This window comes from Falco peregrinus, chromosome 3, assembly GCF_023634155.1.
Source record: "Falco peregrinus isolate bFalPer1 chromosome 3, bFalPer1.pri, whole genome shotgun sequence".
Classification (NCBI taxonomy): Eukaryota; Metazoa; Chordata; class Aves; order Falconiformes; family Falconidae; genus Falco; species Falco peregrinus.
Genome location: NC_073723.1, coordinates 36,752,681 through 37,041,038, shown reverse-complemented (window position 1 = coordinate 37,041,038; position 288,358 = coordinate 36,752,681). Strand labels below are relative to the sequence as shown.

Below are 288,358 nucleotides of genomic sequence, written 5' to 3'. Positions count from 1 at the left end.
CCCATGAGACCAGTCCAAGACTGCTTGGGGCTGAGGGAATGGGTGGCAGCTCGGGGCAGAAGCAGAGCTCGGTGCATGCAGGGTTTGACTTGCCAGGATGCAAGTGTCTGAGTTCCTTCCATTGGAAACAAAGAGTTAAAAGAAAAGCAGAACAATTACAGAAAGGTCAAAGCTCAGAATAAGCCTTGCTTCATCTTCCTCCTGAGCTGCCAAAAATCTGTGGGTGGGAGTCCCCTTTCCCTCTTGTCATCCAAGGAACCTGTAAAGGAGTAGTGAGTGAGTACGCTAATGGGCAAAGATCTCCTCCTCTCAGCATTCAAGGGTACCTGCTGCAATGAGCAGCGGTTTTGTAGGGGTCTGGCAAGATCCTCCTTTTTCAAAGAGCAATGCTAAGGGATGGTTTCGGAATTTTGGAGACTAATTCAGCACTACAGAAGAGAGGGAGACCTGTGCTGCTCTGCAGGCAAGGACAAGAAACTCTTCTGCCTTTACCCCTTTAGAAATGTGTGCTGTAACCTCCCCCCAGGTATCAGAACACACACCTTTGTTTACCAGAGAGGAATTACATCCATTTATTCAAGAATTCACTAGGCTGCTGCATTTTTTAGAGAATAAATTTCATCCATGTTCACGTTCTAAGACAAGATACTAATACTTCATTGTGGTGCTGGCCCTGTTGAAGTTTATGGACACGATGTCACTTTATTGACATTTCCAAAAGCTGAACTTCTAAGTGGCTTGATTCATTCACAAAGTCTGAATTCATTCACCAGGTACTAAAACAAATGGGGATGCTTTCAGAAGAGACTACCTGCCTCTGAAAAATTAGGCTGTCAATGTTACAATTGTAACTGCAGGCTTTTTTAAGAATGTAAGATTTCTGGCAAATAAAGGCTGCTATATAACTATTGAAATATTGAAAACGTGACCTCTGAAATAGAGTATTTCCAAATCCTTGGACAATGGGAAATATTTAACTATGGGATAAGCTTTAATGTCTATATACATGTTATATAAGTTAATGTTGCTGCTTCTTGTGATCTTCTCTCCCATTTAGTTTTTCTGCCACTAAACTGTAGTTTTATCCTGGCTTTTGTCAATGATTTTAGCTCTTGTTAAGTGATTTAGTATTGTAGATATGGGGTACTCTGAAGCATACTTCCTTCCCTTATGCAACTGCTGTTCTTTTGAGCTGTTAAGGTATTTCACAACCAATGAAGCAGAGGTAAAAAAAGGGAAGCTGTTTGCTCATGGTTTTTTAAACATTTTTTGCAGTATTTACTGATAGTCTTTTGGAACTGCTCTTAAATGACTCCTTAGCTCATCCAGAGTGTAGAAGTCCTCCTTTTTCTTTTCCCCTTATTGTATTAATAGTGCAAAATCTTGGGAACAGTCTGAGTCATGCAGAGGAAAGTTCAAGTGTATGAGGTCTCTGCTGCTGGCAGTAGGGACTCAGCTCCATTGCCTCTGACAGCTGACCTAAGGAATGTCAAGACTATGTGGAATTTGGTTCACAGATCTTAACTGCAAAGCTTGAGATGTGTTCATTTCCCCATTTTGTGGTTACTGCACACATTTTCAGACTCTTCTTGTCCTGGTTTTTGCTAGACTTCTCATATTTTTTTCCTCAGTTTGAGTCCTCAGATGTAGAAATCGTGACTTCTGTGGATGCAAAGTTTTAAAATAGGAGGCCAGGCCTAAGGGCAGCAGAAGGTGGCAGTTTGAAAATAGGAAAGGTTGAAAAATCATGGTGTCTAAAGGGCTTTCCACCTAGAGAGGCTCATGTTTCCCAAACTGATCTTACCTAATGAGCTAGTAGGAAACGCACATAGGAAATAAAAGAGGTTGTACCACCAGCAAACTTTTACAGTTTTTTAGTAAGCCTGAGAGTACTTTCTAAGCTATGGTTCTTAATTCAAGGCTTTTTTTCTATTCTAGGACAAAAAAAAAAGTTAAAGAGAAGGACATTAACAAAGTAATCACATCTAAGAGCTACAGCAGATCAAGCTAGACAAGATCAGTTCAGATGATCCCTGGGTTTAAAATTGTCGGCATTTGTGTGAGGAGGAGGTGCAGTTCCTAGCTTGTGTTGGAAACCAACATGTTGCGCATCCACAGTTGTCACCTTCCTCCCTGCCCCAGGAACAACGTCCTTTGCTCAAAGCCAGGAACAAACTCCTTTGTGTGGGCAACACACACAGAGTGCTCACAGGAGCATGTTTTTGTGTTCAAGTCTACATCTATCACTACCACACAATAAAGTGCCACACACTGGATCATCTCTGATCCTTTTTCCACAGTGAGATGGGGCACAGTTACCGTGTGGTACTAGCTCTCACACGATGCTTTTCTGCACAGTACCCCTTCCCACATCGCACATCCTCCCAACCCCCTTCCCAACAAACTCCAGCACAAATATGGGTTGTAGAAAGCGGAACATTTTATTGAATAGCCATAACAAATTAGACTAACTACATGTAACTGTTTGGGGATAGATCTGTAAAAAGTACTTTTCTCTTTAAAATGGATTTGTGGAGGTTTTATCCTTTGGTTAAGTTATTTTTCTCCAGCTTTAAGCATTAGTCCTGTGTGAAGATGGTTTCTTCATGCTTTTTCGTAAACTCTTTTGCAGGTAACATTATTCATGGTGCATTCCTGGAAAGAAAGGCAAATCTAATCAGCTTTTAACTCTCATTAAAATGTTTGTTATCCGAAGGTAAAGAATTACTTATACATTATGAGCCAGTGTAAGAAAAAAATTTGCTTTTCTCCTCCTCTAAAACCTATTGCCAAAATAGTGAAATTCCATTTTGGGAGCTTCAGAAACAGTCTGAAATACAAGCATAGGACTGAAAGAACATCAGAGGACTGCTCCAGTGACCCCCAGGAGTTTTCTAATCTCCTCTTAAAGGTCTCTAAAGAAGGATCCTAGAACTTCTATGGAGGGTATTGAACTCTGGAGCTGGGCATTAGTCTTTTTTCCTTTCACCTTTTGCAGCTGTGCCTTGTCTTCACACACATGTGCACAACACTTACTCACAGAATCCTACACAGCTTTCAGACGTGCAGCTGCTGGTGTCAGCCTCTCCTGGTCTATTTTTCTGTTAGATCAAACTTAGTTTTTGGTAACAACTTCATTAAGAAAGATTGAACAAAACAATTTCTATTTGTTTTCTTCTGGTCTTCTCCAGTTTATGGACATATTAATTTTCCCTAGGGAAGGGCAGAACTCTTCAGGAATTTTGTGTATGTGTATCATTTTATAGCACGTAGGATTCTCAGCTGCTTTTTATGAACACAGTTTTAGGCCTCTCCAGATTCATCAGAATGTCTTTCCTAAAATTGGAGAGCAGAGCCAGGAAGCCCCAAGCTGCAGGTGTGCCTTACTGGCACCAAGTCAATCACAACACTCTGACCAGATAACACCAACCAACAGAGCACAGATACAGGTTTGGTTTTTTGGGGTTTTTTTTTTCCTTTTTCTCTATAACATCATCTTATTGACACAGTTGTGGTGATCCACAGCATGGTTCCCACAGATGGCTGTTGAGTCTGTACTGGAGATAAACAAGAGTATTTTGCATCAGCACAGTGCTGATGGACTTAACAGGGACTTTGCTAATGCTTCCACTATACTGTCCAGAACTTAAAGATTCTGAGATATAAAAATTTCCCTCACAGTGATGTTGGTTTTCTCTTCCTAATCATGTCTTGCTATGAATGGAGAATGGGCATCTCTATACCGTGCTGCAAATTTAACAACATTTCAGTTTTAATATATACTCCAGACTCATTCAGAGAGACTTCTCACCAAGTGCACAAAGCTTTCGCTCCCTGTGTTCGAATCCGGTGTAACACATCTGCCAAACATTAATTTTGCACAATGAATTCAGTGGTTAAATAACAAAAATGAGCTCACCACGACCAGGTTCCCATCCACCACTTTTCTTTTTATGATAGTCTCTTTTCCATCCCACTTCTGCACCTGGTTCAGTATGCCGTTGTCTAGGGTTATGACATTCTGCCAAAGAAAAAAAGACAGTGCGACTGCTTCATCAGGGCTGAAGAGAAGACTGTTTCTATGTCCAAGCAACACTGAAGCACAAAGCACCCACAGCACGCTTACCTTTGAAGGCAGCATTTCTACACTGGGTGACAAAAAATCACAACTCCATCCTCCTGCTCCCCCATCCCTTTTGAGACATGTATTTGGAAAGCGCTGGTTTTGGACTCACCTTTGTTTTTCTGTCATCTGCTGTAGTCTCGTCAAACTCTTCACCCAGCTTGAAAGACACCTCTGTATTTTTGAAGGTACTTTCTGTTTTGATGGTTATCACATCACCATTGATGCTGATAGTTACGTTGGGCTTGGCCACACCAGCCATTTTCCTGGTAGCAAACCCCACACCTGTAAATAAGACAGAACACTATGAAATTTTTTTTCTTTACACAATGTTTTCCTGTTATTTATTGGGGGTGGGGTGGGGGAAGAATTTAGTACTGTTTTCCCTATTACTTTCTGAATTTTCTATTAATTCTATGTTGCAGAAGTTCCTTTGTAACATCTCACTAGCTTGGTACGGCTATAGACAAAGTCAGTTGGGATGATGTAAGGAAATTCTCTGCTCTGTCGTTGTCAGAATGGTAAAAGCATTTTGAAGACTGAAACAAAATTTTAATGCCATGTATTTGTACATACACTTGTTCAAAATAACTGCAGTGGTTTATATGTTAACTTGCATGCTAACTGTATCTAAAAGTAAATAAGCAGAAATATATGATACTTTCTAAGCCACAAAACCAACCAACCAAACAAGAAAAAAACAAACAAACAAAAAAGAGGCACTTTTTATATTTATCAGTGGCTAGGCTGAATAAAAGGAAATGATTAAGAAATAGCTGGCAATGGTTATGTCCTGAGTAAAATCTGGGGTAAAGATTAAGAGTGCAAGAGTCTCACTGAAAGCTGTCTGAATGCTGCATAAGTGTCAACGAGTATTTTACCCCTCATCTCCAAATAACCCCCCAGCTTTTTAGCATGTACTGATCCAATCAGTGCAAGTTACCCCATACTTCCTCCACACTAAAAGAATGCGGAAACCTTTTAAAGCCCAGTTTCAATTCTAAGGAAGAAGTCAACACCTTTAGAGAAGAGTGTTATCCCTCAAATCTTTTGCAAGTATCTACATGAATCCATGCAATTCTCTTTGTTAATATTCACTGGAGGCAGCTACAGAGTTTCATTCACTGTAATAGCCATGACAATTAATTGGTCTCCTAGTCCAGAAGCAATATAAAGAAGTATAGGTGTGCTGCTTTTAGCCACAGAGAAGCTTGCTGCATCCTAGCATTACACCGCCTTGTATGTCCAAGTGTAAAAGCAGATACACACCAAATATTGCAGTGATGTGTTTTACTTCCATTTATAATACTGTTAAATAGGCATGCACAGACTTGGCTTACCTGGAACTATTCTTTCCAGTCAAGGTTTTTCTATGTTATAGGAACTTGACACAACTAACTCAAACAACCAAGTTCTCCAGTTTAAGACCATCTGATCAAAATAGTTGGACTAAAGCCCCCTTGGTAAACAGCACAGCCAGAAAAAGCAAGTAAGGAATACAGTTCAAAAATCAGCATTCCTTCCCTGTCCCAGATACAACTCCAAATAACAATTCTCACCCAGCTCTTTCATATAGTCCTCAAAGTTTTCACTAGAAAGGAGCTTCCAGGTGCCCACAAACTGGTCACACATTTTGTCAGGCTACAGAGAAGTCTTCCACAGGATGAAACAGAAATGCAGGACAGGAGAATAGTGTGAGCTCAGAGAGATCAGAAGTTATCCTTAAAAAGAAGCCTTGGCCACATGATGCTCTAAGATGACCAATGAAGAGGGAGTCCCAGTGCCCAGTGTTTTCCTTCCTCCCCTTACCCCTCCTTTGCCACTAGGTCATAGTGTTATTATTCATATGCCCTTACTAGCTCAAAGATCACTGTCTTGTTTTTATTTAATTATTTTTGTCATTCAAGAACACTCCACCTTAAGGGCAAATAATTAAATCATATTGTCTGTCAGAAGAAAAAGGTAGGCTCAACCCACAGAGGGTTATGTTCTCTCCCATTCTCTTTTGTTTCATTTCAGCCTGCCATATCAAATGGAGACAGCAACATTCCTACACTGTAAGGTCTGAAAAGCTCAATGGGATAATTTGGTTTGCTTTCTGCACCCCTGCGGTCAGAGATTTTCTTCAAAGAGGCACAGAATTACAGGAAGAATTGGTTTGGGGCCAGAAAGAAAGGGTGCTGGTGGCTGTAGAAGGGCAAGGCAATAAAATGGCTTCCTTGATTGATTAGGATCTCTTTATCATTGTACCACCTGAATCAATTGACCAATAGGTCTGTGTTCTGCTTTTGTGTGATGGAGAGGAGATACAGGGCCCTGTGAAAAGCAAAGTAACAAACCAGATGATTCCTCTCCCTTTTGCTCCTGTGCTTTCTGAAGACCTATGTTCCAATGACTGGCATTGTGACTAGTTGGGGCACAAGGCTAGGCTCTGATATTGATCCACCAAAGGTTCCTGGACATTTTATTTGTTTTCTGTTTGCGCTGTTCAGGTAGTAATCTGTTTGAGGCAAAGTGTGTACAGGCCTGATATACTGAGGTCCACCTTGACTGATCCCCTAAGCACCGTCATAGCTCAGATCACACACAAAAAAAAATAGATCAGAAAGCAGTCAAGCAATTTTTTAGGCTTTCTTTTTGGCTGTAATGTGCTACCCCAATGGCAAAAAAGCAGCTAGTAAGTGAAGACTCCAGCTTCTGCAATTCTTTTTAGGTGGATTTCCTGGAAATGCTCTGCTAGTTGTTAGGCATCGACTACGTTGGTCCACATATTTTCGTACTTGTTGATTCTGTAAATTACAACATTGTAGACAAATTATTTATATAAGTTTGTAAAATTATAGGGAAATTCGGAAGGGGAGGGAGGTCAGGAAGAAGCACAGCCTCCCACTCAGGCAGGCTCAGACTAGGCTGCTCAGGACTGGGAGCCAGCACAGCCTTCCTGAGCAACCCACACCCCTGCCCAGCTGTGTCCCCAGGGGAGGGGGTCTCTTTGTCTTCTGTCTGAACCTCTCTTCTTTCAGCTTTTAGCCACAGTATCTCACCCTCCCACCATTCACTGTGCCTAAAGCCTGGCTTCAACTCCTCAGTCACTTCTCCATAGGTGTTGGGGGCTGCTGTAAGCACTCCCAAAGCTGTATCTTAGCCAGAATGAGCCACCCCAGCCTCACAGCCTCTCCTCACAGGGCAAGTACTCCAGCCCCCTGAGCATCCTGGGGGTCCTCTACTGAACTGACCCCAAAACTGCATGCAATACGCTGGATACAGCCTAGTGAGTGCTGAGGAAAGGGGAATAACCACTTGCATCAACCTTCTGGCTGTACTTCTGTTCGTACAGCCCAGAACAGTATGGGCCTTTCTGCTGCCAGGGCTTGGTTCCCTGCCCACCAAGACCCTGAGGGCCTTTCCTGGCAGAGCTTCTCCCTAGCCAGGTTGTCCCCAGCTTGTGTTGCTGTGAGGGCTGAATAGGTTTTTACATGTATGATTTGTTGTCCTTTTGTGGCTTTAAGACTGCAGACTCTGGGAAAATTTGTTCTTTTTTGCTCTTTTTTTTTCTCTAGAATAGCTGATCTTAGGTTTGATCTATTCTTTTCCAAGTTTTTGCTTATTTACTGACTTTGGGTTAATCCAATAAATAAATAAAAATTATTCTAATTATTGAAGTTGCTGATGCCTTTCCTGATTGGTTTTCTCAGAGTATTGCATGCTTGAGTCCTCTTTAAAAGGAAAGTCTGAGGGGCCCTCAAGTTTGTGTCGTTATCTTGGGGTTTTTTTACTTAGGATTATTGGCCTGAGAAACACTGGGCCATGTGTGAGCAATTTATAGGAACTTGAAAATTCAAATCCATTCATTGCATGGTAAGTACCCAAAAGCATCAGGTGAGAATTGCTGCAGTACCCCAGATAGAAAGGATGTGATCTGGCTGAGCTCAGCTCCTCCGCTTACTTTTCTTGCCTTTTGGGAACTGTTCTCTGTGAGGCTTACTATGATTAGCATTCATTTATTTGGAGGGGAAATAGGGCTTTTATACTTAAAAACTGTAGCCTGAGAGAGGGTTTGGCCCTCGCTGGTGTTATCAGCTGCCTGCAATGCTCGTGCTGCTGGGAGAGAGCTGAAGCACCTGTTTGTAGTAGAGGAGCGCACCCTCCCTAGGCAGTAATTGCTTGCACCTATTTAAAGTGAATCTGAGCTATTTGTAGATGTCTTGCAAACATGATGACTCAAAAATGCAAGAAGAAAGACAGCTTGTGGGTTGACTGCTTGTTTACTTCAAAGCAACAAGCTATCTGGGAACAGGCTCATGGGTCTAACTTAGGAAGTATCCTATGGATGGTCTCTTTTCCCTTGGGAGAGACTTCCAGTGACAGAAGATAAGTTTGTGGCATTGATGTCATCTAATATAGACCCTGTTTGCTCCCTGGGGCAAAGGCTTCAAGTCATACGGCCCTGCTGATAAAGACCAAAGTGCTTAGTGGCTGTGAAGAAATCAGTGGGGTTTCTGAGCCTGGAAGCTTAGGCAAACCTGGGATTCGTTTCACTTGGAGAAGTGTCTTGCCAGCAAAAGCTGGGCAACCTGGCTAAACAACCCTGTGGTCGTCAGCACTGATGGAGTCCAATACCATCAAAACCAAGGGCATCCTCAAATGTGTTGAAATCTCCTTCAAAATAAGAGGGGAATTTTGGAGAAACCACAGCAGGTAAGAGTAAACCAAGGAAGGGAAGCTGGTGAGGGTCCAGCACAGTGAGGAAATTCTGGCAAAATAAATTCATTACAGAGAGAAACCCTGTCTCTTAATCCTGATATAAACTGATGTAGCTGAAGTCTGCGAACAACGATACGCTGTCTGAAATGTGGTTTTGGGGTTTTGCAACCTTTGACGATGGTTCCTGATGCAGGATGAGCAGAGGTGAAATAGCAAAGAAGCAGCTGTGCTGGGGAATTCAGTGGTGATGCTGGGTTAACTCTTGCTTTGTGAATCAAGCCAACAGTGGAAGTCTGCTTGAGATAAACCGCATTTTACAAAAATGAGCACAATAGTAACCTCCTTTTGGTTCTTTCAGGCATGCAGGAGGAATTACACTGCTTCCACTAGAGCAGGGGTCCTCAAACTTTTTAACCAGGGGGCCGGCGCGCGGATGCAGTGGCAGGCAGTCATCTGCGGCTGCTTGGTTTCCCCCCCCCCCCAACCCCCGGCGGGGGGGTCTGTAAATACCGGGGACCGGATTGAGGACCCTGGGGGGCCGTATCCGGCCCGTGGGCCATAGTTTGAGGACCCCTGCACTAGAGTATGTGAGAGAGAGGATGCTTATTCCTGTAGTTGAGACCTGTCACTTAGGACAGCTTTTAACTGAGGACTGCGCCAAAGCTTTCCTGGTACTTTAGATACATATGGATTTGTCAAAGTAACAATAAAGCTTACTCTCAAATGTGAAAACATGAATTAACAACCACAGTTATGACTACTAGCAACACTTTGCTCAAATAAAGGCTTCTTTCCCCATTTCCACCTTGTCCCAGGAGGGCGGCTGTGTACAGTCCTGTGACTGCTGTCGCTATTGAGGTGCTGACTGCAGATGAGTCACAGCGTACAGGGCTTACACAGCTGTCCTCATAGTTTTGCTACTCTTTGAATCAAAAACTGGGATGAAAAGGTTAAAAGGCATCCATGCTCAATTCCATACCTGATGCCATAGCAGGCTACTAGCCTGTTGACAATGACTTCTGTTGAAAACTTTCCTAAAAGGAACGTGGCTTCTATTGTGGGTTATTAGTGGCACAGATGGCAATGTCCATAGTAAGAAAAAATACATATTTTTGGAAAAGCTATTAAAAATAGGGATTTTCCTTTAAGTGGGGAAGGAACTGTGGTTTTGCTGCAAGCTTCATGCTCAGGCACAGTAATATCTGTTGGGAAGATGGGCTATAGCAGCTCTCATGCCAAGAAGGAGGGACCATGCCACACTGCTTCATACTGCTGCAACTTACTGAGGAAAAAGTTTTCTTAATACTTGCCTGGCTGGATACCAGAGTGGGAATCTGTTCTAAGGCCCCAGGGTAACTTCCAAGTGAGCTAATGCTGGAGAGCAGATAGTTAACAGGTAAAAGGATGCCCATCTCTGCTCACCCCGCTTGCTGCTTTCACTTCTGATTAATGTTTGAGACAGGTTAATTGCCTTAGATTTCTGCTTAGCCAGGAAAAGGCATAACTAAAGCTTCAGTACTCACGATGTAAGGCACTGACTTTACAAAATACTGGCTTCATTTCGTTTGAAAGTTCAAGAGGCTAGTTGGTTTTTAGTGGTATTTTTCTCTCTCCTGGGGAAGGAATTGAGCAGGAGACAGATGCGAGCAGGTCCTATGCTCAGCAAAACTGTCTCCAGCAGCAGATTTGTGCTCCCCCACTTGTGGCTTCAGGCCTTGCTCAGGACTGAGGGTATTATTGCAAATGTTGACTTTGCTGATGAAGTCAAATTTTGCCAGCAGCAACAACAAATCTGTTGTTTCATGGAGTGGCTACCAGCACCACTCTACCCAGTTCCATTGCTGGGCTGTGACATTTGGAGACCTCAGGCCAGTGGGCCCCAGCACTTGATTTTTACTTTTGGTGATTCTGGGTTCTTGTATATTCTCTTGGACTTCAGACTCCACACACTTAAATAGGGTTCCAGTACCTGAAAGCAGGACTGTGAAAACTGAAACATCTAAAAGGTGTTTCTGAAACACTAAGCTAAGTTTGTTGTAATGCTGAGAAAAAAAATGAAATAACTTCAAGACATAGTAAGATCAAGCCCAAAACAAAAGCTGGTGGTTGACATCATTAACTTGCAATTAAAATACACGTGCTGAACTTGCTTTAAAGATTAAATAAAAATGCAAATATGGCTAGAGGGAATGGCAAGCCTCTGGACCCTTGCCTTCGCTGGGTTCTTATGAGATTAGTGTTGACAGCTGAGCTTCTGGCTTTTCTCAGCAGATGGCATGGCAATAATGTATGCTTGCAAATATTTGTGGCTCATGCCTGGTGACTGCTGCTCCCGAGGAAGACACTGACTTCTCATACACTGCTCTAACATGTATATGCTCCCTCATTCCTGGAGCAAGTCAGTTGGCAGTGTGAATCCCATCAACCAATGCTATGAACTGCAGGGAGTGAGTTAAAAGGAATATCAGAAAAGTAGGAACAAAGGAGTATTTGCAAATCTGTTTTCTTTTCATTGCAGTGAGAAGAATTGCAGGTATGCTAGCTCTTACAGGCATGCAACAGGCTTCCAAAACGTAATGTAGGTACTTGTGTACGAGAATATTCAAAATGTCAGAGCTCTGCCTTAGATAGCTGTATTCAGCAAATGCCATAGTGAGATTAATAATACGTCTAACTTAATAACTTCTGAAGGTTTGTACGAGAAAAGATATTATTTTGCTGGCTATAACATAGGCACTGCAGATGTTTCATATTTCTAACTGCCTACTAGTTTCCCTTGTCTAAAGAACAAATTTAAAATTGTCTATAGATTCTGATGCTCAAATCTGTCCAACTTCTTTCAGGTACTGTACAAGTCTTGCATCTCACTTCAGGGCATTTCCTCTTGAGAGTGTACAATGAAAGTCAGCTTTTTTCTGAGTCCCACTTTGTCTTGTCTTTGCACTTAATTTCCCTACATTTGCCTCAGAGCACATAAATCCTGCCTGTTCTTCCTCTCCACCTGCCCCTCTCCTACAAAAGAAAAGTTGCTTTTCTTTTCTTACTACTTTATCCCTAAACCTCTCTCTAGATTTAGGTATTGAAGCACATTTGCAAATGAAGAAAGTACTCTGTTTCCCAAAACACTTCTGGGTTTCTTCTAGCAATCTGAAGACTTGAATAATGTTCTGAAAAATCCCTTTGTAGTCCTTCCCTAGATGCTTTTCTGAATAATCCCAGGTCATTCAGCTGAAACCACCCTTTGAAGCATCTATCTGATCAAAGCGACGAGACTGTCGGTTACGTCTGCTTTGGGACTGCCCAGCAGGACTCCACTCTGGTTCTGCCTTGTTACTGCAGCTGGTACGATACTGCCTGCACAGAGCCGGGCTGGCGTCTTACTGCCATGTAGATCTGCATTTACAAACCTTCCACTGGTTTCTTTTGTTTGTTTGTTTCTCGCTAGATATTTTTTAGCAAGCTGAGGAAAAATCTTCAAATAAAGATAACAGACTAGTACATTTTGGTAACATGTAATATCTTGTGCTTTTAAACTATTCCTCTCGGCAGCTGTGCTCTTAACAGTTGCCCCCCTCTTGAGAAGCAAGAACATTCCTAGAATTTCACTTTTTCTGAGAAAGCTAAAGAAAGAGCAAAATGTAAGAACAATATTTCAACAAGACTAAAAAAACCCTGTACAAGACATCTAAGTTTTGCTGAACCTGCACTTTGAGTAAATATACGTGGTTTTTTCCAACCTTGTTTCTGCATCCCTTCACTCTGCATGCTGCAGTTTATTGCTAGCAATGCTTTCATCTGGCAGTTTGCTCTGAACCTCTTGAAGATCTCCTCTGGTATTTGCCACAAAGCTATCTGTTATTACAGATGCATTTGGACCACATCCAAAGGCCTATTGCTCTATGTAAAGAAAAGGGGAAAAAAACCCCGAGTATGAAATGCCCTGAGTTCAGAGATGAAACCTTACTGCAACAGCTCTCTCCCTCTGCGCGTGGCAGAGGAGCGGGTGGGTGTGAAAGCTGGCAGCTCTCCCGGCTCTGCAGGGCTCTGCAGCTGACTGCTGCCCCCGGGCGCTGCAGGGAAGGAGGAGATGGTCCACAGGGGCCAAGAGCTGCTGCCCAGCCACGCACCTTGCCTGCGCTGGTGGCCTCTTAACAGCTGCCTTCTCTGCAGCTTCACTTACAAACTTGCAAACGTGTAAAGCAACTACTTTGCTGAATTTACTGCCAAAAGAATTATCCAGAGCAATGCTGAAGCTGTTTCATATAATAGTATGGAGGTAGTCTGAGACTCTTAACTTTCAGCTATAAACCTATCACGTTATATAATTTGGTTCCTTGATTGGAACCCTGACAAAAATAGACATTTTCTGAAGTAGAAACAACCTGAGATCTTCCTTGTCTTGCCTAGCAGCTAACTTCTCAGGTGTAACACAGCACTAACCATGTGCTCCCAGTAGCAATGCAAGAACTTGGCTACAACCACAGTGTTGGAGAAGCAAGCTTTCTTTGGGGCAGACAGGCTTATTTGCTAGTTTCTGCAAGTAATTCTAGTAGGATAATGATCACACTTCAACTAACTGCTGATAGACATGAGGTGTGCAATCTGGGACAGTACCGAAGCTACTGGGTCTCACAGAGCGTGCTGACACAGCCAGCAAAACTCTGACAACCTCTTCGACCCTGTAGGGTAAGTGGTGAGTGACATCTGGTGAGTGCTTGGAAGTACTTAGCTAAAACTAAATCTAGACTAGTCCAGGACAACATATTGGCTTATTATTGGGTGAGCATGGCTCTCTATAACCAAACAACTCATGGAGCCTGTTGGTGCCACAAACACACTATGTGACTAATATGAACTAATCTAGATGCATAACATTTTCTGCTCTGTGAAGCAGAAAATATTGGAAACTGCTTTCTCAACTGGTAATGCAAATTAACCATGTGTGAACAGTTGCTGGTACAGAACCTGAGTACAGTAGCTGTTTCAAAATAATCTTTCTGTCTGGTAGCCAGTAATGTAGCATGTTCTAGGATCAAAGCAGAACAGGCTTAACCCAGTACCCTCGCTGGCACCTGATGAAACTGCTGTTCAGTATTCTTTGGAGGTTGTGTCTATCATGACTCAGAGTTATTGGGATGAGTATAAAGTCTGTAAGGTAAGTCTTGTCCAGAAGGGGCCTGTATCTTTCATACACACTTGCACTAGTGTGGAATCTAAATTAAAATTCTTACATTCAGAATCAACCTGAACAAATCAGAAGTGGTGGGCTTTGGAGTGACAGCTACCTACATACTTAGATTTTGGAAGATCCCTCACCTTCTGGTGTACATGACAAAAATCAGGTGCTAAATATATTGATACTTTAGGTCAGCAGAGCATTATTATGAAGACCTATAATTAACACCATCCTGATTAGTTTCTAGTTGTATTCATATTTCTATTATGAAGATAAATGCAAGATTATTAATATTGCATACTAAAAGGACAATTTAATTCTAAAAAAATTATTTAACTTCATATCTTGGAGATAAATGAAGTTCAGGTCTGCAACCACACACACCAGAGCAACTCCAGGAGCTGAGGTTAAAGGTCTGCTTTATGTGTAAGAAGAGATAACAACTTTTAGGTGCTTGAGGCTGCAGCGATGTCAGCCAGCTGAAGTCTAAATATTGAATATTGCTTGAATGACCCAAATAATCTGTTGAAACACCTTTCTGAGTGCTCTGGCATAACAAGAGCCAAGAGCTGATACCAACTACATAATTCAGTCTTCATACTGAAATGGCAGCTTTCCCATTAATTCTGGGAGAATGGCAAGCACAACTAGAATACTTCAGTCTCAGATTTCTCTCTTGTGAAATTCAGAGGCAAGCGGATTTGCCTCCCGCCTCACCTTTCCTTTTATCTTCGAATTTGATTGCATTGGTAAAAGTAACATCTCTGAAGAGGAAAAGCTGTGTTGCACATTGAGAGAAATTACTAATTCTGAAGCTTGAACTAAATCTGTTTGTTAGTTGTATTATTTGGATTATTACTATACAAAGTCACAATGATTTAAATATCTGTGGTTTTAGCTTACTGTCTGGATGGCCAAATTCTCAGTCTGCTTTTAGGCAAGAGGGTGGTCTGTGCTTGGGCAGCCTGGGCTAAATTAACACCTAACACAACTTCTGCAGAAAGCATGTCCCTCACACTTTGAAACTTGCTTAGTTTCTTCTTCGTGACAAGCCACAGTAGTAATAAACCTCTTTGGAAAGAAAATACACAAGGTGATCTCTCTTCTTTTCTTTCCCCTTCTCCACCAAGCAGACAGACAAAACTTTTCTGTTTTTTTAAAAAAGAGCAGTTAGTGAGCTTGAGATGTGTCTGTGATCTTCTGTGACCTGCTTTATGATGTGAACAAGAGGGCCAGGCTGCCAAGAGCCGTTGCTCGGAGAGAAACGTGCCTCTCTTTCTCTTAAATTAGGGCTTCTTAAACACCATCAAGATGAATAGAAAGGCAGCCACTGACTGCAAATAGCTACTTGAGTGAGACGGCTCAAAACTGAGCTAAATCCCCTATCGTTCAAGTCTGTGAAAAGGTAAAGGCAAAACAGAAGGGAACCATGGCCCTAATTATTCCTTTCTGTGTATATTAGTAACTTTTCATGCTGTAAAATTGCTTCTACTTCTTAAAGTTGCTTACATTTCCTACTCTCCAAACTCAAGCTCTTATGTTTTGGGACCCTTTGTCTTCACTGCTTCTCCTGAGGACAAGCTTTTCAAATCTCCCTTTCAAGTACAGTGCCACTTCTTTCTCTACACACCTACCAAATGGGGAATCTACTTTGCTGAACACATAAAGGTGGAAAAAGGCAAGGAAAAGTTCAGGTACATACTTTTTTTTTTTCTTTCCTATCAAGATGGTGAAGTTAAGCTTTTTACTAATTTGGTATAAAATTTCCTTTAAAATCAAATAGCTTTATTCCTTTTCCTGACTCGTATAGCACTCTTTTTTAAAGGTGAGGGAGAAGCAACTTTCCTTCTCAGGAAAACCTGAAAATCAAGTTAGGTTTCTGTGACCACGAGAATAAAAGGAAGGTCCTAGACTTGTCCAGCATGGAGCAAGTATGTGATGGGATGTAAACATTCACAGCTGTAGGGACTGAGCAATATACCCATCCCTTTTTCTGTTCCCTGAAAGAGCTATTCCTAAAGCACAAGGAAGACATTTCTTACTCCTTACATTTTACAATACAACAATTTTCATGAATTATCTAGGGATTTACTTCAAAGCACTGTTTAGTTTCTGGCATCTGGAGGAGGTGAGCTATTTGCATGTTTCACATTCTTACTGGAAAGTCTGTGTTGTGATACTGCTGTCATAAATCAGCACATATAAAAGACAGTCATTATCACAAATTAAACTCCAAGCTCAATCCCTAAGAGCATCTGGACTCTTTAAGTAATCCATTTTTCAAAACACTGAAATAAATAAATGTGCCTGTAAGTCATCTATTTCTGCATGTCCCAGTGTCAGAGTAGTAGCATGTACCTGTAAACCAGAAGATGTTGTGGCTTGGATCTTCAACTTCAGTTGTGATAATTAAAGGCAGATAACTTCAATTCACCCATAAGGTTGTAATTTGCTGAGCTGCAGTAGGGGTAATTCACCAGCTGTTCTGTGGCCACCGAGAGCAATCTGAACTTGGACTATGTCCTTGTGGCCCCAGACTACATCAAAAACAGGGTTTTACTCTCTAACTGTTGGGTTAAGGCAAGCTGAATAATTTCATATTTTCTGGCTAATGTGGCTTCACTGATATCCAGGATGAGACTGTCCTGAATAAGTGTGGATGTCTCGAAAATGAGTATCTATATCAAAGCAAGTCACCTTGAATTCCCCTTTATACTTAACAGAGGTACAGACTACAAATGCTCTCATTTTAAGGTCATTGCCTATGCTAGAAGAATAATTTTGAAAATTGTATTAATATCTTGTAAAAATGAGCAAAAGTGCTCCTACATGAAGCCCTGTATCTTCATGCCCAACCTTAGATGAGATACATTCTACACGTTGATAATGGTTCACTTAAGGCTTTTATCCATTTGCATTAACTGAACTTGAGTAGCTGAGAGATTATTAAAATTATGGTTGTCCCTGTCTCTAGTAATTAGTGCTTTTCTCTTGAATTAGAATGTAGATGATTTGTAGACCAACAAGTGTAATTTTCCAACCATACCTTGAAACACTGGTGTAGTGAGTTTGCATGGCAAGGTTCTGGTAGCTGGGGGGTTACAGAGGTGGCTTCTGTCAGAAAAGCCAGAAGCTTCCCCCATGTCCAATGGAGCCAATGTTAGCTGGCTCCAAGATGGACTTGCCGCTGGCCAAGGCCGAGCTAATCATTGATGGTGGTAACGCCTCTGGGAAAGCTTATGAAGGGCGGGGGGGTGGGTGGTGGAATCTGCACAAGCAAGACAAGTGAGACTGTGTGAGAGCCACAGCCCTGCAGACACCCAGGTCGGGGCAGGAGGGGCTCCAGGCACTCAGCAGAGGTTCCCCTGCAGCCTGTGATGAAGCCCACGGTGAGGCAGGCTGTGCCCCTGCAGCCCATGGAAGTCCATGGTGTAGCAGATCTCCACCCTGCAGCCTGTGGAGGACCCCACGCCGGAGCAGGTGGGTGCCTGAAGGAGGCTGTGACCCCGTGGGCATCCCACGCTGGAGCAGCTCCTGGCAGGGCCTGTGGCCCCATGGGGAGAGGAGCCCAGGCTGGGGCAGGTTTGCTGGCCGGGCTGTGACCCCGCAGGGGACCCACGCTGGAGCCGGCTGTGCCTGAAGGATGGTACCTGGTGGGAGGGACCCATGCTGGGGCAGTTCGTGAAGAACTGCAGCCCGTGGGAAGGACCGACATTGGAGAAGTTGGTGGGAGGGACCCCAAGCTGGAGCCGGAGAGTGTGAGGTATCATCCTCCTGAGGAGGAAGAAGTGGCAGAGACAATGTGTGATGAACTGACAGCAACCCCCATTCCCCTTCCCCTTGTGCTCCTTGGTAGGGAGGAGGTAGAGAAAATCAGGAGTGAAGCTGATGCTGGGAATACGTGAGGAGTGAGGGGAAGGTGTTTAATATTTGCTTTTATTTCTTGTTACCCTACTCTGATTTGATTGGCAATAAACTCATTTCTGCAAGTTGTGTCTGTTTTGCTCATGACGTAATTGCTCTGTGATATCCCTGTCCTCAACTCAACCTATGAGCCTTTTGTTATATTTTCTCTCCCCCTCTCCAATTGATGATGAGGAGTGATAGAGGGGCTTGGTGGGCACCTGGCATCCAGCCAAGGTCAACCCAGCAGAATATAGCACATAATTTCCACAATTTTCAGCAAGTGCTGCAGTATTTAAGAAACCTGGTGCCTTATGACTGACCGAGGACAGCATCCTAGTCCTCAGCCACCCAGTCAGCTGTACAGGCTATCGAAGAGGGTGACAACAATCACATCAAACCCCCTGATTTTTCTAGATTTCCAGGCAGTGTTTGTTCCAAGCAGTTCAAGTACTCTCCTACTACAGATCTGGATGTTATTGATACTCTGTCACTTTTTTTAAATTTGTTTCACCCAAGAGGGAAGGATATGCAACAGCCTCAGTAAAGATTATTTCAGTCCTTTTAGTCTTGGCTATAAATCAGAAGCTGTTGTTCATAACACACATGTAATTTTCATCATCCATCATGTTAATTTACCTCAAACTGGCCCTTGAGTGGATCATGTTCCTGCTGTGTGACCTTACTATGCAAAGAAGATGGAACATGTGAAGACATATGCCAAGCCACTTTCTCACTGGAGTGGATACTGAGAATAGGTTCACTGCCACCATGTCCTCCTCCGCTGCTTGTCTCTTGATTATGTACTTGGTCCTGTCCCATTTCTGGACCTGGCTCAATGACCTGCTGTCCACAGCCACAATGCTCTGAGGAAATGCAAAGGTAATCACAAGCCTCCTGTTCACATTATGGTTATACTTGACATTACAGCAGTATTTCAGTTCGCTCCTTAGGATGGTGTTTCTGTTCTACTGTAACTACAGCAACATACAGGTTTGGGTGTGTATCATTGACTTTCAGCCAATCATTAATTAATTAGTCAACACTAGCAAAGTTAGTCCACTAACCTCCAGCGACAGACAAGGCGCAGTGAGAGAGACAGATCCAGGCCACATATTAACAGCGCATATTTTATGGCAAGGTGCACCTGGAAATGAATTTCTCTTTCATTAGCTATAGAGAGAACACAAAATGACTACTTAAATGACTTAATGACTTATGACTTAAAATGACAAATGACTTAAAATTAAACTTCCTGCCTGAACAGATTTGGGTCTTGCAGAATCAGGGAGTGATTATTCAACGCTCAGAAATGCCCATATGGTCTCTTGGGATTTCATGCTGCAGATCATTAGCTTAATAAGTTTTGTGTAAAACTGGTGGGCGGTAGTCAGTACTGGCTTAGTCTAATACCTTTATTAAAGATGGAAACGGATACAAAATCCCTGACAATAAAACCTGTGGATGACACAAAGACTAGCAGAATGATGAATTATGACAGATTAAAGGCTGTTAATGCAGTATGAGGTGGACTTGGTTACAAACAAAATGTGTTACAGTATGAATATAAACTGGGACACTGGAAAATGGTAAATCTGTAAAGCACTTGACCAAACCACAAAGTGTTAACACCAGTCTAACAGTGTGACAAACAAGGCTAACGGAAACCTTGAGGGTGTTAGGAGGAGTAGGATATTTTTATGTTATTAAGGATGCTGGGTGCAGTGTATAGAACGGCTGCATGTCTTTTACCAGATCAAGAGAAGATTCATTGAAGAGCTGCACAGATTTTCTGAGGAATGAAAAAATGTCTTTCAGTGAGGGGCATACACAGCTCAAGTTGCATGTGGAAACAAAGACTGAGAAGGAAGCTGAACACAATATAATTATCTTGCCTACACGACAGATACACAGCCAAAGGACACCGTTATGTTTGATGTAGCTCCTTATTCTAAGGCATAACAACAGCCTGTGTCCGAAAGCTGAAACTGGACAAATGAAAAATAGAATTGAGGTACACTCCCTGAGTGAGATTAATAAAGCCTGACAGAAATTCTCTATATCTTCTTTTCAAGTCAGTACCAGTTATTTTTGTTCATCATCATGTCTCTGGAAGATATTTTTTAGTCAAATTAAAATTATCTATTCCACTCACAGGCACTACTGTGTGAAGTAGAATGATTTAGGAAAAAATCAGGTCTGGCCAGATGAATATCTTAACTTCTGTGAACCTAATGCAAAAACACGCCCCTCATGGTTTCTTAAAATCCCTGGTCCTCTCTGTCCATGGTTATGGAATATCTATTTCCATTTCATTATTTCTTCCAAAAGCAGTGAAGTTTTACAAATATTATTGCTGATAATCTGCATGACTTTTCTTGTTCTTCTGGAAATACGGGCAATCCAGTGGAAACCTTCCGTTCTTACCTCAGTTTTACAGTCATGGGGTGTGTTTCATTGAACTCCTCACCCAGCATGAAGGAGATAGCGATGCTTTAAAGACACTTTTTTTTTGGATGATCATCACACGCCTTTCTACTCTGATTGTCATGCTGGGTTTGGGCAGCCTGTACAGTTTCCTTGAGGATGCAACCACTCAAGAAAGAAAGAAAGCAAAAAGAAATAAAAAAGAATTGGAATTGTGTAATCTATGCCAGAAACCTGAGCAAACTCTTGGGAAATGAAATGTCTTGGAAAGAGAAAAGTGGCTTTGATGGGAAATGCAAATATTTCACAGCATGTGGCCTTGAAGAGCTCTTAACTTCTGCAGTATTTACTTTACTACTGAGGATAGGATGTGATGCATCGTCTACTAAAGTCAGTGGCTCTTATTTGCTAAGCAGGAAAGATATTTTCTATTGTTGTCAGGTCACTGCAGTCCACTGCTGTCTTTTACAACTACCTTAGAAATGCTTTGTAAGATATTCTATGTTCATGTTGAACTGTCACGTCGACCCTGCAGTTGTGAACAGAATGCACTTCATGAGGTGAGGGTAAAGGCATATATTAAACCATCTTCATAATATGAATTACTGCTAAGGGCAATAGTGCGTTCCCTTTTTCAGCTGTCCTGGTTGGATAAAACATTACTAGTAACTGAGCACTAAGTGGGGAACTGAACACATATAAGGCTACATACTTTTGGCACATGTACTGGCTCTATGAAGAAAAGCTGGTGCATAATAATAATAGAGCTATGGGGTTTCTGCCTACCAGCTCCATTTACTGCCAAAGCTGCTCATGACCAGACAAGCTAAAATACAAGATTCAAACATCCTACCAGCATCAGTACTGAAAACAAGTCAAGAGGAGAGGCAGATTGACTCATTCCTGTAGCAGCACTCTTCCAGAGTCTGGAGATACATCGTGCTGGTCTTAAATCAGTAAACTGGAAGAATGAAGATAATGTAACACTGCAGCTGGATGAATCTTGTTATCCTCTCCCGAGATGCTGCTTAAAATAGAAGGTGAAACTGTAGAACGTTGTTGCTGTATGGTATTCCCCTGCACCTCACAATCAACCCATTCCATTTCATAACAAAATGAGAAAGGATCATAAAAGTTTAGCACAATAGTCAATCTTGTGTCAGAGAAGCCAGAGTTTCACATGGATTTGGTGCTCAGAAAAAAATGGCAGTGGCTGTAGAAGCCAAAAGTACTGAGAAACAGCAAAATACAATGTACTGCTAATTCCTGGGGTGATACCAGCTGAGTTATTGCCAGGTTGCCTGATGTTAAAGGGAACAGGAAGCTTAATACTGAACTTGAATCCCAGCTGCCTGGGTGATCCAAAGCTGAAAACAGCCACACTTCTCCCGTGTTGATTGAGGATGAACTACAAGCCTGAAGGAAGAATCCAGGAATTCCCAGAGCTGCTAGTAGACTGGGCAAGTTGAAACAACTTCACTTGATCAATCTCATGAAAAATACTCGCAACATCCATGGCTCCATGCCCTTTGTGGAAAGCTGTTAGGAACCTACTCCAGAGACTGGCCTGCCACAGCTGCTTTCTATTTCTTTCCAGCACTGGCTTTTCAAAAGTGAGAGATGGGAAATATAATCTATAATGTATAATTCCTGCTATGGCAAGTGCCATTATGTCCGTTGTTTGATGAGGTCTTTTCCTGAGCATTGCTAACAAGTTCTTTACTCCATCTGGCTGGCTTGCTCAGTGCTGAGTAAGGAGTATTTTTTATGCAAACATCAATGATTTTATAGTTCATAAAAACTGAGACAAAATTATGTCTTCAGACTTCATGCCTTACAAAGACAAGTCTGAAAGAAGGACCATTACAAGAAAATCTTACTAGAAGTCCCCTAGAGAGATTCTGTTACACCTCAAGGAAAGCAACATTTTTTAAGAATGATTAATGGAAAGAAGTTGTGCACTTCAGATGGGGTAGCTCATTGTTCAGGGAACACCTACCAGAATCAGATGGATTTGGAAATTATTATTGAACAGGCATATCTCAAGGTAGAAAATGTGGCCGAGATAAGCTGTAAATCTCTCAATATTAGATTGCTGGAGCATTGCAAAAGAGAGAAAAATCAACAACTCCCCCAAAAGTAATCTATTTATTTATAGCAACTGAAAAACAAATATCTCTGCTCTTATCTTCTGTCTTCTTCTAAAAGTTGGTCCTTTTGAAAGTGTTCCTGGTATTAAATAGTTTTTCACTAAAGCATTGTTTCTTTGCTTTCTAGATGCCAAAATTAATCCTTTTGATTAGGCTCTTGAATTAATTTTTCTCATGGGAAACAAAAATTATCATTAAGATATTAAAACCTAGCTTATCTTTTAACACTATTTCTGTGATAATGATACCAGCTTTAGCAGAACTGCCTCAGTTATAAGACTGACAGATAGGTTATTAGTAAGTGGATGTAATAGCAGAGACTTGACACTCTTTTCCAAGGGAAGCAGATTATACAGGCAGTTTCCTCACAAAATAGGTTACTCCCTGCAGTTTCATTTCCAGTCTATTATTCCTTCTTTCCCTTCAGGGTATTCTATATCTTCATAGATATTACCTTCTTATTCTTGCAAATAAGACAGTAAATTATTGCATCCCTTCTGCCCTATCCTATCCTATCCTATCCTATCCTATCCTATCCTATCCTATCCTATCCTATCCCTGTTTGTTATTTTTATTTTTAAAGATATTGTATATACATACTTATAAATATTTGCACATATATTACACACATATATATGCATATATGTGTGTGTGTTCATGCATATAAAAATTCATATAAAAAACATATCTAGTTCTTTCATACATTATTCAAATTTTTCACAGGTGGTTGATCTCAAGTTCCCAAAAGATGATCAATCACCTTTCTGGATGTGGTGAAGTATGGCTTCTGGAGGATAAAAAGGAACAACTGTTTTACTAGCATGATCCAAAGGGCACACATCTGCAATCTGTCCCTACATGTGTAACACACAGAAAAGAGCATTTTCCAGTGTGTGATGAAATGTTCTGCTTAGCGAAGACTGATGGAAAAAAGTGCTTCAGAAGCCAATCCATAAGCACTTCACCCTCAGTCCTCACCCCACAACATTTCACTTTTCCCATTAACAATTCAGGAGGGTAAAACAGCCTAGCTGAGCCTGAATAAAAGCAGCAGCTAGAACCAAACACAAACAAGATATGATCTGCTTCCCACTCCCATTCTGTTCTCAAGGCATCAGGAGTCAAGTCTAGATAGGCGATTTTGCAGTTTTCTAGGGAGGCTGATGATGCTGGTGTGGCTTCCCAGAGGCAACGGATATTCAGTGCTCCAGTCTTTGGCTGAACATCAGCAGTAGGCAGGAAACATCAGAAGGAGGGAGTGAAGGTCACCTTGGGAGACATAGGGATGCTTAGTAAATCTGAATGTAAGACACAGCAGATGAAAGCTTAAGGCTAGCTTACAGTGATGCTGAAGGAAAAAGCAAAGAAAGTAATGAGAGTTAAGAAGAAGATAAAAAATTGTGGGTTTGAGAAGTCAATTCCATGGTGACAAAAGACCATCTCTGGAGCCTTTGAAAGACAAAGCAGAAGTGAAAGGATTGCAGCTGAAAAGGAGGTGAGGAGATCCAGGGATCTGCTGGAAGTAGAGAACAGATGAGTTCACTTCTGGATGTTGGCAGCAAAGAGAAGTAACGCAAGCATGAAGAGCTCTGCTCAAATAGTCTGAATGGTTGGGGGGAACCTGCCAAAAGTATTTTCAAGTATCCAGAGAAGAAACAGGAGTTGGGAGTTACACAGGCAGGATTCGAGGACTTCTCTGTGTCGTTACTGGAGATGCAGTTGTCAAGGTCTGAAAGCTGTGTATGTATGTTGAAATATTAACCAAACAACTGCCCTTGCCTTTTGTTGGTGCTATGTGTTTTTGATTTGGGTTTTAAGCCTGCTTCTCCATTACAGCTGACGAGGGCTGGAGCTGGGAGACCCTGCTAATGCCACTGCTCGCTGCAGAGTGGGGAGGCCAAATCACAAAGCAGTTTTCAGTGTCTCAGCATAGGTCCCACCTGGCTGTCTGGCCATACCCTGCACTTTGTAGTGCAGTGCTTTTGGGTGTTCCCCTTGTTTGCAATAGCCAGCAAGGTGAGCAATGCAACCTCTGAATAAAACTCTTATAGGGAAACTGAAGAAATAATAAATTTGCTGAGTAGAGGAGTGTGCTGATAACCTACCCTGGACAATCACATAACATAAGGAAATGCAGAAGCCTATTGAAGAAATTCAAGAGTACACTGAGTCTGAAGTTTTAAAATTAATCCTTGACTGGGGAGAGCGTGAGAGTCATGGACTTTGTGTGTAAAAAACACTGAATATTGCCCAGTGGGGGGCAAAGTATGGTGATGTGGTGAAAACTTGTTATTCAAGAAGACACTCTTTAAACAGCAGTTTTATCATCCTTAGGGCATAACAGTCCAAATACTGCTTCCCACACATTCACAAGATATGTGCATTTTGCCCTTGAGAACATACCTGGAAAAATATGTGCACATTCCAGTACCTGATGGGAGTCTGACATACGCAGGCAGGGCTGGCTGATAAAAGTCTCTTATGTGCCAGCAAGACTGGCAGATTTCTGCCACAGCATTTTCTTTCCACAGGAATGAAGTTGTTGTTATTTTTAAATGCAGCAGGTGCCTTGCTAAAAAAAGAATTCAAACTATGTGTCAAAGCCCTGACAGGAATTTATGATTAAAATAGCCTGTAGCTGGGTAGCTTCACCTTTGGTGAGTGCAACTGTTCTCTGGAAGTCTTGTCACTGACAAGAAGAGTGACCAGCTCTGAATTAAAAAGAAAAAAAAAGGTACCTTGTACCTTACCGTTTATCTTCCTTAGCAAAACAGGATTTATCATGCTGTGAGCAACAGAGCAAGCAAGCACTTCTTGCCTTCACAGAAGATGTGGAATTTTGTTATAACACAGATGCTGATGCTTTCTGCTATTCAGTTTAATTTTCTCAGTATCAGTTATTCTGTGGTATCATAAACTGGTTTTGCAAAGCTTCCAGAACCATTCAAAGCACTATAATACACTTGACCTCTCTTAGAGCTTTCTTTATAGTAATTTTTTCTAAGAAATGTGACTGTTTTCTGATTCCATCAGTTTTGGTGATATTTCCCATAGTACCTGCACAGAATATCGCTACTCTGCTATCAGTGTCACCAGCTGATGGGTTTACCTGCATCTCTCAACATTCAGTAGCTTCCTTCAAGTCCCGTGGAAGACAGAGCCTTTCATTAAAAATCTGAGTTTCTAGCTTTGATGACTACGGGTGAAAAACAACCACCTGAAAATATGTACTCAAAAAGAAATAACACCTAATTTATTGATTCAATGTACAAGTATTTTAAATTAGTTATAAGTGAGCTCATGGTTTGTTGTTTTTTTTAGTGTTGGGAACTGACTGCACTGAATTTCCTTATATATATTTATTTAGGTATAGTGTGCCTAGTCAGAGGTAGGTTTTAATGGGCTGACTATGTCTTTGCTAGTGTTAGGTGTGTGATGCCACCAGCTAAAGAGGAGACCTAGTGTCCTCTGTCTTGTACCATCAGGACACTTGATTTCTGATGGTGCAAACCCGCAAAGATATCTAAGAGAGTGGCAGGGTTTGTAAGGACAGTAACAGTATTTACAGACCAGATGATATGTAGGAAAAAAATAGACAAGCTTCCAAGCTTCTCAGCACACCAGCTCTTCTGAGGCTGTCTTTGCTTTTCAGTCTTTTATGTACACAAGGTGGCAAGTTCATCAGCCCTGGGGGCTACTGCTCATGAGGCGAAAGCCACATGTCACCTGCCTAGAGTCACCCAAACTCTAATGGCAGCTCTGAAGCTTGCAGAGATTTGCTAGTCTGTCCACAAGTTCTGCAGGCTGTAGCAAGCTCCTGGTGAGCTGCGTTACTCCCTTCTGCTTTGGGGGCTTCCTATCAGGAGTTAGAGCTGGTCATGGCAATGGCTTGTTCAGGGAAATTAGGTGTCAGCTCCCAGACCTGGAAGGGTTCCCAGCAGTGTGGTGGTGCTGTCATTCTGAACACTTATGGTGCCCAACGGTGCCAGAAGTTTTGGCTGCATGTATTACTGCCACAGTAGTCATGACCCCAGCCTTCTGTCTTCTTCTGGCTTTCCCGGGTTGCACGGGCAGTGCATGGTGTCTCACTCCCATCACCCATTACTGTGTGCCACTGCAGCCTCAGCTGCAGAATGGGTTGAGAACAGGTCCCAGCTTCAGAGGCAGATCCAGTGGGCTGGTAATGGGAACAAGCTGAGCAGACAAGATGCCCTAGCCACAGGACCTGTAATCTTATGGACCCATCATCCGAGAAACGTTAAAGGTAGCAGTGATATAACAATGTTTTTCCGATACCACTATCATGACAGAATCCAATGGGTTTCTCACCCTCATGTATTGTGCACGTATATGCATACACAAATAGCTCGGTGGGTTATTTGAAAAACACTTTCTAGTCTCTTTAAACCTGGCTTTCTGTTCCTGCATAAAAAGTAAAACTACAAGGTCTAAGCTACTGCTCTCTAATTTTGTTCAGTAAAGGGAGGGAGATTTTTGCGTTTCAGAGACAAACCATGGCAGAGAACTCACCCAGAAAAAAACCACAACCCAAACTATTCACCTGCCCCTTGTCTCTTCACTTCTATCACCATGCTCTAAAATGAGATTCCCTTCAAATAAACTTGATTTGAAAGATATAGGTCAGTTTCCTTCCATTTACATCTGGATCTTTAGAGTATTCTGAATTTCTCTGCATCTAGGAGAGTGAGAAACACACTCTTCAGGCAGAAGCTGTAAGTCTAGTGCAATTTCTTGGCTTCTGACTCTGGATTTGGAGGGGGAGGGAGGGGGAAAAGTCCTCAAAACCAAGAAAGAAAGCACACATTTATGAAATACTCTGCACCTTGAGATAAGCACACAGCTGTACTGCATCCATAAAAAAAGGCGGCAGCTCTTTATGAAGCCAAATGATGCTGTCAGACTGATGGCTTAGGAAGGAAAAAAGAGGTTTGCTTTTTCTTGATAAACAAGAAGTATGTTATTGTCAAACTGACACACAGAAACAAGTAGCAAAAGCAAAGGAAAGGCACTAGAAAAAGGGCCCAGCTCACTGTGGATGAATTACAAAACAGCTGAACAGTGAAAGGTGTATAAGAACAGCGTGAACAACAGCCATTACACTGAGTAAGGGCTACCCAGCCCAGGCAGAGCACACACACGTACAAATGAAACTGGGTGTGATTTCCTTTGAAAATTGTTGATGTCGCTTAGTTTTACAAGTACCTAAAACTGAAGGATCTAAACTCAGGAGACACCTATAAATCTGCATCTCTGCCTTCATCTTACATACTAATACTACCAAGCATCCATCACACGCAGCATCACCCAGTTGCAATTAGCCAGTTTGTAGCCAGGAGCAACAGATTTTAACAGCATTTCCAGGGGAATCTTTTCCTAGAAATAGCTAAGGCCCAAACTTCTTACACAGTAATCTTTATCTTTCCTTTTTGGCTCCAAAATATGGTTCAAACCCAGCAGAACATCATCAGGAAGGAAGGCTGAGACAGCAGGCTTCCACAATGCCTTGCAGCTTTTCAGCTAAGTCATTAGTCTTAAAAGAAGGAGGCCTCGGTGTGCCAAATCAGGGGTAGAAAGCAATTTAGCCTGGGTTTCCCATTTCAAGCTATTCCAGTTATGGAGACACTAGATTCCTCGCTAGCTGCTTTATGGCATGAGCAAGAAATGATCAGGCTTTAGGAAAAGAACTGGTCTTTGACTGGATGGATGAATCTTTCCCTGATCTGGGTAAAAATCAGGTAATTCTGAGCTGCATGCGGCTTCCACTCCTTGCCTACTTTGAGTTGCTTCCAACCATGCTTAGTTGCTCTTCTCTCCATGCGCTATTTTTTGTGGGTGCTACCTACCTTCCCTCCTTGTTCTTTGGCCCTACCACTCTCAGCTGCTTTGTAAAGGAAGGAGACCTGGGCAGGCAGCTGGAGAGAAGACACAGTGTGCTCTGGGCAGCTGGAGTCAGGGTCCCTGAAGCCTGCCAGGGCATGCCTTGGTCACCCTGACAAGGTGTACATCCATATTTCTGTGTATGTCAGTTCGTACTCTGCAGCTTGGGTCCTGTTTCTCCATTTGCTCACTGAGCACCCTTGAGCCCTCTCAGCCCAACAGCCCTGGAATCCAGCTGTCCCAGAATACTTGTAAAATTCCAGTTTGAACAATTTTTAAAGTCAGCATGACCTTGGTCAAAATTTTTGTTTTGTTTTGGGGGGGGTTTGTTGATTTTTTGGGGTTTTTTTGTTTGGTGGTTTTTTTAGGTTTGGTTTTGTGGTTTTTTTTTACAGAAACATCTTTTTATTCTTTGCATATATTGCATAGCAGTTGGAGTGTTTGGTTGGATTACGAAACACCTGGGCTGGGCTGCTTGCATTTTGTTGCAAAGGTGGCTGAGTGTAGAGGGAGAGTGTCCAAAAAACTGAGATCAGAAATCAGCAGGTCTTGTTCTAACAAGCTTGTTGAATTCATTAGAAGCTTTTTGCTGAGTGTGCAAGCAGCAATAAAGAAGAAAAACTTCAGTGCTCAAGTGGTGTAACTGCTCCTAACGCTTTCCCAGTGGCTCATGTCTGACAGCTCAGGGTGATTTAACCTGCTAGACTGAAACCTACAGAAACGAATGGGACACCTTTGGTTCTCTTCCTGAGTGCCTCACAACAATTTTTCCCACCTTCTGCTGGACAAAAAACAAACCACAGCGTCTGGTTCAGCATACCTCAAAGATCGGGATTTTGTGTATGTGGCCTCAATTCTACAGAGGTTTAACTAACTCCATAAATAATATCTAAGGTCTTGATGGTGCTGCCATTAGAGATGTTGGACTTATTTGACTGCTGTAGTAGTGATGCATACTAATGATTACAGGACCTCTCCATTTCCTCCTGGTGCCATTGCAGAAAATGAGAAACCTGTTATTACATGTTACTGTAAATATTTATACACCTTCTGGCTCTGCATAAAGCCCAAAAGTAATGAAAGTAGATTCTGTTTCCATCTTCTAAGTGTCTTTACACTTACTCTTTAAGCAAAAGTTTTGGCTTTTGCTTCCATGTTTGTCTGCTTTTTATATTCAGACACTGCCCCAGGGACCTTCCAGTCTCCTGAGGCAGAGCAGCAAAGGAGAACAACCTTCTGAAGTTTTTAATTAGTTGGATTTTCTTCCAGTTGCTAACATGTCCTGTCATATCTGCATTTGTTTGTATCTTATCATGGAAGTACAGACAATATGGCTGGAAAGGACCTTGAGAGGTCATTGTCCCTGAAGGGATGATAACTAACACCTCATTTCTGATGGGAATCTACATGACCTGTTCTTGACAACTTGCAAGTAGGTATTTCCCAATCTTTCTGAGATTTTTTTCTAATGAGGATTAATCCTTCTTGCTGCAGTTTTATTCTATTAGTTCTTGTCCTGTCTCCACTGAATTTTTATTCCTTTACCTTTTGCAGCAGCTGCCTGAGCATCTTAGGTAATATTAAGTATGCCCTCAGTTTTCTCATTTCTGTTTAACAACCTCCATTCTTCACAGCCCAAATCTTCCAGGTGCCTGATCTTTCCTATTGTCTTTTCCTGAACTCCCACTGACAAACATCCTAAGATGGCCTTCTCTAACCTGCTGCTTTTTCATTGCTGTCAATGCTTAGCACGCTATTCAGTAATGACCAACAGAAAAAGCTTCAATATGCCTCCATGGCTGGTCCTTTTGCAGAAATCAGTTTAAAATATACTTTTATTCTGAGTTGTATAAAACCAGTTTATAAGGATAGTCACAGTCTTTGACTTCGTTTTCTTAGTCATCCTTCTGGCAGAAATTCAACAACAATTGTGCAGAAGCAGCTCCAAAAGCCTTCTGTGTACAGACCTGCAAGTAGGAGGAAAGGCAAATAATGACACATTTATGTGTAGCAGGAGAATCAGGTTCTTTGTGAGGAAATTCAGCAGGATTTGGAGAGACAGGTTTCCAAATGAGGCATTAATGGTCATAACCAGAGAGATTTGGGGGTTGCATGCAGACATGCAAGGCACTGCTTTGAAGCTGTATGAACAGTGCTGGACGCTCAGTCTAACCTCAGCTGGTTGGTAACGCTCAAACACTACCTGAAATATTTTCTCTGTGATCAGAATATTTCCTTTTGTCACCAGAAAGCAAAGCAGAGGTTTCTGCTGACTCCATGCCTGTGCTCCTGACACATGTGATGCATTTGGTGATGGTTGAGGCAGATTGAGCCCTTAACTAAATCAATCACCTGGGAAAAATGCTAAGAGCAACCCCAGGATCTGTCTCAAGGTGTCTCTTCCCTGTAGGCATATGCTTATCATCCGCATTCCTCTGCCTATGCTGACAGTTTTTACTGCTGAGAACTCAGCAGATATGCTCATCTTTTCCAGTGTGCCTTACCTGCTGCCAGGACACAAGGCTAACATCCTTGTTCTACAGAGGTTTTAGATGCTGTTTTCACTAAATAAACTTTTATGAAGTGTGAACCTGCAAGTGACACAATAGGTTTGGATCTAGCGCTGTTATCATCATCGAGAGGCTATTATCTACACACGGTGTGAAGCAATCATTGGAGTCAGAGGTGTCTGAATCATAGAAAATTATGGCTGGAAAGGACTTCCACAGATCAGCCATTCTACCTCCCACCCAAACACTGGATAAACTACCTACAACTTCCCTGGCAGATATTTGTCTTATGTCTTGTTAAAAGACATATCTCCCATGATGAAGCTTTTCACAGATTTCCTCTGGCAATTTATTCCAGTGCTTGACTACACTCACTCATTTTCCTAATGTATAATGTACACAGAACTAATGTGTAACTTATCTTTAGACAGGAAAGCAATATGATCAGAGAAAGGCAATACTTCTATCTCTCTCTAGTACAATTGTAATAAGAGAGTAACACACTTGAGTATCTTGAAAGAGCTAACTAGAGAGGCTTGTGTGGATACATACGTGGATCTGAGCATGGCAGCAGCAAACTCAGCACAGGGATATGCAAATTAGGTGGCTGGAAATGCTGAGGTCTGACATTTTTCTGAAGTTTCTCCCTCTCTGGGCTGTAGGTGTCTTAGTGCTGTGAAGTGATGCTTCCCTCCATGCAGGTTTCACAGCTTTAAGCCTTCACCTGGCCCCTCTCCTTTGGTGGCAGAGGCAGAGCTCGCTCCCTTTGTTCAACATAGACTGGCAGGAAGAACAAGCTCTATAAATCACTCAGTTGTGGAGCACTCATGCAAGATGAGGAAAACTGGGTTCAATGTCCTCTTTTGCCTAATGAGTCCAGACTCATACCTTGCATTAAGGTGCCTTGCCTGCAGATCGGTCACTGCTTTTCCCTGTTGCAATGCCCTGCTTGACGTGAAAAAAGTTTCATTGCACTGGAAAGCAAGACTGTGATTTTTAGCTTTGCAATTAGATGCTTGTGTTGAAGCTTGGAACAGTGGGTTTGGGTCTGGCCACAAGGATTTCATCAATATTTTGTGCAATATTTGTTTTATGCAAAATGCATACACAAACTTTGGCTGAAAGAGCAGGCATCACCCTCCACCCTCAATTGCTCTTCTCAGGAATCATGCTCACTTTCTGTGACTCACTGAGTATTTCACTTTTCCACACAATGAAACAAGTTCAGCAGGCGAAGCAGAGCCTACCCTCGGTTACACACCCTTTGGAGGTGAGCAATCGTGGTTTGAATCCTTTCCCAGAAAGAGAAGAATGAACCTGGTAGCCCACTTCTTGGTGGCTGCTTCAGAGTATTCCACATTTCCTCCAGCTGCATTTTGAAGGAAAGCAGCTGCTTCCACTGGACTTCATGTGTCCATTGCTTTTAATTAATTTAGGAACTCAGAGTGGCAGGCAAGGGAGTGTCTGGGGGATTTAGACAAGTGAGGGCAGAGGCAGAGCTGCACACTGCCATCCCGATGGGCCCAAAAATGGAGCTGCTGCTGCAAGAGGGGAAGTCATGCCAGAAACCCCCTTCCCTCCATGGTGAAGTACTAACAAAAAAAGATCTTGAGACAGCTGCATTTAAATTTAAATTGAAATCGCCTTCCCAAGAACATGCAAGAAAACTACAAATCTGAAAACTTCTCATGTCTTGGTGCCATTGGCTAGCTCCCAAATGAAGCTTAGTCCTATTACACCAATAATGTGTTAAGGGGTGTTGACTTCCCTGCATCTTAGAGCAGAGGGCATCAATTAATTAACATAACCTTCTTGCTACGGTTCATCAAAGGATTTTTATCTAATTATAGTAGTTTACTGTAAACTTTTCCCCAGGGAGTTTCAGACTGCGGTTTTGCTAGGTGTGCTGGATAAGTTAAGGATGCACATCTCTAATTCAGCTATTCAGGAGTATTTCAGTGCCTAATTCCCACAGAGTTTCTTGTCTCTTTTGTTTTAATTTCAGATGTGGTTAAGTTAATTCTGGAAATTAATTAACAACCAGTAGAGACAATCTGAGATTGAAAGTAGCTTGCATGAATGTGGTCAAAAGTAAGAGAATTCACAATTAAAAGGTGAAGAAAAAGGGAGACAAGCAAAACAAAACAGTAGACCTCAAAAAGGTAGATTTGACTAAATTCAGGTAGTGCATCAGTAAAATTTCATGGGAAGCCAATGAGAGGGAAGGCTAACCTACGGAGAAGGACTGTCAGCCGGGAAGTAACAATATGAAGGACGCATGCAGATAAATTCAGAGAGGACACAGAGGCAGCTTGCCTCCGTCACCTCACTACTGTCCTCAAATTCATGAGGTGAAAAAAAATTGAAAGGAGGCCATATTAATATTTACAGGAAAAGAAGAATGAGCATGAGCAATTAGGGACAGGATCCAAAAGAACAAAGGATAAAAGAAGATGCAACTTGTAAAAAGATGGAAAATAACAAGAAATTCAGCTATAAACAGCCTTAGTAAGGGAAGAGCCAGGCAAGAGGAGTGCCTCTGCTTCATTTGCTAAACAGCTTGATGTGGAGAAGGCCAAAACATTCCGCTCTTCCTTTTGCTCAGCTTTCCATAAAAAGTTCAATGACAAGCAAATCTGTAGTAATTAATACCAGCTGAAAAAATGTAAGATTTCAGCCTCGAAAAGGGGAAGGATGGGGTAGGGAGATATCGGAAAGTACAATTCTTAGATGTTTGATATTTCAGCATGGATGATAAATTGCCCGGTATGATATTTATAGACAAGCTGAAGCAACCTCAGTGGAGAACATACAGGAGGGGAACAAGACGTCAGGAAAAACACCTGCCCTTACAAGAAAAGGTGACAAATTGAGAGGAAATAGGGAATAACAGGCCTTACTGACAATAGAAAAACTAATTGTAAGTACCTGGATGATGAAAAAAAATCTGGTACTTGCCAACATAGATGTCAAGAGTAAACTACACGAACTGTATTTTCTTCTTCAAAAGGGTAATTGGTCTTATGGTTAGGGAAGAAGTAATGCACCATCTGTCCAGTCTTTAATAGGGGATTCTCACACTTCCTTTCCATGCTCTTACAAGGGCATTAAGGAGGCACACGTAAGATGAAATCAGTAGAAAAGTACAAGAAAAACTGTATTTCCCCATGACTCATCAAAATGGAAAGACTGGGGTTTCTGTAAGGCTCTTACTCAGGTTCAACTCTGTTTTCTACTCAATATAAGAATAGGTTTTGTTTTACATGGAACAAGAAGTAACTAGCTTAAGTTTTAGTAAGGTTTATTTTAGATGTTGCCCAGAGAAGCTGTGGATGCCCTATTCCTGCAAGTGTTCAAGGCCAGGCTGCATGGGGCTTTGAGCAACCTGGCCTAGTGGGAGGTGTCCCTGCCCATGGCAGGAGGGTTGGAACTAGATGATCTTTAAGGTCTCTTCCAACTCAAACCATTCTATGATTCTAATTTTTTAATCATAAGTGGCACAAGGAGAAGGAAACAACTGTAGAGTGTCCATCACTGGAGGTCTGTAGTAACAGCTTAAACAAGCTTTTGCCATGGATGGACAATCATAGTTGACCCTGACACTTGTCTCCCTCCCTTTTTGCTGTGATTAAAGGCATTCAAAGAAAAAAAAACCTGACTGCAAATGCAATAAAAAACATCCTGTTCCCTGACTTTAAAAAGAGAAGAACCCTCCCATTGGTTTGTGGAGTCAGGCACTTACACAGCTTTGAGAACCAGAGCCTCTATTACATCAAATGTTAGTGATGTTTGTGGAGATCACTATTTGTCTGTATCTTTTATCTTTGTTTCTAACAGCTGTAATCACAATTAAATTCCAACATTGCTGTTGTGGTTCATGTTAAAGCTTCTTGCTTTGCAGTGGCTGAGACACTCATCAGTCTCTGGAGCTGTTAATTAAAGGATAAACATTCATGTCAGAGAACTGAAAAAAAAAAAAAGTTTATTATGGGAAACTAAGTGCTAAGCGGAAACACAGGCATTTATCAAGAGAAGCAGTAGCAACACAGAGAAAATAATTCCAGTGAGTGAACATGACAAAAGAGAACTTCAGCAAATGCAATTATGAAAAAGAAATGTCAGTGCTGCCTCTTCAGGCCTAGCATGTTCACTGGTGCCTGCTAGGGTGGAAGGCTCTGCTCCAGCAAAACCCAGAGGTCTTTGCATGTCCTGATGTAAACAGCCATAAAGGTGGCCTGCTTGGAAGGGTGAAAATTACTGAGCAAAAGAAAATGCTCTGCTGAAAAATACTAACAGAGAAAGGACTGCCAGTCTGGAACTGTGAGCTGGAGCACTAGGCCTGGGAACCAGAAGCACCCTTGAGAAGTGCAGCTGGCATCTTTGAAGTACAGCTGGGTACCTAGAAACCAGAGGCATCCTGAGATACTATGAATAAGCCCCAAAACAAGAAACTGTAAGAGCAACTTATTATCTGAAAAAGTGGAAACAGTCTGGGGAAAAGAAATAGTTCTAACAGAACAGAAAACAGTATCATCTGTTGGCTGTGACATGTGGAAAATCAAAAATAACAGCATCTATTGGCTGCTTGAGGCGGTGATGTCCTACACCCTCTTACGCCTCTATCATCTAAGAACAATTTAATTTTTATCCAAAATGAAGTCTCTCTCTCTGAGAACTTCCCGTGCTTCATGTGCTTTTCTTTTCCTAAACAGGCTGAACCCTGCACAAACTTTCTACGGGCACTTGGATGTTCACCAGCCATGCCTGCCTCACTCCAGGCTCAGTGACACAGATCATCTCCAAAGTGATACTCAGTCTATTTATCTCATTGGACTCCCTTTGAGCCCAGTTTTGGGGGTTTTCCCTCCTACCTCTGGGATGGTTGGGTGCCCCTCTGGGATCAGTCCCTCTCCTCTGAGATGATTTGACCCCTTCTGAAATCTGTCTAATTCACTTGGTAATGGCCAGCAATATATACCCGTATAAGTAATCTATCATAAGCATATTTGCTGTTATATTGTTGATAAGTTGTTTCACTAATAATGTTTGTAGTAGTAAGTAATAGTGTATACCTAGTTGGTTATTGCTATACCATTGCTTGCTGCTATTATTAACTGCTGCAATACTAATGATCGATACTCTATTATTTATTGCTGATAGTAATTTGTAATAACTTGCTATAAGTATATATTCACTTTATTAATCATAGGTATACTTGCTATCGGTGATTTTTGTGGTCTTTGTGCTAATCTGTGATAAGTAGAGAAATCTAGAGGATAAAAGCCTCCATGTCCTTGTGTATCATGGAGTCCTACAAGCCATGGTCACAATCTCTACCCACCCAACTAGCCAGGTAGCCCTCTAGGTCACGACATATTCCCAGCCATGTGCTTAGATTCCCTAAGTGTGCTCCATGCTGCCACTGGGAATACAAGCAAGCCTAAAGGTAAGCATGTGACAAAATGTTCTGCTGCGTGTGCGCAAAGCTGTAAAAATCAGTAGCATCCCACCAACAGACAGGATAAAGTAGGAGGTCCAAGGAAGGGAAAATACACCTACGTGAATCAAATGGCTTGTCATCCACTAAAGATGTTTGAGAATAGACTGCTCTCTGCATTCAGATCTGTAGTGCTGCAGGGTCAGGCTGCTGAGCACACAGCTACTCACCAGGCCAGCTGCAGCTGGAGAAGCAGCTGGTGGCCTGAACACTTGTACCCCTAGAACAGGGGGAAAAAGGGACTGTTCACCAGTGCCGCCCCCTCCTCTCTGACAGTGTGGCTTGTCACTGCTAAAAGTGGAGGCTCAGTAACGTCAAGCATTTAGGTGGTGCTGAGCAGACAGTATTTGGCACCAGGTCCCCTAGCCTAGCTATGAAAAAAGCAAATTCGTGGGTACGAGTTAAATTAGTATTTACCAAGTTAAACTTGAAAAAAATTAAACCATCATACATTTATTTATATGTGAAGCTTTCTTTTGATATGTGTGGACATTGGCTAGGTAATAAATATGTATAACACAGATGTATATGGATTTTGGTGGAGTAGCATAATATTTTCTCATGATGCTATCAGGAGTAATTTCTGTGCCTCATGAATACGTGACTTATACTTCCAGCATAAAATCAATGGAGTTACACATAGAACTGCCTTGCCCTTCTAGGCTTCCTCCCCAGCTTTCAGTTACCTAGTTAGCTCAGATTGCATCAACTACAATCTGGTTTAATATGACAAAGTACCTGTGTGTGTCTCTCCAGGCCCATCTACGTACCTGCTGTGAATATGTCTGCTTTAAAATGCCAGTGAACTAAGAGCTGAAATGAAACCAGACTAAGCATACTCTGTTGCATGAAACTTCAGTTTACCCAAAAATCTTCCCTCTGGTGGAAAGCTGTTGCAAAATTTCCTCTCTACCATCAGCTTGCCAGCATAAGACAGCCCTCGCTTACATGCCCTTTTCAAAAATAAATGCATCCTATCTTTAACGGTATTTCAGTCTGAGTTCACTAAGTTCATGTTGTCTCTGAAGCAGTTGACAGAAAACATTACAACAGGCAGGGTGGGAGCAGATTTACAGTTACTGTACTGTGTTTGGAAATGTTAGGGACAAATTTTCACAGACTGTAATGGAAGAGTCATACATTTGAGACACTGCCTCCACGTGTCATCTTGCATGTCTTGGAAGATAAGAAGCAAGTGGGGGGGAAAAGCCTTCAAATGAAACAAATCTTTAATAAGTATGCTCAGGTAAAGATGAATACAGCAGAAAATTTGATATGCGGTTGATACAATTACATTTCCTCTCCAAGACAACTTAGGCTGCAAGAAACACTATTATTAATCTGCCCACAGTATTACTTAGTCTTAGAGACTTGCCTCCATAATTCAAATAATATTATTAATGTGTTTGCAGATCTCACTTCTTTTATTTGGTGCCTACATTATCTCAACAGCTGTAGTCTGATTTCAGAGTTTTTTGTTGTAACTGATGCCACCTTTAGAAAACCATTAGTCTCTTTAGAGGTTAAAACCATAACCGAGTCTTTCCTGCTTTCTTGTCTTCTGTTCCATCTTCTGTACAGATGGTGCCTTTTCTTGTGAAGGTTAAGTCAATGTAATGGTTTTAAATATTTGTGGAAAAAATGATGACTTTTTTTCCTAGCTGTTCTGCTAAAACAAAATTATTCTTTTAATAGATGGAAATGTCTCTTTTCCAGAGAGTGCTCTCTAAAAGTTTCATTCTGAATTACATCAGAATCTCAGGGCTCTGCATAAGTACAGTCCCTTCTGGAGCTGAGCTGTGTCTGGACTTGGAAGTAATTGGTTTTAGCGTTCATTTCATTTTCCTACTCATTCAAACTTGTTACCACAGAATACAAGCTAAATAAGAAATATAAGAGAGATTTCATATGGATAGTCTGTTAAATGCACAAGCGTATGCTCAAGCAGTTGAACCATCTCACCGTAACCAGGCAGTACTCCTTCAGGCAATTATATACAAATGTCTTTGCTAGGTCAGACTGTGGCTCTGATCCTGTGCTGCCGAAGCAAATGCCAAATCTCCCATTATGTCAGAATTATACCAGAAATGATTTCATTCTAATTCTCAGTGAACGGGTAACCACAGGAGAATGGAGAAATAGGAGGAAAAAATTCCTCAAACATCTCTGCACAACTGCCAAGGTTATACTGAACCCTCTACAACCAGTCTGAATCCTGCATGCCAGTGACTAGGCAATGTCGGCTTTGGTACTGTTTGTTCTGTATATTACATTTTCTTTTCCCTGTAAGTAGAAGGAAATAAGTCTGTCATGGTTTCCCAGGTTTCAGGAACAATATAATTACTGAACTTTCCCATAGCACCTGTTTGCTAGGAGTGCAGATGACAGCATGACACCCAGGAGGTACCGACGGAGTGTGGCTGGGCTGTGTCCCATTCAAACCCAGGGGCTGGAGCCCCCTTGCTGGTTCTGGACACCCAGCAGTGACGGCTGCAGGTGGAGAAGGTGCTGAAGCATGGTGAACTGTAGGTGCGTAGGCGTCCACATTCATCACCCCACAATCTAGTTCCCACTGGAGGCACCTGATCTCTCTTATTACTGCATATTTTGGTTTGAGAATTCCCCAGGTCCCCAGAGGGTGCAACTCTGCAAATGCCCAGAATGGCCTAATACTGCCAGAGCTGAGTATCTTGGACATCGCAATTTGGCAAATATTTTACATATCAGACTGAGCGTCTTGAGGGACTCCATCTAGAAGTTTTCCCAGCATACTTGCCTGATGGCACCAGGACCAGACTTTACAGAAAATGCAGTCGTGGCCACCACTTTCTTTTGAAGTTTAAAGAATGGTATGTACTCTCATGATCTTTTTTTTTTTGCACTTCTTGAAGTTGTGTCACTCTGAAGGGGAAGAGAGGAGGGTATCCTAGCCTAAAGAAATCAGCACTTCAGTGAAGACTGCACTTTCCTGACAGAAGGAAGCAGGCTGCCATTTTTCTATCTCTGCTTCCCATTATTTGTACATTTTGTGTGTAATTATTTCATTTAAAACACATAGTAGTTCTTGGACCAGGAACTGCAACCAGACTCTTCTTTCACATCCAGGTGTGCAGCCTATCCAGAAAACTACACCCCTAATGTCTTTGTTGCTTGCTCTCCAGTCCAATGAACCTCAAACTCTTCTTTGGTAGTCAGAAGACTCTCCAAGATCGGAGGTCTGTTTCCTCAAGCAGAGAAGGAACTAAACGTGGGCTGTGAGCATGCTCTGCCTCCTGCACAAGGTAGATGCCTTTGTCTCTGGCCATGAGAAAAAATGGTTTCTGCTCTGGTGCCGCAATAAGAACAGGAGAACCGCAAGAAAACTTCCCACCCTGTACACTCCTAGCTATCAGGCTCTTCTGGCTCAAGAACTTCTTGAGACAGATTTGATTTATATTTAACAACTCTCAGTGAATTTCATTTCACCAGCAACTTCAGTCTCTGCTACATCTTTTTTTGAGGTCTGGTTTTAAATATCTGCTAGGAAAAGGATTCGAGACACATTGCCATTCTTCAGCTTTGCCTACCGATTAATTTTAAGAACTTCCAGCTGAAGACTGCTCTGTTTTGAGGAGTTTCTAGTTCTCCATGTTTGTTGCATGGAAAATGAGGCAATCAGCTCTCTACCCTGGATTCCCAAGGGAACATTATCAACATTACTTCAGTTGAGATGCATTGAAGATTGCAAACAAAACTTCAGGAAGAAGAAGAAATAAATACTAGTAAGAGAGCTTGCTGAACTGGATGAATGAACTTGAGCGTATATGGAGTTGGGCTGGCATTTCCTAAAGTATCAAGTATTAGGCTAAGTAGTTGGCAGGTACACCAGAAACAGAAAGAAATACTTCTGATGGAATATACTAGTTATTGATTTTCCATTATATTTAAATAAAAGATAGGAGAAATAAACAAAACAAGAGTGTACACTAGTGGAAGACTTATTTTCTCCCTTAATTGGTTCAGTTGACTGAATAGCAGTGTTTTTCAGCATCAGGTACACAAACAACTGTTGATGGGAATCATTATGTCTGGGTTTGCAGTTCCTTTCAGTGGAAACTGCTATTAAGATCTAAGTGCCTACAGGAGCAAAGCTTTTAACGTCCCCCTGCTATGACAGTTTATCATTATGAATTCCATTTCAGCATAGGGAGCTGAGCAAGGTGCACAAATGAAGTGGGAGACAATTTACTTTTACACAGCTAATACGTTGCTAATTATACCTGAATAAATATTGAAACAGGAATTTCTAATAACATGAACCATTACTCACTTTTAAATGTGTTTTTCTGGAGGACTATTCAGAACTGTAATCACAATTTCAAGTATAATGAAGCAGAAATAAAAGGAGTTTTTATTATTTTTAGCTTTCAGTCGTGAGGTGAAAATAATAAGAATTTTTAGCTGTTTGCTTACAAGAGGCCAATGCAAACATCCAGTAAAGTTAAGGTTTCTACCATTAATAATACATAAAGTCATCCTGATGAACACATAGACCTGAATTAACTAACTTTTTTTTTTATTCTAGAAAGAGCTATAGAAAATTAAACATCTCTACAGGGGCTTTCTCTATGGCTATATAGAAAAACTACATAGATGTCAGTCTGCTTGTTCATCATGAGAGCTAGAAAAGAATGACCTCTCTAAAACTAGAAGAATTCCCTGTAAGTACTAATATAAGCTGGTCCCAAACTAGGACCTCTTGTCCCTTTTGCAGCTACCTGTTGTTGTTGGCCTTCTCTGGCCAGCCCCTTCCCTACCTTCCCCAATATCACACACACCCCCATGCATTCCCCAGGCTGACACATATCCTCAGCTGGGACTCTCCTGTGGCTATTTGCCCTCAGCCCAGGTCCCCACTGCCAGAAACAGCATTTGGAGCTTTTCTCTTGTCCAAAGGGGGATTTGCAACTGAGGACAGCTGGAGGAAGAAGTGTGTAGCTGTATTGCAACATCATCAAGAAGTCACAGCAGAAGAGAGTTCTATCACGCTGATCCACACTACAGTAACTTGCTCAGTTTAAGTCACCCTGACCTGTACGTTGCAGACACTTCAGGACATATCTTTCCTTTTGCTACTCACTGTTGGGAAGCAGAGTACCTTGGGGTCTGCCCAAAAGCCTGTGCAGATGCGCTTTGCAGTGTGCTCACGCTAGGCGTGTTCTGGATAGTGTGATCTAGCAGGGCACCTCCAGATGTATTACAGGGGGCCAGGAAAGTCTTTTTCCTGACAGCACTGCTGAGGCAGTCCTCAACCAGCCCTGCTGACATAAACAGCGAACCTTCAGTCAGTAATGCACTGGCACTCCAGGACACTACCTTCCTGGGCAAGGTCACAAATACAGAGAAACTTTTTAGAGGATGCAGCACACAGATCTGTGAAATAAAGAAATAAGGGGATGAGTTACCTATCCACGCTTGAACAGGTTCTGAAAAATGTAGTTTCAATATGCTGTATGGTATAGGGACAATGTAGACACAGCTGGTAAAGTTCCTTTACAACATCACGACACATTTGGAGGCAAAAGACTGGGCTTGTGTTCTCTTTCGAAAATAAAACAGTTGCATATCAAAGGCCGTAAAGAGCTGGTCATTTGTGCCTGGGTTTGTGGTCCCAAATGGGACAATCTGTGGATGATGATGAAAGGGCTGTTTTATCTGCATACAGATACATGCATACAGATGCATGCTTGCCTAGAAGATTATCTATTTGGTTTAAAAAAAGGCTTCTAAAAGCCATGTCCTTATTTATGACAGCAAAACTCTAGGGGAAATGACTACAGCCTTAAATGCAGTATAATCTGATCGTTTACGCAGCTTTTATCTTTATTTTAGAATTCATATTCATGTTCTTGTGATAGATAACCACAATCTTCAATAGACTTCTATTCAACAGTAGGGACTGTTGATGCTGCTGACACAAGCCCTGTTTCAAATTTCTTGTCAAGTCACAGAAACACAGAGACCAAGTCCCCAAAAACTTGTGGTATAATTATTTTGAATAATTCTGATATGGTCTTAGTTGTATCAAACGATAATTACAGAGAGCAGGAGGATGGGAGGGAGGAATGGAAAAGGGAGTCTCCGTTATAAACAAGGAACCCTGGGCCTTCTAGTGTTTTCCTGGCTCCAGCTGCCATCTAGTGCTTTGTGAGGCATGGTGAGGTGCATGGCTTGCTTTGAGTCTGCATGGATCTTCTCTGAGAATGTACTCCACCTGCACACACAGGCAGGATAAATAGTACAGAACCATCTCTGCAAGGGATGGCAAAGGAGGAAGATTTAACACAGCAAGTTGAGGAAGTCCTGCAAAATTAGTTCTCAAGTGTTTGAGGTGGTATCACTTCCTCCAAATTCAGTGTGTTACATGGTTGTTAAGTGTGGTCTCTGCTGAGCTAAGGATAGACGTAACAAAACATAAATCTTGATCTTCCACTGCACAAAAAGGGGGTAGGTTTTTCTGTTGTTACCTACTACTGTGGTGCAGTTTGCTGTTGTATTTTGGGCTTCTTGTCCTTTCACTTAAATGGGTGTACAGAATGCCTGATTCCTAACTAAAGCGACATTGTTGTAGGGAGAAACATCTCAGTGTAAAAACCATCACTGCAACTGTGCAAACCAAGAGTAAAAAAAACAATGCATAAACTCAAGCTGATGTAGCGGTATCCTGGTTTCAGCTGTGACAGAGTTAATTTTCTTCCTAGCAGCTGGTGCAGCACTGTGTTTTGGATTTGGTGTGAGAACAATGCTGACAACACACGGATGGGTTTGGTTGTTGCTGGGTGATGTTTATACCAAGTCAAGGACTTTTCAGTTTCTTGGGCCCTGCTGGAGGGCTGGAGGGGCACAAGGAGTTGGGAGGGGGCACAGCCAGGACAGGTGACTCGAAATGGCCAAAGGGATATCCCATATCATATGATGTCATGCTGAGTATATAAGCTGGGGAAAGAAGAACAAAGCTGGGGACATCCAGCATTACGGTGTTTGTTTTCCCAAGTAACCATTACACATGATGGGGCCCTGCTCTCTAAGACATGGCCAAACACCTGCCTACCAATGCAAAGTAGTGAACAAATTCCTTGTTTTGCTCTGCTTGCACGTGCAGCTTTTTTTTTAACCCGTTAAACCGTCTTTATCTCAACCCACAAGTTTTCTCACTTTTCCAATTCCCTTGCTCATCCCACTGTGCGGGCAACGAGCGAGCAGCTGCGTGGCGCTTGGTTGCTGCCCAGGGTGTAACCATGACAAGCAGTCACCAACATAGGCTACAAACTTCTGGAACAGGATCTACACACACCATTATCATTAGCATCTTACTCGCTTGAATTACGCTAGGAAATTACTTCTGCTCTATTGTGGGAGATCTAATCCATCATCCTCAAACAGACGAGAGTTTGTAGCTCTTTAATACAGTGGCACAATGTTCTCTCAGCGAGCGCAGTCCCCCGTTTGTTTGTTCTGGATGTTGCACGTGGCTTTGAAGTATATTGTATTTCATTTGCCCTGTTGTTGTAGCAGGCAGACAACAGATAGCGGGCACAGAGGACATTTCAGGAGCTGCGGATCTTTGTGTGAAGATGGTCCAAACCAAAGTGATGTGACAGACTACATTCACTATCACTTTTAGTGCAGGACAAGCAATAATGCAGAGATCAAATGGATTATGTTGTTCGGGAGATCTGGTTGACTCTGCCACTGGCACAGACTCCCGAGGTGTCATGTCACTGACAATGTCCATCTGATGCCTGGAGTTTGTGCAAACAAGGGAAGCTGTGCCACCTGCTGTAGATCCAAAACCAACATGCTGTTGGAAAGTTGCTTGTCGGCACTTCAGTAACAGGATCAGATTTGTGAAGCAATTACTTCACTCACCAGTAACGAATAGATCTAAATTAGCAGCTGGTTTTGAGGGGATGGGAACAAGCTCAGGAAAAGAGATCTCCCTTACTTAAATTGCTTCATACCGAGGTCACAGGTTGATGTTTTATATCTATTCAGAACACTTGGTTCACACCTAGACATTAGACTATGAAGAATTAAAACCACAGCTTTGGGTCACAGATATAAGGAATAGTCCGTATGTCACTGGGTGGGTGGGGGCTGGAGCAGGGGAGGGAGGCTCTGCAGGGCTGCTTAACAGGGCTGCACGAGAGCCCAAAGCCTTTTATGACTTTGCCTTTGGCAATATTTCATGCTGGGAAAAGCTCTGAAAGATTGAATCTATTGGAAAGGAACAGAGCTTTGCAGGTTGTCATTGAAACCAATCACAAATCATCGGAATATCAACAAATAGACAGGGCAAGCGAACACAGGTGACACTCAGGACGGTACACTAAGGCTACCTCCCCTTTTTCATACATAAACGGTGCTAATAATCAGTATTACCTATTTTGTAGTACTGATTGTTTTAGTCTCAGGCTAAAAATCAATACCTCTACTCTGAAGACTTCTGTTAATAGCAATAGGCTTCGTCGCAACTGTAGCGATGATGTTGACCATTCAGCCAAATTCTTGAAGTAAAGGTGAAGGGACTGGTTGAATTTGTCCATGTTGTCCTTTCATTTAATTTCTTGGAATTTTTCACTTGCTCCAGTTGCTGAATCTATCTGCCAGATCTCCTCCTCTTTGCACTTAGAAGTTTTGGGTGTTCTTCACTCGAAGATTCAAACCATAGTAGAATTCACCAGGTTGTTCACTGAAAAGCTACGCAAAGAAGCTTCCTGTATACTGGATTGTTGATGTCTTCATGAGGAGCATTCATGATCTTAATTTGACAGTCTGTCCGTTCAATCTGTGTTAACTGATTTTCCTTTCAGATTGTCTCATTGCCCAGCAAAAGCTACCCTGTAAATATATAATTTTATCTTAAATGATAAAAAAATCAGATTATTATCTCCGTCACTCCATCTTTCAAAGCAACAAAACCAAGTATTTTATTGTTTTGAAAATTCAGGGACGACCTCTCACATATAATCTCTCAAAAGTATTTTGATTACACAGCAATCATGTCTTGTTTTACTACAGAAAACACTACAAAAATTAGCGAAAATTGCAACTAGCACAAAACCAAAAATGCCTCTAAACTTAGTGATTACATTTCAGTGTCCTTTCACATAATGAAGTGACTATGTATTAGATGAAGAGTTATCTGAGAAGAAATGCTTAGCAAAGTAGCAAACAGGGATTTCTAATCCCCCTAAAAGGGAGACTGAAATTCAAAGCAGGTAATTGATAAAAGCTACCATTTATACATTGAAAAAAAAAAAAATAGGCTGGTCTCCAACGCAAATTGAGACTGCCAAGATGGAAAATTGATCTAAATTTTTCCTCAAAGAGCATTATTAGGAAAACTAACATTGAGAAGGCTACACACTTCAACCACCTGTTGGGCCTCCAAAACAAATCACAGGCAAGACAGTTCATAAAGTTTGAGCTCTGAGGTCACACATGACTAATGCACCATGATCTCACTGGAAGATGTTGGAATATTCACTCTAAAAACCTATTGCAGGTATATAAATAATCCCACTTATCTAAAGGCACAACAGTTTATGATCTATGTACCTCAGAGGCCAAGAAGAAAAAGCGTTCAATGCAGAGAAAGTCTGAAGCCCACAATTCCAGCTTGTTGGGACCCAGCACTGTAATGATGAATATTAAGAAAGGAAACACACACCTGAAGCTGCTGCTGCTACAACATATTTATTTTGAATGTGTTCTCCCATCTCAAGTATTTTTTAGACATGTTTCTATTTCGCAAATAAATCAGTTTTTAGAAGTTACACAGAATTTGTTATACAAAAGCCACAGAAATGGTACAGGAGACACTTCTCAAGAAATAATGACGATCCCTCATCATTTACAGCAACAAAGTTACATTGAAATGCTCAAAAAGTTTCTATCCTTGTCAACCGGAATTTAAAAAGCAAAATTAAGTCTGTTTTTTTGACAAGACCTTTAAATAGCAGGCTGATCTCATTAACATTGATCATCTGGCATCATATACAACTTCAAATTAAATATTTCTGCAAAATATGCAAAAATAAACTCATATAAAAGACTGAAATTTATAATAAGAGATCTGTTGAAACATCAAGGCAGAGAACACCATTCTCCAAATTAAAAATAGTGGGACAGCAGTAAAAAAGTCAGGTTTTTTCAAAGCATTGCTGTCTTCACTGGATCATGAATGATACAACTTTCTTTAGGAAACTTTAGACACTGAAAAATCAGTCTAAAAACCGACTTAAGTTAAATCTTTTTTTAAAGTGCATTAATTATTTGAACAGTGTACTGATACTTTTAACACTCATACACAAAAATTCAAAGAACCAGTATAGTTTTCAAAGTTCAGAACAACTGACAACAAGAACGAGATTACTACTGTTTCTTAGATTTATAAAGATACGTTTAGATACGTATCTTCTTTTGTGCCTGTACACTCCATAACACAATGGAAACCTGATCCTGGTTGGTCGCTGCTTTTATAATTTACAGAAGATGATGTAAAACATCTGGACTATGTGCTTATTCTTTTATCAGCTGAGTTACTGAAAACTCTCTTGGATTTTAATGATTCCTTAGACTTTGAAACACACTCATTCACGGAGAAACCCACGCAAAATTAACAGGAATTGTAACTGCCAAGAATAAGAGGACCTAGTACCAGCTGATCAGAATGGTCAAATGCAAATCATACTTCATTTTAAATTATGGTAAATCAACTAGTGATAGAAGGTGTGCTCAGAACTTATTTCTGGGAGATGCACATATTTTCTGGCACAGTAACTATTTTAATTTTTGCCAACTGTAAGGAACTTACATGGATACTGGCCACATAAAGGGCTAAAGAAGAGATTGTGTTTATCTACTGTAAGAAAGCTACAATGCTGACTACAAAACCAATGACAGATAAGTAATGAAGGCTTTAAATCAGAGACAAAATTACAAGCAACTAAAAAAAATTTGCAAATGTATCAGTTACCTCTACAAAAATCTGTAACAAATTAAGGAAATGGATAAACTGGTGACATCAAAGAAAACAGATGAGATGGACTGGATCAATAGTAATGCCTTTGTCTTTTGGGGTTCAGGATCGATACGATGATGTGGTGTTAAGACAGTGAATTTTGTTTTGTCAACTAGAGATTTTTATTTATCTATACATCAAACAGTCTCTTGCTATGCCTTCCAGTGTAACACAAAACTTTAAAATATTACCTGTATATATTTGCTTCTTTTTAGAGATATCTGTGTAATTGTGATGTTAAATAAAATACTTAACAGTAAAAGCTTACTTAGAATATTGGTCCAATCTCAAAACACTATTTAGTAGTCACACCAGTACTGAAAGACTATCACCTACTTATCTATCTTTTTATCACATTCGAGGTACAGAACAACCAACACATGGGAGTATGAGACAACATTATATAATTACATTTAAGGTGAAGTTTTGGTATTCAGTTAGTTGCATCATCCCTTTTCAGAGGAATTATTTGAAGTGCTTTGGCTATTCTCTCTCCTATAGCTCGACTACTTGCTGCAATTATTCTTCGAGACATCAAATCAAATGGTCCACCTAGAAATCAAAGCAAGCAAAGTAACTACCTTTATCTGGAGAAAATTAAAAGTTGGTAAGAAAATGAGCATTCAAAAAATCAAGTGTAAATTATACATTCCTACTTAGGACCAAATTTCACCCCTGGATATAAATGCATTTAACACAACAGGTACCTTGTATGAGCTACATTTGAATTCTGTTCAGTGTATGTTTACTGCCTTTTTTCACTTTTCCAGATGCTCAGCCATAGGAGTAAAGCAAAGCAAACAAAGTTTGCCTTGTAGCTCAAGAACATGCAACTGACTGTCTATTAACTGGGTGGGAACTCTGTTCAGTAGTGGTAACTTTGAAGGAGGGTTGAAAGACCTCTTTGCCTTCTCATTTCAGCTATTTTTTCTTCCCAACTAGTTACTCGTAAGGACAAAAGAGTTCCATGAATGCCTGAGTATTTACCTGATACATCTAGCAGTACTCCGCCTGCTTCAGTAATAATGATTCCAGCCCCTGCCATATCCCAGCAGTGAATCCCCATTTCATAATAGGCATCAGCTCCACCGGTTGCCACAAGGCACATGTTCACAGCTGCTGTACCAACAGCTCTAATCCTAAAGGAGACATAGTTGTTTTTTTAATTGAGAACAGTTTGTACTGTGTACACTGCACAGAGAACACAGAAGCATCATATGCAAAGCGAACTGAGCTAGACAAAATGTAGTGGAATGCTGCAGTGAAACAAATAAAAAATTGGGTATGAAGTTTTGCTTAAGTAGCTTGAAGAACTCTCCAAATACAGCAAATTTCCAGAAATTACATTTACAAATTCCACTAAAGAATTTTGTCTTAAGACTGAAAACACATATTAAACAACTTCTTAAACTAAAACATATTAGGGAAGATACCCACCAATGAAAAAATAACAGATATTCTACTTTGCTTTTCGAATACAAGAATTAGAGTGTACACGGTTCTCAGCAATGAACTTCAGTTCCTCTGATGATACTCAGTAAGTATCTCTGACTTGAAAAAAACCCTAACAGCCGTAATCAAAAAAATAAATTACACAGCATGAATTCGGTCTGGATAACTTTATAAAAACCCTTGTGTTACAAATTCCACTTTCTTTTGGAAATGTTGATGCACTTAGTGTGACTTGTACAAATAACTGTAGTTACTTCAATTATCAGTAAAATGTACATTAACTTGTAACCAATAGCAGCAAAGTTACTGCAAGAAGCAACTTAAATCAATCCCAATATCAATTTATTGTTTACAAATAAAATACCAAAGTTGAACTGACAACATATCTAAAATGTACTCCCTACTTACAATTCAACATACATTCTTCAGTGACATCAGTTGACTTTTGGAAAGCAGAAAAAAATTCTACACCTTAAGTGTCAAAACGAGAATCCTGAAAACCTCAGCATAAAACTACAACCCATTTTAGATCAGAAACATGAGTACGGTTGAGTAATAAAACACTGTCTAGTGAAACCACCTTTAGATGTAAAATGGCTTGCAGAAATGTAGGCTTTGGCTTATCTGGAGGACAGGAACCAGGCAATGTAACCACAGAAAGAACAGGTTATGGACAATTTCAACTACTTGGGACAAATTCAGAAAAAATTGTGTGGTGTTGAAAGGGGAAAGGGAGATCTACTTTTGCCTCCTAACATTAAAGAAACCACAACGATTTTCATTACTACAGGGAAAAGAAACGTCATATAGCTTCTGTTTATCCAGTTTTACTCCTTATGTATTTCAGGGGGTGGACACACACAAAATTCTTTCATTTTTGTAACTAGTAAAATACAATACTTTTCAGTTCTACAACACCAAACATGCTTTGCTTCTCAATATTTATTGTTATTGTTAGGGCTCTCTTGTACATGTCCCTGCTTGAAAAAGTTAAACATACTTAGAAGCCACTAGACAAAAACTTTTAAATCGTATTTCACATTTAAAGTGTCCAATATCATGCAACCAACCCTTCCTAAAAATGATCATATTTACAACATTAACACTATCAGTAAATTTAAAAATTAGGAAGCATCTTACCCATGAATGGGAATACTGAGAAGTCTTTCCATGTTAGAAAGAATTATTTTTGTAGTCTCTGGATCACGATTGGATCCCAATTCTGTTACCAAAAGGGACTTTGTAATGTCTGGAAAAGAAACAAAAACTCATGTTTCCAACAGTACAACTTATATAACAACAGTAATTAGCAGAGTTTACTTCATTGCTTTCTTACCAGACTGAATAAAAGTAAGGTATTTAAATATGAATATGACATATATTGGGTGTATAAAAATCTGTTATTACATGGAAAATGTCACGAAAAAATATAATACAGCAAACAAAGCAGATCTGCTTTAATTATGTATATACATTAATCGATGTAGTTACTAAATAAAGTTCTATTGCTATCAGAATTATAACAGTCCTCAGATCTTTAAAGGTCTCACCTTAATGGTGGGGTTTTTACTTTACATAATAAATAAGTATAGAAGAGTGATACTGATTTAAACCACTAGTTCACACCTGAAAGAAGCTGCCTTGTTTGGTAGATTTGCTACAGACTCTAAAGAACAATCACAGACAGACTGCAGATATACAGGGAATTAAAAACACACACACACCCCCAACACACAAGAGAATAAAATCCTCAGTTGCAGAGTCCTGATTTTGTAAAGATCACAAGCATGTTATATGCATCAAAGAAAACATAAAAGCTGTTCCTCAAAACTGAACAACCCATGGCCCAAAAAAGCCTCTTTGCAAAACAAAGCCATGAAATGGCTCTATGAGCCAAGAAACAGGACTATATCCAGGTCTAGAACTGTTGATGCCTCATTTGCAAAATAAATGTAATTACCAGAAATAAGCACACGGTTCAACTTACCTTCTTGGCCCGATACTTGAAGTTTTTGACCATTGCAGAATGCACCTTTTCCTTTTCTGGCAGTATACATCTTGTCTTCTATACAACTATACACAATTCCAAATTCTATCTGCAAGAAAAAGTAAAGGTACCTTGAGGGTTTTTTCCCTTTCTTCCTATTTACTGTGAAAATATAGACCTTAGTTATAACTAGCAACAAGGAATTAATTTGTTTTTGATTGATTAGGTATTAAGTAATAAAAAGTATACCTTTTTGTTTACAACAAAGCCAATTGAAACTGCCACAAATGGAAACCTACAAAACAAAACATTTCACTAATTTATAGTAAGATTCTATGCTTCTTTCATTACCATGCTTACGCTTAATAAAAACAACGTTCAGTTAAATGTAACGTACATTTCAGAAAGAAACCTGGACTATACAGAAAATACCAGTTTTCTGGAATTTGTACAATTTACTATGAAAACAGATCCAACAACACTAATTACTATTTAAAATACAAACTTTTCCACACACTGAAACTAAGCCTGTTACAGCTTAGAGACTGTCACCCCTGTTACAGTTGTTACCAGCTTTGGGACTGTCATCTTATAGCCAAAGAATACAAGCAAGGTTAGTAGCGCAGAGGCTTTCTCAGAAGGAAGAAGCTGGCCAAAATGGTCTCATCAAAGAAGCCAGTCACCTCTCCCCCCAAGCAACAAAGACAGACAGATATTGAAGTCAGAAGGAAGAATGCAGGGGGAAGAGTGAACCAGTGGGAGTACAGAGAACATGGTGAAATGCATCTCAGGCTAAGTTTTTAATGATCAACCAATCAATTTTTTAATTATTTTTTACTCTTCCAAACTTGAAGTTCCCAAACTTTTGCTTTAATTACTATCTGCAAAAAATAGATTTTTAATTCTGTAAAAAACAGCAAAATGGTTCTTTTCTTTGAGCTTTTTGAACACATTTAGCATGATTCACCAGCTGTTTAAAGCCATGGTGCACACAGTGGCAGTTATTTCACAGCTGGAATCAAGTAATCTCAGAAAAACTCGTCAGGGTTAAAATCTATCATGTTTCAAAGACAGAAGGAATAGGCAGTCAGCATTACACTGAAAGTATCCTCCTCATCCTCGTGCAAAATATCACTAGACAGTTACTGGTGATATTCTGCTTTATTTCATGGTAGCAGCTCCTAGATCTTAACGAATTTGAAATTTCTTGGAAATCTGGACTTGGTGCTGTTACCACCTCCCTGAAATTACTGCAACTCCTAATTCTGAGTCTTCTTGCTTTGCTGTTAACATTTGTCCACCTATCTTTGGCACCTGCGCCAAAGGCTGCTGACCCCTGCTATACAGTATGAGCCTCTCACGGAACAACTGCTGTTGGTTACAGAGCTATTGTAATACTTACAGAAATACAAAAAAGATTACAAAAAATGCCCAATGGTTCTCAGTAAATGCAATAACAATTTATAACTATTAACAAGTTCATAATATCTCTTTCAAAGCCATTTAAAAGTGAAAAAACCTTACTTTCACGGAACTGAAGAAAAAAGATAATCATTTGAAGTTGCTAACATAACAAAATGAAAGGTAGACCTGTGTACGAAGTTGGTAGTTCCGTCGATAGGGTCTATAATCCATGTAGGGTTATCTGTCAAAATGCTGCCCTCTCCAGCTGCAACAGATTCTTCTCCGATGAAGCTAGAGAAGCAAATACATTTAAAAGATACAAAGATATTGTTAAAAATGTCTGAATTACACCACTGTCCTTGAAATTAAAATTCTTAAAACAAGATGCAGGTTTTCATACCACCAGTGATTCATACGTAAAAAGCTAAGAAATACACAATCTATTCGGAAAGCACCAACCACATCTGAGCAACCTTGCATCAATATTTATGATGTCAGAAATAAGCACAGTACATGAGGAAAAGAAATTTATACATTTTAATATTGATTACTGGAATTTAGCATTCAGAACCTTGAAGTTTTCAACATTTTTTCCAGTAACAGCATCAAATTTTGGTCAGAATACTTGTAGCTATTTATACCTTTCCGTTCATTTGTGCTATAAAGCACTACTTTTTAGCAAGAAAGCCTTTGTGGTCATATGCACCTGGTTAGACCACTACAGTAACTGTTAAATTTGTAGTCTGATTTCAACTCAAATATGACAGAAAGTCTTAAAACTGTTTAATTTTACAAGGGTTACAAAATGGTGACATGGAAAAGGGATAAAACCCAAACCAGAGCCCCTCCTGAAGAGTACGGTAGAGTGCACACTCAACCATAATAAGAAACCCAAGAGATACACAAGGCACAGTGCTACAGACACCCAAATATCACAATTTTTGCTGCTTGTGAAAATATTTGTTTTGAACTGCAAAATTATTGGGATGAGTCTAAGTGGGTGGAATTCTCTTCTATGTTACATTTATTGCATATTACTCAACCTATGAAAAGTATGCATTAAACACATGCCTTCCCCCACAAACATGTAAAATGAAGAGAACTGCCGAGAGTAAACAATAAGGTCCCTTTAATATTGATTAGGAGTTACTCATCCACCTCAATAGCTATTTAGTCGCTTTCTTTGTGAAGATTTGCTGCTTTGTTGAAACATGATATTTCTTTCTGAGCAATCATTTTCACTTCCATAGTTAATCATGTAATTCATTAGAAAGAGAAATTCAACACCAGTATCAATTATCTAATTGAAAAGATGCTAAAGTACTCTAAAATGTTTATTAATGTGGCAGAAACTGTTCTTTCAAGGTCATTCCACAGGTCTGTATACTTACACTAATTTGGTTAGGTTACTGGCATTTTGCATCACCTCAGTTGTTCCAGTTATAAACATATTTATTATGTTTCACATATACAGCTACAATAAGAAAATCTCCAAGAAAATGCAAGAAAAGTGAGCACACCCTCTTTAAGGAAACTGTATTAAACTTGAGCTACTATGTCAAAATAGGAAAGAATGTCTCATGTAAGTAAAACACATACAGTTCACCCTTCAAGAACAACTTTATCGGGGAGGGGGGGCACGAGGGGCAGGAGGAAGAGAAAAAGGGACAGATAATTAAAAAAAAAAAAAATCCGTATTTTGTATGACAAACTTTCAGTTACGCAGAATCAGAAGATCCTATCTTCTTTTAAGAGGGTTTGATGTTCTTAAGCTGTATGAGATTTGCCAAAGGTATGCTTGGTACCACAGGACCCATCCAGCACAGACAGCAAATGCATGCTCGTTTCAACAGCCAACATCAGACAAGAAATTTGGGTTCTGGGTATGCTGGAGCCACCTCTGATTCTCCAACACAAGTAAACAAGAAGTTATTTACAGCTGGCTCAGCTGGAAGTGACCTTCAGCATAACCCCTAGGCAAGGCTAAACTCATGTCAGTAGATCCTGAGGACACCTCCTTTTGTTACTACAGCCCTGGACAAAACTTCAACATGTTGCTACTCTGAAAAACTGAACATATTGAGAGTAAGGGAGAATTCTGTAACTTGAAAGCATGCCAATAGTAATGAAATTTTACAAAGCAAAATCATTAACTTTCCATCTTCTTCTTCCAGCCTCTTCTCCCTTTTTCTATCAAAAATGTATCGAGAAGTCATACCTGTGAGAAGGATACTTTTCTTTTATCGAAGAAATAATGAAGTTTTCTACTTTTTGATCAGTTTCTGTCACTAGATCTACTGGTGAGCTTTTAGTCATAACAGATATTTCTTCTTTGAGTGCTTCACGGATTATCTGCTCACAAACAAAACAAAAAGAAAAAAATAATCTATCTTCACCAACAGTACGAAAAATATTAGTTTTCCTAACAATCTGAGCATAATTTTTACTGTAATTTTCTATACCGCACATACAAAACACAAACAGTGACAAAACCTGGATTTAACTGCAGCAGCTGAAGCTTACCCTCGCATGTATCTTCAGTCCCTACTCAGCACAAACTTTTACATGACCTTAAATCTAAGTACTACAATATCCACTGGTACATGAAACTGAGGTCTATTTTCTTAGGGCAGGTTTTAGATTTATAAATTTAAATACCAGAGTTGAATGAAACACTTATGACTGAGCTTAAGCCAGCTACTTTTAGACAAATGCTGCATTTATGATATTCAAACTACCAGAACTGGCCTAAGCAAAAATCCATGCCTCACAGACCACAGAATTGTTTTACTGTAACTTAGAAAGATTTTCTGAGGTAAGACTTTAATGAGGTCATTGAAGGACAATGTTCTGCAGGCTTTGCAGCTGCAGGGGACAGAATTAGTACATGTACCATCTTGCCTGGCTGCAATAGCATTCACATGTACCAAGCAGAACTACCAAGAACTGAACATTTGGTAACCACTCTTATGCAGAGGCTCTGCCAAGATGTGCAAACTCTTCCTTGTTCTAAGCCATCTTGGATCACAAACGGGCAAAGTACCGCCACTGCAAGGGATGTTTCTTATTTACAGAAGTAAAGCAGTCTTCACAAAGAGAACATGTCCTGGTACCTTGTGCCAACAACAAACCACTATATAACATTGATGTGTTCGCAAGGAAGACTGTCAACAGCTTTCAGGTAGTACAACAGTAAGGCAGACAGGTGCAGCTTAAGGGGGGAAACTGAGATGTTCTTTGTTTTCCACAAATCAGAATATTTTCTTTTTTTAATCAAATTTAAGGAATAAAAGATACCTCTTAAGTCTCTAATCAGACTCTGATCCAAAGAGAAGTGCAAAGTTGTTTTCTTAAATTAACTAAGCTGTAAACATGAAAGACACTCCAATCCTGAACATCACTGAATGATTCTGCCAATTTATGTTTTTGACAAAGCACTCCTCAGAAGAATATCCACCACTAAACTCCTTCAAAAGCTACATACATATTAGACTCAATAAATAGTATCATTTATAAATAGTTTATAGTTACCTCCCCAGCTTTCCTTGCTAAAGCAATTGCATAATCCATACATTCCTGCCAAGGATCTGCCATTTTTTCTTAGATATCCAGCCTACCAAAAAGAGAGATTAACACAAAAATTATTATGGCTTTATCTTCTTTTTTTTTTTCAATTTTATTTTTTATTTTTACAAATTCTGATTTTCTACTCCCCCTGTTCTGGACTGCACTGTTTTTTCCTTGCTAGAATACGGAATTTTGTCCTATCCCTTACTCTGAAACAAGGTAACTTAAAAAATATTGTAAGCTTGGTCTAAGTTACCAGATTTCTGCCCCCGCCCCCCAATTCTGTGATTATCAAAAAGATGCAACATAAAAACATTAACAAGTACAGAGCCTCAGCCTTGAATGATACATGCATATAAAAGACTCCACATTTAGACACTGACCCCAGTGTACATAAAGGCTCTGAAAAGTAACAGTGTTGTTACACACAGGCACACTCTCAAATACAATGTACAGCTCAGAGCCTTTTTGTTTAAAAACACTAGAATCTTTACTGTAATTTATTGCAGAAACTGGTGGCATACAGCTTAGTCTATTTTTAAGTACAGTTTACATTACTCTGAATATCTTAAATTAGAAGATTAAAATCTTAAACCCAAAATCTATCCTTTCTGTATTTCAATCCTCCATGCTTTGTTCTTGGGGTTTATTCCAAACACAAATATGAAAAAGGTTTTCATTCTACATGAGAAAGTTACAAGATCCCACAGTCATTTCAAAGTGTCTCCTATATTCTTAGGTATTACAAAGCAATGTTACCTTCTATGCATCTCTACTTTCATGAGCAACGTGAGATACAGATCAGCACATCATACATTATTTCTGCTGCACCCCCAGCGGGACCACAAATTTATTCCATGACACAACAGCATTTTGAATTTTGGAAGTCCGTTTCATTTTTCTGCCCTAGCCCTTTCAGAAGCCTTCTGGGTATTTCCTACTTAAGTGATTCAGTCTTTAAGCAATGACCTGGGTAACAGTTTCGTAACACTTGCAGACTGACAAAAATTAGAGATAAACGATCATTAAAAAATCAGCACTGAACTAGTATAAAAAAACCCTGTGCTATTAACATGATCCACGAGTACCCAGTCCAATCACCCTGATCTAATGGTCCTTGCCTCCTTCAGCCTTCCTCCTGAACAGGCAGAGATGCCTAGAAAAGCTAGCTACAATGTGAAGAGTATGATGCTTCAGTTACGTTGATAATGTTCTTTACTTGTCATAGCCTTTAAAGCAGAGGTTCTGTTTGTTATATAAAGCCAGAAATAATCTGTCAAGAAACAAACTGCGTATAATAGTAGTAGATAAAGTTACTCTGTTACCCGTAAAAGCCCGGCAGTATTAGCGGAACCTCAAGCACACCGACATCCAGCACCACGGCACAGCCTCACGTAGCAAAGGAGAAGAAGAAAAACAAACCAAACATTTACATTTAAAACCTCACCAACACGGTAACTCCAGAACACGTACTCTAGTTAAATACCAGCGCCTACACCGACTGGAAGTGCCTCTCGCCCCCCCTCCCCAGTTTAAGTTCAGTCCCCCGCGGGTGCCCCGCGAGGCGCCGCCCCCCGCGCCGCGGGCCCGCACTCACAGCAGCGGCGTGCGCGCCGGGCCGAGGGGGCCGCGCCGGGCCGAGGGGGGCCGCGCCGGGCCGAGGGGGCCGCGCCGGGCCGAGGGGGCCGCGCCGGGCCGAGGGGGCCGCGCCGGGCCGAGGGGGCCGCGCCGGGCCGAGGGGGCCGCGCCGCACCGCACTGCCCGCCCGAGGCGAGCGCACCTCACGCCCCGCCCGGCGGCTGTAGGGCCCCGCCACCGCGGGGCCGCCGGGCCACACAGCCCCCAGGCAGCAGCGCACGCCGCCCTCCCCCCAGCACCCCGAAATGGCGGCTGAAGGAGTACGAGCTGGCTCACCCTTCCCGCCCGCCGCCGGCTCCCCCTCGCCGAGGCGCAGCCGCGCCAGTGCGCAGGCGCCCGGGCTGCAGCCGCTACCCCGCCTCCTCCGGCCGGGGCGCCTGCGCCTGCGCCGGCCGATAGGTAAGGTAATACTAAAGATGTTGAAATTAGGCTTCAGTGTCGGTATCTTCTTAATAATTGTGATATGAAGAAACGGTGCGAAATAGGGACAATAAACATCGATTGTGATTGTATATGCCTGCTCAAGGAGTGTAGGTGTGGTGATTGGTCACGTAACCATATAGTTTTAAGAAAATAACTTATGAAAGAGTCTGTTCTTCCTCTAACAAAAGGGGCTATTTATAAAAAGGATGAGAAACATTCCAGTGTTATCTAGAGGGAGCACTAAATCTCCTTGCTAGAGAAAACTGGATGGCCGACAAGGACATGAATTAGCTGCAAACTTGCAAGACCACCACATTCCAGGCAAAGGACCGATAAGCTAATTAACATACGAAACGAGAGTAGGCACGGTTTAGGTAACGAATATGTATAGGCGTTAATTGAATATTCATTTGGTTTATTGTATAAATATGAGATGGTTCGTCACTTCGGCTGTGCGTGACTTTGGTGGAGCGATCCCCCATGCACCCAGCGCTGCCGAATAAAAGATAATCTCCGCTCACTCGAATACTGGTGACTGATTCTTCAAATCAGTTGGACGTGGCAGGATGAAACTGCTCCCCCATGGAGCACGCGATTGACGTCTGCCTCGGCTTTTAGCAGCCGAGGGCGCCGCTGTTGGGAGCGGAACTGCGTTGTTTAGCGTGTGGGAAAAAAAGCACGAAGGCCCGTGAAAAAGAATGTAACAGGCCCCTCGAAGTAAAAGAGCGTTTAATCAGTTCAGGTTACAGTGCTTAAAAACAGTAAACCGAGCCAGTGTCTGACCGATGCGTGGCTGTCGGTCCCCTCCTCAAGCCCTGTGAGCGCTGCCCTTGCCCCCGCGCTGCCCCACCCCTGCTGCCGGCTCTGCTCGTTGCAGTAACACCAAATCAGTAACCATTTTCCAGAAAACTCTCTGGCTTTCAGAAAAGATTTTTGGAAACAATTTGAAGTTCAAATGATGCATTTTCAAGATCACTGTAATTATACGGATGATGCGAGAAAATACAGCGAAAAACCCCTAAAACTCGGCAGGCAGCAGCTGCATAGGTAACAGGAACCATCAACAGGCAGGCAGGAGCCTCGCTGTCCGCGAGAGAAGCTCTGGAGCTCAGCCTGCTCAGCACTTCAAAGGGACAGTTGGTACTGATGTCGATGAGCCCCACAAGAATGTAAATCAGCCTTCTGACAAGGACGTGCTAATCGCTAAAAGAAAAACTACTGAAGTGATAAGACTCAAGGACACTAGGATAAAATAATTGTGGTAGGGGGAGATCTCGACCTCCTACTCAAACGCGCCGCCGCCCCCCCCCCAAGAGAGTGAATCCCCCGCTCTGCTCGGGGAGCATGCCCAGTAAATTTAAAATGAACTGTACCTTTAAATTGAAGCGAGAAAGCAACTAACCAATAATTAGCTAGTAGGTGCAGACTTTGGGCAGAATTAACCAACTTCACTGTATAAATAATGTAATTGTGAGTACAACTAAGTGTGCAATTTAGGAGGAGCGATCCCCCTTGCACTCGGCACCGCAATGAACATACCTGCTTTGTAACTTATCCTGAGTTATGGAGTTTAATTCTGCATGTCACAGAGGGGAAAAAAAACCTTACCTTTCCTAGCCTGACTGATACTAGTTTCGCTGTTTTTCTCTGGTCTTTTGACCCTGTTGTCTCTCACCAAGTAAAGGCAAAACGAGGTGCTGTCTTCTGTTCACACATCGCAGCTGATTTAATTTACTGCTGTATGTAAAATGATGATCTATTGTAAACAGGACAAGGGTTGTTCGCTTTATGACTTAAAATGATCATAAAATATCTATATCACCAGAATAAGCAGCCTCACCCTGTTTCCCCAACGCCAGTCCAACCCACAACGAGGCACTTGTTCCAAGGCCAAATGGGGCTAATTCAGTCCTTACCGCACCAGTGAAGGTACAGTTTCCACTCCCAGCAGTGCTGTTGTTTGAGGCAAAGGAACTGTGCCTTTTCATGTTTCCTCCTTCCCATTTTGTGAACAGAAATAGACATATATGCCTGGTTTTTTAAATATTCAGTCATTAAAGAACTGCGGAGATGATAAAGGTTATTTTTATTAATTATTTTGCAAGTCATTCTCTACAAGGCTATACTAAGAGCATACAGCCAATTGAAAAGAGGCACTTTGGCTCTGATTCAGTTTTTGTTGAGGCAAACTGCCAAACATGCCTCAGAATATGGCTTCTTTGACATTATTAATAATATACTTAAAATTACAGCAAGTGCTTTACAGGCTTTATACGGGGATTTCAAATTCTGTGTTGATTCTAAAATCAGCAGAAGTAAAACAAACAGAAATGGCTGAAATTCTCTCCTCCTAAGTGTAAGAATTGCTCTGATCCAAACCACAATTTCCATTCCAGCTGAAAGGAAATTTTGTATTTCATTTAAGAGGCTACTAAGAGGAGAACTGGGTGGCAAGGAGGTGTATTTTTATGTGACACCAGATAAGCACGATGAACAAGTGTGATCTATTGATAAAGTCTTCAAACCAGACTGATGATGCTCCAGGGCACATACTTTTCTAAACAGACACACAAAAGGAAACTGATGAATATGAAAGCATGAGAGATTACTGCCTGTTTTCTTAGTGTGATTTATTATTTCTTGTTTGCTACAGCATCACCCAGCTGATCTAACAGGTCACACATCCAAGCAAAATTGAGCTCTTGAAGTTAATATAACCCTTTCCAAACTGTGTTACATATATCACAAATACATGCCAGGGAATTTTGTAGCAGTATTTGAATTGGGACAAGGCCAGGAGCTGCTACCAAGAGCATTGTCAGAGGTAAAATGTTCACAAAGCCTTAACCTTGTGCATTCTCTGAAATTACTGTACAGATATAACAATCAAAAAGTTTGACATTCACCTATTTTAATAGTTCAGCTGAAAGTACTATTTACTATGAAATCATGAAGTAGTTATTTTGACAAATTATTCTTCTCACTTGAGTAACTTCGCATGCATTTTCTTCTACTAGAAGTGAGTTTAACATTTTGTTTACTAACTGAAGTGGAACAGTTCAGCAACTTCTAAACACAAGCCTGTGAAATTAACAATGGTTTCAAATGTCAGATGGCTCCTCCAAAGTGTTTTTTCTGTGTTTGTTTTTTTTCTTTTCAAATCCAGTTGTTTAACTTTCCTTATTTAAATATGCTAAGATAATAAGCTTTAGAAAAACAAAAAATTGTATACACTATAGAGTGTAAACAGCTAAAATGTGAGCCATTCTAGCCTAGGCAAGGTACTGATGCTCTGGGAAAGTTTCTGCTTTTGTTCCTAGAGTTGATGATTAGGACAGAGTTCTCACCTCTCAATTATTTATCTGCCAGACTAGCTTAATTTGGCTTTGCTTCTCAGTTTCTGAAAACCAAGTGGAATGAGCTTCTGTGTACAATCGCACATTCCTGGAATAAGATGAAAGTGAATGTGAAAACTTTTTGGAGTCTTATCAACTGTGACTTGTGGGTTTTGCGCTGTCATTTACAGGCAGCAAGCCCTTAGCAATTACTGGCGGTTGATGAAAGCAACGTTCCTGGTAAAACCTTTGAGATCCCCCCAAAGATTTTACTTTCTCCATCCAAAGTCTATCTTCTCTCTATCCACAAAAGAATGTTATTTTAATTATTTTGCCTGCAACTGCTAGGGCAGAAAAATAAGGGGCAAAAGCAAGTGAGTAAGTAGAGAATGAGGATTTTCTGCTGAAAAAAACCACCACCCTGCTCTGCAGCATCTTCCATTTGCTTCAGCAACATGGGGAGCAGGTTCAGCTCAGGGCTCTTCCCTGACTCACTTGTCCCACAATGATGGTTGGCCTCTCATTGTATATTCCTTACCACAGCTGCCTAAGATACAAAGAAAATGAATTAAAAATTGTAGAGGAAAGGGAGGAAAAGAAATAACAAGGGGAAAGGGAACTGTTCCTCTTGCAGTGGAAAGTGAGATGACAAACAGGTGGGGAGAGGCAGGGGAAAGTGGAGAAATGCCTGTGTACTTCCCGCTGCCAGGAAACAAAGATTTCTATAATATCCAGCCACTAAAGACCCTTTCCTTCATGGAAACCAGAAGCACCTTCCTCTTTGTGACATCCATACCAGATCCAGTAAAATAATTTGTCAATACCCAAGTCATGTTACAACTACAGTAAGGAGTACTGTACAGCAAAATAAGAACAATTAACAGTGACTTGCTTACTGAGATGTTTTTAGTTTTTATGCAAGTCCAGTCAATGGATAATAATCCTACAGATACTGCTGTTATAAAGGTATACTACTTGGTAGTACCAAATACCATGGTAACTTACAGCCACTTGAACAAGACCACATTACTGTTCTGTGAATGGAGACTACCTTTGAAAAAGATGCTAGGCAGACTCCTCTTACACCGTGCTTTATGGGTTTTTATTACAGCTGTGCCTAGAATGGCTATGTCATTCATGGCTGGCTGTTTTCAAACTGGTACCAATGAACCAGAATCCAGCATTACAGCCAGTGGACAATGGTTCCCTTAAGGCAATCACGTACTACAGAAAAACCTGGAGTTTTTCTGTTGGTGAACATGGTAACAGAATGAGCCAACACACCAAATCCATATTTGTGAATTCTCAGATGGCTGCAGGTGTCCATCTCCACTTGCAGGTCTGAGTACACCTCTCTGCCTCATGTCAGCTCTCCAGACCAAAGCTCCGTTTCCCACAGGAATAAAAATATTCCTTAGCCTTATGTCCCCTACTGTCCCCATAATGTTGCTCCCCACTTCTATGTATGTCCTGTAATGGCAGGACAACATCCCTATAACGCATCATGTGAACATTTTTGAACAATGTAGACATTCAGTCTCCCTGTGGCCCAGTTACATCTCCAGGAATTACTGAGAACATCCACAACGTGCATACAAGCTGGCACATCCTTGTGTATGTGAGAACAGCACATGAAGATAGTTGCCTAAAAGAAAGGGCCCCACATCTGAAAAAAGAAAGGTAGCTCTTCTCTTTTCAAATTTGTTGAAAGGTGAGTCACTCTGATCTGTGAGTCGGGCTGTGGGAGACAGATTTCTCCCCCATCTGAATGCTGCGCCCTAATTGCTATGAGTGACTAGGTCATTTCAGTAGCAATGGATCACACCTTACATGCTGCAGCCAACTGCATCTGAGAATCTTGCTGGTCTGTTTAGTTTCCCATGAAGAGGTTTGCCTCAGTAGTTCATTCACACTGCACAGAATCATGGAGCAGTAGAAACTATTACGTGGAGAGAAGAAAATGTGGACCTGGGGCATGGACAGTGCTGGATTCCAAACTCAGCGAACTCTGTTCTTGTAGATGTAGAAAAGATGCTAGAACAGTGTAATGTGTTTCCTTCCTTCAGAGAACTGATACACTGCAAGTTTACATTTTCATTATTTATTAATACATACTTTTCCCATCATTTACACAAAAAAAAAGTTTAAGAAAACATTACTGACATTATATAGCTAAATAACGCAAGAATTTATTCTAGAAAGTGAATATCTGTAACATTAATTGTTATAATAACTAGTTTTCCTTTCTGGACATAGTTCTGTCAGTCAAGCAACAGAGAAATTGATGGGAACTGTGTCTCTACAACTGAGGACAGATTCTGGCACACCAGTAATTGTAAAATAAAACTGGACTTGGTTTGAATACCACACTTGTAAAAAAATTTTTTTTTGTCATAATTTACTAACTAAAGTACGACTCTGTATCTTCTATAAATAGAACATCATTATCAAGATACTCCAGAATTATATTTCCACCATTGTATAATGGACAGTCTTTATCAGATAGCCATGTTTCCAATGTGTGTTCAAATGGCAAGGCTTCTCCAGAGGCAGTATGGCATAATCTCAGTTTCTGCAAGACAAACAGCACAGAAATTAACATTAAGATATCCCTATCTGAGATGCAAGAAGTGGGGTGGAGAAGGAAAAAAAGGGTAAAAAAACCCCAACCCAAATCAAAACCCAACAACCTGGAAAACATTTGTTATTATTACTGATTTACCTGGGATGTTGATTTGTTGTTGTCATTTTTAAGGCTTGCTAAGGAAGCTGCAAAATCTACTACTTTGCCAATACTCCACTTACTGCAAAAGAACATAGGCTTGCTTTTCTCTTTGTTCCCCTTTGGTAAAAATACTTGAAAGTAAATTCTCTCTGTCTAGAAAAACAAATAAAAAATTATTCACAGAAGAAACACATAATTCCAGTCATACATATCTAATAGTTTCTCAGTTAAAAACTTACACTTCAGCCCCAGAATTACCAACTGAAACTTGTTGTATTCCATCAGGACCAAGGCCTGACTTTACTGCAGAATATAAATGACTGAGATCATCAAGTCCAATCTCCTCCAGCTACAGGCACATATATGAAGCACAGTAAGTTCAGAAAGGAGCAGAGAACATCTCTCACCGGAGTCCTACAACTAGACTATTTATATATAAACAGACATGAAGAGGTGTCTGTCTTGGGTTTACTAGACAATGACAACTGCTCTGGGGAGAAAAAGGTGAGTTTAAATAAGCAGTGGTGGCTTTTGGCAGCAGCATAATGTCTCGTATTGGAATACAAAGGCAGTTAGAACAATTAATCGTACTAGAAATGCCTGCTTCACAAACCAACACTCTGGTCCTGGCCAGCTAATCCTTTATCCTGTTTTTCATCCTTTTATGTACTGAACACTCTTTCAATATGTACTAGACTGAAACATTTGTTAAGAAATGTCAGGAGTAACCTGTGAGCCAGAGATTTGGAACAGGATTGGGACAATCCCTTCTTCAGGTTTATTTCTTCTTGACATTCAAGAGAAGACATGCAGCAAGCAGGACTGGTTTATTCATCAGTTAAGGCTGCCCTTGCTGAGTCTAAACCAGATACTATCCTATCAAACAAGACAGAAGTCTTCTTTTTAAAGGACTTACTTATGCCTTCCCTAGAAAAATATGGAACTACCTTCCCCCAGCTACATTCATAAAACTGAGTCTGAATTTCATCCTGTGCATTTTCCTCAAAACTTGAGAGTGCTCTCCACACACCAGAAAATCTTTAACACCCAGGAATATTACAAAGGGGCAAGGGAAACAGGACCTGAATCTTGCTTAAATGTAAATGACCACAACTTGTAAAACAGCTAACACAATGGCCATGCTATTATGGACACACGCTAACATCACTCAGCTGCCATCAGTGCCCTGGCACCTTCCTACGGTTGCTCCTCCAGTTCCAAGGATGATGAGACAGTCTCCCACAGTTCACTAGAACTTAATTCACAAAACAGCTCATTTTACTTTGCATCCCTAACTATGGGATATGCCTCCAGCAATTTCTGTGCCATATCTAGGAAAATACCAGTAAGTCACGGACACAATAAGTAACGCTGTTTTGCAGCATGGCCCTCCAGTTTTGAGCTGGTCAGTCTCAAGAGGGGTAACCCATATCAAGTCGGGTAACCCATATCAAGTCTGACACCAAAAGAATCTGAACAAAGAGGTCAGAGAAAAGATATTTCTAAGATAGTCTGATTTTCCTGATCATAGAATAAGAAAGCTCAGAAAGTACTGCTGGTGTCACATGGTCCATAACCATGCTCAAAGCAGAGGGAAATGTAAAGCTGGACCTAACTATAAAGGTAGATCATGTTGCTCCAGGTCAGATTCAATCAAGTTTTGAACATCCCAAAGATGTAGATTCCAAAAATTTTCAGAGAAGCTTGTTTGAATGTCTGACCACCCTCATTGTGATTTTTCTTCCTATTATCTAAATGGAATTTCACATGTTGCAGCTTGTGCTCATTGCCCCCTGTCCTTCTGCTCTGCACCTCCAAGAAAAATGTGTTAATCTTCTCTATATAGTGATGAGAGAACTAATGTGCCCAAGAGGCATTCCAGAAACTTCACATTCAAAAAAATCTGTCATCAAACTGGAACAAGCTGGGCAGAAGGAGGCTAGGAGGAGTCTAGGAAGCAATTTAAATAGAGGTGCTGAAGGTTAACAGGCTTAATTTACTAGTGTTAGAATTGTCACTATTCTAGATGATTAAACAATTAATATCCAAATGAGAAAATGAATAGTCAGAGAAATTAGCATACGGTAATTTGTGCTACATCTTTTAGAGTTTACTGGCTTTGGAATTAGGAAGCAACTTTTAAAAAAATTTCTTACATATATTGAGGGTGGATCTTTTAAATTATGTTCCACAATGTTTGAAATTAATCACTTTCCCTCCAGAACATATTTATTTAAGTGGTACTATCTGTGAAAAATGCTACAAGCAGGTCTTTGTATTATGACTTCTGCCTAAGCAGAATTATCTAATCTTTAAGCTTGACAAAGTATAAAAACAGAAATTAATGAGGACTCAGTAATGGAACAGCTGTAGTTGTTTTAAAAACAGTAATTAAATATACTTTACAAAGGTAAGACCTAACAATAAGAGTATCACATAGAATGTTTTCAGTATTATAAAATCAATATGGAAGGCCTAAACTTGGTGTGTTCCAACATAACAATGTAGTGAAAAGTAATTGAAATACAGGTCTTTTAAGAGGATGCATAAATACAGATCCAAAGTGAAACCCTAGAGGAAAGAATCAAGGTGTTTCTAAACCCAGTGTAATCCTGATATGTGGAAAAGACTTGAACATCAGGTCTGACTGGTCATGGTAGTGAAAAACAACAAGGAATCAGTGAAGTACTTCATGAATCAAAGAAATTAAAGGCTGAAAGAAACATAAAGCAACTGTTAAAACCCTTTTCCAACCCAAAGGCAGGAACAACTGACCTCATACCCTTCATACCTCATCCAGAAATGTAGTAAATGGCTACTAAATCTGAGCAGCAGAATAATGGAGCTTCACCAAACACAAAGCTCAGTTTCATATGAGACAGGTTCAATCTAACTGGTACAGATTTGTGCAAGCTTTGTCCTGTCTGTCAGCAGCCTCTTGGTACCCAGCATGAAAAGCATCATTTTGAGATGGGTTTGTCATGTGTGACCGGTACCCCCTGCTCCTGGCCCCTTGGTGATAAGGTTAGCATAACTAACACCATTTTATATGGCAAACAGACATTCTCTGTGACCAAGCTGGTCATGTATCAGTTCCCTCCCGCCCTCTCCTGACGGCCCCGAAGGTCCTGCACACCAGACAGACTTCTTCTCCCCCTCCGTATCAGCCTCAAGGTCCCTGGGTGCCAGGCTGACCACTCCCCTCCTTATTAGCCTTGAAGGTCCCAGGCACCTGGCCAACCTGATAGTGATGACTGCATCACAGAACAGGGGAGCATAGCAGCACACAGCACACTGTCCATAAAATCGAGCAATTACAAGCCCTAAGTGGATCTTGGACCAGAACTGCTGCTGGCCTGCAAAACCTGTGATCACCTGGTGGCCAGGGACACCTTCACTGTCATCTGTTTCCTCCGAGGACCGAGTGAGTGACTCATACTCTTTTACATGTTTTAAGTCTAGTTGATGACTGTGATACTGCTACTGCAAGCCGAGTATTGACTGGACCCAAACTACAGAGGCTCCAGGTGATTAGGAACCACAAGCTAAGTTATGCTATAAAATTTTGTGCTATGCTACTTATAAAATTGTGCTACACCAATTCTGATTATAAAAATGGGGTGCTACTCTGATCATAAATTTCTATGCTATGCCTATCATCAAATTCTGTTAATAAAGCTTTAATTATAACTACAACTTAGTGCCATTATCATTCTGCCAGGGATCCCCAAAAGAACTTGTCTGTTCCTGCAGTGCTGGGTGACAACCATGTGGCAGGCACTTCTTCTATAAAATAAAGGGATTTAACCTGACTGCTCCAAATTCCATACAGACACCTTATAACAGACATAAGATTAGTGAGATTGCTTTTGGGAAGCAGGCTGAAATATACATATAAATGATTGTGGGCTCCAAGAATTAAATCCAAAACCAAACTGAGGGAACTAGCTGAAGAAATTCAGAAAACTTCCCATTTCCTTGAATTGTGAATTCAATTATTGAAAACAAGCATCACTGACCTGAGGCAAGGACTTGTCCCCACATGCATGCATTTTCAGTTTCATTAATGCCACTTTTGCTGCTGTTTCACTGTTCTTTGCTCCTTTACATTTTTTGCGTTTTGATTCCTCACTTTTTTTAGAATCTGAGAACAATTATTATTCTTGTTAGCGTGATGATTCAGACCGTCCCCTGTACATATCTTGGAATTAGCTTATTGCTCCTCATTATAAATATCTTCAAGGTTCCCATCCCTTTCATGTCCTTCTGAGGCCACGGTATCAGGTACTCCTAGTCAAGAATATCTGGAATTGTCACAGTTCTAGCAGAACTCGTTTACACTGAAAAGCAGATGAACACTATCACGAGGTAAACATGGGTTGCAAAAGCCAAATAGATACAAATTCTGAAGTTTCTACACCTGTGGCAATCACAGGATTCATATGGCAACAGTTTCAGGTCCTCCTTTCCACACATTACTCCACTGTCCAGTTAGGCGGTGCTGTTTATTCTCTTTGCTGTCCTAGAGCTTGTTTGAAAGCTGCAAAATATTACATTGGTTTTTGCCATCTTGGTTGTGTAAGTATAATCCCAGCAGGCTGGCATGCACACCCAATACAATACAATTGCATTATTTTCTCATGAATTAATATGCACATAATAATGGTTAGGTACAATTCATTACATTATAGTACTTGTAGAATGAGAACAAGACTATAATTCTGAAAGAAACCTGAGCCCTAGTTAATCTTTAAAGATCCTCTTTACAGACACATGCTGCTGTTGTCCTGTCTCAGTCTAGATGCATGGCATTACATGCTGACATGTGAGTTTAAGGCTATTTAAACAAGGAATCCCCATCCTTCTTATTTGGTCAATCCTGAACCCTCAGAAGAGGTCACAAGCTCAACCAGCCTTCTGAAGAAAACTATAGCATATATATCCCACTGTACTTGCCTATAATATTTTTAACTAGCTGCTGGGTGGCAGCCATTCGAGGTTTTGGTGTGTCCAGTCTCTCACATTCATGGTCTGATTGATGCCGGTGTCTGTAAACAACAGCATAAAAGTTTTACTACCTTTTCCATTCCCTAATGAGTGAGTATTGTTGTTTAGATACACTGTTCCACTCACCTTAGACAAAATTGTTTTTCACAGTAGGGACATAAAACTGGCAAAAGCTCCTTTCCATTGCAGTCCTTGTATGAGCATGGGTAAGATCTGTGCTGGTCTGGTTTCATAGAATTGTTTCTTATATTCACCTAGGCATTAGTACAAAATATTTTCTGTAAATAAACAGACATACAAGTCACCACCCCATCTTTTCAAAAGAACTGCATGAACTCTTAAGTTCTATAGGCAAAACTAGTCCAGCTATTCTCTCCTACTTTTGTCCTGGTTAAGTTTAGCTCAATTAGGAAAAAACCCCAACATCCTACTCAAAATCAATTTACTTCTGACAGGCAGAAAAAGAGTAGATTCATTTTTTTAGGCTTGTCACATTCTCAAATAAATAATTCATACTTATATACTGCATGTATATATCTAATCTGAAAATAGACAGTTAAATTGCACTTAATTTTAAGGTAGTCGTATATTATTAGATTACCTCAGAACACCCGTGAGCATCCCGGCTCCTGTGCTGAAGGCTTGATGGCAAAAGAAGAAAATATCACACCATTATCAACATTTCAGGAGAAGAAAACTGCATGTGGAAACATTTACATGTTTGAAGTCATCTGACAAGTTTTATCACGGGAACACTTCAATTAAATAATCTTGTCCAAAATTTGTTCTAACCATTTCATGTCTTGAATGGATCGATCATATTCTTGCCATGTAAAACTTATGCCCCAAAATAACAAACCATTTCAAGAGAATAAGAATATTAGCATGCTTAAGAATTTAGCTCAAAGCAACTGGAGTTTGTCTGTTTTAATGGATTTTGAATCACTTTCCACAACAGTAGAAATCCCTTGAAGATTTCTAACATATTAAAAGTGAAATCTGCCCTCAGCCTGTGAGTTTATCTCAGCTGCCCTCTGCTAATCTGAAGTATAAATCAAAGTGCAGGCCCTGATTTGAATCTTGGAAGAAGAATTCATTTTTTTTTTTCTACCAGAAAAAAATCTAACACCCCCTCACTCCCTACCCCAATCAGTACAAGACAGAGTCTAAGCAAGATCCCTTCCATAATAATCTACCTGCATTCTAAAGACAATCCCACTGATTTCAAACCTCCGCAACAACCACTTGGGGAAAAAAAGTGGTAAATTCAATGAACAGTTATTGTCAAGTACATGTATCTGAACTGAGTCACAGAATGTTTTATACAACATTTAGGTCTATACAACTGCCACACTGAGATCTTATAGGAAAACCAACTTAATTTCCTTTTACAACAAGGTCACCCATCTAGTTGACCTAGAAAAGCAAGTAGATGTGGCGGCTTTGGATTTTAGTAAAGCTTTTGATACTCTCACAGTAGCCTTCTGACAAAATGTCTAGCACACAGCAAGACAAGTCTGTAATATGATGGGTGAGCCACTGGCTGGTGGGTCAGGCTCAGAATTACAATAAATGGGGTTACATCACGCTGGCGGCCAGTCACCTGTGAGGTTCCTCAGGGCTCAGTTTTAGGGCCAGTGCTCTTTAATGTTTTTATAAATGATCTGGATGCAGGAATTGAATGTACATAAAGTTTACCAATGACACTAGACTAGGAGGAGCTGTGGACTCCCTTGAGGGTAGAGAGGCCTTACAGAGCGGTCTGGCTAGACTAGAGAGCTGGGAAGTCACTAACCATACGAAATACAACAAAATCAAGTGCAGGATTCTCCACCAGTGATGGCATAATCCTGGTTATACATATAAAGTGAGGGACAAGAGGCTGGAAAACAGCCCTGCAGAAAAGAGATCTGGGGATTTTGGTTGATGGTAAGTTCAATACGAGTCAACAGTGTGCCCTGGCAGCCAAAACGGCCAACTGTGTCCTGGGGTGTATCAAGCACAGCAAAGCTAGCTGGTTGAGGGAGGTGACTGTCCCACACAACACCACACAGGTGTGGTCCCACCTCAGGTACTGAGTGCAGTTTTAGGCACCTCAATGTATGAAGGAGATCAAACTATTAGAATGTCTCCAGAGGAGGGCGACAAAGATGGTGAAAGGCCTCCAGGGCAAGACTTGTGAGGAGCAGCTGAGGTAATCTGGTTTGTTCAGCTTGGAAAATTGAATGCTGAGGGGCGACCTCATCACAGCCTACAACTTCCTCAAAGGGGGCAGAAAAGGGGGAGGTGCTGATCTGTCTGGAAAGCAGCAATAGACCCGAGGAAATGGAATGAAGCTGCGTCAAGGGAAGTTCTGACTGGACATTAGGAAATGGTTTTTCACCAAGAGGGTGTTTGGTTTGTAGAACAGGCTCCCCAGGGATGTGGTCACAGCACCAAGCCCGTCAATGTTCAAAGAGCATCTGGACGATGCTCTTAGTCATATGGTTTAGTTTTAGGTAGTTCTGCAAGGAGCAGGGAGTTGGACTTGGTCATTATGGGTCCCTTCCAACTTGAGATACTCTAGGATTCTATGAACTTACCAAAAGACACCTGAACAGCCATCACATACAAAGGGGAGAAAATCTGAAACAAAAAGGTTTGTTTTCAGATAGGCGACATGCATATTGTTTTGCTAATACTTTCTAGCTTAATTTTACATGATTAGCTTTTGCTTACATACATCATGGGGCAGGTGCCTTTACACAGTAAAAAATCTCTACCCCTCCATCTACACAGTACCTAAAAGTGGCTTTTGTAACACAGTTACACTGTTAACTCCCCTAGTTGGTATTACTGAAAAGCACGTAAGTACGTAAATTGTTTTTATATACATTCCAGAAGTTGGAAGTATGCTTTAAATGACATTTTTTTCAGTATCAGATTGGGAAACCAGAACATTTGGCTAGTCATCAAACTTAAAAGTTATGTTAAAAAATTGAATTTATTGTGAGACCACTCAGAATATTATTTACTGACTGCTGAAGCAGTGGGCAATTTACATTTTCATTATATGGGTTGCCAGCTGGAGGAGACGTTATACCTTCCAGAAGGCCAGCATCTCCTCCATTTACAAGTCCTGATCACGCCACTCCTTCCTCTCTGTCCTTCGTATCATACATACTGTCCTTGCGCAATTTAAATTGCACACACTTATTAAGTCTCTGCATACATCCCCCACCTACTGCATCAATTCTTACAGAAAAAATCACTTCACTGTCGGCTGAACTCAACCACATCACCAACAGCAGCAAACACCCACCTCCAGGCCATTACTCCGTTTCTCCATCCTTCAGGTTTGGTCTTAATGGACCACCATGCAACTGGACTACCAAGGTCAGCTCACAGAGATCTCGGTCACTTCGTCTATGTCAGACCAAGTGGTCCCATCAGAAAGCCTTCAGTACAAGCGATTTTGCTGCCTCTCTCATTTTCATTAACATAGTTTCCTCAGATCAGCGAGAGCAAGCAAGGGCGAAGGAAGGGAAAGCCGGGTAACAACAGCTGGCAAAGCAGGGGATTAACCACCCGGCCACACCACTGAGGCGACAGGCCGTGGCAATGGATAGCGCAGGGCTGCGGCAGCACGGAGGCCGCCCCGCGGGCCCCCCGCCGCCGCTACCGGTCCGGCCCCTCCCGGTTCCGCCGCCGCCGCCCGCCCCGGAGCCCGCCCCCGGCCCCCCATACCCGCCTCCGCCAGCGGCGCCCCGCGGCAGGCCGGGACCTGTCTCCGCCACCGTGCCGGGGGCCAGCCGCGCCCTGCCTTACCAAGCTGGCGGCACTCCGCCACCCCGCAGTGCTGCCCCAGCTCCAGCTCCGCCATTTCCCCGGCCTCGCCAAAAGCGCGGAGGGCGCGGGGGGGCGGGGAAACTGGGGGGGCGGGGAAACCCAGGGCTCGGCGCGCGAGGGCCGTCGGAGCGTGCCGCGGGCGCGGGGCGGGGCCGCTGAGCAGCTGTGCCGACGCTCCCCGCCCCGGGGCGTGGCCGGCGGCGGGGCAGCCGCGGCCTGAGAGCGGCGGGCGGGGGCCCCCCGGCGGCACGGGCTGCGTCGCCGGGTTCAGGGGAACCTTGTGCTGACGGGCCCGTGTCGGCGTATGCGGCGTCTCAGGCTTCCAGTCGGCCCCGAGCCGCGGCGCCGGCGGGCTTCTTGCGTTAGGCGGCTGTTACCGAGGGAAACGTGTTTTTTGCGTCTTGTTTTTGCCGTCAGCGGCGCCGGCCGTACGAACGGGGCCCCCTTCGAGACGCGCAGGGAAGGGGAGCGCAGCTTTCCCAGCCACTTCTTGCGCTCTTGACGTTTATCAGTGCCGCCGTGGTTTCCTTAGCGGTGCGGCTGCACTTTCTAAAATCCACTCTTCTTACGACCGCGGCGTTTGTTTTCTCGCTCCGAACCCGCCTGCGCCTGAGCGGCCTGCCGGCAGCGCCGCAGTCCGTGACGAGCGGCCCGGGTCGCGCCACACCGGCTCCGCACGCCGCGCTGCCGGGAGCCGTCCCGTGCCTGTCACCTGCTCACCGCCGCGGGGCGCCCTGCCCCGGCCGTTGCCGCCGCGGCCCTCCCAAAGTTGAACCACCTGCTGCGCGATAAAGGAAAGGGCAGGGAGGGAGAGCAACGAGGCGGCCAGCCCTGCCTCGGCCGCCCTCCGGCCCGGCCGGGACCGCTGCGGACAGCCCCGCGGAGCTCGCTTAGAGCTCCCGGCGCTGACGGAGGGCGGCGGGCAGCGGCACCTCGGCGTCCCCCGGTGCCGCCCCTGGGCGGGCGGCCCAGCCCAGCGCCGCGCCCGCCCCGCCGCCAGGTGCGGTGCCGCCGCCCGCGGGCCCAGGAAGTGCCGTCACGGCGGGTGCCGGGCGGGGAGGCTCCTGCGGGCCGGGCAGGCCAGGCCAGACCCTTCCGTCGGCGGGTGCCGGGCCGGGCCAGCCGCCATGAGCAAGATTTCCAAATTCTTCAAGGGGGGCGGCTCGGCCGCCTCCAAGGGCCGTCGGGGCCCCTCGCCGCAGGAAGCGTTGGCGCGGCTGCGGGAGACGGAGGAGATGCTCAGCAAGAAGCAGGAGTACCTGGAGACGAGGATCGAGCGGGAGCTGGCGGCAGCCCGGCAGTACGGCACCAAGAACAAGCGAGGTGAGTCTTCACCTCGCCGGGGCCGGCCCGGCCCCCGCGGCCCCTCCGCCCGCCCGCCCGCCGCCGGGGAAGCCCGGGTGTGCCCTGCCGGGCCGGCGCCAGCTGCTTGGGCGGCTTGCGAGGCTTTACATTCCAGGGTGCCAGCGCCTCTAGTTAGAAGTGGGGGTCTGGCAGGGGCTGCCGCTGGGTCGGGTGTGTCGGCTCCGCCGGTGCGTGGGGCGCCCGCCGTGCAGCTGTGGGCGCCGAGCAGGCGGCACCGCCCGGTGGTGGCTTGGGGTCTTCGGCATCCATTGGTGTTCCGTTCGTTACGGCGGGCCGGCGATAGGATGCGTTATTATTCCTCGCTGGTTACCGTCTGTGGCTCCCCGAGCGATGCTGCTGTTGGCTCTGCGCCGCAGTCGGTGCGGGTACCGGCGGGCGGCAGTGCGGCGGGGGAAGGGGCGCGGGGCGTGCGGGGAGCAAAGGGCCTGGAGCACGTGAGGATCTCCTGTACGTTCATGGGTGGATTCCCGTTATCCCCACTGTGAGTGTTGGTGAATACACAGCTGGCAACTGAGGAACCAAGTGATTCAGTGATTTACCTCAAATCATGTAAGGAAGCACGTGATACCACTAAAAAATGATAGTTCAGAGCATTAGTGACTGCTGGCCTGGACTGCTGTTAGCTGCAAAGCAGAGAGGATACAGAGGGATAATAAGGTCTGTATCCTGCTTGTACCGATGTTGTCATCGCTGGGAAGGAAACAATGGTAGACAATGTCTTGTGGATATTATAAAGGCCTTTGAGAAGCAAGTTAATTCCTAAAGTCACCTGGAGTCCTGTTTGCCTACTCTAAGCTTTATTTTTCTTTGAATATATAAAAACAGAAGATCATTTTAAATTAAAGATTTGTGACATAGTGAGAAAGTAGCTCTTTGATCTGCTCTTTCTGTTGCTCGATAATTTAAAAAACTGCCATGTAACTTAGAACTTGTGAGGAGCTGCGTGTTAAAGGTGTTTTGGTTATAATGTATTTGTAATACTTTTAATAATTATTAGCAAAAGGAACATTAACTTTTAGTTAGAAAGGATTTTAAAACATGGGTTGAGATGGGACAGATTTTGAAGGCACAGTCGGGGGGAGTAAAGCCAGTTCAGCAGCACCACTGAGCCTGCTGCTCTGCAGCATGGGAGCCGTCAGGGTTGTCCCTGTCCAATAGTTTCTACTCCCTTGGCTTCATCTGGGGTCTCTCTCTTGTCCCTTTGTGCAGGTACTGGCACCTGTGTGCTGGTGCAGTAAGCTAGTTCAGGAAGGTGATCCACCTTAACACTTAATTTGTTGTGGGACGAAGTGACCAGATAGCTCCTGGGCCTGGGTTCATTGTGCAAATGCCCAAGCAGCAGGGCTGATGCCAGAAAACAGGCTGGCTCCAGTGACTGTTTGAATTCTTGTTTAATCCAGATGTGCTGCTGTGGAACTTTATCCCAAGCCTGGACTTTAAGCTGGCATGCTTGCAGGAACAATAAATGCTTCCTTTCCTTGGCAGAGCTCCCTGAAGGGTGTGTTTCAGAAACCTGGATGCAGCTGTAAAATGTTGTGGGATTTTTTTTGGCTGGGTTATTTTTTTACCCAGGGTAGGTTAGGTTCCACTTAATCCAGTTGACTTGGCAGCTGTGTAATTGCTCAGGCACCTGTGAAAGAGAGGGTGGTGCACTGGCAGGAATGAGTATTTGTTGTTAGGAGAAGGTGGCTCTGCCCCTCCTTTAATTTGGCTGGTTGATACTGGTTTCAGGTGTTTTTTGGCCTTGTGCTTCAGGCATGCAACATTTGACATATGAAACTTTTCTCCTGGATTTTTGTTTACACTGCAGTGCTCAGTATGCAATTGTTTGTGGAGTCATGCTGAAAGCATGGATTGTTGAGCTGACCATGGTTAAAAATAACTCCCTTTACCTTGTCGTTTGCTCAGGGACCTACAGTTAAGGACAGTAAACAGACAGGAGTAGGGCAAGAAGTGTAGACTGGGATTTTTTTCATGCCAAAAATAGTTCTAAAGCTAAAATGCGATAGTGTAACTACAGTCAGAGGAGAAGCAAGAGAAGCTAACCTTGCTGTGCAAAAGTGCTTAAATTTAGCAGGCTACTAAGTGAACTCAAAACCCCAGTAATTCCCCTTCATTTCATATGTAAATTGCTTTACAGTTTAATTGCTGTTGATTTACATATAACAGCATACTGGCTGGTATACTGCTCTGTTAGTTCAGAGGAAATCTGTGCTAACCAGCATCTATTGTAGCATTATTTAAACATACACACAAATGAGAGAATAAAAGTTTTAATCTACATTGCCTTGTTAAAGTGAATGTTTCAAAGGGACCTTGCAGGTAATTTGCAGTGTTGGTTTTTCTTAATTGCATCTGTGGAGAAGCCTATGGAAGCTAAAGTGGGACTGTCTGAGACTGGAGCAAGATGTAGCTAGGCACTGTAAATGCACCAAATTAGCATGATCTCATCTGATTTTTAGGCACATGAGTCTGAGTCAGTTATACTGACACAAGAGAGAGCAGATTCAAGCACCAGGAATTTTTCATGAGTTCAGATGATTCTTGAATGGATTCATGTGACATCAGTAGGCTTAACTTGATTTAAAAGCTGTAACACATTAGCTATGCAAATAGATGTGAAGCATCACTTAAATATTTTTGGCTTCTCCTTTATGAAGTGATTATCCCGGCAGTTCCTGCACCTAATCTGAAATTGGGTACATATTTTGGGTGATACATTTCCAGCATTCCCCGTTAATATTTTACTGTAGCTAGACCACTTGAGGCTTTTCGAAACAGCAGTGTGTGATGGAATTCCTTCTGCAGAGGTTATGTCATGATAAGCTAATTTACAGTTAGCACTGCCTTTTAATCTCTCCCCATTCCAGATACAAACTCATAATTTTTTTTTTAATATGTCTGGCTGTACTTTTTGGGGTATCTCAATTTCAGCCAGTGCACAGGTGCCAATACCCATCTGCAAATTGGCCTTGTATCTTCAATATTTTGAAGGTTATACAGGAAAATTTAAATGACAGAAAGGGATACTGAATATTTGAGAGCTCTGTTTAAAAGGAAATGTGTTTTCTGAAGTGTGCCCGTGCATGTGAAAATAACATACTCATGAATGTGTTGTTTCAACCTGGAATCTTTCACAGATCCTATGAAATGGCTAAATGAAACAAAGTTAAAAGAAATCATCCAGAATAGGTTTAAATCTTAACCGTAAAGAGCCCTATAGTACTAATGAGGACAAAACCTACACAGAAAGTTGGAATAACAGGTAGGCTTTTACAAGTATATGCTGCTAAACATGTTGTGTGGTAATTTGGACAGGTCTTGCGTAGCTGTACAGCATTCCTTTTCCTTGAGTTAGTTGTTTAGTTTCAACAGCTTCCAGGTGACAACAGTGTCGTAGTTGTGTGTTAACAGGGACAGGGCTGTCATGCCTGTGACAGGGTGCATGACAGGTTGGGACTTGTTGCCGGTGGAGAGATAATGAGGAAGCCCTTAGTGTGTCTTTGTTCTGCAAGTTACAGCTATTGTTCTCTGATCTTCATGATCATGTTTCAAGTGTCTTGCTGTGAACCAGAATGGTTATATCAAGTCAGGTGCATTATTGTTCTTGAATTATCCCTGCAATTGTAACTGTATGTGGCTTCCCCCCATGAGGTTTTAAGAATTGTGAATGCCAATAATGAGCTTACTTAGGGTGGTATGATTTTTATGGCCTCAGTAGCATTTCTTTTGCTTGTCCCTAGTGTAAGGGAGATCAGAAGTTGTAATCCATTGGTCCCTTGCAAGACTGAAATGGCAGTTCGTGAACTGTATCCAAGAATAAGAACTGGTATTTTCACTGTGGTGTTATATCTTCTGAAGAAACATTCTTTTCCTTCACCAGTTTCCCCCTGGGAATTCTAAGGATTGCTAGACAATGTTTTTGTATATACTTCAGAAGATGAGATCATCAGTAATTCCTGTACTGATGGGTGTTGGTGGTGGGCTTGACAGGTAAAAGGTGGTGTTACCACTGTTCTGTGTCTTTTCATTCTGATCTGTCATGAAACCACGAGGAGGGTGCCACAAGCTCTATGTCACTACTTCTGTTCTTTCCTTCTGAAACCTGGATATTCAGTGTGGGCAAGATTACTATTGTCCAGCTGGCCATTTCTGCTTCCTTAATGAAGTATCAGCATAGTAGTGATATTGGAAAGTGTCCTTCTGTATGTTAACTACAGTAGTTCTTTAATATGCGTACATAAACTTGACATAATCTACTGTTGTTGCAGCCACTTATCTAGAAAATAAAATAAAACCTCAGATTAAAGGCAGCGGTTCCTAATCTATGAGCTGTATTCTGCTTGCTGGACTCAGCAGCACAGGAAATGTGCTAAAGCCCAGCCAACTGCTAACTACTTCGTTATGAAATTCAGGAGTTGAATCGGCTTCTTTGGAGCACAACAGAAACTGTGTATGAGATTGCTTTTTTTGCATGGAAAGCACCTCCACCTCTTCCTGGTTGAATTGATATTAATTACACTTGCTTCCTCAGACTGTACCTCTCCTAAGACTCTTCCTCCCTGGGCTGTCTTCCTTCTTTGAAATCTTTGGAATGGGCCACACCCTTTTCCAGTCCTGTTCCTAGACCTTCACTGAAGTAAGTTTATGTTCCCTGCTCAATTTCTTTTTTTTTGTAGATATATTCTTTTTCAGTTTGGTTATTATAATGCAGTAGCATTTCTGTGAAACATTTAAATCCTTTTATAAGAGTTGCAAACAAATTTTAAAATGCTTGTATGCACGGTAGAAAAGCACTCTAAAGTTCATGGTAATCTGTAAAACACAGAAAAATACATTTCAAACAACAAAGAAATTCTCGTATCTTAGCTATAGGAGCTACTGTAACAAAGCACCATGCAGCTAAGGGCATTCATTTAATATAAATGAGAAAAAATCATATAGTGTGGTGTGGGAATTTATTATGCCTTGGTTGGTAAGGAAGGTGTAGGAATTGATTTCCTATGAAGTACTTGGTTCTGTAAGTCACTGGTAAAACTAAGGATAATTAATAAAGATGATACGTTGCACTACAATAATTAGGAAAAGCTGTTTATGAATAGGTGAAGTCACACAGAGTTTAGCTTCTTCCATGGTTTCTTAATTTGGGTGTGGTTTAATTAAATTTTCATACAGGAACCTTCAGGATTTTGAAAACAAGTTCTTTGTGTGTAACTCAGGAAATCCATTTTCTCTCTGAGCAGCCAATAATAACAGCACCATTACAGAGTTCCATTTCTGAAAAACACCAACTGGAAATGCTGCCCTGTGGTAGCTGCTTACTCTAGTCGAAAACTTTCTGCGTCAGCTAGTTAGTGCATCCACAGGGCTTTAGAGTTCTCCCTAGCACAGTTTCAGACCATTAAATTTACCTGGCATCTCTGGCTTCCTAACCTAAGAATCCAGGATCAAATTTTGATTCAACTGAAGTGAAGGGAGGAAGTGGCTGGTGTCCTGACACTACCAATAGTAAGCATAAATAAGTAGGGAAATTCTAAGTAGGTAAAAAGATTATTTGGGATTAAGTCAAACTGATGTATTTTGGAATTGCCAATGAGAACTTTACCATTCTCACATCTGCCATTTGCATGACATCATCTGGTGTTCATGCATCTTTTTCAGAACATGCATGCTCTTCAGATCGTTCCCCAAAACCTGGAAAAATTTTGAATTTGAATACTGTGGTTCATCTGTTGTGATTGCGGTTTGCGGTCCTGAAACATTTTACTGCAGGTGTTGGAAGGCATTGTGTTCTTGGCCTGTGTGAATGCTTCTTACACCGTCAGTGATGAGCGGTTTCGAGCATGTTGACAAATGCTTGAATCAAAGCAATGAATCTTTTAGTGTGTGTTTAGACACCATAAATCTGTGCCCCCTCCTGGGAGGGATCCTAACTTAAGTTGAAAAGTTGTGTACCCCAATGTCAAGGTTCAGTGTTATTGCCTGTGGGCTATCATTTGAAAAGGACAGTAACTGTAATTGCTGCTGTCGGTTGAGTTTGTGGGGCTCAGTGCTGTTGTTGCTAGCTGGCTCTGAACCTGATTTAAAAATTAAATGTAAAAGACGTAGGAAGGGACACGGGTATTAACAGCAGTAAAAAGCAATGGGTGACTCGGTCTTCTGTTTTCTTTTGGTATTTTTTTTCTTGCTAGGCACATACGTAGTTTGGAAAGGACAGTGGCAAGGAAATGCTTGTGGCAAGATAGTGTGTGTTCCACACCCAGAAGCCAAGAGAAAGCCCTTTTCTCCTCCTGCTTGTCACATGCATTTATTCTGGTAATGATTTACTCTGAGCAAAGTATGCTGCTCATAACTTATCAAATATAAAAGACTAATCTCAACACTTTACAAAGATAATGGGGTGTAGCTGGAGTTGGCTGTGACTGTGTGTCTACATGGTTGCCTATGTTTTCAAGTTCTAAGGTTTAAAGGTCATGCTCCAAGTGATTGTAAGAAATAGATACAGCTGAAAGCCGGAGAAGTGTGAGTCCTCCTGTCATCTGACTCACCTGCTTGGTTAGGCCATTTGGGTTTTCCATTGCACTTGACAGTTTCTGCTGCTGAGACAAAGTTGAGAAAGCAGCATTGGTGGAGGTGTGGTTATCATGAGAGATCTTACACTATCTTTCTTAGTTTTTACATATGTTTTGCAACCTCTTATTTTCTTTCTTTTCCCTGTTTCTTCCTTTCTGGCTTCTCTCTGATGTTTTTCTTTTTCCTCCCATCTTCCCTGCTTTGCCTGTGTGCGTAGGATGGAGTTCAAGATCTTCCGCAGTGGAGGAAGAAGCTGCTCTTCCCTGTGGTGCTAAAAGGAGTTAACCTAAAAGAGGCTTCCCAGCATGTTCATGCAACAGCATGTTGGTGATAAACAGGCTGCTGATCTGGTGGGGTCAAAGCCTGTCTCCCTACTAGTAAGGTAGGAGGGTGAGAATTATAAATGCTGCAGGTTGGCTTGGTGCTGAAATGCCTGTCCTTGCATTTTGCTATGAAAATACACAGTGCACTTTGCCTCTTCCCATTCCAGCTGCCTTACAAGCACTGAAGAGAAAAAAGAGATATGAGAAACAGTTGAGTCAAATTGATGGGACACTTTCAACCATTGAATTCCAGAGAGAGGCATTGGAAAATTCCCACACCAACACAGAAGTGCTCAAGAACATGGGTTATGCTGCACAAGCTATGAAAAAAGTACATGAAAATATGTAAGTGCTTTCTAATAGCTTTCGAGTTGAGCTTACTAACCACTTTCATTGCTACAGACTATTGTATCAAGGCAGCCAGTTTTCACTTCATTTTTGGTTCAGGCATTTAGTGTCAGGAATGGTTATGTTATATTTGGCAGAAAAAGATCTTTTTCTAACAGCAAGCCTAGATGGAAGTCAACTTAACTAGACATCAGTGTGGTACCTGTGTTTTCTAAAGTCTGCAGTGGAGACTGGCCTCTGCCCTTAGTTTCTTCAGCTGAGTTTCTTCTGGAAAAAACAAGTGGACTCTTTTCCTCAAAGTCCGTAAGATGGACTGTGTGCTTCATAGTATTAATTAGACCTAAATAAAAGAGTAGGTAATTTTTTTGTCTGTGTAGTATTTTTATATGTCTTATATTGTTTCATGAGGAATTTTCCTGCCTGGATAAACAGAGTTAAGTAGAAAGGTTGGTCTGGGAGAAGTAAACAGGAACTGAAACAATAATGAAGCTAACAATAAAGGGAAGCTTTTAAATGGGGTATAGTCCTGTTAAGTTCCCCTAAGTTTTGGTGAAAGCTTAACATCAGAAAAGATCAATCTGTAAAGATGCTGACCTTGGGAGGGAGATGGGATCTGCCCAGGGGATGTGGCTGTTGGCTGGTAGAGGTATGAGAAGCACAGAGAGGGAGAGACACACAAGACTGCTGCTGTTTGACTTGTGTTATAATCCCGAAGTGGAAGAAATTGGACTGGCTAAAACACACAGAAGCTTGCCAGGGAAACATTAAGGTGTAGGTGAGGGAAATTACTGCTGGTGAGTTCTGCTGTTTATAGAGCTACGGGCATAAAAAGAAAATAGGGTCTGCTCAAGTTTTTCTGAGTTTCTTCTGTAAGATTTTAATGATTCATCTTTAAAAAATGTTTCCATGTTATCTTGCCAGGGACTTGAACAAAATTGATGATTTGATGCAAGATATCACTGAACAGCAAGATGTTGCCCAGGAAATTTCAGATGCTATCTCAAATCGAGCTGCCTTTGGTGAAGAGTTTGATGAGGTTAGTACTTCAGCCCTATGAGGTTTTAGCTGTTAAATGACTCCATAGTCATTTTGTTGTGCAGGGGCTTGTTCCGGGGGTTTGTTTCTCAAAAGGTGTGGATGTGAAATTCCTTGGTTCTAGCCTACCCTATCTAGGACGTGTTTAATTTACATATAAAATTACTTAAAAAATTACTGATATATATAATCTAATAAAATCTGTAAAATGAAAAATATTTTTTATTTATATATAAATGTTAAGAAAGGTGATTTTAACTGCACTCCTGTAGTTGTTATTCTCACTTGCACCATGGGAAGAGGAGGTCACTAAAACCTGTAATTTGTACTGTTCCAAGTGGACACTGAAACCTGTAATTTTTTGTGCTCTGAATAGACATCTGTTTGACTAAGTGCATGTTTCTGTGCCTTGAATGGGCTGCAGTTCACTGGAATATTTGGACCAGTTTTTAAGGTCACTTTGATGCTTGGAGGTGTAGGTCCTTTCCCTGCTTTCTAGATTTTCTACAGAAGTAGATCCATTAGGTAGAAGTAATTCATATTGGAGGCAATAGGGTTCCTTCCTTGAGCTATTTTTTTCTGAAGCCCCCACAAGCACTTAGGACCTTCTGAAAACTTGTTGCAGTAGCTTTCATCCAGTTTCCCTGGCCTTGATTTTGTATATCCAAGCAGGACACTACTAATCTCTGATAAGACCATGCTGAAGACTTAGGGGTCAAGTATACTAAAAATTCTTGCAATCTGTGGAATGCAGAGCTGGGGATCAGGCTCAGTATCACAACCAGTTTGATTTTGGTTTTTAGTTATGTTTTAAAATGACCAAGCACTAGAGATCATTTGAGGAATGTCCTAAAGAATTAAATAATTCACTCTGTCACCAACTAATTTGTTCCTGTGTGCCCAAATGGACAAAAAGAAAAATGCATATGCTATATGATATTTAACTGGGGGGGGAAGGTTTCATTCAACAGTTAGAATTTATTGATGATAGTAACGATTCTTTGCGTTTTGTTCCCGTTATCTGCTCTCCTGTTTTTCCATTTTGAATATAAATAGACTTTTCAAGAAACTTTTAATCAATATTGGCACAAGGAATGGGATTTAGCCTGTATAAACTGGGCTTCAAACAACTGAAAAGCATACTGCTATCCTGAACAGCTATACAGCGTCACTCGCTTTTCATTGGTGTTTTAACTTTTAGGAGTCTAGACTTAGAAAGCATGTTTTAGTTTGACCTGGAAGTTCCTAAGAGATACTTGTCTAAGTTTGATGGGCATGTTTCCTATGAGAAAATAAGCCACTGTCACATGGGGTGTTGTAGTAACAGCAACTACTTTTGCATAGGATGCTAATACTTACAGCACTTGGTCAGTAACTGGGAAACCTGGTTTGCAGGCCACTTCAGCTTAAAAACACTAGAATCTTGCTGGGTGCTAGAATAATTGCTGGGTTATGAAGTGATTTGTATTGGAGGATGATGTTAAATTTTATTTTATTTTGACCACAAACTTTAATTTCCTCTTCAAATATGTGCTATGGGTGTAAAGAGAGCATGGGAGCATGTAATTTGTCCTGCCTCAGATAAACACAGAAACATAAATGTTCTTTGTCCCTGGGCTGACACGGTGTATGTCATGAAAAATGCAAAAAAGCTCTGTCCTACCTGAGCAGGATGCTCACTGGGAGAGGTGGTCCAATATGTACATTCTGGTGGATGAAGCCTGGGACCCGAGAGTTAACATGATATCTTCCCGCTGTACTCATTTTTACTTAGGTTTGAGAGGAGAAAGGGGATTTGTTACAGCTATTGCAATACTTCACAGCCTAGTTGTAGAGCAGTTTCTGAGTCGTGGGAAATGTAAGTAAAATGTATGCCTGAGGGTGAGAGGAACTTGAAAGTTGAGTCTCCCACTTCGAGAGCAAATGTCCTAGCGATTACATTGTACTGTAGGGGACATGATCACAGTTTCATTTACCTTTTTTTGTGTGTTTTCCCCTCTCCCCGCCCCCCCCCCCCTTTTTTTTTTTTGAGCCTGTTATGGCTGACACTACCCCTTAATTGTTTACTTACTCAGCAGAGGTTGGTGAGGACTTACTTGGTGTGGGAGAGGGTTAGATGACCATTTAGATGTCTTCACAAATGCCTGTTTCCTTTGATTTTACAGCTTGGACACTAACTTCTTAAGAAGCTGGTATTTACAGCCGTGACATGGGCATTTAAAAGTGCAGACACATTTGCACCTCAAAGGAAGTCCTGTGGTGGCTATATAATTATAATTTTAATTTACATATTTGTGATGAGCATGGTGTAAATGGGTAGGCAAAGCACAATACCAGTAGATTTCATATAGCCACTCTTTCCCTAGCCAGTTTTGCCCATTGTTTCTTTGTAAACCATTTTATCAACGTGGCAATGGTCCATTTCTTTACAAATACATGATATTTAGCTTCCTTTCTTTGGGAAGCTCCAGCCGAAGAATAAGCCCTTGGCTTTTTTAAAATCTATGTAGCCTTTTTATTTTTAGTATTATACAAGTGGATTAGATAATCTGTCCAAATCAGCTTCTGCAGCTAAAAGCCCAAGAGTGTTACGTGCTTCAGGAGTGAATAACACAACCCAGGAGGACAGCTCTGATTCCAGTGGTGCTTTGAGATCAGATATAATCCTGAACTTCTGTGACAGAACTGAAGCATACTGTTTTAATGACAGTCTGCCACATAACTAGTGGAAGCTGTTTGATTCTTAAAATGGGAGAAATTGCACATTAAAATTAGAATTGGTTAAAAGAGTACAGGCGTGGAAGCTGTTTGATTCTTAAAATGGGAGAAATTGCACATTAAAATTAGAATTGGTTAAAAGAGTACAGGCTTAGATTTGGAGGAAATCTGAGGATGGCAGAGGGACTTCTTATTATTTTTTTCTTTATCTCCTGTGTTTGCCTTTTTGAGTATTACACTGTTACCTGTTTTCTTTCTAATTTTATTCTTTGTCTTGTTTCTAACTTCCATTGTCCTCAACTTTCAATTAAGATTTACTGTTGTTGCCCACATTTAGTAGGAATTATACTTGTGATATGATAGGTTTTGATATTTGTTTTCAGATGTAAAGTCTTTTTCAGTAGTGGTTTGCTTCATGGTAGTTAAATGTTCCCTTGCCTGAGATCAGTCAGGACATTGAATTTGTAAATAATGTTTTCCTTGAATTTAGGATGAGTTGATGGCAGAATTAGAAGAACTGGAGAAAGAAGAATTGAACAAAGGAATGAGAGATATCAGGTTGCCAAGTGTTCCGTCCACATCGCTGCCTTCTCACCCCGGTAAACTGCCTGCTTGCCATTTTACATTTCTTGTGATTGTTATGCTGTGAGACGAGGGAAGGAAGAGAGAGTTTCAAATATGGATTTAACTCTGTTTTAACTTTTAAAGTATTACAGATTCTTTTGCCTGGTTTTGTATCTGTTTATTAGAAAAAGCAGAGTGTAAATCTGGTTTGCTGTATGAAACATTTAGGACCAAATTCTCTGTAGATTTGGAGAAACAAGCTCAGGGAACTTGACATTGTGCACATACTGATGCATGTCCTACTGAAATATAGTGAGGGATGGGAAGACTTTTTTTTTTTTTTTTTTGGCAAATAAATCCTTAGTCTTTTTTTAATTAGTCTGACCTACATTCAAAACGTTTGTGTTACAAAGATCCAGCTTTGTAGGGTTGTGGTTTGATATTTGCCACTGATATTTTAATTAGAAATGGAGGAGGGAGCAGGAGGTACGCATTTAAAGAAATAGTCATTCCTTTTCTTTCTACAGAACAGACTTATTCCTAGTATTAAGCAGTAGTCTTGATTTCTCTGTAGTTCTGTCCTGTTCATTTTGAATTAACCCAGAGACAGTCAACTTCTAAGTACACCTTTCACCATGTCCTTGTTGTCCTCTCTCAGCTGAAAGACTTGCTGTGTACTGATTGAAGCAAAAGAGCGTAAATATTTTATGGTAAGGACAGCACTCATGTGGCACAGGCTGTTTATGGTACATTCTGCTGCAGAGCAGGCTACCTAGACCAGCTTAGTTCAGAGACTCTTACATGTGTTTTGGCAGATGGCATTTTTAAATCCTGAGAAGCAATTTAAAATGTCCAAACTGGGGTTGTGGCCTCATCTACTGCAGTCAACTGCAGAATAGCTATTAGAAAAAAAATAAACTTAGGAAAATCCAGTGCAAATTGCAGTCTTGGCATTTATGGCTTGCTCATACATCCTCTTCTAGATCCGGCTGTGCTGGCTGACAGTTTTATTAAACGCAGACCACCCCCATATGCTTCTCACTATCTTTATTTGCTACTCCATCTTTATGTATGGCTGCTTAAGGTAAAATTAGCTAGTTACAATTATATAGTTTAAGGCCTTGTGAGACCAGCTTATCTTTTCTGAAACTCCATGTTTACTGTTACACAGCAATAGCAAAATAAGAACAGTTCATGCTTCTGATTGGAGGTGCATGTTACCCTTCTGATTTTGGAGATGAGGAAAATGAGACGAGCAAGGCATAGTGACATTTCTCAGTTGTACAGTGAGCCAGTCGTACTTGCAGAGGAGGGACTGAATCCCTGGTCTCCCATGTAGTCCTTCCACCTGCAGCCCCTGAAGGTGGTAGTTGCAGCTCCTGGCCGTACAGCTGCCACAGCTGGGAGACAGCTGGCTGCTGTAAATGTACACACGAGGGTGGTATTGCAGCTGGAACAGTATTCCACTGATGTTTGAGGAATGGAAACCCAGACTTGCAGAGCCCACAGATGGGGACAGCTTGAGGTTGAACCTGGGCTGTAGGGCATCTGTTTGTAGGTCAGTGAATGAAGGCTACCTGGGTAGAGGCTTTAGTTCAGTGAATGCAAAAGATATGTGGTAGTAGATTTGGGGGGTGGGTGGGAAAAGAGCAAGTGTGTGTGGGACCGGGTACAGAGCTGAGGGTTGCTATTGCTGTGAACACAGCAGTTAACTGATGTTACCTGAACAAAGTTCAGAAATTTCTTTCTCCCTGTTAATAAATGACACCTGTTATTAAAATGGGGTGAGTCCATTTGGAGACTGGGCCTGCACACACAGAACCCTTCAGCACTATTTGGAAAGGCAGCAGGATGCACGGCTGGCCGGGGATAGGTCACTTATGCTTGCTAAAGTGGCAGTGAGAGAACTGGCAGCTTTCTTGTGGATGCTTGCTCTCTGTGACAGCTTTTAGAGATTACATGTATTTTCTGTTGGAGTCTCTCAGTAGCAGTTACCTCAGACCTATATTGTTAACTTCAGGGCTGTATGAGGGAATGGTGGGGCAAAATAGTTGCATGTTTCATCAGCTTCGTTACTGCATTACCTGTGTTTAGCTTGCTACTCAGTAAATTAATTTGAGATACTCAAATTGAAAAGCACTATGCAAGTCCACAAATGAAATGGCTCTGATTGTTGTATTAGTTGATGGTTATTGTTAATCTCTCTTTCTCTGCAGCATCAACCAGGAAGAGAGCAGAGGATGAAGATGAAATGAAGAAGTTGGCTGCCTGGGCTTCATAAGAGCATGGTCTTTTTATAACTCTGAACATTACAGTGCAGATGTGAAGAGCTGTAATGCTGTGTTATAACCTTACCGACTTAGTGTGGTTGCATTTCATACAGGCTGGGTTTTTTTTATGGCCAATCTTAGTAAGAGTAGTGTTACGGCCATATTACAAAACTATTTGAAAAACAAACAAAAAAATGCAATAGTTGCCAAAACGTCCAAGCATCAAAGTTTTTTTGGCTTTGGCCAGAGACTTGTTCTGTTATTAGTATTGGTTGGGTATTGTTATTAGGTAATGTTTACTATATGTGGCTGGTTTATAAAACCTGTGAGCCTCACTTATGCACACAGATGGATTCATTGTTGAAATGAAGAAGTTCAGTAAGTCATCAAAGCCCTATCCTAGAAGGTTATTTGGTTCAGGTTATTTGAATATTAGTAAAACAGCTTTATACATGTCCTGACTTGCAAGTTCCTTCGAGCCCAGGAGCTAACAGCTGTTCGTTTGGGCATGGAGATTTACATAGTCTGCCTGGAGCAACTTACGGTGTCCTAGATATTAAAAGGAGACTCTTCTATAGTTTTTTTTTGAAGTGGGATAGGTTTTTTGTTTTAACTTAAGCCCAAATATCCCACACAGTTCTATAGGTCAGCTTGAATAGTATTTTGAAAGATTTCCAACTCGGTTAAAGAACAGTTTTTACAGTCATTGGGGAAAATGAAATGTCCAAGTTCTTATAGATCTCTGCTGAACAAAATTGATTTCTGCTAACCCTGTCAAAAATCCAGAAGAGATTTGACCTTCCAGTGTTCTCCTCCACCACCATGTCTTTCTAGGGTAAGTCATCGTGTGATAACGCCCATCCTCAAAGGAATTAGTAACACATTTTTAATTAAACAATTCAAAAATGTTTTTAATTTCTGAGTGTTCAGTTCTTTTCTCTTACTCAGTTTCTGAATGGAAATAGTGCCAGCATGCTGTATTTGAAATGTCTTTTTAACCCTGGTTAAAAAGCTGATTCTCGATTACTTGTGAAGTTGATGTGTTACTGTCCAACTGACAACTTTTTAGCTTAAGGAATAAATGCCAGTCTGATTGCTAAACTACTACATATATAGAGACGTTACCGTTCAAATACAAAACAAAAATTAAATAGGCTGCTTTGTAGTAACAAATTTTATTAAGACGAGCTCAATGCTAGAAGCCTGCTGTCAATCACAAGGAAATAGCAAAACACTGTGGAGTTTCTAGGGGTGTGGGAAGCAGAGTCACACTGCTCTAGGTTTCTTGTTTTCAAATTAATTTAAATTTACTGATGATTAAACCACTTGGTGAATAGTGGGAGACTTGGTTTCTATAGATCTATAGCAACGGAAGACTGCCCCCTTCTCCTGTGGGCTTCTGCCTGTGGCTTGCCAGGTGTTCAGCTTTGATAGGCCATAATAGCCTTTAGCTTCTTGGCTTCTATGTTAAGCATAAGCTAATGTGTGTTTCTGGACGTGGCATGCTGCTATGTTCACAACCTTTCAAGTTGGGTTCTATAGATGAAACCTAAAATTTACAAACCCTGTGGAGAGATTCAGTTTTTCAGGGCTTTTTAATCGGCTGTAGTGGAATTGCTTTTGGTTTGCATCCATATGAAGGGAGAATCAAGCCTTGCCACTTCAGATACATTTCCTGCTGGAAAAAATTGTGTTAATTCTGTTCCAAAGTTTGGAGGTACCAGGAAAATTGTCCCTTTCTGTTGAGAGTAGAGAAGACCTGGAACCATTCAACTTTTGTTTTAAAAACAAAAAGAACCCCAAACTAAACCAAAACAAAAAAATCCTTAAATTTTACATTTTGAACTCTCAGTTGGAAACCAAATGCTAACAGAATGTTACTCAGTTGTGATGCTTGCTGAAATTCAGGATGAGATGCCAGCTGGGAGCAGGCATATTTATTACAATGAATACTCTGAGTTATTTAGAATCCATTTGCTAATCCTTTTGGCTGGAGTTCTGTTTCAAGGTGTGCAGTCCGTGCAAGTCACTGAATTGGGTAGAGAAAGTATTAGGGTGCACGGATTGCATCGCTGTGCGAGGCTGCCTGTGTGCTTTTGGACACGTTGTGGACACAAATGCGAGGCCATGCCAGCATAGTCCTGTGCTTAGCTTGGAAGAGCTGGCTGCTAGCACCTGTGCTTGGTCAAATGAGTAGTTTTCCCATGCTTGGCACTTAAATAGCACTTAGCGTATTTAAAGTGCTGTACAACCTGACCAAAATAAGTCTCTACGCTTCCCATTTGAGACTCAAGGGATTTTCAGTCTGCTTTGGAAAATGTGCACCTGTGCTTGTTGTGCAAGAGCTTCCTGTGTGAACACCCGGCAGGGGAGAAGAAATCCTAGGGAAGGACTTCTCCTTTGCAAGCTGGTGTCTGGCTGCTGACCTCCAGCCATGTTTTGGCCAAGTGTTGATCCTGAGAAGTTACGGGTGTCTTCAGCTTATTGATTTCAGACAGGCACTTTAGGAACAAAATTTGTGGATTTTTGTGAAGGGTGAAGAAAAGAAACTGGTGATTTGGATGAGTTTATTTAAAAACTTGTGTGTAGTGGTTAATGATGCTGGAGGACACTCTCACGTGCCAGTTCACAGGCTAGGACATGTGTGGTTGGTGAAGCTATACTTAGAGATACTCTACTCATGTACACAAACCAAAATACACTGTGGACCTCCAGAAGTGGAGTGCTTTGTTGCCGTATTTGTCTGGGAGACAGTAGGTGACTACTTTTTTTTTCAAAAGCAAAGGGAGTTCTAGGGATTTTAATTCAGTTGAGGAGGTGTCTCTTACCTGTGTAAATTCAGATGACACTGGGACAAATGGCTTTTCCTGCTTTTGAACGTATGTGTCTTCATCCCAAGATATATTTGTTTAGTATGTAAGCAGATGAGAGTGAATAGTGTCAATGTGTTATTGTAAATGTACTCTCTATTAACTGCAGCAGATGGTGTACTATAGCTGCCTTCCTTTCTTGTTTCTTATTTATTTTGAGAATGTTTTCTTCTCTTAACAGGCTTGGGCATTTTTAATCTTGAAAGCTTTAAAAGGGGGGAAATGTATTAATAAAAAGTAAGAATTTCTATATATGCTGTAAATAAAAATATTTCTGTGTCATATTTGTGTTATATGATGATCGTATTTATTTTCATATTATGCAAAACTTCAAGTGATCTCCTTACACTGTCATCAGGGTACAGTGCTCTTAGAGCACGTAAGGATATTTTGAAACATTTTTTGATGTATTAATCTTTCAGCATCAGGTTAGAATTCAGTTCTTCTTCAAAGGTGGTTTGGCTAAAAAACCCAACCAAATTAAAAAAAACAACACCAACAACAAAACCAAAACAACCTAGTGTATGATAGGGTGTTTGGGCTGCTTTCCTTCATGCTTAAGTTGTGTTGCAAGATACCTTTTCATCCTAATGTGTCCAGAATACCTACTTCCCCCTGCCCCCCAGAAGATCTGTTAATTGTTTCAGGAATGTGTGTATTTCACTTTTCCAGGCCTTAGTTGAAAGGAAGAATAGTCAGGTCTTTTAAATGTGAAAAATTACTATAGGCAAGGATGAATTGAAACAAGCAATGCATTTTTTCATGCATCTTAGTAGAATCTCCTTAAATAAGTGTGGGTGTATAGTATGTCACATTTTATGTATACACACATGTATATTTACTGACATGTATGAAGTGTTGGAGCAGTGATTTAAGGTTATCATTCATTATGTGGTCTGAAAGGGTTCAATTACTTGGACAGCTCATCTTTGCCTTTTTGTAAAGCCTAAAGGCTTCAGAACAAAATGTCAGGAACTGTTCGGTACGTACAGATGCCTGTTGTGTAATACAGCTGTAGGGGGTGGAAGAACTGCATGGGCATGTATGGGGAATACTTCTGATGAGAAAATCTCATGTTTTCATGATGGCCTAAATTATTTTAATGATGCCTTTTTTTTCTTTTTTTTTTTTTTAAGAGATGTAAGGACGAGGCTTTAGTCTCAAAAATGACTTAACAGCAGGGACTAGATTGAACATTTAAAGAAATGGCAAATAGCATAAATCTAATCTTACATAGCTGTCACTTTCTCATGTGTGTCCCCATTGCAGAGACCATCGCAAGACCCACCATCATAGCACTGTTCAGTCAGATGTATATTGTAGGGAAAATCTGCCCAGTTCCTGTGACTTTGATCATGGTTTAAGTGGTTTATTGTTTTATCAATGCATAATTAACTGGCCATTGCTGAACTATACACTTGGGATCAGTATCTGCAATGCAACAGATAAAGCTATGCAATATAGTTATGAAATATTAGTGCATGTCTAGACTCTAAACATTGTTGTAACTAGGATGGCTGTGTCTGACAGGGTCGTGCTGGCCCGTCTGCTGCCCTGCGTTCTTCTGCACACTGCACATCCTCACGTTCTCACATTTTGCTTGTATTTCTGTCAGCTGACTTCCACTCACCAGCTAAAAGTCTCCTAGTAATTCTCCATTTGCTTTTTAATACAGTTGATTGTTGTTGTCTTTACCAAGATGAGCTTTGGGCAAATGCCCTCTCACAGTCTGGGCATCCCCCTCACCCAGTCCCCTCACCCCCCCTATGCTCTCTCACCTGCTGGTGTTACCCAGGTTGTGTTTAAGGCATTGGGTGTTACTCGGCTGGTTTTTCTCAGAGAGGAGACAGCTGAATCTCCAAGACCTGCATGACAATGTGTATCTAAGTTTTTAGTTTGTAAGCTAAATTTAATGAAATAGGTAGGAGGCTAACTGCTGGTGGCCTTTTCCCATGTAGGTGATGAGTCTTGATACCTTCCATTGGTGCAACCTCAGCTTTTGAAAACATGCTGTCTTACTGGGCGAGGAGAGTTTTGTGGGTTCAATCAGGGTTTATGCGCCCCCTCCACCCTGAGTTTAGCACCCTTTCCTCAAAAAATAAAACACAGTTTAGGAGGAATACAAGTCTTCAGATACATCTGAATACATTTTTATATTAAATATTATCTTTACTTTTGTGATTGGATTTTATTACCAAAGGGACCTTGGTGCAGCTGCTAAACTAACCGCAGTCAGCTAGGACTGGCTACATACAGGCATATGTAGGGTTACTATATTGCCCTTTACCCATCTATTGTGTACACCCTCCATGTATATAGGGTTGTTGAGGTGCCTGGTGGCTGCTGGTTGTGGGCAGCAGCAGCGATGAGCTCTGGCAGCGGCAGGGCTTGGACTCTGTGGACTCCAGGAGGAGCTCTGGGTTCAGCCTCCAGCAGGAAACTCCAGCGCGCTGGGAAGGCTGCGGTTCTCATGGAGGAGCTGGTTTCAGTCTTACTGCTCATGCTGATGGGAAAAGGGTCTGCTTGGAAGTGCTGCTCAAAAAGCAGGACCGGAGGGGGGAACTCCCCCACTCTCCCCAAAAACCCCCACTTTTTCAAAGCTAAAATGCCCTTTTAAATACTAACCTATCCTCTTGGCTGCTTTTCTGGCTGCAGTCTCTTCTCTTACTTCCTCTGTCTGTGCACTTGCAAGCATGCAGGACACCAGGTCCTCAGAAGCAGACCTTCATGCAGAATTTTCCAGCCCTCTCTGTACGTGCTCACACCATGACCAAGTAGAGCCAAGGCAAAGATTGAATCATTCAATCTTCATTCAAAGTACCCATTTTTGAAGAGGAGTTCAGCCCAGCATGATGAAGGGACTTACCTCTTTAATACCAGTTCAGCAAATTTTGCTTTGCAGTGACCAGCTGCAAGCTGGGTGTTACTGCAGTTTTGCAGTGAGGGCACTGAACTGTGAAGAGGGACTTCCCGGTCGGGTCTGTGTGTCAGCCCTTGCTGGGGCTCACAGCATGGCTGTGCTACGTTGGCTTTGGTGGGAACACATGGGATGTGCCTATAGGAAGGTATTGCAACTGTTGGTTTGGAGGCTGTTGAGGACATTGAAGTGTAGAATCAATCACTTTGATTTATTGAGGATTTGGATCTTAAAACATAATTTTATCAAGAAGGAGAGGTCTTATTCATCAAAGGAAATTCAGTCTGATTTGACATGTTCAACAGATTGGCCCCACCAGCTACACATTACGAGCGGATATGGCTTTGGGCCTTTTGTCCACTAAGGAACAAACTCTGCACTCAAGTTAGTTGTTCTAGTGCTGTGTCTATGTGTAACTAGGGTCATTTACTGAGGCCTCCAGAACAATCATTCCAACGCTTCAAGATGCTCTAGAGCATCTCATGTATCCCGCTCCTACAGGTACTGTAAGAGTACCTGAAGTAAGGCACTACAAAATGTTTCTCCTGAAGAAAGATAAGAGGCTGGAAAGAGGAAACCATAACAGTAGAATATTGAGAACAAGGAGTAAATCATATAGATAATGCTTTGATTCTTTCACCATGCTTTGCAAACATAATTTTTACACTGCACAAGCAAGAGCTTGAGAGAAGAGAGCCCTGCAGATCTGCAACAAGATGCTGCTAGAGTGTCTTGGCTAAGCTAGAAACAGTGGCAAATACCAAATTTGGTTGCAAGAGCAGGTAAAAAAAATGCTGCCTTTGGGTCAGCTGATTTCTGCGAAAACAAAACCAAATACAGTGAAAACTGCATATAAATGCACAAGGAAAATGGATTATGTTACTAGTGACCTTCCTATGACTGTTGTGCCAAGTTTCAGAAGTTAATAGCTGAATGCAGGTAGCACAGACCACCTCACACTTCTTAGCTTAACACTGTCAGCTCCTGGTGCTATGCAAGCTGTCAGCAAAATGTGTCTGATTTAGTTTCCTGGGATACAGAAAAAATCCTCCTGCATAGACCAAGGAATTCTGGAAGTTTTGTAGTATCATTAGCCTGACAACAGGTCTTATCTATTTGTTGTAACAGACACTTGTAGTTGAACAAAAAGGGTTTTAACTCACAAAGATGACAACAGGGGGAAAAAAATGATGGGGGAAAATGATAAGTAGTCGACACATTAATTTATGTAGCCTGAGAATCTGTCTAGAGCACATATTGTGTCTGAATAAACTGAAATCTGAGCCAACAGCTGCTTCAGCAGGGCAGAACAGAGCAGCCTCTTTGTTGAGAGATCTTGTGCTCTGACCCTTGGATGATCATGAGTCTTGTGTAATTCACATCATTTGAGAAGTGAGAGATGTTGGTCTTTCCGTGGTTTTCTAGATTCAGAACTGAAACACGTATCTCACAGAGGATGCCAGTAAACTACAGCATGCTGACAACAAAAAGATAAATAAAAGTAATTATTTACCCATGTTCGGTTTCTCAGGTTAACTCACAGCAAGGTTGACCTTTATTTTTTTATTGTTTAATACTCCTTCATAACACATTACTTTGCACATTCATTTTGCAAGACTTCCAACGTTTTTAAATTGCCTATTTAAGTAGGGATGATTGAGTCAGATCTGACTGGTGTGAGACCAAAAAGCAGTCATCTCTACAAGAAGCTGGCTTATCTGGGCTCTTCTTGTACATGTAAGCAGGAACACCACCTCTATGGGCACATCAGCATCTTACTGAACAGCACAGCTGACTTTATTGCTTTTCAAAAGATTATATAAATAAGATAGTTTTCTCATCTGCTTTTCCCACATATATTATAAATCATGATCCCCTTGCCCAGCTCAAATCAGAGTAATTACATGATGTTTTTGTTATGTTTACATTATCCTAAAAGCAGCGCTGTAAGATTTCTAAATTAACAATGCACATCAACACACAAAAAATAAACCTCTCAGGGAAAGTCCTTTCTCTAAACGTACAAAGCAGTGCTATAATAAGGTAGAACTCTTGCCTCATGCCTTAGTTTATCCCTGTAGTGGCCATATTGATACTGATGAGGGGGAAAGGAAGATCCCTTCACATCACCTTACAACTATCCACCTTATAAGCCAGTTATCAGAAATGCTGAGAACATCTAGGAAAGAGCCACAGGGAATTTGGAAGGAGAGATCATGTAGGAGGTTTGCTATATGTTGCAACTGCTTCCTAAACTATGTTTATCTATATCTGTTTACTTTTTGAATATGCAAAACAGTAATGAGATCTTGAAAGGTCAATGCGCAACCTGCTCCCAATAGGCACTTGCCTGATGAGCAATGCTTGACAAAGCCACATTAAGTGTCAAACAAACAAATGAACAACATTTCATAGTCATCCTCAACATTTCCATAAAGCAGTTGTGGTTTCCTCTAGATGAAAAGCATTAATCCACAGGCGGTTCAGAGAGCAGAGGCATGTTCCTCCACCACATTAATGCAAATGTCCTGGTGTTTTCAGTTTGAACTGGTAGAAGAAAGGAGTATTATAAAATCTACAAGAAGCTAGTAATTCATGAGCAAGGATATTTAGACCTACTTGAAATCCAGTTGACATATCCCAAGACACAGTTCCTGTATTATACAGACAGCAGCCTCACTGGATCAGCGAATCATCTAATTTTAACCTGCTGACAAGTCTATGGGATCAGCAGTAACACTAATACTACACCGACTGACTTACCGTGCAATTAGGGTGAATCATATAATTGCTTTCTTCCTCATTTTCCTTATTCACAAAGCAGAGGGAAATACAATACCTAACTCTTGGATACAAAGTAGGGACAAATTCACTATTTGGAGAGTGCCTTGATGATTCTCAAGTCACAGAAGTGCTGAGTACAAATGCGCAAGCATTTAAGATCTCCATGAAGAGCTTAAAAAGGATAAAAGGAGACAAGTCTCTATGAAGATTGTATTGAAAGTCATGAAGACATACGTCAGCGTACTACTTCTGGAGACTTAAAGGGTCGTGCAGAACCTCACTGCCCTTTAGACAGATGAGACTCAGCCAGTGCTGGGAGCAAGCTGAGCCCAGAATCCCATTTATTAGACCACTGTTTTAATCAGTTGAACCACAGCACCCACTGGCAGGAAGACCTATGCTGATGGTTCCTGTGCTGTGGGGAGCAATCTCTTCTCTGATGATGCATGTTCCTATCTCCTGAAGCCAAAGGGTTCAGCTCTGGCTAGCAGTGACAGCACTTTTGAGAACTGAAATTAATACATGAAGTTTACCACTTCAACTTCCAAGTCCTCTCTCCAGAGCCATGCTGCCCTGCTTGCAGTTTTGGATGTTTACAAGCAATACCAGAACTACAACACTGGCTGAATGCTGCGACATCCCTCATGAGACAGAGAAGGCACGAGTCTCACCAACAGGGACAGGAAGAGTGTGAGGATCTGAGTTACAATACAAATGCATTGCAGACGATTTTTCTGCCTGTTGGTTGGAGGTTAAACATATAGAAAGATAAAAAAAAGCTTTGCCAGTTCAGCTAGAACATCATTTTTCCAGCAGTCAGGTGCTGTCCTGTTGCAGAAAGACTTCATGCTAAAAATTGTCATTATTTGTTAATTAAGAATGGCCTACACACCAGGCTTTCTGATTTATCCAGCTACGCAGAATTACACCCAAGGACACAGTAACTGGCTATTGGCATAGCTCCTTCAGCCTGCCCATTACCTCTACGTGACCATGAAAAGTGCTTGTCTTTCAGAATCACCCTGCCTATGCACATCCTGTGCTCTGGGCAACCTAAATGTAACTCTGACTGACCCTTGTTAAAAGAGGATCCTTCAATACAAGCATCCCTTTGTTTTGATGACGCTGCATAAAACTGCAGTTTAGGGCTTTAAAACGTGCCCACCAGAAGAAAAAAAGATGCTTCATAGGTGACATATGGGGTTATGCTTAGACACATCTCATGACAGCCTTTTCCTGATTCTGGAACAACCATCAGAATGGTTCTGAATTCATCAACCCACAGAGAAATTTTAAGAAATATTTCCTATTCCAGTGTAACACTCAAGCTATCCAACTGGAAAATAATCTAACAGCAGGATATATGGCCAACAGTCACTATTGCTTTAAGTGGGGATGACATAAGTTTGTGACAGATATAGATGACAAGATAAGAATATGCTAATCTTTCGTTGTTTAAATAAAGGACTGCATTTTTCTTAGGTTTCCACTCTTCCAAATCTGTACAGCTGCACCAGGAACAGAAGATAAATCAAACTTTGGAAGAAGATTGAAAACATTTAACAAAATCTCTCACTCCGTTTTCCTCACAATGCACAACCCAAGGAGGAACAAATACAAAAGGTTGCCCTTTGAAAGAAGACTAGGATAAAGGTTAGCACAACAAGGGGTTGTGAAGAACGCCAGTGCTACCTAAGAAGGAACCTTAGAAAGGATCCTGAATGGTTGAGATGATACAGAACCTAAAGCATTCACTACACAAACTAACATTTAGTGGAGAAGCGATTCTGGTTAGCAAAGGATTGAATGAATTTTCACTTTCAAAGGGGAAGAATCCTCAATTGCAAACTATGGAGAAGGCAATCTCCCCTTTCTCCTCTGCCTTTTCCATGCTCTCTCCCATCTTTTCCTTCGGCTATGAGGTTAAGATCCTATCATTAAAAATGCACTAAAGATTATAAAGTAGAACAAAACACTCCACTGTCGGTAAACTGACTGCTCATCCAGAATACAAACTGTTTAAAAGAGCCATCTTTTGGAGACAGCTGCATTATCAGTTCTCCATATTCAACTAAACATGGATGTGAGGATATATTTTCTCTCTCATCTCTTAAAGCAAGTCCTGTATTTTGTAGGAAAAGTACCCATCTAGTTTTGAATGTTGGACCTGTCTAACAATCTGAATGTACTGATCTACAGGACAGAGATTTAACTGAAATACAGAAAGGTGTGATAGAAATAAACACCCCCAGAGCTGGTACTCTTTGAAGAGAGTGTTTCCTACAGGATTCGTCCCTTCCTTGGTGATTCATGACCTCAGACTATTTATTCGTGTTATCTGTCATTTCTTAAAAAAACCTGATTGCAGCAGCAGCAACTTCACAGCACAGTTCTTAAGAATTCCTCCCTCTGTGTGTGGAAAAAACCCCCACAAACAAAACCAGGTAAAACTTCCTAGAAAAAGCTCTATTTGTTATCAGTTCCACTAGAAATGAAAATTTCTAGCAGGATAATTGCTAGTCCTTCATAGCTACATTTCAACAAAGGAATCACAGAAATCACAGAGAGAAAAATCAAACTACTCAGTGGTCTAATGAGATGCACAGAATCAAAACCGTCTGGAACAGACACGCACCACCTAGAACAGGAGCTTTCCACATCCCTTCTCTCTGCAACTAAAACCCTCCAGAGCAACAAAGAGAAGCTAAACACAAAGAGGTGAGTAGAGCAGCCCACCCGAAAACACACTGCGTAGGTTATTCATTCTCTCCTACAACTGTCAGGTGCAGTTTCACAAATCAGTGCATTTGCCGCCTTGCTTGAGCTGGTTCAATAGGACTATTATACTCACAGTAACTAATGCTCGTCACTGTGGGAAAGGTATGAAGTGGGAGTTTTATAGGGACTCATTCTTGACTCTGTACTAGTCAGCATTTTAATTGATTTAGGACTATACAAATCAAAAGCAGAGAAGTGGTGTGGGCAGAGAGCAAGTGCTTTGGAGGATAATCCTGCAGGATTATTAAATTTAAGATGTAGTATAAGAAAAAGCAAAACCCCAGTAAGATTAAGCTGGGTACAAATTATCACAATCTAAAAGTACTGGAAAAAAACCACCCATTGTAAATCAGTGGCTAAACTATTAAGACAATTACCTTTGGAATGATTTAACTACAACAGAAAAGAACGAAGTGCTACTGGTTGCAGTTCTAGCAATTAGTTCACTCTGCTCCAATTCCAGTTTGAATATTCCTCTGCTCATTGTGAAAAGCACAGAACCCCACTGTCAAATTCTCATGAATGAAATAGTTGAAAGTTGGCTTCTTCTGTACTGAAACTGCAGCAGCAAGTGAAAGCAGAAGGAAATGAGTGAAAAATAATGCCAGAATGAAAGCACGCGTACCAGAAAAAAAAATAAAAATCAGTATGGGACAGACTTGGTAGCCATCCTGATCAGAATGTTCAAGGCCACCATGGGTTGCACACCTCCAGTTTTGCATGTTCCTTAAGGGTGGTAACCATTCATTAACCAATAGCATAGGCTAAGTGATACCACATGGATGCTGGACAAATTCACATTTTTCTGTCCAGTTTAATTAAAAATCAAGGCCCCCCTAAACAAAAATGTCTAATGTGACGCTAAACATTTTGGGCCAGCAAAATATCTTACAAACCTTAAAGACAAAGCACAACAAAATTTCCATTTCTTTGCCCTCTCATGACTAAATTGGAAGCTATATTAATGCTTTCTTTAGTTAATAGATTTGCAGATTTACATGAAGTACTTTAGAAACTCCTAGCATGCATGACCCAAGCACCTTTTCAAGATTTTTAAAACACTTACAGTTGTAAACCCAACACCGTTTTAATACACACAGTTCAATCTTCCTTTCAAATAGGTGACATCTGACAGAATTTCGTTAGTTTTCTGTAAGGCATCAAAACTTTGAGTTCACTCAACTACTATGACTATTTATGTAGAATATATAAAAAAGATTAGTACCTTTTTTACTTTAATCTTCAACAGAAGTACAGTAAGTTTTCTGGTGTCTTGCTACAGCATTCTCATTCATTTTCATGCAGACAATTTCTGGGACAAACCAAACTCAGAACAAAAGTTGAGCGCAGGAAATCACTGAGTTAAGAAATGTCTCTTTCTATTAGTATTTTTATCCTTCTACTAGGTAAGACATTGAATGTGGGTGGGTTTTTTTCCTACAATGGAAAAAAGACGACAGGTGTTTTGTCCATAGTTTTATTTCACCAGGAAGGTTTATACAGTTCTGCATAAAGGTCATTGTATGCACAGCCTGAAGTACAAAGCTCCCTTTGAAAACTCCAGCACAAAGACACTGCATATTGACAACATTAAACAATGTTGTGGGTGGTATAGGGTGGGGGAAAAAAAATTAAAACAAAACAACATTCTTCCTATTAGAAAAGCAGAATAAAACAAGGCACTTTCAGTAAATAAGTGAAGAACAGAAACAAGCTGTATCAAAAGATTCCACAGAACTGACCCAGAGCACTGTAACAAAATTCTGCAGTAATGAACAAGTGAATACAAAAAGGCACTGCATAATCCTCTCCCTGCAACTCTCCCCTTTCTCAACCAATTAGCCAACTGAACTTGGCACAATGGAATCTTAATTATAAAGTGCATCTCCTGTCTTAATACATTTTGAAAAATAGGCTATATAACATATGGAGCAACATCCCCACGTGTACAATATATTGAAACAAAAATACATTGCAACTAGATTCAATCTAGTTATGAACTGTGCAGAAAAAAATATGGCTTCTTTACAAGTCTTTCAATAACCTCCATATAATCTGGAACATTTTTAAACAAACATGAATGCATTAGCAAGATGGTAAGAGGTAGTGTTCCAAGTAAAAGGCAAACTCACCAATTTTATTGTTACATGGGTATATAGCAAAGGTATCCCAGTTTTTCAAAGCAGCATTACTGAACAAGATGTATTACAGCGTGCTATCTTGGGATGAAAATACACAGTGTTTTGGGGGTCTCATATTAGTTCCTTCAGCAAAAGTGACCTTTTTTTTTTTTAAAAAAAAATGTCCATCTACAATTCCATTTTCATAAATACTCTTCTCTTGGTACTCTAAGTTTTCCTATTGCATTGCATTAAAATTTCCAGAGAAATATTCTTCAACTTCAGAATTTAAAACCAAGTCATTCTACACTCTTATTAAATGTAAGATGAATCCGTTTTTACTTCAACAAGCATTAATTTATGGCTATAAGAATATGAAAACACAAATAAACAGATGAACACATCCAATGTGTCACATCAGTGGCAACTATGACATGCTAGATGCGTTTGGCGATTTCATGTGAAGCTTTCATCGGTCTGCTACGAAAGTCAGCCAAATTGTGTTTGTACACTACCTAAACTTCAGCTGATTTTAGCCCTTATTAGACTTTAATATATTAAATATACAAAGGCTAGATAAAAACTGAAATCAAAGCAGCACGGGGTATATTTATTACGTTAATAATTTGTAAGGATTTATGTAAACATTCAATATGTGCATTCTTGCTCTTTGCTGTAAATTCTTCACAGCTACTCTATGCCCCTACCCACAGAGTATGTCCCACACCTGAACCTTTCCCAGGTAACAACAGCTGCTATTGATCTATTATTCTTCATCAGCAGTATACGCTACTTCAGCGACTTCGATTTCTGGTACAGAATTTTCAGCCAAAGAGCCACTCCAGCATGTCTCATGATTCTCTTTATCTGAGCTGCAACAAGAGATCAATAAACTTTGTCAAATGAAAACTAATATGATCCTCCATAGTAATTTTATGACGGCGATCCACAAAACATTTATAAAGCTTGTTTAACTTATTGCTTATTCCGGATCTAAAAAGTATCTATCCTGAGGGCCTTTATGCAGCAGAGGTGTGATAAAATGCTGAATTCCTCAGCTGTGCAGAATCTATGCAAGACCGAATATTGAAAAACAAACTTTAACAAAAACTAAAAAGATAAGTAAAAGAATAGTATTTACCAGCTGTCCTCACCCAGGGTACCCTGGTCTGCTTCAACTGCAGAAGACTCCACCTCGCCACTGCACTCACTTTCTTCTCCTGACATTTGACGAGTCATTTTTCCTAAAGACAAATCCCTACAACAGATAAGAACAGAGTACCACCAATCCATACAGCAAATGTTTATCATTGAAGAGCTGTCTAATTTTAAACTTTGCAGTTTCTGGGAACCTATCAATCTCACTCCTACATGCCCCATTTCTTTTATTACTACAGAGATGCAGGGCTTGCACTGGATAGCTATTTAAACAGTTTATTTACTCCAGCTGCTTATTCCCCAACTAAATTAAATCCTCTCCTTGTACCACAATTTGGTAGCTTTACAAAGTTCAAGTCCCAGAGGAGCAATTATGACTTTAGGTAAGAAATTACAAGCAGATGATCCAAGCCATGCACATCTTGCCTAAATGGCAGAAGGATTACAACCAAACATACTCAGAAAGACGACAGGCAGGATGATAAAAAGATTTCTTCAACAGTTTCCCAAGTTTGTCATTGTAAATTTAGAGTCAGCTATTAAGTTTCAGAACAATACATTTTCCCATTAATGATACAGAGACAGGTAGTAATTTCTTCTTAACAGCAACGCAAATTGGCAGTCTAACTAGCTTGGCTATAAATGAGAATATTGTCATGTAAAATTACCAAAAAAACTTGTTTCCAAAGTATTGCTCTGTGTGGAAAACATACATCAAATTAGTTTAATTTAAATCAATCAAGCTGCCACCTGAAGTTCACAAACTGGATATGGTATTCAAATAAGCATTTTCAATAAGCCACAAGAAGTCCATTTAAATCCTTTTCCAAATATAGTTCACTTAAACCTTATGTCCAAAGATGTGATTTGTCAGTCTGCCTGGATATACTAGACTCAACAATCCAAGCAGTATTAGAATAACTTCTGAAGAGACCATGGGAATTCACTCCTTTGCTAAGAAAACCCCACAATGACTGACTCAGCAGGTTTAGCAGGACACCGAACAGCCCAACATCAGCTGCTCCGGGCCTGCTACAAAGTTTAGCAGACAGGCACCATAAAGTTTATTGTGAAACTTCACCATTTTTCCCTTTGATTTAAATGGACAATGTCCAGTGCTATTTAAATGCTATCTGCGGCAGCATTCCAGGCAATTCAGAACAAAATTAAAGACATTAATACAGACATATAATTGCTTGATCACTGTGCTCATCAAAACTTTGAGTACAGAGTTGTATAACTCAGAGCTATTTTTCCACTGCTCTCATCTCTAGCAGGGCATTTAATATAGCCAACATTTCAAAAGCAGAATAGAAATTTTGCTTTATCCTCAGAAGACTTAAAGGATTAGGAAACATAATCCCAGTTACTTCAGAGGGAAAAGATGGGACAAGAAGTTTCTCAGTCATCAGTACTAAACAACAGCTTTTTAGCTAGCACATAAGAAAGAGCCTACTGAAAATATTGCTCTGTGTGTAATTACGTAGGGAAGATTGTTTTCTAAGAACACATTTAAAGCTGGTGCTTGCAACTATATAGAGAAAACGTTTTCCTGAAAAGAAACTCCTAAACCTCACAAAATTTCTACATACCTAATTCTTCTTTCAACAGCATCTATATGAAGTTGCTTTTCACTTAACAATTTCTTCAGCGATTCAACTTCCCTTTGTTTTTCAAGCAGTTCTTTTTGTAGGCGGTAATTTGTTTCCTCCAGAGTTTCACAGAAAGCCTAAAAGGCAGATTTAAGAACAGCTTCCATTTAACTTCAGTGAACTGCCTTTATTGATTTTTCTTTTAGAAACATCATCCTGTAACAGAATTATAGCTGCTTTCCTTTGTATTGATTACTATAAAGAGCTATGTAAACTTTTCTTTTTAAAGTTCTGTCCTTAATGAAACAATGCCACTTTGCTCTGAACAATGAATTTATTACGTTAAATTGCCATGCAAATACTTTATCACATCACTGATATCACAACAAGACAGACTTTCGAAAGAGGTTTATTGCCTTTGATGAGCGGTCCCTAACTTTGAACCTTTTTGCCTATATGGAACATTAGCTGAACTCCCTGCTTCCTTTTTCCCCTCATATAAACTTTGTTGTCACATGATTCGGAAGTCAATTTCAAAGTCTCCAATTACTCCCAAGATGCTAGGAGTATTTGGATAAAGTCTGTATTCTTCCCTTACCCAGGATAAAGAAAAAGTTTTAGAATTCTGTACCCAACAGCTGTTAAAAATACAACAATCATGAGAGGAGACAAATACAAAAACATTTTGAAAAAGTTTAATGAAACACTAAGAACACTTAACTACTCACCCATGGTATGTTGTGTTACTCTGCTGAGCATGACATGTATATATAATACACCCTGATGAATCTGACAGCAAATAATCTCAAAACGTAAAAGTGAAGAGCCAATGTATAATGCAACATCCACCAAATGCAGGAAGTGATAGAAGCTTTGGCACAGAGCCTGCTTTTCTATTACTGGAAAAGAGCAAGTCTACCAACAGTAATGTGCAATTCCGATTTAATAATTCACATATTCTCACTAAATAAGAAACCCACACATAGGGACCCTTGTTTAAAGTCTCTCTTGCACTGAGTTTTAATTTCTTTTACCGATTCAGATAGCAAATTTATCTTAGCTGACAGCCAACGAAGACCAATCATAAGTTAAGCCACACTTATTCACATCTACCAGAGCTGAGAACACATGGCATGGAATTCATCCTCTTTGGTGATTCTGGTTAAGCAGTCATCCTGTTTCATCCAAGTCAGTTAAGTGAATTCTAGTGTATTTTGTAAAACTGTTCAGGGTTGCTGGTGCCCTAACTGAAAACTGCCCATCATTTTCTTAAGAACATAATTAGGTTATATTACTCCTATCTTTAGATTTATGCACATGCACATTTTCCTCTTCAGAGATTAACTAAAATTATTCCACAGGTGGTGCAAACTGTTTCATTGTTCTACATGAAAAATGAACAAAGCCTTTTGGAAAAAGTCATTTCTTAATGCAATCTGTGTATCAGCTGCCCAAGGAAAGGAAGTCACTGTTCACAGCCAAGAAAACATAAACATTTCTGAACGATGCAGTAACAGCAGAAAGGTGAACTGGAGTTGAGAAAGACCTATCAGGGAATTGTGTGTAATGAGGTATCTTGCTCCTTGAAGAGCTGGACACCTGGAGTGTGGTACAATTCTAATACTCAGGCGGGACCAATTTTTCCTCTAACTTCTGGAAAGGCAACAAAACTAGGCCAGCTGGAAGACAGCTTTGATTCCTTCTTCAGTGGATCATGAAACACATATGTCTGGGAAAGGACCTGTGGAAATAATTACCAAGGATGTGACAAAAATAAAACCCAACCAGATTGCTTTAGTGAATATTTTGCCTACATTTCTGTGATTAGATTTCTATATGGCTGAATTGATTTCTAATGAGGGAGGTACCTGTACCCCTCCCCAAAAAGATAAATATGTTTCGGCAAGTCTTTCTTGAACTGGAATAATAGATGTAGAACAACAGAAGATATCCATATTTTCCATTATTAGGAAAATGGTAACAAGATTATTTTTTTTTGCAATGCTTTGTATGACAACAGTAAAGCAAAACAGAAGTGATTTTTGAGATCCCTTCAAAAATGATCTCCAGGAATAAGTGTGAACCATAGTGCTTGTCCTACAGTTAGGCATTGTTTTGGAAAAAAAAGAGTGTGAGGGATGGATATACATGCTGTCTGATACGCAGGAGTTCAGGATCCTAACAGGCAGGAGCAGGGCAAAAACCAGGAACCACCATCACTGATTTCAGGTGAGCAGACTTCAACCTCTTCAGAAACCTGATTAGAAGAAAGAATCCATAGGAAACCACCTTGGAGACAAGAGCAGTCCAGGAGAGCTAGCTGATAATCAAGGATCATCACCTTCAAGCTCAGTAACAGGTCAGCTCAACAAGTAGGAAGTCAAACAAAGGTTGCAGGAGGCCTGTATGGATAGGCAAGGGACTCCTAACCCAACTCAGACATAAAAAGCAAGTGTACTAGTGGTGGGAGCAAGGAGAGGTGACCAAGTATAGCTCTGCTGTCTGATCTTACAGGAACAGTGCTAAGAAAGTGAAGGCCAATGGAACTGAGTCTGCCAAGGCATGTGAAAGGAAACAAGAAAAGATTCTACAAAGATTCTACGTATCAATAAAAGGAAAACTAGGGAAACCATGGACCTGCTGCCAAATCGACAGCATGTGACAAATCACACTGAAAACATTAAGGTACTCGATCCCATCTTTGCCTTGTCTTGACTGGTAAGCCCAGCCTTCAGGAATACCAGACCTCTGCAACCAGAGGGAAAGACAAGAAAGGGCAAGATAAATTTACCCTCAGTGGAAAACAACCAGGTCAGGGAATATTTAAACAAATTGGACATACGTAAGTCCATGAGGCCTGACACATCGCACCTCTGAGTGCTGAGGGAGCTGGCTGATCTCCAGTTCGCTGTCCACCAGCACCCCAGGTTTCACAATTCAAACATCATAATTGAAGTTTGTAATCAATTATTATTGAGCATCTTTCATGTGGTAAGAGGAGGAGAGAGCTGGGACTCCTCAGTCTGGAGAAGAGAAGGCTCAGGGGGGATCTCATCAATGGGTATAAACACCTGATGGGAGGGAAAGAAGAGGGAGCCAGACTCTTCTTAGTGATGCTCATTGACAGGACAAGAGACAACAGGGTACAAATTAAAAAACAGGAAATTCAATCTGAACACACAAGGTAACTTTTTTTTTTCCGTGATAGTGATCAAAGACTGGAGCGTGTTGCACAGAGAGGTTGTGAAGTCTCCTCTGTAGAATATTCAGCACCTGACTGGACATGGTCCTGGGCAACATGCAGTAGCTGACTTTGCTCGAGCAGGAGAGTTGGACTAGATTATCTCAAGAGGTCCCTTCCAACTTCAACCACTCTGTAATACGGTGGAGTATCCCTTGGAGACCAGAATCTTACGACAGCTTTCTCAAACAACTTTACAAAAATGGTTAATAGATCAAACTACAACAGCACAGCTATTTTAATAGTTTGCCTGAATTCCTATGGCAGAAGAATAACCCTGAGACTCCACTGCAGTACACATGATCAAAACCTCAATGAAGGCAGCACTTAAACTTCTTTATTAATTATCTGACCAAGTAATTCCTGTAGTTCTTGGTAATTTTCATCAACTTAAATAGCTATAATGAAAAGTGATTGTATAGAAATCAAATATGAGTTTATGACACAAGAAACATATCAAATCCTTCAGATGTACATAGTAATATAGCAAGAGCCAAGGTACTCTCACTTACACACAAAACTGGTAACTGAATTTATTTGAAGGAACATCACTTAACGTTCGTGATTTCTACAGTATTAACAATATATGTGCAATTCCAAAATACAGTTATTCTAAAGCAAGAAAACTAAGACCACCTGTTCTAGTCACACTTGATACACCTCTGCATGCCAGTGAAACCTATTTCTAATAAAACAGGCTGCAGCATCCAGTATTGTTTGCTCAATGTACTCAAATGCATGTTGAAAGGCTCTTTTACACCACTACTCACAACAGTTATCTGCAAGAACACTATTCTGGTGGTCAGAATTATTCCTGTTGTTACATTTCATAGCAAGAAACATTTTACTGCAAGACCTGAAGTCTAAGGTGACAATGTGTTGAATGTAAATCTACAAAAAGTTCTCCTTATATTCAACAGTTGACTTAAAGACAAGTTTCATCCACTGGTCATAAAAGGCAAAAAGGAAGAGATTATACCTTGGGATGAAGTACACTGGTCAGATTATCAGTGTGTGCCAATAATCAGACTGTATCAGTTTTAGAAATACATCCATTTGCAAGTTTTTGTGAAAGAACAGAAATAAAAGTCTTTCATTCCACACTGTTCAGCAGATTTTATAATATTCTAACTACTGCCTTCTGCTTTTGTCATATTATGTAGCACTTACCCTGCTCTCTTCTAGACTGTCAAAAGGACCCGGAGGATCATCCAGACAAAGAAATTCTCTCACTGCAAGGCTTTAGCAAATAAAAGAGAGCTAATTACTTGAAGTACAAAAAAGTAACAATGCAAATATGATTGTACATGCACAGTATTTCTTTAACGGACACAAACATCTACCCTCCAATTTACTCTCAAGTATTCAAAATAACATTTACAATATTGTCTCAGTTGTATGGCTTAACAAGAGACAGTATTTAACATATGATTTCAGAAGCTGTGCAAGTACAGAGAGTTAAGCCAATTCAGAACATGATTTTTTTCAAATCTTCATAGAATTCGTCACTACATGACAACTGACAAGCAAGTTTATCACTTTGGTATTGAAGAAGTTTGAAAAATTCTCCTAGTGAAAAATAAATATTAAAAGATGGATGAAAAAGTATGTTGCTAAAATCCATATGCAGGTCCCTTCAGGAAATAATAGTGGAGCTAAGCATGGGTACTGAAACATGCTTATGTGTCTCCATGTTGCTAAGATCATAATTCATTGATATATACACAATTTCTAACTTTTATACATACAGTAGATATTTTTATATATGGAGGAATAAGTTAGAATAAGAAGTGACAAGGTTAACAGGGCATGGATATACTACATCGCTATCTCTAAACACATTTAAAAATTGTGTAAAACTGTCATCTCCCTTGTGCATTGTTTTGCACAGTCCAGAAGAAAGAAGTACGTGTAATCCTGTGCTTTACTATAGAGTATTTTGAGCATCTTGCTCATTCTATCTTCCAAGTTTAGATTACTTTTCACAGAACTCTTCAACATCTCCAAACATGTCACTTCAGCCACCTTTCTAATACTTTCCTGCTCTGTTGTAGTCATTCTTCTGTAAATAACCTCCAGTCAGAATACTGTATTCGCAACCAATTAGAAAGTAGTAACTTACTAGCCATTCTGTGCTTGCACTTCGTACTATAAATCTTTAAATCATCTCCTACTGCAATCAATGCACAAAACCAGAAGATGTAAATCCAGACTAATTCCTTCCCTCTTCTAAGTCCCATGGGAAGGTAAGAGTAAAAGGAAGGAATTTTCTGTCTTCTGCTCATTTTCTGTGTTTGAGGCAGATGCAAAGTACAAACACAAGAAAGGAAACTTTTACCCAACTACAAACCTAATCAAACAGTTTCAGGTTTGGCAAGCAAAACCAGAAGAGAAATTTCTTGTGCAAACACTAACCATTGATTATACCATCACTTTTAGTTTTAGAAAAGCTCTGGACAATATTTATCTAAAATATATTAAACCTTTACTTTGTTGCCCTCTCCACCGTCTCACATTAGTCAATCTGTGAAAGCCATAGCCTAAACCTGTACTACTAAAACCAATTCCTCCATGTACTTTTAGAAAAAATAAAAAAATTCTGCTACAGAAACCAAGATCACCGCACAAAATTGGCACAAAAAATGATAGATGGTAACAAGTCATTAGTTCAATGATTAGAAAACATAACCTCAAACCAAGGGACATGGTATTCAGGCATATAAAATACATTTCAAGGAGAGCAGCAGGGTTGGTTTTTTCCTTTCCAAATAGTTTAATGTCCGAAACGACCTTTTTCCAACATGATGCTCAAGTCCATTCCTTAATGGCTGAATTGTTCTTTTCATAAAGATGCTGAAGGAACTCACGTATGCCTAATGCAGAAGAATTCATTATGTGGAAAAAATTTTGCTTATCATTTTCTTCAATATCTTCACCCTAATTCACACAGCTCAGTTCAAACATTTTAAAAGTATTTAACTTCTAAGTTTTGCTAGTAATTTTATTGTGTTATGAAAGAGTAACATTGAAATGTCATAACATGCAGTAATGCTTGTGAGAAAAAAACAAAATATCCAGAAAAATAACTCTGCAAAAATATCAAATCTACATATATCATCAACTTACATCAGATCAAACACATTTTCTTTGGTTTCCTACAGCTGCTGACAGAAAACTGTCTTTTTCTACAGTTTTCAAAACTTCTGAAATTGGAAGTTGTAGATTCACTATTTTCCATAAAGAGATCAAAAACTTAAAAGCCACAGGTCACCGAAAACATTGTTTCATTATTTAAAATACACACCTGATGGCACAAACATTCATTTGCAGCCTAGCTGTACTGTCTGCTCTGACCCTGCTCTCCCCTCCTGGGGTTGCACCTCTTCCTTTCATTTACAAACAGGAGAAAATTCTGCTTTAAAAGTTTCACAGAATTCTTGTACATCACATGACAGATTGCTGTACGTGGCTTCTTTCTTTACTCCTGTGCTACCTGGCATCCTCCTTAAGGGAGGCAGCGATGCCAGCTCACACCAGCACTACAAAGGGCAGCAAGGGCCAGTGTGGCACAGGGGATCCCTGACAAGACTCAACAGCTGACCGAGTTCCTCCCTTTCAAGCTTCTTACACAGGGTGGAGGCAGAGGAGAGCTGTGTCATCTAGATAAAGCCAAATTACACTTCTGTTTAGCAGGTAAAACTTCTTTCTCCCGCTCTGTGAATTGTATGAAATTTTCTTGAACACATTAAACTCTGTGGGTGGATTTCAATCTGATCTTTCACTGAATCTTTAATAGAAGGCAAAATATAAGAAATCCATAGAACACAAACTCTAAATTTAGTCACCTGCATACCATCCTACATTTTATCTTCAAACTACTTTGTGAATCCAGTTTTATTAAAAAGTAGGTGTACCAAATGAGGTCTCCTATCCCTGAAGGGCAAATTTCCTACTGTCAGTATGTCTCAATGATAATATAGTGCATAAAGAGAAATAAAAGAGACTTCAAAGGCTCATCTGGTTTTGGTGCTACCCAAGCAATTTGACTTAATTGCAAAACTGTAGAAGTAAATTGTGCACTTTTAAGGAGGAAGCAGAGTCAGATGCTCACCACCGCTCATATAAGGTGCAAATATTATTTTTCATTAATGGTAACTTATTCTTTGATAAGTAGGTAAAAAAAATACTAATAAAGAAATCAGACAGATCAAGTTTCCCTAGTTCTAATCTCTTCCCAAGGTATCCAGACCTTCCATAGATCCAAACAGTAGAACATAAGCTGTAACAATAGGTTATAAAGTCTATTAAAAATCTTAATCTTCATGTAGAGTCTTACACAGCCAAGGTCAGTTTTCCTCAAAACCACGTTTCAATTAACTATCTGTTCATTAACCAAAATACAAACTGATTCCACAAACATTTAAATGCCTTTTTCCGTTTCATAAGTGATACAGTCTAAAAGTTATGTTTTGGAACTTTTTGCCTTAAATTATGACAAACACCATTTTGTCCAATATGGACCACCATCAAGATACAAACAAGCTAGCTGAGACACCAAACTAGCTGCAACAACATGAAGCATAAAGCCTTTGTGTGCTGTTATTCCATCTGAATATGAGAAAGAACTTCTTTACTTGGAGGGTGACAGCACTGGCACAGGCTGCCCAGAGAGGCTGTGGAGTCTCCTCTGGAGACATTCAAAACCCGCCAGGATGCTCTAGGTGCAACCTGCTCAGGTGAACCTGCTTTAGCAGCCAGGGGGTTGGACTGGGTGATCTCCAGAGGTCCCTTCCAACCAGACCATTCTGTGATTTTATTCTATTCAAGCAGACCAGTCACTTATGTTATGCTGCTGCAGACAGACATTGAGAGGATAATTCCTTTTTTTTGGCACACCTATTATTATGTAATTTAACAAACAGGAAGTTCTTAAACTTATCAGCCACATAGCTCACGCATATAATCATGTTTAATTGCCACTGACAGAAACTCCCAGGTTGATCCCAATTTCTTTTTCTATTTAAGCTTTCTGTCTCTGATATCTCACAGCAAAGCTTCGCAACTCAGTGTGACATACTGAGAGATGACTATGAATCATCCAAGACATTAACATTCCTTACCTTCCCTATACCCTTGATGATTTCATATGCCTTGTTTAGCCAGCCCTTTCCTAAGACAGCATTCTTGCAGGGATGTTTGTCTGTAGTTCCATCTGTTCTTGCTTTTTTCCCCTGTACCTCTAGCAGACCCTCTTTTGAAACTAAATGCTATGTTTTAGCACTGGACTATGTGGAAATGCAATTCAGATTCCCACAGCAAAAACTTCCCCCCTCCCCCCAGTTCCTCTTCAGCAGTTTTTATGCAACTTTTTGACTATTGCTGAATACTGAACTGATTCAGAAAACTGTATCAATACCAATAGTTATTTTCCAGGTTGTAAAACACAATTGAGTTTATGATTCTGTATGTACATACTTGCTGTCAATTTGCACTTCATGACATGAAAATGAGTGTCACTTGGTGCCTCAGGATCCCTCTACAATACTTCATAATTTCATTGTTCATTCCCTTCTCCAGATAATTTCCAGATATTCTGAACAACAGTGCCTGTAAACTGTGATCCAGCATGCCATGTATAATACCCCGAGATTTTCATCAATCCTTTTCCCCTTGCCTTTCAACCATTTTAAACAAGCTCCTTCCTAACTACTCTTTAGATACATTTCCCTCTGCAAAAGACATTATTGCTTTTCCAAGTATTATTTTTATTTACCTGTTTATCACTTTGGTTCTTTTTTATTACAAGCAGTACCAAAAGTCAGACTGACTTACTGGTCTCTAGCTTTCAGATGCAACAGTCAAATGCCTTATAAAAGCGTGCCAAATGTAGTAATAGCCATTCTACTAAAAAGCAGCTACGAGCATTATATAGTCTCACACCACAGCTCAGCAATTTCACATTTTAGTTCCTCTAAAATTCGTAAGGGAATGCTGTTTTCTCTAGAGATTTCCTTACTCTTTGTTTTTAACGAAGTTTTAGATGAAGACAGTTCCTCAGAATCATTCCTCAAAGAATCTCTGATACAGCAACCTCAACTTTTTTTATTTCTGGTGTTGCAAATGCTCTGCCACTGCAACTTTCTTACTCAAATTCTCTTTTGGGCTATATTAAAACGATTTTAGATTTCATTTGCCAAAATTGTGTTGTGCTTATCTTCCAGTTTTGGAAGAACCTTAAACTTTGTATGAAAAAAGAAAATGTTCAACTAGACTTCTGCACTTGTTTTTTTTAGACTCTTAAACTGTTTTGATTTGTGGTTAACATTTACTTATGTAAAGCAGTCTGTAAAGGTACTTCTATTACTATCACGTTGTATAAATTAAAAACGTTCAGTTTAATACACATTTTAAGAACTAGTCGTATAATAGTGTAGGTACTTTGCATTATGAAAGCCTAACATTTAATCTCAATATAAATTAACAATGTAGCAATTCCACATTCAGCACACAGAAGTAATGTTTTAGGAGTAAACATGGGATTAGTCTAACATTTTAAATATTACAGCTTTCAGTTAGTAGTTAACCATATACAATTAAAAATACTGTACCCCCCACCCCCCCCCCATGTTTTTTTTTGCTTAGGTTCGGACAGGATTAATTTAATAAGATATTAAATAATTCACATAATGACCAAACGCACAAAACTGATGTTACTAAATTCCTTACTGAATTGCTCAAAGATATACTGTCTGAGTCTAGGCACCTATACGAGGAATTTAGACAAAAAAAAAAATCCAAATCCACAACCAAAGTTGAATCACATACCAGTTAGCAATATCTTTGTGAGCTACTAGGTTCTGGAGGAATGCCTGTAGTCCCAACTGTCGATCTTCCAAGAAGTCAGGATTGTAATTATCCTTGAACCAGCGCTTTGGGGGAAGAGCCAACCGAAAGCCTGGAAACATATCTTTTAGCTGAAATAGAAATCAAAGCCAAAGAAAACCAAGGGGAAAATGTCTTTATGAAATACTGAATTTGACACAGGCACTGACTGTACTCAGAATTACAGGATCTTTCTGTCTATTGTTAACTTCAAGCACAAGGTAAGTCTCAAACATAAATACAATCACACTATAGCATAAATTGTGGGCACATTTCTGTCATTTGCTGTGATACCTCACACAATCAAATAACCTCTCAAATTTACCACATAAAACAGGAAATGTAAAATCTTACTTTGTTATTTAACATCTCAGAGTCTGCTATTTAATGCCTTTCAATCAGTAAATCCAAGAAAATTTTATGTAAGTAAAATGTATCAGATAAGTAAGCATTTCAGTGGAGTTTCTTCTAAAGCACTCAGGGATAGCAAGTACTAAATAAACTTCAAAAAAAATATGCAAAAGCCCATTACAGACCTACAACTCTGCAACTCATCTTTTTTGGGGGGGCTAGCAGAATGAATTACAACACATGCATGAGATACTTCTAGTAAAGAGTAGCTCCCTTGTACACCCAGAATATTAAAATTTCAACATACATTTGAATGCGGCCCAAACCCTAGTACCAACATGCAAAATTGCTTTTTTAAGTCACTTAAATAGTAATAGGGTATACTCAACATCAGAAATACCTGCAGTTTTTCTTTGAATTCATAAATTAAATATGCAAGTGGATGGAAGCATAAAATTCTATAATGATGGATCTGTCCAAGGATGCCAATTAATTTATCTAATATGCATGAATATAAAAAAAATTAACACTTTCATAAACCCCAATTTTTAAATGTGTTTTATTGGAAGGGATGCTTGACACAAAGAAATCTTGGAAGAGGATTTACAACCAACAGGAAATTTACAAAATCTAATGTTCCTCCAACTGCCACAAGAATCATTTATTCTTTTCCTGAAGACAGGATTAAGTCAACTTCTGTCAGGGATATACTGCACACACCTAATAGTTGTATGAATTTTCCAGTGACAGGGATTCCAGAATCTGCCTTGAAAACAATTTAGCACTCAGTGTTTACCTAGCTACAAGGTAATTCTTCAGCGGGTATCTTGATTTAAGCCTTCTGACAATAACTTTACTTATTTAACTACTCCTTCTGGACTCATGAAAAATGATAACAGATAGCTCTTTCAACAGATTAAGTTTTTAAGAAGTTAAAACCACAAACTATTTCAGCTAGAATCTCTCTAAACAGTTTAAAGGGAGAACCATGTTAGTGGATCATCCTTTCTCATCTAAGTGCCATTTCACAGGACAAGAAAGGTGCTTTTTTAACATCACAAGTATTGTATATTCCAAAAGCCCATGATAACTATTAGTTTCTTATTTATAGAATGCTTTATTATTAAAGCCTTGCTCTATTTCTGCATTTAATTATTTAAGCATATGTTTTCCTCCTCCTAAATTTCATCTTGATATTAGACTCTTCTTGATAATTTTTAAGTTTATCTTTGGTCATGCAAAGTTCCTTCATCTCTTACCAAGCTATTATTAATACCATATATGTTAGCATCCTCTATGCTTCACAACCCCTCTTAAGTTAATAAAATACTGAATAAAACTGAGCCCAGAGAAGATAAAAAAATGCGTTCCTGTGTTAGATGTAGAGAGGACTGCAGACAACCATTGCTGGGAAAGCTCTTCAACCACACAGATTTCTGCTTAATGGTAATTTCACTTGTCTGGTAATGTAGACCATGTAATTTATTTCTAAGGAAAGAGTATGCCTACCCACAGATTACTCCTTTTGTGGATGAAGACAGTATGAGAAAGCTAGCTGCTGTCAGCAGAGTAATTTTCAACAGCACAGTCCTAGGGCACTCTTTCCTGAACACTCCTCAGACACAGCAGGAAAACTGTGGGTCAGAGAAGTTATGCTGGCTGTGACTGCCTGCTTAGATCCAGCATCTTTTTTAGATGTCTCTCCCCTACATCATCAAATGATACACTATGCATATCACATGAGGCACATGCTCAGGGAGAAATGGGTAACTTCTTGGTTCTTAAGACTGGCCTTTAAGATAATGAAATCATTATTTGTATAATATCAATACCAGCACAGTAATAAACTTTACAAAGTTCTTTTCCCACCATTTATGGGACCAAAGAGCATTCTTCACATACTTCTCCAATCCACTAGGCTTTCTTACAGAAAACCATGCATCTAGCCAAATGTCTTTACTTTAGCCTTTGCTCTTAACCCCTCAAGCTCTGTCATGTTCTAACATCCAATAAAATAAAATTTCTTGTTAACATTACAGCAAGACAGTATTTCAGTCTTTGCTGTAACATTCGCTATGTGCTTCTTACAGTTTGCTCTCAAGTAACTGAGTTATTTTACTGCCTCCTTCCCTTACTTCCATCTCTAATGAATTATATAAAACTTAACCTATCGCTTTTAGCATCCTGTGACAGTTCATCGTGCATCTCAGCACTTCTGCGTTAAGTCTTTCAAAGACTGTTCTGCTCTCCTTGTGCTTATCTCTTTTTTTTAAAAAAATTACTTTTGACTTAGATCATTATGTGGCTTCTTGTGTACCTATACTGGCATTATCTCATTCTTCCTTTACTTTGGATTACTTTGCCATCATCATCTATTTGTCTTCTTTCAGTAGGTGTGGAGTTTTCATAACCTTTTCATTGCCTGCAAAGTAGATGGCTTCGACAAAAAACATATTGTTCACACTTGAAATCTGTTCAAGTCTTAACCTGCTGCTGCACTTATTAGTTTCATTCGTTAAAGCTAAGTTAATGGTTTTGAGCTCTTTTACTCCCACTCATTTCTGTTTTATTAGCTGTTCCTTACTAAAGTATTTCAGAAACCAGCTGAAGAACAAAACACTTTCTAAGATACTCTGGTCATCTGTTTTGTGGCTTGTTTTTCTGTTTTTTGTCGGGTTTTTTTTTTTTGAGAGATCAGGGCAAATAAAGAGTGCTATTAAAAAGTTCACTAGCTGCTTCTGTTAGTTAACTGAGCTGCATTAATTCATCTAGTCCTGATTTTGTCTAAGCATGTCCCTATAGGGACACTGTTCTTATTTTCACATTTTCTTCATTTTTAGCCACTGCCAAAATCCAACTCTCAGTTTGGACTTGTGAGTAAGTATGTACCTGACATATACAAAACATACTGCTCTTTTGCCTTTACCTGGTCTTCCTGAAAAGCCATTCCCCTCTCTGTTAATACCTCGAACTTATACATGTAGTGATCAATTATTCAATTCAGTTGGCATTTAATGCCAAGTTTCAAGTACTGTTTCAGGGAATGAGTAATTGCCACCAACTTCAAGAAGGACGGTGGGGGAAAGGATTTATAAGATAGTATAATTCTCTTGTTCATAGTGGAATTCTAGGAGATACAGAAAATCCTGACAGTACACATGCATACAACTTCACGTCTGCATTTGCCATTAGAGAACAAGGAATTGCCAGTGTTGCACTGCATCTTTTTAACCACTGATGGCACATTTAACCATTTAATCTTCAGTTTGCAAGACATTATGCTTTTTATGATACAGAAATGCCAGTTCCAGGAACTGACACATACCATAATTCTAAAACTTCTAGAGAATTATAGAACAGCAACATATTAAAGGTTTAGATGTATACTGAAAGATGAAAAAGCTTCAGTAAGCAACACAAGGCAATAATAAAGTTCTTCCTTTGAAACAGAAATCCTAATACCCATGAATAGTGTGAGAAGCCAAACATTTTTGTCTAAGATTTGACTGCAAAGATTAAGGACTTCACTTGTAAAATCTAAACATCTATTCTAAAATGAATACCTGTGGCATTTTAATTTTTCAGACTACTGATAACCACGCTGAAAGTCAATGCATGTAAACCAATTCTTGACCTGTATCTGACATAGCTGACCAAAATACAAACTGTTACATGACTTGACTTCTGAAATTGGAGTTGAAACTCCCAGAACACAAACATTTCAAAAGAAGTCAGGCTTTCACCAATATCAAGGCATTCCTTAATTTAGGATAAACTGAATTAAAGGCAGAAATTTCTTCAGAAAGAAATCTCTAAAGTAATTCACATTCAACAATATGTATCAGTTTAGACTGCATTGATCTTTTAAAGATAGCCTAAAAGACATCCAAATAGGTCAAGCCAAGAACCCACAGAAATGTGTAAGTTCGTGTCCATAATCAAAACTAAATCAGAATTATGTTTTTATTGACTAGGCACGTTGATCCAAGGAGAAGAAAAGATATACAAAAAGCCCCTTACTATAGGTAAAAAAGGGAGTGTTAAAATGTTACAAGCCTGAACATGAATGAACATAATAGCAGAAAACGCGTTAAACTTGCAATGAAAGATTATTCTTAGGAGTTGACAGTAGGACAAAGAAAAGTGTACTTCTGCTTTTCTAGTTCAATGATTCTATAGATATAATGCTGAATGCGATAGCCAAACACTATTTACCAATTAAAAAAAACCCCACAACTTGTACAAATGGTTTTTTTTCTTTCAAGTGTTCTAAAAATACGAAGTTGCTGACTCAGAACTCCTATTTACCTATCATATCTGTCTTCAGCTTTAAAGAGCTGAAATATTTCACAATTACCTTTGAAAACACTGAAAACTACTGACTGACCAGCATACAAAGAACTACTTATGTTCATGAAACTTCAGTTTTATCATGAAAAAAGCAGAGATTATTGCACTGAAAAGGACTGAAAAATTATTGGATCATTCCTGCAAGAGAATACAGGCCCCTATTTCTACTTCCATGCAGGGGATACAACTATTAAACAGTTGTATTACCTTTATCACATAGTTTAGGAATAAAGTATGAAGCACACCAACAATTTCAGATGAAGAAATACCATCTTTACATTAGCTGTAGTTATTTCATGCATCTTAGGAAAAATGAGGAATTGTATGTTTTTCAATCATTAATACAGTATGCGTTCTATATGCAGTAAAAAATGGCAAGAAAAAAGGGTGACCAAAATGTGAGACAAAGAAAATGAAACATGAAAGAAGAGAGGCAAGTTAGCTGAGAATTTAACGATGTTTAATTCTCACCTTGTCGTTAAGCCTGGAGAAGTCAGTGTACCGTCTGAAAACCACCCAACTTTCCTCTGGACTTCTTTTTACCAGTATTTTGTACACCTGTGTGGAAAAACAGGAAAAAAGGTAAAGAACTTCACATTGTATTGGCTGAAGGCTGAAGTTATCCTTTATTTCTTAATGCTACAAAACCTGTGGATAAAATGAGACTCTTTAATTGGATTTAAAAAACCCCAACACCACGAACTTAATTTCAGTACAAACAGTATAAATTAATTTCAGAATTTAAGGAAGGAGTTTCTATAATTCTTAAGTATATTTAACTATTTTAGGTCTCTAAGAAAGGGCTTGTGCAACTGCATCCAGATTTCTTCCACAGAGAAACAAGCCTCAGCTATCAATGGAGTAAATCAAGTATGTTTTAGTGATCTACTTTAACCTTTGCTGAATTATAGTTTTACTCATTAATCCTTGAAGCTAATCTTACTTTTAAGATGACTGTAATAATCAGGTACTGAGTGCTATATTGTTTTAAAATGTCTCATCTGACTTGCTTCAAAAGGGAAAGTGAGCCAGGATAAAAATAACATCCTCCCCTGATTTCATTTGTCTCGAACATTAGGTTTTGTCTTTCCAGGCAAAATATGACCACTTCCCTAGATAACTGCACCAGAACGGTTATACTAGCACTGTAGAACTGAAGTAACAGACCCTTTGAATCAGGTTTAGCAAGACAACAGCACAGCAGTACCATCTTCCTATTTAAAAGCAAATGCATTAATAACAAAAAAAATCAATCACCTTTTACAGAGGACTGATACTCAAAATGCCTGAACACAATGAATCTAACAACACACAACTTCATCTAGAAAATACCAAGCAGTGTCTAGGAAAGAAGAGTTCTTATCTCACAACCTTACTTTCACATAAGGAAAGAGAGGCTCTGTAATTGTACTGTGTTAGCTTTCCTAGGCTAGGTGCTTGCCAGTTAAAAAAAAAAAAAAAAAAAAAAGAATACAAGGAAGAAAAAGGTATTTTTGGAATCATAAACAATCCCTTATACTCATTTAACCAAATTCTATTTAAAACATTTTCTAATCTGTTACACAGTAAACTTTTCCATTATTTCATGTTTTCACAGCAAGTTGTCTTAGCTGATGAATCTTTTTCTTGTTGTAGTCCCAGTAGGCATTAACCCCAGTGCTAGCCAGCTTCTGTACAAATGAAACCATTTTTAGCATTTCTGTATTCTATAATATATTGTTGCAGACGGTTACACAAACTACAGATAACTACAGTGCAAATTAAAAGCAATTTTAAAAAAGTACTTCTCCTATTTACATTTTAAACACAAAATTCCACCTTCAAGCAGCATTCACCTGTGAAAGTCATGGACTGTGACAGAGGCTGTATTTCAGCCATTAACAAAAAGCTATCAGCTTTTAAAATTCAAGCTGGAAGACATGCCTGTGAAGCCAGCATTATAATGCAATTCTTCTGTCTTACATTTTCTGTATAAATGTTTGTCCCAATGTTTTAGCTTTCTTGTCATACCAAAAGTAGAAACAGTTTATTTTACGAAAATTTCATAAAGCAGAACTACTATATAAAATTGTGAACACTCTTTGCGACTACACAGTAAAACACAGAAAAAAACAGCTTTGGAATATGTTTGTGGACTTGCTAATCACTATTTTATTCTTTTATTCTACTAAAATTTATGCAGAGGCATTGCTTACAAATGAACACATGAAAAAAAATCCAGTTAGTATGACCTTCACTTTGAATGGTTCCCAAGTAAATATTACACAACTTTAAAAAAAATCTTCACAAATTACAGTCAACTTAATTGTAATAAGGACCACAATCACCTTGTGATTACTGGCCCAAAACACCATGGTCAACCCGAAACAAACATTTTTGGTTTTCTTGCCAAAGTTAAAAAAAAAAAACCAAAAAACCACAAACTTTTTTCAAGATTTGTAATTAATAAACCAAGAAAAACTAGAGTATTACAAAACCAACAGTCAGTTACTTCACACAAGGTCTTGGGGAAAAAAACCCTACAAATTAATTCAGGATTGACTAGAATGACATTAATGTCTTGAATTGCCTTACTCCACAAATACAAAATATCCAATGAAAATACGCCAATATTTAGTAACAACCTCTGGCTGATTCAGCATCTCATTGTCATTTCTAGTTAGCTTAAAAAAATAATTAAAAAAAGAAGTACTAATTGAACATTCCAGGACTGCTAACTCATCTGAGACCAATTGCTTACAAAGACATTTTTTAGCCTAAGTTTTTTCTCCCATAAGCTTCACCAGCCATGCACTCAAACACGCACTAATATTTAGCTCTTGAAGTTAGTAAATCACCCAGCTTAAGTAACTCAGATTCATATTTTTGGGAACTAAGAGATGCTTACTGTAGAAAAATTCCAGCAGTTAAGTCTCACCTTTTACAGGTGATTTCAATTTAATTTCTGATTTTGCACTGCAGAAGCAACCAAAATTTCTAAGACTAATTACTCATTGGTTTTAATGCACAATAGCAAGCTTATTTTCAACATGCAACTGAAAAAAACCAGTAATTATGCGCTTTCAGAAACAAAAACAGCAACAGAAGTGAATTCCAAAAGAGAAAAAATGCATGCAAACATTTTAACCATGAAGAACGTGTCATTTGTATTGTAACCTGGCCTTCTACATAAAATGAGTCAAAGTTGTCACTGTTACTATAGTTGAAGAACATCTTACACGCACACTGGAATATGCCTTGGCACATTTTCAGACTAACCCTTGTCAATATAACAATACTAATTGCTTCTTTAGTTTTGAAGATATTATTTAAAAGGAATCTTTTTAAGCTACACATAAAAAAAAATCTGGCTCTTGTCTTCAATATCTTGCATGAAGATATTAGAAACTGAATATATCAATATCATGCATGAAGATATTAGAAACTGAAAAGCTTATGACAAGCCAAGCCATCATTCTCAAATAATTAAACCCCAGCATTATTTAATTCTTTACAAAAAGAACTTGATTTTATTAGTATTTCAACTGTCATAAGGGCATTAGATTCCACGCGTTTCCAATCTAGAAGAATATAGGAGAAAAAAAATTGCTTTTAATTTCAATTCTACTGCAATAAATATTCTCTCAGCAACATCCTATGGTTGAACCCCTCCCAGCACCCAACTCTCCTGCAAATACAAAGAAGCGCAAATAACAAATGATTTTGCACTACAACCTCCAGTCTGAGTGCTTCCTTTTTTTTTTTTAATCATAACATTATCTGCTATTACTCTTCTTTACTTATTTCTGATTAATGTTGCTCTCAAAGTAACATAATAATAAAGAACAACTTTCATCAGTCCCACAAGCATTGCTGAATTATCTCAAATAAATATTTCAACCACATCCACAAAAACAAACGCACAAATGCGTTAATATATTTATGGCATGCAAAAAACCCTGAATTGCCAGCTACAGTACATTTTAAGAAAAATCATTACAAATCAGTTAAGCTGGTGTTCTGTCATGAGATACTGTGTATGTGACATCTCATACTGATGTTTTCAGAGCAGATTTCCCCTTCTTGGAAACTAAGCGTAGCAATGCAAGAAGCTGAAACCTACATGTTTACATTTTAATGCAAGTGTTTTATGTTCCTAATCACTGTAAAAGGCAAATATCAGGGTGTCTTACCATTCACTTCAAATAAAAGACTACATTTTACTTAGTATGTTTAACTATCCAGAACTTCTGTAAGTTCGATTTCACAAGGAACTGTAACTTCACAAGGACTTCCTGACTTTTCTAGCAGAAACTGCTATCTGAAGTAGAATGAACTTCTATTCCATGTACACAATTACAGGAAAGACTGCTTCTAAGTCTCTGTTTTCCCACCTGTATAATGGGAATGATACTCTCCTCTCATGACACCAGTACTTTGAAGCCAAATTGGTATTTGTAAAGTACTCCAACATTCCTGCACTGCAGGACTAAATACTGAAAGAGAATGCAAAGTACTTTCAAGTGTTATCTTGTCATTACAGGATGAACCATACTATCCCCATAACTTACAGTGAATTTTGCCCTTTCCTCCATCACCTCATAACCTAGTATAGTAGGCGTGGACGGTCGATCTTCCCAGCTCCTGGAATCTGTATTCTGCTCCATTTCTTCTACAGGCTGAGTACAGTATTCTATCGATGTATCCATACGCGTAAATTTAGTCCTAACAAGTGGACTACTACACACAGATGACGTAGAACCAATCTGGTCAGGCACGCTCATCTTTTTAAAACTACCAACTGTAGAGTCCTCCAGCTGTCCTTTTGAGGAGCTGGAACTTGTTGAGATGCTCCCAAAAGAAGAACTTCTTTGGTTTCTGTTTGTAAAGCTGGATGATGAACTTCCAATAGGAATAGGAACAGGAACGTATGGTGTTGCCATCCTTCATGAAAAAAAGAAAAAAAACAGTTTCTGGTCCAGGAGTTCAAGGTTTATTCACTGTGTAAGCCATGTTTTCTCTTCTTTTCAAGAACAGTACCTGCAGCGAAGGACAGAAAATATTGTAATTTTTAAGTGAATACAACACTGGGATACTACTTTGAAAGCATCTGTATCAGCACTGAGATGGTACATAGCAGTACTGATGGTTAAGTATTTTCATACAGAATTTGGCTTCATATGAAATGCTACTTTTAAATTGTATTTCTGCACTTTGATGGACAGCTTTACAGAAGCTCTGTCTTTCACAACTATTAAAATTAAAATGACAAAGTTAAAGCAAGATTACAAAAGAGAAAAATCTTTTTATCCTTTCTGATTTAAGTGCTATTTTGTTTTATTGAAGTCAGCAATTTTTAGGCATATAAGAAGCTGGTGTAGTTTTAGTGACTGTTTAGCATGAACAATACAAAAGCTTTTCTCAGAATTGCTACTGTTAGATCTGGAACAGACTACATGAGCCAAACATGCATGCAACAATATACATGACACGATTTAAAAGACAGCATAGTAAACAATGAAGGTGAAAAACCTATTTGCATATATTACATATTCACTGAAGTACAATGGATCTGTTTTCAAAGCAAGATATTTTTTCCAAACAACTCTGTTGCACATAATGCTGCAGACATTTGTAGGTGTTAACTGGGCACATTTTCTCCAGCATGAATTGGAACAACTAAGTTTTACAAGCATGCACATCAAAAGCAGTGCTGTAACAGCCACTAGCTTTCCATTCCATCAGATAAAATGTAAAGAACAAGTTCAGGAAAAAAAGATAAAGAAAAGATTTGATATTTTTTCTTCAAAAAACCATTTCAGGCCAAAATGAATCCTTTGTGTGCATATGTGTACATTTCTAAAAAAAAAAGCAAAAGAAAATTAAGACAGCAGTATCAAATTGCCAAAAATATACCATCTCCTCATTTTAAGAAAGTACCCAAAGAAGAGAGCTCTTACAAGATCCAAATAAGATGCCACCTCTTTGGATTAATAGGATTTGCGTCACCACCCATTTCACTCAAGAGTATAGCAACCAACCACAAGGTTGGAGGTAACCGTGAAATGGTAAACCATCAACCTGGTTAACATCATATACAGAATCAAGAACCCAAATCTGTTCTGAATTGCCAGGGTGAAGTGATGCTTTCATTCTCTTGATCTAAATAAATCTTAGAGAACATGAATAAGGAAATAAATATGAAATGAACCAGCATCAACAAGACTGACTGAAAATGCTCTTGAAGGAATTCCTTGAAGGAAAACCCAAACTTCCTCATCCTTGCAGCTACACAGGGAAATCCCACACTCTGTATGTCAGAAAGCTCAGGGAACTTGACCAACAAGAACAATTCTAAACTGGCAGTGACTCCTCAGAAGCACTTCTGCTTCACTGTGGGATGAGACTGGACACTTGGCAACATCCAAGGGAGCAGAAATGTCAGCATCATAAACCCCTACTGATTGACTTTGCTGGTCAGGTACAGGATTTGGAGTATCCAGCAGCTTCTGTTGAAGCATAGTCCTGTCCTTGGTTGCGTGACTTTACCCCGTGTCTGACCCGCTTCAGCCTTACATAGTTCAAAAGAAGCAAGTCATACCTGTCTTCGAGACGAGATATTCTTCTGGAGCTAGACCAGGATCTAATTCCCTTTTTCCACCTTTATCTCAGTAAGCAAATCTATTTTCTGCCTCAAACAATAAACTTGACAATATTTTTTTTTATTAGAGCTAGAAATATCAACAAAGTATTCTCTGGCAGATTTTCTCTGGCAATACTTTTGTCTGTATAAAACGCCGAACAAGGTTAACTCCTTTTTCACTTGCCACTTCAGTAACTCTTCCATGTTACCAGCATAAAGAATTGAGAGTATGCCCTTAAAGAATGCCTCACCCAGCTATGTTCCTGGGAGGCATGCGATTAAATCTCTATAAACAGAACCCAGTTGAGTCCAGGTTCGCAACAAATCAAAGGATCTGTAAATAAATAAAAAAAAAATAGTTATCTTCTGCTGCGTGACTATGAATCTGAACCAGGAAATAAAAATAAGCCCACATCTCTGGGAATCTGGTGAAGTTCACTCAGGAGTGAAGAAAAAAAAGAAGTCTGTGCTTTTCAGCACTTTTTGGGAAAAAAAAACCCAAACCCCAATCATAAAGCATGACAACATTTACAGCCATTACAACACTTGTGAACAGTGTCTTTTCTGGAATTACTTTTTTCTTTAAAATGATGCCAGTCGCGATAACTTACTGTCTTGAACTTACAAACTTACTCCTACTTTTAAATGCACATACATTACTGAAAGGCTATACCTATATTGGCAAACAACACAGCTCAACACAAGAGACCTGCAAAGCACTTGGTATTAAGAATCCAACATTTACATTGTACATGCTTCAGCGGCTTTTATGTCAGACTAGCTGTAATTTGGTACCATTGACTAAATGCTTATTAGCAGCTGGGCTGCATTAGGTCTGCTCTCAGGGTACATCTTCTGTTTCAGTTTCTTTTGTACTCTACAAGACCACCCCACACTGTGGGCCAATGCCTATTAGATGGTGATGATCACAGTATTTGCTTCTAAAGAACATTCTTGACTAAATCTGACACAATGAACATACCCACAGATAAATAAAAGGGGCTGATACTACCAGTGTCACATCCAGACTCCAGTAACTCTGAAAGGTAACAGAAGAGTATTCTTTGAGTAACAGAAACGTCAGGTCAAGGAAGCAAAGGGCACACTGTGTTACTTGTTTGGTTTCTACCCTCCTCCCCCCCACCAAGAACACAGGAAAAGAAACATACAAAGATACTACATTAGAACATACTAGACTCATGAATATATATATATGCACATATATTTGTATGTAAATCCATCTTAAACCATGAAAGTATCACAATTTCCAAATATCTAAAATGTTTACATGCTATGAATCACAAGAGGGTTTAAGACTGTATTAATTTGCAGTCTGTGAAGGCTAAACTTTAGAGAAAGAATGCAATGCTCAAACGAAGGTCACAACCTTAGGACTCAAGCCTTTTCTATGAACACAGAAGTTTACTGCCAATTCATGCAATAAAAGGAACAGAAAATAATTTAACAGAAAAACAACTTTTAGACATGCCATATAACTCCTCGCTTGCATCAGGAGGGAAGCCAGGAGGGAAGATTTAGCCACACAGTGTGCCACTACACAAGCTTCACCCTGGACTGGTGTCACATGTCACTGCACTAAACCAGTAGATTCATTGCACCACACAAACTTTCAGAACAAACGGATTGCTCACAACACCTAGAAGATAATCCAGTGACCGCACTCTCTTACCTAGATATTTACTTACTTCACTTCTTGTGCAAAATTTGTTTCCTGTTCAGAATCTGTATTTGGTTTAGTTTGATTCCCAACTGTAAGTTAAGAACGAAATAAAAAGGCACATTTGCTGGAGGTACTGAACTGCTAGATCTGAAACAGGATAGGACAGAGTCCCAGGAATCCTACCTACTAAACAGCATGACACCAACTTATCTTACTGGGCGTTTACAACAGCCACCTCCCTCTTTGTGGGTGAAGCAAATAGGTCATAACAAAACCAGTTTAAAAGGGTTTGCCTCCAGCTTGCAGCTATCGCAATTCCAAACCCTTTTAAGCTAATGGTTTGTATGTTCATTGAGAAACATATAAGCCACGCGATTCAAGGATAACCGATTACAAACCAAACAACACTTACTTAACAGTTCTAATTGGATTCAGTAGACTTTTAGCTATGCAATACTATCTGTGCTCTGGTTACATATACCGTGTCTCTGGACAACACCGCCTGACCTCTGTTGTTTAGGATCCAAGTGCTACCAATGGAACGTCACCTGAAGAACTAGTAGAATACTTAGAGGCACTTTGCTGAGTTAGGTTTTACAAAAGGTTTTAAAAATAGTAATTTTGTGTTGACTTCCATCTAGCTCCTTAACAACGTATTTCACCTGTTTCTGAACTCAAACCGGGGCCTATTTATCACACCTCGCACACACACGCAAGCACGCGGAGGGGGACACGCTCCCTGCCCCAGGGAGCCCGTTACCGAATTACAAACAACCGAAGGTAACTCCCCCCCCGCCCCCGGAGTTCCACACTAGGATGTGTCTGCGCTGCCCACCAATGCCTGCGAGTTAACGGCTCTGAAAGGGATGAAACGCCGCAGACCCCGTAGCCCCCCTCGGGCCAGCTATCGGCACGGCCCCGCTGCGGGGGGGACCCGCTGCCCGCGGCCGCCCGGCCCCACCAGGCCCCGCCACGGAGGGTCCGCAGCTCCGCCCGCGGGCGGCCGCGCTCGCCCCGCTTTACGTAACTTGAGAAGCAGCCGCCAAGCCAGCGGTACCGGCGGGGCCGGGCCAGCGCAGCTGCACGGCCTGGCGAGCCCTGCCCCGTTGCAAGGCTCCGGTAACCGGCGGGACCCACAGCGGCGCCGGCTGAGAAGCCACCCTCGAGCTGGAGGTGCGGTGCCGCGTCTACCCCGGCCCCGCCCCGGGGAAGGGAGGTCCGGCCCCACCGCCCGCCCGAGCGGCCCCGACCCCACGCCCCGCGGCGCCCCCACCGGCAGGGACCGACACAGGTGCGCGGGAGCCGCGCCCGCGCACGGCGCGGCCAGCAGGCGGCGGGGGCCGGCGGGGGCCAGCGGCGACCAGCGCGGGGCGAGCGGTGGCGAGCCGAGACCCCGCTCCCCGCGCCGCCCCAACTCCCCGCCGCCTGCCTCCCTCGCTCCCCTCCCCGGCGGCGACGCCCCCTGCCCCGCTCGCCCCTTCCCGCCTGCCGGGTGGCGGTGAGGGGAGGGCGAACGCCCCCACTCACCTGTTCGCCGCCGCGCTCGCCTCCCTCTGCCGCCCCGCCGCTGGGGCCGCCCCTCCCCCTCAGCCGGCCCCGCCCCTCCGCGCGCCGAAAGGGAGGCGCAGGGCGCCCGGGGCCGGGGGCGGGGAGTGGGCCGGTACCTGCAGCGCGGGGCGGGCGCGGGCCGGATCGGCCCACAAGTACCGGCATGCCCCGCCTGCCGGTAAGGTTTTCATCTCCCGGCAAGCAGCGCGAAGCCGCCTGTGGCGGGGGCTGGCCGCGGTGCATTTCGGGTGCTGCGGTTCTCTGGCGCCGTGGTGCCCGCTGGTACCTGTAGTTTCGCGGGGCGGGGGTGGCTTAGGGGAGCGGGGCAGCGCCCTGCTGGCTCACGGGCCTCCGCGGCGCGGGCCCCGGGGCCTCTGGCCCCCGGATAGCCGCGCAGGGGGAGCGGGGAGGGGGCTTCAGGCACCCCGGCAAGGTCAGCCTGCCCCTCGGCCGGGCGGGCCCTCGGCGGCCCCGCCGCGGAGAAGGAGGGAGGAGCGGGGAGGGCAGGGGCCCGAGGGCGCGCCGGGGAGGGCCGCGGCGGCTTTGCCACCTCCCGCCTCACGGCGCGGAAGTCACGGGAGCTCTGTCGGAGTACCGGGTGTTAACGTGATTTCGCATAGCACCACTGTAAGGTCGTGCTGCAGCGCGAGGTGTTTTCACGTGGTGGTGTAGCAGTGGAGTGTCCTGTGAAATCTCATGGATGAAAGTGATTAGCGAAGTTGCTGGAGAGGGAAGAGGGGGTGGAATTCAGTCTTCTTAAATAGCGGTGGGAATAAAACAGTGCCTTGTTGTCTCATAGTCGCTTAGGTATGTAAAGAGGAATATGATATTCTGGAGAAAATGAACACAGCACAATTAGTGTTAAAAGGTACATTTTCTTTATATATTTTGTGTTCTTTGTATGTCACATAAAAATGTGATGCCTAGAATTTCAGAGAAAGTACTTCTGTTGAGTTTTCATCTGGAGGCTATCATATGCTTGGTTTTCTGGGACTGCCGTTTTCCCCCCTTGGGATCTTTTATCTGGAAGGTACTTGAGCACTTTGGGATTTTAGGGTCTTGGCAGTCTGCTAGAACAGTAGCTGTGACAGCTGCCTAACATCTGCCTTGTGTTCATGGGTCTGGAAGCGGTTAGATGCTTCCAGAATATATTGCACCTCTTGTCCAAGTGCTATGCAACTGTGTGTTTATTATAAACTTGATACTTTCTACAGGGTATGGGTGCACAGGTTGTGTAGCAACACTATGCTAGTAAGGTGATCAGATGTGTGATTTGCAAATAGTAGTAAAGGCATGGTGCCTTACCCAATGTCAATATATCCTGCTCTGGAGGCTTCTGTTACCACTGGAGTGTTATTCTTCTGAAATTATATTCTTAGGGTCCTGAGGAATTTGTTCTTTGTTTTTTCCTGTGTCCTGTTGCTTAAGCAGTACATTGGACTGCTTGAAATTAATTCTGAACTTGGTGGGTTTTATGAATGTCTTTCAAGCAATTGCCTCAGATTTGGCAGGGTAGCTAGCATTCATCAAGAGTAGAATTAATAGATTTTAAAAGCATTTGTGAATGACTAGTTCAGAAGACATGCCATGGGGAACTTTTCTGGATCTAATTCTCTTTTTAACTTCCCAATTCTGTTTTAGATATGTAGTACTCAGAAGAGATAATGCACTGGGTTTTTGAAATGTGCTATAATAATGCATATATTAAATCTAGAGAAATTAAATCAATGGCATTTTGAAAATTGCCCTGCCAAACCTGATATGCTGAGCACATAACTATTATGAACTTTAAGCTGTTTCTCACTCAAGATGAAAGCGTCCTTTAATACATAGCAGCAGAGGAGAAAAAACAGTTAGAAACAAGAAAATTCTGATTCCCAGTTATTCAGAACACTTTTTTCTATATTAGTTGATGATGTCTAAGCATTACAATTACTTAGTTACTTTACAATAAATAAAAAAAATAAAACAGAATATGTTATTTTTAAAGTTTGCTGCTTACACCGATCTAGTTTTAAAAAATACATGAGGTTTTTTCACCTCTAGAAACATTTGATAGTTATAAATGCATGGCTTTTTGGTTTGCTAGTCAGCTGGCCTAACAGCTTGTGATATGACATTTATTGTACAGGTTAACCTAAATTTTTTAACAGGCCCCTCAGTTATAATGAGGTCAGTGTTTGCTATGACACTGTCGATCAAGAAAGAGTCCCGTCCCAACTCCTTTGAAGAGAACAGGACGTCTTTTGTCACGGTGAGCAGGTATAGGAACAAGGCTTGAGGCTGCATTTCTTTAGTAATTTGGAAATTCCAAGGAAGTCAGTGGGATCTTTGGCTGCTGAGGAATGTGGCTCAGTGCCTTCACGTCACAGGCTCTATCCACCTACAAAGTCATCAGGAATGACTGTTGCCTCGCTGGGGTGAGGGAAACTATGCAGGGTTAAGGTGAATTAGAACTGCGTCTGCGCCCTTTCCGGTTTTCGCTCTATAGTAGCTCTTCCCTGCGTACTGCGGCTGCAGCAAGCCGTAAAGCTTTGAGAGTGCCTGGCTTCAGCCGCTTGTGTGAGCAGAGCTGTGGCGTGCGTGGCAGGCTGGGTGAGCCACCCTGTGGCAATGCCGTGCATTTCACCTTCGTTGAGTCGAAAGGACAGCAAAACTAGGTACTACGCGTGTAAGAGTGGAAAGTACTTGCAGCGGTTTTTTTTCTGCGGGTATGGTACCAGATGCCACCCATGTTCTGCCTCCCACCGCTAGTTATTTGGTTTTCTGGAGGATTGGTACATATATTACAGGCCTAATCAAGATCTGTCAGGCCATCTACACATACATACAGTAATCCTTTGTGCCAAAGATGTGATTTTTGCTAATGCTAGCTGGTTAGCTAGCTTAACTTAACCTTGTTTAGGGGCTAGGGCTTCCAGAATCAGAAAAGCTTATTAAGGTAAAAGAAATTTGTGCAACTTCTGTGAGCTTCCCAGCACACTCTCTGGTGGGAAGAAAAATGAAGGAACTGCTGATCATGTAACACTATTGGTTCAGCAGTGTCACCTGCTGTTGTAAAAAATATCCAATACAAATAATCCTATAGGTGAGAACTCTGGGATAATCTGTTATTGACCTACAAGTAGCTTCTGCTGTGCTAGCTGAGGCATGATGTGGTATGTATTCAAAGCCCCATCTGCCCTCATGATCAGGTGAAACACTGAGGATAGATTTTTCAATCAGGTTATGGGATTTAGGTGCTCAGATCTCATTACTTTTCAATTGGATGCAAGCACTCAAACTGGAAGAATTCAGGGATTCAATCCCATTATATTCCAATGGGAATTAGGCCTTTGTGTCTCAGGATAGTGTGAAATCTGTGACTTGGAGGATATTGGTTTTGAGGCAAAACAGCCAATTTTCTTTCTCAGCTGTAGAGCCTTCAGCATTAGAAACAATGCAGTTTCTCCTAAAGGCAATTCTTTCTGTAATTCCTTCCAGGAGCAAAACCTACATATCTTTAAAGAAGTATAGCTGGATATTTTGAAAGTAGACATAAGCATTGAAACTGGGAATTTCATAAAATGGGGGCATCCAGATCCTGATTTGTGATCCTGTAATACTTCAAGTGGTTGATATGTCATTCTAATGCGTCTCCATAGTGTATCTAGCATTTGTATGTTGCATCTTAATACTTCCTATGTCTCTGTGATGCTACTTTAGCATGTGTTCAGAAGCACCTTGGGTTTTAAAGGGCTGAGAAAGTTGACCTTTTTGAGAGCTCCTGTCTTTTGGAGATTGTAATACACAGTTTCAGATATCCAGGTGTCAAAAAGGACTGAGGGAAAGGTAAGAGATGGGATTTAAATTGTTGCTGGTCTTTGCTGGTTTGGTCTCTAGATGTTTGTGGTTTCTAGGACTTTGTTCTAGCTCAGGTTTTGAATTTCAGACTCATCCCTTATCCAAAACACTCTGGTGTAGGATTGCCCCTTTGTCTCATAACTGGTTATTCTCAGCCAGGTGACATCTATGTATTAACTTCTGATGCTTGCCATAAACTTCACTGTTAATACAGTTTTACGCCTAAATTAGTTTCAAGGTGGTGTCCTGATAATAGACTTTTTGTGGATTAAAAATGGACTTAGTAGACTTTTTGTGGAATACCAGATTCACAGATATAGTTCAGCTGCTGTGTGTTATTCTGGAAATTCACTGATCTACAAATGGGATTTAACAGCTTTCTATTCAATTATGCCTGTTGTGCTTCTGTCTTAAACGTGAGTCCTCAAGTAAGGCAGCAGAGGCAGGAGCATCTAAGGAGTTAAGAAATCCCTGCCTGCCAGAAGCTAGGTCTACTTTGAGTTATAAGGAATTTCTTTCTCTCAGGGATTGCTTCTGGGCAGAGAAGCTTGCCAGTGTTATGGCCAGAATTTTCAGATGAATGAACTATAAGTGTGGAATTCAAAATAATATATGGGTTACAACATTTGCTTCTGTGGTGTGGCAGGTATTGAGAACCCTAGTAAATTGTGTCCTTACTTCTTTCTTCCTTTTTTGTCCTCACCATCAGCATTTTCAGTCCCTGTCCTAGCTGTGTCTATCTTGCTTTGGCTTTAAAATACACAAGTAATTGTGATCGCCAACTGCTAATAATGATGTGTCATTAATAAATAAGAATATATGGAAGTATTCTGATAATTGATTGTATTGATGCTTGGGCAAAATTGACCTAGAAATTGACAACTAAAGACTTGTTGACATTTGGCTACCTTTCTGGAAGAACAACAAAATATGCAGTTTTGACAATAGGTAGACTGTGATATTCCCCGGGGGGCCTGCTTTCCCTGCCTTCTTTGCCTTGGTTACTGGTAAAATCAACTTGCAGGGACTCTGTCCCCTGTGATCAATAGGAAAGTTTGGAGCAAGGCAGAAATACCTTGGTGAAAGAGGATTATGTTGGTGAACATTAAAACAAACTGGTCATACGGAAGTCCAGTGACCCGGTGGGATGCACCCGTGACTGTTGAGGAAGCGGGCCAATGTCCCTGCAAGGCCACTCACTCTTGATCATCTTTGAATGTTTGTGGGGTTTGGTGAAGGTTCCTGGGGACTGACAGGAAGAAAATGTCACATCCTGGTTCAACAAGGATGAGAAGGTGGATCTGGGGAACTACAGGCCAGCAGTTAATCCCTGAAAGGTGATAGAGCAAGTAGTTTGGGGAACCGTTTCTGAAAATGAAGGACAAGAAGGTGATCAGGGGTAGTCAGTATTGTTTTAGGAAGGGGAAATCATGTCTGACCAACCTGATAGCTTTCTGGGATGAGATGACTAGCTTGGTGGGTGAAGGAAGAACAGTGGAAATTTTTTATCTTGACTTAATTAAGGTTTTTGACACGGTCTTACATAACATCCTCATAGATAAAGTGATGAAGTATAGGCTAGATAAGTGGAAAATAAGGTAGGCTGAAAACTGGCTGAACAGCTGGGCCCAGAGGGTTATGATTAGCAGTGCAAAGTCAAGTTGGAGGCCAGTCACTAGTGGTGTGTCCCAGGGTTGACACTGAGTCCCATACTGTTTAACATCTTCATGAATAATGTTGATGATGACACAGAGTACAACCTCATCAGGGTTTTGGACAATAAAAAACTGTGAGGAGTGGTTGATACACGAGGTAATTGTGCTGCTATTCAGAGGGACCTCAAAAGGCTGGAGAAATGGGCTGTTAGGAGTCTCATGAAGTTCAACAAAGGGAAATGCCAAGTCTTGCCCCTGGGGAGGCACAGCCCCAAGGGATAACCAGTACAGACTGGGAACAAACTAGCTGGAAAGCAGCTTTGCAGAAGAGGCCCTGGGGGGGTTCCCAGTGAATACCAAGCTGAGCAGGAACCAGCAATGTGCCCCCACAGGAAAGGAGGCTAATGGTATCCTGGGCTGCCTTAGCCGGAGTGTTGCCAGCAGGTTGAGGGGAGTGGTCCTTTCCTTCTGCTTAGCACTGGCAAATGACATCTGGAGGGCTGTGTCCAGTTCTGGGGTCCCCAGTATAAGAGAGATATGGATATACTGGAGCAAGTACAGCAAATGGCCATGATGATGACTGTGAGCTTGAAGCATCTGACAGTGAGGAGAAGCTGAGAGAGCTGGGACTCTTCAGCCTGGACGAGACAGAGTTCAGGGGTGTCTTACCCATGTGCAGAAATACCTGATGGGAGGGTGAAAGAAGTTGGAGCCAGGCTTTTCTCAGTGGTGCCCAGTGACAGGAAAGAGTCAGAGGACACAAATGGAATTACAGAAAATTCCATCTGTACATAAGAAAGCACATTTCACCCTGAGGGTGATAAAACCCTGGAATAGGTTGCCGAGAGAGGTTGTTGCTTGATGAAATTTAACACCTGACTGGACGGAGCCCTGAGCAACCTGCTCTAGCTAACCCTCCTTTAAGCAGGGGCTGAGCTAGGTGATCTTGAGGGGTCCCTTGCAACCTCAACCTTTTGTGTTTCTGTTAGCTCTGAGGCCTGCTATTCTGCTGTTGCTGCAGAACAAAAAGATACTAGACACTGTTTCCATTTCTGTTTTCTTAAAAGCACCTACTCTTCAAAGAGTATGGGAAGAAATTTTTTTCTCTGCATTTGCTGTTGTGTGATGAAATAAAATTCAACTTGTTGCAACTTGACAGGTAATCTTTGAATGTACTCCCTAATAAGTTCTTTCTGAATAAGTTATTCTTTTGTCTTCTTTTTTCTTCCCTGTAATTGATGTGAAAAGAAAAGAACATCGTAAGGAAAAGCCAGGGAGCAGAGAATAAAGAATTATTGTTAATTGAATAGTAGACTACATGGTTTCTTTTCAATCTAAATAAAATTATTATGGCAGAGATTTCAGGCACTTTGATTGAGGAGTCATATTCATGTGCAATAATGACTTCATTACATGCATTTGAAGCTTCAAGTTTATAAATTGTTAGTTTGCTCTTAGCTAGAAGAAGTAATTTAAAATGTTCTTTGCTTTACATCATTGAAACATTCACTTACTTTCCTTACAGGGAAGAGGCAGTTGTTTCCCGGCAATAACCTTTCGGACACTATACCGGAGTTACACACCCTACATTGTAATTTGACATGGCAAGGCTTTTGGTTCTTTGATAACAGCCTTTGTAGAAGATTCTGGGTTTTGCTCCTAATGCTCTACAGCTTACCGTTTTGTATGGCACAATGCATTTTAATATTGATTTCTGGAAAGTCTCCAAAGTATTTCTTCATCTGTGGGGTAAAGAAGAAACCTGGTCTTGTTAAAACGTGAATGACCTTGGACAAATAACTTCAATTTCACTTTACTGTTGGTTCCCAGGTTTTACTGTAGGCTCATCAAGCAAGCTAACTTACAAGTGAATAAGTTACAGTGAATATAATCTTCTCCTAAATATGGAAGACATCACTATTACTTGCACAACCCTGTATTCTGAATTTTAAAGTGGTACTTGTCTTTCCTGCACAGCACAGCTCTATTACAATGCACTCCTGCACACAATCACTAATACAGCCCTATTAAGGGCAGCATTCATTAACTGTATCCTGTGCACAAAGGATGTGAGTTTCATTGTTTCTAACAATAATGCAGAAACCTTTCTATTTATTTCCAAAGTTCAAATAGCAGCGGTGGTGTGAAACAGCTTTGTCTTGGAGAAACCTGTGTTGCATTGATATGGAAATGAGCACATTCTGTGCTTCAGTAGGTGCCAGAGTGGCAGCGTTCACTGCTGCCACACATAAGTGAGCTTCAGCGTTGTGCTCAGTTTGTGTTCAGCTAGCCAAAATTCTAGCAGTGTGCCTTTTCTTTCGGAAGTAGTCTTTGAAATACTGCCATACTTGACATCCTTGTGTGTAAAGCTGGGTAGAATCATACTCATATTACACAACAATGTATTTTGTTTATGGTAAAAAACAGCAGATAATTTGGACTTTTGTCTTTGAAGGAGAGAAAATCTCTGTCCTTCAGAAGGACTCCGTCTATTACTTTGTGTTTATTTAGCCTTTTAGTCTTTCTATTTCAGCTTTACCTCGTGAATTGCAATTCAAGAGTATGTTGCACACTGACATGTTAATTTAGCATTAACATTTGTAGGCTATTCTAAGGCCAGAGGCTACTGTTTAGTGATTACTGTTATTGCTTATCTTGCAGAGCCCAGAATTGTGCTAAACATTTGCAGATGCATAGAAAAAAATATATTTTCTGGGTGGATTTGTAACTTTATATTGAACAGGAAGAAACAAGTGATGATAGCAAGTGTTTCAGGCAGAAGTTGATAAGAGAGAACGAGGGTTATCACGTGAAGATCAATCACTTATTTGAGGCCTTGACATAGAGTTATTTTTTTATTCTCAAACAGTATTTATCATGATGGATGATTACATGGAACAAAGATTCTTAGGAGAGAGGGGCTCTAGTGGGAGTGCCTCAGCTATCTCAGCTGTGGCAAATTTCACCGAGGGAGCATGGTAGGAAACCACCAAATCACAGAAACTGGGAGGCAAGTCCATGGCACAGCTGTGTTCTGTACTACTTTTCTCGCTGTCATCCAGACACAGTCCCAGTGGCTGGAATACCCATCCTTTCCTTCTGAACTGCCCACATATCTAATTTCTCAGTGAATGTAAGAGTATAAGAGGGAAGCAGAGTGTGGGATGGTCCCAGCATGCCAGTAGGACACAGCCACATCTCACACCCTCACGCAAGACTGGGGAAGAGCTCCCGTGTACCACAGCTCAGAGGTGGTAATAGGTACCTGAAATGTCATTTTGCCTAGAAACCTGGACACAACAGATCACTAGCATAGTGCAGCATTCCCAAAAACCCAATAATTTTAAATGAAGGGGAAAATTAGGCAGTTGTATGCATGAATGTCTTTTATGTGCTGAGGAGGAAGGCAATCTTTAGGATACCTCTTGAAAGCCTTGCTGTGGCTGGATGTGGCTGTGGCTGGATGTAATGGAAACAGCAGGCATTGTAAGTGTTGGGTGAGATGGCAGAAAACATAAGGGCAATTATAAGATAAGCAATGTTAAATGGAAGTTTGCTGTCAGAACTGTCACAGATATATCTAAAGAGATACTGACTTTGTTTCATCACATACTATATTAAAATGGCCAGGTTTTAATAAGAAATGGATATTGCCTTTCATCGCTACAGGCATGGATACCCACATCCCCACAAATGCATACTACCTGGATAATTTAAAAAGAAACTTAATTTTGATGGTATTACTTTCAGTCGAATAAGTGTTCCTAAATGGTCTCAAGTGTTAGTCTGACTCTGACTGTGCAATAGTAAGGACACAAAGTTTTAGCATGAAGACCTTGGCTTACTAAGTCCACAGTTGTGGCTGAAAATTGTTTTAATCTTTGAATGAAGATACAGAAAAGAGAAGAAAAGTAGTTAGAGAATTTGAAGTGTAATTTATTAAGTGAGGTTTTTAAATGTATATTTGAAAACAATACCTGTAACTATAAAAATACATAATACAATAAAAAGTAAAAAGTTTTCATTTCACCAGCATCTCCTAATTGCTTTTGTTTGTATAGAAGAAGATTTTAGAAGGAAGCTCCTCCTCCTGTTAAACTACATTAGTACTGACTATAAAGACTTTATCAAATGTCTTTTTTGGAAAAAGGAAAACATATTTTAGGTGGATGGAAGCTATTGCTTTTCCTAAGTTTATGCTTTAATATGGCTTTGCTAGGAACAAACCAAGACAAATAGACACAAAAGGGGAGAGAACAACAAAAGCTGACATTGCACTTTTAATTATTGATGCTGATTTTTAACTTGCAGCTTCATGAGTTGGCATAGTGTGCCTGTCATTCCATCTTGGCATCCAACCCAAGACCTAGAAAACCTGCATTAGCCCCCTTTCAAGTCATGGACCGACAATTATATAAGAAAAAAGTTCTGTCTTGGTAGGCTAAATCAGATCTCTTTCACTCCAAAAAGGAAAAGAGGAGTATGAAAGAGCAAAAAAACAACAGAGAAAGAAAAAGACAAATAAAAAACCCCCGTTATGTGTAGGTCCTAAATCTTATGTTCTGGATGAACTTACAGATTAATCTAAAGAGCAGTGAACAGTCATGTGACAAAGGGAGCTAGACTTCTTTTACTCTGTGCAATGTAGAATACAGGATTGTACACCACAAAGCTCAGTGTATGAATTCACCTTCCCTGATATTAAATGGGGTTTCTTTGGTGTGAAATGTTTTGTGTGCTGTAATTTGAATGGTAGCAATCTGACTTTTGTGCAAGAGTGATGGTTGAGAGGAAGCATAAATAATAACCTTACAATTTCTTTCTGGCATGTAGATCATGCTGCACATTATATGAAGATATTTCTGTCCTTTAATATCCTGTGTTCTTGCAACAAATTATTATACATCAAAGAGATGAGCTCTGAGTCAAAATGATAGTAAAAGTGATGAGCTAGAAAATAATGTAAAGAGCTTGTACCTATGAAATTACTGCAAATGTCTGAAGAAGTGGGGTAAAGGAAATTGTTCACAAAGTTGTTCAAATGACTTAAGCTGCTGTCTGAAAAATAAATAATCTGGGATATGACTATTAAAAATGGAATGTGGTTGAAAGCTGAAGTTTTTGAAGCACTGTATCCAATAGTGCATTGCAAGGCATCTTTCCTTAACCTCCTTCCCCGACTAAAGTTTTAGGAAGACTCTAGTGGGGGCAAGTAGAGGGCAAAAGGATTGCCAGTGTCGTAAAGAAACTTTCTTATTGAAGCCATTAGTCCTTTTCCAGCCATGTCCATTGTGGGTTCAAGTCACTATTGCCAGAAGATTATTCAGTGGTCTGTGTGAAATTAATTGATTGTTTCATTCTCATTCCTGTTATTTACCTCATAGAAAAGGGTTGCCAGAATTGATACCACCCAACAGATACCAGAGACTAAGCAGTGGTTGAGGATTCATTGCAGAGAGAAAATAGTAGCTAACATGATAGATGATCCTTTTAGGAAAGGATTGAGTGATGTGGGGTGGTAGGGAAACATCCTTTTTGCTAACTAGAGTCTTGTGCAATCTGATCTTGTCTCATTTCAGTGGAGTGTCTTGCTACACCCTCCTGGGGACAAAGCTTTTTACTTATGTTTAGCCATCTAAATTTATGTTTGAGATGGTTGTCTAGGATCCCTTGTAGCCCATGTGAACACAAAAACATTTTCAGAGGACTTCAGTTTCTCTGAAATAACCTTTTTGAGTTTTTTGTTTTGATCACTTTGCACAGGTTGTCCATGTACAGAAATGTTGAACTCCAGGTCATTCCCTCCTGCAGAAATGGATGGGTCTTAGTTTTATTCATATGGCCAGAGAGGAAATGAATGTAAAAACTCTTAAGTAAAATGACATGTGAGTTAACTTTTCCTTGATGGCTACAAGATTAGGAGCAGAGATGAACAAAAGGCAAAATGCTATGTATTTTGGGATACTCTTCCTATTAAAGAAACAAAGGAGGGGAATGTAACATTTTAATGGGTGTTCACGCTGAAAATGTTGGTGATGAAACTTACTCTGAAGGCAGAAAGTGTTTCCCATTACTCAGAGCACAGACTTTCACCAGTTCCTGCAGTGTAAACTTGTCTTTGACAGCTCTTCTTTCTGGGGCCTCAGAGTAGTTACTTGGCTCTCTATTTCACTTTCTAAGTCAATAAAATGAGGATAACAGTACTTTCCATCTCCTTTGAAAAGTGTTATTAAGTATTCAGTGCTGGATTTTAGGTGAACAGTGGTAGGTGTGTGCTGTGTGTGCTCAAAGTCCCAGACTAGCATCAAGATCTCTTGAAGCGGATGGCACAGACTTAACTTAGGTACCTAACTATCACTTTCCTGTTAGCGAACTATTATAAGCTGTACATAAATTTTTCAGCTGCAGCTTTCAGGCCCTCCCTTGTGCTTCCTTTTTGGTTGTGGCCTTAATTTTATTATTTTTCTTTCCCAGGGGGAAAATAGAGAGGAAGGGTTACTCTAAGCTGTGCTCTTGGTGATATGTTTGGATGTTATGGAAAACTAGAAGACAAATTTTTGCCATGTCTTATTAAAGATCCATGTGCCTGTATCGCGTTTGCTCTACAGCCAGTTCTGCTAATGAGGAAAGGGGTAACTAACCATAACATGATTGATTTCTGGGTGAAGGTCCTTTGCCTCTAACCCTAGCAGGTGTGTGTATTTTCTGTTTTGCAGAGAACACACGTTTCCTGTATTGCAGAAGACAGTATATAGCCTGTCCACTACCAGGACTTCTGAAAGAAAATATGTTGGTTAAGGCCAATAGATCAGTACTCTTTCTTTAGAACATCATCCCCCACCCGCCCTTTATTTATTAGAAGTATTTAGACAAGCAGCAAGTGAGTTTCTTTGATTATACTTACTATACGGCTTCTGTTGCCTTGAATTGTGAATTGTGATTGCTTAGGTAAATAGACTTAAACGCTCTCCGTTCTCACTTTGGCTTCCAGAAATACCTCTTTTTGTTTTTCAGTGAGGTACTGTTTTGTAATTTGCATCAGTCTCATTGCTGAGATGTCTGTAGAGATTCACACAACCTCTTCAGGACAAATACAGTGTGCGTACCATTTCTCTCTGCTTTCCAACAGTGAAAGAATAATGCTCTGATAAAGCTGTGCTAAATTAGAAGACTAGTGTGTTGTGGTTTTGTTTTTTTTTTTTTTTCTGTTCTGACTCCCTGTTGTTATGTATGATTTTAGTCAGTATGGTTAAAGAAAAGGATGAAGCATCTAAGCTTTCTGGGATGGTCTAAAAAAATCTGTCATCTCCCCTCAGGTTTTCGACAAATATACTTGAGCTTTCCTTTAAGTGTCATGTCTGAATTTGAGAATCCTCATAAAGGAAAGAAAAATTCAAGCAATCTCTGAATGTAACTTTTAAGAGTTGGAAATAGGACTAATGAAATCTCTGTGTGGGTCCTAAAAGGTAATTTAGCGGTAGGTACTGAATAGAGCATACTGTGTGATTTGCTGATGAGTCCTGGGAGATTTACTTAAACGCAGGATCAGCCACACCAAGAGCAGAGCAATAATTCAAGCACTTCTCCAGGCTGACAAAATTGCTGTCTGCCTGTAGCTGAGTTAGTGCTGAAAGGTGCAACAAGCTAGCTCATATATTTTCAATAGGAATTTTTTAATAAAAGGCAATAAATTTAAAGCACCCAGCTGTTCTATAAAGGCAGCATAAAAAAGAAAAAAAGGGCTATGTAATAAATTACACATAATTTATTTCAAAAAAGGGTTTTTAATGAAAGCTTAGCACTAATTAGATCTAATCACACTGGGAAAATTTGGCTAGTTTTCAAGACATTTAGATCCTGTTCATAGCTATTCTACTTTAACACTTTATAGATTTCTATCTCATCTGCAGTATGGCCGCCATTCTTCGAAATCACTTTTTCCCTAAAGACAAGAAACTGCATCTCCGATTATGAACTATAAGTTTATATAGGCAAGAATTTGAATCTTAACTAACGAGTCCCACCTACAGAGCAAGCTTTTTCTTTTTGCTATAAAAAACATGTAGTCTTGTTGGCTGTTAGTGATGTACATTGCTTCCTTCACCTCTTGCTCCATATTCGCTTAGCTTAATGTTACTTTTTCTGTTCAACAGAAAAGGTTTTGAGATTTTGGAGGTGTTTTTTTTTGCTGCTAGTCTCATTCCAAATTTATCTCTATTTAACTGCATATGCTGTCTGCTTGCTTTGGGATTTCATTTAAAACTCTTCTGTACTTGGCTGTATTCTCTATCACCATTGGTCACATTGGTCATACAATCATCGTATTCTTCCAATTAAGTCTCATCTGAAAAATTGTCCGTTTCTCTTTTTGCCTACTTTCTTTTCTGTTTCTTTTCTAACCCTTAAAAATTAAAGCAAAATTAACCTGATCTTTAGATAGGTTAACATCCCAAAAAGGGAGGAGGCATTGTTAAACAAACAGGTCTGTGTTGGTTCTGATGGAAGTCTTCTGTTTCTACTTAACTTACTTCAATATGTTAGGGTACGTTAAATTATTTCTATTGGAGAATATAAAAAATGATTTAGTGCAGAGTAAGGACACTGATACATATAGTTTTGCTTTTAATAAGATTAAATATCCTCTACTTCTTTCCTCCATGCAAACAGAGGATGCCTTCAAGGACAGTGACAGTATAAACTTAGCTCCAATCAAGTATGTGGAAATTGACTGGCTTCCTTTTAATTATCTTTAAAGATTTCTGTTCTGCTCATGTTGTCTGCAAACTGAAAAGACTTCTACCTTCAGAAACCCTCTGCAATTAATTTGAAAAAAAAAAAAGTAAAAATCAGTGCTGCTTAGTCCTGATAAAATAACACCTTGTCAAATATTTGATGGTGGAGGGATGGTGAGTTTATTACTCAGATGACTGACCAAGTCACAGTCTCAAGATGTCAGAGTAGAGGCAAAAATACTGCTTTTGTTAATGCTTTCTCTCACCTCAAGGTGCTGAGAAATCAGGTGAGGTGGAGTCAGTCTTTTTAGAAGAGGAGCTTGCCCAAAGGCTCTTCTACATTTCTACCTTCTACTTGTGGTATGTTTAACCTATGTTTAACCTTTTGCCTTGATCTAAGTAAAAACTGCATATCGTTGGTAGCAAATGAATTAATTTTCTTCAGAGCTAGTCTTCTCAGGTGATGCTTCATTTTTTTAGTGATGCTTTTCTCTTCCTAAGTTTTGAGCCGTGCTTCTTTGGCCTCCAGTCATGTCTCAACATTTGTGATAGACCAATATGGCTTTAAAGATTGTAGTAGCATTAGGAAAGCTCATCTGGTCGCAGGGACTCCCACTGGTGGGCTAAGGGCTGTAGTTGCTGCTGTTGTAGGGCATTTTACTTTCCCTCTTCTATGCAAGGATCTGTGGCTGGCCATTTGAATCTCTGATAAAGGAGCAGAGCACTGACTGTTGTATTGCTTTTACTGCTGAAGACATTTGGTCACACACACGCCTGTCCAGTCATTCATTGCACAGGAACACCACCTGTGTCTCCATCATTCACACTGTGCACCTTGCTAATGGCTTTGCAGTATGCGTACACAGAAGTGGGTGTGGGCTGGGCCTGGTTTTGGTCTATCATTTCTATTTTCACCCATTTCAAGGTCCTTTTGTGCTGCCAGGGCAGTGGAAACGGGCAATAGTGGTGTGCACCTGAGAATTAAGCTCTGTTTAAACAGGAAGGGCTCAGTTCTGTCACCCTGACACGATTTCACATAATACCTTGCTGTACCAGTACTACTATATTCAGTGGATCTGCTCATGTGACAAAAATGCTGTTTAGGTGAGAAAGGGCAGCAAAATCAGGCTACTTGCACTTAAGTGCAACGGGAAACGGGATATTAATTGACTCTGTTGCAGAAGAAGAGATGTTGTAAAAGAAAAATTTGACACTGGGAAGGAAAGAACCGGTCAGCAGGATAACACACCTTGAAGAACACAAGTGATGATTATATGTCATTATTTGTCAGTATTCATCTTCTGTAATCTAGAGCTGCGTTGGCAAAGTTAGCTGCAGATCTCATGAGTTACTCTAATGGGATGTTGGCTTAAGTAATACGAACTGAGTGTGGTCTGCTTTTATTGGTAGCATGCAAACAGAAGGCAATTTGGTCAAAATTCCTTCTATTATATTATCAAGGATGTTGCTTTGAATTGTATTTGTTTTGAAGCACTTGACATCCACAGAGCTCATATTGTCTCTAAGAACTCAAGAATAAAGGTTTGAGAGGAACCTCTGCATAGTAGACTCTGTACTGATGAACTACATTTTCCCAGTATGCATAATTCTAAATACTGAATGATGACAATTACTAAGGGCATTTGAAGAGGGAGACGTTGTGAACTGTTGTCATATTATATTAGTTATGGATAATAGCTGCTGACTTTGGACCAGTGATGTGAAAATCAGACCACATCAGAAGCTCAGTTTGGAAGCTGTGAGAGTCATGCAAGGTGGCAGATGAGTACTGATGTAGGAACTATCTTAGAGGCAGGTAACTGCTGCTTCATGCATAAGTAGTCAGGGTCCCAATATTTTTTCTATGCAAATCAATGTCAAAATTCAGGTTAACCTGATTAGGATTGTCTCCTTGAAGAGAAGGATTATCTGTTGCTGTATCACAGAGAAGAGTTATAATTACATTTTGGATGGAGAAAAGTTATGAATTCCATCATTTACATAATATGTTGAATCTAGCAGCCCTAGGAAACTTCTCAATATCAGTTATTGTCTGTATAGAAAAATTCTTTTTCAGAGAAACAAATGAGAAAGGTGCTTTTCCATGAATTTAGGAAGGCATTTTGAATTGATACGCATTTGTGCTGATCCTGCAATGTGCATTTCTCATAAAGTGTTCCTAACTCACATTTGGTGAGAGTGCACTGAACAATCCAGCAAACTGCTCGCTCGTCTTTGGTAGTTTGCCTAAAACAGTGTGAATCTTCATAGCTAATGATGCTTAAGGTTTTTTGTTGCATATCATCCCTCATCTGCATGGGGTCACCTTTGCCATTTTTGAAGAAAGACTCCTGTAAAAGAAGGGTGTTCAGGAGACATTGGCAGAGACCTGCAGTATGTCTCAGGGAGGAAGGAAGAATCCCTCTAATATGTTCTATAAGTAATAAAATGTGGCCAGGCAAATCATTCTTCTCCGGAAAAGTTCAAATAAACCATAAGGGAGATATTATGAACTCATCCAGCATGTAAAAAACCTCATGTTCTCATTCATTCACGAGGCGACAATAAAGAATTTATTTTGTGTGTTGAATATTTATCATTTTTGGATGTCAGAAATTGCTTTCTGTCATCACTTAAAAAGATTTTCTGGTGAAACCCTCACATCTTCCAAGGAAGATGTATATTATACTGGGAGAAGAGTTCTTTTGCTATCATAATATAAGCTGTATTTTAGAATGGAATTAACTGTATTCACAAAGGATTGTTTTTAACATCTGGGTGTCTAGATAGGACTGTTGCCATTGTAAACAGAATTTTTATTCTGTTTTAAATGGGAAAATTTTATAAATATGGAATTACTTTGGACTGTGTAGTGGCTTACTGAATGTAATAAAGTATATCAGTCTCAAGATTTTCATAAACTGTGCCTAGTTAAGAAGTGTATGTTGCAGTGAAATTGGTTTAGTAGGAAGTTTTGCTCAAACATAGGAACACTCAATGCTTTTGACAAATACATGATTTCAGAGTTAGTTCCCCTGATTTGTCTCCATTATCTCATTCCCCCTCTCTGAACAGTGAGGCTCCTATTTCTAGAGTATATCTAGTGTCATCACCAACATTAGTCCTTAGCTGATAACTCCAAACATTAATGCAAATTTTTGAAATGACATTGAAAATGACAGAAGTGCTTTTCTATATGTGCTCTTTCAAAGTAATTTTTTTGCTCCTTTGCTCCAATGCTGCTTTTTGCTTTTGCACAACCTGAATTTCTTGAAGTGATCCGACAGAAAAATACATGTGTTGCTGTTTACATTATTGCTCACATTTTTTTAGGATTAAAAAGTGTGCTGTGGTGTGTTACTGAGTATTTACAGTGATGTGCTTCCTTGGTTATTAGGGTGAGAAGGAAATTTTAAAATTATTTTTAAGAATATGAAAGAAGCAGAAAAATGCACAAATTTTGAATATATGAATTCCTATTGTTATATCTTGGGTGTAGCCCCATTCTCTAAGTAGTAAGGCTCATGCTGATTGTAGGTACAGAAGAGCTGTGTAATTTTAGTGCTTAAAGTATGGTTAGGTTTTGTGTTTTTTGACAGTTTTGAACCCTATTTCTTTATAGATACTGCTTTACATTTCAAGGAGAGCATAACTGTACCTAAAGTTCAGAAATAAAAATAGAGGATAATATGGTCTGAATCCATTATGTGATGGTAGGTGTTGCTTATGACAAGAGCAATTGTATTATTACCTGACCTGGACTACTTGTTGTATAAATTCTGTAGTAATTTCAATAAAATTTCCCTCTCTAAGTGTTCTTCTAAAAGGGATTTTAGAGACAAAGTAGTGGAGGGGAATGTTTGCTTTTCAGAGCAAGCACGATCTGGCTTCACTCCTAGAAGTGCTGCTGGTACCTCTATCTTCCTCTTTTGATAACTCTGGGGAGGAGAGGTTAAATTGCTGTAAATCTCAGTATATACTACAATTATATATTTAATTATGCCTCTTCCCTGACAGACAAGTAAGAACTTTAACATTCTCAGATCTGCAATCTAAAACTATTATTTGTTGCAGATTTTTTTTCCCTAAGTAAATGCAATGGAAGTACAATGAAGCTTCCTTTCTGGAAGCAGGATGGTGATTTTTTCTGCCATTCGAGGAACTTCAAAACAATGGGAAAGTCTTGAATTTGGTGCATTTGCATGTATTAGGAAAAAGTCTACTTTTAAATAGGACAGCACTGTATCATTTTAAAGCACTGAAGAGTAAGTAATATAAAACCAACCAAGAGGATAATCTCTGACATTTACAAACATTTATAATGGCATTAGTTCCGAGTAAGTTAGCTGAGGCAATTTGAACCTGTAGACCTGAACAAATAAATAAGCATGGCTTGCCATCAGCTATTTCAGAAATGTACCAGTATTGCTGTGGAGCTTTGTGCATCCAAATAAGCAGGGAGATCTACCAGATTTCTCTGGGGCTTCCTTTGGTCAAGACATTGTCTGCTTTACTAGGAAATATTTCATAAACAGGTAAAAATGCTATGTTGCAGAAATTTCTTGGGTTTCCGGAATTTCTGCTGTAGTGTTTACAGCTGGTCTGAAAATAATGGGTTTACAAAAGATTCAGTGATATGGCTTAAAGGTGAAATTAGTTTTCATGAAATGTCCCTGATTGGCAGGTCTCGCAATAGTTTCCCTTGCTTACCCGTGAAATGAATCCATTCTTCACGCGGCTGCATGCAGCAGTTTGGCTGTGCTGCCAGTGCGGGCTGAGCTTGTACTTGGTCCCAGACTGACTCGTCCAAAATCTCTGGACACAAGCCAATGCCGAAGCAGCTTTCTGCAAGCCCTGAGGAGTTCAGGAGAATATTAACTGAGTCTGTGCAAATTTTTAGTGTGAGCAGAGTGTGTGCTTAGTATCAGGAAGGAGAGTTAAGAATAGATGTGCCAGCTCTTGTTTAGCCTCTGCCCCCTGCCCTAAGTGCCACAATGACTTGCAGTCATGCAATATGGCCATACGTGGGTCAGAAAGACTGATACGGTGGTCAGCATGCCCTTATGGGAGATAAGTCACTGAGGCACAAGTGACCTAGGCAGTATAGGGGTGCAGAGCATGGCTCTGGGAACACACTGTGCCTGCTTTTGGGTTCATCAGGCACCTAGCAGGGCAGGTATGGCTTCAGGGCACTGCTGCGCTGCCTCACCACCTCCATGTATTGCTATACAAGGGACAGAAACACTGATGCTTGTGTCTGGACCGAACAAAAATAATTCAGTTCCTCACTTACTCAATTGTAACCTGTCTTCAGGGGAAATCTTATTTATTAAAGATACCATACATGTTATTCCTCAGGGGAAAATGTGAGGAAGAGGAAGAAAAGGTGTCTGAGCCAGCAGTCTGAGGGCCAAAGGAGTTTGGAGACTATGAAGCAGACGTCACAGCAATTCCTGCTCAGAGACTGAAGCAAGAGTGTGCGGAGTGGGGCTCACCAGTAGCAGAGACCCTTGATAGAACAACATTCATCAGGGTCCCAAGTCCCTGCATCGGCAGTGCTCAGGTAAATCTCTAGCCCTCCAGTCTCAGCTCCACAAGTTTAAATATTTGCCCTGAGAACCATTTAAGACAATTAACCTGATGTGGTGTTCAAAACTAAAAGTTTGATTTAAAAGTAGGGAATTTACAGAAGCACAAGTACAAGTTAATTTTGGCTTGTGAAACCTTTATGTCTGGTACTAATGTTTAAGATGGAAGCAAGCCAGCTTGACTTCCAATTCTCCAGAGTGAATTTGTAGGCCTGAGATTTAGAAGAGAAAGACCTTTTACAGGTATATTGAGGTATTTAACCTGCAAATCCATAAGAGAAGACAAAAATGCAATTCTCACAATGCTCTGATTGCATTTTTTAGAGGAAAACCACATGTAAAAAGTGGGAACAGTGCTAAATGATGATAGTAGGATGCATGCTTTAATGCTGATTTCCTGCTACCATCTGTTCTGTAGTAAAAAGGCAGTCTCTTAGTTTCTGGGTCAGAAACAAGGCTCTGGTAGTAACTTTGTACTTCTTGGAGGATGTAATGCGCTTTAAACCAATTCACTCCTGTGGTGCTGTGCAGTGGGAGGTCATCTGAAAAGTTTAAGATAACCCAGGACAATTTAAATCACACAGTTTTAGCAAGGCTCTGTTAGTTTTAAGCACTAGCACAATTTGGCCAAGGACTATGTGTAGATTGGCTCTTCAAAGTTGAGTGCACATCTAAGTAAAACCTGGAGGCTTGCTGCAAATGGTTTCATGTTTATTCTTTTTCAAGACTTCCTTTATAAAAGTTTCTAACTGTGTGACACTTCTAGTTTATACCAAACTTTTGTAACGGTGACATTTAGAGTACAGGATGATTGTCCTGTCTGTAACTAGCCTCATGGAATATAAATCTGTTGTCCCATTCTCTACACTATTGTTCTAATGAATGACTTTTTTTGTGAAAGATGTTACACAAGTAATTTTCTGAGTTAACAACATACTATATTTTCAAAATGGTTAAAATTGAGCTTTTAGAAGTACCTGAAATAGTTATTGACCACTGGTAGAAATTGAGAGGGGAAATTACTGCATTGCCATGATGTGTGATCTAATGCTTTTGTAGGTATAGAGTTTTGCGGGAACTGAAAGGCTTGCTTTTTGTTCTAAAATTACTCTTCTGCCCTTTTTTTTTTTTTGTCTTGTTTCCATTCCTTTTCCAAATGAAGTTTGTAGATTGTTCATGGGAAAAAAAATAAAATACCTCAACTGGTAAACATTTTCATCTGCTAGAATACCATTTTAGCAGGTTTAGTTAGGGTTGTTTAGAAGAAACCCAAGAGACCAATATTTACAAGTATCACCATTTTGGAAATCAACATTGAGTATCCCAAATAAGTCTGGAAACATCTTGAAATTGGCAAAAGAAAACCCACCAGTATTCACTGAGGAAGTGGATGTCTTCTTATCTCCACTGACACCATAGGCAATGTAGCACCTCCAGTGTGTGCTGGAGTTTCGTTACACTGGGACCCTTCAACTGGGAGTATAGGAAAACTATAGGACACACAGCGTGGTCCTAATCATGAGTCTGGTGTTGTCATTGCCACCCACCTTCTACACAAGAGTCAAGGACCTCCCTGAGGAAAACCTGACATTACAGCCCCTGCTCCTGGGTGGTGGCATGTGCGTGTGTGGCTGGATTGCCAGATAAGCACAGATGTGATTCCCAGTGAATGAATTTCACTGACCCCTGTTCCCTTCGTCTGTGGGATGAGTGGGCATCTCCGAAATCCCGTTGCCTGGCACTAGGGCTCAGCCTTCCTGGGGCAGTGCCCTATGGGCTGCCCACCGCCCTGACTGATGCAGGGCAGCGGGCCTGTCTTCTCTCCCCTGCCAGTGGTAGTAAAGCACTTGTAACTTTTTCAGGGACTGGAGTGGAGTCCTCATGCTTGTCCACCTTGTCTTGTCTTGCCCTGCCATGGATCTTTATCTTCAAGTTCAGTGGTGGGTTCCCAGTGCATTTAGCAGCCTACAATGTTGATAGATGCACTTAGTCACTTAATCATAGGTTATGCTGGAAAGTAACTGCTTGGATTGATGTCTTGGACTTTCAGTGAGTTTACTGGAGCTTTCTGAATATTTTTCTGTCCTCTTTCTTCTCCTGTTAACCCAGGAATGCTAAAAATTTAAATCCTCTCTTTATTCAGAGAAACATAGGCAGTGGCCCAGCAAGGCTGTATGTGTCACAAACACTTGTAATTTTACCTTGCCTATAACAGAAACTGAGGACAGAACCCAAATGGAGACATTAGTTAATCCTTGGAAGTAAGATGAAGTTCACAAATTGTTTATTTGACAATTTAATTTATTTGTCTAGCTGCTGCCATCTATATAGTCCACCTATAGCTTCTTGATAAAGAGATAATTTATTGTTCAGAAACATGGCTTAATTTTTTTCTGTGCTGGTGCACACAGCTAATGCATGTCATTAATGCGATCCAGAGGGAGCAGTTTGGAAGATGAGAGGATAATTTACTCACCATGTGCATTCAGTCCTCTGCCTCCTTGCTGAGATTCCCCTGCTGGTTTGGATTCTGTTTTCTGACATAAACCTGCCTGAACCTGTAATAACGAGAAACATAGTGAGCCTCCTAGTTTAATTCAAGGATAGGATGGTACAAATTCTGTTTGCAATCTTCAGAATTCAGAAAGCTCAATTCTGTTTGAATCTCCAGACCCATGCCTAATTCCGGCATTGCTACCTCCGTATGAGTTGAGAGCTATGTTAGGAAAGACTATGAGATTATTATAATCACTAAAATATGAATAAATTATTCATATTGGTTACACTGAAAATAGGTCTGGTTTAACTCCATATGAGAAAAAAATTTGGTTTTAGGGGGGAGCAGATTTCCAGATGTGCTGTGCTGCAGGGGTGTTGCACAGTACTGTAGATACCAATGTGCCTTGGCCTGAGCAAGAGCCTGCTCCTTTGTGGCTCTGTAACCTCCCTCTGAAGCTTTGAGCTGTTAGGTGGAGCCTCTGTGCCAGCATTTTTCTGTTATTGTTTTCATGCTGTTATTCTTGTAGCATTTGCATGGACTTGCGTCTGCAAATCCTGAAAGCATTTTTATGGCAAGCTTTCATGCTTTTATGGTGGGTTCCACTGGTTTGAGAATCACCCCTCTTTCTTTCCCTCCTGTTTTGTAGATTTTAATTTGTATTAGAGAAACCAAGTACTCCAAACAACAAAGTAAATAATAGTCATCCAAATGCTCAACAAACATTATCCAATAATATATGTGGACAAAATCTCAACAATCAGTCAATGCACAGTGTTTGCACCTGATTAGTGTACTCTGGTCAGTGCTAACAGTGTTAGTGGTAGCAAATGTTTGCAGAACACCCGAGTGTGTTTGAAGAGAGCACGTTGAAGAAAGCGGGATGTGCACAGAGGCACAGGCTTACAGCCCCAGCTGGGCCCAGCACGTTTCCCCTGACAAAATGGGATGCCGAAGGTATTGAATTACTTTTGCAGCCCATAGGTGACGCTGGCCTTCCTCCAGTTTGCTTATTAAATGTCTGTTAAGCTGTTTCTCCTCCTTCCTGGTACAGAGGGTGCCTGACACCACGTAATCCCCCATAGAGGGAGGCAAGCAACCCAAGCAGTAAGCAGCCTCGAGGGTGTGAGCCCAAGGGCTGGCCCTTGTGCAGGTGCTGCAGGGCTGAGGTCCACAGCATGGGGTGGGCTGGGCACTACATCACACCAGCAGTCACTGCCTCTGCCTGTCACCCCCAGCAGAGCTTCCAGCACCTGTCTGCAGATCTCTAGGGCCAGGACACTCTGTAAAGTGACTTATTTTTACATTTGCTACTCCTTTTGCTTACAAAGGTGGATTTAGCTTGGTCCTTATTTTGTTTGATTGTATTGTGTAGATAATAATTGTATGTTCTGTGGAAAAATATACTAGCTGACTTATTCACAAAGAGATACAATATCAACTATAGCGTTATTTTTTTCTATTCATAAGTAATTGATAGAAACCAGCAGGTGTTACATTTTGTCTGGGAGCAGATAACGTTCAAGGAAGAAGAAAAGGAAACCTCTCCTTTTCCCAGGAGTAAAGGACTAATAAATGATTCCACGATAGATAAGGACAGAACTCACACAGGTAACAAAGCTTTGGAAAAAAGTACATAATAGTGGTAGTAATAATAGTATTAATAAAAGATGAAAATATGTTTATACTGCTGAAAACTTGTTTGGATGCAGCGCTCCAAATCTTTCCGTATTATTGAATCTAGAAGAAAAGCTTTTTATTGCACTTAAATTTTAAAAAAACAAATCACAAAACTACGCCACTGTGCAGATGTAGTGAATTTGAGGCTTTGACTGACAATAGATAACCTAAAACATTTTTCTTTTTACTTGCTTTTCTACATTTGTGTGTGGCAGAAAATTGAAACTCCAGTATAAGAAGAATTTGTAACTCCAGTTGTCTTTGCAACTGTCAAATAGGAAGAATAACTATGTCAAACACTTCTAAACCCAATAAAATTCTCCTGGGAGTAAGATGATGTAAGAGAAGAGAGGTATAATGGTTACTCACCCATTCCTGTCTCTGTCTCTCTTGTTCATCTCTTTTTTTTTGCTATTGGCTTGTTGTTTGTCACAAGGAACATTCCTTCAGCATGTTTCTCCCATTGCTTTTGAGCTGATCTTAGTATCTAATAAGTATATCATATACCAAATGAGTTGTCAAGATTCAGTCAAGATTCCTGGTCTGTTACACAGTATCTCTCAGTGCACTCTCAGGGTGCTTAGCGTGGGAAATAAAATCAGAGTTTCCATCCTGTTTCTTTGGTCACACTGAACTTTGCTTATCCTGGTGCTGCTCAATCCATTCTTGTAACCAGCTGGGTGGTTTGGCTGAGGTCTGACCTTTGGGTGCTGTACTCCAGGTGTGGCTCTGCTGTGCCAGCCATGGAACCTGCTGCCCTGTGGCCAGGACCTGCCGTGCTGAGGGCCAGGGGGACGGTAAGAGAAATCTACGTGGAGAAGTTCACCAGTGAGATCCACACCTTGGCCCTGGCCAAGACAAAATTTTCCAGTGGTCTGGGTGTTGGCTGTGGTCTGTTTTCTGCCAAGAACAAGGCAAAAACATTCACTGGTTATTATGGGCTAGGTCATGGGCTCTGTACACAGACTTAGACTTATTGGAAAGTCTTGTCTTGTTCACTCCATCCAATTCATCAATATAAAAAAAAGTTAAGAAAAGATTAAAAGTTGGTTTTAATGAAATACAGGAGAATTAACTCACAAAATGTGTCCACATTCTTATATTTCATGCAGTCCCTTGCTGATTACATCTTTTATTGATATCCATCTGAGCTGGTGATGAATCTCTTCTATGTATTCTTCACTTATCCAGTGTAATTGAGCCTTACCTATCTGGGGTATATTTAGATAACTGGCTGACTGTGGTGCTGTGCAATTGATTTTAAATTGATGCTGAATAGTGGAATAGTTGCTTATGGTACAAAATATTAAATAGAAGCAGCTCTGAGGTCTGTCCAAGAGCAGTTTAGAGGTCAGGGTTAAATCAGACCTTGTGAAAACGAGCACAGATCTGTGCAAGTTGATGGAATCACTTATGCCGGGGCTGAGTGCGGGTGGTGAGCTATGAGCTGGGTTTGCAAAGCTTTCTGGGTATGCAAAATATAATTTGAACCTAGATTTTCTTGTTGGTCTTGGTCTAGTGTAGGGAAAACCAGGTATTTTGAAATTTGCTAGAAAATAATGAGAGCAAAACCAGAAACCTGCTATCTTGGTACAGAAACTATTCAGGTATTTAGGGCACTAAAAGTTCATCACGGTAAAGGTCTGAATCTCTGCTTTCTCTGGCTTGGAACAAGGACTTAAACATAATTGTCCCTCATTTCAGAGGCCAACACAATATAATTTGCCATGTTGCTCTCCTGTTAGGTCATTCTTCACCCATCCTCTGAAATGGCAAACAGATCTAAGACATGTTTCCAGCACAAAAGTTACAAATGCCTCATTGTGGTAATGTTTGCATGAATTGAACATTTGTCAGAAATTGAGTTAAGTTTAACATTTTTTCACCTAGCTCCTTAGTACATCCTTTTAACTGAGAATATGGCCTAGGCCTGATCTTCATCCAGCTCTCTGATCTGTGTCTTCAAACTGAATTTTGTGTTAGGCATCTAATGACTCTTCGGAGGAGAAAAAGAGATATAACTTGTGATTTTAAAAGTTGGAAGTTTTAGTATAGATGTCATCATAGATGTTTAGACTTGATGATAATGGTAGGTAGGAGCTCATTGCAGCTTCACCAGTTACATAAAAAAACTTTCCATTGTATTTACCCAGAGAGGAAAATGGTGCCTCTCTGCTAACATCTGTATGTCAAAGACAAGAATGGGCTTATTTTGGGCTTAGCTTGTTAGCAAAAAAACTCAGGATCTACACTCTTTTGTAGGCTGATGGTTTGTAAATGGGTTTAGAGCTGGATCAGAGATTTTGTATTGTGTTGCCATTCATTAAGTAGACTGAAGTAAAAGAAGGGGCTGAAGGTCTGGCTTCCTTGGCAGGCAGCAAGGAAGAAATCCTGAGCTTGCATCTCTGCCATTCAGCTTTAAAATGTTGAATGCATCGAATGAAACAGAACATTATTCCTGCGCATTTTAATTCTCCTTAAAGCTTTTGCAGACTGACTTCCCACAACAAAGTGTGAAGGTTTCATTGCTTCTCTGTACATGTCCTGGAAGATGCCTATTACTCCCAGCTGCCTTTGAACTAATTGACCTGCAACTCAGATAATGGGACTCTCAATTTTGCCAGTTGTGTAATTTGAACTTGTTGAGTAGGTGAGAAGAGAAATGAAAATAACTGAGGAAAGTTACATGTTTTGTTGACAAAATCTGACATAAGGGAAGTGTCCTTTTACTCATTCTAGCTGAAGGGGAAGGTCTGTTTTACAGATACAAATTTACAGATGCGAAATTACAAATCTACAAATTTACAATTTTACAGAGTGCTGAAACAATTCTTACACATTTTTCATGAAGTGAAAGAATAAAGTCAAGTTCTTGAGCAACTTGTTTTAAAATAAAAACTTACTAAGAGGTTGCAAGGAATAAAAAATAGTAAAAACATGCCTGTGAACTAAATTGTATACTTAGAAGGTTTTGTCAGTTATTTCCTTTGATGTGGTTCTGTTTACTTGAGGTACTACATAGGTACAAATGTTTCAAATTCTTGACACAACAGTAGTACAGATGTTTAATATCATGCTTCAGAAACTTTTAAGTAGCAATAATTTTAGTAATACTTTGCAGATCCTAATAATTCTTACAGTCTTGCTCTGTTGAATGATTTCATAGTAGCTTTTTCCATGGGATCAGTGGGCTGAACATTATAAAATGAGGATGCCATAGTAAAACATTACATAGCTTTCACATTTTTTTTCCAGTGATGGATGTATGCTTTCTTGGTTTTGGAGTATTGTATAACGTTCACCTGACTGTTGTCTACTTCTATCCAATTACATACTAAAAATACCTGTGTAATTTTTGATGACTCTTCTAATAGAAAAAATGTTTTGGCATTAAAGTATTAAACTGATTAACAGCATCTAGTGTTAGGGCCCAGCTCTTTCACAGGCTTCTTGACCGGCCCTTGGCAAGTTGCTTCACCTCTTTGAACCTCCTTCCCTGTCTGTTCAAGGATGGAGGAGGGTTGATGGCTCATCCTTTCTCCCATCCTGTTCTTCTAGAAGAAACTTACTCTGGAGAGTGTTGTAGTTCAGGTACATGTTTCCAGGTTTCCTTAAAAAAGAATAGATATATGCCATTAAATCCTTTCCTGAACCAGTATCATGGACAGAAAGTTGTTCAAGGTAAGAAGCACCCTTGAGAGTGTGCCTGTGTTTGTACATTATGTAGGGACACCACCAGGGAGGAGAGCTCTGAAGGCTTGAGTGAGAAATGGTTGTAAAGGGTGTTTTGTGCAAGGCCACTTTGGATAACCACCATACAGTGAGAACATTTTGTTTTGGCTTAGGCTCTCTTCAGAGAAAGGACTTAATGTCTACACAAATGCTTTCACACACTGGTGTCGCTCTTCAGGCTGTTCCCTTGCACACAGCACCTGCATCAGTTCTGCTCCACAGTGTGTCTGGTGGGTGGGCTAAGATTACTATTTATTACACTAAAGGATTAATTTATGATCTATTTCTTTGATTTCAGCATGATTGTACCAGGGCTGCATGTGAAACTGCTCTGCAATCCTATTAAAACGGCAATGACTTTGTCTCACTGTCCTGCAAAGGAGTCAGCAACTACTGTCAGACAGTCTGAGAAACTGTGACAGTGAGGTCGTGGCTGTTTCCATCTTGCTAAGCTAACGGTAGACTGAACAGTGCAGTGAAGAGTCAAGTCTGGGCTGGTTTCTTTGCCAGTCAGTGCTGACCATGAATGCTGTGAGAAATGCCATCATTTAACTAAAACTCTCACTGCGGTAGAAAAAGCAGGGCTGGAAAGGGATTTTTGCTGTGTTTAGCCCTGAAATGCGAAATAAGTATATTTTGATTCTGTATTTGGTTATGAGTATGATTACTTCCTTATTGCAAACCGTGGTATAAATAACAACCCTAGATGCATTCCTGGCAAGCATTATTGCCGTTAATGGCAATCAGTGTGAGAGGTGGCTGCTTGGTCTTCTGCAGAATTGGGCTGTTTGTGATTGGAGTTGGTGGAAGGGAGGCTAAACTGTAATTTTACTGATTTAATCCCATGCTTGGAGATTAATTTAAAACTTTATTTTTTTTCCCCTGGGGGGAAGATTATCTGTTTGATTTAACATTCAGTGGCATTTACACTAGGTCTGAATGGCTCACATGATTTGATTTTTAAGTCTGAAACTCATTTTGCATTTTGAATCCTGTTTCTCCCTCCAGTACTGAGAAGGGAGCTGGCGATTGTTTTAGCAGTCTCATCACCTATGAACGGTTGCATTATGTTTAGTTTGAATCAAGTTGTGTATAAACAAAATGCCTGCCCTTAGGCATGTCTCCTGAATGTTGAGGATACATTCATATAATCTTATAAGAAATACATCAATAAACTGAACAAATTGATAAACATATGTTTTCCCTTAATACATGATTGGTAGGAGCCATATGAGGATAGTGCAGATTAGAATTATCCAAATAGCAAAATAATTAAAAAGAAAAATCTGCTAATATATTGGTTATACAGGGAAGAGACTGTAACAAACTGTTACTAGTACTTGTATTCTAAAAAATCTGAGTTATAGTTGGTGCAGCTGAGTGTTTGCTTCAGGGACTGGGTATGTTGAATCTGATTTGGATCAACTCTGTGTGTGCAGCTAGGCATCCTTCTGGCAGAGAGTGCACAAGCCTACTTTATCTATCTTATTGAGAATCACCTCCACACCCACACCCACACCCCCAAACTGCTTAGAAAGCCACTGAGGCTTCCCTTTATTTCTTTTTAGTTGCACCATTTTTCACCTTGGTGAAAACACATTGGTGTTTCTTTTCCAGTGTATGATTGATTGTCCCGTGTTACTAAAAATTAAAGGATGATGTAACTAACTGTAATTGCACTTCTGTTTGTAGATCAAGCTGTTCTCTCCTTATGTCCCATGAGACCAAGATGTGGCATCAACTGTGAAGCCAGTTTCTATCAGACATTTAAAACAAGGCAGAGATATTAATGTGTGCATATCCATACATTAAAAAAAAACTGCTCCTGTCAGAGCTGGAATTAATTTCTTCATGTTTTTTTCCCCAGTCTCATGTACCATCTATAAAGTGTTTTATTCTAGGTGAATAAGTATGTGAAAGGGTATGTTTTCCCTTTAGACAACTTGATTCAGATTTGAGTACAGATGAAAGCATGCCTGACATTTATTTCCAAGACTGTACTGGGAGACAGGGCAACTTAATTCAGTGGCTGACTTTTGCATTCATGCTGAGAGGCATCAACATGCTAATGTACCACAGAATCCTTTCATACAGGTCCTAAATAAACTGGATTGGGATTTCATTGACATAGTGTATCAGGCTTCAGCAGGGTAAATTTTATAAAGGACTTTTACATATTCTGAAATGGGTGTCGGTGAGTGGACTAATATATTTATTGTGATGGTGAAAACGGAAGATTTTAGCACGTGTTGTGCTCAGAAGCCCATAGAACAATACTGTTTCTTTTCCATATCATACCAAATCATCTTTAGAATACATAATTCAATGTTAGTTTTATTGCACAGATATAACTTCAGTGAACCATCAGAAACACATATCCGGCTCTAGCAAATTTTGTTATTGTGCCTGGTGGACAAAGGATCAAATCTTTCTGATATGGGTTCTCTTCTGCTGTGGGGAAAGGGAAGAAAGGAAGATTGCTCAGCTACCATTATTGGTGGTGGCACAGTATGAAGGTTAAAGCTAAGACAAGAATTTTACCGGTTTGCAATAGCTTCCATGTCAGCTGGAGACTGCCAGAAAGCATTGTGCTCCTGTCAGTTCTCATCACTGTTTCTGGAGCTTTTTGGAAAGGTGATGCTGAGGGTCTGTTTCTGTTGAGAGGTCCCTATGCCTGGGGAATAACTGGAAGGGGAATATAGAGCTCATTTCTGGTCTTTCTGCACACCATGAACAGCACTTAGGAAGTAGAGCATTTGGCCTTATGTGCTGTAGTTTATTAAACTGCTCCTTGCCCTCAGATACTGCCAGTATCTCTCTCTCTCTCTCTCAAAGGTAAGTTCCACGTCACTCTGAGGTCTGCCTGTGAAAAAGTGTTGTGGTTTAACCCCAGCCGGCAATTAAGCATCGCTCAGCTGCTCACTCACTCCCCCCTGGTGGGGTGGGGGAGAGAATCAGAAAAGTAAATGTGAGAAAACTTGTGGGTTGAGATAAAGACAGTTTAATACATAAAGCAAAAGCTGCATGCACAAGCAAAGCAAAGCAAGGGATTCGTTCACCACTTTCTATCGGCAGGCAGGTGTTCAGCCACCCCTAGGAAAGCCAGGCTTCATCGCGTGTAACAGCTACTTGGGAAGACAAACACCATCTCTCTGAATTTCCCCCCTTCCTCCTTCTTCCCCCAGCTTTATATGCTGAGTATGACGTCATATGGTATGGAATATCCTTTTGGTCATTTAGGGTCAGCTGTCCTGGCTGTGTCCTCTCCCAACTCTGGGGCACCCCCAACCTCCTTGCTGGTGGGGTGGATTGAGAAGCAGAAAAGGCCTTGACTCTGTGTAAGTACTGCTCAGCACTAATGAAAACATCCCTGTATTATCAACACTGTTTTCAGCAGGAATCCACAAAAAAGTAGCCTCATGCTAGCTACTATGAAGAAAATTAACGCTATCCCAGCCAAAACCAGCACAAAAAGTCATTGCACCATTGACTTTCAATGTAAAGTGTGAGTCAGAAGTCTCCCAAGTGACTCTGCCTTTGCTGCTAAGGATTTTATGGTAATAACCTTACTTGGAGATGGCAGATGTGCAGAAAGACCAAGTCTCTTTCCTAATCAATGTACAGGCTAAATCCAACAAAACACAGAGATGGAGATGTGCAGGAAAGATGTACAGTATATATACCATACAGACAGGTTGATGATAGTCATGTGCTGATATTAGTTCCTACTCTTCATTGGTGTTGCTTGAATAAATATGAATTCCTTCAAACTTCACAGTCTTCAGACCTCAAGAAACCAATGGCAGCTAATTTAAATTCTTTTTTCAGTGAGTGTGTGCAGTACGGAAATGCATCCCTCCATTCCTTCTTTGTAGTTGGAAATCCTTTGCCTGATGTCCCACTGAGGCTTTTGGCTGCTTGCAGCCTGTGCCGCAGGCAGCTGCTGTTCCTCCAAAGCATTGCTGTGGCAGAGGTGTGAGCTCGGTGTTCGTGTTTCGTGTCAAGACTGAAGGCTGTGGTGTAGGTATGAGGCTGGAGGGAAAGGACTTTGTGGTAGCAGCTCCTCACTCTGGTCTTGATCCTGCAGGAAGGTAAAGGCCATTGCTCTCCGGTGGATGTATGAACAGGCTGTGGACCCAGGAAAAGTAGGTAAAATGCAGCAAAGAAAATACATTATTTTCAGCTCCTTCCTTACCTGCTGCTTTAATCTCAAGGACCTGGGATAAATAAAGGTGCTGAGGTAGTTGCAGACAAATGGTATTTTTACAGAGTTAAAGTGTAATCCTCCAGGTAGGAGCAGGCAGGCTCTCAGGCTTTGCTGAAGGCTTCAGCCTGCTCACCACTGAGCACTATATTCACTGACTGTCAGAAGAGCCCCTAGTTAATTTCAGTATTTGTACCACTTTTTGGAAGAAATCAAGCAGTGCAGAATGGGACAGTCACATTCTGGTGACTGTGTCCATGACCCAGCTGTCCCAGGGTTTGGAGCTGTCCCCAGAGCAGCTCTGGCATTGCTGGAGGTCACAAAGGGACTGCCCTTTGAAACCCCTTCATTGAAACATAGATCAAAAAGTACAAGTGTTTGCATAATACCTGGTTGTAACATGTGATTGAAAATTTTAGCATTCAAAATTTTTGAAGGGATGGAAAAGGACTCTTGTGTTCCACCAGTTCACCTTGGAGTCACATAGGTTCCTCAATATGGACATAATTTTTGTTTGTTGTGGTTTGGTAGACTCTCTCTTGTAGTTCAGGGCTTGTCCTTGTACAGTTCTCCTCCTTTATCTCCCATGAGCCTCAACTATGCTCCAGAAAATAAGTTTTCCTGCAGGGAAAACGTGTTTCCAATCCTTTAGTTGCGGAGGCAACTTTTAAAGTACAAACTAGTAAAGTCTGTGTGAGTTTCCAGGCATTCTGACTATCTAAAATGAAGATATAACCAAGCTGGCTTTGAACCATGTAGTTTGCATATAACAAGGACAATGTGCTGAATTAAAGTAGCAAATAAGCTGTGATGAAAAGCTGGTATGTGGGGCTGGGTCAAGGCAGCTACCTCGCTTCTGGACTAGCTTGATCCAAGGAGCCTCCAGGATCTCTGCAGCACTGCAGCATGCTAAGCAGGCACATCCCCAGCAATGAAAGGTTGTATAGATGTAAGCTGCCATTACTGATCTTACTGAGGTGCTGTCTGAGACTGTATCCTGGCTCCTTTTTAGGCTATGACCTTGGAGTGCACAAGGCTGCTTCCTCCGCTGCATCCCATTGCTCTTGATTTCCGCAGAATGGGAAGCTAAGCAAGCTCCAGCAGGATCCCAGCTGGGTAATTAAAATCCTGTGGCACGCTCTGTTTTTTCTTGGTAATTAGGTACAGCCTTAGGCAGTAAGGGTGGGATTCATCTCATTTAACTGAAAGTGTTGGAAAGTTCTGAACTGGTTGTGTAGGTTGCCCCTAAAGGAGAGAGGCAGGTACTTCCAGTGGATGCTTTAATTTATCCTGGAATGGATGAGATGAATTACACTGGAGGTGTCTTTCTTCACTGATTGCATAGAAGAAACCTCAATGATTACATTGGACTTGATGCCAGTCTTTTACACAACTAAAGTTTGGTGAGGTGCATCTTTCAGTATTTGAAGCTGCATCTAAGCCATGTGCTCTAATATTTATTGTTCGGGGTATCGTAACAGAAGACGCATGTTCCTAGTCAAAGGATCTGAGCTACCTAGTATAAATAACAGCTTGTTTAAAGTGATGAGAAGGTAGTATGTGGGAATAAACCATATGAGACCATTTAAGAAAAAGTCAAAATCTCACAAAGCCTAAAAGTTCAGCCAAATCAGTATATGAATCTAGCTGGAGCAATTGCATGAGTAGCTACAACTAGCACCTTTGTAGATCAAGTTTGCAGGACAAAATTTATGGGTAGTATTCTAGGGAGTATGCTGCTTTATTTTCCTTGGTTTGACTCCTAATCTAGCCATATATGTAACAAATGCCTTTCTATGTATTTTCCAACAGATAGCAGCAGTTCACGTAGAGTATTTTTTTTTCAGTGAAATTACATGTGAATCGAAGAGGACCTTGAAATATCTCCTTTTCACTCAGAAAGTTCAGTGTAATTCTAATGCATGCAATACATGCTGATTTTATCACCATAGCTAATTTATGAGAAGTATTGTTAAAGGGTTGAGTTTATCTCAAGACTGAGCCAATTAAAAACAGTTTTATTCACAACACAAAGGAAGAAAAGGAAAAGAAAACAGGGCTTTTCTTGGTAGTTTAAAGTTATGTTAAATCCATTAGTTCAAAGAGAGCATTATAAAGTACATTTTCACCAGAAGCCTAATTAGAGTAAACTCAACAGCTAGGAGCATCAAGGACTGGAAATGCTCCCACAGACCATGTCTGGGCTATTGAACCAAATTCTTCAGAGTTACCGAGTTTGGTGCACACCCTGGCCATGACAGGCTACTGAACTGGAGTGGATACATGGTCATGTGTCTGCCAGGTATCTCCTGAAGTGATTGTGTGGACCAGGTGGGAGCCACATGTGCTGTCACAAGAGTTGGTTCTGTTTGGCTTCAGCTACCAAACAGACCCTTTTTGAATGTTTTTTTGAGTAGATTGAGAGCTGATTTGGGGGAAATGCAGAGAAAAATGACATTGTTACTGGAGGACAAGCAGATCCCTAGAGAGCAGGAAAAACAGATTATGAAACAGGAAAGCAAGTATCATCATTCTTATGTCATGCTGTACATTTATTCCACCTAAACTTCTAATGATACTTAACACATTCTGACATGAATAATTTCTGTAGTGTTGCCCTTTGCATAGGTCATTTTATCTGCTGTAAGTCTTTCAGTATGCTCAGAATTAAAATCACTACTCACTTATAGTTGACTGAGATTCCTGCACAGCATTTTTCCTCTGTAAGATCAGCTGCAGCTCAGTTTGGTAGAGGCAGCATGCTTTGTACAGGCACCTTGCTTCCAATAACCAAAGGCAGTTGCATAAAAGTTGTTTTTCTTTCATATCTGTAGCACAATTATGGGGATCTTCATCCATGTTTGCATTCTCAAAGCATGCAAGGTATGCAGTAGAATAGGGAAAGATGAAAAGATGGAAAATAAAGGTTGATTCCTTAGAATTTTTTTTTAAATATATTTCGTTATTGTTGCAGTCCCTGTTATGTGTTTATTGCACTAGTGAGTTGAAAGCTGAGATGATGTATTCATGGCCTGACTGTTAATGTTCTTTTTTCTTCTGACTGTACATGAGTTGTGAAGAGAAAGATACCGTGTGTGATCGAGTCCTTTACATGGCAAGCAGTTCCACTGACATAAAGGATGACAAAATCTGGCTGTGTGGAAATGATTGAGTTATTTTTGAATTGTACTAAAATCACAATTGATGAGGTTCAATAGAGGAGTCTGACAAATGACTGATATCTGCGTTTCTTCTGCCTGGCCTTAAACTGTCTGAAGGCCAAAGCAGACAGCAGCTTAATTTGCAGCATGCTCAGGACTGAGTCTGGACTGGGATTTGCTCTGTGAAGATCGGACCTGCCTCTATGGCCCATCTTTGTTCCAGCTACCAAGCAAATGGATGAATTATTTGGGCTTTCTTTTTCTGCTGTTTTTGAAAATGCTGAATACATCACTCTTTAGCTTCTTGACATGAATCAAACTATACTAAAATGTTAGGAAAGTGTGAACTACCTGTTTCTTGTACAGTGATCTAACACTGCATTCAGTTGCTACATTGTGGTGCCAATGGCAGCAAAACGTTCCACGTACTTCTCCAAGTGTAGGGCAATGTGAATAATGATGCTGCAGTCTGATTCTGGAGCTTCTTGTATTTACATTGAATACTGTGTTTTTTAAATCAGTATACAAACATACCAGCACGTATTAGTTTTCTGACCAAACACAAATTACTTTTTCCTAATCTATTATCAAAGCAATTTCATGTGGATAATGTCATTTCAATATTTATGGATACCTTCTGGATTTGTAATATTTATACACTTTGGACAGATGTATAGAATTTGTTAGAGGTCTGCGCTTTTTTTTTTTTTTTTTTTGGTTGGGGCTCAAAGAGAACATTAATTGCTAAGCTGTTACAACTTCAGGTAGGCTTTTAGGTGATTTCTTTTTCAGATATTCTGAGGTCAGGTTAAACAGCTTAGCTCTGGTTTCATCAGTGCTCGAACCTTGGTTGGCCAGCTTCCATTGAGCTCTGGAAAGCCTGCCCTGTCCACTGCCTCTGCAAGTATCCCAGCTTGCTTTGGAGTGGTGTGTAGAGCTCTGGTTTTAAGCAGAGCCAAATAAAAGCCAACTAGAACTTTAAAAATTGGCCAAAAATGTGAAGGACAATTCAAAAAATTTTGAATTGATGGGTGTCTTTTGTGCCTATGTTTATATAAGCTTAAATGCATGTAATTAATACAATTTTTTATTCAAAAATAGAACAAGAGATAGTCAATTGCACATCCAATAGCTGCAAATCCTAAATGGGTCAAATTTGGTGACATAACTAGTTCTTATTCCATTATTTTGGATAAAAGACTGAACCTGCCTCATTGTCGCTGTTTCTGCAAACACTTAAGCAATTAACTCCACATATAAACAGCAAATAAAATAAATGAAAAACCTTTTATGTAGTAGCTTGGAGGATTCTTCTGTATAGTTCTGTAGCACCCAAGCTATGTAAATTGGTTTATTCTCAATGCCACAGATACATTAATAAGCAGATCTCTGTGTGACACAGTGAAGTGCACAGTTTCGTGATGGCAGCACTGCATTTTAGTTAACTGATTATTATTTATTTTAAGTAGATTTCGTGATAGGAACACAGTAATATGTAGGTAGCATCAACCAGCTACATCCAAAGACACAGACTGGGAAAAATCCAGCCTACCAGTTGCATTCTACTACTGTTGAGTAAATTGACTAAAAGAGGAAAGTTGATAAGTATGAAGTGAAGCTAGAGAAAAAGTGAAATTAAATTTTACTTAAAAATAATAAATTTTATGTTTAGAATACTGTCTTACTATCAATTAAAGATCAAATCCATATGGAACATGGGGATTTCAGGATTTAGAACATTGTAAGTTCTCACGTAGTGGCTTGTTTCCACATTTTCATTGATGCTGCCCCTGAAGATTGCTAATGCTTCTCTTCTATGAAAGGAAGGATCTTAAACCACAAGCATTCACTGAGTATGTGTATTTGCATGTGGGATCGACTAGTGACTTGTAGAATTTGTGTACACCCCTCTCAGAATGGAATATAAATCTCTTTTATTAGCAGAGGCAGCTTCCATATATTTAAATGTCTGAAATCCCTCACAGATAAACTTTTGATGATTATTTTGGTGAGCAGCAGCTGCTGCATTTAGTGAGATGGCCCAGTGATATGGGTAATTCGATGCTTATTCACCAATAGGGGAAAAATAAAAGTCCCTAACATAATGGGTAATGAATGTGTCTGACTTCAGTGACTACAAGGGTTGGATGGTGACTCGTCTTCCTGTGAGGCTGAACATAGCTTTTTTCCCCAATACTTTTTGACATTTTTCATACTGAAGAATACATAAATATCTCTCTCTCTCTTTTTTTTTTTTTTTTTTTTTTAATGCAGCTTGGCTTTAACAGCTTCAAGCAAGTTATGCTGAACAAATCAGTCTTACTTTATGTCTGATGTTAAAGAGCTTGTTATTCTTTCAGATTATGAGGAAAGCTGTTAATTGTTATGATTCCAAGTGCACAGTTTTGCCTATATTCATTTATGTAGTTATTTTCCATTGTTTTAAGGAAGTGATTGGTTGTAAAAGACATGCAAAATACTAGGCTCTCAATATTACCTTGGAAACTACAGAGTTTCACCTTCTTATTTCAGAGCTAGGAAAGGGAGCACATCTCTCCTGGCAACTTCTGAATTCTTCCAATGAAAATGGTACTAATTTCTTACTTCTGTTGGTGACTTTTGCTTGTTTTGCTTTTCATGTTCAGAAGAGACTGTTATGATGAGATGATCTATCCCTCAGCAAAGTACAAGCTGTGGACTTAACACTGGACAATTTTGTATGAAAAACATAACTTTGAATGATGACAAATTTTTTAGGATGTCATGTAGGAAACACTGTCTTGGTTCATGTTCTCATGCTCTCCCAAACTTATCCTCTCACTGTCTTGAGGAGATTCCTTTTTCAATCTCTTTCTCTGTACTTCCAGCGCTCTCCAATGTAGTTTACAGTGGTATATGGCTGGGCTTGACTCTGCTGTTGGGCAATACGACTGCCAGATTGAACACCATGCTACTTGGCTCTGGAGAGGAGTATGATGTGGACTGTGTCACATATTGAGTGACAGCATTTATAAAATGTTTTATTGTATAATAATGTAAAACTTATCAGTCTCACTGTTTGGTCCAGATAGGTGCATAATTGGTGTTATTAATCTTATTTATCTGGGATAGTATTTTTAGTCTAATGAATCATAACCCCAGAGGAGGTTCCACAAGACAGCATGGGGTTTTAAAAGCAAAGGAAAGCAAGTCTTGTTTTTCCCTCCCACAACACTCCTACTTTTCAGTGCGAAACACTGTCAACCTGCCACAAATAAACATATATAATACATTTATTCATCTGCTTCTCTTGATTATCTCGAAAGACATGTCAGTCTAAAGCTTCTGAGTTGGAATCTGACCTGCTGATAAGCTGATGTGCAAGTTGTCTGAGATAAGAAGAGAACAGATACTGTCTTGTCAGTAAAAAGCTGGATCTCGGAACTCATTGGAGCCATCCATGCTGCAGTACCGAAGTGGGGATGCTAACCTTTACTAACAATTTTAATTCCTTAAATGCCACTCTCAGATGCAACTTACAGGTGAGAGACCACTTGACTTTGAAAGTGTTCCTAGAGGACACAGGTCTTACCAAAATGCAGCCTAATAGCTCTGATTTGGGACTTTAAAAAAGGGCTGTCAACTTCATGAGAAATTGCTTATAGACAGAGATCTTTTTCTAAAGCAAATTGGTATTTATTGATCATTCCTTTTACAGGAGGAAAAAAGACTTTGTATAGAGACTTCACAAAAGGACCTTTAACACAGGACCAGGTGAAATAGCTGTATTCCTCTCTGGAATATAAATTGACTTAATCTCCCTTTACCTAAAACCAGTTTTTCTCCATATGGTTTCATCTTCAGTGTAAAGGCTTAATAAAATTTGTGGCTGAGATTTACTCTGCTTCCAGTTTCCACTTCAGAAATAAATTATGTTATTGTCATTATGTAATGAACTGATCAGTTAATGAGCTCTTTAACAGTTACTAAAAATATAGATTAAGACTTATAGAGCTTACTAAAGGACATTAAAAGACCTGATATTAAGAAAAGATTATTTTCTTATTATCAAAGTTTCAAAATGCAGTCTGATGTTTGATGGCAGATCTGGCTGTTTAGAATATGGCAAAAATTGTTTATTCCAGTGTTTGGGTTTTTTAATTAAGGAAAAACTTAATATAATAAGGGTAATATGAATTAACACTGGCCCTGAAACTGAACATCAGGATTTTGTTAATTTGAGATTGAGCCAAATAGGAGCAGAGTATGCAGTCCTTGCTTTGTGACCTCCTTCACTTGGAGAGGTCTTGAAGCATTCAGAGTCATAGATGAACAAAAGCTTCTCAAAGTTTCTTACAACCTAGTATATATACTACCACCTTTGAAAAAATGGAATTTTAGATCCAGAAGGCTGGAGGTATGTTGAGACTTGATTTTACATTAGGAAGACCTTGGCTGACAACCTTCTAGCCATTTCAAAGTCCTAGCTGTGATTGTATGAGGCAGCAGTTTGCTTTAATGCTGCTGAATCAGCTGCACTCTATGGAGATTACAGACCTTTTATCACCTGCAGAAAGTTAACCTAGCAGCGCTCAAGACCATGGGAGTCTTGCTTTTGTCACCCTAGAAAACAGATCTGGGAAAGTCCCATTTGGTACTTGGCAACACAGCTATCCATTTTGGCTACACACTTGAAAATGTAGACCAAAGCATTTGTTGTACTAGCATTAGCTCTGATAAGAAATTGGACATATTGCTGGTGGTTTCCTAATTTTGCATAGTCTATTCTGCCAATTTATATTATAGCCAAATGATTGGTTGTGGGACTGGAATTTAAGGTGCAATGCTTTTTTTCTCTCTGTCGTTCGGCTACCCAGGGCATGATAGGTTTCTTTCTGATTCCTTCTTGGCACCCACACTTAGATTATTCTTCTTCCCTTCATGTTGATATATGCTTTTTGTTTCTTCTTGACCTTCAGGAAAACTCTTTAAAGATGCTTGAGCTAAAGGCAAACCGAGAGTGGGGATGTGTCCTGAATGAGCAGGAGGTGCTACCCAAGGGAGGGAGGAGGGCTGAGGGAAAAGGCAGCCTAGCAGGAAAAATCAGTATGTTTCTTAATTTTCCTTTCACAAATTGTTTTTTAAATTGTCTAGAAGAAGACCAGGTACTTTGGGCAGGGAGTGCTACCCTATTAATTTCCATTTTTTGGAATTTCAGGGAGTGCTACCCTATTAATTTCCATTTTTTGGAATTTCTCTTGAAATGACATACATGGGCTGTTTTCTTCCATTGTGTTTTTGCAACTTTTTCTCATTGAAATTTTAAAGAGAATTTATTTAAGTAAAGAACAGAACATAATGAATTCATATAGTATCATTATTTTTAGCCACATTTGATCATTTAGCCAGGCACGCCTGCAGCAAAATAGCACTGGTGCTGGCAGAAAACAGGTAGTTAAGCAGGTAGGCTGTAAATATCTACAGTTATTGCTTGAAAGCTATCAATTATTTGTGTTCCCAAGTTTAACTGTCACACTGAATATTCACCCTGCAAACTGAGAAACAGCAGCCAATCTAAGCAAGTCATTTGCTTTTCAGTATTAATTTCACTTCTTGTGCCAGGCTCTGTAAATGTTTCCTCATATATCATTGTCACGGTGCCATACATTTGAAATGTCAAATTATGCAGCTTCTGGTGTCAGAAGAATAATATTAGCAGCAGGGAGGGACAAAAAAATACCATGCAGAGAATAAATATTTGTTTTCAGTAGCTTCCTTACCTGGTATTGCAGTTCTACAGACAGTTATTTAAGGGTTGTTTGGGTGTACAGAAGATACATCCTTTGAGTATTTTAGCCATCCCTTGAGGAACCTTTTTGCTATCCTGAAAACAAATGGTTTGTGCATTTCAGCTGCTGTATTTCTTTCTTTCCCTAGGCTCTTGCATCCAAAGTGAACATGCCAGAAAGGGCAGATAAATGCCATTCTTTTTAGTAGTGATTTTCCAATTATTGTTAGTTCACAAGCCTTTTATGAGAAACTATAGCACTAAAGCAGAGGCAAACTTTCAGATGACTATGTATTGTGTGTGGGAGACAAGGGCTTTATTCTGCTCTCCTGCACCCCATTTACCATCAGATTTATGCCACACTAGCACAGCAACTGAAGATTAAACAGGGATTAACCTTTCTGGTTATCCACAATTTCTCACACTATTTGTAGAATTAATATAATTTACCACTGGGTTATTATTTTCCTAGTGGAGTAATACTGCTGTAGAGGTTAGAGAAGTCAGGGCTGTGTAATAACCTATTTATAATAATAAGTGAAAGGTGATCACATTATTACCCTGAAGAGGCTTCACAGAAGGAGGTCTGTGTTATGTTGTGTTTTGTCATTCAGACTGTGTCTTTCTACCCAAAGCAACAGATGCTGTGCTCCCTGTCCCTGGAGCCAAGCATGCTGACTTGCCTCCACCATCCCTGACCCTTTTTCATGCCTCTTCCCACTCCAACAGAGCTATTTACATCAGCATGTCCTCTTATGGTTTGAACATTTCAGACTGGTGGATAAGTCGAGAGGGCTGAAGTCCAAATTTATTGTCCTTGGGCTAGGTTCATTTGCTCATGCATGAACATCTAGTGCTGTCTGAGCTGTCCAAGGGGATCTCTCCAGCAGCCTCCAGAAGGGAATGGGTCTCAGAGACATCTTGTGAAATATATACCAGCTCTGCAGGGATATGTCAGATACTCTAGAGTGTGTCCCAAGTGGCAGCAAGGTATTTAAATATGCATTACCACACCGGGCTCTAAATAATCAGTTTGCAAATTGGAAATGCATCTTTCATTTTCTGAATATTCAGTTCTGTAAGGGAGCATTGAAGAGGTTGTGATGTTGCAGAAGGGAGAGCAATTTCCTGTCATGATGTCTAAATGCCCCATGCCATTGCTCAGGTCCAGGAAAGAAACACACAGAAAAATTCTGGTATTTCAACCAACTGCCTCTGTAGGGGCAGGGATGAGCTGGAACTGGAACCTCCATTGTTTTTGTGCTTCTATAACCTAAGCAGACCAGTAAGCCTCTCCAGGACTTGGATCATCTTGGTGTAATATTAACATTAACCATAATGTAATAAGTTAAGGTAAGATGAACTGATGCCTGCAAATGCCTATCTTCTTTGTTTCTACAGGCAATTTAAATGAGTTGCTTAAACCATACATCTGACTTGTAGATCACTTGAGTCAGTAAAAATGAATTCCTACTTTCAAAGCAAAAAGGGCTAATTTGAGTCAGAGCCTTGGCCCAGGCAGAGGCATCAGAACCCAAAATTTGCATGGAAAGTAAAATGTCCAAAGTACATATTTTTTCATAAAGACTTCATACATAAATCACTTGCTAATCTTTTGCAACAGTTACCTGTTTCTTAAATCACCACCTTTAGTGTTCTTTTCCTATTTCTGGACTTCAGTTGTGACAACTCTTATACAATATAGTAGTTCATATTCAGATAATTCCTAGTACCTTTCCAATAGCCTGAAGCGCACTGTCTGAGCTTTCCAAATAGCACAAAATGCTGGATTTTGTGATATAAATGTGGCACATCTGTTTTCTATGTGAAACTTAAGGTGTCCAATGCAGAAGATATCTGTGAGCAGCTGTACACAATTCAGAATGAATTTCTGGTACCTTCACTGTTTTTTTAATATATTATTTTATATATTATATAATTTTATAGAAAAAATATTATTTACCCACAAGATGAAAAACCTTTTCACCAAGTTTTTAATCTTGTGGGTAAATAATATTTTTTCTATAAAATTGTCAATTTCAAGCTATGTGATTGTATTAAATTTTAGCTAGTGGTCTGGATCTCCTTGAGAATTTATAGAAGTACATTACTGCATTACACAGATTTGAAATATACAGATGTAAAAATACTACATGTACTTAACAGTACTTATGTCTTGGTTTCATGTATGTTTGCCTATTGAAAAAACTCATTGAGTATTTCTTGCTGTTGATCCTTATTATTTGTCTTGATTCCAGTGTAGCTAGTCTCTCAGTGTTAAAAATCATGAGTCAAACTGGAAGGTGTGGAAATAGCTTTGGCTTCATGAAATGTGAAAAAGAAATAATACACATGTGTTCTCCTATATTTCATTTTACGGTTGCATTGTGGTCAGGGTTTTTTAATCCACCCATGACTAAAGAGATACTGATAAGAAATAAGCAAGATAAATCTGTGATATCATTGAATCTCTTGAGTTGAAACTAGAAGAACAAGTCCAAATGGCAAGAGTCCAAATAATGCTTCATCTGTTCTTAAAAACCACTGAACACAAGGTTTTCTTAACATCCCCAGCTGCTTCAGGACTTAACTGTCCTTATAAACAGATAGATTTTTCCTACACCTTGCATAAATCTTTTTTTACCAGTGCTGCCAACTTGTTTTATACAGAGGGTGCACAGAAAATAATTAATCACTGCCATGTTTATGACAGTATTTCACATCTCTCATTATGCCTCTAAGCCAGTCCCATTGCTCTATAATCTCTCCTCACATATTGTGTTTATCAGTCTTGCTGATTTCTGCTGAACTTAATTTCCTAAATTGCCACCTCTGTCTGATGAACTACATCCACACCTATACATCCCAGATTTGCATTTGCCTTGTTTGCATCAGCATTGCACAAGTGGCTCCAGTGCAGTTTATAGCTTCCTGGTCCTCTTTTGCTAGTTTCTTTTTTTTTTTTTTTTCTTTTGGTGTCAGTTGGTGGTGATGACGGTGATGGATGTGAGGTGCCTCTGGTCTTTTGTCAAGAACAGGACCCGACTGTGCGAGGTGCTGTAAGAGCAGAGCACACCAGACAGCTCTGCCTCCAGGCAGACCTTGCAGCCTTCCCGAACCCCAGCTGCACTGTGCTCCAGGGAGCGTGAGACAGTTCCTCGCTGTGCACTGCTCACGACTTACTCAGCTCAGCCGAGACTCTGTCTCATGTCTACGACTTGAAGCTTAACATCCTCATTGTTCGAATGGATTGTATGAAACCTCTTTCTCTTTGCAGTAGTTAACAATAGCTGAAAGGAGCTATTTTCTGGAGACTCAGTGCAGATACTTTCTCCTTGTAACAGGGAAACTGCTGCTGTTTTTATCCAGCATGTCCTCAGTAGGTTGCGCTTTCACCCCATGTGCAGCGTGAAACCGTTGGAGCAGCTTTCTGCACCAATCTTTTTTTGCCCTTGACATTTACAGAGCCTCAATTAGGGAAAAAATCTCACGTAGTCATTATATACAGACTGTGGCTATAGCAGGATAGCCATATGGATCAGTGAAAGCTTTGCCTTCGTGATCAGTACTGCTGGGATTCCACATGGTATATCATAAAGTACGTTTTTGTAGTCACTGATTCTCCTTCCCCTGTCTTAGGCAAGCGCTCGAGGTATCTGGTGTCTCCAGGTGGCACAGAGCTGGCTGGTAGAGTTAGTTAGGTCACCCTGGGGAAACTGGACTTTCTGAAAGCCAGTTAATACAGCATTTCCTTTAAATTGCGTATATCCTGTATCCATCTTTAAATACAAATATCTCGTCTTCCTCTCTCCCCTTTCACAGTCAATGGTTTATTTCCCTAGCTTTGCCCAGGACTTCCCAACTGCAGGAACATCACAGGCAGTGAGGTCGTGATGACCATCACCGGTTGCCCCTGTGGCTTTTTAGGCTTAGAGGCAGCAGTGCTGACTTCCCAGCAACGTGTTCATGGTCACAGAAACATATGTGCAATTGGCTTCTTGATTTCAACGGCTTCATTAAAACAAATGGTCGTTAAAAGCTGCGAGGAAAGCAGCTTTTTGAGCCTTTTTTTGAGAAGCAGCAGCAGGGCCGCTGGCTGCGCCTGGCTGTCCTGCAGGTGGCAATGCACAGCAAGGAGACAGCACGGCAGAGGGATGTGAAGAAAGCGCAAAGTTAAAATTAGCATGCTTCTTCACAAATGTGTGTCAAAATGCCTTCTTGTGCTTCTGACTGGGGTGCCCAGCTGCTTTTGCTAGCGCCAGGCATAAATCTGAGTCCTTGTGGAAACAAGTGCTGGAAGCGGTGTTGGGATGGATTGCTGCATGTTTGCAGTTCGCTGTCTGGGCTTGGGTGGGAATGGGCATTTATGATCTTATTCCCTCCCTTTTTCCATTTGTCATCTTTTCTCCCTTTGTTTGTGCTGCGTACAGAGCTCATTGCTATAAGGGGAAGGCTGTAAAATACCTGCAAGCCGATTTATAGCTTCTGTTTCTGTAGGTGGGCCAGAGGGTTTCTTTCCTTGTGGTATCCTTCCAGCTGGTTCTGGTGGGTACTTTTCTGCCAAATCATTCCAGCTGTTTCACTACAAACTCAAACACTGACCATGTTTTCCAGTCTTGTTACCACAATATTTCATATTTGGATGTTCCCTTAACCATTGTCTTGGGGCTTATGCTTATGTTCTCAGTACAGTAAGAATATTCTGCAATGCACTTTATTTGTAAAATATGAGTATCTTCAGCTTTAAACACTGCCAATATTTTCTCAGATAATTTTTTTTTCTTTCTAACTGAGCTATTTTTGCAGCTGATAGTGACATTTACAAAAGAGAAACTAGGGAAGCTGTAGCAGACCACTCACTGAAATCTAGCAATCTTTATCATGGACTTCATTACTCTTCACATAATTTATTCTGCTCATGTTTGATTTGATTAGAAATACTTCCAGTGAAGCAGGTTGCAGTATTTGAAGTGCTTGATCTTCTTCAAGCTTTCTTCAGTGCTTAAGAATATACAGGAAACCCTTGGATTTTTTTAGCCTGTATTGTTTTCTGCTGGTTTTTGGCTGTGGATCTTAGAAACATTAGTAAGGCAAGAGATGGCAGTGAGTATGCACTGTGGTAATGGATATGCATGGCTCTTGTCGTGTGAAGTCTCTAAGATGATGCCTTGTGCAATACCATTTGTGTACACAAATGAAAAGGCTACATGTGCAAAGTTACTTCCAAAGAGAAGCACATGCAAATAAGTCAGGTTTGCTACTATAAATGCTGTGATTTGCATGTCTGCATGGAAAGCTGTGAGTGTGACAAATTTTGCAGATATAAGCAGAAGGTTCAAATGTTTTCTGATGTAGTTGGCAACATTTCTGATTTATTTTTCTCCAGATGTATGTACACCCATTATTCCTATTATAGTCTTTAAAGTACCTAAAACAGGCTGCAATGTGAACTGTAGTGATTTATTTTAGACAGAGTATTATGTGAAATTATACTTAGGATGATGAACACAAGAATTTGAGGCAACCTTCAAAAGGCATGGGTTTTGTATCATTTTATGTCTTTCCCTTCGTTTCTTTGTACAAAGCCTTGTTTGTTGGCTTGCACATTTTGCAGAATGTCACATATTTTAGCCACTGTGAACTTCATTTGCTACCTTGGAGTTTGATTTGTGCTTTTTTTCAAGATCATATGAGGTGATTAATTAATTGATTGAACTATGTAGCTCTCTTTCATATTTGTTTTTAGAGTAGCGAAAATAAGTTCAAATTAATGATCAGTAGTCTATAAAGAATTTAACCAAATTACTCTTCATCTTGCAGTGTATTTTTATCACCTGTATCAAAATGTTTTTATGTGTCCTCAGATGTGGGTTCTTCTGCTGTCTTACCAAAATTTATTAATCTGTCAAATATGATGGACTTTCATAGCAGCATTGAGGAAGGGCATTTGGCAAGGCTCACTCAATTTCAGATCCCTGATTTTACAAAAGCAAAGTTCCACCTGAGAACTGCAGCATTGGTGATTTATTATTTTATAGCACTGATTCTGTGACCCATTTCTGCTGTTGTGATCTGTCTAGGATTCCCAGGCATTGCAGGGCATGTTGTCTTGCAGTTTTACCATTGGAAAAAGAGGAACATACAGATGAGCAACTCGCTTCAACCCTGAGTTGCATGGGTCTTTGCCCTGGGGCAAGGCATTGAAGGAGGAGGTTACTGCACTGCAAGAAGCTGAGTATTTTTCATCCTTGAGAAGCATCCAAGCATCCAATAATGATGTGCAAAGACAGAAAAGAATCGGTAAACTCTGGAGAACACTTTGGTTCAGTGCTGTGGCCAAAGGCAGAAATAACATAATGTGGCACCAGACTGATGGTGCCTAGCTGTAGCAGTACTCTCAGAAATGGTGGTGATGCAAACCAGGATGCTTTTGTCTGGTAGCATCCATTAGAGTGCAATAGCCCAAGATACCAATTTTAGCATCCTTTTCCCCCATTAATTTCCTATTCATTATTTATTATTACTACTACTACTACTATTATTATTATTAATAATGTTAATGTTAATATTAATTTGATGGTGATGGTTCCAGGTTTCCTTTGAACTTTTTGTCTACTTTTTTCACTCCCTTTGCTGAATTAAGCTATATTTGGAATGCTTCTAGTGGAGTATTTCTACCATCTGCTCTCTGCAGCAATTATTCAAATTATTTGCAACCCTCTGTGCCAGCAGGGGTGAGGCTATTGCGGTCCTTTAAAGCTACAGATTTCCTAACTGACATATTTTTACCCTGGGATATTATACAACTGGTACAGATCTGTAATTCTCCAGGATCAGGTGGGGGTGGGGCGTTATGCCTACATTTCCAATAATTTCAGTGTCTGACTCTAAGGAAACTATTATCTCTTTGTTTTTGCAGGACAAATCAAAAGAAAGATGGTACTATTTTTTATGTCCCAGTTTGCTGTTTTTTAAAGTTTTCCTTCCTTTGCAATCTCAGCCTGTGCTAGAATCCTCCAGATCCTGAATACCCTAATTTGTTCACAGCACTGAACACAGCACAACACGTGCCTGCACTGGCTGTTCTCTCTGTCATTCAGAATACAGGTCCCTCTCTATTTTGCTGTGATTAAGGTACTGCAGTAGTCTGTCCTATATTTGTCCTGCCTCTTCTGGTATTCTCCTGCTATAATAAGAGGAATGATTTTCCTACTTCATGTCCTGTATCACTTCTTCCTAGTGAATCAGGGTTGGTTTTGAAATGCAAATGCAAACTCAAGATATCAGTAGATCTGCATAGACACTTCATCGCCTTAATTTTTGGGAGGACTTAAAATCAAGGTAGGAAAAGTAATGTGCATGTTACTGTGAAAATAAGAATTTTTAACTGCATTATAAAGTGTTGGAATGTTACAAAGAGCAACTAAACACCCTCTGTGCTGATGGGCGTACATGTAGCTGAGAGTTATAAGCAGTTCTGTTCCACTTCTGACCTTCTCAATTGAGATTTTCAGAACAGTATCAAAGTAACTTCACAGCCAGCAGAAATCTTTTTAGCTTTCAGCAATTATTTATTCATTTTATAGACACACATACTTTAATTATAACATGAGAGGTGTGCAGCATCCACCCCACCCCATGTTTTCAAAGCCACGTGGGAACCACTGACTGTGCTTGTGTTATAGGCAGTGATTTCTCCTGGCATTGAAAACTGATAATCTCTTGGTTTGGGCACTAAAATAATACAATTGAATACAAGCACTAGGCCCCACAGATGGAGATAATGATGAAAGATTTGAAAACATATGGCTCTGAATCTTTGTTTAGAAACACATGAAGATTTTTGAGAATTTCCAAATAAGTTAGTTACTGCTATAGTTACAGAAATATAAAGCACAGTCAGCCAGGAAAGGTCTTTAGCATTGTGCTTTCCTGAGTACCACAGGTGATTTCTAGGGAAGTTCCCATTTTGCAGCTATTAATAGGTTCTGCCCATACTGTCCTTTGTCCTCATCCAGCTGCTTTTTCTCCAAAGGTTGCTGTCAGATTTTCACGAAGCTGCCAGTGTTCTTTCCCCTTTACTCTACACCATGTACTATGAGAGGGGCTGTGGGTCTCTGTCATTTATCTTCCTTTTCTTATGGCTGTTATTTGTTACAATTTTAAAGCAATATTCTTTTATTACTAGAAACCTGGCTTTGTCTATCTTAAAGAATTTTGACCTCTTTGCGTATTGTGCAATGCTACACATACATGTACAAAACATCTATCATAACTGCCAGGAGTGCACAAGTGATACCACTGCTGCTTTGATAGTCATTACAACTGCAGGCAAGATTTTTGTTACTCGCTGGGCTGATAACCTCCTATTTTGCACATTGCCTTGCTTCTGAGGAACTCAATTGCTTTTTGGACATTTTGACTTCTGTAGAGTTAAAATCTTATTAGGCAGCATCTTCAAAGAGTTACAAGCCCAAGAGAGGGGGAGAGTGGCATCCTGTGGTGGTCTTAATCCCCAGAACAGAAAGCCAGGCTGAAGCTCTGTGGAAGTAGCAAGAGCTTTTGCTTTCTACTACAAGGTTAGCTTTAGCAAATGTGTTACATGGATAAGTTAAAAAAGCTGGTGATTCACATTTGTGTGGTTGTATCTTCTGAGATACTGATTGCAAATCTCTTTCTTCTGGGAAGACCACCTGCTAGCTAGTGAAGGAGTATGAGCCTATAGGCTGAGGCTGTGGTGAAGGCTTCCAATTAATGCCCATCGTGAAATGACTAATGAATTTAGGAGATGGGATTGTAGTTCTGAAAGTAATAAAAAGTGATTCAAACCAAAGAAAGATGCAGGAAAGAGATAAGCTAAAGCTCAGCATAATTGGGACAGCTTCTATGACTTCGGGAAGTTTTTATGTTAGGTGATCTAATAGTAAATTTTATGAATCTCTGAATAAAATATCTCCCTAAAGAAGTTTGTTGCTGAATGGAATTGTCTGTACCCATGTAATAAAGTGTAAATCTTTCCACCTGAGAATATTAGTAAAAATCTTTGTATTTAGAGTCCCTGCCAAAACGTTTAAAACAAGGTCACTGCCCGCTGGAGTTTTCCTGAGCGGAACACTAAACTCAGTATTGTGTGAACATGAAGTTTGTCTCAGGGTTCAGCTTCAACTAGAGCTGGGCAGCAAACAATTTTGTTATATCACATCAAGGTGAGTCAGAGTCTTTTAAAAGTGGTTCAGGGGAAAGAAGAAAGAAATTCCACTGTTTTATTAAATGGCTTATGATCAGAAGAGTTATGTGAGAGACCAAAGATGAAGTTTCCGTCATGATTTGAAATAGTAGCTAACTGGGCTTCAGACAGCCCAAATGAGTGTTTGGTTATTTGTAGTTCAGATGTCCATTGTCTCGTTAGCTCATATTTTTAGCAGAAATTTAGTGCTGAAGCAGAGAAGCCTTCTTAATTTCTTTTCCCCTGCAACTTCTGTATCCTCTTGGAAATCTTTGCTTTGATCTAACAGTAAAAATGCATCTCCACTTTTTTTTCTCATGGTGTACATTTACAGTGTATTTTTTCCCTTTTCATTTGTCTCATTTTTTACACCTCCTCTCTTGTACTTCCCAGGTTTCTCCTTTCATGGTCTGAAAACGCTGCTGAGTAAAGGTGAGCCAATAGTCCGATCCCAGACGGTCTTTTGTTTAGATAATTACTCGGAACTGAAGCAGCTCATAAATGCCGTGACTTCCCTGACTAGTATTGACTGATTGAAAGATTAGGTGAGGCAGACATTTGTAGCCAACCTGGTAAGAAGAAAGGAAAGTATAGACTGATTTAAATAAGATATTTTTTTTCTTTCTCCCTCCCCCCACTGTATTGAGGATGCATCCTGAATGTTATCTAAAGTTATGTATTTAGGTTGGAGCCAAGCTGATGTGGCTGCAGCAGAGGCGAGCATCCCTCTAGCCGCTCCTGAATGGTGCTGGAGCCATGCTGCTATTGCTCCTGCAGCTGGTATCACACCCCGCAGGAGGGCTAACTTCTTAAAGAAGAAATTCTACCAAGGTTCTCGGAGAACATAATGCAATTCTCCTTACAATAAAGCCAGTGATTTAGATTTATACCCCATTTATTTGCCTTGGTTTCTCACTTGCTAAAGACATTTGCCAGTATATACCAGATGACACAACCCATTTAACACAGATGAAATTGGCTTTGAAACCTTTATCCCCATCTTATCAGTATGGCCACAGCAGATTCTTAGTAATAGTAATATTTTGCAAAACAAAAAACGTAACCTGAGTTCTATATGGAAACAAATAGACTCATTGTAATCCCTGCTAAAATATATTTAAGGATTCATATAGGAATTTTACCAGCCTATATCTAAGAGACATAATCATAAAAAAATACATAAAAACATATCCATAAACATGAAAAAATAATCCAGGTTTCACCAATGAATCAGAGTAAATATATTTACAATATTGCAAGCAGTGCTTTTTAAAAAGAAAATCTTGTTAATGAAGCACTGAATGACAGAGAAACAATGCTATGTGTTGGCCTCTTTTTCAAAAGATCAGAATCTATAAAATGACTGGCTTCTTTACATAGTCTGGAATTGCTACTGTTAGAGCATTTAATGTAAAGTGCAATATCATAGTCTTTCCTGAGTCATAGTCAGTATGACAGCTGTACAGCTCCAGGATCAAACACAGTGAAGGTGTCTATCCCTAGTGTAGACCAGTAGCAGAGCTCTTTTCCTCTGTGGGGCTCACACTATACATCAGCTATACTAATTTTTGCTTGGGAGGTGGAGCCAAAGCTCCCTTCTTTTCTTGCCTTTGGACCTTATGTGTGTGAGCAAGAGAGCAAAGGAGAATGATGCTTAGAGGTGGCTGCTTCCATGGAGACCTTGGGGTGAGTAGCCTGCAAAATTCACCATCATTCACAATTCACGGTGTGGGAGGTGCCGGTTGTGCCCTTTCTATCATGGCTATTCACTGGCTAAAAGCAACCCTTTGTCTTGTCAGTCCAGAGACATCTAGGCTGAAGAAGTGGCAAAGAGAAGAAAATGCAGTGTCTTTTCAGCACAAAGCTTTTGATGTCTAACTGTGTTGTATGGGGTTAACTGGACATAAATATCAGTCCTGATATTTTTAAAACTGAAGCATTATAAACTAATCTCTGGTCCCCAGACTAGTCTCTATACAACTACCTGACAGGAGGCTGTAGGCAGGTGGGGGTTGGTCTTTTCTCCCAGGTAACAAGTGATAGGACGAGAGGAAACGGTCTCAATTTGTGCCAGGGGAGGTTTATATTGGATATTAGGAAAAATTTATTCACTGAAAGGGTGGTCAAGCACTGGAACAGGCTGCCCAGGGAGGTACCTGGTGGAATCATCATCCCTGGAAGTGTTTATAAAATGTGCAGATGTGGTGCTTAGTGACATGGTTTAGTGCTGGACTTGCTAGTCCTGCGTTAACAGTTGGATTTGATCTTCAAGGCCTTTTCCAACCTAAATGATTCTATGATTCTGTGAGTATCTGTGAGGCATATTGCCTTTAAATCAGTAAGCTGTTTGGTAACAACCTTGATGTACGAAGAAGCGGGCAAATATTCAGAATTAAATATTGAAGAGATAGAAAGATAAAGAACACAGAAGACATAAAAGTTCTTTACATACTCAGATGATTGTATTATCTTTTTCAAGAGTTACCCAGCATGATTTATAATTTCTATTAAAAATATCAAGACTATCTAAGCAACATCCCTAAATCTTTATTTTATGTCATTCTAAGAAAAACAGTACATGTTTACCCACGCACTTCACCTTCTAGTCTTTGCTCAAAACACAGCTTTAGCTACAATAACAAGGAAGAAATCAACCTTCCTTGAATTTTAATTTCCTGTGGAATTTGCCTCTTTCTCTTAAGAAAAATGTTTTGGCTTGCAGGTTTGATATTCCTGTCACTTTTTGCTTTTTAACTATGTAAAAAAAATGCATACAATACTAATCTTCATTGCCTTCTACAACTTTGTCCTCTAAGCCCTGTGCAAAGCACATCTAGATAAGAGCAATTTACAGTAAGATTTTTTCTTAAGTCAAAGGTGGGGTAAAAAGCAACTCTGTTGAAATTTATGTCTGTGAAACATATCTAAAATGACACTTTCAAAATTGGTTCACTAAGAACCCATTTCTAGCTGTGCTGCGCTTTGATAATATACAAACTAAAATAAAAATAAATTGTTACTGGGTATATTTTGAAAATACTTTCACCAGATATTCTCTGGAAACAATAGAGCAAATTCTAAGGCTAATCCAACAATCCCAGTTTGTTAGAATCATACAACAGTTTGGGTTGGAAAGAACCTTACAGATCATCTAGTCTCAACCCCCCTGCCATGGGCAGGGACACCTTCCACTAGACCAGGTTGCTCAAAGCCCCATCCAGCCTGGCCTTGAGCACTTCCAGGGATGGGGCACCCACAGCTTCTCTGGGCAACCTGTGCCAGGGGCTCACCACCCTCACAGTGAAGAATTTCTTCCTTATACCTAATCTAAATCTACCGTCTTTCAGTTTAAAGCCGTTCCCCCTTGTCCTACTGCCACAGGTCCTTGTAAAAGTCCCTCTCCAGCTTTCTTGTAGGCCCCCTTTAGGTACTGCAAGGCCGCTATAAGGTCTCCCTGGAGCCTTCTCTTCTCCAGGCTGAAACCCCCCACCCCAGCTCCCTCAGCCTGCCTTCACAGGGGAGATGCTCTGGCACTCTGATCATCTTTGTAAAATATTATCATGCTTTGTGAATAAATCTAACCTCAAGCAGGGCAAAACATGAAATATCTTTGCTTCCAAAGAGTGGAGAAGTTACCGTGCAAGAATGAATGATATGAAGCTTTTGTGATTTGGTCCAAGATATTTTTTATTTAAAAAAACTTGCAGTTGTCTGGATATGTGAAGGTTTCCCAGTCTCTGCTTTGCCAGCTGAATGTTGCAGACCTTTCCATAATAGTTCCCACTCTTCCTTTAAACCAGTGTTTTTTCCTCAACCCAAATAAAGTGTTAAAGGCTACATGGAATAACTGAGTTTGAAGAAAAAGTTGAAATAAATTTTGGGCCACAAATAATTGATTTGGTTCTGTAAGGAGGGGTCAGACGGGTCCCTGTTTTGTGAAAGTGTTATCTATCAGTCCTGTTTGTATGTGTAGAGGTCTGGAGAGAAATGTGCAGGTAGTCCCATGTCTGCTGGAAAGTTATTAAATTTATTATGTGGTGAATCTACCTTGATTCTGGAAAAGGAAAATATCTACCAGGCTCAAATTGCCAATAGAATAAAAAAAGCAGAGATGGGGGAGTAGGTAGGATTTTTTACTCACGTGATGTCTCCTTTGCAGGAATGAAACAGGATTCATGTTCTTATAGTGCTATTTAAAGCTGAAAGCCTGTTTTTCCAATTAGACGTGTGTATCTGCATTTGCAGTGTGCCACTGGCAAGGTAAATGGGATCAGCAGTAAGCGTTACTGAAAGCTGCAGCTGGCTGACAGTTGCAATTTTACAAAACTCCCTTTTTTCCCCCCTCAGAGTCTATGCAGATATGAGTTTCAGCAATACTCGCCTCCAGCCTCTTTCAGCTTTCTTTTTAATTAAAAAGCTTAATTGGGAGTAATAAAAATTCCAATTAAGCTTTTTAAATAAAACCCAAAAGCTCAAAGTGGCTGCAGTTGCAGATAACTGCTACTGCAACCCATGACTAGCAATTCTATTTGAACAAAGCTTTTGGTTCACTATAATAAATATTGTGGTTTATGATTGTTCCTCCACATCTTTCAAAAGTACTGTATCTTTAAGTCTCAGAGCTATCATTTTCTTGTGAAATATGGGCATCCTTGTGATTTTTGCTAAGTGCAGCACAGGGACTCAAGTCTCCATAGGTTGCTATGCATATATGCCCCTCAGCGTCATGCCACATGTTGTACCTCTGAGGAGAAATAACAGCAGTAACAAGTTCTGATCAGCCAATTTCCCTGTGAATTCATGCAATTTTATAGGTAAGTGAAAATGGAGAGCACCAGACTCCAAAGGTTTTTTCCAGCCAAACACCTTTACTTCAGCCATTGTGTGTAATTATTTAGGCCAGCTTGGTGGCTTAATTTTATGTAACAATTTATGGTCTTTATATGTGTGGCTTTTCTTCCTCAGAAAGGCCAGTGAGAAAATGCATGAATTAGATCTTGTACATCATGATATCTGACTTCAGGGGTCATCCACAGTATAAAAGATATGGAAATACCTGATACTATTAATGTTCCTTAGAGGAATCACTGAAACTTTTACTGTTCCTTTTTGGTGCAGAACTTCATAGAAAATAGTGCTTGTTTCCAGTGGCATGTCAGCTGCCTGCATGGGGCATTACCATAGTTAAGGCAGAGTAATTTTAAAATTTGCTGTGTTAGTAATGAATTTCTTTTGCGCAGTTCAGCCTAGCATTTACCTCTGTATGGTGGGAGGTACCTATAGATCTAGAGAAGTCATTAAATCACAGTAAACCAGGAAGAGAATAAAGAAGCAGCTGGTGAGGTTGAAGTTGTTAAAAAGGGAGAAACTTTACGGAGTGCTAACTGATGCTTACTGCTGCTGCATGGCAGCTCTGAAAGAAGTAAAGCCTGGACCATCACTGAACAGCACTGCTGGCCCAGCTATGCTTCATTCCCAGCTTCCAAGGGCATGTGCAGAGAGGAAGCAATAGGACCTCAGGCGGGAGGAAAAGAAGTCTTGCTATTACCTGCATTCATTGCAAATCACAGGTTTTTCAGTTTCTTCCAGCATAACCTACAAACAGGGATGTGGTCTGGTAGAAGTAGTAGCACTCGGTTCAGGAGGCTGAAGTAAAAAGCAAAAGGAGAGGGAAATTTAACTTTTATGTGGCTATCTGACTATTTCCAGGGAATGTCTATGATGGCTCATGAAACGCTTAAAGGATCTCTGGAGTGGAGAAATCGTCCTGTGTATTCAGGGGAGGTACGCCAAGCAGTTTAACAGGAGTTTTAATTTCTGTTTTAACTATATTCTTCTGTGAAAATATAAGGTTGAGTTGACCTTACTCAGAAATGTGATCCCAGACAAATGCCATGGCTTAGTGCTTGACTGTCCATTTTTTCCGCCTTCTAATTCAGTTCAAAGTTGGGATGTTTCATGATGTTGACTATGCCTGAAATTCCCAGAACTGCTTCCCCTACAGCTTCATAGGAGTTTTTGTTTTTTTTCTCCCGCTCCCCTGCCCCGTTTCTTGACTGATTCTAAGCTCTTGTTTTGAAAGCCTACTTTTGTTGGCTCCAGATACCACTGCCATTAGCTTCACAGGCTTTTCTCATCAGCTTGATGGACCCAGGTGGCCTTGTCTATCACTGATATTGTTGCTTTCATTTTCTCAGCCATCTGTTTCTGACAAGAATGAATTACAGCCCTGGTTTCCAAGAAGTACATTTACAGTTGTAGCTCAAATGATTACAGCAAGAATACCCCAGGATGGCTTGAAAAGCAAAATATTCATATAGAAAACATAAATGCATGTAAACACTCATAGGAGTTTCAAGAAAATAAAAACGTTAATCTTCCACTCAGCTAATAATTTATTAACAGTGTTGAGCTAAGTTAAATAATGAGCTTGTTAGAGAATGGCTATGTTACAACACAAAATATATTTCCCTCCCCCAAATTAAAACCTTAGTATAAAGAATGAAACCAAGTTTAATCATGTCCCAAAACTTTGAAAATCTTTTACTTCTTGCCCCAAAATTTTGAAAACAAGAAATGTGTTGACCAAGAACTTAAAACCCATTGGCTGTCATTAGAAGGGATCACTCTTCTACCCTAGCCTGTTCCACTGGAAAGCTTTCCTCCAACCCAGTGGTCTAGTAGAGTAATAATGTGGTAGTGTAAACTCAGTAATGTGCTTCTGACAGATTGCATTTCTGTCCAGCAAACGTACATTTGCCATAGGTCAAGGGAATTGAGACTCTTTATAGGTTGGGCTGGCTTGGCTGGTCCTCACTTCCTGTCAGTCATGCCTTTTCTGCTGGATCTGGGCTCGGACTAACAGCTGTATTCCAGGAGAATTGGCAGCTTGAATTACAGGAAGGTAGGAAAGATTATGTTTCAAATATAGAGCTTTCTTGGTTTTTTTCCTGAGCTTTCTTTGGGAGCATTTTCTGGAATAAATCACAATATCTAATAACTCAGTGAGGCTTTTTAAGTGGAGTTTTAAGAGTGTACTGAGGTCTTACTGAATCACGTTATCTACCATTTCAAATCCTCTTGAATTTAGTTGCAAAGAATAATAGCTATATGTTCAGCCTGAAGAGTGTGAAGATTTTACTGACTTTGGATTAACAGAAAGATTTCTCACTATCAGTGTTTAAGCTTCACCTCTCTGTCAGTCATTCCTGACAAGGCCAGAATAAGGTACTAATGGCAGTGACTTTAGAGAGGGTGGTTTTTCATTAGTTTAAGCAGAATGTCAATTAAAAAGGAATTGAGATAAAGAACCAGCAACTAGATTAAGTTTACACTTCTTCACGGATGATAAGAAAAATCCATTTACAGGTTCTATTTCAGGCTGAATATACTTCCCAAGGTAAAGGCTTCTTATACTATAGCTTTAAAAGCCTACTGACAATTTCTGAAAAGATCTAATAACTATTGCGTCAGAAATGTGGAAGAATTTTTTAACCACTGGAAATAATTATTTCTTACCTAAAATGAATGTACTAAATTAATTTAAATTTAATTTCACACATTTTATTACAGAATGTTATCGTCTACCATCATTTCTTCTCTTCCTGTCTGACTATTATTTGCATTCTCTAAGAACTGACAAAGCCCATTTAAAATAGGAAGAGAAATCTGTCTTTCTCTGATCTCTGGATGGGGGAAGACAGCCTGGGACTGATTTCCAGCTAACAAGTGTGGGACACTATGGCAGACTGTGTGTGCTATTTTTTACTTTTTCTGCGATCTGCTTGTAAGGTTTTGAGCAACTTAGTGGAGTTGTGAGCTTAGAATTCAGCAGGCTGCGCAGGACTGGGGCAGCATTGGGCTTTGATCAGGCTTCAGGCAAAAAAGGCTCCTACAGGCATTCCCCCTTCTTTACATCCTTGTTATTCCTTTTTATTCCTTTGGACAACACTGATCTTCAGGGTTCAGATGAAAATTATTGTTTCAGGCAGACTCACATAGATATTTATTACCCTGGACTCACACAGTCTTTTTTTCTTCTTTTTTTTTTCTTTTTTCTTTTTTTTTTTTTTTTTTTTTTCCTTCATGCAGGCTAAGGAGTGTTTTCTCATATGAAAACTGAGACTGTGACTTAATGTTACTGTGCTCAGAGCTGGGCTAGTCATAGGTTTCTGCTTTGCCCAGAACTGCAGACTAATCCAGAAGAGACAACTCTTCTGAGGGATGCTTCTCAGTAAGAGGTACAGCATGGGCCATGGCATATGACAAAGGGCAGGAAGGGAAGCTCAGACAGTTTAGAACTGTTGAGCAGTGATCTGCAGATCTTGTAAATGCCACCAGCAAATATTTGCCTTAATCCACTTCTGCCCCCTTTAAAAAGGCAGTTTTCCTGCCTTTTAATTGTAATCTGAACAGTGTACAGCTTCAGAGCAGACGGTACATAAAAGCTTGCACATACTCCTGAAGTTGGGTAGATCTTTCCTTCTGAGTGTTATCTGAGGGATTTATTCCTCCTTACTGTTCCTGTGGCTAAATCCTGAGCAGATGAGTCACATGTGGGGATTTTTTTGTGTGGGTTTTTTTTTTGTTTGTTTTTGGATTTTTTGGTTTGTTTTTGTTTTTTGTGTAGAAAATCTGCTTTCAAGTTTCATCCCTCTAGCTGGAAGAACCAAAACTTCCTGTCAGTAACAAAATAGCAGGTAGTTTCTTTTACAGGTAACTAAGTTTTCTCTTATAGTTACTAAGGAACACGCAGCAAGACACCCACCCAACCTGGAGGGGAAGAGAACTACCATTTAGAGACATCCAAAACCAGGAGAGATGCTGACAAACTCTGATTCTCCTATGCTATTTATACTAGCTGACAGAATGAGTCACATTATGCTATTTTAATAGATTTCTCACCTTCCTGAAATGAATTACAGACTTACAGAGCAGTGATGGTAAACTGGGATTCATAGCTACATTACTAGCTTTGCAACATCCTTTACATCAGCGTAGCTATTTGTATTCAGTACCCATGAATCAGCTGTAATATACTGAGATAAATAATCTGTCCAGAGGGACATCAACATTGTAGCTGAAGAACAGCCCAGACTAATCCTGTGAAATTGGCTTTGGTACAGTTTGTGAAGTTAGGTCTTATTGTATCTCTCCAAATCAGGGAGGTGACTATTATTGGTTGATTCCTCCTGATAAAGAAATTGTTGAGCAGCTTTTTCAGAAGTACTTAAATGCCTTGGTATTTGTGATTTAAAGCTGATGTTTTTCAACAACAGTGTGTGACCACACTTTAGCTACATATACACCATCACATTAAAACCTGAGCTAAAGAAAAAAGAACCTACTTGGCCATGATGGAGGGTATTCTTTTGAACATGATGTTCAAGATCTCTCTGCGGTTTTGGAGGTTTCAACTGAATCAATTTTCTGTCACCAGGTTATACAATATGTCCTGTTTTCCATTGCAAAAGATGTGATGTTAAAAAACTATGGGAACATGTGAGGGCTTATGGCAGTACAAGCTGCATCTGCAAGGCAACAGCCTGAAATGGTCACAGGTTACAGAAAATAGCCCCAGAAGGGCCTCTGAGAGGTCATCTGCATAGTCTGCGTGCTGAGGCTTGATTAGTGCTGTCTGAATTATTTTAAGAAATTTTTATTTAAACTTCTTTTGCAAAGTTCCCACAGCAGTGGGGAAAGATGTGAATTAACCCCTTTCACCTACCAGTGAAAGCCAGAAGTGGTAAATGACAGAAATCTTTGGCTCATTGGTGCTGGCCAGACATCCGATGTCTTTAGCTTTTCTCTACTGTTGGATGGACCTTCAAATTTGTATAGAAGGGAGACACATTTAAGGTGCATAAGAAATCCTTACCTTTCATTTACAAAATTTCTGCTTTGCAATGGCAGAGCAGTTGTGTTTCAATAGCACAAAGATCTGGAAGTGCTCTAAAAACCTCACATGGCAACCTCAAGTACACAAGGTTAATGTCCCTGTAGGGAACAGATGTTCTGATGGTAACTAGTTTAGTTGTTAAGGTAGTGTGTGCTAGTGGATAACTCTTCTGACTGTCTCTTCATAGCTCAGGAGTCTGTTGCTGACTCTGCTAGTGATATTCAGCCCCTTTCTCCCTCAGTGCCTCTTGTTCCACTGTCCTTCCATTTTCTATACACTGCAAATTTATTCCCTGTAGGACATTTGGACAGCAAAAGAAAGTGATGCAAAGGGTCCTGAGTGACCCAGGTGACCCACCTGACTTAAAGACTGGAAGCTGCAGAGTCCAACAGATCAGCTGTGTAAGCGTGGAATCCACCACAGAGCCAGAGGCAATAGGTGTCTCCCTTCAGTAGGACTAACTTAACTTGAACTGGGTCCTTGTGTTTCCTGCAAGACTGCTATGCAGATGTCCTGGCTTAGGATGGTACCAGCTCAGGGGTCTGAAAGACCCTTTGGTTTGGCAGATGGGGCTGATACTTTCTGAGCATTATGGCTGGGAAGGGAGAATCCTCTTTGCTCCAGCTGGTAAATCACATTTAACCTGGTGCCACACACCACTGTTCCCTGTAGAACCATTCCTACTATTTCATGCTGAGGCCTCATACCTCGTCTGGATAATATGTGCTGCCAGTTTATTAAGAAATAAGAAGTTCACATTGTTAATGCAACTTTTTTCAACCAAACTGCTAAAGTTTGCCTACCAATGAAGAAAGAGGTACCAAAATAAAAAAAAAAAAAAAAAAAGAAGCTTATAGCCTGTCAAATACAATTTCTACAAAACAGCTTTTCTATTTAAGGGTTTTTTAACGTTTATGTTTATTGCTGTAGTAGTACAAATGATGATGATGTGATTTAATGGGCTGTTAGCACAATAACGCTCTGTGCTTAAAAGTGACACAAATTTTTATCCTCTGTTTCGATGTCATCAATGACTCTGAATGCAATGGGATGTGTTCTTCTATTATCTAGCTATTTGCCTACTGTCTGATGATGAATTTAGGGTGTTATGGATTTGAAATATGTTTTTCTGAGTTTAACAGCTTTAAATGTTGTCTTCTTTTTGCCAGCACCTGGTAGGTATATCAATACAATCGGTTGATACAGGCATCTCCTACAATTGAAAATTATATTTGGCAGTTTGTGTCACACAGATACATGTGTTCAGTACTTCTTAAATGCAGATTTACTCTGTAGAAATAGTAGTTAAGAGTGTTTATTATGAATCCTAAAGAAAAGTGTTAATTTATTTTAAAATAAAATGAATGCTTATGTACTGGTTTGTTTCTTTTATTCTTCTCTAGAAGTTAGAAGATTACCTCAGTGGTCACTTTCAAACTCTATGTTTAATAGATTCATGCATTTTAAACTAAAGGAAGTACTACATGCCACTTCCAGTATTTCTTTAATGGGCTATATTATGCTGATAAACTGTGTACGCCTTTCACAAATGGGCCGTTACAAGGGTCAAAATATGAAAAATAAAGCTCCATACATTGGCACTAAAGGGTGAGGGATAAGTTTAAGATGTGAGAATGCCTGACTGAATACAGATGTGGTGTTATATTGGTGAAATCAACACAGACTTTGTTTGCAGTAATTTAAAACAAAGCAATGCAGCTTTGTTTAAAACAGGAGGTTTCTTTCCAGGAGAAAACAGATCTAACACACAGGGAGGAGTCTTGTCTCCTTCTGTAGTATTATGTACAGCTAGTTTTCTTCTACCTGTATTGTGTTTCAGAGTCAGATGCATATATGAATCCATTTATTGCCCTATATATGTTGTATGTCTTCTCCTCAGGGGTTGGGGGAGGCATAATGGAGATGCTTCTGCACATCCTGAGGGCTGCAGCTCCCTTGGGACATCAGGTGCTTGTGCTGGGCATAGGGCAGAGGGCTGCAGAAACCCACTTCTCCAGTCCCAAAGGAGGGCCAGCCTGACCAGGGAGCCTGGCTGAGATGGCCAAACCAGGAGCAGCAGTCTGTCACAGTTCAGGTATTACTCAGGAGAATGGGATCAAGCCAAGTTGTGAAAGTAATTTTGAAGTAAGATCAGCAGACATAGGTCTCTGTCCAGCAGACACTGCATGACCCCCTTTCTGCAGGTTTGGGCACAGGAATGGTGAATTAATTTGCTTTGGGTTGGTTTGATGAAGTATCAGTTGCTTTAATTCACCTGAGACAGTACTTTCCGTCGCCAGGATGTGGCATTAGTGGTGTATGCTATTCTGCCAGGGAACAGGCTGAAGCTATGTAAATATTTGTTACAAAACATTAACTACAGATCCAGGAGCACTGAAGGAGCCTTTTTAGATTCAGAAGCGAAAGTGGTATTATTTATAGTGTTAATGGACAGCTAGCTAAAATCACTGTCATGGGAATTTCATGATCAAATTCCCATTAAACTCAGCAGAAGTCAAGCTGAGGTGTCCTGGAGCCAGCTTGTGGAAAAACCCCCTGAGAGACAGCCTGTGCACCCAGCTGGTCATGAATGACTGATTCACTTGACTTAGATGAAAAGCCTAATTTTCAAGTTATGTAGCAGGAGTCAATTATTTAAATAATATTCTAATTTACTTAATAGTAATGCAAGGGTTTCTAATTTCAGCCACCTTTTATAGATTTTAAAGACACAGAGAGACTGACAAGATGTTCACAGTGTTTTTGTGCCTGCCTGGTTCACAACGAGTGTTGCTAGTGGGCAGAGTGATGGGATGAGGAAACACAATTGCTCACAACAGCCAAGCAGGTATGCTTAATTTTTAAACCTGCCAGCTTTGACATAATTCCTTCGATTTTTCTAAAATCCTCTTGTACATCTTAATTATCCTGTGTAGTCTCTTAGGATGGATTTGATAAGGACAAATTTGAACTATTAATTTTCAACTTCAGGGTGTTAAAATAACTGATGAGGCGTGTACTAAGAGAAAGAAGATTGGCATCTTCTGTGTCAGAATACAATGCTCTGTGTCTGATGAGCATTCGGTTTGTACACTGTACCCTCTAGCGCCTTTCAAACTAGTGGGAAACTGACCTTTGCAGGAATACAGGGCAGATGAAAATGCCTGGGATAACTGACCTCCCTATCAGCAGACTGCTATCAGCTTTTGCAAGGTATGTTTCAGATATGGTATCTATCTATAAAATTATGTAATTTCAAATATTAGAGATAAACACACAATATGGTGCATGAGAGAAGCATGTAGCTGGTTAGCCTAAGGGATGTGAGGATAGTTTGTAGACTGAAAAATATGTTTGTCTTTCAAATACAATACTTCTGAAGTGCAACACAAGCAAAGGTTATATGATTAGAAGATCTACTTTCTTCCAAGTGCTTGTAACAAAAAGATAAAAGCAACAACAAGCCCCCAAAGAAATCATACCTGTTATGATCACCTCCTTAATTCTGGCAATCAGATAAGCCTCGAGTTGGGACAAGATCTGTGCATTTAAACTCAAAGTGCTCTAAGTCATATCAGTTAATCGTTGATAATTTACATCAAGTTAAGACCTAACTGATAAAAGAAGTTTCATTATAACAATACTTTAAAGTATTCAAAAGTGTCCAGTATTGTTGCTAAAATGCTGTCTTCGTTGTTCTGGTCAAACACACTCTGAAGCTTCCAGTTACCTGCTCTGCTGACCTAGTGGGGAACATGACCTGATTATCTTAAACAACCACCATGTAGATGGCACAAATGCAACCTGCCTCAGTGATAAAACCAATAATATCACAGAAATTAGACTTTTCCATTCTATAACAATAAGGTTGGGAGACTGCTTTATTTAAATCTGGAGCTCGGTCTGTTTTATCATGAATTATAAATTAGACATTTATGAATTCTAATGTCATTTCAGAGGTAAGAAGAAAGGATACTGGAAGGAAGCAATAAATTCCCGGGAATTAGTGGAGAAACCAGCAGAAAATAAAGATGAAAAAGAACTGATGGTGGAGAGGGAAAGTACTGCATGTAGTTGTTAAGCAGAGGTAAGTGAGATTGGCCATGACAGCATGATGGCAGAAATGAGTGACTTATCAGTTAGTAGCAAGAGAAATTCATGATATTACCAGAATCAGGAAATTTAAAAAGTGTGAATTTAAATGAGAGGCTGTGGGATGTCTGGTATGCTCTAAGTTACAAGATCCGTTATGTAGTATAGCCAACGTTTTGTCAAGCATTCTCTCCACAGAAGTGGTTGGGCAGCTGAGGGTAACAACTGGCAAGAATTTGTGTGTCAGCAAATTAATATTAAGAGATGAACAGGATCTTCATCAGACTAATTTTGTTGCCTGGACCTACCTCTTCATCCGTTTTGTGGAACTACAAAGTATCCTCCCTAGACAGAGATAATTTATAAAACAATGCTTTGGGTCCCTTCTTATTTTATGTAAATTAAAATAAAATTAAACAAAAATTTTATAGTTGGAAAATGGATCTGAGTCAGGACTAGAGGAATGTGTGTTTGCAAGAGTCTAGTTACAGATATATAGTTTTGGCTAGAAATTTGGAAGTACTGCTTGTAGTTGTGGAGCAAAGATGCGCTGATCTAGCAGTTATGTAGCTTTCTTTGGAATATTCTTGGAGTTAAGATGTTTACTCAGATTTATAACTTTTCTGTGATAAAAATAATAAAATGAGCATCCTTTATGTGTTTTTTTTTCCAACCCAGTGTATCAATGTAATGCAGAGGTACTGGTGAGTCCAGTTTGGCTCTATTTCATAAGCTGCAACTCAAGCAGGTTCATCAATACTTGCCATGAAAAATATTAAATGTATTTGTTCAAAGTTCCATCAGTAAGGTCACATTTTGTTTTTTTTTTTAATCAGTTATTTGTATCAGGGAATAAACTTATTACTTAAGGGCTTTATTTTGATTTTTTTGTGAACCTGTCTGTTGCTATTTCTAAAAGGCAACAGCAGAAGAAACAGCTTGTTTGACCTAAACAAAACAAAGGAGGTTTATATGTAGGCTTTCTCTTCTTTAAACTATGTGTATTTCCTTCAGGATCCTGGAATCAGCATTGCTCACTCATGCAAACTGGAGCCAAAACCCCCAAATACCTGAGCAACAGGGACTGACAAATAGCCATGGAATGCGCTATTTGTACCATCAGGAATGTAAAGGCAGATAACAGATATTTGTGTAGTCCAGTGTTGGAAACTTTGCTCAGTCAAGATGGGAATGCATTCGTATACCCTTTACAATTTAGAAATGTAGCAAACCACTAAAACATACATAAATTAAATGGATTCTTCATATTCCTAGGCTCCCTGCACGATGTTAGATTGTTTAGCTTTCATGGTTTATTTTGCTACTTTCAATGGTGCTATTAATCATACTTTCTCATTTTCCCTCACTGCTAGGATTTGACAAGGATTTTCTTTCACGTTGAAAAACTGCATACTCTGAGGGGTTTCTTTGCAGCACTCCTGTACACTTAGCATAGCCTCTGAGTGAAGACAGCGTGTTTTCTGCACTGCGCTTCTTCCTGAAAAGATGGTTTCAAAACCGTGGGTTTGATCTCTCTCTTGGTAGTGAAAGTTCATAAACAAATATGTCTTTCAAATTGTTTTTCTACTGGAAGCCTTTACGATTCCATCAAAGAGGAAACTGAGCTAACTCAATAAGCAACGGACCATGAGGCAGTAAACTGATACATTGTTAATTTTTATTGCTAAAGTTTCTTTCTCCTACTCTGGTTCAAAATGCTATTCATATTTTATTATGCTGATTTTTTTATGATTGCAATGGCAAATCCTTCTGATATTCCGCTCAGTGTTTTTTATTGAGATGTGTTGGCTGTAGCAAGCAACAAGGCAGGGAGCGTGGCAGTATAGCCTTCCAAACGAACAAAGAAAGAGATCAAACACTTTACAAATGGACGTGCAAGTTGTTGGCCAGGACTAACAGAGCACCTGCCTGGCTGCTCTAGGAACCTGCTCTAGAAAAGCCTTGGAGGAAGAGCATTAAATGCCCAAAGAAGAAGGAAGCAAGGGATATGAAAGTAGTAAGAAAAATTGTTTGTGGTAGGTAGGTGTTCAGGAGCCATCTAGGCAAATATATAAGCCCTGGCAATCTCTTGTGTCCCTTAGAATTTTTATATATTGTCACAGCAGATGGAGAAGGACTCCTGGGCGAGCTGGACCTTAGAGATTGGAGATCTGTAGGCATAAGTTCTCATTAGGTTGCAGAGATGGCTGCTCTTGTTCAAGTTATAGGAGTAATTTCTCTCTGCTTCTTCAGGTGCTTCTGCACTGTGTATGATAGCACACACTGTAAGTGCCATGTTTGTTTTCTCTCCCAGCCTTAATTTCTCATGTCTGTTGATTACCTAGCAGAATGAGACCCCAGTCTTAACTACGCTCTGCTATGATCCATCTGGCCAATATAAAATCCTTTTTAAAGGTTATCAAGGTACTGATTTTGCAGACTCGATTCACAATGTGTTTTTTTAAATAGCTCTGAATACAAAAACACAATCTGCTCCACCAGATTGGGTTTTTGGTCCTTCAGGTCCATTATTCTGCTTTCAGCAGTTGCTTTGTCTAATGCTGCAACAGGAGGGAGAGGACAGACATAGCATAGCTTGCCAACAGTATGAAGGTTTCCATTCCTGTGTCATCAGCTCCTGCCCATTGCCCACATTTGTCCCATCAGAAGTAAATTTTAGATTTTTTTTCTGAAAATGATCACTTCCTTTCAAAGTCCAATATAAGACACTGTAATCCCTGCAGAAACAAATTTCACAGTCTGTCAGCAAACTGCCTGAAGAAAAGTTTTCTTTTCCTTCAAAACTACTTATTACAGTGTTCTACTTCTTAAGGTTAATGTGTATTTGAGATTAACACAGGTATTCTGGAAATTTAACCCTCCATTGAAGGTACTAATGCAAATCAGAGATAACTCAATTTATCCCTAAGGTTAGCTCAGATCAGTTTAGTCCCTTGTACTCGTCTCTGCTTTGCAGACTTTCATGTAAATTGGGTAATATTCTCCAATGAAATGAGTGTACAAATTAAAAAGAGGCACATCTGTGCTGCATTTACTTGTGACTGTGGAAGATTATTTTCAAACATGCTTCATCCAGGTAGTCAACATTACAGTTTTTTTAAGAATAGCAGTCCATAAACTTCCTACGTGGTCCAGATCAGTGACACTTCTGAACAGGGAAAACCAGGGATTTAATGTCCAAGTGCTACACTGGGCATTGTAGTCTCACAGCAAGACCATCAAAAGCCTGGGTCAGTCATTGCCTAATCCTCAGAGCATCCGGGGGCTCTGGCTGCATTTCTGCCAGCACTGTTCCCCAGCAGCCTAAATCTTAAGTATTGAGAATTTCATGTTTCTACCTTGGCAGCTCTGTATTAGGGTTCGCTAACAATGTGTCTGCTTTTCTGTCTTGTTGGTGTGACCTGAGAAACTGTTTGTGTCATGTCTTTTAAGCATAAAGAAGGAGGAAATGGTGTTTCCTTCCTCCCCCCCTTAGCCTAACACTGAGAAACTGCACAAGATGGATTACCCAGATAAAATGCTATTTGCTCAGTGGATATTTGGATCCTCCAGCCTCTGGGTCCTTTGATGTGATCTGATCTGTCACATCTCTGGATGAAAATATTCATAAATTGTGGGCATCAGCCTTTTTTTCCTGATCTTATAGGCTTCCGTGTTGAACAGGGTGCTTAGGTGCCCTGCATGGGTCTGTAAATGTGTCAGAGCATCTCAGCTGTGAATATTACAAAGCTGAGTTTGTGGCACTCAGGTTCCCATGTCTTGTCTTAGGAAGGAAATGTTTAATGTGGTCACACGAATTCACACTGAGTGGTTCTCTGACTTTTAAAAGGACTGCTTAGGTCATAAGACAGCAGTGGAGTAGCACTGGGTCTCAGGGCAGCATTCACCTTCCTTAGTGGTAAAACTGAGACTGGAAGATTATTCAGCTTAAGCTCTGTTTTCTGTGTGACTCAGATTTCTATTTGGTCCCTGCTTCGCTGTGAGCAGCAAATGTGTGATCAGTAACAGAATGGACATAACACCTGTTCCAAGATGTTGGTAGGAAAACAGCACTCCTGTTATTCACTGAATCTCAGCATACTATTTTACCAAATTCCTAATGGAAAGATTCCAAGGCTGGCTTGAGTTTTGTCAGAGCAAGCACTGGGATTCTTATGTTGTTCCAGTATCTTCCTCACTGCATAGATTTACAAACACTGGTATAAATTGATGATAGGCTCAAAAATTATGAAAGCTGCCTGGTTCAAACAAGAAAACTGCAAAATGTTTCTGCAGCATTTATAGTTTCATTTTTATTTGCTTGGCATACAGATGCAGTGAAATTTACTGTTGGTCAATTGAATTCTTTGGCATGTTGCTTGAAGTTTAAAATGTATTTATGATTTATGACACTTCACTGAACTTATGTAGTCTTAAGAACCCATCTTCAGAAAATATTTACAATTGCATTTAGCCAGCTTAATAGATACTTGTTTGCTGCTAGAATAGCTGTATTTAAAAAGGCATACATGTGCTGGGTGCTCTTCCAGTCAGCTTATCATTAGGAGTCTGCAAAGAACAGATATTAATGTCAGTTCAAATGTTCTTGGCAGTGAGAATCTAGGTATTTTTATTCTATGATAATCATAAACCTGTGAAAATATAAAAAATTAGAGTGAACTAGCAAATCAAGAACTATTGAAATAATACCAGAAAAGCTGGAATTCAGGTGAGACAGTGTTCATACTTACCAGATGTTTCTATTCACTACTGATGCTCGCAGAAGGGGGTCGTCTTGTAAAAGATGGAGGCTGTCAGCTTAATTTGTGTAGCTTTGAGGAATAAAGGCTAACCCATGCCAATTTTGTTCTGATGACCTTAAAAAGAGATGGCTCAGTATTCCATTACCATTTCCCTGAACTACCTAAATGCACTTAAAATGTTTCTAACATAATTTTAAATGATAAATATGAATAAAGTCAATGCAATAACAAAAATAAATAAAATCAGGAGCTATTCTGCATCTGACAGGGTGAGGTGAGTAACTCCTCGTCTTCAGAACTTACCTAACTAGGCTTACTCTCTGGCTTTTGTGTAGCAGGAGAGTGTGTAATTCAAAAGCTTTACTTTCAAGACTTACTGAAATTCGATTTCAGAAGTAGTGAAAGCATCATAAACCCACATCAATAAATCTACACATACATGCTAAACACAGCCATCTATCAATTTACATGGAATTCAGCCTTTCCCCTCTCCCACAGAGAGGTAAATCTGTGTATTAAATTTTGTCTATGTCCATTTTCAAATACAAAGAATAATTATTTATCAAGGGATAAGTCTCTAAAATATTATATTTCAGTATTTTAAAGCTCTCCCCAAGACTGAATCAGTTTTTTCTCTGATCCTTTTGCTATGGTGCAGTTTTGCTGTCTCTTCTTGTGTTTCTTTGCTGCCTGCATGTCTGGGGAAGAAGAGGGAGGCTGCCAACGTGACCCATACTCTCTGCCTCTGGTGTTACACTGCACTGAGTGAGGAGTTGTCCTGTGATATCCTTGGGAGGCATTCAGTAAATGAGGGAGCCACTTAGGATGTGATGAAATAACACTTCAGCAGCTGAGGCTTTGAAATACTAGCTTAAGTTTGGATATTCCAAACTATATACCTTGCTATCAAAAAAGATAAGAGCATACCTCCTTAGAAGAGCAAGCTGCAGTTTGTTTTTGGTCAGTTGTGTGCTGTTCAACTAACAAACAAAACATTAGATTTTCTCAAATCTTCAAAAAGTTCAGACTTACAAGATTAATTTGCCTTTGAACATAAAGCTGCTTAATTTCAGGGTACTTTCAACACTCAGGTAACAGAATTTTGAGCACATACAAACAAGACGAGTGTGGTAATGATAGCTGGTGTAAAATGAGTTATTTTATGTCTCTAGATTTATAAACATTAATGGCTTAATATATATTCTATCTCCAGCCAGTTAAATTAATCCTCTCAGCAGAAGCAATATAAATTTGGACTATATTTTCCAGATGATTTTGCTTACTTCTGGTTCCCTTTAGTACATCATATGCTGTAGCTCTAAGAAAATGAATGCTTATAAGTGTAGATGTTTATATGAGTCAGCAAAGCTGGCATGAAGTTGTTGACACCTTGTATGCCCAAAGGAGCTGGCATTCACTGCTTAATGAAAAAATAAATCTGATCTTCAGGCCGATTATAGTGCTATAGATTAATGTGCCAATGAGTCTACTTGAAAACATTATCTTGTGCTTGCATAGCAATTTATGTAACTCGAATTGCAAGAAAGAACAAATATGAACATAACCCATTAACAGCACAAGTCAAGAATAACCTAACTGAATTCAAAATACTGCAGTTTCAGCTAGTATTAGCTGATCTGCTTTAATCTTCACTAGGTCTCTTAGGCAGCAGTTTGCTCTTGCTGAACTTGGTCTTCATTTGAGTAAGATGCTAGTTGCAGTTTCCACAATGAATCTGTAAAGGAAGCTTTTGTTGTTCCCATTGTTTTTATTCTTCATCTTGAAAATTTTCTGTTATATAGCGAGCACAGTCTGTGACTTCACACCATGCCTATGTATTGCACCTCTTTCTGCATTATTTTGCTTTTCTTTCACCCAAGAAACAGCAGATCCCAAAGTAGAAATTAAGACATAGTAATGAACAAAGGGGAAAAAAATCTCATTGCAGAGTATTGTTAGATGTGTTTCTTCCACAGTTGTCAGTGGGAATTCAGCATTTTACTCTAGGTGCAGATATTGAGAAATGAAAGTTTCAAATTAAAGGTATTTATCAAATGAAGCCATTATTTTTGCAATGAACATAGTTAAGGAAGAGCTCAGGAAATTGCTGTGTTCTGGCTAACTGGCTCAGCCTTGTAAAGAAAAAAAAAAGAATCTTCTAAATGTTTCTAAGGTAAAAGCAGCAGTACTCAGCAGGTACCATGTGAGGAATGAGAAACTTACCATAGATTCAGGGGTAGGGAAACAGATGATATCTAAACACCACCACAGACTGCCATTGTGTTGAGGTGCTCAATTTTTCATACCATGTTAGCAACAAAGGCTTGTTCTTTTTTGATTCAGTAGAATTTTTCAGGGTAAAAATCTAACTTAGGAAGGTCATGTTTAGTAAAACAAGAAAGAAATCCCATCAAGTTAAAAAAGGCACGTGATTTGCTTTTAGCAGAAGATACAGTTCATCTAGAAAAGTCTAGATAAAGTGTTTTGATATGTCAAGAAAACTATATTTTTTTACTTCCCAAGTAGATTATTCCCTTTTATCTTGTCTCAGTATTCAGTCCTCTAATGGTTTACTGAAACTCTCACAGAGCCTCTTACTGAGTTGCTTCTTGGGGAGCGACTAGCTCAGACTTCATGTTGGGTGAGATGCTGTGAGAAGGCAGTGAAGACCAGTGCTGTACTCACACATAGAATATGTCCTTCTGGGTAGCTTAGATGACAGAGAATTTTGGAGATTTTCCTTGAGACATCATAGAAAAAATAGTGGAATTGTGAACTGTCTCATAATTAAAAGGTTGCAGTTGGCCAAATGATATAAAGAAGCTCAGTTTGGCTTGAATGAAAACTACTGTATTCAACTTTTCAAATGGAAAAAAAAATCTGATTTTTATTGAAAAAATGATCCTCAAGGGGCAGGCCATGAGGATTTTTTGTTTGCTTTTTATTTTTGTTTCAGAGGTGCTATTCTACTGTCATCTACTCAAAGTACAGCATTTATTAGAAGTGCAAGAGAGTTCTTAAGCAAAAGCATAATCTTAGCTGGACTTGGTATTTTGCTCTGGCCACGATAGTCTATGGACAAAAGCCAGAGCCAGAATGTACATCAAGGTAATTTAGGTTATTACTAGCTCATATAACCAGTAGAGATTTAAAAAGCTTTGGGCACACGAATGCTTCTTCAGATCTTAAAAGGAAAGCAGAGAGAGAATGTGTAAGTCAAGTTTAGGGCATAAAAGAAGGTGTTGGCAACAATGAAGTTGGTGATGGACTGCTTCCAAAGACAGAAGCAGTTAAAACTCAAACCATGTCAAGATGTGGATGGTAGGCTGGCTGCCTGTCGTGCAGCTGCTGTGCATGGGTAGCAGGAGAAGACTTTTGTGCTTGCTTTTTCTGCAAAAGCCAGTGAAATTTTAGATTCTCTGCCCCTTTCTGTACTGCTAAATAAAAGGTAGATGGGTAGTTATTTCAAGCACTGGTCTGCTGACCATTCAGACTGTTTATGCCCCTTGCATGCAATCCTAAATGTTTTGTTCTGTGCTGGCTGACACTTTCTGAGATGTTTTTTGGGTACAGCTCAGAGGGCAGGAGATACCATGCCTGACAGCAGGGTCAGGTTTGGCTCCACCATGTACACCTCCAGCATGCTCCCGGCAGGCTTTGCCTTCCCAGACTGCTCGCATGTCTTTGCAGCAGACTGCCAGGCATGCCACCTACCTTCATGCTGCAAAGCACTTCCTTGATGGGCTCTTAACACAGCCTTTATTTCAGACACTTTGGAATGAGGAAGCTCCCCTACCACCATACTAGGTGCATCTTAGGGCCATAATGGTGTTAAATAGCGCTGTGGCCCTGTTTCATTTAGTAGTACGCTGTGTGGCTTTAATGTCAACCCAGATGTGTGCACAGAAGACTGGCAAGAGTAACAAGCATGCTGTAGATTCATGCCCTTTGTGCTGCATGATGGCAGTTCTTTATGTAGGAAAACTATTTATATAGCAGCATTCAAAGCTGTGGCTATAAGTGACTCCTAAACTTTTGCAACATACTCTTCTTTGGAAACAAATACATTTGCTTGAGTGAATAACTTTTAGTCTGTGAGCTGTTTAGGAATTGTTTACCTAGCTATTCTTTTTCAGTGTTTTGTGAAGTAATGTTTTAGTTGCCTTCTCATTGCTTGAATGACAGGAAAATCTGAAACAATTACTTCTGCAATCAAGTTTTGCAAAATAGTCTTCTAGGAAATAATGATTTTATTTTTTTTGTTGTTATCATCTGCAAATATGATTACAGGTAACCTTATCTTGCAGGTTTGAACTGTGAAAATATAAGTCAGCTCTTTACTATTTAACAAGCTTAATAAGAGCGCTATTTAAGTCAGGTAACCTTCACATCACACATTGGCTATGCAGTGAAATACAAGCTTGTAAATCTGAAAGATCACAATAAACATCTCACTCATCAATAAAAATGAATTTACTTATCTTTAGTTTAAACCTGGTCTAAAATGCAAATGGCATATCTCCTTCAAGGGCCAGAGAAACTAGCTTTTTCTAGACAGGTGCAGACATTTGAAAGACATACAATACATGGTTAGTCTGTCAAAGTTACCCGGATTTTTAAGCAGTTTGGCATTATCATAACTGAATTAAGCTATGTTTGGTTTTATCGTGTCATTTTCTTTGACATTCTGCTTAGTGTGTGTGTGCTGCCTGTCAATCAGAGAGTCAGCACGTCATGGGGGAACTTCAGAGCAGAAATGGTGCTACTTGGCGAATTCAGATGAGCTAAAGGAAAAGGAACAAGGAACGCTTGACGGCTGCAAGGAGAATTTTTGAGGTGAATCTCAATCTCATTAAGTGTGTGGTTAAAATCATGAATAGAGATGGGATGGCAGAGGAAAAGTATCTGACATACTTCCAAGACTCCTTGTACTGGAAATGTAGTGGTTTGTTTTGGGGTTTTTTTGTTTGTGCTTTTTTTTTTTGCATATACAGTTTTTTAGTGGTGAGAAGCTTAGTGAAATGAGTGAGCAGCTAATCATAACAATTTCTATTTACAGTGAAGAAGATAGTTCCTGAATTATTTAAAGGATGCATGTATATCTATGTAATTTACATTGAACATGGGGAAAAACAAAACAGGATGAGTTCAGCTAAACTTCCTTTTGTGGACAACTTATGACAAATTTGTCCTATGCTGTGACTTGTCTGTGGACCTGCAACAGCCTAGCAGTTCCAGAGCTTTCTTGCTACTGCATTTTGCATAACTTCTTATTCAAAACATGTGCCTGGCTGCCTGCCTGCCTGTTTGAAGCTGTCCCTGCCTTGTTGGATGCTGCTGTCACTGTATCTAAGTGAATAAGTCAGGTGGTACAGGATATATTCCTGAGGCCTGGAACCTGACCAGCTACACTGGTGACTTGTCCTGGTAGCCCTTGGGGTGGTTTTGCCCTTGCCAGACATCTCTCAGCGCATGCTGGAGTTAGCAAAAAGGAGGGACTGCTCCTAACAGGCAACCTGGATAAGCCCATCTTGTTTGGGAGGGAAAGGAGTTTAGCAGTATGGACATGGGCTGGTCATGACATTTGGTTTCGGTGTCACAGAGTGTACTGCCATGTTTAATGTACTTTTCTGTAGATATCAAATTTTTTTGTACCTACAGGTAAGCTGCAGCTCTGACTCCTTCAGTTTCCCCTCTACAGCTTTGGGGGTCAAAGTGTGACTCTTGTTTACGTTCGGAGGAACAGAGAAGAGAAATACAAGATATAGGCCCTATTTGATGATTATCTAGAGTGCAAATGATGGTAGTGTCTGCTGCACAGTTACTCTCTAGATGTGATGTATTAGGAGCAGTTAAAATGGACTGAAGGTTGGCGTGGACTTTTGCCTTGGTCCTTCCTCTAATTTCTCAGTCATCACAGCAATACAGACATTGCTCTGTCCTGCTGTAAATGGTTACTGTGAGTTACTTCTCCAGAGCCTGGAGAAGGCCCAAGCTGGAAATGGGAATGTGATTGTAAAAAGCTTCACAGAAGTATTTTCAAGGTCAATGCTAGAGGCAAGTAGAAATCCTGATGTGTTTTATTTGGTCATAGAAAAATTATAATTTATCTCCAAGACAGTAGTAAAGCTTGGTGGTAAATACTTTGATGGAACCCTCTTTGTGGAAAAACAGAGCTCTGGCAAATTAACAAGCTCTGTGGAACATGCTAAAATACTTACCAGTTTTTTTGGTTTTGGAGAATTTGAAGAAACTGAAATATTCATGCGGTGCTGTAACATTCACTATTCACTATTTTTTGAATTAATGTTTTGATTATTTTTTTTTAAAACTTTGATGACATTTATTGCAGATCTTTCTATGTTATATTAATATGTACGTAAATAGAGTATTTTTAAAAAGACAGTTTGAAATCTCTAAAATCCCCCAAATCACAGAACTTCAGTCTTCAGCATGGCATTATTAAATTCCAGACAAATAAAGCCTGCAAGAAAGATCTGTCTCCTGAATGCTGCAGGTTCTTTCATTTCGCTCATCGTACAGAGACTAGGAAAGTAAAACTTTGGTGGTGAAAAACACTGTTCTTATTTCTTTCCTCTTAGGACCCAAGGCACGCTGCAAAGATCAGTCCCATTGCAGTGACTTCCAGATGCAGACAGGCAGGTCTGAACTCCCAGCTTGGAGCAGGCTCAGCTCTTTTCTTGTAAAGACAAGTTGGGTGATATACCTGGGAGCTTTCAGAAAAAAAAAAAAAAAAAAAAAGAGTTTTTATTGCTAGTGAAAGGTAACTGGCTACAGAAAGAGTTACTTCAGAAAAGTGAAAGCAGAACTGAGCTCAAGAAGTATTAATTTTAATCAGGCTAGTGTTGCTTTAACAACGCATACTGAGTCTTTGCTAGTTTTGTGATATTAAATTAAATTTGGAAAGTTAGATACAAAAGGTATGTTTTCTAATTAACCTTTACTTTATTAAAATTTCATTCCAAATTGTAAGCAGTTCTTCAGAGTACAGGCTGTTAAGCACTGGCTGGCCATTTTATTTCTTGTTATACTTGCTACTTATCTGAACCTTAACCAGGATTTCTTTATTTGAAATTCTTACCCTGGGAACAGATACTGCTCTACATAGATTGCCACTGATTTATATCATATTGTATATTTAACACCCACAGAATATAATCTGATTGAATGTGATTTTTGCATGACATAAGGTAGGATTTTTCTTTGTATCTAAACAGAAGTTGCAGCAGGGATTAATATGACTCACAAAGAGATAAGGTTTCAGAAAAGAAAGCTTTTGAAGAACGCAGCCACAAACCTGAAACACTGGCACTACTTTTCCACCTGGGAGGAATCTGGCCCAAAACTCGGTATTGACCTCTGAGTTATTGGGTATGGTGTGCATGGTGTTTTCTTGAACGTCTACGTTATGTTGAAGTTGATAAAACTGAAGAGAGAATAGGATTCTATTGTAATGTAGTTTAAAAGTTTTATGATTTGCAGAGATTTTGCCAATAAGTTGGATCATTTTTTTAAGCTATTGGCAGAGTAATAATGAGAAGGGAAGTGTTGTTTAAACAAAATGAAAGAGGTAGGTGTCACCAACATGATTATGAACTCTGAATTACTGCTGTTTTCCCAGCTGCAGTAAATCTGACTAGAATTGTGTGTGCTATGATCACAAACAAAGAGAGAAGAATTCAGACCAAGGTACTGGAAAGCTGCTAATGAAGGACAGAAGCCTATTGAATATAGTCCTGGAGGTGGTGCAAAATGTGAAATGCAAGGTACTGCTTCAGGCCAATCTCATAAGATCAGTGGGGCTGGTCTTTCCAAAATGATGGTATAATTTTGTTGATTGAAAGCTTCTTTTGTTTCAGACCAAAATCTTTTGCATACACATTTGGAGGCTTACTACCTTCTTATTTAGACCCAAATCTAAACTATAATATTATTCAGACTGCTGCGCTGGAACAAGTAGACATTCACAAATATTTGACTTGGTAGAAAGTAGTGACTGAAAGGGAATTAATGGGTTTTGCACATGGACAAGTAACCATCTTCATCCCAAGACAGATATTTTTGCAATCTTCATCCTTCATTTCCTGAAATCATCTTCCTGGATTGAGGATAAAATTAACTTGTTTAAATTTACTCATACTGTGAGCAGTATAACTCCTATTAATGCTGATGAGAAATGTACTGAACTTACCGGGGATGAAGTTACTTAATTCTCCAAAGCAGCTTGTTTTTTTTTTTTTTCATGGCTGTGATCATTCCCTTCCTCTACCATAATTATATTCTACGCTATATAGATCTCAGCATTTTATCTTGGAGTTACCCTCTAGTATAATTTCTTTCCAGAAGGATTTCTGTGATCACATCAGAAAATTTCCATTGATTTGGAACAAAAGAAAAAAAAATTAATGAAAATTTTTAACAATTCTATATTCTGTCTTCCCTGTTAGCATTATTTATCTGTGTTAAAAGCTTGAAAAATATGATTTCACATTCATAACTGACTCTGTTATGCTCTTAGTTGAACATCATACCTATGTTTTTGGATTTGCGTACAGCATTTCTCAGACAGGAGTTTAACAATAAAATGTTTTTAACAGAACAGTACTAAAAACACAGGCAATTGCGAAAGATAAACCACACATTTATATTCACTTGAGCCGAAGGTACTTAGAGTCAACCTACTACTGAGTTTCTTGTAATGCAATAAAAATTTTAGTATTACACAATGCCTAGTTTTCTTCTCACTGTTTTTACGTCTAAGAACCTTTACAATTTTAATGTGTTTAAACTTACCCAAAAGCCCAAAACATTTCTTTATTTTATGCTTCTTGTGACACACAGGTAATCTTTAGGTATATTTTCAGGACCTGGGAGTTTATGGAAAATAATCCTGTACACCAGCCCTTGTGAGAGATGCATAGCTCCATTTGCAGAGGGCTGGCCATGGTCCTTGGCACTGAGCCACCTCCCAGCATTGGCTCGTACTGTGAACTGCATGGCACGAAAAGAAAGGCAAAATATATTCCCTGCATTTCTTAAGTTAGTTTTCCTTTAGGTTACAGCTTGAAGAGCAGCCTCACATTTAGGTGGAATGTCTGAACTTGAGTTTGCTTCCTTGAGTAACGGCACTGCAGGCTCAGTGCCTGCGCAGAGCTGCCCATTCCTCCGAAAGCCCTTTGGGCTTAGAAAATATCTTCACCACATCAATCCAAAGTATCCCAGAAACCTGGCAGCATCCATTAGCTCCAAAAGCCCTGTTTGTGAGTCTTTCTTCTCTAAAACTGTAAAGGGGGAGAGAAGAAAGCATGTTTTTGGCACAGAAGCTTTGCACAGGAGCTGGCTGGGAGGTTCTCGGCTGTCCCGATAGCTGCACTGGCAGCAGAGCGGTGCAGACTCCTCTAGTACCCCAACTGCTCTCTCGATGGAAAGCATTGCAGAAAAAAAATATTTCATGGCAGGGAGGGCGAGCGTTTAGCCAGCTTGCTTTTCTTCCTCGCTGTTCAGCCTGCGATGCTGGTAACCTCCATGACTACTACCACACTTAAAGTATCTGGCATTTGTACCTGGAAATGCACCACAGGGTATCTTGTGGTATGAAAGAAATCAGACTTCCGCTAAAGAACCCCAGAAAACAGAAAAAACTTTCTATATGTTTAGCTTTTTCAGCTGGAGAAACGTAAGGATACCAATTCCACAGGTTAAAAATCCAGTGGGCAAATAAACTGAGGCTCAAGATGCAATTTTAAGACTCAGTGATTTCTAAGCCAAGCCATGAATTTTTTAGAACTGACTTGTCACCTGTGAAAGATCACTGTTGGCAGGCAGTCAAATAACTGGACCATTACAACAGTATGCAAAATAAAGGCTTACTCAAGCCTGTTCTGGTTGCTGAGGGTGTTTTCTTGATGACTCCCTCAGCCTGACCCTGCATCCTGGATGCTGCTGAAGGGTCCAGCAGGACATGGAAAGTCTATAGATAGCCTTGGTTCCTAATAAGCTTTTGTAAAATAAAACTTGGTAAAGTTTGAGTGACAAAGCAGTGACTCAGGCCTGTACGTAGGTTCTTAGGACCGATCGCAGTGCTCCAGACCAGCTGTGTAACGTGAGTGCCTACAGCAGACCTCAGCAGGTGTGGCACCAGGCTGGTGGTGGCCTGCCTGCCACATCCCAAATGAAAAGGCAGCTCGCCTGTCAGCAGAACATGTGTGCTGCCAATATGCAAGATATTTTACAGGTGGGGTGGACCTAGCTGTTTCAGAGAGGGTTGCTCCTCTGAAGATGGGGCTGGGTTACTGAACTATCCACAGGAATTGTTGCTACTTTCACTAACTAGTCACCAGGGCAAGAAGAAAAGCTGTGTTGAGATCTCTGCCTCATAAGTCCTCTTCGCTTTTTTGTTTCTGTTCTTCATAAATCCAGCAAGGATTTTTTTAGTTTTGCTTTTCTTTAAATGCTGATACATCTTAATCATATGGAGCCCTGATCCTGCCTCATGTCACTGGAAGCTGCAATAATGTAAATGTAGGTGTTTTTAACAGTATTTCTATTCGCTCGAAGCTAAAACATATCTACAAACCCACATAATATATTGTTTTAAATCAGATTTATGCTACAGGGCTCCGATGTTTTCTAAAGCTTCTAGAAAGCAGATAATTCTATATTTTCTTATATTTAGTAGTCTAATGGGATTTCTTGAGTGTTTGAAGTTAAGTGGGTCTGGGATGATTTCTTCAGTAAACACAGACTTTACTTTGGGATTGAAATTAATTTTTTGGAAACTATAATATTAGGACTATGGTATTGACACTGTCAATTAAGATGAGTGGCATCTTTTGCACAGAAATGTAATGAAAAGAATTGCTATGATGTATTTCAAAATTACAGTATGATCACTTCTTTTCATTCTCTATAACCATTACATGGCATATTTTTCCAGAGGTGCTACCTAATTGCGTTGTAATTAAATGTGATTCACAAATGGAACTGAAGACAAAACTGGTAATCAGTGAGTCTTTTCCATTCACAGAATCTCTAAAAAGGTGTGTCTTGTAATTAGTTTACAGATGTTTACTTTAGAACAAGTAAATAAAAATTATAATATTTTTTCTTCTCATCATCTGGCAGAATATTTTAGCATATATTTGAGGGGCATAACAATGGTTTTTGTGGGTGGGACAACAGGCCACTGCCAGAAAACATCAGCATAGCCGTAATAGTAATAATTGTTATTTAGAGGATTAAAAAATACAGCCTTTTACTGAAGATAATGAATAGGACCAGATTTTAAGTCCAGAGACAATATCAAAAGCTTGTTTCTGTTTGTACACACTAAGTATAACTGAAACATCAACTGTTTATTGTTTGTGTTGATTGAGTTTACTTTCCCGTGTAAATGTGAGTAAATACTGCTGGGAAACCAAACACTGCTGTACACAGTATGTTGATTAAAAGGGCACCTTCTCGGGAATATTTACAGGCTTCTGTTGTCTTTCTGCTAGAAGGATTTGACCGTGCTTCTGATTTCACTGGCTATAGTCACTTGACTTTTGGGTAACTGAGCAAAATGGGTTGATTTGTCCCCTGAGGTGTTCCATGCCAAAAATCTGAAGAGGCTCAACCTCTGTGTGCTGTGTACACCAGGCTCTGGTTTTGGCCCATTACTCTGCTCATGTGGTACAAAAGAGAGAGAGGCTGTCTGTCACTGCTGTTTTGGGGATGTCCCTAGCACATGAGAGTGCTCATACACACACACACACACACACACACACACACACACACACGAACCCAGAGCTGGTGGACTATGGATCTGCCTGCTCCTCCTGCTGGGACCAGTAAAAGGCACACGCTGGCAGATACGATCACATATCATGGTTATAACATGAAGCCTTCTGGCATGCCCTGCTGGCAGAATAATCCGTGGGATTAGGGCACCCATGAAAATAGCTGCTATGTTTCTCTCCCTTTCACCGTGGACCAAAGCCAGACTGAACATCAGTGGGTGGTAGCTAGAGCCTGGCCACTCCTGTCCTCGTGCCTGACAGCAACTAAGTGCAGCAGGGCCTTTTCGGAGAAAAGGAAAACAACTTAGATTTCTTTTTTGTCTTGACTACTGGAAGTATATTTAGCCTAGTCATGCTTAAAGAAGGTAATGATGAGCCATCCTATTTATTTATTGCTTTCTTCTAGAAAATAAATGTTTTCCTTCTGAGTACAGACCCAAGCCCATCCAATTTCTACCCCTCACTCTGCTTCCCTATATTTATCCAACCACACAACCTCTTTGAGGCTACAGCCATTTATAGGACTCTTCTTATCTTCCCACACTTTGCAAAGACTGTCTGGAGAAACAAAACAGCTTAAGTAAACTTTGTTTAGGGTGTCTTTTTTTCTTATTCATTTGTTTAAAGGACATTTGGCTGAAATCTAACTTTTGCTTTTTTACAGCTGTTTCTACTCTTTTACTAGCAACAAATCTTTCGTTTTGTGACAAGCTATTTCCAGGACAACCCGTTACGATATGACAGAAAACTACAACTTAAGAGACGAAGAAGGAGAAGAAGCAGATGATATCTTGTAACCCCAGAAATAAATCCTGTTGTCATGAAAAGTATGCCTATTAATAGCTATAAAGATGAAGGAAAACAGGTACGATTTACAATTTTAAAAGGATAGTTGCTAAGCTGAAGATTTTCCTAAGGACTCTGAGCTGCTTTTTGATAGTGATAAGCCACTATCAGTTCTGAAAAATGCCTGGCAATAGGCACTGAAGAAAGAGATACAGCATAGGCAGACAGGGAACACTCTTGAAACTTAATCACATGCAAATTGGAGATTAATAGATTACAACTGACTTCAGTGCACGTGAGGAATATGGTATAAAGCCTTCATGTATCTTCAATTTTAATTCCACAGGAATCTCTTGGTATGAATCATTCTTAAAAAAGGAGAGCTCAAAATTGGGAAGATAGAGCAGAGGAGCTTCGGCTTCTCTGCTAATGAAATCAATAAAACCATTTACAAAGTTGGGGGGTTTGTTACATGCACATTTCCCACTTAGAGGGAGTTAAAAAGTATTCTCAAAGACGAATTGCCCAGCAGGGTCTAGAAGAGATTGCAGGATCTTTGGGGGCCATGACTAAAGTAGGATGTACTGTGCATCCAGCTGCCCGGGCCATGATGGGCTGGAACACTGGTTTGTCCAGGACTGGATGGTCATGTCCCTGCCAAGCACCACATCTCCTTTAATGATAGGTTGTGCATGCCAATCCAGATGTCTGTTTAGGGGCAGAAGTCAAACATGTTGTATTTGCAAGGCATCAGCTTCCTTTATTTTACGATTAACTTACATGGAAGACAGCTGACAGTTGCCAGTTAGAAGTATGGGCTGCAGGTGCGCACAGCACCACATGAACCCTCCTTGATGATATTATCTCTACCATAGATTCATAGTAGTACAGACCTTAAGCCAGAAAGGCCCACGATGATAAATTATCTGTTGTACAGTTTAAAAAAGAATCCTTCACTTCTTTGTGCCCCTCTGCACATCTGTGACATGGTCGTAATCAGAGGGTAAGTTCAACTTGGTATTTTTCAAGGTAATATTTTTTATATCCCCAAATATGGTGAGACAAATTTCTTTCACTTTAATTGCTGCGCATGCTAAATAATTAGTGGGAGGTAGGTAGGTACTTACTCATGATACTAAGAGATTAGTCCTTGGTGCCTAAACCAAGTTCAACCTACTTTGAAAATTTGAATACAATGACTTTGATGAGGGTAGGATTGTTATAGAGACAAGCAAACAGTGCAGACAACATTGATCTGGATACATACTTTTTGTGCAACCTTGTCCATACTGTTTAACATCCTTTTCTTTCCCCCTCCCATTATATCAAATGTTAAAATGAGTGCAAATATTTTTTTTCTTGTATCAGGATGAAAACCCTATTTGTGGAGTAGTAGAGCATATGGGCTAGATCCTTAGCTCAGGAAAATAACGGATGTGCCACTGCTGTTTTATGCTAGCTGAACATCTATTTCCTGAGATAGAAGGTATCTATCCATAAAACCCTTTATTCATCACTGGTAAATGTATTCAAGGATTTTTCTGCTGCAGTTTTGTCTTCTTCTTCAACCATGATATATAACTAATACTCTAAGTCTGTTTTTCAGTTTTTAAAAATAATTTTCTGCTAGTTCCAGAAATTCAGAATTTATGAATTAAAAACCAGACATATTGTCATAAATAATAAAACCGATTTAGGCTAACTGATCAAAGGGAAAGATTCTTATTTTTACAGTAGCATTTCACACATGATTATCAGTAAATTGTTTTTATATGATTAGAACTATGTCAGTTGTGTGTTCACAAATAAAAGAATTGTAATTATTCTGTCTTTTATACAAAAATGAATGCAATAAAGAGATTATGTACATATTCTTTCATAGCAAGGATAACTAATGAAGTACCAACTGCAGGAGTCTGTCAGCTGGATACAGGATGCAGCATGCATTTTTGTAAACAGTTCATTGGTATGTCAACTGCTAGTCTGACACGGAGAGAACTGAACAGTATTTTCCTCAGAAAACATTATTCCCTTGAATGAAATCCTGGCAAAATCTTATGTGGGAGCTGTATTGGTAGGGAAGAGAGACAACACCTCAAACAGACTACTCACAGGCATTATTTACAGCCAGAAGCTAGTCTAGGAGAAAATTTCTATTGAAAGCTAAAATGATACTGCGGTTATTACAATAGCCATTTCCTTCAGTGTATTAAAAGATAGCTTAAAAGACATCTTTTAAAATACTCTTTCCTTGACAAAGAAATGAGCATGTAGTGTTGCACAGACCTGCATTTTCCTCCATTATTGTAAACAGAAGTGGTAAATATACACAATTATCTTCATATTGCAAGCACAGGTTTAGCATATATGAAGAGCTAAAGAGTTGAAAAATGATATAGCATTTACATCTGTTCGGTAATGACAGGAACGTTAAGAAGGAGACCAATAGGACTCAGTCCTCAGTTGATATAACCTGACAGAGCTTCATTGAAATAAATGGAGCTATTACAATTCATGCCAGTAGAGGAGGTGGTCGGTAAGTGCATCACTTGGAGACTTGAGCTTTTCTAAGATTGCAGTAATTGTAAGTGCTGTGGATATTTTTTTCCCCCAGAACTACATATATATTTATATCTTCTGCAACCCACTTGACATCTTATAATATAAAAAAAAAAACAGGAAAAAAATCTTAAAGCTTTCTAATCTGTCAGTCCTTGAGTCCTTTTTCAGGCAAAGCTCTCAGCACTCAGACTTCAGTGAGCTTTCAGCCTCATTACAAACACACTCCTGTGGAAATGAGCCATTGCTGCACACGTAAGTGTGCACTGCAGCTGGTCACTCCTTCTAGTGGGCTGGACTGGATTTCACTTTCATGACGCAGAAGTGAAATAGTGCACTGAAGTCTGCTAAATACCCTATCGCACGCTACACCTGGTAGGTATGCTTGTAGCAACCTACTGTACGTTAACAGCATAGATTCTCCAAGGAGGCATCTAACTGTATGTAATTCTTAAGTATTCTTGTGTGTCACTTAGAAGTATCTGGATTTCTTTTGATCTTGCCTTTTCTCTTTTCGGAAAAGATGACCACAAAAATGTACCTGGGGCCAAAAAGTTTCACACAGAGTTTTATCGGTGACAACTACCAGTGGCAGGGCATAATGGTCCTGTATGCCAGCATCCCTCGTCTCAGTCAACCATATGCCAATGAATGTTGACCAGCGTAAGGCTGTGTGAGGACAGATTTAAAATAAAAAGCCTATGTGTGTTCCTTACATACTATACATGCTTCTAAAATTCATAGAGCTTCAAAGAATCAAAGTTGTTGAAATCCTGAGTAACGGATTTTGAACACATCCTCATGTATAATGCATACTTCTGATTAGGCTTTTGTGCCTCTGGATGTCACTGTTGTTTTGCAATAATATAAACAATGTTACATGACAAAGCAACAAATGAAAATCTTATAATCGTCACCATCTTATGTTTGGTAAAAAGTACAAAGCTGAATACACTGGCAATCTAAGAGATACCATTGTTTCAGTGTAAGGGATGAACAGCTGAATAGGTAAAATGCTTACATCAGTTTAGGTGAAAAGGAAAAAGCCCTATACATTTTTTGCTAGATGAAAATCAGCTTCTCTACTATCCCCAAATGCATTCCTTTGGAAGGACTTAATATGGAATATGAGCCTTCGTTGCCCTGATGTGGCCCTGTCAGACTGTGTAAAGGGTTTATTTGGTAAGGTGGTTTATTTGAATAAGATGCAGTGGTGAAATGTGCGAGGAGGAGGTGGGTAAGTGTCAGGGACCATGTGATGCCACTGCTGCTCACGGCTGCTCAGGAGTGGAGTGGAGCTTACTTTTTGCAAGTAAATCTGTTATGCATTTGTTACAAAACTGGAATCAAAAAGAAGGGAAAAATCATATCTTTCTTCTTTTGCAGTCTCTTGCTCATGAGAAAGTTCTGAAAATATATATAAAATAATGGAGATTTAGTGATTAGGGAGGGTATTTTCAGAGTAATAAATTGCCACAGTCACCCCACTTATTTACAATAAAATGGGATGTCTGTATGCACTGTGTGCAGAAAGTCTTTCTTGGAAGGAGGAAGTTTTGTCAGAAACTTGTAGGGCTAGTGGGGTATGACAGAGAAATAAATAAGACAGTGTACAATTTTCTAAATGTCTCTGGTATTTAGTTTTTGCTGACAATTCAATAGATTAGAGAGGCTTTGCTTGAAAGTATCAAATTCTAAACAAAGATGGAAATAGAGGACTTTCATCAAAAAAACAGAACATATTTTATGTTTTAGAATCCTTGAATTTCATTTGATCTCAATCTAAACAGGAAATTTTGCCTGAAGAAGCTCTAGGACTTTGTGATCAGGAAACACACTGGCATCCTGTATTTTGAAGTCAGTAGCCATTGACTTCAGTGTGGATAGGTTTTCTTCTTTACAAGTGAATCTTATGGGATCCCACTCTCAGCCAGTGTCCCTCTGACTTCCATGAGCAATGAATTAAGGTAGCCAAGCTACTTTAGAAGTAATGTGTCCAGGTATGTCTGAAGTATTCTCTGCTATTATTCCTCAGCTAGACCACAGCAAATGTATTAAATAATTCATATACTGTAAAGGAGATGCTGCTTTTAGACTGTATCTTCCTTCTCCCAGTAGCAGGGAGCTAATGTCACATTATGCTGTGTGGGTGGGTTTTCATTCTTTTCTGTATTTTAAGCCTGCAGACTAATATCTCACACATTTCTTTTATGGTTTCAAACTGCTCCCATTATGAGCCTGATTAATAAGGCTTTATGAACTAATTAATACGCCTTTATCTATGTGAGCTTTTATCTTTATGTGCCCGAGTGCTACAGTAATTCTATAATATTACAGGAAGCTATTTATTTTCAAATGAGCGGTGTCATCACGACCTTTTACCATGTGGGTAAGTCAGGGTTCTGGCCTGCTCAATACATAGCGGGTAGCTCAGACTGTTCAGTGCCAGCTGTAAATTACAGGCTGATCAGAGGGTGTGATGACCTCTGTTCCTTCATGAGTATGCAGCAGTTCATTGTCCCAAACACAAGTGACAATGGAGTTCTCAAACACCGGGAAGAAGAATGAAACAGTCAGTTGCTAAAGTAGTGATGGCAGCAGGAGCACTGATGAACGTGCTCACCGGCGAGGGAGTGTCTGGGTGCCTGGATGCCCTGATGGTGCCTGTGGCTGGACCTCCTGGACACCCAGGGACATCTCCGGGTCTTCCAGTTACTCTACCCAAGATCCTCTGCAGGGTGTGTTTTGGGAGGTGACAGCGCCAGGCTGGTGGGGGTCTCCATTTCTGATCTGTGGTTCCCCCAAGCCTAGTATCTGCACTCACTGACTGGGCAGCAAATACTGAGAACTCCAAGTGCAAAGGAAGAACGTGCAGATATTTACATTACCGTAGTGTATGAGGCCTCAGTAGAATGTGGGTTAGGCGAAGACACAGCGGGAATTATTTAGAAGTATTTAGTTCCTGATATTGAAACCATCCAGCTTCTCAGGTCTGTATTTCCTTTGAAATGACTGGACCTTGTCAATAGCAAGATGCCACTGCAAATAATTACACTTAAAGGAAATGAGTTGTTTTGATGACAAATTCATCTCTAATAAAGAAACTTAAAGTAAATGCAGTGATTTTGGAAGGTTACTGGAAAAGCTGGGAAAATGGAACTGCAGTCTCCTAAGTTTCAGTCCAAAGTCTTATTTTCTGAAAAAAATGTTTTCCATTTAAACATTTTTCCTCCTCTCTCAGTTCAACAGTTCAGCCTTGCATGGCTGTTTTTTTTTTCATGACTTTTTGCTTCATCCACACACATTTGAAAGACTCTGCTGCTTTCCAGGCTGCAGTTCAGGTAGTGGTTCTCTAGAAAATCTTTAGCTTGTATTGGCAACTAAGGTAATTTAAAACACCACAATAATATTAATTGGAGAGAATAAATATTACAATTATACTGCTCATATATGAAAAAAACATTTTTTTCCCTCTACTGTAATTTCAAAGTTATGGATAACTTTAAAAAGATCATTGTATTTGTTTCATGAGCTGTTTTGATTTTGATTCTTCAAAAGTGCATAGGGTCTGATTTCTTTTAGAGTTAGAACTGATCAGACGTCCATTAATGTTAAAATATCAAGTTCTGGACCATTACACAAAGGGATTAAAAACTGTAGTGTGGGAAAACATTCACAAAAGGATGGAAATGAATTTATGTGGTATTTCTGTGACTATCATACATGCTTTCAAAGGATTTCTATTGTAATTCAAGATTAGTTGAGCATAAGTTAATGGACTCTTAAAGTATTACCCAAAGCTTATTATGATAGACTATAGGAGCCTCTTTTTAAAATGTTTTTTAATAATATCAACTACAAGGTCTCTGAAGACATGGTATTTCTAGGCTTAGTGTTTCTTCATCAAATATTAAAATAGGTCAAACAGTTTTGCTTCAGTTCCTTTTCTGCTCATTCCACCGCTGTAGCATGCATACCAAATGGAGTGTATTATGTAGATTTACCAACTGTTGAGTTCCCTGCTTTGTTTCATTATGTTGTTTATTTTGTAATCTAGACCGAGAGTGGAAGAACTACAATTATATGCTGAGGAAACTTGATATTTGCTAATTCCATAAAGTTAAGGTCATCTTCTGCAAGAATCAGTGAATAAATTACTTGATCAGAATTCAGTTTTGCAGATGCAGGTAAACTGTGATGAAAAGACTGACATGAGAACAGATGACTCAACAAGGTTCATAGTTGCATGATTAAACTACTAATATCTTGTAGTATAAATTACAGTATAACTCTGTGGATCAAATTATGTGTTTTCCAGGGAATATTTGCACTTTTCAATTAGCATTTGGCTCAATTAATGGCCTCAGAATTCTGTTTTTAAGGCCTCATAGTGAAAGACAACCCCCACAATGCAAATCCTCCTGCATTACTTTCCAGCTGAAGAATTTCCCACACCCCTTGTTTTTTTTCTGAGCAGGAACAGCTATGTGTAGCATGTCTGAAGCTTGATCCCATAAATCTGTCATTAAGTTTGTACAAAATTTCACAAACACTCGGCAGGGATCAGACAGAACAGGGCCATATAAACACAGTGAACTATCAATTACAAACTTAGCTTCAGTGAAGTATAAAGGAATGTAACCCTTCAGACCTCTTTTATTTAAAAACTGAAAGTACCAAGTAATGCAAAGAAATGACATGTTTAAGGTGGATGTTTAGAATAGAATTAAAATCTTTTGTTGTTTCAGAAATGGAGATGCATAAATTTTTTACGTAATAGCTGGCATGGAAAACAGATTCTTCAAGCATAAGTTGCAGGGAAGACATGAAAGTGCATCACTTTATAAGCTTATAGTTCATCGATAACATTGTTAAATGAATTTTCATACCTTTTGTTATACAATAGCAAAACGCTACTGTCACTGATTTCATCAAAAGCAAAATCTGGCAGCAGAACTGTTGCCGGGAAATACATAAGGCTAAAGAAGCATTTGGCAAGTTTGGGTTTGATCTTAAGCAATCTAAAATTCAGCAACTCAGCAACTTAGGAGGCTGATTTTTTTGGCTTGAAAACTGTTGCAGGGCTTGTATGGAGCAATGTCCTTGATCCAGGAGCAGGATCCACGAAGAGTATGTCAAGTATAGTTTGGAGTCTGCAGACTAAAATTATCCATGAGTCTTTGATTTGATTTTGATGCCAGAGACAATCTTTGCTCTGATATCCATGCCAAAGACTGTCAAGTCCTTGCCAAATGAAAGTAAAATCATGTGTTTCAATGTGCCCCTTTCGACAGTGCTGGTGCATCATTATCTTGGTTTACCTTTTCTTCTGTGTATATGATTCTGTTTCTAGCAATTTGAAATACTTATCATTATGACTTCAAAGATGCCTTACTGTTAATGATATATTTCAAGATGAGTTGCTAGCTGTTCTGATTGAATTTCTCAGGGTATCACTTTGAACAAACTTAGATTTATTGATTTTAGTAGCTTGCCGAGGAATAAACTTCCTGATTATCCTCTTGTCATTCAAATCAGTCTCAGATTTATTTCCTCTCAAAGCACTGCCAAATAGGGGACAAAATAAAACTCATTGTGTTAATGGTGACTGCGAGCAGCAAAATAAAACAGTCATTCCTTAGGAAAGGGCTTGATCCAACATCCCTGCAAGTTACTGCAATGCGTCTTTTGACTTGCAGAATTTTGGATCATGGTGTAAGCATGCAGACTCAAGCAACTAGCAATGTCTACAACTCCATCTTTTTACTACCTGCCTTGTTACTTCTTGGTTGCAAATTGTGGCCATGATTACATTTCAAGAGCTTTTTTGAAAGTGTTATAGTTTCTCATAGTTGTGAAGTATTTTTCAAATTTCGGGTAGCTCTAAAATAATTAATGATTGTAAGATAGAAAAGTGAATAACCTGAATACTAATAACTGTAACTTTATTTTTTAATCAAATTTTTAATATTAGGAATTTGCAAAACTACTTATGCAAATGAAATTGCCCCATCTCACTGGCTGTAATAATCCTGCTCAATTATGGTACTGCTAAGACATACACATTTATCAAGTTTAAATAAATGTGTGTAATTCTTGAAAGGCTTTGTGTAATTGCTTCTGGATTTGCCATCAGCTGTACTTGTCTTTGTGATTGTATCTGTACTTGGTACGTTTTCATGTTGTAATTGTATGGTAATTGTTTGTGATTGTATCTATGAGGGTTTTATGCAGTAATTTTGAATGGCAATTGTCTGATTGTACCTTTCCTGGAAATTTTAGTGCTACTTTTTCCCAGGATGTACTTGCTAACAAGCAATTTACATAGACCAATATATACTAGACTGAACATTATAAAAATAAAATGGGAGGGCATTTCCACAAAGATAACACTTTATGAATTATAAAAGTGAGTAGTTTAGGTTTTTTATTTAGTGGTCAGCATAATCTGCACATAAGTGCTTCAACATGAGGTTTACACCATGATTAAACTCAGAGAAGGGATGCTGTGAATATGATAGCACTTTATATCACGCTTTTTCTCCATTAATTAGTTCTGCATTACCATGTCATGTTTGACTGTGTTAATAGCCTCATAACGCATACACAAGGCTGAGGCCTCTTGCCAAGACTCTGTATGGGCGGGTAGACTAGCAGAGGGAAGACTTACAAAACTTTTCAGAGTATTACCTTTTCCTTTCACTTATCTGGCAGGTTCTATGTATGCATATTATGCAGCCTCACTGCTTAATAAAAAAGTGGAGTATCTACGTAGCGAAGTACTGATTAACAGAGCACTCAGGACTCCACATCAGACTGATCAGGCTGGCCCAAGTCACGTCTTATCATCCTGAGCTTCTTCTGGTACCAGCAGTTTCCCTATATATGTGAAGATAGATGTCAATTTTCCTTGTACAAAGAAAAATGTTGCAAATTCTGCTTCTATTAGCAAATATAGTACAGCCTAAGCGTAGCCTTTACACATTTCTGGTGAGGATTTGGTACATCCTTCAGAAAATGGGGTGATCAGTTTGCAAGTAAAGAACTGAAAACGTGTGGTCCACAGAGATTGTCTCTAAACTATCAGGCTCATCCTAGAAAGCTGTCCTGCAGCTCCTCTTTAGGAGGGATTGGGAATGTCTTTTATGTTTGGATATATTGCTTAGGGAAAATGTATTGCATGGATTTTTGTTTCAATGCACTGATGTTGACTTTTTGGTTTCAGACTACCTAGCTGCAGTGATTCCCAAGGATCTGGGGAAGGATCTGACCATTTTATAAAGGAGGCAGAGACATATGCGCCATGAGGGGACTGAAAGAAGGTTGGGGCTGTGTCACAAGAGCTCTGGAGACCTGTGACTTGCTCTGGGAGAGTGAGGTGGATGGGAAGAAGTGATTGGAGAGGTTAGTGGGTCCCCTTACCATCATCTCTCCAACTCTTTCTAATCCCTGGGCAGCCTCAGCAGCAGTGGGCTGTGCAGGACAGAAGTGTCAATCCTAGTGCTGCCACAGACCTAACGACTCCTGTATCCTCCAACACTGTCAAGGCAAGATGCCCGTCTTCCCTGTCAGTCTTCCAGTCCAGATAGTTGCTTATATTGCCTAGACATAGTATCTACACAGGCTACAGTAAATGGAAAGTTTTAATTCTGGGGCTGATGAAAAAAGAGACTGTAAACAGTACTGAGAAAATGCTTTTTTATTTTTTATTTTTTGGAAGTCAAACTAGAAATTTATCCCCATAAACAAATGGTGTTTGTTGAACCAAAAAGAATGTTTTGGAAACATGAAAAAAACTTTAAAAATCCTACAACAGTCCTGCAATTATTTTAGATTAAACTCAGGTATTTCGCTTGAAATGACTTTATCACATTCAGTTGTTTTGTTTGCAGATTTTAAACCCCTTTACATGACATTTTTCTTTAGCTGAAGTAAATTATGTAATAATTTATTCTAGTTCCAAACAAAGAATTGAAAACTGTCAACACCATAAAATACTGCAAGGCATATTTCTGAAGCAAACTGTTTTCTTTCAGAGATGATGGAATGGTAATGCTTTGATGCTTTTGATCTCTGTCCCACTTTTTATATTCACAAACATTTGCTATACTTGCTTAACAGTTAAAATACTTGTGGTCTTCCTGAAACTCTATTTTGTGGGGCACTGACTGTGAATTGCAAAAGGAAAATTGCCTGGATCTATCTTTTCATTCACAGGATATCTGTATTTACTGTATTCAATCAACATCATAATTTTTCTTGTAAGGTATTAAGACCATGTAGAGCACAGTGATAACAATCATAAATCATGGAGAGGGTATCCAAATGAAGATACTTAATTTAATCATCCAGTACTGACCAAAGCAAATGTCACTAGCTGATAGGAGTAAAGGTGCATTTTATTTCCTTAGTCATTAGCATGTGTAAGAGAAATGAAAAAGAAATGCTTTCTCATTTTGAAATTGCTGGAGAATTTTCTTGAAATTTTGGATACCTTTTCATTGTTATGCCTTTGTAAAATAAATCATGGGTAAGCTTTCCTTTAGCTTTTGTAAGTTCACAGATGCTAACCTCACAAAATATTACTGCAATAACCCAGATTGGGCCTCCGCATAACAACCTATTCTCTGCACTATGACTTCAGCATGTCTTTGAGAAAGATTCTCAATCTTTATTTAATGACTTTGAGTGACAAGGAAGCTACCACAGCTCTTGGTAAATTATTTCAGTTAGCTGAGGTTATTTACTTTCAGCTAAAAATGAGCACCTCATTTCTTTGAATTTGCCCATCCTCAGTCTCCCCTTGGTCATGTTATTCCTTCATCTGTTAGGTGAAAGATCCCTGTGTAGTATTATTTTTTCCTCTTTTTCCTGTGTAGACCTTGAACTACTACATTAAATGCTATTTATTTAAAAATACAAATTCTACAATAACCAGAATCTGTTGCTTGCTACCTGGATGTCTTGAAAAGATAGCCGGTCAAAATGGTAGATTCATACTTTGTTTTTCATATAATTTTACTGCTAATTCTTAATGAAAAATTCTTGCCTCCCTGCATTTTCCCATAAATATAGCATTTGCAATATAATCTATAACCAGAGTAATACAAATTACAATTGAGTTCTTTCCTTTTGCTTGTCTAAATAAACATTGTTATAAGCATCCCGCAAAGTAAGGGGAACTTTTCCTGTTAGGTGTTCCTTCAAATTAGCAATGTATTTTTCAAATGTAGACACTTTAAAAAAGTTTGTATTTCAGCTGTGAGTTAAAAGGTGTAACAGCTGTTTTTTGGATCAGCTAGAAATGTTGCTTCTTAATCCTCTTCTGGGATGACTAAATGTGTGCTCAGGTCTGCAACCTGGGATGCTTTCCTGTGTCCCACTGACCCTAAAAGGAGTCTGTGCAGGTTTTAAGGTTGACATCACTGAACATCAGGTGACTCGTACCCTTTCAGAAAAAGCTGATTCCTAGCCTTCTTTGACAAAGCTCTTCTTTCTACAACCCATTTATATTATTAGACCTTCCCTATACTCAGCTTTAGCTCCAAATATTCAGTCAGAAGACTCAAGTGGTAAAAAAGTGAAACTCCATGTTGGATTGTGACAAAAGGTTTGTTATTTCTTTGGTGGAACAGTTTTTTGTAGTGATCCAGCAATAGGTTTTGTACTCCAAAGTTATTACCAGCTAGAACAGTTAGTGAGTGTGCATTTACTCATGTAAGGATAGAAGCACTCAAAAATGTTGTATATCAATATATTGATCAATGTGTAAGCTCCTCTTTGTAAAACCTAGCAAGCAAGTGTACAACTACTAGGCACTCCATGAAATCAAAATTAATTTTCAAAATTTTTTTGTTTACTTGTCTTTGTTTACATGCATTTTCTGCTATACTATTAGCATTTCACTGTAGAGGACTATATGAAAAGTTTATTTGTAAAAAGTTTGCAATGATTGGTAAAAACATGAGGTATGAAATGGTAAAAAAAGAAAAGGGGGGGAATTGTAGAGGAATGAAGCTGGGTTAATTAATATTGATAACATACAGCTGTGGGTTGGCTGATGTAGATAAGGTGCAGGTGTGGCTGGTTCTGTTAAGTGTAAAGACCTTGTTGCAGTCAACTAGTTTGGAGAGTGCTGTGACATTTCACCAGTAGATGATAGATTTTTTACACCTATTTTTTTGGATAAGAGTATTTTTAATGGAAGGAAACCAGAAACCCTTGTATTTACAGAGAACACTTCTTTAAAAATCTATTTTTCTTTTTGTACTTGAACATGGCCTTCCACTTCTATTACATCTTATGAACACAGTGATATAGAAAGGCTTAAGTGCTGTATCTGTGTGTCACCTGAAGTCTTAACACAAGTACTTAATGTTGGAGACAATTAGTTTGATTTGACTGTACTCAATTAAGTAGGCATTACCCGATTAAAAAATTCATGTTCATGAAATAAGATTCAGATAATCACTAGTGCCTTGTTTGTAGCCATTATGTGATATATCAATACTATGTGATAAAGAGCTTTAATGATTTATAACTTTTCACTTCAATTTCTTCTGCCGAAGAAAAACAGCTTGAGAAAGACTGGTAACTCTATTATAACTCAGTAGCTTTGGGGGTTTTCACATTCTTTCTGCTCGTTCCTCTGTGCAATTTCTCACAGGCACTCTAACTAATGATACAATCTTTTACAAGGTAATCAGGTTGAATTGACTTTTTTTTTTTTCCCCAAGAGAGAAACACAGCTTAAAAGCAGAGCCAGGGCCAGCCACAGTGGATGGGCAGGCATTTTCCTGGTAACCATCCAGCACCAGGAACTTCGGTGTGGGGTGGATGCCAGCCACCCCTTTGCTCCTGTTAACTGTTCCCAGGAGAGCCTTGCTATAAGCCGGTTCCATCTAGGTAAGTTTGGTAGCAAGCATTCTGGATGATTTGTGTTAGAGCATCTCAAGGCTCTTTATACAGCCCTGGAGCCACTAGGAATTTTGAAGCTGTGTGTGAGCATGGTCTGGATGCACAGAATGACAAATTCTAGGCTCATTCCATAAATTCTGGTGTATGAAATATAATTTCACCTGAGCGCTCACATATGGGAGAAAAAAGCTAGTTCATAGTCAGGAGCACTAATTTTGGAATTAGATTTTTTGTTTGCATATTTAGGAACTTGTTTTCCTCATTTTTATGACCGCTAGATTTTGAAAAACTCTCTGAAACCAATGCTCCAAAATAAGTTTCAGGCTTATGGATTATTATTTTTTTAATAAATAATTTTTATTTATTGGTTTATTAACTTTGAGAAATTATGGACTCCTTTTCTGTTTCATCATTGAATGTCAGTGGTAGGGAATTCTCAAAATATTTTTTTTTATAGATTACAATATTTAGATGTTTGATTTTTAACGTTTTTCTTACATGTCTTGATTTCAGGTATGTGAAGTTAAGTAAACCTGCTACGCTCAGCATTTTCTTAATTGGTTGATGCCACTTCATTTGCATAATGTGATGAAAGATTCTCCTTCCCCTTAGAGACTATTCATTCAGTTCTGACATTGCTTGTATTTTTTTAAATAATGACTGGCTATTCATTTTTCACATCTAGTGTTTTTTCTGTGCCTCTGCTTTTTTCCTCAGTGCTGTCTAATGGTAGATGACAAAGGTGGATGGAGGCAAATATCAAAAGATGTCACCAGCCCCAGCCCAAGTTAGATCTACTCATTCAGTGGCCAGAATTCAGCAATAAACCAGCAAAAAAGGGATTTCACTGCAGGCCATTTGTGTTAGCAAATGCGGTACGAGTGAACCATGAATGATGAGCAGGCAAGACCAGATGTGCTGTTTAAATGGATTAGGTGGGCCAGTTAACTATTATCAGGAGTCATTGCAATTCATTTAACTGAACCCGCTCTTTTGGCAGTGATCCCAATAAGCAGACATTTAATTGTCCAGAATGCCTGTGGTAGATAAACGATTTCAGACTAAATATAATCTACTTCTAATCTGTTCTGTGGTTCCCTTAAGCATAAACCATCCTTACTCTTTTTTCAAAGGTATGAATAACTTGAAAGCACTGGTTTTACTGCTTTTCTCCTATCTGTGGAGATAGGTGCTGTGGGGTTGCCTGAGAAAGAGCGTGAAGAGTAAAGCAGCGCATAAGGAAAGGTGTGCCACCTTTCCAGGGAAAACTTCAGCACCTAGTCGCAGTAATAAATCAGGCTCTTCAACAGTAAGTCTTGCCTGAATAGAAATGTCTCAGAAGACTCAACCAAAGATGTCAGGATTTGTAGTTCTCCACTATTTAGAATTTCCTCAAACCACTGGGTCTTCTGAAGCTTAGCATCACGATGAATTGGAAACAATACAGACTTCCTACATTTCTCAGATGCCTAGAGTCCAGTGAAAAGAAAGGAATTAAACATTCATGGCTAAGAGACTCTGGAGAGGTTTAAACCTGTGCTTTCTGAATTGTTAATATAATTAACACTGAAGAAGTTAAAACCCCGCAATAGCTCCAAACATCTCAAAGGTGGAACTGTTTCTGGAGTCTTCTGCAGACTTCACGAGATCATTAACCAGTGTTGGTGTGGAGGCTGTATCACTTCGCTGAGGCTTGTAGCCATGCGGTTGGACTATGGGAGCTGTAAGGGGTCAAATGGGGCTCAGAAGAGTAAGCACAAGGAGGGAGACATCAGCGGAATATGGAGGTTCATGTGCTGTTGTGTTGCCTTCTAGGAAAAGAGGATTTAGAGTTTTGGTGCCTATTTCCAGGATCACATCTGTGTTTTGCATCCATCTAGCATTATCTGCAGACCAGAAAGCCTTCTACAGCAGCAGTCTGCATCTGTCCTCTCTGAGCAAGGTGGACTAATCACTTGCTTCCCCTACATGCTAATTGCTGGTGTTACCTAGCCTGTTGTCCAGCAAAATATGCTTTGTTACAGGCTTGAACCTTGTGTGGCCAAGAAAGGAAAAAAATCAGTGTCTCACTTCATGTAAGACATCTCTAATCACTTGCTATGCAAAAGATGTGAGGCTTTAAAAAAAATATTAAGAATAGTAGTTTTACTTCCTTTCAGATCACTAAACCCACAAAATTTTTTTGCTTGAATGAGCATATAAGGGGGTTGCTGTTTTCCATGTGTACTACTTTTGAAGCTTTTATCCCTTCTTTACCTAATAGAGAGTCCTGAAGATGAAATGGAACACCACGTATAGCATTCCGGTCACAAAAATAGCTCATATCCACTGGTTTGAAGGCCTGGGACTCCACAGAAATTTCTACCATGTGAAGTAAATTTCACTCTTTTTCAGGTTATCAGCAAAAGGACTTCTGAAACTTTGCTGTGTACAGATGCCCAAGCCTCCTGTGGTGTCCTGCACTCATATCTGTGTGCTTCTTGGAAAGTAGGCAACTTCCAACCTGACAGAAACAGCTTCTCCTTTACACTTCACAGCTGACTGTGCTAAGAAGCCCATGTTCAAAGGGAAAATAAGCATCTGCCTGAAGAGTGTGTATGTGGCTGGTAACAGAAAAAAAGGGAAGAAGAATGTAGGTTAAGAGCTAAGCCAAGTTGAGACTCAATGTGGGCGCTTGGTTTTTGACTGCTGACAGACTGTGCAGATAGAACTTTGTCAAGTAATAAACCTTTCCAAGGAGGCTGTGTCCTAAATATCAGAGTGTTTGCTTGCAATTGTTTGGACACGTTTACTGAGAATAACAAAGAACTTGCTTACTTTAAGTGGCAACAGTAAATTATGTATTATAGATTCATAGAATCATGTATGTTCACTGACACTTGATTACTTTATACTAATTGGTTTAGTAAGTACCAATTATATCCCTAAGTGGTTTTCTGAATGTTAATGTGTCAGCTACATTCCTCATTTTTGTATGTATTTTGTAGTTAGAAAATGAAGCAGTAAGACTTCTCTTTCATACCTGTTAGTCATCATTACATTCTCTAGTAAAATGGTGTTTCAGATGTAAAGATATTTGCAAACATTTAGGCTGAAGTTCTCAACGTTCATGTTAACTGTTCACCCATTATAGGTAGAAGCATATGGAGAAAAAACATAAGATGAAGTTATGAATAGAAAGTGTTTTATACATTGCGTGTGTGTATATATATATATAAAATATATAAATAAATAAATAACACCCCCCCAACATTGGCTGACTAATTAATAGAAGTATAAAGGCTTCATAATGACCTTAGCTATTGATACAGCCTAATTCAATTCAGGAGCCATTTAGTTATGCATCGTGTTACTGGTTCCTCAGAATAGAAGTGGTCCCACTGGTATTACTATAGATGTTTGGTTGCCTTTGTATGCTGAAGATTTTTCTGCTGAGGAATAATATTTTGCTGAAACTAAGTCTTGCAGGAATATATCAAATCCAATGAAAATACAGATTGTTTCAACAAGAAATGTAAAACCAGTTTTGAACTGACATTTGGAAATGAAATGACGATCGTAACTTAGTTTTGCATGGAGATTTGCTTCATTTTATATAAAAATGAAGCAAAACAAAACCAGTATGTTGTAGCAAAACATTGATATGAAATGGCAATGATCAAGTCTAGACTTCTCATGCCTGTTTTCTGCTTAACTTCAAGTACTAAAATATTCAGCCTCCCCCTTGACTGTTTTGGGAAACACTATGAATGTTTAACATCCACAAACAGCTGAAAAGGAACAGCAATTTGCTGGTGCAAGTAAGTATTGAATACAGATATTTCTGGAAATGTTATGTATGTATTCTACATATGATGGTGCAGATGAGGCTAGCCATAAGTGAACTTGTTTGCACTCCCACAGGAGTCTAGCTGCAGTAGAACTGAACACTGTGTGAATTATTTTATCCTGCTTTCAAACTGCTTGGCTGCTTTTGGCACTCATGCTCATGTATTTATGGCTGGCCTGAGGATGTACACGCTGCATGACAGTATGCAGCACAGCCATATATCCTTATTCAATGTTTAAGCACGGGAGTAGTTGTTACTCTGAGATGTCAGCTGATTATCTCATAGAGAAGCTGTCATGGGGATTGTATGCTGTGGAATTTACATTACTATCTTAAAATACTATGTAATTTCTTTAAGTTAAAGGACACTGCTAGGTTAAATCAACATCACATTTCAAATTGTATGTCTGTCTTCTATTCTTAATGTGTTTTGAATTGAAAACTCTGAATTTATTTTCCATTTGAGTTATTCTCTGGCTATCACGGTTTGCTTTTATGCTAAACTCTGGTCCTTCGCCTGTAAATATGTGATTTCTCTTTGCTCCTAAGTGACTGTGTTTTAAATTTCTGAATAAACAGTCAACATAAAAACATATGCTAAGTGTTTGACTGGAAGAATATAATTTCACTTCAAAATCCTCATTTCAGGAAGTCCCACTGCATGTTTGTTTTATTCAAAGAAAATCTGACATTCCAACTCAGTGTAACCGTAGAGTCTCCACTCCATTGTTACTATTAATTTTTGGTATGGTTGGAGCACCTGAGCTACCCATCAGAACTGAGACCCCCATCATACTAGCTGCAAGGACTTTGATAGACTTATTTCTGGCCTGTAAAGAATGCCTGAAAAGAAAAAGTAACCTTCCTTATGTACATGCACACTTCAAGAACATGATATGATACTAAAAGCAAATTTATATTTTGTGGTTCTATCACCTGAGCTGGGGATCTTGCAGAGTATGTATGTATAAACCACAGTGCCATTCAAAGGTATCTGTGAGAGTTTAATGTGCTGTAATATCTCCTTGTATCGTGTAACTTCATTCTAGAGGTGATACAGTTGCATTAGCATTGTGCTATGGCCAGGTTGATTAGCTGTTCTAGTGCAAAGCTCTTCGAGTCGGCTTGGCTATGTCTATACAGAGCTGCGTTGCAGAGTAGACCTAATTTAGGTTGTTGTTGTATTTAGTAAAAAATGTAAGAAAATATTAATTGGGAAAATTTCCATGCTCTATTTGCGACAGAATAGTCTTTAAATTGCTTTATGCCCCTTCTGTGTTAAATAACTCTGACATTTGGAGCTCTACCTGAGCTGAAGTCCAATGACAATTAAGTACAAATACCCTCTCCCTTTCCCTTTTAAAGACACTGTATTTGTGTTTCTTGGGTCTGTGATAACTTAAAACTCATTGCTTGTCACAATGCTTCTTACACTACTTAGAAGTCCTCTCCTGATTTTTCTTTGGCTTTGGTTTGAAGTTGCTAAAGCATGCATCAGTAGAGGAATAATCTCTTTTTCCATTGTTTCCAAAAGGATGTGTAACTGAAAATTGCTGGAACTGAAGGGGAGAAAAATCAATATCCCTAAAGGGAGAAAAAAAAAAAAAAAAAAAAAGAGTGCAACAAAGTCTAAAATTAAAATGTACTGAAGCAGATTTGATATAATACATAGCAAACTTGAGCTAAATGGACTGTTGCCAAAACTGGGTATTACTTTCTTTAAGGAGAATCTGTTTTGAATTCTATGATCAAGCTGGCAAAAACATAACTCATCATAATGTTAAAAGTAATAACAAGCTTGGTGCAACATAGCGGTGCAGCACCTGGTGATGCCTACTAACATATTCTTATCAGATAAATGGTCTGTTTTGTAAACTGGGCATTAAATATGTACTTGCAAAACCTAAGGTTTGTGATGAGTCCTGCTATTCATTGTCTTTATGATCTTGGGTGTGTCGCTCCTTGGCTGCTTTTCCTACCTGTTTTTATGCCTTGGTTATGTAGGTAGTAAACTCATTAGAACAGTGCCTAGCTTTTATTTTCCAGCAAGCTAAGTAAGATCCTTGGTTTGTCCTCTGTCTCTGTCAGTCCAAATTTCAAAATCCCAGTCTCATTTGCCCCTCTACAAACCTGTTTGTGCCTGCCCAACTCTTCGGCGTCCTGCCTGCTTCGCCTCTCCGCTCTTCCCTGCTTCAAGAGCTGCAGGGATCTTGGAGCCGGCGATATCAGGACCATGTTTCTGTCTCCTGGGAATCTATCGTGTTGCACTAGTCTGGCTTGTGTCATCATCAATATACATTGGTGTTTCAAGCACATATTTTGATGACTCCCTTGAATACATATTTGTTTCCAGAGATGAATAAGTCAGAGCCTTTCTCAGTCACATAAATCAACAAGAAATCAATGAGAGTCTGTAAAGAGAACACCCAGGTCTGCCCAGGCTGCTTCTAGTTTTCCCAGAGTAAATACTATATGCCTAAACTGTAAAGTTGAACTGATTTATGACAGCTCTGAAACAAAGACAACTAATTTCCAAGGAAGTTTGTAATTAAGCGATGCTTAATGAAGTGTGGAGCTTTCAAATATTTTTAGATTCAGGGAGGTTCTGTCACATCATACTGTTACAGGAAGGCTAACCAGTTCTGCTACATTCTGTAGGATTTTTTTCATGAAGGGAAGAGTGAATTTCCCTTTCTGACCAAACACCATCTGAAAAAAGATGGTTTGTAAGAAATTCTTGGTTTCCTAAATGAAAAAAAATCAATCTAATAATAAACTTATATCGAAAGTCTTTATTACCTAAGCTTTTGGTTTTGAATTAATGTCAATAAAATATTCCTTAAACAGCCAACAGATATTAGCTCTACCTTTGAAAAAAGGGGTTTTTTTAGAAAGAAACTGGGGATTTAATACCTTTTTTAATGAGGCCTGTCATATCCCTACCATATGCCATACTTTCCCCAACATTCTATTTAAGCAGAATATAAACTAGGTTCATTTGTTTGGGGAAAAAGGTCATTTTGTGCTGGGATTAATGGTAGATTAATGGTAAGAGTCAGAGAAGAGAACAAGAAATGATTTACATGAGACTTCTTCATAAGTGCTGGTACTGGAGACCTTATTCTAAGGGATTTATATTAATGGTATATCATATGCAGTAAGGAATAAAACATACAATGTGGGTAAAATCGGTGAAATAAATTAGGAGGATTAGGACAAGCTTGTAATTATATTTTTTCTGACAATAGCTAATTTTGCAAAGTACTTGAGGAAAACAAAATTGGATAATAAGAATTTAGGCTAGCTACATTAAATGCTTGCTAATTAACCTTTTCAGTTTCAGTAACTTTTAAAGGATTACTTTATAGTTGACTGACATATGTATACGTATGCCTAAGTGTACAGATGCATGCATGAGTAAAACCTGAAAATATAGCCATGAGAAAATGATAGGCCAGTTTGCTTAGATGATGTAAACTAAATTCCTTTGAAAAAGGACCAAAAATCTGGATTTTAGCTTTTAAAAAAGCATATCCTAAAATTATTTGGTTAAATGGGTTTATTTTCCCCCAAAAAATGTAGCTGAGTATTTCTCAGTGAAGCTGAGACACAAGAAAAGCTTTAGCTACTAATGTTGCCACTGCAAAGAGAACTTGAATTCTAGATGTGGTTTTAAAACTAAGATCCAGAAGATGATTAAAGACCAAAATCCCTGACTGAGTTTCTGATTAACATTTCAAACATGGAGTGAAATATTCAGTCTCTGCATAATTACAAAATACAGGCATCAGAGAAGAAAAATGCCTCTGAGTGATCTTTTCTGTATCTTTGTGAAAGCAAGATTATATTTTTAAGCTGGATGTTACTAGAGGTTTTGCAAATCTAATATTGAGGGTTCCCATTGATAGGATGCAAACTGTTTCTCTTGGAAAAAAATTCCATGGCCTAAAAGTTCTTTCTGGAAAATTTTGCTGATTCATTGACATCTCTCTCTTTCTCTCAGGTGCCTTCTACTTGCACTTATGTTTACCTTCACTTTCATATTCAGATTTTAAGGTAAGAGTGGAAAAAGAAAACTGCTAAAAAACATACAAAGTCTGAAAAGGTTTTAAAAGCACAATCTTGCATATAAATAAAGATAAATTGACTCATATTTTTTGAACATCTGAGTCACAGATAGAGGCACCATTTTACATTGGAAGTGTAATAGTTTCATATCTTTAGTGAAATATCATTTATTTGAAGAAGCAAAGTTCCTAGTTTGGTATAGGGTCAAAATTCTATATTCACATCAAATCAGTGATCAAATTTAAATTATCACATATCTAGGCTTTTGTGAGTATTGTGTCTAATTGTTTAATTTTCATCGACTCTGCATACCCTTAATATTCTGCTAATCAATTTACTGATGCTACTTGAATTTATACATGTCAAGGAACTACTTCTAACACAGCTAATACATTGTATTTTTTTTAAAAATGCACTTTTCTCTTTTGTTTCTGTAAAAAAAAAAAGTGGATTCTAGGTTGAGTAATTACATTTGGCCTATCTTTATTTCTCTTGGATTTTACTAAGTACATTATTCTCTCCTGATTGCCTTAATTTAATATATGAGGTCACACAATGTAAAAAGAACCCAAACATACACCCACAGAAGCAGCATATTTTCAAATACATATATACAATATATTGCATTTTATTTTTGGGTTTTATAGCATTGCACTCATTATCAGGTTGGCTTGTATATTTAGGTATAATAATCAATATATGTGCTACCTGTGCATGCTTTTCTATTTTTATTCTGGACTATTGTACTGGTTTTATTATTTGGTGTTTTCCACTTGTCCCCTCTGTTCTCATTAAGTGTGCTTTGCTTGGAAATTTGGTACAAAGCACACTATGAAAACTTCATAGCATGCTATGTTTGCAGTTTGATGTCAAAGAGCATTAAACCTGCTCTTTGCATCACAGAGCATTACAAATCGTATTATGGCACTCCTGATATGCAGACTCCCAGCTATGTCCTCAGACACATATTATTGCTGTTTATTCTTGAACTGCCAAGTTCAAGATTTCCTTCTCTGAAGGTACATTAGCTGTTTTCACCACATTCTTTTGCCAGAGAGGTTTCATAAAGCCTGACACTTAGCTATATTTTGGGTTTCATTCTCTCTATGAGGTCATGTAAATTTGTTGAGGGAGACCAGGGAAGTGGCATCCTCTGAGCACACCTTGAACATGCAAATTACTCTCCAGTATTTCTGCTTCTTTTCCATAGTGCCAGCATTCTCTGAGAATATGATGTAAAACCCAGCCCCAAATACGAATGAGTAGGTGCATTTAATGTACACTTATCCAAAATTTCATTTGGATTTTTTAGTGTTTAGGAAAGCTGACATACAATAAACACAAACTTTTTAATGCTTGTCAGAAAGCATCGACTGATTATATTCCGTAGGACAATGAGCATAAAATTAGACATGGGACTGCTGACCACACTATGAAATTGACTGCCATGTAGATGAGTTTCACGTGCAATATACTCGGTGTTGATACCAATCTAGTATTCCTTCTGCCAAAAGTGAGCTTGAAAGTTGTATGCTTTCTGTAGACATAATCACAGAAGCTCCTGTTTCCCTCTGCTCTACCTGAAAGTCATACAGATGTTAACTGACAGAAGGGAATTCTGCAACTTTAAACATGTGAGGCTCCTTCAAGAGAAAATAGACAAATACCAGTAAATTCTCTTTCAGCTCCAAGCACGAGCGCAGTCACGTGGAGGCAGCACCTGCTCTCCATATCAGTGACTGAAATGCCACTTCCATTTTCTAATAATTAATGTCATTTCTGTAGGCTCCAGTATAAATTCATCATAAGAACAGCTCCATCCTAAGCAGGTGTTTGTCATCCATATTAACGGGGGAATTTTCAGTGATATGAGATTTTCTAAAGCTTAAATGAGAGATGTCAAAACACTCAATCCAAGGGAAACAAATGCATATCATCACAGTATATGTTGCTAAGCTAATGACTCTAGGGAAAACTCATATCAGCTCAAGAAGCTTATCTGCTTCTTGGTTCTATGGGAAAGAATAACAACATTTTGGAAGCAAGGGCAATTATGTCTAAAATATGGAAGGTATTTTTGAATTATATCCTTTATTTTCCTAATAGCAATGATAGCAGCGTTCCCTTATTCTGCTTATTGAGGAGTAAATGGATACAACCACCCAAATGATACTCAAACTCTTATCTTTCTTTGTTCCTCTCAGAACAATCTGTTGTGGGAATGAATTATAAGACCTGATGAGCTGACTGAGCTAATAGACATTTTCCTAACAGATTTTTTTGTTTCTTGAAGCACTTAGATTTCATCCAGGAAAAGAATGTATGTTGCAAAGTATTTCCTATTTCGGTTTCAGCACCAAGGAATAAGTAGGCTGCTTCTGCTGTGACAAAGTCTACTTTCTAACAACAATGAAAAGCCATTTTCACAAGTAAGGTCATTATCAGTATTAGCTAGAACCCAGATGTATTAAATTTTAGCTTTGCTGTGAGTACTTATTATGACAGAATTCTGGAGACTGGACGGAAGCATTTGTCTGAAAATAGGGGTAGAAATAGTCCATTCTTGTATGTGGCAATGTATTTGGAAGAAAAGGGACATCTGGCCTATCAAAAGTCACTCTTGCTTTAGCAGCTTGATATGATTAAAAGCTTTATCTGCTTGGCAAGGCTGCAAGGTTGTGTGAGAAAGACACCTGGAACGAAGAAAACAGGATCTTTGGCAGTTAAGCAGGCAGAAAAACAGGAGCTGAGCTGAGAACTGATGACCGCAAGAATGAGAACAATTTTAATGATGGAACTAACCATTTGTATACTTTTAACCAATTAGTATCTGTATAGCAGCGTGTGAACAGTGTATGTAACCAATAGAATTAAGGTATGATGTGTGTATGAATATTAACATTATATATAAGCTTGCAGAAACTTAAGTAAAGGGGCTTTAACTAGGATCATATTGATATGTTGTTGAGTCCATGATTTTGCTCCTGCACTTGTAGACTAAAGTGCTGTATCTTTCAGTGTGTTTTACATTGCTGTTTGTTTTGATTGGGTATGACAATGTGCAAAATAGTAAGGGGATCAAAACTACTACCTGCCTTTCTAATATATAAATGCATATAAACATTTTGACATGAGAAGCTGAGATTTTAAAATGCTAAGCACTACAGAAAAATGGATTAGCCTTTAGTAAGGGGAGCTTCAAATTGCAAGTGCCAGGGGGTTAATGGAAAGCAGTGTGTCATATTTCCTGATTTACCCTTTCACTATCTTGTCCAAAACACCTGGGTAATATGTTACTCATAAATTATAATTCAATAAGCATACTTTGAGTTTCAACCTTTATTCTTTTCAAAAGTTTCAAATAAACTGTACGGAAATGCTGGCTATGTGGAAAAGTGCTCTGCTTTGGTTAGTGTTATAGAAATACCCTGTGGGCAGAATGAACATAAGGTAGAATAGATCAGCCTTTTTGATAACTTCAGAGTACTCAAAGATCTTGAGATACTCTAACATTTTCACAGTGGGCTCATGGGAACAAATGCATTCTTTTAAATGAATTCTTTATATCTGTTATAGTTTGCTGGGAACACAGAAACATTTTGTGTGTGACTGTAAGTTTGAAAAATATAGTAAGGTTTATTATTTGCATCAACACTGAAAGTTTACAAAAACATATGTAAGATAATTCCTAGGTGATGGTATGTCTAAGAGATTTCGCCCTCTCTTCCTGACACTGACTGCGATCTTCAGCACTGGCAGCAGACGAGCCATAGAAGATGACCAACGTGCAGTGGATTTACCTTACGCCTTGTCAACTCTACAGCTAGCTGTGAATGTTATGCTGCCGTGGCTCAACTACTTTGGTTATCTCATCCAGCTCCTCACAAAGCAGCTGGCGTAGGTGGCGTGAATGCACCTCTAACCAAGCTGCTACAAAATCTCTGTCACTTCTGAATATCTATACGATAGTGGGTGTTTAATGTACTTTAGGGTGGTCTAGTTACAAAACTTAGCCTGAATTTGTGGTGTATGTCTTCCTCTTAATGGGCCAGCTCCCCCTCTTGCAAATGGTGCAGAGCTGTCATTTGTAGCCTTGTAAAACTGGGATATGATAAGCTGGAATCAGAGTATTAAAATGTCTAAATCTTAAGGCATGTTTACTAGCTTTTCCTACCCCTTAGGCAATGGCACACCCATGTTAGAGACAAGAATTATTGCATGTTGGCCGTGGTAGATTGCCCTTAACACTCTCCCCTCACCCCACTTCCCCCACCCTTTGCCAGTGCCCCAGTCTGCCACTCAACAGACAGTATGTTCTTTCCAGATACTACACCAAAGAAGGACTAAGGAAATGGAGCAAGGGAGTGTTTTGATCCATATAAGTCATCACGATGAAATCCCAGGAACACACTTGCCAGACAGATGGTGGTGTTATCACCAAGTGGAATGTCTTGTAAGTCACTAAACAATTACTATGAGTGAAATCACTTGCCATTTCCATCTTGACCTACGATGTTACTCAGATCCTTTAATATAAGATTTTAAGCTATTTGGTATTGATATATAGTACATAAAATTCATATATATTATTTCTTCCTGCTCTTTCACTTTCTTGTCTTTTGATAGATTTTTACAAGTCAATCAATGTCACTGTTTTACTTTCTGATTTCCTTTCTAAAATGAATGTCAGGATATTTTTCTTCCATGTTGGACTTTCTGCCCTTTCTCAATTTCCTCTGCAGCTCTACCAAAAAAAAGAAAAGAAAAATATCAAACTATTTTCTTCATGATGAATTTACTATATCTTCTCTACCTCTTCAAAGAGCTTTGCAGTATTGAATGTACCTCTCAAAAGATATGCCAAGCAAAGAGGCTTTTAAGAAGTGAGTTTAACAGTAGACACAAAGAATGCTGACAGCTTTAATCCCAGTGAAATTAATGGGATTTTGTTCATTAATTTTCTATAAGGGCGCTATTTTGCCCTGGAAAACAGAAAGTTCTGATCCAATATCCATCAATGGAAGAAGCTGTACTGATTGTGTTCAAAATGAAATAGCGGTTCAAGGTTTCAGCTGCTTCTCACAAAAATGTCTAAATCCAAAGGTTTGTTTTACAATGGATGAATGTTTTTGTTTCAAAACATTCTTTATTTTTATTTTTCATTTTCATACAAAGGCAATATTGATTATTTTTTTCCCATTTTTTTCATTATTAATTTATCATGTATCAGGCAACGTTATGTTATTAATGCATCCCAACAGCATATATGTCACAATATTAGTTCTTGAACAGCCCTATTTTATGTTCTGATTACTCTCCTGCTGTAATACTTCCTCTTGTACATCCGGAGAGCTCTGTAGCTCACTTACGCATGAAGGTTGCTGAGCAAATAGTAGCACATGGGTTGAAAGGAAAGCCCTCAGAATCAGTGCCTCTAAACCTCTCTCTGTAATGTTTAGTAATTTAAAAGTTGCAGAGTATGATAGCTTTAGTTAGTTTATTAATTTTAAATGTGTCTTATCATGACTAGACATTAATTTCTTCTTAGTATTCTGCAGCAACCCTTCCCTTTGTGTGTATATTGTGTACAAATTTTGTGGCTATATGCTGTAAGTTTCCACCATTAGGTATAGAATAAGAATACCCTCATCAAAAAGCTTCCCCATATAAATTTTTCTGATTGATTTTAGAGAGACATCTGTTATGGCTATATGGAAAGTGAGAACACAACACCCTATTGACAATGAAGGCTCAGTACATTTGGTGAAGGCATGTAACTGCACCAGGAACTCAGGCTCTGTGATGCTGCAGATACCAGTATGTGCTCTAGATACCTAAAGACATTAAACACAACTAGACTGGATTTTGCATTTTTTTCTGCTTTTGGTAGTGACCTACTTTCTCTGTTATTTAGCCTATAAGAGCTTATAGCTCATATTCTGTCTTATGTTACTCTTTCTGTAAACTTTACCTTTAGTCTTTATATTATATTTATTATATTTTATATATTATTATTACATTAATGATACTGAAAACTTTATCAGGCACTGTGTAATATCTTTTTGTAGTGTTTCATATTTATTAATACAGAGCAGTTGTTTTTCTCAGGCATCTTAGGATTTTTGTAGAGCAATCAGCTCTAGTAGTTCTGTTTTGTATTCTTTTTAACTTCAACTGCTTCTATTTTTTCCTTTTCTTTCATCTTTTTCTGCCTCTGGAACATTTCATTACATAAAATTTGAAATGCGTACCATGTTTACTGTGCAGTAAACATTAGCTTCTTATACCTTACTGTATTTTCTTTGATGCTACATAGGAAATACTTGTTTATTTTTTCAAAGCACTTTTAAAGATTTTTCTGCTTCATGGGATTTTTAAGAACATTTTAAATAAAAACAACAGATCTCACATTTCACTCCTCCCCACCCCTCCACCCCCCCACCCCCCAATTCTAGCCAGCCTCAGGATATTATTTAAAGAACAGTGAATAGATTGAGGCTGTGATTGAGAAGTCTTCATCCTTACCCTGTGGAGACACACAAAACTCCATCAGAGCACTCTGATCTTTTTTCTGAAGTATTGGAGAAAATTCTTTGTAATACAATTTCTGACCCTACAGAGACATGCATAATTCAGTGCACAGAGGAAAGAGCTGGTCACCACAGCTTTTTTTAGACATTCTCAGTAACCAAATATATACCAAGGTAACGTTTTGAACTTCAGCCTTAAAAACAAAACCATGTATTGTATATTGTCATTACAGGTTTTTTGGTGGTTCTTTTTTTTGGTTGTTTTGTTTCCTTTCTTTTTGACAAACATTCATATGAATAGGAGTAGGTCACTGGCTCGATGTAAACCCACCAGTTTCTTAAGCCTCCCTGTACCTGAGGAGAAGCACCACAGCTACCATCCCCACAGATGCGACAGGGCTCTGCTCTGTCCTCATCATCTTCCTTATGTACTTTATAGTGTTCAGGGAGAAAATTGATGCTGAAGGAAGCCATGACTTCAAGGCTGGAGGCCAACATTTCATATAGACATTTCTCAAAGCCTAGGACTAGTATGTTCTATGTCTTTTCAGTGTCTTGGATAGCTGAGGAAAGACACTTCCTCAGCACCACAGACGTCTGAGGCCAGATTCCATGTTCAGCAGCAGTGAACCCTAAGGGCGATGTATCTGACAGAGATCAGCTGGCTTAGGGTAACATGAATAGTGTTTTTAAGCAAAAGCTGATATTTTCCTGACATCACAGGAGACCTGCATCAGTGTTTAAAGCAAAGCACAGCAGATATCGTGGATAAAGTAAAAGACAAATAGAAGAAGAGTTATGGAATGGTTTTCATTGTACTCATCCTAAAGAAAATGGTATTTTCTGTAAAACACAGAAAATTTGGTTGTAGTTATCTGCCATGATGATCCAAATGGTCTGTGCTGACCACAGTATTCAGACTTGCATCAAGTCATTCTGTTCTTCATGTCCATATTCCAACACAATGAAAATTTACAGTCTAGGCAGAAATTCAGAAAATGAGATGTACATTATATCCCCATGGAGATTAAGCTTATTTTCTCACCGAGGTGATCAGCTTTGGTGCAGGTGTGTTCCACAGCGGAGTGGGGGATCATGGTGTACAGGGTGGGTTCCTGAGCTGGGAACCCCCCTGTGGAGTGCAGAGACCTCCCAGCCTCTTGCATGAGAGCGGCTGACGAGAAGTGTGCGGGGCCACGAGGAGCGGTGGCCACCCCTGCCCCAGCCCCTGCGACGAGGAGCGCTATGACCAGGGGTGGCATGCCATGGCATGGTTGGATAGATGTCCCTCAGGAATGTGTTGGGCATGCATCTGGGGGAAGAAGTATGAGATAGCATTTTTCTCCCCCAGTTGACAGATAGGTATGAGGTGGAGCTCAGGTTGAAAAACTGTGTGACTTTGTGCCAGGCCAGATTTTAGCAGATTCAGCTCTGGCTGGCTGGGCTTACCTAAGTGATCCTGCAGTAATCCTTGTGGAGGGAGAGGGAGCACAGAGACCACGGTGAACCTAAGGGACAGGTAGAGACTGCCAGTGGGGTACAACAGCTGGGAGAGGCAAGAAAGCAGCAGCAATGAGTTCTGGCTACAGAAAGCGAGGGGGTGTTGGACTAGGTTGCATCCTTAGGTCACATCTAATATGATGATGCCTGAACAGTTTCCTTTAAAAAAACGAAAACTTTGGGCAGTTCAATTGGAACTGTACCAGTAAAACATTAATATTTTGTTTCCTTTCATTTGAAATTTTCAAGAAATGCAGCTTTATAGAACACTGCTATTTATGACATGTTTCTTTTAAATAAATATTTCAAAAGTGAAAAACAGGCTGTTAAGCCTGAAAGATTACATATGGACTTTATTAGGTTTTCTAGTTTTTTCATTCAATATTCTTAGAAAAATAAATTCTACCAAGAAGTAGGCTTGCATAAATAAGGGGTTTTTTTGGCAAAAAATTGGGTTAGCTTCATTTTTAAATCTAAGCTGTTGATCACTACAGGTAGGTCCACAAGTACTAATAGCAAGGGCAAGACACATTAAATAGGTTGTTGGAGTGGTTACCCAAAGTAATTTTGCTTTAGTCTGGCCCAAAGCCAAACAGAAATTTATCAAATAGATTAAATGGTAAAGCTAACAGTAGCAATTCAGACCTCAGTCCTAAATGGGAAATAAAGGTTCCACAGAAAATTGGAAAATTCATCTGTAAATGGTGACTGCTTAAATATGCAGTATGCCTACAGGTACCCTCTAATATAGCCATAATTAAGACAGGTGGAGGAAAATGTATATTCACTCTTTCAGCAATAATCGGATTAATATTCTTTTGAAATTTTCCGTATGTTGTATTGGTCAATGTCAACGAATAAGCAGCAACAGACCTCTTTAAAATGAAGATGATCTGCCAAAAGGTTTTGAGATCAGATAAGCTCCTCAAATTTTGATTCTCCCCCTCCCCCATTTTGACTCACTTCTCATTTCTTGCTGCTCCTTTTCTCAAGCATACCAGATACGTATTTTTCTTCTGTTCCTCTGTTCCTGCTCTGATCTTCATCATTCTTAGTTGAAGCTATTTCATGAAACTAATTGTTAGCTTTACAGCCACTTCTTTGGCCATTAAAAGTTGCCACCAGAAAGTCCTGCTCCTTGTGGCTGTGGGTGTCTTTTGGGAATGATGCACTTTATGAGTTAATTCCAGGAGTGTCCCTGGGGATACCTCTTCCTCCCCTCCAGATTTGCTCAGACCTGGCTTTGGAAGTCCATACTTTGCAAACAGAGGACTCCAGTCCTTGTTGGCCTTTTAGCATCTCCCCACCATCTCTCCTCCTGTATCTTCCCATTCCCAGAACTGTGTGCTACTCTGTTGGCAGTGCTGAAAATCCTGTCAGCTTCCACTCTTCTGCAATCCAGAGAATTAAGCTTAATGTTCTCTGCAGATTCAGGTTCCAAATCTTATCCTGCCAGCTATCATTCTTCATCTTTTTTTGATTTATTTTGCTGTCTGTTCCTTTTCTCATTGTGTCTTTATGATTCTGTCTTTCTTTATTGGAGCTGCCTGTTTCTGGCATCTGATTTCCTTTTTTGGATCCTGTTAATATTCTGATTTTCCCAGTGACTCTGGGACAGTAAGATTCTTCACATTGCATCTGATCTTAACAAAGCAGGGAGAAAACAGAAGTGATAAAGGCAAATCTGACAGATTGAAGAGATTTTAGTACCAGGATATTAGGAAATACAAAGAACCAGTGAAAAATATTGAGACTGTATATTAAAAATATGACTGAGTGTATGATGATTGCCAGAAATTCCTTTTGGAGCCAAATCAGCTACTACTGGAATTGATTTTGCTTCAGTGGAAACTGGAATTGACCACTTTTAACCCTACCACAGAAAATTCTTTGGAGATTTGGTGGAGAACAGCACCTATTGCAATTCTTTCAGCAGTGCTGATAATGGATTTAGACCCACCTCCGTTAGCAATTAAGCCATTTTCAGGTCAAGCTGAGGAGGATAAACACATCTCACAGCTGATGCAACAATGAAAACTTTTCAGGTTCTTCCATACTATTCTGGGACAATCCTCAGCCAAAACCTCAAAATGATTATCAACCAAGTTTTAAATATTTCCGTTTGTGTTAAGACTGTTCCTATTGTGATATTAGTGTACTCTTTTCTGTAACCAAATAATAATAAAAAAAAGAAGTATAATATTCTCTGTGAATGATCCCAACAGCTGTTTGTTACAGAAAGGTTTATGTTTAGTTTGGTGTTTACTTTTCAGCTGTATTTTAAATGGACGTTCCCATTCCTACATAACATGCATTTTAATGTAGGCTATTGAAAACCATACTTTAAAACTTCCTTGAAATTAAATGAAGTATTTAATACAATACCAGAAATAATGTGTCATGTTTTGCTACTTCCTTGTTGTATGTTTTTCTGGCTGGTTTTGGTTATTTGTTTTTTCGTTGGTTTTTTTTTTTTTTTTTTTTTTTGTAGCCCTCTGCAGTTTCCAGCAGTGATAACAGAGGAATTTGTCTAAACCAATGTCACTGTTATTACAGTTGTTGCCAATGCTTGCATTTGTAAAAGCTTTATCTTGTGTCTCATTTACGTGTGTGTAATGACTTATCATGAAATGTCAGTGATATATGAATATACACCTGTATTATCTGCTGACAAATGATCTGCATTTAAGATATTTCTTCTTTATCATAAAGGGGTTGATTTCAAAAACTGTGAAAAGCCCATAAACATTCTCACAGAAGTATCTCTGAGAGGCTGCTTTGGTTTTATGTTCTGCCTCATGTGAGGCAGAAGCTTAAGGTTCCTCTGCTCTCTTCTGTTTGCATTGTGATCTGTCACTGATATTACGTTGTGAATTAGGATATCTGCTATATAACACCGGTCAGAATGCAGTATGTTAATAAAAGAAGTAAAACACAAGTTTGTGGTTCAGGGAGCAGTTTCTCTGAATCACGGACTTGCTGTTAATTCACAAAGGCAGTGAATTCTGAAAGTAAATTTTGTGCCAAAGTATATGGAGAAAATGTAGGTAATCTGGACATGTTACAAATGTAGACAAATTGCTGCATGGATAGTACATAAATAAAATAAGATCACTAATTATTTAAATGATGGAAGAGACTTTGATCCATACAAAAAAGAAAAATTGAAAGAATCAACCCTTCAGCTGCTGTGAAATATCTCATCATTACTGGTGGTGTTTGAAAGGGTTTCCTTTGTGTAATGTTCAGAGAGGTTTCAGTTGCGTTCTTCAAACTTCATTTTGCCATTACATATATGCTGCTGGATCGATACTGGAATTATCAGCATTTGGGGAGTGAATATTATAAATGATGTGTAAAGTAAGAAATGGTACACCACAGGCAAGTGGGGTCAGTCACCATGAGTATGCTATGAACTTCATGGCAGTCCTGGTCTTCCTCTTTTCCAGGATGAAATGTGAGGTTTTATTCAGTCATACTGCCATGTCAATTAGGGAGCAGTGAGTGAGGCACTTGGGCTTCTCAACTCAGTTGATGTTTGAACAACATAGCTCCGCAGTGTTTTGCCACAGTTTAGAATAGAAGGTGCAACAATTGCTCTGCCAGTTGAAAAATATATTCTTGGTTATCTGACAATTAATCTGGCCTAGATAATATCATAACAGTAATTTAGGTGGGGGTCAGTGCAGATGAAGATGAAAGAGGTTTAGAAAGGTTTAAGTCCTTAGTTTTTTCTCCTGGGAGAAAATGGCTTGTCACATAGAGGGTGTTTTCATGCCTTTGAGTAATAAATTGTGTACTTAGGGTGCTTATGGGCAAGTATTAACAGACAGGTGAGGAGTTGCTGGGGATATGTGTATATGAACTTAATTTGAATAGGGAATTAAATACATGCAGAGATGGACTGACAATGGCTTTTGGATCCAATGACAGATTTTGATTCCCTAAATATACTGTTGCTATTGCAGAAATACAGAGGAATTGGCAAGGTTAATTTGTTCAGAGATCGAACAAAAAGTTTCTGCTTAAAATATGAGTCTTTGGATCAGCTGTCTGGATGGTCAGACTGCAAAGTCATAAATTTTAATTACTCTTGCTCCTATGGAGTTTGTAGAAGACCAAATCCTAATTTTTTTATGCACAAAAATGTCTAGTCTAATGACTTCTGTACAAGTCAGTGTGCAGAGAATGCACAATCAGACCTGAAACGGTTATACACAGTTGGATCTTGCTACTGTTTTCTGTGCTATGAACTGATGATTAAATTTAACTTGGCAAAATCATGCAGCTGAATTAGCTCTGCATTTTTCTGGACCTCTGCATTGCATTGTGTTCTCTCTATTTCTGTCACCTTGAATACTACAATAAAGTTTTGTCAAGATTTCTTGAGGACCAAGTCATGGTCATAATTAGTATGGTCATGCTGGGAAAAAGATGGGAAAAGAAGAGTAACTATTTGGGTAACTAAAATTCTGTACTAAAATTTCATCTTTTAACCATTGTTGACATGAATATTTTAGGTTTTCCCTGCACCTTCAAACTATTTAGAAAGGAAGTCTTTCCTGCGTTTGGGTTCATGAGTTCTTGTTTACGTGACTACTCTCATATTTATGCTATCATTGTTCCTCCTTGCATCGCTTTTTCTGGGCACTTTTGGTCATATATGGAAAAATTCTGCATTGTTTACAAGAACAAAGCAGATACTGCAGATAACACAGACAATGGAGAGCTGGAGTTAGCCAGCTGTTAGGCTAAGCATAGCCACCCTGCATTAGGGGTGTGATGAGTTATTGCTAGGCAGGTCATCAGCCAGCTGTGGAGGGGTCCATGCCTACTGCTCCTTGAAATAGCTTTGTTGAGTTGCCATCTACAGTTGCCTCATTTTTTCTTTAGGAATTTTTGCGTTTTCACACTGCTTTTTAACCTCTTGAGCCCTTGGGCTTGTCACAATGCTATGAGGGCCAGTGGCTTCCACCACCCAGCCAAGAGCAGGGCAGCAGGGGGGCACCCAGGGCAGTCCCAGCCCCATGCATCAGGCACCTCCACAGCTCTCCCTCGCAACTCAACAGTCTCCTGAGAGATCAGAGTGAAGGCTGCACAGCAGGGTCATGTGGAAATGGGCCTTTGACCACAGAGAGGTGAACGCCTAGGAAAGGGGGAGATTGCCATGCAAACACCTGGGCCATTGACAGGTGACGTCTCTGATCATCCTCTTTGCCACCTGCCCTTGAAACTTGCTTGTGAGAATACCCGTTACTGAAACTGGGGCCAGTTTAGGGAGCAAGAGCTAGAAAAAATGAAGTATAATGAGCAGACATACCCCATGGTAATATTTAGCCATCCTGGTGTGTCTGTCATCTAGGCTGAAGGTGATGGCGAACCCCTTCCTACCTTCCTTCCACTGGAGGCAGGGGTCTGCGGGGAGCAGATTGCTACATGCGGGTCTTGTCGTGACCTGGAGGGAGGATACACCTGGAGCTGGATACTGGGGGGCATACCTGACACCCAAGTTCTGCAGGCCCCTGGCCACCTGAGTTAGAACACACTCGTTACTCCAATGTAGAAGCTTGCAAGTAACCACAGGTGGGTTGTTTTTTTCGTTTGTACATCTAATATTGTAAAAGTGGCTTTGCATATTAATGTACAGCAGCTGCTGTTTTCAATCTCTCTTCCCCTCTGTGTTTATATGACAACATCTTTAGAATTTCTTAGTTATCTTTTACCATTTTTTTCCCTTTCTTTGTCAGGTGCATTCATATTTTAGGCAAAACTAAGTAGTGTTGCCTATCACTAAGGTTGCTAAGCATTCTCCTTAATACATGCCTTTTTTCAGTTACTTATAACTCAGCCAGACTCTAGCTGTTCCTGATGAATTTTTCCATGCCAATTTGTGCCTCCAGCTGAATCTTTGCATCATAATGTTTCAAGCTTTTCTGAGAATGATGCTAGGGGGAAATAGGTTGTTTTGTCCATATGATTCAGAAGCTTTACTTTGAAATACTCAAGTATCTTTCATGTGGAGGAAAAGGAGGAGATGAGAAAGAAGCAGAAAGACTGTAAAATACAAGATATGTGTCTTTTGCTTCCTATAAAAATCTGCTAGACCAAGGGCTGAGGACAGAGACTCAGATTTTGGAAGGTGGAGTCCTAGAAAGGTATATTGAGCTGTCAGGAAAATGGCCAAGGAGTGTGTGTGTGTGAAGCTGGACCAAGGGAAGAGAAGTGGCAAAATGTGACAGATCAGAGAGAGACCTAGGACAATTAGATCTGGGATTGCCCAGGTGAATATTTGGAGACAGGCAGCTAGGAGAATCAGGGTGTTTAGGCAAGAATCCTGAGATAGGAACAGGCTGAGGAGTCCTGGGAGACTCATTGTGGGGCTGGGATCATGGCAGCTGGGATTCAGCACAAGCACAGTCTCGTGGTGTTTCCCAGCTTGATCATTCACTATTTTTCCATAGCATCCTGGTGTCATTCATTCTGCAGAAGGCATCTTTTTATGAAATTCTGCAGTTCTTTCCAGTAAAGGAGGGTCTTGTTTGCAGGATGCTGATCTCCCTACTTTATTTATGTATTTATTTTGCAGAAGCTGGAAATAGTCACACATGCCATAGAAATTTTGCAGAATCTTGCAATCCACATTTTCTGCAGTATGCACAAGTTAATGTAACAAACAGTGAAAACAAACTATGCCTCCTAATGTCATCCATAGCCTGAGGTAACATTAGAAGTGGTGTTCAAAATGAAGGTGCAGCTAGAAATCAATCTAAAGCAATTGTAAGATTCTAATTAGAATTAATTATGAACTACAAGAACAAAAGGAGGAAATTTTTTTCCTTTCATAATTCTCTCAAGCTTCTTTTGCCTTCTCAGAGTTGTTTTCCTCTTTCCTATTTTATTCTTTTGCCTTCTGTTTAAATACAGAGACCGATTTAACTGGCTAAGATTTCATCTTTTGTAACAGTACTGTGACCTGTGACCAGGAGGGCAGCTAACAGCACTGACTTAAAGAACCTGACTCTGGCATCTGCCAGGTCTTGAAGGGGCTGATAAGGCTGTCTGATGTGTTTGCCTTCCTCTAGCAGTGAGTTTGCAAGCAGGAGTCTGCAGCTCCAAATGAAAACATTTTTTCTCTTTTTTTTTCCCTCTTCAGCATGTGTTTTTCTTGTCCTTCCTTCTAGAAATAACAGAAATTATTTGCCCCCCCCACCCCCCCCAAAGAATAGTATTTCTGTAAATTGATCAAGCAGGAAATTTTCCTGCTAAAAGCTCTTTACAGTAAAAATAAGGGAATAAAATGTACTATTATAAAGAAAACCCTTGGTAAACAAGTACTCTTAAACCTCCATATTCATTAGTCGAGCATTATTTAACAATCTAATGCTGTACTGTCATATGGTCATTTTACACCTTTGACCTTTTAGGTCCATTTAGTCCATGAAAATTAGAAAACAGGAAGAGAAGGAATAGCACCTAGTTAAATGAAGTAAAAGGTGCTCTGAAAGTTTGGATTCCTGTTCCCAGCTTTGTTAGTTGACACTTTGAATTAATCGAGAGATTAAAAGCCCCCTTTTTGTTTACCACATTGTCTTTGGTTTCTGGATGTTTGACTCCATATGCCAAGGGCTGATCTGCACAAGTGCTGAGTGTCTCCGGTGCAATTGAAAGTAACGTGAACTGCAGTCTGAACATTTGAACGTCCTAGATAATATTAAATTGCTTTGAAAAATCATGACCTAGTTCGCAGCTTGGATTCGTTCTTCTGTTCTATGTTTTCTCATTTCTAGGAATGAAGCTCATATTATTTCTTATATCTCAGATTTATTCATATTGATAATGACTGATAACAATGACTGTGATTATTCAGACCTAAAAGTAATTTTGTGTGGCAGGCAAGGTGCATCAGTGGGCTCTGTCTTCTTCTCAGAGGATGTATCCATATTTCAGTAGCAGCCACCAGCATCACCTTTCTTGATCATCCTGGCAGTTAAGAGACGCACTAAATTGGCCTAGAGCAGGTCTTATTTTCTGAATTTGCAAATCCCCAAATGTTTTCCAGCAGAAGCACAAATATGTGGACTGAATTGAAGCCTTCTGACATGAGGAACTTTCTCTTCTTTGCTTACACTTCATGGACTCATTAAAAATTGTTCACAGGCTGGTAGAGGTCTCCGGGCCACAAGTTAAAAACAACTTTATAGACACTAAACCTTCTGACTCAGCTCTCTGCAGGCGTGAGGTTTTCACTGCTGTTATCTGCATTGTATAGGTTCTGGAGATAAAAAGGAGATTCCGATGTACAGCTCTTCTTCCTGGACATTAAATCTGCTTAAATATCTCCATCTTAAAACCACATTTTTAGTAAGATGGATGCCTTTATGTTCATTTAGTGCATCTGGCTGTCCCATTAGAAAGAGAAGCATGTAAAATGAGTGGTGGGAATTCTAGGCAGGATACAAAGTCAATGTGCATAAATATAGCTTGATATATATATAGTGGAACAGCATTCATTCAAATATGGTCCCCAATGACCATCCTGCTGACTACATATTAAAAGATGGACTGCTAGAAAGAGATATTAATACTGTATTAGCTGAAATGGCAGTCCCATTTGGCCATCAACTGCAAACTCACCTGGAAACCACAAATGTGCTTTAAATAATGCTGGAAGGGAAATAAAGAGGAATGAAAAAAAGTGTTGGTGCTACTAATTTGAGAAAGGATTAAAAGGCTAGTTAAACAGCTCTATTTTCAGTCTCATTTTAAATTATTCATTGTGCTGGACATGCAGAAAGAATGACAAAGCACAGGGGATATGGTTTAATTAGCCTAAAACTTTATTGACTTCATTCGTCTGGGAGCTATCTGGCAGTAACTTGTGCAGTATAGGTTATCATGCCCTCTTCTCTCTTTACAACCTGTCTAAAGGGGGTTTTCTTCAGCCTCATCCCCATTCCCATCCACTGGCACTGGCTCATTGCAATTGCTGGCAAGTTTAGTATCCTCTTTGTCCACACACATTCTGTCAGTCATCTCCCTCACCACACTGTTTGCTGCAACCTTCAAAATTCAGTTACAGGCTCTTTATCCTGCTCTTGGGAAAGGTGTAGTACTTACTCTAAAATGTGACAGTCTCCTCAGTGTTTTGCTAACCTCTCACAAAATCTCAGCTTCACAAGGTACACAAAAAGCAGTGCATCGGACTGTCCCCCGGTGCCAGATTGTAGAAATGGCACAGACTCCACTGCCTCATCTGGGATTGTTCACCAGAATTTCTTACCTATATCCAGTACCTTAGTCACACTTCCACACATACCCTTACAATAACCCCCAGGTCTCTGAAGAGGGTGCAGGTAACAGCGTTATTCGCTCTGCTCAGTTCTCATTCCTAATGGTGTGGAAAAGCAGACAGGTTCATTTAAGCCATGTGCACACTTGTTTCTCTGGTGTTCACGGTGCAGCTTTGCCTCAGTCCTAAACCAAAACTGCATAAGCAGTACTGTAAGACTACAGAACTAGAATTAACCATAAGGAATATGATGCCCATTTTCAGCCTTTCATTTTATGCTTCAGCCGGCATAAAACCTTTAATAGAAACATCTTGTATTCTGTACATTCCTGGCTTAGTATTCAATCTTTCAAGGTCAAAAGACCACTCTGTTCTTGTACATTAAGTCTCCAAACCTTCACATGTCCAATCCATGCCAAGACGGTTGCCTTCTCTCTGCTGTAAACAGTCCACAAATGTCACCTGGACTGTAGTTGTGTGCAGTGAAAACGTATTGTTATTCTGGCATGTATAAACTAACCAGGGACAACATGTTCTTTAAAGAATACTAGGAAAATTCTTTTGACTTCACTAATTAACTGGCAATTTAAAATAGCTCTGTTTTCCATTTTAACTGTGCTCATACTCATTTCTGACTGAGCCTTTGCTTCACTTGAGGTTTTCTTCCTGAACAAGTAATTTGAAGGATCTTAGCCTAACAACCTTTTACAATCTTCCCTCTGAAGTTCTAACACAGAATTGTGAAGATTTTCTCTAGCATACAACAAAGCTCCACTGGACAGTCAGTGCTGGTCTGAAAGAGGGGTGAGAAAATTCATATTCACTGGGCAGATGGAAATCGCTCAAAGTGTAGGCAACCTAAAAACATCAGGCAGTTCAGAAATATTTTGAGTTTTATTCTTCTTAGATAATAGGTCCCAGATTTCCCTCTAACTCATTGAACTCAAAATCACAGACAAACCTGTTAAATATGAGGGAATATAAACATTCAACTTGCCTCTCTGACTGCTCTCAGGAAGTAACCATAAATTGTTTGCATTTCCTCATTCCTGTTCACATGTTGCCAGATATTTGCGATGTATGTGTTATTCTGAGCATGGAATAGAACACTTGAAGTACTTGATACTTTATTTGAACTCCATGATTTTTGCTTGACTATGATGTATTTACCACAAGTATTAAGAATGTTGTTCTTACTTGGTGAGCTAACAAGGAAAAAAAATAAGTAAACTGAAAAAAATGGTGCCTTACATCATATTCTATGAATTGATAGTTGTTCACTAGGTAGAATAGAACAGAACAGAACAGAATAGAATACATTTCCGTTGGAAGGAACCTACAATGATCATCTAGTCCAACTGCTTGTCCAATTCAGGGCTGACCAAAATTAAAGCATGTGATTAGGGGGGTTTTCCAAATACCTCTTAAACGCTGACAGGCTTGGAGCATTGACCACCTCTCTAGGAAGCCTGTTCCAGTGTTTGACCACCCTCTTGGCGAACAAATGCTTCCTGATGTCAAGTCTAAACCTCCCCTGGTGCAGCTTTGAACCATTCCCCCATGTCCTATCACTGGATACCCAGGAGAAGAGATCAGCACCTCCCTCTCCACTTACCATCTTCAGTAAACTGTAGAGAGCAATGTCAACCCTCAGCCTCCTTTTCTCCAAGCTAGACAAGCTCAAAGTCCTTAGCCACTTATTACAGAACATCTCTTCCAGCCCGTTTAGCAGCTTTGTTGCCATTCGAGGACCTTCACATTCTTCTGAAATGGCATGGCCCAGAACTGCACACAGTACTCGAGGTGAGGCTGCACCAATGCTGAACTATCTTAATTGCTAGGATAATGGCAGGTAACATCTTAATATTGGAGATTCCTTTGAACATCTTGATTCTAACCACATCAGAAAGACACATGTATGAAGTACAATATCGCTGCTCAGTAGACTCTCTCAAAGGAGTCTCAAATGTCAAAAACCAAAAGAAAGCATTGTCTCTATATAATGCCTTGTACAAGTTAGCTTCTAATAAATGAGTACTTTAATGAGATGTTCAGAGAATTTGGGTGATTTTCTTTCTATGGAATAGATAGAATCAAGCATCAATGATGCATAGCTGAATGCTGCACTTTTTCTGACATTTCTGGGAACAAGGGGTTGCCTGAATCTGTCCTTAAAAGTGTACAATTCCATGAAATCTAAATTAGTGACTATCTTATTCTGAAATACTCAACACATCTGAGATGAGGACAATGCAGTGCTGTTGAATACAAAGTGGGACCGATGTTTTACGACTAGTGAGCCTTAAGCATTTGCCTTTAGGCATTTCAGTAAAGCAAAAATGTGTTTATGTAGCCTTTTTAAATGCGAGGTTTGACTTACAGCTCACATGGACAACAATCTATCAAATCTGGTTTCAAAATGTATTTGGTCTGAGTTTCAAAAAAGGCTGTGTAATGCTGAAAATCCTAAAACATCACTTGGCTGCATAATACAGATGAGGAAATCTGACATCCATGGCAGTCGCTTTGTCTAGAGTGGCAGTGCCTGCTGAAAGTCCTGTTTATGAAATCCTCAGTGTACAGCAACAAGAAAACCACCAGGTATTAGGTATAATTATTTTGAGATAGAAAAACTGACAAACGGACACACCCAAGAAGATATCTTACTTCAAATATTTGAAAGAAAGAGTAAAATAAAAAGGAAGATTTGGCACTTAGTATTCATGAGTAGACTTGTGCAAATAATAGATCTTTTGGTTCAGTGGCCTTTCAGAAATGTATATACATAAAATATCTTGGGGTCTACTGAACATACTCAATCCTTATTTTATTTTTAAAATGCACTTCTGTATTTGTTTGTCAAAACTGAAATGTCTGGGTTTTTTCCACTTTAACCCCTCTATTTTGTCTGAAACTATTAGTATAATAATATCAACAACAGTTTTAGTACTTCAAAATTATACTTTCAGCTTTTTTTTTCTTTCGTTCTGAGTATAGGCTAAACAACTCTGTTTATGAATATTGTGTGCATAGGCAAAGAGTGAATATTTTAAAGAGTGCTTTTATAAGGAAATAAGAAAAAGAATACCAAAACCTACAGATTTTGAAATGGTAAACCATATACATTCAAACCATATTAATGCTAAAGCTCAATCCAGATTTAATACATTCTCCAGCATGTATTGAAGTCTGTAAGCTAGGACAGAATCAACAGCAACTTTCCAATAAATATATGGTGCTTGGCCTTGGAAAGACGCAGGCATAGACTAACTAGGAATTACAGGGAAGTAAAATACTTTGTAGCAGTTTTTGGCATATGGACTGCAGGGAAACAGGTATCCACAAAAAAAGTAGATTTTGTAAGTGATTGTTGTAAAATTATATTTTTCGTATGGAATACCCAAAATCATTAGTAATGATAACGTATGTTATTTATATTGGCTAGTACAAATGTATAGATTTGTAGCATCAGCAGGATTTTAACATATCTCTACCTTACTTCAATAAAAAGTCAACACTACCTGTCACATCTATGAAGACATTATTAAGCAAAAGCCTACTCGGGTAATAATTCCTTGGACAGAAATGCTGGGTGATGGAAAAGACAGACTAGTATAGCTACTCATGTACAGCATATAGAGTGTGTTGCCTGTAACAAGTACATGTTTGAAATTATTTACTGAAAAATTTGTCAGTGGTGGAAGCCATTATAGCAAAAATATAGAGTACTTGAAGCTACGATAATTTAGTCTAAAATTGTATAAAATATCTGAGAGCTGGAGAGAAAGGATATGTTTGTGTAAAGTGAACAAAACTCTCTGAAAAGCTGTTTTGTGCAAAGTATGTTCATCCATACTGGTGGCACACAAATGGATAGTGTTGATATAAAAAATACACAGGATCAAAAAAATTAAGTTTGGAAGGGACATTTGGTGGATGTGTCCTTTAGTCCAACTACCTTCTCAAAGCAGGGCCAATTTCAACAGTGAATGGCATCACTCAGGTCCTTGTCTAGCTAAGTCTTAGATGGACCACATAACCTCTTGGCATCTTATTCCAGATAGGACATGAATCTCCCGAGGATGAGAAAAGGAAGCTAGTCAGAATGAAATAAGACAAAGGAGAACAGCAAAATTCCCTTCTTACTTTGAGCACCAAGTAAGCTAGCAGAAATGATTCAGTTTCTTTCTTGAGAGGCAAAGTATATCAGTGAATGCTCCGGGCTGGCACGTAGGCAAACGTACTGACAGTTCAGAGGGTGGTGCTTCAGAGCACTGGGATATTTTAGGGTTAATAACACTGCCTGAAGAGTCCTAAGATGACCTCCCTCGAGGTATTTCATGGAACAGGAGACACTTCCCCCAACATTTGTTAATGGTATTGCAACTCATGAGAAGTGCACCAGAGGCATGGGATTTATTAATCTGGATTTCTCTGTCACCACGGTGACAAGACATTTGCACAAAATAGATCATCACTGTAGTTGTAGCTGTTAATTAGACATTCAGATCTCTTTTTGGATAATTTAATAGTATCCTTGATAGGGGGTTTTGTATAAATAACATTTGAAAAACTGTATTTAGTGGTTATTTTATTTCATATATCTAAACAAGATTTAGCGCTTTGGTAGATACACAGATAGGCTAGAGGTCTTACTCTTTCCTAATTTGCTAAAATAATTGTCCTTTTTGGCTTTACTGGTAATAATCCCCTAGCCTGACTTTGTGGCTTTTTTATGTCTCCTACCCTTCACACTCATGGTAAGAAGAATTAAAAAATTTGGAAGAGGAGCAGTAATATACAAAGCTCTTGATGGCTAAAAGTCTAAAATTCCAACGGGATATTTGCATGGCACCTAAACTTATCTACAACTGTGAGGAAAAGTTAGAATCCTAAAATCCCTTTAAAAATGGTGGGTGGAGGTAGATACATTATGGAAAGTGACTCAGAGCTCATAAGTGAGCTATTAGAGGTTATTTTTTACTCAGTGTTAAAGTGTCTTTCAAAAGGGGTAGCAGGGACATTTTTTCTGAGATGAATGATACATTATCAGTTCCTCCATTAGTATACACTGTCAGTTCCTTTGTTAGTATTAATTTGTTCTTATGCTTGTAACTGTATTAATATTTACTTAGTTCTTTTATCTTCCAAATTCTCTTTACTGCAGTCCGCGCTCAGCATCGTCATCAGCAACATCAGTGTAGCCCTGAAAGTGTGCCCCTGACTTTAAACATTATTCATTATTATTGTGTGTGATTCTCTTTGTTTTTTATTTATTGGCAGACTGAATCCGGTGCATATCCCCTTTCTGATTAGTACAGAATAAATGGGAAGGATCAGTGACAGCATTTGACTTTGCCTATTGAAACAGTGACACAGGGTAGGACATGGGAATGGATAAACAGCTGTTTGAAATTAGACGCTGTGCGTGTGAAAATGAGGATGTGTCAGCTAGGGAATAGAGCGGGGTCAGGTCTCAGACCTCTGCTACCTTTAATGGGACCAGCTTGCTTGTGAGAGGAAACTAGAAGAATATTAAGTAGAGCATGGAACAAATAAAAGCTTTTGGAGAACTGCTTTGAACAGTGAGTGTTCTCTGGCAAATGGGAGTATGCCTCAGTTGCATAATGCTGCTATGTCCAGCAGGATCAAAGCAACACAAGTGCAGCAAGGAGTGACACTGTAGCAGGGACAGAAGATAAATGAAGCATTGATTTCAGAACTATCAGAATGCCACAAAAGGGACATACAATATTTCCACGGGGCCAGATCCTCACTTGCTGTAATATGGTGTTGCTCCATTGAAGCCAAGCTGATTTATGCCAGCTGTAGTCCTGGCCAGGTGTATTTATAACAGGGAGGCATAAATAAAAGTCATGCTCAGAGTGCTTGGTAGGAGTTGGTTTCCCAAAACAGAATGATGAATGCACAGGCATTACAGTTTATCTGTTATTTCAACTTACTGCAGTGCTCATCTTCAGATTGTTTCTGACCTGTTCTTAGCTTTTCTGAATAATTCTTTCCCTTGATTCCTGGAGCCTGGTGTTCTCCAGCTAGAAGAATCAATTTTCCTGCAGAGGTATAAAGACAATTGCTGATCTATCCACTGCAAGCTCTCCTGCATCATGCCATTCTTTTCCTTTAGCACCAAGAAAATGTTCATTGCAATGGGCTCTTAATTTTGGGATTCCTTCATACATGCTAGAATGTGCCACCAAAAGGAGAATGACCAGTGCTGAAACATCACCTATGTGTCTTGCATGGATCAATGACTGCCACCATTACAGGATGGATCACTCTTGCTTGCATGCTCAGAAAGAGGTGAATCTTGGAAATAAATAACTTCACTTAGTAGTTTCAAGAAGGCCCTGCTGTGAGTGCAAGCAGTGTGCTAACAGAACATGCATGGCTGCACCACTATGACAGGGCACCACTCCTCAGAAAGCTGCATGCTTGTACCTGCAAAAAAGTCCATGCTCTGTGTGTGTGAATTGTCTGGATGAAGTAAGGAGCACCTAATAATTCATGATGATCATGAGTCAAATAAAAGCTATTTGGCAAATCAATCTCTATACACCATCCTCAAACTTCTTATTGTTCTAGTGCTGTTCTCTACATTTTGAAGATGAGCAAGGGTGCGGCTGATGTTTGTGTTGGTCTGCAATTTGGATAACTTTCATATGCACTTCCCAAAGGTCTGTGTGCAGTGTTTCTTGTTTACAGTATATAGCTTAGCTAAGACAGCCTAGACTGCCTGACAGTCTACTTTGGTCACTGTTGGCAGTGAGTGACCTAAACAGGAGCAGAGACAACATTTTATTTTTTTTTTTTCCAGTGGAGACCAGATTCCAAGCTCTTTTAGTCCTTTAGTGTAGTCTAAACTTGTCTAAGTATAAGGGAGTATAAATATCTAGAGGAATACATCTCTTTGAAATATTTCTATTACATTTTCCCCAAGAGAATTTTTGGCAATCGCTTTGAGGTTTCTTTTTTTTCCAGGTTTGTAAGTGACCTTGACACATAATGTACGCTTGCATGTAATTTCATTCTAACTACACTTGATTTTCTCTTCATTTACATCATTGTAAGTGAGATGAAAATTAAAAATCAGGTTACTGAGGATTAAACTGCAGTTGTGGCACTGTTCAAAATACTTAGGCATGCTGCATTGAATACCTTTTTTAAAAACTGAATTATTTTCCCATAGTCACATATGTGTAATAATAGGTAACTGGTGAATGAAATTTAAAAACATTCCCAGTAGATAAGGTTGCTTTAGAATGAGTTACTGAAAGTCCAGGATTTTTGATTTGTTCTAACAATTTGTATTTAACTACATATCAACTTGAATAGCACATGCTTCTTGAATATTATGTTAATATATTTTAGTCAATCTATTAATTGAATACTATGCACAACAGTCTTCAAACCACAGATCAAAATGAACAGAACTTTGCTAATTTTTTTCCAATTTGTCATGAGTCTTTTTGTTTCTGTATTTGAAAAAACACCTGTCCTGTTAGTCAACTTTAATGTATAATATGTAGTACCAATAGAGGAATCAATTAACCCAAACATTAAAGATTTTATTACTGTAAAAACAGAAACATAAATCTGAAAGCCTGTATTGATTGGTTAGCAAATGTTTCCCCATAAAAACTGCAAGTCTTTTGATTTGTTTATAATCAATGTATGTGTGTACTAGATATAAGGCCCACTAGGGCATACTAAGAAGAAAAGAGAAAAAAGCTCCGTCTGTTATTTTAAGGGACAAAAAGTCTTTCAACTCCATACCTGTATTCAGAACAATAATTTATGGTGAACAAGGAGTTACTTGCTGTGAAGAGGGGATTGCAAACAAGCTCTTGGACAAAATCTAATCTTCCCTTCCCCCCTTCCCCTTCCCCTTCTCCTTCCCCTTCCCCCTTTTTTTTTCCTTTCCTCCCTGTTTTGCACATCCAATGGAAATTAGGCCAGCTAGATTTCCTAATTTTGTCTGCTTAACCAGATAACTGTTGTGGGAACTTCCTTTGTTTATTAAGAATGCAAAAAACTTACACCTTCATAGATTATTTTCATCTTGTTTAAAGTAAATCCTTAAAAAACTTCTGTGGTGAAAGAAGACTGAACAAGTAAAATACAGTGTTTTCCAGTATTTCTCTAACTCGTTGAACTATGGAAGAGGACTCCACGCTCTTCTGGGCATGGTGCATGCTATCCTGGGGGAAATGGGAGAGGAAAAGTGGATAAAGCACAGAATGGGATGATGCAAGTGAAATCTCACCTTTAAGGAAAGGGCACGAAATACAACCTTGTCATAGCTGTTTGCTCCAAATGATTATGATTCATTTAATGAAGGAGAAATCTGTCCTTCAGGATGAACTGGTTTAATGGTAGAGGTTGTGAAGTTCCACAGAACAGAACTGACCATGAGGAAGCAATAAATTGGCTCAGCTGCTTCCTACCAAAATCTGTATCTGGCGCTTGGCCATAGTCCACCACTGACCAAAGGGAAAAACTGTCAAAGTTAATCCTGAATTTTGTTTAAAAGTCAGAAACAATAGGTGCCACTTAAACAACAGAAATATTAAAAATGGTGAAACCTTTTTCACGTAACTAAAAAATGAAAATCTTGGCTATCAAAGTCATTTAAAAACCCAGAGGGTTCGGAAGGGCCACATGCAACAGATCACAAATGAAGAATAATCACTGAATGCATAAAGCAAACCAGTTTCTTCCTCCAATGAAGGAAAAGTTACTTTTCCCTAACTATCATTTCATAAAGACATGGACAGGTAACTGGGATCACAAAAAGAATTTTGTGAAGGGTTTTTTTGTGTGGTTTTTTGTTGTTGTTGTTTGTTTGATTGTTTGTTTGTTTTTTAAATTATTTTTTCTTTAGAAAAATAAGTCACTTTTTAAGAAACACATCTCAGAACCATGAAAGCCAGAAAATTTCAGTTTACTACTTTTAATCATGTTGATAACTTTCTCAACTGAAAATTATTCCAGGTAATATTTTTGTTATTGATTTCCTATACAATGAGGATTAAGCTTTGTGGAATGGAGGTACTCATAATATGACCTGAAGGAAGCACTTACAGTGACAAAAAATTAAGCAGCTTGATATTTTATTATTATTTATAGTTTATATGATATCAAAGGTGTCCATAAAGCTTTGCCAACATGTGGAAGGATCTGTAGGAGCCAACAAACTAATTTAAATGGATAAAACAGTATAAATGATCAAGTATACAGGCAGAGATGAAAAGAGAAGATGCTTTAATACTAGCTGATGATGTGACATGAATCCTCAAATCCAAAAGCCTTCACATCCTATCCATATCCAATCTATCATCTCCTAGGCAGTACTGGGAGGTCAGCCCCTACCTTTCACTGGCCTAGGGGTATCAGCTAGATACTGTCATTGACAGTACATTTTCAGACAAGCATTTTTCTGCTCCCTCTTATTTTACTTGTCATTTGAAAGAGCTCCTTATAAATATAGTAAAGAAGTTCTCTTTTAAATGTGTCTTTAAATGTTACCTGGCAGTGATGCCCTGGAAAACTGTAAAAAAATGCATCTGCTTCTGGGCTGAGACTTGTGCTTACAATGATGACAGCAGATGTCTTGCTTTTTTTGGTATTGATAGGCTTTTTTTCTTTAAAACTTACAGAAGATCATAAGCTTCTGAAGACAAGCATTGTAATTTTGTTATGTGTTTGTCTAGCATTGTTTGTTCCATGTCTAGAACTTGGAGCAAAGAAAATTAAAAAAAATAAATAGGCCTTATAGTTACCAGTGAGTTTTAAGGATGGAGTAAAAGAAGAAAAAAAGAGGAGAGAAAAAAAAAGACAGAAAAAATACTTAACAGTGGTCCTGTGACATAGTTTAAAACCCTCTAACTCTGTATAGTTTTCTTCCACAATTTCCCCTTCTCACACTTTCATTGCAGGCAATCTCCTCTTCATATTCCTTCCCTGTCTGGTCACTCTCTTCCTGTTTAGGATGAACACATGCATCTACTGTAGGTGTTGACTTGAAAAGTAAGATGTGATATGGTTAGTAGAACCTGGAAAATCTGGGACGACTTTTGCCACAGCAAGAAACGAGACAGGGATGTTTTGTGTCCACTGCATTATACTAGCAAAACTCCATTTTCTTTCAGCATCTGTGCCTTAGGTACATGTGAAAGAGGCAGATATCAGCCTCTGCATGTAATTCTCTAACAACACTCAGGGTAAGAAAGGAGAGAGAGAGGAGCAGAGCCGTGCAGCCCCAAGGAGTAGTGGTCTGGAGTTCACATGTGAAAAACATGACACAGGTAGATTGAAAAGAAAATGAGATCCTCTCGTGACTGGACCTGGGCTGGCTTCTGGAGAAGCAGAGGCTGGAAAGAGGAAACATGATGAACAAGCTGGAGAAGGAGTAAGATGATTGTGTATGGGAAAAGAACTCACCAGAAGGAGAGGTGGCTTTTAAGATATGTTAGATGAAAGACACAACACAGCTAATTTTTTGGGCTATTTGGTGTCAAGTTATCCAGAAGCAGAGAGAGAGGATGTGGAGATAGTAAGGCAAGATAGCCATGGTAAGAGAAAAAGGGAAGACTAGGTTGTGATCCAAAAGACTGTGTGTTTACCCCACTTAAGTTGCACTGAGAAAGGTATATTTTGGCCCCACAGAGCTGCTAAGTTCTGAGTTACTCCTCAGACGTTTGTATTACCTATGCCTCTTTAAAATACCAGTCCTAAGAAGCAATCCACATATAATTCCAGTGTGTAGGTTCCCTTCCAAGGCAGCTCTGAATCCAACAAATTCCTCTGATTGTGTTCCTGGGTCCTTGTCAGTGATGTGGGGATCATGGGGCAATGAGAATTGCAGGGGGAGAGGGAGCTTGCAGTGGCTCAGCTCAGATACTGAGGTATTCAGTAAATGAAAAATTTGAAGTAAACTTCTATGTGTCTTTATCTGCAGATAACGCATACTGCTGAGTAATAAAGGTGTTTTTCTCTGTACTAACAGAAAATCTATGAGTATCCTTATGAAAAAAACTTACTCTTGGGTTACTGAGAGTCTGACTAGCTATTATGTCATTGTAAAATGGCTTGAGAACTCAAGGTAGATATCAGAGAGTCACCAGAACAGAAACTGTGGCTACAGAAGGACTGAAAGAAGACAAATGGTAATATGTTAATTCTGGATTATGGTCCTAATGTACACACTACATGCAACAAATCCTGCCTCGGTGAGAGGGACGGCAGGACTGGCTGCACTGGTTCTGCCTCTCAGAAATGTGTCTTCCTTAGTGACAATTACATTAAAAGCTCATCTATTCTGCTCTGTGACCTCACTGTGCTGTTGTAGCCTTTGGGAAAGTTTGTGGTACAGTGTGAATCCTGGCCAATACTTGTTGGGGTTAGGTTAGGCTCAGCTAGGATGGTGGCAATTCCAGATCTTTCTATCAGCTCAGTTGTGTCACTAGTCTGCTGCTGACCCTGTCAAGGGGTCCAGAAGCATGAGAAGATAGAAACTGCTTCCATTCTTTTGTAATTTGCTATAGGAAAACAGATCTTTTCATGTGTCTGTTTAATATTCGAAAGCATATGTATTTCTCTATAAGCACTGCTTGGAATAATATGGAAATTTTTTCATTTAACTTGTATATTTCTGTCTAATAATTTCTTGTTGATCTGCCAGTACTCTGGGGTTTCTATTGCTCTGGAGTCTATAGCCTTCTGTCATCCTATATACACACAACTTCAGTGCCTCATAAGAAAACATCTCATTTTGGTTTAAGAATCTGGCAGTCATTTACATATATCTTTGCATCTTTACACTCCACTGCTCTTTCTTTGTCATATTGATTTTGTATTTGCAGTCACCTGCTGGCCTTGAGTAGGATGAATGATTATGTGTTGTTTACACTGCAATAATACCTCATGGCAATGACAATTCAGAGAGGTGGACCCTGTATGTATGTCCAGCTGGACGGATAAACTCTAAAAGAACAGGTAAATAGGATGGACTATCCTACACAAATAAATGGCAGGATAAAATCCCATTGGTTTTATTATAATAAAGGCAAAGTCAATGCTGACATAAGTGAAGTGGTAAGAGGCTAAGAAGATAATGATTTTAATGAACTTTAGAAAGGAAAATAAGCTAGATCTTAACATTGCCTCATTAAAGTACAAGGGATCGTCTGTGTCACAGAGTCTTGTCTCTGGCCATGTCTCCCCACCGCCCCCATCAAGACAACCTTGGCACAGTAATACCTTTGGCTGTGTGAGATGCCAATCTTTTAGTAAGTAAACATGTAACCAGTGGAGACGCCTAATTTTTTTTTTCTTTTTCTCCGCAGGAAGCAAAATAGCCCCATGAAAGTCCTGAATTGTACTTTGGGGCTTTCTAGGTTGTATGATTACTGTGTGCCATGACTTTGAATGTTACTCCAAAAGCAAGTGTGAAGTTCACAGCTGCCTGTGTCAGTGGGGCTTTGGGGTACCAGAAACACATTACACTATCTTCTCTGTGACTCCTCTGCTTTGCCTTTCACTTCAAGTTTGTCTGCAAAGAGAAGAGGTCTCGCTGCTTTAGGTCTGAGTTATCTGAGAAGACAATTTTTCTGCAGCCGTTGAGATAGCCTGCCAAGGGAGCAACCTTTGGACTGAGCTGTCTCAAGGCCAGCTTCACCTATGCAGCCGGCTTCCTCCACTGATCGGGGGATTCCACATCACACCAGTGTGCCTGAAAGCGAAGGGCTGTACACAGTATCTGGTATCTGACTGTGCAAATAGTGTTGTTGTGTGGCTGTGATGTGCTCGCCAATATTAGAGATGCATGTGTATGTATATATGTATATATTGTAATGTCATGCCCCACTTCAGCTGATATTCAGGGCACAGCCAAGGGATGCGCTTACAGTCTCAGCTGAGCAGAAGGATGAAAAAGCTGTCAGTCCTGTTCACAGCACTTTTATTGCTGCCCTCTGCAGCTCCCAGTGAACAGGAATAGTCACTAATGGAGAGAATCCGGCCACACAATCCCCCCCCCCCCAGCTGTACACAGGCTTCAGGCAGCAGAAAGAAGCTGTGCCTTGCAGAAAATGGCCCTGCGTGTGTGAGGGTCTCTGCCCTTGGCAGTTCATGGCAGCCTGCATTTGGATGTTGCCTTGAGGAGTCCTTCCCAATGACCAGAACTGTGAGAAGGAAATTTCCACATAGTGGATCGACCAGCTTCTTGCAGGCCAGTTTATGTAAGGAAAGATTGGCCCTAAAATGTGCTCTGACACTGCACTGAGCAAGGGCAACCTGTCATGCTTGGTTTTTAAAATGTTTTTTGCTTTCTTTGTGTGTCACTAATCTTTATCAAGCTGCCCTCCTGCTTGCGGGTGAATCATCTGAGATGTGATTATGAGACAGAGACCTCACTGAATGTTATGCTGCATTTTACCATCAGTTTTGTTAGATTTCAAACTTAAAGACTGCCAGCTGGGGAATCTAATTTTGCCATTTACTTCAGATGTGTCCTTCATATTTAGTTTAGTTGATAAGGCATCCAAGCTTGTCCTGGAGAACATACCTAACAGGAAAACAACAGCGTAGAGGCTGCTAGTGGTAGCAAACTCACTGCTGTTTCCTTGTTAGCTGCTAGTAACATAATATTGACATGTCTAGATTTTGAAGGGTGGGCATTAATAAGTGAACTTCTGACTCTGTAAACACAATTACATATGTATTTGACACTTATTTTCTAGTTCAGTTGGGCAAATTTTCTCTCTTAAATTGTCAAAAATTCTTATTCGTTAAATAGTAATTTCTGCAACTAACTTTCAGGAATTTACCCAAACACCACATCTTACTGTGGAAAGTCAGTTGTCATGTTCAGATCACTTTTCTGCAACTGTCATTCCAAGGACATGTTCAGTTCCCCAGCTAGTTCGAATGAAATGAAAAAATCTAGTTACTGAAAAATAATGGATGTAGAAAAACATGTACATGGTTTCTCTATGTTCTGAAACCTAAAATGCCTAGAGCTTCCCTGATTTCAAGCTCATGAGTCATCTAAGCTCAAGCTGTAGAAATTCCAGTGGGCATGTTGTTAAATAATGCATGAGTGATGTAATTTTGCTGTGTATCTCATTAGTAAAATGCTGCAGGAAAGAATTAGGGAAAAGAACCTAAACCAGTCCTGGTCCTATCTCTCTACTTCCTTTTTTTCCTTCCTTTTCTTCTTTCTCTTTTAGAATTGTCACATTCAAAGAATTAATTTATAAGTAACAGGATAACAAATCTGTGTTAAATTACAGCATGACAATCTCTTTCTCAAGTGATGAGAAAAATTCTGAGAATACTTTCTCCTTCAAGTCCTAGATGTGAATATGTCTTGCACTTTCTCTTTTCCTGGACCGAGTGTGTATGTTTGAATATTTGTATCCCGTTAATGTAAAATTATATTAGTATAGAGACACTGGGAGAGAACTCTCTTGCAAGAAACTGTATCATGTGCCTTCCACAAAAAAACAAGCAAACAAGCAAACCACAAACCAAACAACAAAAAAACCCCTCTTGGTCTCAAAGTTATTAAAGCCTTGTTATTAGCTCTAGCACTGTATAATATTTGAGTAAGCAATCAGGTTATGCAAATAATAATCTTCTTTTATCTATAGGTATGCATCTGTAATTAAGAATGTCAGTCACCTTATCTTGTAAACAGTCTGTTCTTAGTACACAAATACGGGATCTGGTGCAGATGTGTCTGTGTACGCCAGAGTGCCAATATATCATTTTTGCTGCATCTAAAGCCTGCAATTTCATGCTTAGCACTTGGCATTGTAACCATGGTTATCTCCAGTTAGATGCAGAATACAGAGACTTCAGCAGATGGGGTTTTTTGCACAGACCTATGGCAATCAAAACACAGAAAAAGACCAGAATCTTAAACATATATGTGTAGAATGTGATAGGTGTAACAGTATTATTTACTACATGATACATGAGGTTTAGACTTTATTGGAGATGCTTTTCCTGAAATTTCTTTACAAACCAAGAGGACCACTAAGTCATGAGTAAGAGAAATGGACCCCTTTTTCCATGAATGTTTTCCCTATGCAAAGAGTAGAAGCCAGAAGGATAGTATTTCTCTGTGTGTAAGGTTAAAATGACACATTACCTTTCAGCATGCATACTTTTAAAGGATTGGCTACTTTATTTTTAACTTTGTTTAAATAACCTAGCATGTTATTTCTAAAGTTTTGGAAAGTAGCAGAGGTTCACAGCTTTGATATTAGCCTAGAATTTTCTACATTTTTATGGGGCTCCATATGGCAGTGTACGTTAAGCAGAAAGAATTTACAGCAGAACAAATGAAATGGATGACCAGTGCATCTTTACTGGTTGAAATAAATTACACAGTTTCTGAGGAGTATGCATGTTTGTGACTTTTTCTTTCTGAACACTGAGTGGTAATAGGCATGGTCTTAAAGTTTTGACTTCTCAAGAGCATAGAATTTTCTGTAAACTCAATGCTTTCTATGAAAAAGTGTGATGCTATCAATCCTTATACTAGAATAATTTTCTCTTTAATTTGCAGAAAGCCTGTACAGGCTTGTTTGGGCTGGGTACTTCCGTTAGGAGTCCCTGGGTACTATGCTGTAGACAGTACGCATTCGCTGTGCTGCAGCTGGAAAACCTTGGTTGTCAGGAACAGAACAGAGACAAACTCAGTTGAACTCTCCAAGCATCCCGGGCAGCTGTGCTGAAGAAGATTCTTTGTTCAGAGCATCCTTCCAAAGTAAAATTGGATTATGCTCTTCAATGACAGTATCTACTGTAAGGAAGAAAGCTGGTTTGAGCAACCATCAAACAAAAACCAAATCAAACAAAACCATTTACTTTGTATCTGTTATTTTTATTCATTTGCTGGGGCCCTGACCTGGTAAATGGAGGTTACTCAGAAAACTGTACTTGGTAACTGCTGCTGTTACTCACCATACCCTACACTGAATGAGTGCCCTACAGGACAGTGTACTCTGACTCCCTGAGACCCAGAGTATGCTGTTAGAAACGTGTCCCCAGAGCCAAGAGTGAATTCCAGAAACATTTGGGAGCCCTGGCATCAGTCTGTCGCTGAACGTGTGCAGAGAGATGAAGAGTGTGTGCTGCCTCCAAACAGATTAAGGCACTTGTCAGCATTCAGAAAGGCTGGCAATGCAGCATGCCTGTGATCTCCACAGGTCTGAGGAGGCAGCATACAGCATGGGGAAGAACAGAGTAAGAGCTGTGGCACTGGAGGAGATGGAAAAGCATTCGACTAGCTGGAGCTGATCCACTTGCAATCACTCATGAAAAAAATCAATAAGTACTTCACCTGAGGCCAAAGACAAAGAGTAGTTGTAGTGTCTGGAAGGGAAATGTGGCACTCAGTTAAAAGCCCTGCTTAAAGAAACCAAGCAGAGTAATTTTGCTGCTTCAGGATTTTTCTTCGGGCTGAATAGTGAGCGACAGACTGAATTTAATGCAGTGCCAGGAACAAGTGGAAACGCCAACTATGGAAGGCAGAGAGACAGGTTCTGCCACATCTTGGTTAAGTGCAAAACTCTATAGGGAAATGGGGAGTTCTTTTCAGGTTTGACTATTTTCCTTTTAATTGTGGTACATTCAGCACATCCAGCCCCACCGTGTATTTCTGGACAGGAGTCTGTTATTTGTACTATGGTATGAAAGCTAAAGGCTGCCCTCACACTGAACCCTTTGTGCTAAACAGTGCAGTAATAAACTAGCAAATACTGGTCTCTTCTTCAAAAAGCTGACAGACTTAAAATATAACAGTAGATCTCACAAAATAAGGAGAGGACAACAAGGAAAAGGGGAATGAGAGGGTTTCCACATGGAGAGCAAAGGAAATCTTCAGGATTCCACAAGGATGACATTTTTATCATTCACTTATTAAGCCATGTGGATTTCTTCCATAAATGTGCTTACCCTTAAAGAGTGCAAATTGTCATCTCTGTTTCGTCTCATTTGAATATTTAAGTTGTGCAGGATTTTCATTATTAAAGTCAGTAGGTTTTAAAGTAAGCAAAAAAGTTACACATTGTATCTTGAGTCCAATGGTCAATATGTCCTGGAGCCAAACCCTCAAGTTTTGGGTTTGATTAAGGTAATGTTAGTAAAATTTTATAGTGAACCTGGTCTGGACTATGCTTTTGTGTTCAGATACTGAACTCAGTTACAACTACCTCTTTCATGCAGCCTGTCTGCAATGGCAAAGGGTATTGGCACTTTCAGATGAATTTTGCTTTGAATTTTTGGGTTTATCTGGACATAAATTTCAAAGCATAACTCAGAGTGTGTAAGATGAAATAAATCAAAACCCAAAAGACAGCATGAAACCCTGCAACATGAAATAACTGAGTTTTGCACAGATCTACTTACTATCTAAAAATAGTTTAGTTTCATCTCTATTCAGAATCTTCTGTGATAGCAGGAGGAGAGATAAAAAACAGAGAGATACCTGAGAAGCTAAGTCAGCAGCCTGAAAGGAAGGCAAGGAAAAAGAGACACTGTAACTGTGATGTGAACTTTGTCCCTCCCTGAAATGGCATTTAAGTGCAGTGGCGGTGGTAGCTTCTGTAAATGGATTATCATGCCCACTCCTAAAGCTGGTATACATGGCCTCTGTGAGTAATTGAGTCGGTATGTGCTATTCAGTAGCAGACTAGACTTTTCTTCCTTTAAAAAAAGAGAACAAAAACTTTATGGAAATATGGTAGAACAAAAGAAAGAGTGAAGGAGAAATGCTTACTAATTTTAATAATAATACTTCTCTTCCATAGGCAGTTCAGTACTGAAACTGTTGCTGTTTGAAATAGCTTAATGTCCCCATGAATCTGAGGCAACCACCATCAAATTATTTATCTTTCTCTCCGCTGGGCAATCCTTCAGCTGTTATTATTTACATAGCAGCCTAAATTAAATTTGCTGCTTTGAGAGCAAGTGAGAAGGCGGGTCACCTGCCTGAAGAGGCTGCAGCCTGAATCTGCTGTGCACCCAGGGGAGAAGACAGGGTGACAAGACAGGAAAAAAAAGATATCTGTGATAGCCAAGTCCTGATGCCCAAATGCAAGAAATGCTTCCCTTTCTTCAAACTGATTTCTTTCATTCTTTTTATTAGTTCTTTGAATACATTCAAGTTGTGAAAGCAGTACCCCATTTTTTTTCACTTTTTTAAAAAATTTTGCCCCAGATTTGGCCAATGCTTAGACACTTCTTGAACTTTAATCCAGTTCACTATTGTCATGCTTAAAGTTGAGCCCCGTGCAAATATTTGCAGGGTCAGCACCTTTTTTCAGACATTCATCTTTTAATTCTTCTATTACAGCCAATTGAACTGATTTTTCAATAATTGTTTACAAGTTTTCAAAATTTTCTGGTTTCCTTATGACTAATTCCTACTTCTGTTTTGACTGACTAGTAATCTATCCCAGCCTCTAGTTTACAAACATCTCTAGTTTACAAAAAATCTCTTTGTTTATCATCATTTTGCTATGAATATAGGCTACCTGCTAAAAATTTTAATGCGTATTATCAAGTTTGTTCTTCTGGACAGACTTCCTGGTGGTGGTGGGGGGGGTTTGGTTTTGTTTTTTTAAATTGTGAATAAAACATCCCAAATAATACTCCAAGTGAGGTATAAACCAGATTTTTATTTTATTTAATTTTGCCATCTGTTTTTTTTTAGAATCTCTCCCACTTCTGTAACACCAGGGAATATTTAGTGTTCTGCTACACTTTCAAGTAATTGATGTCTTTATTAAGCAGTCTGCAGTGGCAAGAAAATTTCTGCCAGTCAACAAGCAGACTATATTTTTAGCTCTTGCACACAAAAGTCTGTACAATACAACTGGACCTTACATACATAATTACTGGTAACCTCAGAATGAGCAATTCAACATTCATTATCAGTCTGTACATTCAAATGTGAAACATCTCAGGACTTAGGTCTTTACTTGCAATGCAACTAATAATATGCCCAATATTTTTGAGGATTCTAAAAAGCCATTACACTGTGGAAAAACATCCATTGAATACCATATGCAACTGTCTAATCCATTGGGAAACATGCAAAACAGATTTTCATCCTTAGCTACATAGGCATCTCAAATTCAAAGTCAGGCAGTCTAATGCTTACCTTATGTTACAAGCCACAAGAAGTTAAAGCCATGCGATGGACAAAGTCTTCAGACAATTTTTTATTTTAATATTTATTTTAAATATTAACTAAAGACATTTCCTGTGGGAAGCAGGAATTATAACTTGGAATTTATGGTTTTATGACCAGCTAGAAAAACTTGTTAATGTAGCCAGGCTGCTAATTGTTCAGCAAATACCTTAGACCTTGATCCTTATTGCTATGGTAATTCTTTTACTATAACATTAAATCAAATAATTTTTTCCTCACATGATTATATTTCTGTTAGATCACTATGGGTTCCAAATACTGTTCAGATAACGGCATTTTGGTTTATATCTAAAGAATTCCTGACTGGCATTAAATATAAAAGGCAGCACCAATAAAACATTAAGGGTACCTCATGAAACACTGTTCACTGATATGGGGTGGGGAGGTTAGCAACCCAGAAAGCACCAGCTCAGGCCAGGGGCGGGGCTGTGTTGAGCCAAGAAGTTTGTGGTTCAGTGCCACAGCACTGGAGCCTGCAGACCTTGGGACAATGTGGGGTGCCACACTGCTGCACTGAGCAATACATCACTGCAGTTCGGTACTGCTAAATGTAATACTCCCATGCTAATAGCACCCAGCAGGTCTGGGTCCCAGAAATTATTATTTTATTTTATTTTTTTCTGAAAGTAAAAATAGTGGTGAATTATTTTTTTTGGTGCTCTTTAAAGTGGAAGTTATTTGGAAAACGAAAATTTGTTGCAAAATATAAATTTGTTTTCCCACCAGTTCTGCTTTACATAGATTAGATTCTCCTGAGTTGTCATCTCTTCTCAGTTATCTTCTTAGAACCATGCATCTTGGAAGGAGCTGGGTCGCTATACCAGTATTGTTGCATTGTTACTTTCACGTAAAAGTAACATTTCATGAAATCTTCACATGGCAAAGTCTGTACTTCTACCTGTAAACTTAATCAAGTTGAGGACAAGTGAGTGGTCAATCTTGCACAATTACATAAAATTGTTTTAGTACTTTCTTATTTCTATAAGAAAACAACGAAGTCCTGACTTGGCCAGTCAGCAACGGAGTGGGAAAGCTGAGCTTGTAGTCAGAGCTGAGCAGATTCATCTTGTTTCCCTAACTTAGAACAGTTCAAATATTTTATTTTTGATTTTTTGCTTCATTTCTGGAAGCAGCAAAAAAGCAAACAGATTCTGGTAGAAGCAAGAGCTGAGTAATGCTGTTGCCATTGTACAGAAAATCCAAAAGCTTGAAATCCCTTTGCAGGTGGGGACTGTGCATATATAATCTTTTATGAAATGGATTATTATGAAAAATGAAAAAGTTAATTATTATCTTATGCTGAAAAATATTTGAAAATTTGAAACAATGGGATATACAGACAAAGCCTTCAGACAATTTAAATTACCATTAGCTTGCATTAACTTTTCACCAGAAGATTAACCCCTGGACCTGTAAATAGAGCCTAATGAAGACAAGCAAACGTTAGGAGAAAAAAGTATTTTTGTCTTATTTTGTAGGTGGGCAATTAAAACAATGGGAAGTGACCATCACATCCTCCAGACCGACTACATAAATCATAAATCCCATTTCAGGGCTTTAGGATTGAGATTCTCCCTGGTGTCCAGTCTGGCTGTGATTAATATCAGATGTCAAGGAGTTGGACTTGATGATCCCCATAGGTACCTTCCAGCTCAGGATATTCTGATTCTGTGTCCAACAATGTTTGAACCATGTAACAGACAGGGAAATATTACTAATGTTGACCACTAACCTAAAAAACTAATCTGATGGCTTACTCAGGGTTGTGCAAAACAAATGTAGCAAGCCCAGAAACTGATCTCCAATGCCTTGAGCCTCAGTGTGGCTAGCATAAAACCATTTTTCCCCTTTCTGAAACTCTTGTTCTGAATTGAAAAGTTGATTGTTCTTTTTTCTTTGTCTCTACCAAATTACTGCTAATTATTAGTCAAGGGCATCTATGCACTTCAGGTATATTTTCTTTTCAAAATAAGTGCATGTATGAAAAGGAACACAGGGCAGCAGTGCCAGCAGCACCTTGGACAAAACAAATAGTGCAAACTAAGATGCTGAGCAACTCATTTGCCTACTTCTGACAGCAGCAAGGGAAAACCTGGAAATACCTGTTAATAAATGAACCTCTTTGGTAGCTTAGGGGGAAAAAAAAACCCCTCAAAGGTTAATATGTAATTGTATGTTTGTTTGGGTTTTTTTCTATAGTGGACATTGAAAGTGAATGTTATATGCAAATCTTATTTAAGTCCTCAGAGCCCTTTCTAAATGGTATAATCAATGCCATTAGGGACCATGTTATCTATCACTAATTCTGATGTTAAGCTCTTATATATTAGAATGACGTCTTATTAAATTATTTTCTAAATGAAATATATTTGTGACTGAACCTGTGTTAGTTAATAGCAACACCTTTTCAGTCTGCAGTAGTTAATAAGTTCCGTTACTGACATACAATTCATTGCAGAAAGATTGCACTGCATAATTACAGTCTTATGGGGGGTGTAGATATGAAAGGATAAAGGTCCTATCAGTGTATCTATTTCCCTATAGGGAAGGAGGTTATACTGTTCTCCAGTGTACATACACACAGAGAGATGTATTACAGCTGTGCTCACACTAAGGAAGGTAGTAGCATAAATATTTCAGTAGAAAATCACATTCCTAACAGAAATAGTACTGGTATAACCATTGCATGTGTGACAGATTCTACTGACAACAGCTTTTTCCTCATTCTTATGATAACAACACTAATAATAGTGAAGTCTTTTGGAACTAATGTGGCATACAAGTGTAATTCTGAAGGACAATCACCTCACTGGCCGAAGATAATCTGCAACAAGGTGATCAGGGCAAATGGCTGCATTAACAGCAATGCAAGTAAATGCTGCAGACAGAAATGGATATATCTTCCCTGCTCCTGATTGTTATGTCACCAAGACATATACTAACTTGTAGTATCAATGGGCTATTTCAAAGGTTATCAAAACTTCATCATGAATGTAAGAGTTCTGCTGGATCCATAATCTTTTTTAGAAGGCATATTTGTGAAGGCTTTCATGGTTTTAGTCATGCTTTATTTCTTCATCTGAAACTCCAGAGAAATGGCCCACAGTATATTTACCCTATTTTAGCATTGAGGAAAAGAATTAGGGAGAGAGAGACCTTCCAACATGCTTTTACTATTCTAGGTATTTTTATTCATTACCTATACTTTTTCTTTCGAAGGAAAAATCCAGTCTTTGCAATCCTTCTTCAGAGAAGTTGCTTGTATGTTTTTGTGCCCTTTACCATTACCATCATTCTGAGCCCACTTTTATTCCACAATATTCCTTCCATCTTTTTGGACAGTACAAAGCAAGGTATTTGAGATCGTACTGCAACCCTGAAACCCTACTGGTACTGTCACTTTGCCTGCAATGTTTTCTGTTCTACTCCATTTGTCTGAGAACTCAGCTTTTTGAAATGTGATTTCCTATTAAATGGACATCTCCAGTGGGCTAGCAATTGAGCCCATCACTCCCTAAGCTGCTTCTGTTGATATAAAGCAGTAAGTGCAAAAGTAATTCAGCTTTCCTCTCCAACTGTTGGCTATGTCTCTGGAAATCACTATTCTGAGAAGACTCCTTGAACTTGAGAGAATAGCAGATAGACTGGTGATAGCAATTACATATCATCTTCTAAGATATGGTATCCATAGACTGTACTTACATTTATAGCAATGAAGAGAGTACAAGTGGTCTAAGACTCATTTCAGCTAATTACACCTGATGTAGTTAAAATGTTCCACCTTGGTGAAAGAAAATCCCACTGACACACACTGATCTGACAAAGGTGTTTGTGATTGTCATGAGATTGAATGACTGTAACTTCTCTGTCTTTTCAAGGATCCTCTGAATTTACACGGAGAGATAGGAAATGCCTCGTATATTCTATTGCTCAACTCTTCTGTATGTTGTTCTATAAATTACATCCTCAGAAAGTAAATACCTGCAGAAATCTAACTCCAAATTCCCCCTATCTTTGAATGACAGTTATTGGATGATAAAGTTTAGAAATGCCATGGGAAACTTCTAATTAATAACTGTAGGAGGGTCAGAAATTTTCCTACAAGTTTCCTTTGTGGTGTGTTTTGCTAAAAAGCATGACATACGTTAATATAGGTTAAATGCAATCTGGACTAATTCAGAACTAAACAGAATGAATCCTTGTCCCTGGAGTAAGGGAGAGAGATGGCAAAGTTTATTAAGCCAAACCTGAGTTTGGTGACAAAATTAGTGAACTGCGATCTATACACATTAGGGGGTTTTGTTGACTATAGAAAAAGCCCAAGCAATGATTACATTAGTTGCTTACCTTTTAGGTAGATATTTTTAACAGAGATGGAAACCCATGGAAACCAGTCTAAAAGTTTCTAAGTATATCACTGGAATTTGGGTCACTCCTTGAAAGACAAATAGTTAACAAAAAAAGGAAAGGATGCTCGTTCACCAAATTGAAATGTCTGAAGTCATGGAGTCATTCTCCAGATGAGATGCAATGAAAACATGCCAAGTTCCTGAAAAAATCATCTGTTCCATACTTGTTGTGCCAGAGCTAGAACTGAAAGTTGACTGAAACTGAAAACACATTAATATATGTCAGGGAACACAGTAGTTCACTGTTACTGAGGGAAGTCATACTTACTGCATATAAGGGATGTGGACACATCCTAAAGGACCTCTTCTCATTCCGGTGGTATTACCTACCTGCAAGGTGTCCTTGTTGAACATTGCCATTTTTTCAACTATCATACAGTAAAAAGGGGTAAGATGAGACAATATGACCTTTGCCCAGTTGTAGCTCAGACAGACCAGCTCACACATTGCAGCTGATGGGTTGCAAAGCATCTTACCTGGCCTCACCTGAGAACATAGATGACTCCAGTTAGCATTTTGTTCTGCAGTGTATGTATCGTATTGAAAGGCAGAGTGGCATGGTTCACAAAGGAAAAAAATTAAAATAAATGAGAATTAAGTTGAAAGAGAAAGCATTTCAGGGTTGGAGTTTAGAAATAGATTTCAGTGGGGTTAGGAAATATTGAAGATCTGGGGACATGAGCATTAATGGTGGTGGTGACAGCTAAAGTAATGATTGTTCCCCTTCCAATGGCAGCTGTTGGGTGCAAATACTTTTTCTGTGGGGGTCTGATTGCTGGGAACGGGAAGAGAGAGGGAGTTCCTGAAGAAGCTGGGAATGAGATCGGGAGTCCTAAATCTAGTTCTGTAAAGCAACAACCTGACTTCCCTAGGGTCTAAAGGTAGTTGGAAAATGGCATTGTAGCAAAACCATGGCGGGGGGAGCAGCAGATTAAGAACAGCCCTTCAAGCAGAAGCAATTAAGGAAGGACTTGTGAGAAGGTTTTTTCAAATAATTTATGATCTGAATGACCTCAGGTTAGCAAAATCTTATTAAACTGCAAATCTGTCACTGGTATTTATCCCCATGTATCCAGGACATTTCTTTCTTACTTTTTTCATTGCTCTCTCCTGTGTGGTTACAACTGCAGACACAGTTAAGGGAAATCGGAGAATATTAATTCTGTTATGTGTTTAGACCTGTAAAAACATTTCCTTGTGGCCATTAGCTTTTCAGTTTGTCTCCATTTGTATATTTTTCCTTCCTCCCTTTATGATCATTTCTCCCAGAAGGGTTGCCTGGTTGTGTGTTTTTCCAGAATTTTAGTGCTTTACTGTGATCTTATAAATCTGATTGCTCTTTTTCCCCAATGTTTCTGCTCTGGCAATAACATATTTATTCCTGATGTGAAGTGTGCGTCAATGTTTCTTTTTTTTTTTTTTTTTTTTTCTCTAGCATTTCTCCTCCTTTGGTAAATGGGTTGTAAAAAACCTATCATTTTCATTTCAGATGCCAGGAGTGAGTTGACAAAAAAGACTTTCTGCATACCTTGCTGCTCTGCCCAGAAGGTAAAGAGCAATAATCTTTTTGTACACCACACGAAGCAGGTGAAAGTCTTTTGCAACCAGAAGGATATGAAAACTTTGTGAAAACGGTGCTGCTTAATACTTTCCCATGGCAAAGGTTAGCTCCTACATGTGCGTGCTGGTTGAATAATATTTTCCTATTAAAGTGATATGCTTCAGAATGATTTTGTAGATGATGAGACTGTAGGAAATGTACAGTTTGCTACTGAATTTATTAGTGGCACATGCCACAGTCCTAGCTGGGTGCTGCATATCACAAAATACAGAGAGGTATGCATAGTCTGTTCGAAGGCTAAGATGCAGGCATTTAAAAGAGCAGTAAAGGGTGTATTATTATGCAGAGTTTCAGGTGTTTTAAGTCTATTTAGAGAAATATGATACAGATATATTGCTGGCAATGCACAAAGAGGCGATAGGCAAGCTATGTGCTAGACAATGTGGTACAATATGGAAATAAAAATTGATTCCATGAATGTTTAGTAGTAATATATGCAGTGTAGAAGGAAGGCTTGCTAAATAGAATTTAAAAAATGCAGAATTTATTGCAACTATTTTGGACTTTGGTAGGCAACATGAGCTTGTCATTACTATACCTTCCTGCTATCTATCTGATAGGAAAATGGAATTTTTATTTTAGCTCAGGATCAGTTACTTATATTTCCTTACTGACAAATAAAACTGAAATGGAATAACAAACCTTTTACCTATGGGCACCTCATTCTTAATAATTCTTGCTGGTTTTTGTCAGCATCAGAAAATATGTTGTCAAAAATGTCACAAAAAATATATTTACATGGAAGGTGTTTAATTTCCCCCTGCCATACTGCTGACTTCACATGTGTTCTTTATCAATCAGAAAAGGAATCTAGATTCTTTATAAAGCAGAAGGAAACTCACCAGTTTTCTGATGTTAAAAATATGGGTTTTTTTAAAAGGATTTTTCATCATGAGGCCTATATTCAAAATTACACATATAGATAAATTAATTACATAAATTCTTGACCACTATAACTTTTTGCCAAATTTTTCCCCCCTAAATTATTGCCAAAGCTGTGTTGTTTCATATATATATATATATGAATATATATATGAATATATATATGAATATATATATATATATATATATATAAAGTTTATATACTAATTAGGCACTTAGGTTTTATTTTCTCACTGACTTGGTCAATTTTAATGAAGTAAACCCCAGATTAGGAGGGCAATACCTACCTGAAATACCTACCACGTAATACCTCCCTGAAACAAATACATATGTAAGCTGAATGAAGGTGAGAGCCGCTTTTAAATCACAAAAAAGTAATGAGATTGAGAGCTGCACATGTAATGGAGACACAAGCAGGAGAGCAAGAACAAATAAGCTAGGAAATCAAAAGAACATGGGCATCAAAAGGCCACAAGATTTCGCAGTGACTCAGAAGTTGAAAGCCTTATAACCTGTAAGGAGAGGAATGTGAGAACAAGGCTCCCCTCCCTCCTTTATGCTGCTACATAAACTAGGATCACATAATTTAAACCCCCCCAAAACACTTAAACAAAAGCCAATTGAACAAAACTACCTTGTGCAAAGAAATCTTACCTACTTAGCAACAAAGGGAATAAAAGCAAAGGAAATGAACTGAGCATGAGAGTCACAGCCTCAGACCCGCTTCTTGAGATTATGCGTGGTTCCTGGAACAGGATCCATCATGGATTTGGCTTTACAGTGCCAGCCCAGCTCTGAAATTATTTCTGACACTTTGAAATAGCTATCACAGCATACCATAAGCAAAGCTTTATTGCTGTCAGAATCCACACTGGAAAAATAGATGTTTTATAGCTTCTGCTGCTCCATAAAGAGAAGCATCTGAGTAGGGACATAATTAAACATTCAGCATCTCTAGTGCTATGTGTGACGTGCAGGTAAATCAGCATGGATAACGGTGAAGAGGGCATGCAGTACAAGAACATACACACAAAAAAAAAACAAAACAGGAAAGCACATCCTTTTGCTGGCACTGAATAATAATCATCAAAATGAACTCTACAAGGACAGGTTACTGACGCAAAAGGAAAGCAACTGTAAAGCATATACACACCCTAGATAAACCAACAGAATGCAGATTAGAGAGTGCTCCAGCTTTCCTATTCCCAAAGTTCCTAGGTATTAGAATTTCATAAAATAGTTCTTCTGCTCTTTCCACATGATTACATTTTGGCTATCTCGATGCAGCAAGATAATTGTATGCAGATCCAGAGGATTTTACATTGTTATCTCCTTGTAAATCTTTAATATACATAACCCTTTGTTTTCCTTTAAAAACAAAAAAATGTAATAAAACTGAAGTGGCTCTTCAGATTTGAATTGTGTTATTACCTGCTTTGGCAAGAAAAATTAAAAGTTTTGCTGGAAAAATTGAGAGAGTACCAAAATGAAAGTCCTCATGTTTTTTTAAAACTTCTAGAGAGCTGAAAAATTCAACTAAAATTTTATTATACCATTTGTATAAACAATTCCTATGACAGTATCTAAGCCTTGGAACTGGTCTTTTCCGGGATAAGATTTAAGGTTACAGAAAGGGTTGATTATTTAATATATTTTCTTCATAAATCTGTCTGATCTGTTGACTAGGTTTATGCTTTACCCAAGGGAGGAGCAGGTAGCTAGGACACGAACCCCACATTTCAGGCAGTCAGTCCAAGGACTATGGTAGTCCCGATGAAAGTAAAGCTGAGCTTCAGGTATTCCACTCATATGTATCCACATACATAGCCCTTTCCACATATCTAGCTCTTTCTTATTTTTCCTCCATCAAAAAGGAAGAATAACAAGAAACCCATCATGAGTTGCCACATCCTGTAAGATGAGATACCACATCCTATTCACTCTTTCAAGCTGACAGGTGAGACACTAACTCCTTTGGCACCACACATTTAAGAATCTGAAGGTGCTTATTCAATTAACACAGAAAGGTAGGTGCCTCCTCCACTCACCTGCAGATATGATCCAGAAAGTACCTACTTTAGAAACTGAGCAAAATCTCATAGAAGTTGAGATGCCGAGCTGAGTCCATGGATATATTCCATCTTGTGGAGAGAAATCAAGCCATAAAGATGTTCACAGTCACTTGCAGGATCTATTGTTTTAAGTGAAATCAAGCCTCAAGGTGATGTTTCCTTCCAGTTTGATATTAGGTTCAAAATCAAGAGAAAGAAATTCAAACACCTTAGAAGTTCTCCTTGCTAAGTTCCTGTACAAGTGGCTGCTTATCAGAAATGAGCCTTGTCAGCTGGTGTTCTGGGTCCATTCAGCTTTTCAATAATTTTGATCTGCTCCTTCTTCCAAGGCAAAAAAAATTGCAATAATTTTTCAAATGTTATTCTTTTTAAGAATGAATTTTGATGTTGCACTGTTTCCCCAGCTTTTGTAATTTTAAGCAAACATCCTATGTTTTTGAGCAAAATTTACTGGGAAAGTTGCTCTGCTTTCTATTTGGCTACATTTCTCATGCCTTGTCTTGTGCTTTGCTACTGTTCAAGATCGTATTTCCCTGCACATAGAATCATATATAGTTCAGTAGTTTCTTGATGACAAAGTGTTTGGAAGACTTTAAGATGTTTAAAAAGTGAAATGTTAACATTGTGGGAAAAGAGTTTTCTGATTTATCAACCTGAAGATGAGGATTGCTGCTCGAATCATAAAACTCTACAAAACCAGGGAAAATAAAGTCCCGAACCCTTACAGATAGTCAAACACACACACGCAGAGCAAGCATGGATTTCAAATTCACAATTCCTGTTGTTTTTTTTGTAAATTATTTTGACTAATAAGATAGTTCTCTCATCAGAGGTTGAAGCTTACTGCAATGTCTAATCCATGTTTTCCCAAAGAATCCACTACTGTAAGTGTATCCATAGAGTAAACACTTTTAAACCTGCCACCTGTTTTGAAACTCACAAGATTTTTTGAATTACATGCACACGATAATTATCTTTCAGTCCTCAGGAAAAGTTTGTTTTCACCCTCAAAAGGTCTTCTGATGGCATATCTGTACTGTAGCTATGATGTAACCTTTAGTTGTTTGGGGATTTCATATGACCACTCATCGTTATTGTTGCTGGGCACATTTTCTATAACATGGTGGATGATGGTCTGTGGTTAAAAAGAATTGTTTTGGCAGTTTTAATTGATGGGGCTGAAAATATTTTATGGTCTAAATTATTACCCTGATATTAATTTTTCTGAAGCAGTATGGTCCTACACGGCAGGAATCTCATATATGATGAAAATACATCGTACTAGAAAACGTATCAAGCTGCTCATGGTTAACCCTAGAAGCACCAATTTTTTTCTATTATGATGCATTTTCCCATTATAGGGAAGTGATATATTATATTATTTAAAGTCCATATTAAGGACAAGAACATGGACTGCCAGAATAAGCATCAGCTAAGGTAATCCCTTAGTCTATGCTCAGGTGCTTTACCAAGTGAAGCCAGCTCCATCACAAGAGGCACAGAACTGCCTCCTGAGTCGTTTTAGCTTCCAGACCTTCATTTTGCCTCACAGCTGTAAACAAGATACTGCAGGTCTCGGATGATGTAAAGGCCACTAACTGGAAGTGTGCAATGAATAACAATGTTTACAATTGTAGCCAGAGAAGAGATCAATTTTGGAATATCCCTATTGTTTTTGAGCTAGGATTCAGCTAGTTAGAATGGCACAAATTATCAATAATTATTTATACTGTGTGATCATGACTATTCAAATTAAATGGTTTATGGTCTGTGCGTAACCTAGCAAGAAAATAATCTTCACGTTATTGCAGGCAGTATGTACACATCTTACAATATGGCATTGTCATACTGCATGGTAATCAGAGGGAGATATTTTTTCTTTCCTGTGTAGTCTTGAAAATGAGGAAAAAAGGACCTTAAATTTAATAATTTTCCAGCTGGTTTCACTCAAAAGCTCCTGTTGAATCTGCTGATAGCTTGAAAAGAACTTAATAAAAAGTTGGAAAAGGAGAGATTGAGTAGGATAAGTAATAAGAACCAAGGTGAAGAGAAACCCTGAAAGATAAATCTAGTGAAGTATCCTGAGCTTCGACAGAATCCCTTGAATTAGATGGCTCTCAAACCACTTCAGCTGAACGTGGACCCTGGAGTGCAATTTGCAGTGATACCAAATTGATAGAAATTGTTTTTCTATAAAGCACCTTGGAGTGTTAGCTTTGATTAATCAGAGGCAATTATCACAGCTAACAAAGCATAGCTACAAACACAGAGAAACTTCAGTCACGGCAAAGTTCACAGCCTTTTTGCACCTAGCCATATGAAGTTCCACAGGAACCTGGTCCACATGCAGGTCAATTTGTTGTATACTATTGCAAGTATATTTTCTAAGCACCACAGTTATCATGTCTTTGCTTCAAAATGAGATGAACTCAGTCACAAACACCTCTGCACTTGGCAATTTTGAAACCACTTGACTAGTTTCCTGTAAACATCCAAGCAACAGGATGTATAGGTTTCACAGTGCATCTGGACCAATGCTAGGGTCCTAAACCAGCTTATAGATTTGGTGTAAATCAGTGCTAAACTGAATTACAAACGAAATCTTCTTTTAGATAGAGCAGTTGCTGGTATTCTGGGCCCAGGCTTCTAATGAACTTTTTCATCTTTTTGCTCATTTTGCTGCTTTAAAATATTTCAAGCTAAATATAACCTAGTATGGAGAAGTAGGTTGGATTCTGTCCCCATCTGGGGAGAAGGTAACCTCTTCAACTGCCTCAGCTAACTCCATCAGGGAACTGTGGATCAAGGTCCTGCTCGCCACCCCGTGCTAAACTTAGAGATGCTTGCAAATAAACTGAATTCATTGATGTTTTCTATAAATACAGCCAGTTACAGGTTGTGGCAAGTCAGAGCTGAAAAGGGGGCTGATTCAGCCAGCTCTGCAATGGGAGCTGTGATATCTGGCACAGGGATCAGTGGTCAGATGGAGGCAGCAAATTCTTATAGCTCCTTGGTCTGACTGTAAACCAGACTCTACATTAGCTGTTTCAGGGCCAGAAGGGTGACCTGAATTCTTACTGCCTGTGTTCAAGAGAACAATTACATCACTTGAAATGCAGGCTGTCAAAGTTCCCCTGAGGTCTGCTTTCGACCGCTTTCTGCATGTTCAAAACCAGTCACTGAAATGCAGGACGTAAGATAATCACTGTTTTTTTGAAGTATTATTCTCTACATTTCATTTTTCTCAGGTAATGTCATAGACGTTTATTTTCATGGGTAGTAGAGGTGGAGATTTTTTATAGAATTTTACCATAAATCACAACTAGAACCTCCAAAACACACAAAAGAGTAATTGTTTCCTTATGAAAGGTATCAGAGCAGCTCTCCTTGAAGATCTATATCTTTCTTTTCCTAAGTGCTGTTGGAAATAATCCAAATATACTGGAAGCTATGCTTTCTATTTTGTAGTGAGGAAATGGAGGCATGGGGACAGTAAGAATATAGGTCAGAAAATACTTTCAGAGCTGCAGAACAAATTCCTGGTTTACATGGCTGTCACAGCGCAATCCAGAATCCTAGGCAAGGAGCCTATGTATGTGCCCTGTGCCCATCGTGGGGTGGCCTGAGTTCCTCGGAATGGTGACACAAGTACAGCAGCTACCAAGAGGAAATTCTTATCCTGAGAGGGAACATCAAACTCCGACTCTGAGCACCAAGGAGTTGCCATCCCCTCCAGTGAAGAAGCCCCGCTCATTGCTGAGCACCTGCTTAAGAACAACCACTGTCTTGTGGTGATGCCACCAATTGCCTTTTGCATAGCAGAAATAGGGAAAGGGAGGAGGGGGCATAGATTCACCCCCTGTCAGCCTGAGGATGTCCTTTGCCTCCTCTGAGGGCTTTCCCACACAAGACACAGAGAAAAGCGGCAAGGGAGCACCTACCCCTCCCTCCCCTCTGCTGTAGCTGTGCTACTGGCAAGTCAGGGATGGCTGAAAGATCATGAAGACAACACTAAAGAGCACAGGAAGAGACCATGACTGCATCCTACACAGAGGGTGGCAGGGGTGAGAACCCAGCCGTTCCTAGTGCTGTCCTCTTTGGCAAAGGCAGCCTTCACCATCATCACTTTCTTCTCTTTCTCCTTACCCTCTCATTGCTGTGAGGCGAGGGAGTGTCGTAAGACTGATTTCTGCCTCAGAGAGCTTGCAACACAACTTCAGTGTCACATTTCATAATCCTGTACCTCCTCCTTTTTACTAGGTTTTTGGGTTGGTTTTTTCCCACACCATGCTTCACCTCTAAAATGACAAGCTAGGCTTAGATTAAGAACTGTAGCCTCCTCACCTGTGGTGCTGTCCTTCCTTCCACCCAGCAGCAAGCCATCAGAGCCATTCTGCACTGTCCTCTTCAGAAAAGGTTTCAAGAGAAGAAGGAAAGCCTTATGTCTTCCAGCTCTTCTGGGGCAAACTGTGAGGCAGGGCTTTTAAGGAAAAATGAGTAGGATGATTTTTGTTTTGATTTATTTTTCTGTGTGGTGTTAATGCTCTGAGGTTAATCTCTCTTGTATTATGATTTGTACATAAGTCTAGCAGTGATGGCCAAGAAAATGTTGGCTGTCACAGTAAACTGTTCAAAATGAAATAGCATGAAGCAAGTGCTGAGGAGAAAGACTCAAAGAAGGTTTCGTTTTTTATTGAAAGGTATTGCCATCTCTGTAGAAAATTGATTCCTTCAACAGTCAAATCTAAAAAAAATGCATTAGGAATACAGAAAAAATATCCTTCTTTAAAAGCAAAAGCAGTAAAATGCAGTTATTTTGTCAGATTTGCAAGTTTCATTTTTCTTAAAAATGCAGTTGTAAATGAGTGTATATTTAAATTTACAGCGAAAGCAAAACCAAGAATAGTTTGGGATCAAAAAAAATTGGGTTTTCTAGCTCAGCCTGTCCCATTATTTATGGCTTAGCAATGTGCATTATATAAATATAGCAATGAGCCTTTTAAAACCCAATTAAAGACCTGACCTACAGATTAAGTAGGGCCATCTTAATATTGCACACGAAAGGAATGTCCTGTGTTGCAGGCTAAGATAGCAAGAAACAGGAAGAACTGCTGTGGGTTTAATTTTCCAATGCTTATTCCAAAAATAAATATATTTGTGGGAACAAATAAAGAAAAATGAAATTCAGAACTGATGACCTGTAAAGTTTTTGCTTTAAGTGCAATTGTTCCTTATCTGCAGTTCTCTAAGGAGCAGATAAAAATATTATGCAAAATGTTAATGACACATGACAGACTTTAAAAAAAAAAACTATCTTCCTTCTTTATACCAAAATTATAGCTATAAGAAAGCTTTAGTATTTTTTTCTAGATAGGGAGACAAAGCATTTTCTATTTTGTTAACTATTCCCTTTTATCCCGTTTATTTTCTGTAAGAAAAAGAGTGAAGTACATTTATAATATGATAAGCAAATACAGACAATATCAAAGGATATGTGCTCAGTATTATAAGAATATTTTTACAGGTAGCTTTTTCCACTTCAGAAAAAACTACTTGCTGCTATTGCATTGCTCCATTTGTGATGTAGGATGAGAATTGATTGGGATGGGATGCTGCTTGCAGCTCAGGCAGTTGGGTTATATGCCCTCATTTAATTTGATTGTATAAACTTTCAGATCTGAAACTGTAGGCTGTTGGCATAAACAGTTGATCAAATTAAAATGCCTTCTTGGACAATAAGGAAACAAAGAAAATAGCTTTATCTGCTTATTATTTTTAAAACATCCTTGCACTAAAGGAAAAAAACCCCAAACAAACAACAGAAAAAAGATAGGAAAGATATGAAATGTGGAGGCACTTTTGAGAAGGGAATTTTCTTATCATAAAAATGTTGTCAGCTAATAGATGAATAGGTCAGTCGAACCAGCTCTAAAAATCCATGTGACACTGGTTACAGAGTGAAAGTGGATAAACAATCTACAGAATGTAATTTACTCTTTGAACATTAGTTTTACATTGAGGCAATATCCATGATCGGACTACAAATACTTTGGTTAGAATGACTGCACTTGGGGATAGATCTTTTATGAGCTGATCACAAATAATCCTGCTGCAGGTATATGTGTCTCCTAGTTTTGAAATAAGATCTTCAATGTTTGGTTCACACCACAGCTTTTGAATATCCTCACTAAGCTTATGCCAGAAAAAAAAAGACTGGAAGCCAAAAGGATCTTAATTCTCTGGGTTAAATCTGTTTAGGAGTTGTACTGCACACAAAGGATTAAAGATTTCTGCCAAATTTACATCCCTTTTCCTTTTCTGAGACCCCTTTAACTTTGTCCTATGCAATACCATTAGCAAAACTGTGACCCTAGAAAGATGTGGGTTTGATTTGCTTGTAGGGTTTTAGAGAAGCATCTTTAGCAGTCATTGTACTCGCACCACATGCAATTCACGCAACCCAAGTTAAAGTGCAGAACCTCATTCTAACTTTTTTGCAGGAAATTCTGGGAAAATGAACCCAAGAAAAATCCTGCAGTTGTGATTTCTTACATTTCTGTGTAATGATATCCCTGTATATAATGAGTATCAGTGCTGCAATTTCGAATTACAAGAGGATAACCTAACTCCAGTAAAATTCAGTTTTCACTCTTTTTTTACATTTCCTAAATTGTTGTACTGTCTCTTTACAAATAAGGAGACGTCTTCAAGTGGGTGATTCCATTTTGTGCTTGTCTTTTCTGATCACCACAGTTGTAGTTTTGGCCAGGTTTCACACCAAAATGCAAGGATGCTTCCATGCCTTCAAGGAAGCAGGTCTCTCATTCAGCACAGAGAATCTCACTCTTGTGTTTGTCCTGGTCGGCTGGGACTCCAACCATCAGCTGTCTGCGGATGACAGGGGCCAAATCCTGTATTGCATGCTGAGTTCTTCTGCTACTTCTTTCACTGCAGTGGTACAGTGAGACTGTAATTATTATATTTGCCCTACTTATTGGAGTCCTTGCTGTGAGGTTTTTCTGTACTCTGCCAGGTTCAGAAAAGGAAAATAAAGATAAAAAGAAATACTGTGAGAGGTATTTACAATGCCTAATTTTATATATCTATCTTTGTGTTCTGCATCTCCCTCTGAAGGCACTTTTTTTCTTTCTGTTGCTTCCATATGACTTTAAGACTTTAGCTACAGAATCTCTGAAATGCACTTATGTTAGAAAATTAAAGGAGTTTAATGTCGATAATGTGAATTTTCCCTTAGGCTTATGATGGGGACAGGCTTATGATGGGTGTCCCCAGAATTTGTCTTTACCATTGAGCTAAGATCTCCTTTACAATTGGTGCTCATGTATGATTCAGTTTTTTGATTATATAAGTCTTATATTTTTCCATTTTAATTCTGTCATAGCCAAATAAATTCCAGTTGCTGGTAAATTATTTGAGCAATTTGAGTTCATATTAGAAACAAAGGGAAAAGCATTTGGAAATGATTTGGGCTTTAAGCCATCTATGTAATTTAATATGGATTACACTTACTGTTGCAAACAAATAGACTTCTGTAGGAGTGATTGTACTTATGGATTCAGTCTAGTATGCAGGGTTAAATTTACTGTAAATTTCCTGAATTTTTCCTTGTAATTCAAAATGGCACAGACATAATTAAGACTGGTTCCAAAATCTGGATGTTAAACTACAGTAGTTAGTGGAAGTTTTGGGTTTAGTTATTCTTTCAATTATAGATTTATTTCACTGCGTACCCCATAAACAGGATTTTACAATAGAGAAATTTCAACAGCTTCAGCTTTAGAGTTCAGCGTTTCCATCTGTTAAATGAACTCAACTAAAATTCTTCCTCTGCACTTTGCTCTGTGTCCCTCCTTCTGCAGGTTTCTGTGCTATGTTTTAAAGGCTTGGAAGGTTAAAGAAAAATTTACAGAATGAGTTTCCAATAACAAGAGATTGGAAAGTGGCTGAGGCAAGTTTGAACGATGGTAATAAAATAACCCACTGATTATCCACTGTCAGGCACTGACAGCTAATGCATGTTCGATACGTGGTGAGTGCTGCCAGTTTCATCAGACTGTCTCCATAATGTCATTGCTCATAACACTATATACTGTCATTTTAGTCTGAGACATGAACAATAGCTTTGTCACATGAAAAGCAAATATTCCCTGTGCTTTGTGTCTTCAGAATGACAGGATACACTGGTCAAAATAAGGATGGTCTGAGTGAAAGCTGAAATAAATTGTCCAGCATTTTATTATGCTAAGCCTTAATATAAATAATGATTTGCCAGTCTATGTGTGGTCACTCTCTTGTTCTTGCTGCTAATAATCATGCTTGTGGCACTAAACAATCTATATAGCCAGTAATACATCAGCACAGCAAATATGAATCAGTGAACCTGCTGAAAATTCTGTCTGAAATGCCCTTCCTCCAAAAAGTCAGTGGAGCATAACACATCAAAATAAAGGTCAGCACAACCCCAGTTTAAACACTGCTAGTCATCTTTGATTGGTTTTGACTCTGAGTCCCATTTATCAGTGTTAGCCACTGAAATGATCTCTGTATTTCCAAAGTGTTTCTAATTTGTTCCACTGCAGTCATTAAAAAGAAAGACAATAATTTTCCCTCTTCAATTTGTTCACCATCTTTAGCTTTCTCCAAATACAGTGTCCAGATTTACTCTTCAGGATTCCAGAAGTGGACAGGACTACATTAGCATTACTACAACAACTACTACTACTACTACTACTACTACTACTACTACTACTACTATTTACTATTACTACTATTCCTGAATTTTTTAGTTACTCTTAGATACACAGTAACAGACGTAAGGAAAAGAACAGAGAATCCTAAAGAACACTTCTCCCAAATATTAGGTTTTTCTCAACCAGAACCATCAGGGAAGGCTAAAGTCAGGAGGTTTATAAAGTTTTTTACCACCTTGCTGGTGGGCAGCTAAGAAAAATGGGACTGAACATCTACAGTATATGCTTTTAGCTTAAGGGCCAGTAAAACTGATGAAAAGGGTGAGAGTAGGAAATGCCATGAGCTGAAAAGAAAGAAAAAGACAATAAAGATAAATAGATTTGGTAGAAAGCCAGCCCCCTTTTGTTAGTTCACAGGAAACTGAAGCTGCCTTTAGCTGAAGATCTTTCCTGAGTGAATCAAAAGGCACAAAGGTGTTCGCTGTTGTCCAATTTTTTTTGATTAAACACTCATAGTGCAGCTAAGGGCAAGATTCTCCTCTGGTTTAATCAATGGGAACATCACTATTATCTACAATAGGAGTGCTTATGGCCTGGTTTGTCTAAATGAATGCAGTGTATATTCCTCTATGCAACATGAATATTCACAGGCCTCAAGCCCATTTGCAACTCTGTTTTCTATCCATTTGATGATTCAATTGCCAGCATGTTGTCATCTAGTGACACTTAATATACTGTGTGCTATCTGAGGCATCCAAACAGGGCTAGTACATATGTCACAGGACTTAGTGGGACCTGTGCCTCCTGGACTGGCAACAGCTGGCCAGGTTGATTGCCCTAGGGCATCTGAAATGACACTAGATGACTCTGCTTAGGTAAATGTTTTGCTGACCATAGCCTTCTGGTCTTCTTCCTCTGTAAAGGTGGCTTGCTGCTTGATTTAAGTCACAAAAATTAATGAGGAGTTTATTTTGTTCACAAAGAAATGTGCAATTCAGAGTACTGCTTTAAGCACTTGGTGGTGGTGGATCCATCTTTTTTTAACACCATTATTAGCTCTTTCAAAGTGAACAGATTCTAAAGTTCATCAATCTGTCTCTTGTACTGTTAATTGACAAGGTGTTTGAACCACCTTACAGTGCAAAACCAGAAGGGAAGCACTTACTCTCTTGACATTCGTTCTCTAACCCAGATTACTTTTCCTTTCCTTTGGAGGGCCCACACAGGGCTCATGCAGTTACCAATGCATTTTGGCAGTAGTGTGAGAGCTCTTTGATGTCTGTCAAGGGTCTGCATGGAGGACACATCCTTTGCTGGTGTAACTTGACATATGCCCAGTGAAATCACATAGTACATTAGCTCATCGCCTTCACCCTTGAGTTAAAAGAAATAGAAAAGGAAAGAATCTTTGGGTTTAGTGGGTAGCTGAAGCAGATAATAACCTTAGAAAGGAACCATAAACCTCTGGTTTTGTGCTCCTTGGAATTCTGTGTTTGCTTTAGCAGCTCAGTTAAATAAGAGAGCAGGCTGGTAAGCATCACTCATATAGTTTGGTAAGGTCAACAGCAAGACTGAATATCTCTTGCAGTGTGCAATTAAAAACCAAAATCGTTGATTACCACAGACTTAGTGTGAATCTTTCTTCCCACCTGAATTATAATGTGGTTTGATAGTTAAAGACAGATTTGTTAAGTCTGAAATTCATGGTTGAATAAAACCCGAATATAAAGATGAAACATGTTTTCAAGCATGTATAAAGGCAAACCTCTGAATCCCTACTCTGTGGTCTCAGATGCCTAATAAAGGTTGGGAGCTGGAAAGAATACAGAGGAGTAGAGTGATTGACTTATAGGGAGTTGTTCAAGGAGCTGAATGTTGATAGCTTGGACAGATAACAGCAGGATAAGGTAAGAGCCTCCAAATGCCTCAACAGTATAACCATGAAAAAATGCAAGGGATTATTAAGGCTGGCAAAAAGGATATCAAATTCGCCATACCAGGCAGTAATTAATAGCACTATAAGAAAACAAAAAAGTAAGGTATCCCTCTTTATAGCTGAGGATAGCTTAAACAGTTACATGCAATTACAGAGTTATTCAAGGTCTCTCAGTATGTCTTTAGACAATCCAGGTAGAACAGAACTTAGGTTCTTTTTTTTTTTCTTAAAAAAAAAAAAAAAAAAAGAGAATCAGGCCTGAAGCAGTGAAAAGAAAGCAGTCAAGAGAATTCCAGAAGAGTATTTTCCAAATGTGAGTTCTATTATTCTGAGCAATAATCGTTACAAGGAAACAGTGAGGGACCTAGAACTGGAGTCCAAACTCTGGAGGAAATATTGCAGAAAGCAATCTCATGCTGATATTGGCATTGACTGCATGATTTAACGTTTGGATT

At 39.5% G+C, this 288,358-nt stretch overlaps 5 protein-coding genes and 1 long non-coding RNA gene across 23 annotated transcripts; 2 read left to right on the top strand and 4 right to left on the bottom strand.

Annotated features, from left to right (window-relative positions):
• Nucleotides 1–2,422: 2,422 nt before the first annotated feature.
• Nucleotides 2,423–5,838, bottom strand: LOC101919905 (fatty acid-binding protein, adipocyte). Its single transcript, XM_005241129.3, has 4 exons — nt 5,683–5,838; nt 4,236–4,408; nt 3,920–4,021; nt 2,423–2,655 (listed from the first exon to the last, which is right to left on the bottom strand). The coding sequence occupies exons 1-4, from the start codon at nt 5,753–5,755 to the stop codon at nt 2,605–2,607; spliced, it is 399 nt and encodes a 132-aa protein (XP_005241186.1). The 5' UTR covers nt 5,756–5,838; the 3' UTR covers nt 2,423–2,604.
• Nucleotides 5,839–46,107: 40,269 nt separating this feature from the next.
• Nucleotides 46,108–57,861, bottom strand: IMPA1 (inositol monophosphatase 1). 3 transcript variants are annotated; one of them, XM_055798512.1, is made up of 10 exons: nt 57,778–57,861; nt 57,189–57,252; nt 55,828–55,909; nt 54,515–54,648; nt 52,483–52,587; nt 51,142–51,187; nt 50,893–51,001; nt 50,046–50,154; nt 48,441–48,592; nt 46,108–48,005 (listed from the first exon to the last, which is right to left on the bottom strand). In XM_055798512.1, exons 3-10 carry the CDS (start codon nt 55,888–55,890, stop codon nt 47,887–47,889), a joined length of 837 nt encoding a protein of 278 aa, XP_055654487.1. In that variant the 5' UTR covers nt 55,891–55,909; nt 57,189–57,252; nt 57,778–57,861; the 3' UTR covers nt 46,108–47,886. The 3 variants fall into 3 exon arrangements, with proteins under 3 accessions (XP_055654487.1, XP_027647791.1, XP_027647790.1); XM_027791990.2 differs by lacking the exons at nt 57,189–57,252; nt 57,778–57,861 and adding an exon at nt 57,337–57,356; XM_027791989.1 differs by lacking the exon at nt 57,778–57,861 and having other exon boundaries at nt 57,189–57,330.
• A 5,483-nt stretch (nt 57,862–63,344) lies between these two features.
• ZFAND1 (zinc finger AN1-type containing 1) lies at nt 63,345–72,914 on the bottom strand. 7 transcript variants are annotated; one of them, XM_055798515.1, is made up of 9 exons: nt 72,799–72,874; nt 72,293–72,534; nt 71,574–71,616; nt 69,593–69,632; nt 69,118–69,245; nt 68,941–69,032; nt 68,004–68,128; nt 63,982–64,137; nt 63,345–63,831 (listed from the first exon to the last, which is right to left on the bottom strand). In XM_055798515.1, the coding sequence occupies exons 5-9, from the start codon at nt 69,222–69,224 to the stop codon at nt 63,661–63,663; spliced, it is 651 nt and encodes a 216-aa protein (XP_055654490.1). In that variant the 5' UTR covers nt 69,225–69,245; nt 69,593–69,632; nt 71,574–71,616; nt 72,293–72,534; nt 72,799–72,874; the 3' UTR covers nt 63,345–63,660. The 7 variants fall into 7 exon arrangements, with proteins under 7 accessions (XP_055654490.1, XP_055654491.1, XP_055654488.1 ...); XM_055798516.1 differs by having other exon boundaries at nt 72,293–72,396; nt 72,799–72,869; XM_055798513.1 differs by lacking the exon at nt 72,293–72,534 and having other exon boundaries at nt 72,799–72,914.
• A 117-nt stretch (nt 72,915–73,031) lies between these two features.
• CHMP4C (charged multivesicular body protein 4C) lies at nt 73,032–91,172 on the top strand. Its single transcript, XM_055798521.1, has 5 exons — nt 73,032–74,142; nt 81,248–81,425; nt 82,350–82,464; nt 85,672–85,780; nt 87,962–91,172. The coding sequence occupies exons 1-5, from the start codon at nt 73,947–73,949 to the stop codon at nt 88,024–88,026; spliced, it is 663 nt and encodes a 220-aa protein (XP_055654496.1). The 5' UTR covers nt 73,032–73,946; the 3' UTR covers nt 88,027–91,172.
• A 9,655-nt stretch (nt 91,173–100,827) lies between these two features.
• Nucleotides 100,828–129,033, bottom strand: SNX16 (sorting nexin 16). Of its 9 annotated transcripts, XM_027792009.2 has the most exons (10): nt 127,387–128,551; nt 126,663–126,719; nt 125,932–126,014; nt 123,609–124,077; nt 119,530–119,616; nt 114,301–114,449; nt 108,646–108,715; nt 104,235–104,371; nt 102,626–102,742; nt 100,828–102,356 (listed from the first exon to the last, which is right to left on the bottom strand). In XM_027792009.2, exons 4-10 carry the CDS (start codon nt 123,978–123,980, stop codon nt 102,251–102,253), a joined length of 1,038 nt encoding a protein of 345 aa, XP_027647810.1. In that variant the 5' UTR covers nt 123,981–124,077; nt 125,932–126,014; nt 126,663–126,719; nt 127,387–128,551; the 3' UTR covers nt 100,828–102,250. The 9 variants fall into 9 exon arrangements, 8 of the variants coding, with proteins under 8 accessions (XP_027647810.1, XP_055655433.1, XP_055655432.1 ...); XR_008746438.1 differs by having other exon boundaries at nt 102,626–102,728; nt 126,663–128,555; XM_055799458.1 differs by lacking the exons at nt 126,663–126,719; nt 127,387–128,551 and adding an exon at nt 128,889–129,011.
• On the top strand, nt 129,028–226,432 carry LOC114013141 (uncharacterized). 2 transcript variants are annotated; one of them, XR_003556008.2, is made up of 8 exons: nt 129,028–129,777; nt 148,498–148,702; nt 179,388–179,426; nt 210,213–210,413; nt 211,703–211,820; nt 220,119–220,297; nt 223,630–223,798; nt 226,205–226,432. It is a non-coding gene; the product is annotated as an uncharacterized LOC114013141 (long non-coding RNA). The 2 variants fall into 2 exon arrangements; XR_008746439.1 differs by lacking the exon at nt 223,630–223,798.
• The last annotated feature ends 61,926 nt before the right edge of the window (nt 226,433–288,358 follow it).

Excerpts from the sequence above, each read along its gene's own strand:
- LOC101919905 (XM_005241129.3), bottom strand. The coding sequence starts at position 5,755 with ATGTGTGACCAGTTTGTGGGCACCTGGAAGCTCCTTTCTAGTGAAAAC. Across the intron at positions 4,022-4,235 it reads CAGATGACAGAAAAACAAAG|AATGTCATAACCCTAGACAA; the intron begins GTGAGTCCAAAA and ends TTTCTTTGGCAG. Across the intron at positions 2,656-3,919 it reads TGGATGGGAACCTGGTCGTG|GAATGCACCATGAATAATGT; the intron begins GTGAGCTCATTT and ends CTTTCTTTCCAG.
- SNX16 (XM_055799457.1), bottom strand. The coding sequence starts at position 123,980 with ATGGCAACACCATACGTTCCTGTTCCTATTCCTATTGGAAGTTCATCA. Across the intron at positions 104,372-108,645 it reads ACAGTCTAGAAGAGAGCAGG|GCTTTCTGTGAAACTCTGGA; the intron begins GTAAGTGCTACA and ends TCTGCCTTTTAG. Across the intron at positions 102,357-102,625 it reads ACCCTGGGTGAGGACAGCTG|CTCAGATAAAGAGAATCATG; the intron begins GTAAATACTATT and ends CTCTTGTTGCAG.
- IMPA1 (XM_055798512.1), bottom strand. The coding sequence starts at position 55,890 with ATGGCAGATCCTTGGCAGGAATGTATGGATTATGCAATTGCTTTAGCA. Across the intron at positions 51,002-51,141 it reads GCTTTGTTGTAAACAAAAAG|ATAGAATTTGGAATTGTGTA; the intron begins GTATACTTTTTA and ends TTTTTCTTGCAG. Across the intron at positions 50,155-50,892 it reads TCAAGTATCGGGCCAAGAAG|ACATTACAAAGTCCCTTTTG; the intron begins GTAAGTTGAACC and ends TTTCTTTTCCAG.
- CHMP4C (XM_055798521.1), top strand. The coding sequence starts at position 73,947 with ATGAGCAAGATTTCCAAATTCTTCAAGGGGGGCGGCTCGGCCGCCTCC. Across the intron at positions 74,143-81,247 it reads CGGCACCAAGAACAAGCGAG|CTGCCTTACAAGCACTGAAG; the intron begins GTGAGTCTTCAC and ends TTCCCATTCCAG. Across the intron at positions 82,465-85,671 it reads TTGGTGAAGAGTTTGATGAG|GATGAGTTGATGGCAGAATT; the intron begins GTTAGTACTTCA and ends CCTTGAATTTAG.
- ZFAND1 (XM_055798513.1), bottom strand. The coding sequence starts at position 72,853 with ATGGCGGAGCTGGAGCTGGGGCAGCACTGCGGGGTGGCGGAGTGCCGC. Across the intron at positions 69,633-71,573 it reads GGCTGTTCAGGTGTCTTTTG|CCTTCAGCACAGGAGCCGGG; the intron begins GTAAGTTCATAG and ends TTTGCCATCAAG. Across the intron at positions 64,138-68,003 it reads GGGACAAGTCCTTGCCTCAG|ACAGAGAGAATTTACTTTCA; the intron begins GTCAGTGATGCT and ends TTGTTTTTCTAG.